The 288,358-nt window shown below is 32.1% G+C and overlaps 11 protein-coding genes, 2 long non-coding RNA genes and 1 pseudogene across 20 annotated transcripts in view; 7 read left to right on the top strand and 7 right to left on the bottom strand.

Annotated features, from left to right (window-relative positions):
• The window catches only part of LOC139510356 (protein FAM117B-like), a 20,608-nt gene extending 3,167 nt beyond the window's left edge, over nucleotides 1-17,441 (bottom strand). The window contains exons 1-8 of one of the 2 annotated variants that reach the window (XM_071296938.1): nucleotides 17,063-17,441; nucleotides 13,839-13,984; nucleotides 13,334-13,450; nucleotides 8,076-8,291; nucleotides 7,428-7,514; nucleotides 6,570-6,855; nucleotides 1,704-1,830; nucleotides 1-1,175 (exon numbers count right to left, since the gene is read on the bottom strand). The exon at nucleotides 1-1,175 is cut by the window's left edge and continues 3,167 nt beyond it. In XM_071296938.1, the coding sequence (XP_071153039.1) occupies nucleotides 995-1,175; nucleotides 1,704-1,830; nucleotides 6,570-6,855; nucleotides 7,428-7,514; nucleotides 8,076-8,291; nucleotides 13,334-13,450; nucleotides 13,839-13,984; nucleotides 17,063-17,267 (1,365 nt within the window). In that variant the 5' untranslated portion in view covers nucleotides 17,268-17,441 and the 3' untranslated portion in view covers nucleotides 1-994. The remainder of the gene's footprint in view (nucleotides 1,176-1,703; nucleotides 1,831-6,569; nucleotides 6,856-7,427; nucleotides 7,515-8,075; nucleotides 8,292-13,333; nucleotides 13,451-13,838; nucleotides 13,985-17,062) is intronic. The other variant, XM_071296939.1, reaches the window with a different exon arrangement.
• Nucleotides 17,442-29,738: 12,297 nt separating this feature from the next.
• LOC139510348 (uncharacterized) lies at nucleotides 29,739-56,905 on the top strand. The gene is made up of 6 exons (XM_071296904.1): nucleotides 29,739-30,214; nucleotides 36,429-36,537; nucleotides 37,702-37,827; nucleotides 49,313-49,453; nucleotides 53,564-55,253; nucleotides 56,655-56,905. Exons 1-5 carry the CDS (start codon nucleotides 29,813-29,815, stop codon nucleotides 54,346-54,348), a joined length of 1,563 nt encoding a protein of 520 aa, XP_071153005.1. The 5' UTR covers nucleotides 29,739-29,812; the 3' UTR covers nucleotides 54,349-55,253; nucleotides 56,655-56,905.
• Nucleotides 56,906-63,330: 6,425 nt separating this feature from the next.
• Nucleotides 63,331-80,084, bottom strand: LOC139510345 (uncharacterized). The gene is made up of 6 exons (XM_071296900.1): nucleotides 79,443-80,084; nucleotides 75,245-75,356; nucleotides 74,541-74,666; nucleotides 68,135-68,269; nucleotides 67,631-67,730; nucleotides 63,331-65,684 (listed from the first exon to the last, which is right to left on the bottom strand). Exons 1-6 carry the CDS (start codon nucleotides 79,989-79,991, stop codon nucleotides 64,727-64,729), a joined length of 1,980 nt encoding a protein of 659 aa, XP_071153001.1. The 5' UTR covers nucleotides 79,992-80,084; the 3' UTR covers nucleotides 63,331-64,726.
• A 6,867-nt stretch (nucleotides 80,085-86,951) lies between these two features.
• On the top strand, nucleotides 86,952-93,569 carry LOC139513212 (uncharacterized oxidoreductase YrbE-like). Of its 2 annotated transcripts, XM_071301502.1 has the most exons (7): nucleotides 86,952-87,362; nucleotides 88,183-88,265; nucleotides 88,749-88,857; nucleotides 90,306-90,436; nucleotides 91,271-91,494; nucleotides 92,209-92,374; nucleotides 93,314-93,569. In XM_071301502.1, the coding sequence occupies exons 1-7, from the start codon at nucleotides 87,112-87,114 to the stop codon at nucleotides 93,418-93,420; spliced, it is 1,071 nt and encodes a 356-aa protein (XP_071157603.1). In that variant the 5' UTR covers nucleotides 86,952-87,111; the 3' UTR covers nucleotides 93,421-93,569. The 2 variants fall into 2 exon arrangements, with proteins under 2 accessions (XP_071157603.1, XP_071157604.1); XM_071301503.1 differs by lacking the exon at nucleotides 92,209-92,374.
• A 6,442-nt stretch (nucleotides 93,570-100,011) lies between these two features.
• LOC139510340 (adenylate cyclase type 5-like) lies at nucleotides 100,012-144,355 on the bottom strand. Of its 3 annotated transcripts, none has more exons than XM_071296883.1 (21): nucleotides 144,100-144,298; nucleotides 135,853-135,969; nucleotides 125,976-126,829; nucleotides 124,314-124,463; nucleotides 120,350-120,471; nucleotides 118,432-118,671; nucleotides 115,721-115,879; nucleotides 115,413-115,560; nucleotides 114,870-114,985; nucleotides 113,955-114,111; nucleotides 113,060-113,157; nucleotides 111,790-111,874; nucleotides 110,827-110,943; nucleotides 109,696-109,854; nucleotides 109,009-109,184; nucleotides 107,945-108,086; nucleotides 107,369-107,488; nucleotides 106,844-106,990; nucleotides 106,325-106,526; nucleotides 105,200-105,324; nucleotides 100,012-104,508 (listed from the first exon to the last, which is right to left on the bottom strand). In XM_071296883.1, exons 3-21 carry the CDS (start codon nucleotides 126,825-126,827, stop codon nucleotides 104,368-104,370), a joined length of 3,456 nt encoding a protein of 1,151 aa, XP_071152984.1. In that variant the 5' UTR covers nucleotides 126,828-126,829; nucleotides 135,853-135,969; nucleotides 144,100-144,298; the 3' UTR covers nucleotides 100,012-104,367. The 3 variants fall into 3 exon arrangements, with proteins under 3 accessions (XP_071152984.1, XP_071152982.1, XP_071152983.1); XM_071296881.1 differs by having other exon boundaries at nucleotides 104,132-104,508; nucleotides 107,945-108,125; nucleotides 144,260-144,355; XM_071296882.1 differs by having other exon boundaries at nucleotides 104,132-104,508; nucleotides 107,945-108,125; nucleotides 144,100-144,239.
• Nucleotides 144,356-152,619: 8,264 nt separating this feature from the next.
• On the top strand, nucleotides 152,620-154,058 carry LOC139511053 (proteoglycan 4-like). Its single transcript, XM_071297624.1, has 2 exons — nucleotides 152,620-152,687; nucleotides 153,233-154,058. The coding sequence occupies exons 1-2, from the start codon at nucleotides 152,620-152,622 to the stop codon at nucleotides 154,056-154,058; spliced, it is 894 nt and encodes a 297-aa protein (XP_071153725.1).
• A 4,015-nt stretch (nucleotides 154,059-158,073) lies between these two features.
• On the top strand, nucleotides 158,074-159,947 carry LOC139510355 (uncharacterized). The gene is made up of 2 exons (XR_011661876.1): nucleotides 158,074-158,214; nucleotides 158,492-159,947. It is a non-coding gene; the product is annotated as an uncharacterized lncRNA (long non-coding RNA).
• A 1,396-nt stretch (nucleotides 159,948-161,343) lies between these two features.
• Nucleotides 161,344-179,671, bottom strand: LOC139510352 (SAP domain-containing ribonucleoprotein-like). Of its 2 annotated transcripts, none has more exons than XM_071296933.1 (11): nucleotides 179,551-179,671; nucleotides 174,551-174,650; nucleotides 174,076-174,107; nucleotides 171,681-171,790; nucleotides 171,139-171,208; nucleotides 169,765-169,835; nucleotides 169,197-169,257; nucleotides 168,535-168,600; nucleotides 168,175-168,246; nucleotides 166,386-166,466; nucleotides 161,344-161,580 (listed from the first exon to the last, which is right to left on the bottom strand). In XM_071296933.1, the coding sequence occupies exons 1-11, from the start codon at nucleotides 179,572-179,574 to the stop codon at nucleotides 161,539-161,541; spliced, it is 729 nt and encodes a 242-aa protein (XP_071153034.1). In that variant the 5' UTR covers nucleotides 179,575-179,671; the 3' UTR covers nucleotides 161,344-161,538. The 2 variants fall into 2 exon arrangements, with proteins under 2 accessions (XP_071153034.1, XP_071153036.1); XM_071296935.1 differs by lacking the exon at nucleotides 179,551-179,671 and adding an exon at nucleotides 174,965-174,987.
• A 187-nt stretch (nucleotides 179,672-179,858) lies between these two features.
• LOC139513211 (uncharacterized) lies at nucleotides 179,859-194,786 on the top strand. The gene is made up of 7 exons (XM_071301501.1): nucleotides 179,859-180,060; nucleotides 184,203-184,296; nucleotides 189,303-189,430; nucleotides 189,967-190,054; nucleotides 192,391-192,461; nucleotides 193,061-193,187; nucleotides 194,311-194,786. Exons 1-7 carry the CDS (start codon nucleotides 179,894-179,896, stop codon nucleotides 194,365-194,367), a joined length of 732 nt encoding a protein of 243 aa, XP_071157602.1. The 5' UTR covers nucleotides 179,859-179,893; the 3' UTR covers nucleotides 194,368-194,786.
• Nucleotides 194,787-196,332: 1,546 nt separating this feature from the next.
• Nucleotides 196,333-261,900, top strand: LOC139513209 (integrin alpha-8-like). 3 transcript variants are annotated; one of them, XM_071301499.1, is made up of 32 exons: nucleotides 196,516-196,863; nucleotides 208,520-208,641; nucleotides 210,888-210,994; nucleotides 217,062-217,182; nucleotides 223,570-223,649; nucleotides 227,745-227,806; nucleotides 229,333-229,381; nucleotides 229,990-230,076; nucleotides 230,924-230,968; nucleotides 231,567-231,610; nucleotides 231,968-232,021; nucleotides 239,835-239,887; nucleotides 241,025-241,124; nucleotides 241,776-241,887; nucleotides 242,217-242,314; nucleotides 242,794-242,881; nucleotides 243,431-243,476; nucleotides 244,000-244,110; nucleotides 244,750-244,957; nucleotides 245,359-245,526; nucleotides 246,817-246,884; nucleotides 247,927-248,071; nucleotides 248,337-248,429; nucleotides 249,256-249,335; nucleotides 250,115-250,204; nucleotides 251,612-251,711; nucleotides 252,341-252,505; nucleotides 254,414-254,497; nucleotides 255,455-255,568; nucleotides 256,093-256,206; nucleotides 256,802-256,927; nucleotides 257,994-261,900. In XM_071301499.1, exons 5-32 carry the CDS (start codon nucleotides 223,616-223,618, stop codon nucleotides 258,150-258,152), a joined length of 2,697 nt encoding a protein of 898 aa, XP_071157600.1. In that variant the 5' UTR covers nucleotides 196,516-196,863; nucleotides 208,520-208,641; nucleotides 210,888-210,994; nucleotides 217,062-217,182; nucleotides 223,570-223,615; the 3' UTR covers nucleotides 258,153-261,900. The 3 variants fall into 3 exon arrangements, with proteins under 3 accessions (XP_071157598.1, XP_071157597.1, XP_071157600.1); XM_071301497.1 differs by lacking the exon at nucleotides 227,745-227,806 and having other exon boundaries at nucleotides 196,333-196,863; XM_071301496.1 differs by lacking the exon at nucleotides 223,570-223,649 and having other exon boundaries at nucleotides 196,391-196,863.
• Nucleotides 200,799-204,293, top strand: LOC139510383 (uncharacterized). Its single transcript, XM_071296965.1, has 3 exons — nucleotides 200,799-201,775; nucleotides 202,418-202,687; nucleotides 203,373-204,293. The coding sequence occupies exons 1-3, from the start codon at nucleotides 201,254-201,256 to the stop codon at nucleotides 204,291-204,293; spliced, it is 1,713 nt and encodes a 570-aa protein (XP_071153066.1). The 5' UTR covers nucleotides 200,799-201,253.
• Nucleotides 204,705-206,924, bottom strand: LOC139513210 (ATP-dependent DNA helicase RecQ-like). The gene is made up of 2 exons (XM_071301500.1): nucleotides 206,320-206,924; nucleotides 204,705-205,796 (listed from the first exon to the last, which is right to left on the bottom strand). The coding sequence occupies exons 1-2, from the start codon at nucleotides 206,811-206,813 to the stop codon at nucleotides 204,731-204,733; spliced, it is 1,560 nt and encodes a 519-aa protein (XP_071157601.1). The 5' UTR covers nucleotides 206,814-206,924; the 3' UTR covers nucleotides 204,705-204,730.
• Nucleotides 261,901-266,148: 4,248 nt separating the features above from the next.
• LOC139513207 (arylsulfatase B-like) lies at nucleotides 266,149-283,437 on the bottom strand (annotated as a pseudogene).
• LOC139513208 (uncharacterized) lies at nucleotides 268,373-269,556 on the bottom strand. The gene is made up of 3 exons (XR_011662403.1): nucleotides 269,456-269,556; nucleotides 268,842-268,940; nucleotides 268,373-268,466 (listed from the first exon to the last, which is right to left on the bottom strand). It is a non-coding gene; the product is annotated as an uncharacterized lncRNA (long non-coding RNA).
• Nucleotides 283,438-288,358: the final 4,921 nt, after the last annotated feature.

The following is a 288,358-nucleotide window of genomic DNA, read 5'->3' as shown; positions in this document are numbered from 1 at the left end:
CTATTTTAAGCAAACAAAATTTCCAGCTTAATGAATTAAAGCATTATCCATTCAGAGATGTCAGCAATACAAATAGATTATGAGTTTCTAATGTAGAAAATACACTTATTCATAATAAAGAACTAATATTTCACATGTACATTTCTATTTGTTTTTTGACTAACAGCATAGATCAAACATATCACTAGTATAAAGAGATGTATATAAAATATTTAACATAAGTGGACGGTTACAACGAGACACATTTGACTGACCTATATAATAACTTGTATGTCAAAATATTAATGATTTACAGCCATGATTCATTACGTGTACACTAAAATGTTAAATAATAACAAATATTCACATTTTTATTCATATTTCAATTAAATTATTTGATGGCAAAAATCTATATATTCTTCAATAATATAAGGAAAAACATTTATTTTATTAAAGCAGATGTGTAAAAATATTATTGCAATAAATAATGTTTTATAAAGAAATAATGAAGCTTTCTTTACTACCGTGAAAATTCTAAAAATGATCTAGTGTAATTAAATAAATTATAATACAATTGAAACCTTCTATTTCTTTTAAACTTTTCTTTATTACTTACTAACAAAAACTAGTCCTTTTTACACATGTATATGTACTTAAAATAATTTCTTACAAGTGAACAAATGGAAAATTTATGATAAAAATGCAGTCAATTAGCACTATCTATGCTTCTATTTATAATTCTATTTCAAAGAAGAAAAAAGTTATAATAAACTCCATCTTTAGATTCTTATCAAAATACACCTGAGGTTTAACAAAAGCACTTGATGGAAAATTTGTCACATGTATTCAACTTAAATTCATAAGGAAGTTTTGAACAAAACAAATCCTCCTAATTGATTTTTTTTTTGGTGAAACAAAAATCACATTAATACAATTCCTACATATGATTTATAATAAATTCATTATTCTTTTAAAATGAAGAATTGAAAGTTGAAACAGGAATTGAGCACTGATTTCATTGGCTAACAGAGGTAGACGTCTGGGTACTCTGTGTTCCCTGAGATTTTATAGTAACTTCTGGTGTGTACATCTTGCGTAATGGACAAAATGCTGAATCAACACTTGGCTTTAAAATAAATTGTGATGGCTTGATTGGACAATACAACAATGGTTCTTTAATGGTCGGATGACTTTTCCTGAAAATAAATATGATAGTTTTGTATTAGCAGAAGATATATATACACTTAGAAGTTGTCAATACTTATGTTTTGGCATTGTACAGGGTCATGCTTTTCTCAGAGTGTATTAAGTCTAAACAATTTTTTCAGATGTGTACTAGTGGTCATTTAGTCTAATTTGCTGCAATTGTCTTTAAAATCGAGTACTCTTAGATCGCTTCTTGGTGTATTTTGTCTTCTGTGTTGATGCCAATCTTTTGAGTCTAGGACTTTCCAATTGATTTTCAGTTCGTTCTTTTGAACTTTGTAAAAAGGTTTCACACCCCAAGTCTACTGATTCTGACCGAAGGTCTTATATCTTACACTTAGAATTTTGCATTTTTGTGTAGACATGCTTCTTGTAAATGATTTTTTAACAAACAATACAATAAAATCCATTAAATTGATATCAAATCAACTTAAATGTAAAAAGTTGAAGACTATATATAGTTTTGCCAATTTTTTATAATATCTGAGAATAAAACACTGTAAATGCTTGGTACTCACGTATCTTCATCAATAACTTTGACCTTTTCACAGCCATCTGGTGGTTCTCTTACAAACAAGTAGGAATTATTTGGTCCTGGACTAGATATTTTCTTTTGTAAACTATCAGGAGATTCACATCCTTCCACTGAAGAAAGAATCATAGAAAACTGACAATCAAATGTGTTATATACAGATGATTGCTATCAAGCAGAAAATCAAAACATATATTCAGAGGATGCTGTATTACTAAACATACAACTATGTGAAAAAAATATAAATAATCAAGGTCTTATAAGACTCACATGATTAGTAAAATATTATTGAACAATATAATGGCAAGAGTTGCAACTTCTTCCTGAAAATGAGATATTACAATGCTAAGTCGAAGTTCAAATGCCACTAATAAATACTACTTCTTAATAAATATATAATATATAAATCATACACATTATAGATTTGGTAAAATTTCAGTTTCTGAAGTATTTTTGTTTTTACTTGCACTTTTCCTTCATGCAGTTTTTAAATGAATGTAAGCAAATGCAAATGGAAACCCAAAATAACAAGTTATCAACATGATATGGACTTGGAGTGATGCAGGGCCTTCCAAAGTAGCTGGCGGATTTCTTCTGTTTACGGTGGCTTCAAGTGCCAGCTACTTCACTGACTAAAATATAAATTCAAAAAGAAAAAAATATCTTTTTTCAAATGTTTACAGGCAGCCAAGAGACGTTTTGTTGCAAAGTTGCGGTCACGATAAACAAGGATGAAAAGTCAGTGTTTACCTTGGGCTAAATATGGTTCACATGAATTCTGGTCATTGATTGGTTGTCTATTTAAAGTCAGAATGCATCGTTTCTTTTCAAAGATAACAAAAGAGACGTTCCCGTGGTCATTGAACAATAACAATAGAGACCTTCTGATGGTTATTAACTCGTTGCTTTTTTTTTTCTTTTAGAATGTGAAGAAAATCAGACAGGATGACAATTTTATGTTATAGAATAATACCAGTCAAATAAAAGAAAGTGTAGATCGTGTTGTTCAGCATCTGGAAAACAGTATCTTTTGAAGTTCATTTTTCAAAGCCCACGTGGTGTTCAGAGAATCAAGGTCAACCAGATGCTCCGCAGGGCGTAGCTTTATACGACCGCAGAGGTTGAACCCTGAACGGTTGGGGCAAGTATGGACACAACATTCAAGCTGGATTCAGCTCTAAATTTGGATTGTGATTAAATAGTTGACACAGCATAGGTTTCTGACACAGAATGAATGTGTTCTAATGAACTTAAAATTTTTGTTTTCTCTTAGAGCAATTCACTATGCTGTTGAATATTAATCCTCTCAAAAAAATGTTTGAAGAAATTTTCTTTTTTATTTATGAAATTTCAAATGAGAAAAATTGAACCCAATTTTTTTAATCACATCCCCCTTTCCCTTATTCCAAAACTAATCTCAATTAAAATTTCTAATGGAGTTTGCAACAATAACTACTCATTTAAATACATCATAAAATATTAAGATGTAAAAAAACTGCTTGTTATCACTGAATGGTAAAGATTATTTTAATTTATCAGTTGGTAGTAAAAAGTGAATATACATTGTATATTGTATATAACAAAGATTTTTAAAGTTGATTCTGGACAAAGAAAGATAACTCCAATTAAAAAAAAATCTTGCTATTGCACAATATTTTGCAATTAGATATTTCTTGCTTACTATTCTGGACAAAGAAAGATAACTCTAATTTAAAAAAAAATTGCTATTTCACAATATTGTGCAATTAGATATTTCTTGCCATTGCGCAATACTGTACAATTGAAAAGACTTGCTATTGCACAATACTTAATATAATAATTTTAGATCCTGATTTGGACCAACTTGAAAACTGGGCCCATAATAAAAAATCTAAGTACATTTTTGGATTCAGCATATCAAAGAACCCCAAGATTTCAATTTTTGTTAAAATCAGACTAAGTTTAATTTTGGACCCTTTGGACTTAAGTGTAGACCAATTTGAAAACAGGACCAAAAATGAAGAATCTACATACACAGTTAGATTTGGTATATCAAAGAACCCCATTTATTCAATTTTTGATGAAATCAAACAAAGTTTAATTTTGGACCCCGATTTGGACCAACTTGAAACTTGGGCCAATAATCAAGAATCTAAGTACATTTTTAGATTCAGCATATCAAAGAACCTAACTGATTCATTTTTTGTCAAAATCAAACTAAGTTTAATTTTGGACCCTTTGGACCTTAATGTAGACCAATTTGAAAACGGGACCAAAAGTTAAGAATCTACATACACAGTCATAACAGTTAGATTCGGCATATCAAAGAACCCCAATTATTCAATTTTGATGAAATCAAACAAAGTTTAATTTTGGACCCTTTGGGCCCCTTATTCTGTTGGGACCAAAACTCCCAAAATCAATACCAACCTTCCTTTTATGGTCATAAACCTTGTGTTTAAATTTCATAGATTTCTATTTACTTATACTAACGTTATGGTGCGAAAACCAAGAAAAATGCTTATTTGGGTCCCTTTTTGGCCCCTAATTCCTAAACTGTTGGGACCTAAACTTCCAAAATCAATACCAACCTTCCTTTTGTAGTCATTTACATTGTGTTTAAATTTCATTGATTTCTATTTACTTAAACTAAAGTTATTGTGTGAAAACCAAGAAAATGCTTATTTGGGCCCTTTTTTGGCCCCTAATTCCTAAACTGTTGAAACCAAAACTCCCAAAATCAATCCCAACCGTTCTTTTGTGGTCATAAACCTTGTGTCAAAATTTCATAGATTTCTATTAACTTAAACTAAAGTTATAGTGCGAAAACCAAGAAAATGCTTATTTGGGCCCTTTTTGGCCCCTAATTCCTAAAATGTTGGGACCAAAACTCCCAAAATCAATACCAACCTTCCTTTTGTGGTCATAAACCTTGTGTTAAAATTTCATAGATTTCCATTCACTTTTACTAAAGTTAGAGTGCGAAAACTAAAAGTATTCGGACGACGACGACGACGACGACGACGCAGACGACGACGCCAACGTGATAGCAATATACGAAGAAAATTTTTTCAAATTTTGCGGTCGTATAAAAACGAAAGTAGAATATTGTCGACGACCACAAATAAATATCATTTTCAAATGATTTATGTATCCAACTTATTGAACAGTTTACAAAAAAAAGAGAAAATCAGAGGATATATCAATTTTCTGTCAATGCTTGAGAAATAATATTGTATGATTAAAATATGTGTGACAGTCTTTGGAGAAAAAAAGGGGGTCATTTGTTTACAAATGCACATAGTTATGCAAAATAAATCGAACAAGATTTCTAACAAATCGGATTATTCTATAAATAAAACTCCTTTAAAAGCAAATGAAGTTTAAGCATAAGGTAAAGAAAATAAAAAACAAACCATTACATTAAAAATAAAAAATAAATTCTAAATGAGATTTTTTTTTCTTTAATTTTATACATAAACAAGAGGCTGTCACAACAACAGCAAACCGGATTTATTAATATTTATTTGTGTCCTGGCAATATCACAAGAACCATTACTGATGAATGGTGAAAGTGAAAATCGTCAATATCAAATTTGACCTCCATTTTGTCATCAGTATCAACATCTTAAAATTTGAAAAGCTTAGATTGTATGGTTCATGAGTAAATGCAACAACGTGAATGGAAACGCCATTTCACAATCTTTCAAGAACCACAACTCCTGAATGGTAAAAGTCAAAATCATCATTATTGAACTTGACTTCTAATTTGCCATCAGTAACAACATATAAAAATTTCAAAAGCTTTGGTTGAATGGTTCATGAGAAAATGCACGGACACGACTGGAAACACCATTTTTCAATCTTTCAAGAACCATAACTCCTGAACGGTAAAAGTCAAAATCGTCATTATTGAACTTGACTTCTATTTTGTCATCAGTAACAACATATTAAAATTTGGGAAGCTTTGGTAAAACAGTTCATACGTAAATGCATGGACACGACTGGAAACACCATTTTTCAATCTTTCAAGAACCATAACTCCTGAACGGTTAAAGTCAAAATCGTCATTATTGAACTTGACATCCATTTTGTCATCAGTAACAACATATTAAAATTTGGGAAGCTTAGGTAGAACAGTTCATGCGTAAATGCACGGACACGACTGGAAACTCCATTTTTCAATCTTTCAAGAACCATAACTCCTGAACGGTAAAAGTCAAAATCGCCATTATTGAACTTGACCTCCATTTTGTCATCAGTAACAACATATTAAAATTTGAGAAGCTTAGGTAGAACAGTTCATGCGTAAATGCACGAAAACGACTGGAAACTCCATTTTTCAATCTTTCAAGAACCATAACTCCTGAACGGTAAAAGTCAAAATCGCCATTATTGAACTTGACCTTCATTTAGTTGTCAGTAACAACATATTAAAATTTTAAAAGCTTTGGTTGAACGGTTCATGAGTTAATGCACGGACAACATTTGATTGCCGCCCGCCCGCCCGACCGACCGCCCGCCGTACATCCCCAAATCAATAACCGACATTTTTGTCACAAAAATCCGGTTAAAAATGGTTATTTGAAAGATGAAATAAGGTGCCAGGAGATTGTGAGAATGCGTGATTTTGCACGATTTATGCCAGAGCTTCTAAGGGCCGCTCAACCTACTTAAGCACCAAGCTTGCAGCTTGGTGGGTGTCCAGCTTCACCGAACGCATGTTACAGCCACCTATTATTGTAATTTAGCCTACTACTTCAATTTCAAGGGAAAGACCTGGTGATGATGAAATCAACAATATCTTGCCTCTTTGGACAAGCAAGATAATATAATCAATTAATATATAAAAAAAACTTTATGCAATAATTACCCTTTTCCATTTCTCTTGGTGAATATTCACTGGATGGGCGTCTAGGTGAAGAATCACTAGATGGACGCCTTGGTGAAGATTCACTAGATGGACGGGATGAATCCATATGACCTGGAATTATTGGAATGGCCGGACTAACTGAATGAGATCTACTACCAGAACTGTTGTCGCTGAGATTTCCTGTGCCTGGTGTCTGGGTATCTATACTTCTGGTACTACTACCTCTGTTAACAAGTTCAGGACAGGGAGCTTTATGTCCATCAGGAATATCATATGCATACTGTGACTGTATAAATTACAAAAATAAATGTTTAATTGTACTTTCTTTGTCAATGTACAAAGTAAAATCTGCTGGCAGTATAAGTATTATGTGTTTAAGCATATTTGTCTTGAAAATTATCACTGTAACTTATTCAAAGATTTAAAAAGACAATCAACTTAAAATCTCAGATCAAAACAAATATATTCAAAAATCTTATGCAGAGTTAATTCTCAATGAAATACTTGAAATGACCTTAAGATAAAGGTATTTATAAATATGTGTACATGTGTACTTGTTCAAACATATATCTACACTTTCAACTAAAATTCAAGTAACATTCTTGCCAACAACAAATGAGTGTACATGATATGAAAATAATGTATGTGAGTAAAACATATGCATGTGAAAATCAAACAAACCTTCACCACATTTCTGCTAATGAATGAAATATTTGTGTTTACAGCTTTTAAAGGAGCATGAAATCAATGATGAAATGACTTGAGTAAGGAAATATTTGTAAAATCAATATTGTATCCTGCTGTAAACACAATAAGTGGATTGATGATGCAGATGATTCGTGATGATGATTTGCCTACCAGTATAGATATCAAATTCAATGTATCAGGGGAGCATACCCTGTCCAATTCTTCTTCTCTGCTGTGAAGTACTAGCTTCTCTATCTCCTGTAATATATAAAATAATGATTAAAATTACCCATGCTAATTCTTTTTTAATTTGCTTATTCATTTATTGCGAAGTCCATGTTTTGGTAAGAAAAATCCTCTATAATTCAGATCAAATGTGTAAGGAAAGTGCTTGAGGGTAATGAGTGCATACATTTGTTTAGTGGAAAGTTAAAATAAAACATTACATTGCATTAATCATTGGCAGCCAATTAAAGATACCTTGCTTTGTTCATAGTTGTAGTCGGTTCATAGAAATATTCATTGTTACCCTCCAACTTTAAATTACCAATCAATACACATCCAATAGATTAAGTGTAAAGTCGTCCTAAATAGTATAGGAAATATGACCTTGTGCACTGCCAAAACATAAGTATTGACAGGATGTAGAACACAGCATTTCAGAGTTTTGATTGCATGCATTATATGTTTGCCTCCTGTTGATGAATCTATGCCATGTTTACTTTAATTATATTCAGTACATGTAGTCAAGTGTAATGTTTTGTATGGCCTGATATCATAATCAATGAGGTATCTATCCAATGTTATGTCAAAACTCACTGTATTCAATCCTTCTACACTGTTACGTTGATATCTAGACAGATTACTAGACTTAGGAATGTGATTAGGAATGCCCTGTGGTTTAGATGCCCTCTGTAAGCCCTGCAAGGCTGCTGGAGCTGTTGATGATAATGCCTGATGATTTCCTGGGACTGGACTTTGTTTTCCATTCTGTCTACTTCCTTCTTTAGTCTTTTGTAACCTATGCTTAATATACTGTAAAGAAATCAGAATACATAAATGTAGACAATATTAATAGTATTATACATTTTTTTACAAACAAACAAAAAAATTTAAATCAGTTAGAAACTTCCTCTGATGTGATATTTTGGTTTCATATAATGAGTGAAAATTGGATATTGCTTGATATCAATTTGAGTTGACTAGAATTTTATAGAACATGTTTCATACTCTGAGTTGCAATCTTTATGGGTTTGAAGTAGAAGTAACACAAAATGTGACATAAGTAGTTGGAACAAATCGGCAAGGTTTAAATCAATATTGATAGATGTGGATATAACCTCCTTCAACCACAATATCGATCTATAATAACTAGTAAGAAAATCATGGAAGTCCATTTTCACTCCAAAGTGCATCACAGACAAGACAGGTAAAGATCTGGTTTATGGCTCAAAAGATATAAACCAATACTGAAATTTTCCCTAATTTCAAAATTTTGATTGAAGGGACATGACTTCTTTGAACATTTGTTTACATCCAGGCCAATAAATATGTTTGTTACCTCCCCCCCCCCCCCCCCCCCCAACAACAACAACAACAACAACAACAATTTGTTTTTATTCCTGAATAATTTTTTGGAAAAGGATTGATAACCTAAATTAAAGGGATAATTCACGATTTTTCTCTTTTCATCTTATCATGTTCATAATACCATAAAAAACATATTCACCAAGTTTTATTTTGATATGAAAAGTAATAAAGAAGAAAATTGGTAATTATTAATTTTATTTCTTCAAACTTCTGACTTATGTGATGTAGTTTAAGTCTTTTTGCATGCCGGGAGTGAAATTAATCTCATTTAAGTCTTGTTCGTTAACCATCTAATAACGCTATTAAAGCGCATCGACGACTTTTGGTGTAGCTATTAACAAACGAAAAATAAGTGATAGCCATGCAACTTTTAAAATTAGATTGTATGATTCATGTGTGTTTTTTTTTATACCAATTTTAGTAATTAAAGTAAATAATGGAACATTTTTATGATTTTTTTCTACAAATACTTTAAACAAACATATGAAACTGACATGATCGATAGTGTTTTAAAAGATACATGTTTGTATTCTGACCTTTTTGCTTCATTCCAGCAAACATTTTCACTTCCTTGGAAATAAAATGTGTATTGTTTTGTGACACTTAGTGAATGTTGAATGCGTAGTTAAACTCAAGGTAATTAAAAGATTAGCATTATGTAATTCTAATCTTTTGATCTTCATGCAGTGAAAGCTAGGTGCACAGGTTCATTATTTCAGGTGTGAACAACATTTCGTATGAATGATAAGCGGGAGTCAGTAATAGTTTTAGACACAGAAATGTAAGAAAAGGATTAAAATTAATTTACGGGAGTAATAAGGTCGCACAATAACTGGATAGCCGTTTTATATTTTTATTTTTTATATTTTGCATAAGCTCACTTTTAAATGAATTATGACTTCTGATTACTTTTGTAACGATAAAATACTGAATTATTTAAATTGAATAAATTTACAGATAAAAATAGCATTCTAAACACGAGTGTATGAACTGAAAATTGTACTATTTTAAATTAAAATCGGCAACCTTTAATATTTCAAACAGATCATTAACAATTGCAATTATATAATTTAGTCCATCCAAAGCGATCTTTATTTACCTATTTAGGAATTAATGTTCTCATCAAAATATTTTAAATCTCACAACGCATGAATACTTCAGCTATTTGAAAAAAAGATTCACAGGAAATTTAAGGATCTTCTTGGAATGGAATCGAAAAATTAGGAACAGATATTCTTTTCAAAACGAGTGTGAAAAACATCAACCATAATTTATTCATAATCGGGAATGTCCTTATTAAAATAGTCTTCGTCTCACAACGTATAATACAAAATAAAGCTATTCTACCAACGAAGTTTAAAAAAAAAAGACTGCGAATTTAATGTCATCTTTCCCTATTTTTGTATGTAATTATAAGTCTGTTTTAACTGACAAAAATACCCCTAAAGCGGACAAGCAGTTTATTCTTTACATTGCTGTCCTTGAATATCAAGAAAGAAACTAAATCCTAAACTTGATTTGAAACTTTGATCCTCAATAGTTTTCCTGGAAAATATTCACATCCCTTGGGGATTATTAGTGTACGTCCAGTTGCATATATATTACATGCATGTCGGAACAATTGTCGTGATAACAAATTTCTTCCTTTATTTGAGAACAATCTAATTGATATATATTTCTGTGATTTTACTATGTCCATAACTTCGATGAACCATAGCAAGTTATATATCGACCTGTATTTAAATCAAATTGGTTCTCTTCTTCTTCTTCTCCTTCTTTTGGTATACAATAGTTTATCGACATTCGATGATTACATACTGTTGCCATACGTGGATTAGTCTATGTACAAAACTTTTACCCCAATTTACACAAAATGTATGTTTCTTTCTTATGTTCAATGAATAAATGTATATATTTTAAATTGCGCTATAGTTCCATAACTTTCTACCCAGTCGTATAAACGAATCGTCGACAAGTGCGGACACTTTTTTAAATCAATATTTCTGGTATGTTCCAATCTGTCTTTCACTATTGACAACGAGTATATATTACATTTTCCCAAATTTACCCTTGGAAAAAATATGTAAATAGATTTTTATTTCAGCAAATCTTATTTTTTGGTATTTTTATAAATAATATTCTTTACACCAGAAATGTTGTTTATAAACAAGCGTATGAGTTTAGTAATGACAAGTAAGACAGAGATGTATATTATACAATATACACCTGATAGTTCAAAATGGAAAGTTATAAGTTATCGGCCGTGTACACTGATCAATACCTTCAGAAGTGAAACGATGCATGAACTTGCAAGCCCCGACAGGAAATAGCTTGAATACCTGAACGTGTCACCTCAGACCACTCACAATACCTTTAGGAGTAATACCTTTAGCCATGCTGGTGATCGGATGAGGGAAGATCACAATTTATTTGAATAAAGTTTATTAATAAATGCCTTAAGAATGAAGCCCCTGTATATCTCACTGAAAAGTTTAAAGAAATGTCAGAAATAAGCCTATATTGTTTGAGAAATGCCTCTTGCAAAAATTTACAAGTTCCAAAAGCCAAAACAGAGCTTTATAAGAAATCTTTTTTTATATTCAGGATCTATTTTATGGAATAACTTTTCAATATCCCTGAAAAAATCAACCTCAAGTACAAGCTCATTCAAAAAAGATTTAAAAAATTACTTGATGGAACATTAAAGTCATAAGAAACCTCAAATCAAAAAAAATAATTCATACGTTTTTTTATAACTCAATGGATAGTTTTCATTGTAAAACTTGTGTACATATACTTTTTTCTGAAGAAAATTCTTTAATTTATCATATTTAGAAGAAGTTTACTTTATTCTAATTGCTTCCTTCCAGCAATTCCTCCCGACATATTTTCCATATGCAAAGTGACCTCAGTGTGACCCATCTCGTAAAAATCCAGTGATCACAATACGCATGGATGTCCTTAAAATAAACTATTATCTGAATTTACATTTTAAACACGTGCTCAATTTCCATGCTTTTTTGTTGATTTTTTGTCAATTGTTAACAAACAGGTGACAATCGTTAAACTTCGGCTTCAAAACACGAACTTTAATTACCTGCCATATTTTCACAACAACACTGACCGATTGAAAAAAATATAACGATTATACGAAATTTACATGAAAAAAATGATAAATTCGTGCACAGAAGACTAAGTTTATGATGTTTGTATGCATTGGTTCAAGAATTGGAAGAACATTATTTTTCACAGGTCACTCTTTTCTTATGACTTTAAGAAGCTGTGTGTTTTTTATATGCATAATAATTTTCACACACTTACCCAAACTTATGATATTGTTGATGCCAATACTATACATGTCATATATGAATTTGTAACTTTTACCTGTTTTGAAAATTGTATATTTCATAACAATATTTTATTTCATTATTCATGTATGTGTGTCTGTTTGATATTTTGTAATTGTTTGTTATATTTCATTGTATTTCATGAGAGCCTCAGGGAAGATTAGCTTTACAGCTAACTGTGTAACCCTCTTTAAATAAAGAATTATTATTATAATTATTATTACTTTAAAGAATTATGAACAAATTAGATTTTCGAAAACAATTTTCACGGAACACTTATTTATGATTTGAACTTTGACTTTTTAACTAATTCCAATATTAACAGTTTAAAAATAACAGACCATGGTTATTTAAAAAATAAGAATATTTTCCGTATCAAGTTAGTTAGTCGGATAAAACAACTGTACGATTGACAAGATATCGACACGCAATTACAACTACATCGGTTACTGTAGTTTTGTTCCTTTGTGGTTTATAGACATATCGTTGTTATTAATCAGGACAGAAGACAAAATGGCTGAACGCAGAAAATTGATACTCTAAATTTAAAATCGATGGTGATCTCTTATCTAGCGGAATAAAACTTTAATATCTATGAATTTGAGCAATTTTATACAGATTGGACATGATATCAATTTTTGATTTTTTTGCGAATTTTCCCTTTAATACACTCAAACTGAGCACAAACAACTGATAATATAAGTGGCCTCAACTAGACAGGTCAAACTATCCATCTTGTCCATGTGAACATGCTATGAAATCCATTTGAAAAAAAAGACCTACCTGCCTGGTTTGTTTAAAAAGGGTAGACATTGAAGGGGAGGGGAAACAGATATTCTTTTAAATGGAAAATCGTATACTTATCTTAGGCATACAAATATAATATATGTGTTTCAGATAACAATTTTAACAAGTAAAAAAATAAAAAGTGGAAGGTTGGCAAATAGTCTTATTTTCAAAAAGGTTTTAATAACTGGTTTCAAAAGGGGAAACAAAGAGTTAAATAATGCTAGGTAAAAATGCTAAAAACAATATAGGCCAGGTGCACATGCTCAAATTAGGATATTTAAGGTTCTGAGAAATACAGGTATAGTTTTAGGCCCTACTGTGTTTCTTGTGAACATGTTCTAAAATATTTACATGGATATTTTTAGCATTGGCAACATGATCTCCTTGTCCAAACGATGCAGATCGTCCATGGCTTTTCTTTTTCTTCTTTGTTTTCTGTTGACTGTTTATTTCCCAATCGTCAGGTGTCTGTAAAAAACAATTATTATCTATCTTAATATTTATGTGTCTAATGTGACAGTGAACTAGTAATATTTGTAATAGTGATTTTGTCAAATCCCTGAAATTTCAAGTTTTTTAAACCAAATTAGGGATGTATAATAATTAATCAATTATGAAATCAGCAGTTTTTTAACCCCTAAATTAAAATTGCTAGTAAAAATGTGTCACAGTAATAGATTCAAAACTTCAAATTTTTGGCTATTTTGAAATGACATGAACAAACTTAATGATGACTTGCAATTGGCACATTATCAAAATCACCAAGAAACATCATCATTGATCATATATTATACAAAAGTAATATAACATCAACAACTTAACTGAACTATTATGACAGTATATTGTTTTTTAGTACCTGGGTAGTCTGATCCACCATAAAATGTGATAAAACTTCTGGAGTTGGCCATTTACCACTTAGATATGAATTGTAAATAGCTTCCAATGATCCTGCTCTTCTTAATGATGGGCTTCCATTACTTCTCACTGCACGGGGTTTCTCTACTACAATTATATGAATGTGGATAGAGTTTAAAATCACAATTAATACTTTGTACAAAATTGACTAATGACTTTGACCTTATTTTCATAAGTCAATGATAATTCATGGTCTTGTCAGTAAATGAGATACTTTAAGCAGTAGCTACAGGTAAACCTTATATTATTGATGAAATGATTGCAAGGTGTATCTATCAGTCATACAGGATTCATCTGACCTTGGCCTCATTTTCATGGATCATTTGATTTAGTTTTCTTATCATGTACATGAAGCAAGAAGGCAACTAAAGGTAAATTAGGTGAATGGAATTATTGTAAGATTATCAAGACTGTCTGGTAGGGGTCATTTGACTTTGGCCTTATTACTTTAAATTATTTAGGTATGATTAAAAAAAAAAAGAAGGCGAGACATTTCTGCTTGTTCACTCTTATGGTATATAACAATGGGAATTATTTTTTTCTAGTTTAAAAATAATACTAAATATGGAATGTCATAATGTGTCCATGCATATGGGACACAGATGATACCACAACTTGCATATACATTGTAACACTATAAAGGGACATAACTCAACTGTAAAAGTGACGCTACCCAAATATGTACTTCATCTGTGTTTCATGGTAATACATTTTAAGCATTGTGTACCATTTATATGTTTCATAACATTAAGTTGAGACAAACTTGATATGATGAAGACATAATCTTTCAATCAGTTTAATTGAGGTCTGGGGCTGGCATGTCAGTTAACTGCTAGTAGTCTGTTGTTATTTATGTATTATTGTCATTTTATTTATTTTCTTTTGTTAAATCTTTTGACATCGGACTCGGACTTCTCTTGAACTGAATTTTTATGGCGTATTGTTATGCGTTTACTTTTCTACATTGGCTAGAGGTATAGGGGGAGAGTTGAGATCTCATAAACATGTTTCACCCGGCCGCAATTTTGCGCCTGTCCAAAGTCAGGAGCCTTTGGCCTTTGTTAGTCTTGTATGATTTTTAACTTTAGTTTCTTGTGTATAAATCGGAGTTTAGTATGACGTCCATTATCACTGTACTAGTTGTATCGGATCAATAAACATTATAACTTTGATTGATAATTAATTTTGGATTGTATGGTGATTATTTTAATCTGATAATGTTTCCGATATTAGTATTGATTTTATGACGGATTTATCCTGAATTGTTGATGTGATAAAGTACAGTATACGTTAAAGAAGTGGTACTTCAAATTATGGAGGTATTATCATGAGTAGAAAAGTACTGTATACAGACTCGTTTCTTTCCCCTTTCTCGATTAACACTGAAATGGTTTTTGAACTTGTTGTTCATTCTTGAAAACCAACAAGTTAATAGCAAATGATTGCTTTGATATAGGCTGTCAATGCGTAAGTGACATGCACATTATTATTTAACAAATGTTTGAACTGCTTATTGTGTCTAATTAACAGTTATCAATCATATATCAAACTTGTGACTTGTGTGTTAGTTGAATATTGTCATATTGTGTATTTTTAGGTTGAAACATCATTAACCATAAAAAGTTACAGCCTTTGACAAATTATCTTCATACACTAGTATACATATTTTTTAGGGGCCAGCTTAAGGACACTTACGGGTGCGGGAATTCTCACTTCATTGAAGACCCATTGGTGGCCTTCGGCTGTTGTCTGCTCTATGGTCGGGTTGATGTCGCTTTGACACGTTCCCCATTTCCTTATTCAGTTTTATTTAAGTTAGAAAAACGAAAACTGTAAAAGTGACGCCACCAAAACTTGAAGTTGATCTGTGTTTTGTGGTAAAAAGCATTGTGTATAACTTTCATAACATTTCATTGAGGCAAACTTGAGAAAACAAAAACTTCTGCAATTTTTCTATTTGTTAAGGGAATAACTCTTGCACGGTAATGATGCCACAAAAATTCAAACATGTTTTGTAGTAAAATATGCGTTTGGTGAGTTAACAACGGTGAAAGGAAAGGAAAAACTTATTCAACACAAAAGAGAGCCAGTCATTCCAGTGTGGGGTGAAAGAGAATGGGAGCAATAATGATTTTTGGCACCTAGAGCCTCCCCTATATATTTTTGTAAATTTTTTAAATGAAATATTTTTTTGGTGTTTAAATGATTAGTTTAATAATTAATTTATTTAAGATTACCGTTTATTGTTATAAATTTATAAAGTAATTTGGTATTATTGTTATGTGTTGGTGTAAAGTAAAATACAAGCAGTTAGCTTGGTAGCAGTAAAACAATGAAAAGGGGAGGACTGTTATCGGGACTCCTGGATTGGGTGTGTTTAAGCTCAGGATTTCTGGATTGATCCTCTCGGGATCCGGGAATTCTTTTTTCCAATTTCAGGATGTCTCAATTTAATTTTTTTTTAATTTGGGACCATAGGATTTCATGTTTTTAAGCCCAGGATTTCAGGACCAGGACCTCTCCGACCCCTATCAATGAAGATTTATATTAAAAAATGGAAGATAAATCATTTCACAGCTTGTGACAAATTTGATAGCCATTTGCAGTCTTCTGTCTCTTTTACTGTCAACGTATAATTGTTCCGCCTCACATAAGTTCTACTAGAAACTTTATTATAAACAATGTCATCACGGACATGTCAATAATCATAATTCATTTATCCAATTTAAAATAATTCACTAAAGCAAATCTGTTTAAATCTTTAAAATGTCACTTTATTTCAAAACAACAAAAAAACTTTATTTTTTATTTTCATAGCAATCATTAACTGCTGCATGATTAAAACTTATTCAACACAAAACCTTTATAATTGGGTGGGAGCGCCTGGGGTGCAAATGTGAAGGGGGTGAATGAGAATGGGAGCGCATGGATTCCAATCCCCTCAACCCCCCCCCCCCCCCCCATTTTCCAAACTCAAAGGAATACCAAATGGTTATCCAATCTCTTACACTGGTAATTGAAATTGTTTGAACTATCTTTTTTTTTTTTAAAGAAGACCGGTATAATAAATTTTTAAATCTAAATAAAATAGTACAACTATTAATTTTGGCAAGGTGCCAGTTTTCAAGACGCTATAGAACCTTTGCCGGCTTACAATACCCTCACCTTTAAAACTAGGCGATATAGGCGACTTTCGTTCTGGTGAATTCCGATGACCAATTGCAATCGGTGTTGGCGAACAAACTGGACTTTTTCTTGTAGGACTGCCTTTCAACGAGAACGGCTTCACTGCTTTCATAGGTCTCATCATGGATGGCATCGCAGAGGGTGACAAATTTAGCCGTCCTCTCTGAGAACCTTGTGATGACATTTCTCAATGAAATTCACGCTCAAATATTCTCAAATAAATTGTCTTACAATAACTCAAAATGCACCTTTGCATTAATTGTCAAACAGTAGGAATTTTACATAATTTTACAAGCGTTCGGTTGTGTATTATCGGTGTCCTCAAGAATGTGTGTCGTATCTCACGTGACTTGCTATTAGACATTTCATTGGATAATTACACCTGAGTGGTCCTGTTAGAATACAATTTATTCATTAGTTCTTTGTATTTGAGAAAACTCTACTGTAGATTTTCATATCTCAGGACATTAAAAAGAAGAAAACATAAGCATTCGTTTTCTTAGCTGAAAAAACAATCTGATCACTGGACAAAGGAAATTTGTTTAGTTTACGGTTATCTACCCTTTCATGACAACCCTTTTAACAACCTATTGTAAACATCCGGTCCACGTGTTGTAATGTCAAAACAAAATTTTAACGGTTAGGGCCTTTCTCTTCTCAAGCTTTCTATACCAATCAACCCTCCCATATTTTTGTCCCATCGGATGTATACTATAATGTAGCCCATGACATCCTTGGGCAAAGGCGACAATTATACCAGAGACATAATATGTATTATATTTCTGATTATTCCAAATAGAATAGTCGAATCACACAGGCACTTCCCAGCTAACACATAATATTTTCATGATATTATTGACTGGTTATATATATGTTTTTCAAAAATATTTACCAAAAATATTTTAAAGACATTTTTTTTACATCAGAAATTATGTATTAATGATATTTTAACAATAATATTGCGTCCCAATGTTTGATTGCTAATATAAACACATTTTTTGTAAATATTTTTAAATTTTATTTCTTAATGAATAATAAATATTCTTTGCTGATGTTTTTAAAACGTTAAATAGACAGTTTTATAAATGAGAACAATTGTATGTCGAGGAGATATTTCTTTGCAATATTCAATCAATATCTGATGGACATTTTTATATAACATTTAATATATATATTTTTTAGATGTGTAAAAGAAATGTTTATAAAACATTTTTGATTTACATCTATGTAAAGCATAGGTTTGATGTATAATAAAATATCTTTTTGATGTAACATCAATATACTTTTCTTGTCCTAATCAAAAATATAAAAATGGTAATATCTAATGAATATTTCAATAACATCATAACAATATATTTTTTCGATTTTATTTAGAAAATATTAGTTAAAGACTGTTTCATAATAGTTTTAAGATAATATGTTTAATAGATATTTGTAAGATGTATGCTAGAAATGTTCTCCAAATGTTTGTCAGTGATATTTGAGTGAAGCACATGTTTGATATGTAAAAAGAAATATTTTATAAACATTTTTACATAATATTTTTAATTGATATTTGTAAGATGTACGACAAATGTTTTTCTTATGTTTGTTAGTGATATTTGTGTGAAGTCCATGATGTTTGATATGAAAAAGAAAATATTTTTTATATAATTTTTTAATCAGATTAACATGAATGTCTTCTCATTTTTGATAGAAAAGTCTTAACAATTCTAATCTAACTTAAATGAAAATTCAAATCAAGTCAAAAGAAAAATTATCTAGCGAATAACGATTGTGTTCTAAGAGCATTGAGGACCCAGTAAAAATCAAAATGATAAAGTCATACCAAATAGGACTACGATAATCTGTGCCTAGAACTAGAAAATTCTTTGTATTTTGCCTAATTCAAAGTTTTTTAAACAGTGTTTATAAAAAAAATATCATTGATATTTCATGCCAATAAAGAAATATAAGCCAACATTGTGCCAACAATATGCCAACGTATTAGGTACTTATCTCCCCCCTTTATACCACATACTTGAAAATTATATTATTCCAATGTTCTAAAAAAAAATGTGCTTTTCCTTCTCTTTATCTAACATTTTCAAATCTGTGTAGTCATTTAAATGTATTTACCTAAATGATTGAATAATTTTATGCACAAACAAAAAATATTCAAAACCAGCCCAAAACAACAAATACAATTTGAATATACTTTCATTTTTTTCATTTTCTTGTATATCAACACATCATTGACACAGTGAATTTTCATACTCTCCAATTGTTAGTTGTTAATCTACTGAATATAATTATTATATTATCAACCAGTAGAATTTATCTATTGACTTATAATCATTCAATTCAATGCCTCAACTTTTTATTAAAATGAGAATAAGGGTGACAGACTGTATATTTAAAAAAAAAACATTAGGTAGACATCAATAAAACATATCCTAGACATTAGAAGAATATTTTGTCCAGATGTTTGAAAGATGTTGGCTGGATATTTTCAATTGAAACTGAATATAAAATCAAGATATTTAAAAATAATGCTCTTTAAACATTCAAGCAAATATTTCCAGAAAATATGCTATTCACATGAGTATAGCCAGACATATCACGTCAAAAACATGTTTTTGAATGATATTTTGGTGATATTTTGCAATATATTTTTAAAATATCAATAAAATGTTTTTGTGCTACCTGATTGTGGACTTGTCTCAGAAAAAAAACCTATATACCTTAATAAATATAGCATATTTTTTTTCATTAAGGTATATAGGATTTTTTTTCTGAGGCAAGTGCCTGTGTAGAATAATCATTTATAAGATCAAACAATTTAAGAGCCCCGAGGGCATATATAGCATACGAACAATATCATTATAAACAATAGCATATGCAATGCATAGAATTGAAACATGTGAAATAAAAAAATCAAATAGAAAACATAAATCTACTGTTTATAAATTAAGATATTGGTGAAAATTAATATAGATATGGACCAATTCAAGTACATCTTCTAGGGTGCTCTGGACTTTAGTGTTTTGCACGAGGTGTTTTGGAATTTTAAGGTTGTTTAGGACTTCTCTAAACAATAAATACTAGCACATCATAGAAAAACGAGTGAGTTGAAACTGTTACTATAAATAATAATGCTTTGCACGAAGTTTCCTGTGGTATAAGTAAAAAATACCCATCTCTATTATTCATTATCTATTGCCAAGTTACATTGAGACTAATTGCCGAATGCAGTGTTGGTTAGGAACTTATTAAACTTGGCATGATAGCTATAATCCGGTTTTTTCTTTCACTATAAAATCTATAATTTTTGTTCCCTTGATGCTGGTTTTGTTTGTGCATCTATAAATGTACACTGTCTGCTGGAATAATTGTTAGATTATGAGTTGGTAGCAGTCTTATCTTTCCTACGGTTATCGTTTTCATACATTTCTTCAGAAAGTGCCTAAATTTCCCCTCGGTTTTTCGTTAAAAATTCTATATCATGGCATTTAACTTTCATACTTTTGAAACTACGATATTGGAGCTAGCCTATTACACCAATTGCAAGTACTTTTCTTTTTCTCTGTTTTAGTGTATCTTCGCGTTGATCTTTTACTACAAGGAATCCCATATTATCAAAAGTATAACCTAAGGCCCTCAGGTTGCATTCAATATAGCAAAGGTAGGATATGTCACCATCATTCGTTGCTGATATTGATTACATACAAGTTATTATTCCACACACACACGTATTCCACCAAACCAGTGGTCGGAAGTGCGAGTTAGAATACCTTCAAAATGCACTCAAGATGGGTTTTTTAAGAGTCTTCCAGTACATATGCTTGCACATGTAGTCATCATCTCAAAGAAAAATGGCAAAGTAAGAATATATGTGTGTAGATTTCGGAGGCCTAAATTTTCAGACCAGAAAAGACGCATACCCATTACCACGGATTTTAGAAGCGCTCGACGCATCAAATGACGCCAAATACTTCTGCAGTCTTGATTTAGCGCATGGTTTCTTATTGAAACAACACACATTACCCCCAATTCATAATCGACATTTATTTACATCAAACCCAACACGTTATTTCATTCTGTGAAACCTTATTTTTTTTATAATAATTGGGGGGGGGGGGGGGGAACGAAAATGTTAATTTAACCTCATTTCTGTTGGAGACGTGTGTACACAACTAAAACACATTAATATTAATAAGTCAGCAGGTTTAGATGGAATTGGTCCCAAGTGCAGTGATAATATCACCATCAATAACTTTTCTAATAAACAAAAAGAATATTACATCAAACTCTAAAAAAAAGAAACATGCTAATATGCTATACACAAAGGAGGACCAACAGATGGTCCCTCAAATTATCGTCCAATCTATATTTTAAAACCCTAGTTTAAAAATTTGAGAGACATGCATTAATTGGTTTTGGCTTTTAACTAGCTGTCAGTAACTGCGAGTACTCTCAAATCGTATTTTCTTGTTAATTCGACCTGTTGATACTGTTTATAATGCTTTTTTGTTATTTTTTATTTATATGGATCTTGTCTGTACACCAGCTTTGATTATTTGTAATATCTTCAATTTTTCACTTATTATTACAACATTTGTATAAACTTCAAGATTATAAAAAAACCGGTTTTTTCTAAAGTGAACATTGATTGGTTAAATATTTCTCAGTCATATCCTGTGTTTGAATTTGTTTGTTAGCTTTTTGGTCATGAATGTTTGTCTCTAATATTTAATTAACTGTGCATTTGTATTCAGATATCGCAGATCAAATTTATTCGTTCATTGTTTAATCATAGGTTTTTTGATTGAGTTAAGTCTGCCAATTGATATTTTATCGTATGTTTTCTTTGTTGTGATGTTATGCTATTGTTTCAGAAAAAGGGAGAAGGTTTGGATCCATTAAAACGTTTAATCCCGCTGCAAATGTTTGCACCTGTCCTAAGTCAGGAATCTGATGTACAGTAGTTGTCGTTTGTTTATGTAATATATACGTGTTTCTCGTTTCTCGTTTTGTTTATATAGATTAGACCGTTGGTTTTCCCGTTTGAATGGTTTTACACTAGTAATTTTGGGGCCCTTTATAGCTTGTTGTTCGGTGTGAGCCAAGGCTCCGTGTTGAAGGCCGTACTTTAACCTAGAATGGTTTACTTTTTAAATTGTTATTTGTATGGAGAGTTGTCTCATTGGCACTCACACCACATCTTCCTATATCTATGTTATATGAATTTTTGAATACTAATAAAAATTGTTACATATAGTTCAGTGTGGTTTCAGGCGAGTTCATCCATGTCAAACAGCGCTGGCTAAGCTAATTGATGAGTGGTTAAAATATTGAAATAGCGGAGAATTAGTTGGTACTGTGTTTTTGGATTTCAGAAAGGATTTTGACCTTATACACCATGCCATACTTTTATATTACAAAAAAGTTAAAATTGTGTCATATCGGAGAACTTATAATAAATCGAATATAATCATATTTGTCTTAAAGACAACAAGAAGTTCAATACGCAAACATTAAATTTGATAAAACGTTTGTAAAATATCGAGTGCCTTAAGGTTATATTTAGGTCCTCTGTTGTTTTTAATTTATTTGAATGGTTTACCACTTCATGTTCAACAATCCAACATGGATTTAATTCTGATTATACAACATTGCATTTGCATTATAAGAAAGAAGAAGATTTACGAAGGGTTAACAATGGCCCTAAATTTTCTATGTTTTTTTTAAATCGGGCCAAAAAAGTTACAAATTTCACATAGAAAAAATATTTGTGATAATACTTTTAAGACAAAAATATATTTTTCTGTCATTTTCCTTAACATTTTATGGAGCTATGACCGCTTACATAAACATTCTTTGTATTTTAAGGTAAATTTTTGTACTTTTTCTCTCCATAATTTCAATTGTTTTTGGCATACTTAACATTAGCCTCCATCAACGATCCAAACAATTTTTATATTGATGAATTATATTTCAAAATTGGAATCTTTTGGTTACAACACATTTAGGATCGATCGTAGAAGGCGGCCAAGTTGTTTCTAAAGCTTTTAGGTCTGGAAATCACAAAATCATCATATTTTGGCAAAATTTCCGAAACGGGCTTACTTATGGGGAATATTATGTACTTTTATGAAAAGAACTGATGTATTTAGCATAAGACATTTGAAATAGACCCTTTACGAACCAAATTTTGACCTTCTTGGTGTTTGATGATAAAGTTGACATTGGAGGCCATTTTTTGCCGTAAGTGAACCTTTGAACAAATAAACATCATATATTGCAAAATTATTCAAATGATATATACAATCTTTGTGTAACCAATGACAGTATGACAATTAATGCACACAACAACACCCAAAATATATGAAATTGTGTTCGAATAAAAAACATAACAATCAGAATTATGAATAACTGGCCATCAACGAAACTCCATTTCAAATTATTTGGAATTGTCATTGATGAAAATTTAAGCTGGGTAGATCATTTTGATCGTAATGTAAGATTATCTCATCTAAAATATCACCTTTGTATAAAGTTAAAGACTATTTCCCTATACACACAAAACAACTATTTTATAATGCAAATAGTCTACCATATATATAGACTATTGTAGTTCAGTTTGAGGAAATTTATTACAAAAAGATTCAGATACAATCATAAAACTTCAAAAAGAGTAGCAAGAATTATATTTGAATGTGATATTTTTGAACCATCTACTTACATGTTTTCTTCTTTAAAATAGCTATCTTTTACGTGACAGAATAAAATACCGACAATCAATTCTAATGTATAAAATTTTTAATGAACTAACACCTGGCCTTGAAGTCATAAAACTTTCGAGTCAGTTTTTTGTACTCATATTCGAAAATCAACCAATCAAAATGTTGGATTTCATGTTTCGAGCATAATTTTTGTGCACCGAGCAGTGATCAAAGTTTTATGACTTTAACCCCAGATTACTTAGAAATGCTAAATATTGTTATCCGGACAAACACTGTGTAATTTAAGCGTACAGTTGCAAATACAAGAAACATTAAGACACTAAAAATACAATGAGCAGATTTTGGGAAATTTAGAATAATACTCGACAATGATGGTATGTTGGTATTAGGGACAGACTTTTGCACTGTAAAGACCAACTGCGGACCAAGTCAGTGTTTTTTTCCATTAAGGTGCATAAGCGTGGTAAACATCATACATAAGAATGTGATGGTCCCCATTCCTAACTGACTTGGCAAAGTATTTCCCCGCAAAGCCAAACTACATGAATGACCATTTTTCTATATCCCATTCAGCCCTTGTGGTTCACATTCAGATTTGATCCGTTCCAAACTAACCCCAAAATAGCTGATTTTGTTTATTTCTGTCGTTTAGTTGCTGTCTTATTTACGTATATACCTTACCCACGACATCACTTTTATTCATAAAAGGCGAAGTTAGCTTTAATTTCATCGATATTTTAAAACATGAAATTTGGGATATAGCGTACACATATCACATGATCCTCTGCACTTAAACTTTTAATATCAAGAGCCACACACACAATGTTATATTTTCCAGATATTCCATAGTGTTTGTGCTATAAGCTGATTTTAATTTCATTTATCCTATATATGTTTTCACTTAATCGCTACCGCTGCTGAATGGAAGACTGCATTGTTACGGTTAACCCTCTTGATGCCAGATTTAAAAAAAAGTTGCTTAATTATACCCACATCATTTGAAATCTGCTCGAAAGTTGTCTCATTGGCAATCATATATTTGAGTATTTTTATACAAATTCCCCCCAAAAAAATCATAAATGACCATGGCATATAAGACTTTAATCCGTACCCAAGAATTACAAAAAAACAAAACTGTGATAACGTATTCAACAAATTATTTTAACGAAGTTAATCTGTTATAACAATTTTATATAATTTAAAACAAATTAAGGATGTTTTCCTGTCATGTGTGGGATTTTTTGTCAGGTTTTATCCATTTTGAATGCCTTAAAAAAATTTGCCCATGAAACCTCTTTTTTTATAAATCTTTTACATGTATAATTATAAGCCATTTGTGATTTCTTATAAAATCTTATTTATTTTTTAATAGTTTCTGAGAACTTTAACTGGGCAATGATAAAGCTATGAAAAGTCAAGAGAGAACATTTTCCCGCCAAAATTCAAATGGCTAATATCTCGAAAACAAGCACATTGACCCCTATATTTTTTTTGCTTTTTTGATTCCTCAATTAATCCCCTATCAATATATACTAGTTTTATGGAAAGTTATTTATTTTGAAACTGAGCAGCAAACATCCTTAAAAAACATTTTGATAACAAAATCAATTAGTAATTGCGAATTAGAAAAACCCGGAAAGAAGTTTTTTCAGTTGTAGTGTTGGGATATACAGAAAACGTTCCTCCTTTTCACAACAATAAATATAATTTCGTGTATGAAATCTCAAAAAAAAAAAAATTTACTCGCTACGCTCGTCAGAAATTATACAATTATGGATAATGAGACTCCTCTTTTATTGGACCCTCCATCGATTGTAATAGTATTAAACCTATATCGTAGTAGAATATATATTTTTGAGACTTCTTTCTCTGTTTTGATGTTACACTTTTAGTTCGGGTAAGGGTGAATGTTGGTAGCTATTAAAACGTTTAAACCCGCTTCATTTGTTTGCACAGGTCCTATAACATATGACTTCGCTTTCTTTTTCAATTTTTAACGTCTTTATACTGATATTTCATATTTTTTAATTGGGTGGCACATTGATGGGGGTATTGATTGTAAAAAAAAAACCCACATCATATGTTATTTAAAGGACTTCATCTCTCATAAGTCAGGAATCTGATGTACTGACAGTAGTTGTCGTTTGTTGATTATAAGTGTCTTGTTTCTCATTTTTTATATATATTTATAGACCTTTGATTTCTCGTTTGAATGGTGAATTTACGCAAATCAGTTTTGTGACCCTTTATCGCTTGCTGTTCGGTGTGAGCCACGAATCGTTTTGAAGACCGTACTTTGACCTATAATGCTTTATCTTTCAAATTGCGTCTTGGATATAGGAGGGGCTGGACACGGGGGTAAGTTTCTCCCTGCTCCCGCCACTCTTCTCCCTTCCCCCGCCCATATGATCCCTTCTCCCGCACTCATTCTCCCTTCTCCCTCCCTTTTCTCTCTCCCTTACCTTTTCCGACATACATTTCATTAAAATCCTTAAAACATTCAAATGATTTTTGGAATGAAATTAACAAACAAGACTAATAAAATTGTCCTTGAAACTTGGTTAACTTATTTTGGCGCACAACTTTCCCTATATGTTCCAAATGTAACCAGTTTTGGAATATTTTTGGACGGAACAGAAAATATTGTTCCGAAAGGTTGTAAAAAATAGATTGCAAATACTGTAATCGTATAAGCGTAGTTGACACAGGATAGCAACATCGGAATGAGGAAAAAGACCTGTCATTTTGGGATGCCAACACTGAATGCGCACCCGTTGGGTTGAAATAAAATTAGATCATTCAGACCCCGTTACATATTTTTTCTTTCAATTCCGTATTTCAAAATTTACAATCACACGACTCATTAAATAAAACCCAGTGGCCATCAATAAATGAATAATCGGAATTTTTATGAAGGTAAACCGAGAAAACCGCTCTGAACTCCAAAAAATAATTAATTAGATATCTTTGTTTGCCTATATATTTCTTCAAATGCAGAAACAAACTGAAAACACTTACATTTTAATATCATTTTGGTTCATGTTTATGTTGTCACCAAATGCTTTGTAAAATAGAACACAGACATAAACGCTTATTATATATTTAGGTCCCTCGACAAAATACCGCGAACATGTATATATACGGTTTTACCCGTGTCCATTTGGCCGCCCGTCTCTCACTTAATCTGTATATAGGATGTAGCTTAGGTTTTATACAACTTATTTGGAAGTGCTATATTTTTATGCCCCATTTATTATCATATGCCCCACTTATGGGTATTATGTTTTCTGGTATGTGCGTCCGTCTGTTCGTTCGTTTGTCCGTCCGTACGTCTGTTCGTCCCGCTTCAGGTTAAAGTTTTTGGTCGAGGTAGGTTAAAATGTTTGGTCAAGGTAGTTTTTGATTAAGTTGAAGTCCAATCAACTTATAACTTTGTACACATTTTCCTTATGATATGTTCTTTTTAATTTTAATGCCAAATTAGAGATTTTTCTCCATTTTCACGGTCTACTGAACATAGAAAATGATAGTGTGGATGGGGCATCCGTGTACTTAGGACACATTCTTGTTTTATGTCAACTTTAATGTAAATATATATTCCAAAAGTGCGCATATTCAGTCAAGACTTTTTTTAAATGACAGCTTGCTAAATTTGGTATTTTCCAAATATATAAAGGTACACAGAGCACATAGTCGGACTTCCTCCTTCTACAGTGTACAATTTCAAGGTTGAACTTTTATAATGCACCAAGTGTTTTACTTATATAGAGGATGCATGTATGTTCTCAGAATTTTTTTTATTGTGTCATTTTTCTCGAATGACAGAATGTTACTTACATTCAATACAGTTTGCAAGGATTGTCTGCAAATATGCATACTACCAAAACGTTTACATCATACAGAGAATATACTATATTAAACATGTATTAATTTATCTTTCACTTTTACAACCGACGGAATGTTTTTATTAGTAACCTGTTTTGATGGCTACATTAGAAATGTATCTTTTAGACACAACAATTCCAAATTGTATTGTATCGTCCTGAACATGCCTGAAATATTTGCCACCGGACATTTTGCAACCTCAAATCAGTCAATTCAAATTGTACTTGAAAATCACTGTTCACTCAAAAAAAAAATTGAAGCTGAATGTGCATCTTTTTAGTTGGAAATACAACTAAATCATCAGAATTAATAGGAAATGTACGAATCCAGACATGAAAACAAAATAAGAAACACCATTCAGATCCCGTTACATATTTTTCAATACCTCTCAGAAAAAAACATGTTACTCTTTATTAAGTAATGTCATCCTTTTACTGCCAAATTCTATGCATATCGGTCAACTTTGAAGCAATTTATCTATATAAAAAAACAAGGAGTGTGACATCACGTGTGACATGTGTCTCTATACAATAAAATCCTGGAAATTGTTAGTTTTTAGTCTTTCTCCATATATATATGAGATCGAACTGAATAAGTGACGAGGTTCGGAATATTTTTCGTTACTATGCCATTTGGGGGAATTTTCTAAGACTGTAATACAAGTGAGAGGTTTGGCTAGCCATAAAACCAGGTCTTATATCCACCATTTTCTACATAAGAAAATGCCTGTACCAATTCGGAATATAACAGCTAGTCGTTATCCATTTGTTTGATTTTGCAGTTAGATTTAGGACTTTCCGTTATCAGATTTCCTCGGAGTGTGGGTCTCATTGGGGTCTAAGCGTGACGCGGATTTGCCGATTTTTTGTAAGCGTGACACGTGAAAGTCAAATTATTGTGTCGGGAAAACGGGTAATGAGGTCTAGCGGGACCCGGGAAATGACAAAAAAAAATATAATTGCTTACGTACATAGTGTAAGCGGGATACGGGAATCGGACAAAACAGTAAGCGGGATCCGGGATCGAAACCCCCCAATGAGACCCCCTCGGAGTCGTTTTTTGTTTTCTTTGTCTACTTTTTATTAGTCCGAGATTACTCTGACGATTACTCTGACGTCCAACGGCTGTTTTGCCAGACAAGCTTGTGACGTCCAACGGCTGTTTTGCCAGACAAGCTTGTGACGTCCAACGGCTGTTTTGCCAGACAAGCTTGTCTGGCAAAACAGCCGTTGGACGTCAGAACAATTTCGGACTAACTTTTTATTAGCGCTTTATTTGGAATCTTTTGATTAACTCATTTATTAGTAGAAGATAATTGTTTTCCTGCTAAATTTTAATAATTTAATATATATATTTTTTTGTCTCCTTTTTATTCCCTTTCTCCTTTCTCCTGCCCCTTCTCTCCTTTCTCCCACCACTCTCTCCCTTGCTCCCAATACCCTGTCCAGGCCCTCATATAGAGAGGAGGGTGGTAAAAGGGGGGGGGGGGGTGCTTGCACGAAAAAAACGTGAAATAAGACATAATTTCACGTTGAACGTGAAATAATTTCTGTAATGAACGTTGCACGAAAAATAAATACTTTAATTTGAACCTTTTGTGACTGAGTCACTGCCTTCTTATATATATTAACTCTTTGTTTTACTTGATATTCCCGATTTAGTATACACATTTATGATATAATTGGTTTACGGCTTTTAAAAAAGTATGTCTTGAAGATCCCTGCCTAATGTTTGAATTTTATTTGAAAAATACCGAGCACGTAAAATAAGACTTTATTGAAAATCACGATGCACGTAAAATTAAATAAGCAGAACACGTTGAACGAGGCACCCGTCTTGCACGACTGAACGTCAAATAAAAAAGTAAAAACACGTTGAACGTGAAATAAAAAACGGCGATCACGTTGCACGAAAATAACCATTTACCACCCTCGGAGAGCTGTCTCATTGACACTCGATCTTGTTATATTTATTTATAATAAATACTCGCTATTTATAGAATCTTTGGAATTTATCAACTAAGAATAGCCTCGAAACCCATGTGTATATTTATAGTTTTAAACCAGTCATACATTTTACGTCATACATAATTTTATGAGTGAAAACAAAAGTCATCATCATGTCGGAAGATACCAAGAAAATATTACAGAAATTTTTTGTTACCCTTCGTAACAATGTAAATGCTACAGCAATTTATCGCGAGGTTTGGGGTCTCACACAATTTGACAGAGAGTCAATTATCGCACAAAAGACCAACACCGAAGCTGTTGATAAATTGGTGGATATCATTGGAAGCAGAAGCACTAGGAGTTTTGTCAGTTTTGTTGATGCGCTTAAGAAGCATGGTCATACTGAGATTGCCGACAAGATCTTATTGGAAGCGAAACAGAATTATCCACATATTCATCGTGCTCTCCACTCAGTTCTGGTATTGCCAACAGCGACAGTGCCACCTTCTAGTAATACGCAATGTAGCCAAACAAAGAAATGTGTAGAAAATCAAGCCTATAGCAATTCACAGGTCAGTAGCTTTCTTAAAATGTTAATAAGATTTGTTTGTTTCAGTCTGCAACAGACAAACAAATGTCTCCCTTCTTACAATTTGACTACCCTTCCAGAGCACCTGAAATTACCCCCATTTTTGTGGGGTTCGTGTTGCTGAGTTTTTATTTTTCTGTGTTTTGTTTTATGTATCTGCTGTTTGTTAGTTTTTTACCATGGTATTGCATGTCTGTTTGTATTCGACTTCTGAGTTTAAATGCTTCTTTGGTAGTATCTTTCGCCTCTCTTCAACATTTAGGAGCAATAATTTGCAGTAATGTTCAATTGAAATTGGTTTAGTCTTGTAAACATGACAAAGATGCATGCATAATCAATCAATTCAAAATTGATAGATGGTAAAAAAAATCGGTGGTATCCCATTAGTCCGACAACTATTATTCCGACAGCCCATTACTCCGACAGCCCACTATTCCGACAGCCCATTACTCCGACAACCCATTATTCCGACAACCCATTACTCCGACAGCCCATTATTCCGACAATGCATTTTTCTTATGAGTATGGGTAAATTTTCTCAAAAAAGACCAACTCCGTTCTCTATATTTGTGGTTGTCCGTTTTGATTCCAATTATTCTTTCCATGAGGGATATTCAAATGTCTCAGTATATTGGAGTTGAGATACACATGCTTATTGCAACTGCTCAGTCCTTACCCTCGTCCCTCTTTCGTTTTAATTACGTGTCTGGGTATTTTATTTGTCTTTATATTTCGTCGTTTGTGTGCCTACTGTCAGTCTGTGCTGTTCTAGTTCACTGTTTTTGTGTCTTGATCTACATTCTTTCACTAGATATTCGGTTTCCCCCTTTCACGTATCAGGGGAGTGAGGTTTCACCACTATTAACTACATAAATATTAATATATCGGAGTTGGATAACACTACCCACTCTCTTTGGTCGCAACACTTTCTATCACTTGTATCACTCATCTGAGGTTTTTTTTAAATTAATTTTGTCGCAAAAAAGGGACTGATGTAGCGTCAGTCAAAATGAGAAAAACAAAGAGACAAATACATACCCAGATCCTTAAAAATAAGATACATGACAAATAAGACGAAATATGGGCTCAGAAAAGATGAGCAATTCCAATTATGAATACGGTATCATGTTTCTCGCTGCATTGAAGATCTTTTGGTGACCTTCTGATGTTGTCTGTTCTCTGGTCGGGTTGTCTCTTTGACACATTCCCCATTTCCATTCTCACTTTTCATTATTACGAAAAACAAGTATGACGGACATGAACATTTCGGCAACTTCTATCTAAATATTCATAAGTAAAAGTGATATCGGGTCAGTGACTGAATATGACATGGAAATATACAGTCAACGCATTTTGACTGCTCAAATAGAACGAGTGCAGTATAAAAGCCAATAACAACTAGTGAGAAATCTAAGACATTATGTGACATTCTTGTCCTACTTGTGTCTTTGTCAAATTGTCTAATCAATGTGTGAGGGTTTTTTTTCTATTTTGTTTTGGCTCCGATTGTGACTGAGGCTTATGGTGCTATAACGATAATTATATCATATTAGTATTGTAAAGTCTTAATGTTGACCCAATCATTATACCGCCGCTTCGAAAAAGTGGGGGTATTATAGGATTAAACACATTTTTTCTAGAGGTTATTGATGTGTTTTACCTCTGTCTGTCCGTCCGTCCAACCGTCAATCCGTCAGTCAGTCAGTCCGTCAGTTCGTCCGTCCGTCCCAAGAATATTTTCGTTAAATCTATTTCATGAACTACATACATTACAAGGATTTCTGAAAGGTTTATTGAAGTCGGCTATATCGTGTGATGCGTTTTCAGATTCATTACTAAACAACGTTCTTTAATGAACACTTTTCACATGACAGCCAAGTTGAAAATTTTCGTCAAATTTTTCTCAGGAACTACAAGACAATGATCTCTGAAATTTGGTTTCAAGGTTTATATAAGTCAGCTATACTGTGTGATGTTCTTTCAGATTCACAACTCAACAACGAAATATTTGGGCGGGGGTATCATCAGTAGCTCGCACCATCACTGGTTGTTCTTGATTTATATGCTCTTTATAGATCCTTTAATTTGGAAAATGAAATATTCTTTTCTGTTCTATTATATGTACAGATTTCAAATTGGGTAAACAGAAAGTATTCGAACTACCATAGCCTTATGTTATATATACGGTTATTTCTTAAAATATGTTATTACATATCGAAACGTCATAATACAGACACACAATTTTTATTTTACCCTGATACCCTGATACTTGACTTGATAAGTGTCGGACTTATGGGTTGTCGGAGTATTGGGCTGTCGGAGCAATGGGTTGTCGGACTATTGGGTTGTCGGACTAATGGGTTGTCGGACCAATTGGCTGTCTGACCAATGGGCTGTCGGAATAATGGCGTGTAACAAAATATCAACCTAAAATCTGCATATGCCGCCTGGAATGCTTTGACGTGTCCAAGTTCTGATATAAGAATTAAGTATCCGGTAAGGGGAAACCCTTTGCCCCACCCTCACAAGTTTCACTGATTGTTACTTCTAAATGGTATATTATTTGGTCGGTAACTTTTTGTTTTAAAGGGTTCTTCTTAGTAACATTAGGGGCAACATCTTATAGGTTATATATTTCATACAAAACATGTCTAACATTTTCAATTCAGCCTTGGTAACTTTTTATCCTGTGCCTTTAGTTCTATAAACATGTTTAAACTATTTTTGAATTTCTTACAGCTTTGTTCGTACTTGCACGAATGTTTTCTCGGGTTTTTTTTATCGAGTGCCTTTAGTTCTATAAACATGTCTAACATTTTTCTTACAGCCTTGTTCGTACTTGCAAGAATGTTTTCTCGGTTTTTTTTTATCCTGTGTCTGTGTTTTCCGTAGTTTGCAAGGTAATCTGACATACGGAGTACTAATCTCAAGAGTTAAGAGTGCACGTTAAAAACAGTGTAACCTAGCTTATAGTTAAGCTTGTGTTAGTGATTTTTTGCCTATTATGTATAATTTCCCGTCAGTACACTGAAGACACATTCCATTTTATCTTTGAGTGTATATATCTGATGAAAGCAAATATTTTTTTTTTTTTTTTTATTTTAGTAATTATAACTTCAAACAGATAATTAAGAAAATTACATTTTTCCTGCATTTAAAATCAGAGACAATGTTATAACATGAACATTGATTCACTGTCTGCTTACTTGTTTACTTTGAAATTTTATATTAATCATGTTGACACCGATGAACTGTAAAGTGTAAATTTAAGCCTCGGTCACACCTTAACGTATAGCTCGAACGGATGTCTAGCGGATAACTTTTTTTTCAATCCGTTCATGTCCGTTAGACGTCCGTTCTTATCCGTTAGACGTCCGTTCGTATCCGTTAGACGTCCGTCCATATCCGTTGCATGTCCGTAAAGCGTACGTTTTATCTGTCGACGTCCGTTTTGTCCGGTGAAAGATTTTGAGCATGTTCAAAACTTTGAACGGACGTCCAACGGATGAAATGTCCGTGGAACGTCCGGTAGGCGTCCGTATTGTACGGTACTCGTCCGTTTCGTTTCCGTTTTGTATCCGTTACGTGTCCGTTATACATCCGTTGGAGGTCTGGCAGATAAATTCACCAACGGACTTCTAACGGACGTCTAACGGTTAAAACGGATGTTGAACGAATATGAAACGGACTTCTACCGGACGTATAACGGATAAAACGGATGATGAACGGATCTGAAACGGACAAATGCCAATAAAAAAATTCTCGTCAGAAATGCCAATTAGATTTTTTGATGTTCATGAATTCTTATTATTCATAATCGATTTTAATAGAGTAAGGGCACGTCTTCACAATCAAGCAGCTCTTATTCAGGCCAGAAACTGCCCTTTGACGACATTTTGAAGAACAAACCAAAACCAGTTACATAGAAACATTTTGAATATTTTTGCGATTTACATGTATTATAATTGTTGCCTTTAATTTTTCTGTATATCTTGTTCATCCGTTTTATCCGGTACGCTTCCGTTAGGTGTCCGTTTTATGCGGTACTCGTCCGTTGAATGTACGTTCGACATCCGTTCTGTCCGTTACGTTTCCGTTTCTCGTACGTTGTGTGTCCGTTATGCATTCGTTACGCGTACGTTTTATTCGTTCAGTACATCAACGGACTCCCAACGGATAACAATTTTGTCAACGGACAACTTTTATTTTCATCCGTTAGGCGTCCGTTCGTGCTATCCGGTAAGGTGTGACCGAGGCTTAAGGCAATGAAAATTTGATATTCAAAAATTTGATAAAACACGTTGAACATTTTGTTTTCATAGATATTTCCTGTGCCATGTGTAACAGACGTGAATCCCGAAAATGAGGATGGTTACCGACGTCCGTCGTCGTCGATTTACTTTCAAAAAATCTTCTGCCCTGACCAACATGGCCGACTTGGTTAAAAATAGAACATATGGGTAAAATACAAGTTGGTCTTTTATCTCGAAAACGTCTGTTGGGGACAACTATGTTGAAAACTTTATAAAGATCTTGAAAACGTGAAGTTGAAATAAGACCCAAGCTCAGAAAAAAAAAATCCCTTTTCAAATTATAATGTTATCAACCACGAAAAGGATATTTAATTGGTCGATACACTATTCTTGTTTGTTTTTTTTTACTTATAACGTCAGAACTTGACAGTGGAGAATTTTTTAAAGTCCATGTCCTAGCAATGTGAGTAGTATGAATTCAAGTACGCATGTACCTGGTTGTAATGACTTGTTGGGAAGCAGACTGATTTTTATACGATCGTAAATTTTTTTTTATAATGCTATCATGTTGTCGTCGACGCATTTATTTTCCGGACAATAACTTTAGTTTTAGTGAACGGATCTCTATAAATTTTTGCCAGAAGGTTCAATATCACTTGAAGGAAGGTTGAGATTGATTTTGGGAGTTAAATAAGCAATTTTCTTGGTTTTCGCACAATAACTTTAGTATAAGTAAATAGAAATCTTTGAAATTTAAACACAAGGTTTATACAATAGGAAGGTTGGGATTGTTTTTAGGAGTTTTGGTTCCAACAGTTTAGATATTAGGCGCCAAAAAGGGCCCAAATAAGCATTTTTCTTGGTTTTCGCACAATAACTTTAGTATAAGCAAATAGAAATCTATGACATTTAAGCACAAGGTGTTTGACCACATAAGGGATTGATTTTTTGAGTTTGGGTTCCAACAGTTTAGGAATTACGGGTCCACAAGGGTCCAAAATTAAACTATGTGTGATTTCATCAAAAATTGAATTATTAGGGTTCCTTGATATGCAGAATCTAACCGTGTATTTAGATTCTTAATTTTTTGTCCCGTTTTCAAATTGGTCTACATTAAGGTTCAATGGGTCCAAAATTAAACTTAGTTTGATTTTAACAAAAATTGAATGCTTGGGGTTCTTTGATATGCTGAATCTGAACATGTACTTAGATTTTTTATTATAGGCCCAGGTTTCAAGTTGGTCCAAATCGAGGTCCAAAATAAAAATTTGTTTGATTTCAATCAAAAGTGAATATATGGGGTTCTTTGATATGCTGAATCTAAACATATGTATTTAGATTTTTGATATTTGATATTTGGGCCCAGTTATCAAATTGGTCAGCATTGAGGTCTAAAGGGTTCAAAATTGAACTTAATTAGATTTCTTCATACATTCAATTCTTGGGGTTCTTTGATATGCTGAATCTAATCATGTATTGTGATTTTGGATATTGTACCATATAATAGGTATATGTCCAATTTAAACGTTTCCAACTTTAAGTTTTTATACCACATTCAGTCTGTTTCAGAAACCTATGTTGTGTCAACTATTAAATCACAATCCTAATTCAGAGCTGTATCAAGCTTGAATGTTGTGTCCAGACGTGTCCCAACTGTTCAGGGTTCGACCTCTGCGGTCGTATAAAGCTGCGCCCTCTGTTTTTTTTTTTTTTTAATATTTTCCATTAGTGAACTTTTATTGTATAGTTAATATTTTCTTTATCTGGTATTAGATTTTAATATAAAAAGAAACGCTGAATTCAATTTATCATAACAAATAATGTTTTACTTGATAAATGACCAATGTATAAGTCCACGGTAAGATAAAGTTGTATTTAAACCTGATGATACACTTTTTGTATATAACGAGAAATATTAACTGTATTTCATCTTTTAACTTTCAGACTACGCCAAATGTTAGGAACAATATACGACATGCACAACATGAGGACGCAGCCACCCAAGACACAGAAGATAGTGACTCTGAGAACGAATCTAGTATTTTTACACTTGGTACGATTATCTATCTAAGCAGTAGAATAAAAGTGACGAAAGTCCATTTGAAGTATAATCACATTAGAAAAGGAAATAAGTTTAGGCTCACATCCTGTATAAATAGCTTGCCATCCTGTATAAATAGCTTGGCAACCTTATTTGATGAGAAATCATCTTATTTCAATTCTCAATCAAAAACAAGGAAGTCATATTTATTTTAATAAGCAATTCACAACTTAATCAGTTTCCTACACACTACAATGTGAAGTATACACCTTTACTCATTGTAAACCGTTTTTATTTAGATGAGTAGTCCACAGGCTGATGAGGACTTTTTTTTACATGTATATGAAAGATAGGAGATGTCTGGTCCAGCAGGTTCTTACTGTCGAGAAAAGTAATAGATCGATGTACAACGAAGTAACAAAACTCAACGTGTACTAGTATCACATATATGAAAACGTGTTTGTCATATTCTGGTTTCAATTGGCTGAACGATTCTCAAAAAGACAAAAGATTCCCGTATTTCCATTGGGGAAAAACGAAGATTAGATTTAAAAAAAATGTTGATTTGCACAACATTTACAGCAATTGGATAAGTACCTAACATGGTTTCTATAGATTAGTGGCTAACCTTTGTTATTAGTCTCCGCCTCTTGGTTTCCAATTATTAATTAAAAAACAGCCTGTAGTAAGAAACTACACGAAGAACCCTCTATGATATTCAGTTTAAGCTGATGTGGCAGTTCTCAGTTAGAAGATGATATAAATATCTAGTAGGCTTTAATCTGAATTTATGCTAACATGATTGTAGTTTATCTACGAAGATCAATGAACTAAAGAGTTAATTGAATAAAGCCAACATTCCAAATAATATTTAAAATCCTTTTTTCTTCTTCTTTAAATTAAATCCTACCCATTGTTTTCAGTATAATTTGTGAAAACTCATTAGCTCTCATGGTTTCTGAATTATAAATCAAGGCATTTTTCTTTTCTTCTATTTTAAAAATAATTTGCTTATCTCATTCGGTTTACAGCGAATTCCAGCAAATTATGGGTTTCTTACATGTAAATGTAGATATAACAGCCATGCACCCTACTTCATCCACAATCGTTGTTAATAATCATAATGTATACAATGTGCGCTTGAGGCATATATAAAATCAGAATTTGAAATTACAGATACCAAATTGAGCCAGATACCGTATACATATGTTGAGCCATGGGAGGATGAATTACGTAAAAACAAACAGTGGAAAAAATTGGCCACGAAGATGAAGCTTAACTACGAGATTGTAAAAGATTTAGGTCAGTGAGCAGACAGACAGTATTAAGTTTAATGTCAAACTTTTAATGTCATACTGATATAATATAATATAATTTGTCTACATACCATTCATTTAAAGCTTTACGTAAGGTCAATATGGCAGTCAAAAATTTGGAAACTTGGACAGAAGCTTTTTATGATCTAAAGACAGAATCCATATTCAGCCAATTTATATTTTTCCTTCATTTTTCCGTATTTCATTGACGAATGGACATAGTGTTTTGCAGTTTTAACACGTTGAGCTTCAGTCTTGAGTTGAAATTTTAAAGACATCAACATCTTTGTCAAACCTTCATAGAATTTTAATAAACTTTTTATGAATAAAAGACCATGTCTGCAGCAAAAACAAATACTTTTTCGTTTTTCTTAATTTTCCCGATAAATGGACTTTTTTCGTCATTTCTCATGGAATTAAAATGGAATCTGGACAGAAGCTTCTACAATATCTAGCATCTTATTCGAAAAAAAAGTTTTGTTTCCGTCTTTAGGAGTTCGTATAATGGTATGATGTCGTCGTCGCGTCGTCCGAAGATGCATTTGGTTTGCGGACAACCACCTTAGGTTAAATGCATTGATCTTTATGAAATTTTACAAGAAGGTTCAGCATAAAAAAAGGCAGGCTGGGATTGAATTTTGGGGTTATGGTTTTCCAAACAGTTTAGGATATAGGGGCCAAAAAAAGCATTTTGTAGTTTCCGGACAATAACTTGTGTGTAAGTGTACATTGTATGTATATCTCTATAAACATTGTACCACAAAGTTAATTATTAACAAGAACTATCTTTAAAAAAGATATCCGACGTATTTAAATTTGAGTATATGTTTAAAACTATTATTTCGATACCCTTCAGAAGCACAAAGATACCATTTCGTACAACAAAGTTTACATTAAAAATTATATAATTGTCCCGAATAAACAGCTGTCACGGATGCAAAGAGCTATTGGAGAAACAATTATTTTAATAAAACAAGTATGGACACAGACGCAAATTGTCAGTGGGGTTAAAGGTCGTTACAAATGTATTGAAAGCTAGACTGGAAATGTGTATTAACAAATTGAGTTGATGTGTACATGTCTTCATTCAAATGCATTGACTGATAAAAAAAAGGGGGGGCTTCAACTTCCACCCCTCTCTGTGAATTAGTTGTTTGAGTGTTTGAATATGGAGTTTGTTAATAAATAGCTGCACTGTAAGCGCATGATATGTCTTGATTCCTTTTAAGCTTGCTTAAAGGTTGAACTATTTTGTTTTGTACAATTATTAGTCTATTTGTTTTCTCATTTCAGTTGTTTTATATTTGTCATTTTAAGGTCTTTTATAGCTGACTGTGCTGTATGAGCTTTTGTCATTGTTGAAGGCTATTTGGGGACCTGTAGTTGTTAATCTTGTTTTAAATTTTGGAATGTAGCTGAAGTCAACAGACATAGACAATTCACCCAAGTTTTATAAAATGATGTGGAAGTGTTTATGTGAATAATTGAGATGGGAAATGAGGATAGTGTCAAAGTGACAACAACCCAACCATAGAGTAGACAACAGCTGAAGGCCTCCAATGGGTTTTCAATGTAGCCAGAAACTCCTGCACTTAAAGGTGTCCAAAAACTATAAAATCCCTTCTTTTTTTTAGCATATATAAAAATTCATAACACAGAAATGTATAATCTGAAATTTATTACAATCAAAAGGGACCTTAGGTCAATGGTGTAAACAATTCACCAAAGTTTAATTAAAGGTGATGGATGCATTTTTGTGTTATTGTTCAAAATTGGAAAATTCTCTCTTTTTTAAGGATAAAATCTCTCTTCAATACATGATAATGAAAATTCTAAAATTTATAAAATCGATGTGGAGCTTATGTCAATAGATATAAACATTTCAACAAATTTTCTTGAAAGTAGGGGGAAGTGTTTTCTAGTTATTGTCTGAAGTGTGGATGATGGACTAATAGACAACAGTATACTATATTATGTTGTGTGTGAGACATTGGTATAATAAAATGGTTTCGAATGAATAATGATTAGAAACTGTTTAATGCAGTTATTGAGGGAACGACAGTGAAGAAATTCCTGAGATCAATGCGTTTTGAATCCTAAGAATTCAATTTTTGTTGAAATGAAACAAAGTTCAATTTTTGACCCTTTGGATCTTAATGTAAACCAATTTGAAAAAGGGACAATCCTGTGCAATTGAATATTTATTGCTATTGTGCAATACTGTGCAATTAAAAATTTCTTGCTATTGCACAATACTGTGCAATTGGAGATTTCTTGCTATTGTGCAATACTGTGCAATTGAAAATTTCTTGGTATTGAACAATACTGTGCAATTGAAGATTTCTTGCTATTGCAGAATACTGCGCAATTGAAAATTCTTGCTATTGCACAATACTCAGTTAGTATAATAATTTTTGACCCCGATTTGGACCAACATGAAAACTGGGCCCATAATCAAAAATCTAAGTACATGTTAAGACTCACCATATCAAAGAACCCCAAGAATTCAATTTTTATTAAAATCAAGCTTATTTTAATTTTGGACCCTTTGGACTTTAATGTAGACCAATTAGAAAACAGGACCTAAAATTAAGAATTTGGACATGGTTAGATTTGGCATATCAAAGAAGCACAATACCGTATTTCATTTTTTTGATGAAATCAAACAAAGTTTAATTTTGGCCCCTTATTCCTTGGGACCAAAATTAATCCAAACCTACCTTTTGTGGTCATAAACCTTTATAGATTTCAATTAACTTATACTAAAGTTATTGTTCAAAAACCAAGAAAAATGCTTATTTGGGGCCTGTTTTTTGGCCCCTAAATCCTACACTGTTGGAACTAAAATTACCAAAATCTATCCCAACCCTCCTTATGTGGCCATAGACCTTATGTTAAAATATCATAGATTTCTGTTAACCAACTTAAGTTATAGAGCAAAAACCAAGAACAATGCTAATTTGGCCCCTTATTCCTAAACTGTTGAGACCAAAATACCCCAAATCAATCCCACCCTTCCTTTCATGGTCATAAATCTTGTGTCTAAATTTCATATATTTCCATTTTACTTTTACTGAAGTTAGAGTGCGAAAACCGAATGTCTTTGGATGAAGACGATGATGCCAACGTGATACCAATGTACAACCAAAAAGTTTTCAATTTTTGCGGTTGTATAAAAATGATGTCAAATCAAATTTTTAATGGAGTTTGCAACAGTAATTATTCAACTACTCATTTTAATACATCATAAAGTATTAAAGTGTAAATGTCATACAGTCATGGTGATGATGCCTCCGCTAGCATATAACGTTATAAAGGTACATAAATCAAGAACTGTAAAAGTGAAGCTGCTAAAAATTGAACTTAAACCAAGTTTAGAGGTACTGGTAATAAGCATTTGTATACACATTTCACTAAATTTAGTTGAGACAAACTTGAGAAATTTTTCCATTTGTGAAAGGGGATAACCCTAGAATGATAATCAAAGTGCTTGTAATCACTGAATGGCTATTAAAGACTGCTTAAATTTATCAGTTGGTAGTAAAGTGAATTTTGCATTGTATATTGTATACATAGCATTATTTTAAGTCGATTCAACTACTTTTCTGGACAGAGACAGATAACTCCAATTTTCAAAGAAGATTTCATAAAGCAATGGTTTTAGGTAATATTAATTCAACAACCATTCTGGACAAAGAAAGATAACTCCAATTTATTGCCTTGAATCTACAAAAATGTTTGTTTTTTGCCCTCAATTCCTCGACTGTTTGCCCCATAACCCACAAAATAGACCCCAAACTTCAACTTATGGTATTAAATATTATGGTACAGTTTCAAAACAATTGAAATACTTATACACAACTTTTTGTACTGACACAAGATTAATGCTTGTTTTGGGCACCTTTGGAACCCTTATTCATAAACCTTAGGGACTATATATATATAACCGCCCCAAAACAATCCCAAGCTTCCTTTTATGATTATAAATATTATGTTATAATTTAATGGCTTCCTTTTTACTTATACTGAAGTTATTATCTGGAAACCATCCGTCTTGGGAAGACGACGACAGGATACCTACATGTATTTCAACTGCAAAAATTTCTGTGGTTGTATAAAAATTTCAAATATGTACAATGAAATATAGTTTCAAAATTGATAAGCCTAGATAGGCCTTATAATTTTTTCCCCACATAGTTGAAGGACCATTTACACTCAGGACTGAGTCATAAGTAGGCAGTAAAGTCTACAGATGTATTAAAACAACCTAGCATCATATTGCTAGTAGTGGGAGTAGCATTCTTGGGTAAATTTGTTCTTTTTTTATATAATATGTTTGGTTCAAATCAAAATAGAATGCTTTTATCTCCCTAATACTTACATTGTAAATAGAGGTGGTACTACTTTGACAAATCCTTGTACATGAGAGTCTTCTGTCAAATCTTTATTTCACAAAGAATGAATTGCATAACAATGAACTGAGCTCAAAGCAAAGTACTTTAATAATACACTTAGACAAAGAGCTAAATCCAGTGATATACTTTGTACTACTGGTCCTTCATTAACATCCATTGACCAAAACCACATCTCAACGACATTCCATACTACATGGTTGGATTTGGAAGTCCTGAAAAAGACATGATTTTTTTTAACATATTTTAAGTATATATATACACAGGTTAAAACTTTCTTGTTGTATAATCATTCCGTATCTAGCAACTATCAATTTGCTTAATGCACATATTGATATATGTTGAGTGTACCTCTGTTGGAAATAAGAACACACAAACCTCCACCTAGTTTTAGTCAATGGACAAAACATTCAAAACTATAAAATATTATAGATCTAAGACTTGTCAGTGTCTATTTACCATTGCCACTGAATCAGTGATATATGTATTGTACACATAATTATATACATGCAAGACTAAAATTATAAAGTACATACATGTTTGTATATAAGACTAAAACTGACATTCAGTCTTTACAACATCTTCATTCCCAAAGTCATTTTCAAATCTGACTTCATGGTAAAATAAGATTCCATATCTACAACCAATTAAAAGGAAAAATCCCTCTGATAGACTAGCATTTAAATCCGATTTCTAAAATGGAAGCTAGGTCACCTTGGAACTTAGAACTAAAAAAAATCAAACAATATATCTGATATATTTCAAATGCATGTACATGAAATAATATAAATCTCTAAAATTCACCATATTGTTCCCTTTTTCATCTTCTGTTAGATACTGTATATCCAGTGGCGGATCCAGAAATTTTTTTAAGTGGGGGCTGACTGACCTAAGAGGGGGCTCGCTCAAGTCATGATTCAGTGATTCCCTATATAAGCAACCAAATTTTGTCTCAAAAAGCAGGCCCCCCCCTAAATCTGCCTCTGATATCAACCTCTAGATGTCTTTCAATTACATTCAGTTTAGTGTGGGTTGATCTTTGATTGTTGTACATGTTACAACCAGATTCCCGGCAGGGGGCAACTTTGTAAGACCGCAGAGGTTCAAGCTTAGATTTTGAAATAAGGGGGAAAATGTAACCTTTTCAATTTATAAAACAGGTTCAACATCATTTCTGTACATATATAAACATATTCTAAATTGTGGACACACCTTCATTAAATATTCTACTTCAATTAGTGGAGGAGATCAAATTAAAAAGTTGCAATGGTTAAATACTCCAATCACAGTCTTTCCTGCTAAAATCTCAAGTGTAGAATGTGATAAACGGTTTTTGGGTCTATATATTGTCCTTGATATTGAGGTTATCTTGACACAGCAAAATATAAAGAAAATGTAAACTATGATCTGGAAATTGACTTCGTTTTCCCAAAATAAGCCCACTTAAACTGAACTTTAAATGCAAAAGACCTCTAAATGGCTAACAGATATTGCTATATAAAAGAATAGTCCATGATTATACATGTATAATGATATTAAAGAATTCATGAAATTTACACTGATTCTGTCAGTTGAATGGACTAGAATGAGATAAGTTATATACATGATAGACATAAAGGTTTTTTCCAACAGTTGTGGTGTAAATTAATTCAGTTGTATTTTATGGTTGATATATTTATGTATATACATGTATGTAAATCATTGGCTCTTCAACCAATGATATTTTACAATATCAATTATTTGTTTATTTTTCTAATGTTGGTATTTTTCAGCATACTAAAAATGTTTTAGCACAACACGAGCACAAGCTTTATAGGGTGTCCTCACACAGGGTTTCCGCTGGCCGTCGCCATTTTTCCCAATTTGCGAAAAAATAATACTTGTGGCGATGAAAATTCGTCATTTGCTTAAGAATTTGGCGAAAGAAATATATAGAAAGATTTATTTTCCTCCTTCTTGTTTATTTACTTTTTTCGAGTTTCTCAGACTTTAACTTATCAGACAATACTCGGAATTCACCTTGACCTCATTAAGATTTTGACAGAAAATCAATTATCAGCTGATTGCAATTTACAGCTATCGACAACAAAGGACTAATTAATAAAGGTGTTGATTGAATTGTTTGTCAAAATGATATGGTTGAATGACTTCCACTAAATGTCACATACAGGAGTTATTTACCACTTTTCGACTCATGTGTTTGAAGAACTCTTTTGACGTCTCCTCTCCATATAAAGATAGTTTAGAAAAGAAAGTTGTTGTTGTGACAATAAATGTTAAAGGGCAAGAAAAATCTCCGATTTAAAACTTGAATTATCCTTTGACTTTGATGTAAGTAATTGATCAGGGAGACTACTTTAAAGTCGTTTGAGTGACACACGTGTTTCAAACATAGTTTACCGTCTAAACTTTTTCATTTAAGATGGTCAAGAAAAGATGGTCAAGATGGTGGTTATGAAGAAGGGGGGGGGGGGGGGGGAATGCATTCTGGCATCACAATTTCAAATGACAGAGGATAACATATGATCTGTCCATATACATGTATGGGGGTATCTTATTGAAGTATTCTTGCCAAATGAAGATTAAACAGTAATTCTTAGACATGACAATAAAAGAGGGGGGATAGGACCTTTATCGGGACTCCGGGATCGGGTGTTTTTAAGCTCGGGATTATCCCCCCTCATAAAATGTACACTTTTTTCAAGACGATTAAAAAATCAGCTGAATTTGACAAATCACACTATTTGTTTTCCAAAAATAACTGTAATTGGATGGGGGTTCTGTGTATTCACATTATTTTAACAACTCTCCTTGGGCCGAGAAAAAAAATCTGTGTTTCAGGTAACCTGACCGACCCTGTTTTTTAGCCCCGACCCTAACTTTTTTATTGGATCTTTCAAAAAAAAAAAAACAATAATAATTATCAACCGACCCTGTTTTTGACACAGGCTTCTGATAAATGACATAATATTTTTTCTCTCTTGCTTCCTCTTGCATAGAAAGCCAGTAAAACATTTTATTAATGTCAAAAGGTATTCCAAATAGATTAAAATCCAAGAAATTTGCACAGCAGGTGCTTCAAAAACATTGCAAATGGCCCAAGACCACAATTAATGACCCCGCTTTTTGTTGTTCACGAATGTAGTTCCTTTTAATTAGAGTGTATTTATCCTTAATTTTTTTTCTTTCCCTTCCCCACTCATTTCTTAGATTTTATTGGGTGGAAATGAAAGATGAGAGGTAAAATAATTTTTTGGATGTTGTATTTAAACTCATTTTGATATGGAATGAGTGATTAGGCCAAGTGCAAAAAGGTCATATTTACAGTTTTCAGAACATCTCTTGACTTGTCCATAGGGGTATGGATGTATATTGGCTAAATTTGTAAAAGTGATTGCTTCAATCTTTCTGAATTTTGGATATATTTTTGGACTAGTGCTATACATAAGACACACAAAAAATTTGACAAAAGTGCATGGTGCAATTTTTTTAATGATACAAAATGTTCTAAAGAAATGATAGAGAAATTAATTGTGGTCTGTGGCCAAATGGCACACTTCCAGTTTTTGAAACTAATTATGGATCCGGACTTGGAAAAAACATGATAAATACTTAATAACTCAAATATGAAATTTTGAATCATCACCAAAAAGTATACAGATATTTAGATTAATGTAACTAAGAAGTGTTTAAAGTTTTAAGCCATAATCAAGAATTGTTTTTGAGATACGGTGTGACATGTGAAAAAAACACCCCCCTGTTTAAGTTACAATGTGCCGTAACTCAAAAAGTTTTAATCTTATTTTCACCAAAAAGTATACAGATCATGTGACCATCATAAGAAACAACTATATTAAGTTTCATGAAATTTGGATAAGTCGTTCTCAAGTTACGGTGCCACATGTTTACGCTGGACAGACAGACGGACACCTGACATTTGTATACCATAATAGGTCCCGTCTTTGACGGACGTATAAAAAGCAGTACTAAGCGTGCATGTTACGCTAGAAACATATTCAAAGAATACAGTTTTATAACTTCTTAATGTCATATCCAATATTTATCAAAACCTAAAGGGGAGTTACATGTATCTTACTTCCTATATTTTTTCGTGGATGTCAATACACCTAATCGCTATTTATTCCATACCGGATGAATTCTAAAATTACACAACTTTTTCATCCAGTTGAAGCTATCTGGGGGCCGTTGAAACAATTCACCATGCACAATACTTTTTAATGAGACCCGTTTTAACTTATTCAAAAAGTTATTGTAAATACTTAAAACAAAATAATTTTTTACTTCAATTTTCAATTTCGAAAAATAGTGGATTATTAACTATTAAAGTTTCTTGATGATCGCTTTCTAAAGTTTTTCCTCCCTCAGCTCTCTAGTAAAAAACCTTTATTTTCAGTCGCATGACCCAAACAGAAAGTTGTACATACAGTGTATTACTGTTTTTCCCAGATTGGACTAAATAGCGATAATTAAATAAAGTGTAATTTCCGGGATTGTTGAAAACTTGCATATTCATCACTATCTGATTTTGTGGTTTTAACAATCCAGACAGACAAATAGCAATAAGGTGTTTAGAAAAAGATGACCTAAAACCTCCTTCATATAAGACAAAAAAACATGGGAACTCATACTGAATGGTCAAATGTGTTCAATATGAAAATTTGGTAAAATCACAAATCAGCCGTTAATGTAAATGGACTATAAGTATGACTTTTGAGCAATTTAAAGGGAAATGACGGGGAAGGGGCAAATTAGCTTTCAAGGGGAGCAAATGCTGTTTAAATTGGTAAGCGGGTTTTAAATATAGAGGGAAAGTGGAGTCATCTTTTTAGACTTTAGTTACATGACATGTAAATATAACTTATGTAGACTTACCTTCTAATTCTATAGACTATTAAAAAAAAAACACACACACAACTCGGAACTATTTCTAATTCACTTGGACTACTGATATGCAAACCTAAAAACAAAAAGAAAAATATCATAAAATAGTGATTGAAAGATTCATAACACTTTAAAAGGATAATTCAGACACGTGTTACACGGGGAGCATGTTTGTTTACATATAATAATGTCACGTGATCGCGCACTGACCTCGCATGCTGCATCGCCCTTACAATTCACTAATACATGTACATAACCATTTTCATGCAAACATGCAACGTGAATGTGATTGGTTATCAAATAATACAAAAATAATGCATGAACCGTTGAAGAAGAAATTATTTCATCAAATAGAGTGGATTTTCACTTTCGACACGAATAGGTCGAGTTGACATTCCTGTCATCGGAGATAGTATTGAGATAAAAGGGATAAAACGGACCGTCAAAAAGGTCTAGAGAATCACATCAGTAGAACCTTAACATAAATAAGTAATACTTGCCAACATTTCTCTAATTGATAACCTATAGAACTGAAATTTCACAAAAATACCGGTAAATAATTTTGTTGTGATGCTGGTTAAATTGGCGCTAAATAAATATTCTTACTCCTATTGCTTCATGTAAAAAAAAATGTATAGAATTGAATTCGACTACAGTTCAGAATAAAAAATAGTGAATATGCAAAAGCCAGGTAATATGTTAATGATAAAGTGTGTATAAATTTTCGTAAACGAAGTTACCCGTATACTCCCCCAAGAATTACATTTGAGCGCAAAGTTCTGTAATTGTGTGATATGGTTTTCGGTTTATGTAACATAATTTAGACTGGGATCCTGGCTAATCTTGACCTTACGACGCGCAGCTAGATTGGGCCGGATCCCAGTCTAATGTAACATCGTAGAACTCAGGGTAACGGAATTTTTTGCGTTGCTATTAGATCATTGAGGCCATCTATTTTTATTGCGGGTTCCACATATTTAAATCGGAATTATAGAAAAAATGGAATGTTGTGAGCAGAATCAAAACAGAAATGATGAACACTGCAACATTTCCAGAAAAATATAAATAGGATGGAGGATCTGTGTATTCACATTATTTGTAAAACTCTCCTTATTCATGTGAAGCGTGTGCTTAACATCGAGGCTTATTATGCTAATCATTGACGCCACAGTACTTCAACCAATCAGACAATGTTTATTTGGGGCATTCGATCGATTTTAACTCAGATTTTGGAATATTTCAATCGAAATTATAGAAAAATGGAATGTTGCTGGTACATATAAAATAGAAAATGATGAATACTTTTAGCTAAAGATAATTTGGATGGGGGTTCTGTGTATTCACATTATTTGCACAACTCTCCTTACTGATGCCATATTTTGAAATTTCCGTGACCTAAATGGTTCGCGAAAATTAATATTTTTATATATAGTATAGTAAATATAAATCTTTGTAAGATCTAGTTCAAATATTTATAGTTTTTCACTTGCTTTCCATCACGATATAATTAACTAGACGTTTTTTCAAACACAACCAAATCACCCACCATGACAGCATTTTGTCCAATCACAGAAAGGATTTTCGAGCATGCGTATTCTGTTGCCATAGTTAAGCGTCCTTAAGTTCAAAGGGCACAAACCGAAACTATACCGACTACGTCGGAAAAAAGGGAAGGCTGGATTGAGTATGGGGGTAATCGCACCAACAATTGCAAGAATAAGGGACAAAAGGGAACCCAAAACAAGCATTTAACTAGTTTTTAGACAATAACGTGTGTCTTAGTGTATAGATCTCTCTAAAATTGTACTACAAGGTTCCAAATTACAATGCGATTTGAAATTGGTTACTTATTGTTGCTAAATATCTCACAGACACATAGAGAACGTGTCAATCATTTTAACTGTTTTATTTAGAAGGATACCATTTTGTTACTTGCCACTGCTAACCTATTTATGACATGTACTATATTAATCTGCTTATAAATTTAGAATACATGATTATGGTTATCTATAGTAACAAACAAAGATGAGAAGACAAATGTATACCAGAATACTTTTTAGTATGTACCAACATTTTGTAGGATACTAAATAAATTATAAATAAATTACCGTCAGTTTCGAGGTCTCCATCCAATATTGTATATTTATCAAATTACAGAGAAAGAGGAAGATCCAGTTGACAAATTTTTTGAGCGTCATTGTTCAAAGCTTACCATTAAAAGATTTTTAAACTACTTGACAAAGGCTAGCATGACCAGTGTTCTAGCTATGGTACGAAAGCATGTGGATGAAACTGAAGGTAGATATTTTATAATATTTTAAAACAGAATTACACTTTATTTTCCAAATTTTGAATGCTCAATTTACTGCTTATATGCAATACGAAATTTACACTTAAAAAATATCAACACCACCGGCGATAGTGGGAAAACACGTTTCGGCAATAAAAAAACGGACCGATGTATATTATACATATTCATGTTTTTTTTTTTAAATCTACTGTTTACAAAATTTTGAATAATTCGAAGTACTTAGGTTTTTCTAATCAAAGTGTAGATTTGTCACAAGTTTTTGGAACTTAATTGGAGGTCATCAACTTCATTTTTGATTAGACTTAATGCAACTGATTCTAGCGTCACTGGTGAGTCTTTTAATATGTAGTCGAAACGCAGGTCTGGCGTACATATTAGAAGCCTGGAATCTCTGATGATTTTTATACGACCGCAAAAATTGAAATTTTTTTGATTGTATATTGGTATCACGTTGGCGTCTTCGTCTGCGTCGTCGTCGTCGTCGTCGTCGTCCGAATACTTTTAGTTTTCGCACTCTTACTTTAGTAAAAGTGAATAGAAATCTATGAAATTTTTACACAAGGTTTATGACCACAAAAGGAAGGTTGGGATTGATTTTGGAAGTTTTGGTCCCAACAGTTTAGGAATTAGGGGCCAACAAGGGGCCCAAGTAAGCATTATTCTTGGTTTTTGCACCATAACTTTAGTATAAGGATATAGAAATCAATGAAATTTAAACACAAGGTTTATGACCACAAAAGGAAGGTTGGGATTGATTTTGGGAGTTGAGGTCTGAACAGTTTAGGAATTAGGGGCCAACAAGGGGCCCAAGTAAGCATTATTCTTGGTTTTTGCACCATAACTTTAGTATCAGTAAATAGAAATCTATGAAATTTAAATACAAGGTTTATGACCACTAAAGGAAGGTTGGGTTTTAATTTTGGGAGTTTTGGTCCCAACAGTTTAGGAATAAGGGGCCCAAAGGGTCCAAAATTGAACTTTGTTTGATTTCATCAAAAATTGAATAATTGGGGTTCTTTGATATGCCGAATCTAACTGTGTATGTAGATTCTTAATTTTTCTAACTGTGTATGTAGATTCTTAATTTTTGGTCCCGTTTTCAAATTGGTCTACATTAAGGTCCAAAGGGTCCAAAATTAAACTTAGTTTGATTTTAACAAAAATTGAAACCTTGGGGTTCTTTGTTATGCTGAATCTAAAAAAGTACTTAGATTTTTTATTATTGGCCCAGTTTTCAAGTTGGTCCAAATCGGGGTCCAAAATTAAACTTTGTTTGATTTCATCAAAAATTGAATAATTGGGGTTCTTTGATATGCCAAATCCAACTGTGTATGTAGATTCTTAATTTTTAGTCCCGTTTTCAAATTGGTCTACATTAAAGTCAAAAGGGTCCAAAATTAAACTAAAATTTGATTTTAACAAAAATTGAATTCTTGGGCTTTTTTTATATGCTGAATCTAAACATGTACTTAGATTTTTAACCGGATTTTTGTGACAAAAATGTCGGTTATTGATTTGGGGATGTACGGCGGGCGGGCGGGCGGGCGGGCGGGCGGGCGGGCGGGCGGGCGGCAATCAAATGTTGTCCGTGCATTAACCCATGAACCGTTCAACCAAAGCTTTTAAAATTTTAATATGTTGTTACTGACAACTAAATGAAGGTCAAGTTCAATAATTGCGATTTTGACTTTTACTGTTCAGGAGTTATGGTTCTTGAAAGATTGAAAAATGAAGTTTCCAGTCGTGTCCGTGCATTAACGCATGAACTGTTCTACCAAAGCTTCCCAAATTTTAATATGTTGTTACTGATGACAAAATGGAGGTCAATTATAATAATGACGATTTTTGACTTTTACCGTTCAGGAGTTATGGTTCTTGAAAGATTGAAAAATGGAGTTTCCAGTCGTGTCCGTGCATTTACACATGAACTGTTCTACCAAAGCTTCCCAAATTTTAATATGTTGTTACTGATGACAAAATAGAGGTCAAGTTCAATAAAGACGATTTTGACTTTTACCGTTCAGGAGTTATGGTTCTTGAAAGATTGAAAAATGGTGTTTCCAGTCGTGTCCGTGCATTTTCTCATGAACCATTCAACCAAAGCTTTTGAAATTTTTATATGTTGCTACTGATGGCAAAATAGAGGTCAAGTTCAATAATGACGATTTTGACTTTTACCGTTCAGGAGTTATGGTTCTTGAAAGATTGTAAAATGGCGTTTCCATTCACGTTGTTGCATTTACTCATGAACCATTCAATCTAAGCTTTTCAAATTTTAATATGTTGATACTGATGACAAAATGGAGGTCAAATTTGATATTGATGATTTTCAATTTCACCATTCATCAGTAATGGTTCTTGTGATATTGCCAGGACACAAATAAATATTAATAAATCCGGTTTGCTGTCGTTGTGACAGCCTCTTGTTGATTATGGTCCCAGTTTTCAAGTTGGTTCAAATCAGGATCCAAAATTATTATATTAAGTATTGTGCAATAGCAAGAAATTTTCAATTGCACAGTATTCAGCAATAGCAAGAAATCTTCAATTGCACAGTATTGTGCAATAGCAAGAAATTTTCAATTGCACAGTATTGAGCAATAGCAAGAAATCTTCAATTGCACAGTATTGTGCAATAGCAAATATTTTCAATTGCACAGTATTGCGCAATAGCAAGAAATATCTAAATTAGCAAGAAATTTTCAATTGGAGCTATCTTTCTTTGTCCAGAATAGTAGTTGAATCAACTTAAATCATTGTTTTATACAATATACAATGTATATTCACTTTTACTACCAACTGATAAATTAAAACAATCTTTACCATTCAGTGATAACAAGCCCCTTTTGTTACATTTTGATATTTTATGATGTATTTAAATGAGTAGTTATTGTTGCAAACTCCATTAGAAATTTGAATTGAGATCAGTTTTGGAATAAGGGAAATGTGAAAAAAAATGGGGGGGGGGGGGGGGGGGGGTAAATTTTTCTCATTTCAGATTTCATAAATAAAAAGAAAATTTCTTCAAACATTTTTTTGAGAGGATTAATATTCAACAGCATAGTAAATTCCTCAAAGGCAAAAAAAAATATTTTAAGTTCATTAGACCACATTCATTCTGTGTCCGAAACCTATGCTGTGTCAACTATTTAATCACAATCAAAATTTAGAGCTGAATCCAGCTTGAATGTTGTGTCCATACTTGCCCCAACCGTTCAGGGTTCAACCTCTGCGGTCGTATAAAGCTGCGCCCTGCGGAGCATCTGGTTTACAACTACTGAGCCGATCCCAAATTATGCCAGTGGACATTCCACCACCCCGGTAGTCAGCAAATTGATTTGACTTGAAATATCAATTGATATGATCATATTTCTATAAATTTACTGTTTATAAAATGTTGAATTATTCGCAACACAAGGATTTTCTACCTCAGGAATAGATTATTTTAGCTGTAATAAATTGGCTCAAGTTTTTGCAATATTTCGTTCGTAATGCTCGTCCCTATTTAGGGAAACATTTGGTTGATTATTTAGTTAATCGCTGAGGCATGACTTGAGCGGGACCCCTCTACGTCAGTCAGTGACACTTAGCCCGTTCATAAACAAAACAATTCTGGATCCGAAACTTATTCGAGCGTCACTGAAGAGACTGATGAAGACGAAACGTGCTCCTGGCGTACACAATTATAATTCTTCGATGACTTTTATTGTAAAGATATTTTCTGCGGGAAAGGTGGCCGTTAGCTTTACCTTGTCAATCTCTTGTACATGATTATAAGTAATTTTCATTTCTGATTTTATCTCAATGACAATGTAATTGAATATAAGAGTTTGATTCGATTGTCGCATCTATTCTGTTTTACATGGAGTATTTCCCGTTAACTTATAGCCCTTATTAAAATACTGTTTTCATTGTTTCAAAAATTAAATCATAAATCTGAGCTTTTGCTTCATTATAGAAAAAAGAAGTTATCCTATACCGAATAAAATAAGAGTATTGCACAGGTGATTGATTGGTTGAATGATTTATTAATGTGCATTTACGCACTGTTGAGATATTATAAAGCTTACTATAAATCATTTAACTAATTATTGTAGACAGTTCTGGCGTCCAGCAAACACCTTTGCAAGAAGAAGGAAATAACGCACCTGTTCCAGTAGAACTTTTTAACGACACGCATGGAACTGTACCACAGATGAACTGTCTAAATCAAGACGATAGTATAACAGACAACACGCAGATCCCATGTAATGACAACAAGCCTCCCAGCCCCCTTATTTCAAAGAAAACGAATATTGGAAGTGTGTCGAATAATGAATCATCTGTCAACATCGCAAAAGTTGAGACTTTGACGATTTATACAATACAAGGACATCAAAGTTCACTGTCAGATAAAGATGGATCTATGAAGCCTGCGGAGACCGAAAAGAACATAATGGTTGACGACGAAAAAGAAGATAATCGCCGGAAGACGAAACAACAATTTGGGAATGATTTTCCAGATACTGTTGTTCCTGGGAATATGCTGTCTATGGATCGAACTTCACCATTGCAAGAGTTAAACACCAAAGAAGACACCATCCTAGCAGAACCTGAGAATATAAAAGAAAAATATAATGATCAATGGTGTGAAAATTTGCTGGATGAAGGGAGAATGAATGAGACATCGGAAGATAATCTAAGTTCATCTATACCAACCAACTCAGTTGTTCAACAGTTATTGCATACACAACCTGAGAGTATTGGCGAAAAATCAAAGAAACATCCTGCCGAACAGGACTGCAATGAAATGCTGACGGATGCTGGCATTCCGAGAAGAAGTGAGAATACATGCAGAAATATACACGACTCTATACCAGACGCCGATAGTGTAGTGGAATAGAAAGAGGAATGTCGTTGTAATTTAACAACAGTCTACAAAACACAAAGAAAACTAAATCGACTGAGAATACAATTCGATCCCAAAAAAACGTGGTGTTCTCAGGTGCTTCGGAAGGGTAAGTAGATCCTGCTTCACAAGTGGCATGTTGGTTAAAAAAGCAAGATCACAAAAATACTGAACTCAGAGGAAATTTCTAAAAGGAAAGTCCATACTCAAATGGCAAATAATAGCTACCTTGTTGGCAGCTATCCTCTATCAATGAAATTATGATAGGAAATGCGAGATATGTATTATCCTATCAACTTGGTGATCTGTACTCCATAATCAGGCGCTATAGAAATATATTTCTATATCGAAATTAAAGTTTGCAATTCGAAAGCTGAAATCTCCTCTTTTGTCGTGATTTTTTCTTTTCAACTCATCCTCATTATCGATGTCTTGCCGTAAGTCAAATTATGAGGCAGACTAAACCCGGTATCTGTAATATCTTTTTTTTCAAATTAGATGCGATAGATGCGTTTTACCTTGAATTATTTATGTCATACAAACACCTTTATAGCGTGAAGCTACTGGATAACGCTAGCATCTTTTCGGTCATCATAAGAGCTCCTGTATGATGTCTGCCTCATATGAATAATAATAATAATAAATTCTTTATTTAAAGAGAAAAAAGGAACAAATCGACTAGAAGAGGAGCACAGTTGGTTCTCATGTGACATAAAACTTTTATTTCCAATGAAAATAGCTATACTACAGTGCATGGTTATTATTGAAAAAAACATTAACATTTTCTTGGCGATTAATCTCATCAATGCGAAGGCAATGAAATATTATTTTGATTTACTAGGATTTATGTTCTATTTATTTAATTCAAGCCATTTGTATATGACCAACATTGATTTTTAGTATTTTTAGCTCACCTGGCCTAAAAGGCCATGTGAGCTTTTCTCATCACTTGGCGTCCGTCGTCGTCGTCGTCGTCGTCGTCGTCGTCGTCGTCGTCGTTAACAATTTTTCAAACATCTTCTCCTCTGAAACTACTGAATGGATTTGAATGAAACTTAACATGATTGTTCCTTAGTATATCCTGCACAAAATGTGCGCTTCGATTTTTGATCCGTCAAAAAACATGGCCGCCGTTACTTAAAATAGAACATAGGGGTCAAATGCAGTTTTTGGCTTATATCTCAAAAACGAAAGCATTTAGAGCAAATCTGACATGGAGTAAAAATGTTCATTAGGTCAACATCTATCAGCCCTGAAATTTTCAGATGAATCAAACAAACCATTGTTGGGTTGCTGCCAGTTAATTGGTAATTTTAAGGAAATTTTGCAGTTTTTGGTCATTATCTTGAATATTATTATAGATAAAGATAAACTGTAAACAGCAAAAAAGATCAGCAAAGTAAGATCTACAAATAAGTTAATATGACCAAAATTGTCAATTGACGCCTTAAGGGGTTATTGTCCTTTAATGACAATTTTTCACAATTTGTTCATCATATTTGCTAACTTTAAAAAATCTTCTCTGAAACTACTGATTGGATTTGGTTAAAACTTAACATGGTTGTTCCTTAGATTATCCTGCACAAAGTGTGTGCTTTGATTTTTGATCCGTCAAAAAACATGGCCGCCGTTACTTAAAATAGAACATAGGGGTCAAATGCAGTTTTTGGCTTATATCTCAAAAACGAAAGCATTTAGAGCAAATCTGACATGGAGTAAAAATGTTCATTAGGTCAATATCTATCAGCCCTGAAATTTTCAGATGAATCAAACATCCAATTGTTGGGTTGCTGCCACTTAATTGGTAATTTTAAGGAAATTTTGCAGTTTTTGGTCATTATCTTGAATATTATTATAGATAAAGATAAACTGTAAACAGCAAATATGATCAGCAAAGTAAGATCTACAAATAAGTCAATTTGACCAAAATTGTCAATTGACCTCTTTAGGAGTTATTGCCCTTTAAAGACTTTTTTCAAAATTTGTTCATCATGTTGACTTACTTTAAAAAATCTTCTCTTATGAAACTGCTGTATCAATTTCAGCCAAACTTAGGCTAAATGAGTTTCAGAGTTTCAGAGTTTCAGAGTATCTAGTATAAATTTTTTATTTCATTTCCTTGTATGTCAAGAAACATAGCTCCTATGGCTAAAATAGAACATAGGAGAAAATGATTTTTTTTTGCTTTTGAAGAAAATAGGACGATTCAAAGAACATTTAAATAAATTGAAAAGCCAAAATAATCATTGATGAGAGATTAAACCAAAAAAATTCAGGTGAGCGATTCAGGCTCTTGAGAGCCTCTTGTTTTTATACTATGTGATTTCATCATTGTTATGTTCATGTTCATCGTATACTTTGTACTACTAAATAGTTTGACAAAATTTTGAATTCGATTGTCTGCGGAAGGAATATTACCATAGCTGTATTTTTTTGGTATTTATGACATCATGGCCATTTAACTTTGTACTTTATTAAAATGTTGGTTGTTGAAAAGTGGAAATCACCAATATATTATCTGAAATTAGACTTTATAAATCTTTTCACATGTTTTATTGGTTTTTTTTATGTTTCGGATATATTCTGTGCTTCATATTCATGAGTGTAGAATCAGACGGCCGGTAGATGTGCAAGATTAATAGCCATTTGAATACAGACTTTCTGGTGAAATATCAATCCACCAAATTCAACAAATAAAAAAATCGAACTTTTTGGTGATATTTTCTTCGGTGTAAAAGATCCGTTTACGAATCAGCCACTGCGGTTCTTCACAGAGTAAGATTTTTCATGTTCTAACGAATTAGGAACAGAGTTAACAAACATTATGATTAGTTATTTCCATAATATTGCTTTATCAAAAGATTGAATACATCGTCTCATTTAACAGAACTTTTTCTACAATAAAATTGGAATTGTAGATTCTAATTCTAAATCTTAATGACTCGAGTTATAAAACTGACAAGATTTTATGCCTATTATACACATGACAACTAAAACAAAATAACTCATATTATATATGTAGGAAATTTTACTGATGGTCAGGTCTGCATAATCACAAAACGATTTATGACTGCTTGTTTTACCATGTCCAGTTGACCATACAATGAAATTCATAGCCAGCCGTCTTATAAATATGAATTTTCCCTAATTTTCAAGTGAAGATGTCTAAGGAGGGTCTAGTGGTATAATACAGTGGAATAGAATGAACATATAGTTACAGATAAGCTAATTAGTTATCAAAGGTACCAGGATTATAATTTAGTACGCCAGGCGCGCGTTTCGTCTACATAAGACTCATCAGTGACGCTCATGTCAAAATATTTATAAAGCCAAACAAGTACAAAGTTGAAGAGCATTGAGGATCCAAAATTCCAAAAAGTTGTGCCAAATATGGCTAAGTTAATCTATGCCTGGGATAAGAAAATCCTTAGTTTTTTCGAAAAATTCAAAGTTTTGTAAACAGGAAATTTATAAAAATGACTACATTATTGATATTCATGTCAACACCGAAGTGTTGACTACTGGGCTGGTGATACCCTTGGGGACGAAACGTCCATCAGCAGTGGTATCGACCCAGTGGTGTAAATAGTTATCAAAGGTACCAGGATCATAATTTAGTACGCCAGACACGCCTTTCGTCTACATAAGACTCATCAGTGACGCTCATATCAAAATATTTATAAAACTGTATTGGTAAAATCATCTTTAGTTTAATCACGTCCGAATCCTCTGTCACACACTAAAAATTCACACTAAAAGACACTACGATTGGGCAGGGACTTAGTATAGAAAGTCCATGGATGGGGGTGTTTCAGAATGGAGTTAAGGGATGTTTTTTCAGTCCAGTGTTTCTGCTGTTCCGTTGATTTTCTCTTATAGTTGATGTTTTCCCCACTGTTTTGTTTTCGCTTTATCTATTTATGACCATTGAACAGCGGTATACTACTGTTGTCTTAATTTTCCAAAGGTTTATGAATATGTCAGTTCGCCTCAAAGATGACAGTCTGCTAAGTACCGAACGTGACCTATACCCGAATACGATTGTTATACCGAGTGTAAATTTGCATTCCTACAAATGTATATCACGTTTCGATGTATTTTGTACATGTTGTGTACAATAAGTAAGTTTGTACAAATTATAATATCTACAGAGTTTTTGTACAAATTATAAGTTTTTTGAGACATACCTTCTTACACCATTTGCTTCAGTTTTATCTTCTAAACTATAATACTATAATGTTTTAAATTTAAATTTATATACTTCAACTTAACATTTAATGCTATTCTCCTGGTCATTCAACTGGAAATCAGGATACCTAAATGGTTTATATTCAAATTTTATTTTTCTCCTGATACCATATGCATATCCTGAAAAAGTCTTTTTGTGGTCTCATAATGTTTTCTGTATCAATGCTCAGTATTAGATTGTATCATGTAGTTATGAAAATATGACAGAAATATGCAAAACAAAAGACTGTGCTTGAATCATCCATTTGTGTTCAGCAGTTGATAAACACTGATAACTTGTAAAAAATATCTGTACATATTATAATTTGTACAACATTACAACTTGTACACAACATACATACCACATTCATGCATTTATTTTTTGATCGTTTCTGTTATGGTTTCGGTTGAATAATATGTAATGACTTTTTTTTTGTAGTCCAAATAATTATAAAATTGCCTTTCAATATCATCATTGTCATATTCCCGAATATGACTGTTACACGAGTATGAATCTGCATTTCTATACGACGTGTTTCGGTGTTTTATACATCCAACATTAATGACATTAATGTATTTATTTTTCATATTTCTGTAATGGTTTTGGTGAGATAATCTGTTAAGTCCTATCGTTTGAATTCCAAATAATTATAAAATTGTCTTTCCATAACATCTTTGTCATGAAAATTATTTGGACGATTATTGTGAAATAATTGTACAATGCTCGAGATTGCATGTTAGTTTCGTAAGCGCGTCACTGTTTTTGACATCCTGTGGAGTTTGTCGTTGATTGACTATGTTTGTTTTTATTCTGTGGTTTGCATGTTGTGTTTCTGTCCCGTAGTATTGTCATAAAGCAGGAGGTTTAGCTAGCTATTAATCTATGTTCAACCCATCATTTTTTTTTAAAATGTCCTGTACCAAGTCAGGAATATGACAGTTGTTATCAAATAGTTAGTTTCTATGTATGTTGTCGTTTTGGTTTTTTTTGCACTTCAGTGTTCCAGTCATTCCTTTGTTTTCCTTTTATAGTTGGTGTGTTTTCCTCGGTTTTAGTTTGTAACACGGATTTGTTTTCTCTCAATCGATTTATGACTTATGAACACCGATATACTACTGTTGCCTTTATTAAGCCCTTCATGGTTTCTAAGCAGGATTCCATCATTTTCTATTCCCATCCAACGTTTTTTGATAGTAAAGAAGATTGTCTTCTACTATAATTAGTAAGAAAAAAGGGGGGTTTGACCGTGACAGGTTTTCGACTAATTCACAGGAAAACCAACAATTATGTTCAGAAAGTTGTTAATTCACTTAGATTTGGTTGAGAACTAACGGTTGCATGTACAAAGGTAATCTATATTACTGTTGTGCATCTTTATCAGATCCGTTGCAGATATAATTCAAGTATAACTACTTACTCTACAATAAGGAGGAACTTTGTAAACACTGGAATTTACTTTTGACTTTGTTATCACTGAATATTTCGATACTTTACATTCCTCTGCAAAATATATTCGGAATGGTAAAGAAATACAGAAAATAGATAATCTTTATGTCTCCATCAGACGAACATTCGAAGAAGGATATTAAAAACACTTATGAACCACATCAACAATCGCCATGCACTGAACATCAGGTTCCTGACTTTATAGAACAGGTGCAAAACAATAAAAAATATACAGCGGGTTTAAACGTTTTAGTAGGAACCAACGTTTATCCTTACCTAAAACAGTAGTGTAACATCAACATCACAACATGGAAAGACACACTATAAAATATCAATTGAAATGGCTCAACTCGATCAAAAGACATTAACACAAACAAGTGAACATACACTGCACGAATAAACTTGATTTATGACACAATGTAAATACCATACCAATAAAATAAGGGGCGATATGTGAAACGATATAAAAAAGACAACCATAACCTAGACAACATGCCACCCAATAAAATGATGTACACAGGTAAATGGAAATAATTTTGTTGTAAGGTATACAGTAATGGAATGCGAAAATATTTTTTATAAAATAAATAATTTTATTGTTCATTATACCCCCATTTACATTAGTAAAACAGACATTGTTACTGTGAATTCTTTTACATTGATATTTTTTATACGACCGCAAACAAATTTTTGGGATCGTATAATGGTATGATGTCGTTGCCGTGGTCGTCCGAAGACACATTTGGTGTCCGGACAATAACTTAATTTAAGTGAATGGATCTCTATGAAATTTAGTAAGAAGGTTCAATACCATAAAAGGAAGGGTTAATTTGGGATTGATTTTGGGGATGGTGGTCCCCACCGTTTTGGAATTAGGGGACCAAAAGGGTCCCAAAACAAGCATTTTTCTACTTTCAGTATATTAACTTGTGTATAAGTATTTCAATTGCTTTGAAATTGTACCACAATGTTTAATACCACAAGTAGAAGGTTTGGATTCATTTTTGGGGTTTATGGTGCCAACGGTTTAGATATTAAGTGCCAAAAAGGGACCAAAAACTAGCATTTTGTAGTTTCTGGACAATAACTTGTGTGTAAGTGTATGGATATCTTTTACATTGTACCACAAGACTCCATATCACAAAAGGAAGGCTGGAATTTAGTTTGGTGGTTAATTGCCCAATCGATGCGAGAATTGGGAGCAAAAAACAAGCATTTTTCTAGTTTCCAGGCAATAACTCCTGTTTAAGAATATGGATTTCTCTGAAATCGTACTACAAGGTTCCATACTACAAAGAAAAGGTGGGGTAATTGTTCCAAATGGGAGGGGTTCAACCAAAGATGAACTGGATCTTCCGTCACTGTACTGGATACCTAAACTACATAAGTGTCCTGACAAACAACGGTATACTGCTGGATCTTCCAAATGCTCCATGAAACTTCTTTCTAAATTATTAACATCTATTTTATCAGCAATCAAAGCCGGGCTTCAAAGTTATTGTGAAACTGCCTTTTCTAGAGGTGGCGTGAATCAGACGCCATCATACTAAAAAATTTCAAAGATCTTTTCTTTCATCTTGCAATAGTATTAAAACATTTGACTTTTCTACTTTTTACACAAGTATTCCCCATCCCAAACTAAAAGAAAGACGAATTGAAAGAGTTGGTATTGTTGTTTCATAAAAAAAGAATGGCAAACGTAGATACAAGTATCTTGTCTTAGGGAGTGATTAATACTACTTTGTAAAGAGTCACTCGGATTCAAACAAAAAAATCTCTGAAACTGACATTATCAAGATGCTTGATTTCTTGATTGAAAACATATTTGCTACGTTTGGAGGACGTGTTTTTCAACGGACCGTCGAAATTCCAATGGGAACCAATTGTGTCCCTCATCTTGTGCCCGACTGGTTTCTTTATCATAATGAGGCTAAATTCATACAGGAAATTCTTAGGAAGAAAGATAAGAAGTTAAAAATATCCTTTAACTTTACTTTACGCTATATAGATGATGTTCTCTCACTATATTATTCAAAATTTGGTGATTATGTTGAACAAATCTATCCCATAGAACTAGATATAAAGGATACTACAGATACAGTAAAGACTGCCTCAAATATTGACTTACATCTAGAAATTGACAATGAGGGTCGGTTCAAAACAAAACTTTACGACAAAAGAGATGATTTCTGCTTCCCAATTGTGAACTTTCAATGTCTATGTAGCAACATTCCAGCAGCGCCTGCATACGGAGCACATATTTCCCAATTGACAGATATTTCCGGGCTTGTATTTCCTTGATAGAGTGTTGCTGCTCACAAGTAAGCTATTAATCCAAGAGTTCCAAATAGTGAAGCGGAAATCATCCCTTCGTAAATTTAAACATAAGCAACACGACGGCTTCCACATGCTGAGCAGGGTTTGCTTACCCTTCCGGAGCACCTGAGATCACCCCCAGTTTATGGCGGAGTTCGTTTTGCTTAGTCTTTAGTTTTCTTTGTTGTGTCTTGTGTACTATTTTTGTCTGTCTCTTTCCTTTTTAGCCATGGCGTTGTCAGTGTGTTTTGATCTATGAGTTTGATTGTCACTTTTGGTATCTTTCGACACTCCTTTAGTTCTTTATATTCCAGTCATTTGATCTCTGATAGATCATTATCTCATTTGCAATCACTTAATTTTCATTAAATGTATTTACCTACCAACAGAAGGTACAAAAAGGAACTCTATATTAGAAAGGCAGATACTTAATAAGAAATTTGATATTGATCTAGTACCAAAAAGTGTACTTTTAGGATTTCATTTTATAAAACAATGGGGTTGGTAATCAATGCAGAAAGTTTGCTTTGTCAAAACAGGACATTGATCAACAATGAATGGGAAATAGTATCCCACTATATAGCATGCTCATATGATGCTTTTTCACATACTTTTAGAAAGCTCTGACTTGTAGCTTCTGAGGAATATACTACAAACATTTCATTCATGCCCATTATGTTAAAATACCATCAAGTATATGACTATAAGGAGGTTGATGAGCTATTGATCACATTGTAATGCAGGAAGCTCAGATTTGTGGTTCCTGAGAAAAGGTAACAAACACTTTATATGACAGACCAACACACAGATGGACAGAGGAAAAAGGTATAATAAGCAAACCAGTATAACAACTCTTTAGGGATTTGGTATAAGATAAATAAAACTATGAATATTTTTTTTTATATTTTGTTAATCTGTAAGCTTACAACTTTTTAACAAACAAAATGCATATGCATAGTATAAAGAAAACAAAACAAACATCTACATTTAAGACTTTTGTGATATCATTTATTCTGGTTCAAAAAGTACAATTTATAACACTTATAAATATCACAAAAGTTGAATACAACCATTTCACACTGAAAATAAAAATTGTTTATACATCAACATTAGTTCTACCGATATCACATATATTTATATCACATTTGAATACACCATTAAGAAAAACAGTAACTTCTAGTATATTTTCAATGTAATTTTGGATTTCCATAGAATATCAGAAAATTACAATTTTATTTAATTTTTACAATATTATTGTAGCAGTACAATGCATTTTTCCACAGGCCTTGAACTGATGAAATTCTGCATTTGCCATGATTAACTATAAGCTCCTTTTGATAAATAACTGTGTCACATCAATATAGTTATCACTCCTGCAGGCTAAGTTGAAATTATATGGGTTTGAATATTCAGTTTTGACTCTTTTAGTTTTTGTGTGCTTTACAATGTTTTATATATTTAGCTTCATTATTTTTATCCTTAAGCGTACTGGTTTATTGTAAAAATTTATTGTTTATATGACAACAATATCATGTGGTTTTTTTTTATCACAGGGTCTGTACAGCTGCTGGTGGACCTTAAAATCTGTCAGGGCAAAATCTGCCTTTTGCCAGTAATTTAGTAATGGTATAATTCAAATGATAAATTACATTTATAAACCATTTCATAAAATTCTAAAACACAGTGCAAAGCTGAGATTGTAACTCCATCAAACAAAGTTGAACTTGCAAATTTTTGCTATTCTCTTTATTTGATTTTCCTAGTTTTTGTATACTCGAACATTTTTTAAGTTTTAATCATAAAAAACGCTACATTAGATAACTCCTTGAAGTACTATTTGTTTATACAACTCCTGGTATATTATGCACTTTGACACTAAGTGTTTACGCTGAAAATAAATCCACAAATGTTCATTCAGTGCAACAACATTTGTAACTTTCATTTTGATTTACTGTCACATCACTTTATATTTCCTTTGGTGAGATAGTTTTTTTTAACAATTCTATGACCAGGAGGAATATAACAGCATAGAAAGTGTTTTTGTATTCATGTAGAAATTATAAATAATATTTTGAAATTTTAAAGCTTTAAAGGATTTATCTTAAGTTTGACAATTATTCAATAATTACCCAAATTTTTATTATCTATCTACCTCAACACCCATCTTAAGTACAACTCTATATAAAAATCAAGTTGAAAGTGATTCAAAGAAAATGCTGTTATACAAATCATTTACAATGCATATGAAGTAAAACTTCTTTAAGAGAAGATCTTGCAAAGTTATTTCATCACAGTACAACTTGGGTATAAGAAAGTACAAATTAATTCTTGTGTATTATATACACTCAATGTTTTCTACATGATTTTTACACAGAGTTGTATTTAACATTGGTGTTTTGTATCTGTTTGAATGGAATTCTGTAAGGTTGTTTCTGGTGAATCTGATACTTCACTAGTCTGAAGATTCCTGTCGTTTTCTAATCTTAGTTGTTGTTCAATATCTCTTTGTAATGCCCTATGGTCTTGATCAGCATTTTTCTCCACATTATCATTTGTACTAATACTGTCTACTGGATGTTGTATTCTGTATTGTCTATTATCAGATTCACTGATTTGTTGCACTAATCCCCTATTATTATCTGATGATCTTGTTTCTGGTATGCTATTCTGAATGTCTCTGAAACTGTCTAGATTGAGTGGGTTCTGAAAATCCTCACTCAATGCAGCACGTTCTTGCTCCAGATTTTTTCCATTGTTTCCTGTGGTAGTATTCTCAGGATTGGCCAATAACTGCTGTTCAGTGTTACAAGGTTCTAGGCGAGATATTCTGTGTTCTGTGTCATGTTCTGGTATAGAACTGTCTCCACCAGACGAGGGGGGAATGATGCCTGGTCTATGTAATGCTGCTATTGTATCATCAACTATGTTATTGTTTCCTGTACTCCCAGCAGACAGATTCAGATTTGGGGACTGCTGTGAATCTATGCCAGTCGGTGATGGATTATCTTCAGCAGAAACTTCTCTCTCAATATTTCTAATTTCATCATTTTCCTCAGTATTCTCCTCTAAATTACATGCTGGGTTTTCTTTATCATTATGTAAATGTATATGTACAGTTTTAACAGCATCAAATTTCATGTGAGTTGAACTGAGGTTGTTAATTAATGTTTTACTGGCTCCATCTGTTTTCCCAGGTAAACACTCTGTTGATAGGACTTCTTCATTGTCAGTATTGCTTTTAATTGAATCATCTGAAATATTCAGCTTTTTCATACTATTGTTCAGTGGAGCTTTGTTTTTCTCAAACGAATTATTGGTCTCTTTTTCTTTGTTTACTTCTCTAAAATGATACAATATTTGATATTTTATAAAAGTCCAATTGAAATACATGTATATAATATATACTCTAGCTTTATTATTATTTTCATTGATAGTTGGTAAAGGTGAACCACACATTTAAAAGTTTACATTTTCTTTAGGCTTGTATGCTGTTATCTAACAACAACAAAAGTATAGTGAACTTTATCTTGGACTGTGATCGTATCAGAAGAGAAATTATTTAACTATTTTACTTGAACTGTTGAATTTTCTAATAATTTAGACATTCGTCCAAAACTATGTGTTATCTATTTTTCAAAATTCTGAACTTTAATTTGTCAGTGCATCGTAAGCCTATCTGGCTGGCTGTAATGTAATATTGTATTGATATGTATCTATTGTATATATACAGGTTGCACTATAATAAATTATTCATTCATTCATTCATTCATTCATTCATGTAGACCAAACCAAACAAGAGGCTGTCACAACGACAGCAAACCGGATTTATTAATATTTATTTGTGTCCTGGCAATATCACAAGAACCATTACTGATGAATGGTGAAAGTGAAAATCGTCAATATCAAATTTGACCTCCATTTTGTCATCAGTATCAACATTTTAAAATTTGAAAAGCTTAGATTGAATGGTTCATGAGTAAATGCAACAACGTGAATGGAAACGCCATTTTACAATCTTTCAAGAACCATAATGCCTGAACGGTAAAAGTCAAAATCGTCATTATTGAACTTGACCTCTATTTTGTCATCAGTAACAACATATAAAAATTTCAAAAGCTTTGGTTGAATGGTTCATGAGAAAATGCACGGACACGACTGGAAACACCATTTTTCAATCTTTCAAGAACCATAACTCCTGAACGGTGAAAGTCAAAATCGTCATTATTTAACTTGACCTCTATTTTGTCATCAGTTACAACATATTAAAATTTGGGAAGCTTTGGTAGAACAGTTCATGCGTAAATGCACGGACACAACTGGAAACTCCATTTTTCAATCTTTCAAGAACCATAACTCCTGAACGGTAAAGGTCAAAATCGTCATTATTGAACTTTACCTCCATTTTGTCATCAGTAACAACATATTAAAATTTGGGAAGCTTTGGTAGAACAGTTCATGCGTAAATGCACGGACACGACTGAAAACTCCAGTTTTCAATCTTTCAAGAACCATAACTCCTGAACGGTAAAAGTCAAAATCGCCATTACTGAACTTGACCTTCATTTAGTTGTCAGTAACAACATATTAAAATTTTAAAAGCTTTGGCTGAACGGTTCATGAATTAATGCACGGACAACATTTGATTGCCGCCCTCCAGGCCGCGCGGCCGCCCAGCCGCCCGCCGTACATCCCCAAATCAATAACCGACATTTTTGTCACAAAAATTCGGTTAAAAATCAATTATCCACAGATATTACAACTTTTCCTCTATGCACTAAATAAGTTCATAAGAAAAAAATAATGTAGTAGATGCAAAGACAATATCTTAAATAACTTTTTTTTTGTAAATTTTCATTTTTTAGGATAAAGGTTATGTTTTATTTATTATCAGTTAATAGATGGAGTACCATTTGGAGTCAAACTTGCCTAAAATCAATTTTGAATTTCAGCCTAAAGGGTTTAGGAGGAGAACCTGACATAAATAAATAATTTAGTTTGCAGATAAATTATGACAACGTCCATGTCATACAAAAGCTAACCCTTAAAATCATTCAGGTGAAGAAAGAAAAAATAGGAGGCACAAATATATAACATTCAAGTAAGATTAAGTTAAAGCTTCACATAATTCTATCAAGTGGTTCAGTAGCAGTTCAAAATACACAAGTGGGAAAGAAAAACAAACTAACAATAAAACCAACAGACTGACAGACTTCTCATCAAGATATACTGCCTGTTGTTTTAATCAGAGGTAAAACATTTCTCTTTTCAATGAAAACATAACTATACCTGTTAACAGGATCCTGATCAGTAGAAGTTCTTCCATGAAGTCCAGTATCTGTTACTGCTGTAGTCTGGTTAGAACTTCCCTGTATAACTGTTGATGGAACTGCAATTATGATAAAATTTTCACTTAAAAAGCTGAGGGCTACAAATGTACATGTCAATTTTATGTCATATCAAGTGCACATTTGCATATAGGTAAACACACCTGTTTCTTATATTACTGCATTAAAACAGAACATACATGTAAAGCAAAATATATGTAAGACTGCCAAATAATATGACAGGTAATAATATACTCAATAAAATAAACACATAATTTTTTTTAACTGAAAAAGTGGAGCCTTTTTTTCAATGAAAAATTTTATTGAGAGAAAAGTGAATAAATACAGTTATGATGAAGAATATTTTTTTCAACATTTTTTTACGAAATGATGAATAAATGAAATGTAATCTGAATGAATAGTTGGCAGCTTACATTTGTATATAAACATTAACTTGCATTATTACCTAGGCTTTGTTTAACTACTTCATGGATAGATGGAAGATCAGCAACATCTAAAAATTGCATCAGCTGCTTCACAGTAACTGATTCTTTACTACATAGAATGTCTAAGATTTCTTCTCCTGGCTTTTCTTTACTCTCTGAAAATAAAATCAAAAACAAAATACAAATGTACTACTAGCTGTTTCATTTTACAACTATCATTCTACATCAAAATTAGCATATCCATCTAATTTTAGCAGGATGATAACCTATAGATGATCCTATTAATTTATTGAAGTAAATTGGAGGTAAAACTTTACCCATGTCAATGAAATATGAAATGTAGCTCACAATGACATACCTTTGCTTTGTTTATAAAAATTTACATTTTTCTATTCAAACAATTGGTAACAGAGAGATAAAAATCATTCCGAAGCACAAAAAGGGAGAAAACAAAACAACATTATGTAAATCCTTTGGCAAAACTAAGGCTAAGTGCACACAATCTTGAAATTGAAAGAGGTAGATACATGCAAGTTAACAGAGAAGAAAGGTTGTGCAGATTATGTCCTAATAAAAATATAGAAGACGAAAAACATTTTATCTTGCACTGCACAAAATATGAATCACAAAGAAATGTTCTTATATCAAAATTGTCCTATTTTAAAAATTATGACAAACAATCTAAAACTGAGGATGAATATATCAAACTATTACTTAATAACAAGTGTAGAAAAACACTTAGATTAATATCATCTTTTGTTAATCAATCATTTGAATTAAGGAAAAACTTCCTTATAAATGAGTAATATGAACAATTTGAAGCTATAACATACAATATACTTATGTCAGTAGTCTATTCTTACAAATTAACCTATATATATATTGATATTTATAACTGCACAATTCATTGTTCGAAATGTGCCCAATGATATGCTATGTAGTATTAATTGTTTAATTGCTGCATCATTACTTTTAGTATACTAGTTGTATGGGCCGTTGCCAATTATTGTAATTGAGTTTGTGCCAATAAAATATTTGTATTTGTATTTGTATTTGTAAATGTGTAAGTATAAAAATAATGTAAAAGTTGCAAGTTCTATGAAGAGGTTCAAAATTCATACAGGTTTGACGAAGTTAATTATGACTAAAAAACTTAAACCTAACACCACATTTTATGACAATTGTAGAAAAAATATATGTCCATTTATCAGTAAAATTCAGAACAAGAGGCTGTCACAACGACAGCAAACCGGATTTATTAATATTTATTTGTGTCCTGGCAATATCACAAGAACCATTACTGATGAATGGTGAAAGTGAAAATCGTCAATATCAAATTTGACCTCCATTTTGTCATCAGTATCAACATCTTAAAATTTGAAAAGCTTAGATTGAATGGTTCATGAGTAAATGCAACAACGTGAATGGAAACGCCATTTCACAATCTTTCAAGAACCATAACTCCTGAACGGTAAAAGTCAAAATCGTCATTATTGAACTTGACCTCTAATTTGCCATCAGTAACAACATATAAAAATTTCAAAAGCTTTGGTTGAATGGTTCATGAGAAAATGCACGGACACGACTGGAAACACCATTTTTCAATCTTTCAAGAACCATAACTCCTGAACGGTAAAAGTCAAAATCGTCATTATTGAACTTGACCTCTATTTTGTCATCAGTAACAACATATTAAAATATGGGAAGCTTTGGTAAAACAGTTCATGCGTAAATGCACGAACACGACTGGAAACACCATTTTTCAATCTTTCAAGAACCATAACTCCTGAACGGTAAAAGTCAAAATCGTCATTATTAAACTTGACCTCCATTTTGTCATCAGTAACAACATATTAAAATTTGGGAAGCTTAGGTAGAACAGTTCATGCGTAAATGCACGGACACGACTGGAAACTCCATTTTTCAATCTTTCAAGAACCATAAGGGAGCTACCATTTGATTTTTATGAGGGGGCTAGGATGAAATTTGAAAAAAATAGGCAGGACAGGAGTTTTGAGTAAAAAAAAAAGGCAGGATGAGACACTTGCAAAAAAAAAAAGTCAGGACGACAATTTAGGTAAAAAAAAAGTCAGGATAAACTAAAAAAAAAAAGGCAGGACGGAACAGAGTGAAAAATAAAAAGGCAGGACAGAGATTACAGCTAAAAAAAATGCAGGACAAAATTTTTCATCCTAGCCCCCCCATAAAAATCAAATGGTAGCTCCCTAACTCCTGAACGGTAAAAGTCAAAATCGCCATTATTGAACTTGACCTTCATTTAGTTGTCAGTAACAACATATTAAAATTTTAAAAGCTTTGGTTGAACGGTTCATGAGTTAATGCACGGACAACATTTGATTCCCGCCCGCCCGCCCGACCGCCTGCCCGACCGACCGCCCGCCCACCGTACATCCCCAAATCAATAACCGACATTTTTGTCACAAAAATCCGGTTAAAAATGAAAGTAATTATTTTCAAAATTTTGCTACGATTATTATCGTTTTGTCATAAAAAAGTTTGTCAAATAAAACTCCATTAAAGTTTGACAAATACATCAATGCCTAAAAAATCTTTAACCACAGGTTGAACCCAAATTTAGATGACAGACTCAGGCCCGTAGCCAGGAATTTCCAAGGAGGAGGGGGGGGAGTATTTGGACTCATGAACTCGACTTTAACACTCACAATTTGAACAGAACGATGACTTTAACAGTCACAATTTGGTTTCAAGGGGGGGGGGGCATCCGAAACCCCTGAACCCCCTGGACATTAGTGACACTTTGTTTCACTCTCATGAATGGGATCCAGTCAAAAGTTTTCATTATAATTATTTCAGACATTATTTTAGAGGTCAATATTACTTTTAGTCAATCAGATTTTCAATTTTAATCAGAGATGTTTTGGTTTTTCATCTTTCTTTAAATTCATATCATGATTCTTTGATAGTTCCGATTATCTTCTGAAATGTTGTTATATCTTATACCAAACATTGAATATTTTTATGTTTGATTTTTTTTTTAGAAGAGACCTCTTTTACTATATATTAAAATAAGCATATTTAAATTATGTCTACATGCCATTTATTTTAACATTAGGCATATGTCAAACTTTCACTAGTATCAGAAGTCCTAGTAATCATGGAAATGGACTACTCCTAGTACATGTAGTATCCAATCAACTATTCTCTGGCAAAGTGTTGCTTGAAACAATGTAATTTCTAAAATGACATTGTCATAGTTTTAGGACACTGTCATGACTGTTGTTATCTGTATCAACATCAAAGAGTATTGTTCTTCATTGTAGGAGTTGGAGTTGCAGATTACCTGATTTAAAATCATTTTGATTCCAAACCAGCTGAATGTAACTTCTGAGAAAAAGATGAGTGTATAACAAAACAAGGGTAAAATAAACTCAAACTGCTTGTCAAGTCTTTAATAGATTTTTCTGACATATGAAAATCACTACGCATTTACAAACATAATCTGCAAAATATCTGTAGCTTCTGGAAGAGATTCCTATTTAAATCCCATGCCTAAGCAATAAATTAGATCAAACTATGCTGCTGACTACAAATCAAAGCTTGTTGAAAATTAGAACAGTAAAATGTTGATGATGTGTATGCTTAACCAGGGGCGGATCCAGCCATTTTAAAAAGGGGGGGGTTCCTAACCCAGGACAAAGGGGGGGTTCCAATTACATGTCCCCATTCAAATGCATTGATCGTCCCAAAAAAGGGGGGGGGTTCCAACCCCTGGAACCCCCCCTCTTGATCCGCGCCTGTTAACAGTTTGAAACTTTTAAAGTAACAATGACCTCAAATAGGAAGACAAATATCATCAATATCTTCATCTTTTATGTTATTCAACGAAGCACTGTCATGAAATAGAATGAAATTCAAAACAGTGTGGCTGTGGCCATTGATTGACACATTAAATTCATCCATTGACTGGGACAATTTACGTGAACGTGTGTCTGTAAATACCACTGTTCACGACGTACCTACGATAGACATTTAAACTGTGGGGTCACCTAAGGTTTCTTAACGCCTTTAATTATAAAATAATTCGAAAAATTAATCAGGAATAACCTTTATGTTTTGATTTATACAATTGATATAAATCAAAACATCGTTTTATTCCTGATTAATTTTTCGAATTACTTTATTAAGGTGTTGAGGACCTTTGGTGACCCCATAGTTTAAGTGTCTTTAAAAAGTACATAGACGTTACGCACGGTAATGGGTTCGGATAAAAATTACGTTATTATATGATTTTAGAACAGCAACCATTTGCCTATCAAAAAATAAAATCACCAACATCCATATATCTACAGAAAGGCCCGGACATTTTTTTCTTATTTTAAGTTAATCCTTAAAATTTTTGCACCATACATTTATTTTATTGGACTCACAAATCTTACTTTTGCGTGAAAAATTGCATGTCCGGCGTAACATTTCAGATTATATTAAATGCATTTCTCTATGTTCCGTTGTAATTTTGCACATAAAATCTGCGAAATTTAGTATATCAGCTTCCAACTAGATTTATATTATAACATCATACCCGTTTTTTGGTATTGGCTGAACTTTGAACCAAGCCTTCAACAAAATATTCAGCAGAGGAACCTGTCTTAATGAGTTTTGAGGAAAATTTATCAAAATTTCAGTTTGATTATTATCCCTATAAAATAATCAAATCATATTTAAACTATACTCAATAGAAAGTTCAGAAAAAGATAAACATTTTCAAAGTTTCAAATGTAAAAAAAACCTTTTTCTTGAAGCAGATTTTTTAAAAATCGAATGTCTAGCCACTATGTCCAAACGTTATTTTTGTCCATTCCTTAGGTGAAACATGTTGTATAAATACTAAATGTCCATTTATAATACAAAACTAACATATTTATAAGATACAAACTATAAGTTCATACAAATGGTTAAATGAGTCGGGTGTTTTCATTAACATCATGACCCTAAATTTTTTATCGGAAAGTATTCCCGATGTCTAGCCATTATGTCCAAGGGTGTCATTTTGACGTTTCTGCACAGTGGCGTCTTTTATACAAATACACATTATTTACGAACTATTTAGGCAGTTAAAATAATGCCAGGAAATGTTCATTCCACTATGGTCTGCTGAATCAAAATAACACTCAGATTAGAAAAACATACACACATAAGGAATAAACCCCACAGAGGAAAAGGGGGAAGGGCCGAGGGATAATTTGTTGTGGACAAAAGTTTTCACGCAAATCTAAAACACCTTTATAGATTAGAAACCGATTATAATCCGAGTTACAAAGGTCATACAAATTTATCTATATAAATACGTATTTGTAAAATTAAACCATCAGTTCTAAAAAGATCTAGAAATAGTCAGAAAACTCGCACAGATATTGGACAAAATTGAATTCAATCTAAAAAAAATCATTTCAACTAAAATCATTATAAAAAGAAATATTGCTGAATTATTATATTACCGATTTTATAAAAAATTACCATAAATTTTTATGTTCAATTTGTCAAAAAAATGTTCAGGCTAAATTTATCTTTTCATGTGTCGAACCTCAGGAAGCAAGATCTTTTTTAAAAGGTTGCTATGTATTTTATCCAAAATAAAATTGGAAAAAATTTGCATTTGTTTTCATATAATCACAGATCAGAAAATAAAAACTATCCTTACGTAATTAATTGCCTTATACATGATAAATTTTGAAACATTTCTTCAGCTTATGGTATTTATTTGATAAAAGTCGATCGAGTAGGTACTCCGTTCTTGATAACAAAATTGTCCCAGTCAATGGATGAATTTAATGTGTCAATCAATGGCCACAGCCACACTGTTTTGAATTTCATTCTATAGTCAATCAAGAATAAAAATTCCAATGACAACTTGTCCCACTTGCACATTCACATTTCCATTTTTAGTTTACTTCGAAAGCTGAATCAGTACACCATAATTTGGTATATATTTTTTAATTTACACCACAAACAGCATATGCACTGAGTTTCAAGACAACAACTTTATTGCATTTTTATTGAGTTTTGAAGAATAGACAAAAATGAGAGATTAATGATTGCTTTTCAGGAAGATCTGCATAGAGATGTATGTATCAGATATTAGAATGCAAGTTTTTGTTATTGCAATATTCACCAAGTCCCGTTATTTGCATAAATAAAAACCTCACAATTATATCTGAATTTAAAATATGGTAAACATCAATGAACCAAAACTTTAACCAGATATGAGATTGGTGGACTTAAGAATACCGGTAAGTACTGGAAAAAAATATAACCCCTTTCTGTCATAGGTTGGTATAAAAATATTCTCATTTACAGAAATAGAGGAAGATATGGGTCACATATTATAATTGTTTCTATTATAGGGCTGTGATTAGTTTGAAGGTTCCAATATTGTTAGAGACTTACTAAGATCTTTCATTTGTTTTCTTGAAAGCTGCATAATATCTCCAAGTTTGTTCCAGTAGTCATTACTGTTCAACTCAGCAGCCCATTTCATAAAGACAATGTTAGGTACATCTTCCAACAAAGTTTCTGGAAAATTGAAGATTATATGAGTACAATCTTTTAACATGTATAAGATAAACAAATAACAAGAATGTGTCCCAAGAACATGGATGCCTCATCCACACTATCATTTTCTATGTTCAGTGGACTGTGAAAAAATGGGAAGAAATCTCTATTTTGGCATTAAAATTAGAAAGATCATATCACAAGGAACATGTTTACTAAGTTTCAAGTTGATTGGACTTCAGATTCATCAAAAACTTCCTTAACCAAAAACATTAACCTGAAGCAAGACAGACAAACGGACAGACGAACAAACAGACGGATGAAAGGAACACACAGTCCAGAAAACATAATGCCCATAAATGGGGCATAATAATCATTAGATGAATGGTTAATATCTGAATAATTATTTCAAATTTCACATTCATTATTTTGAATTATTCATAAATTGAAAATTGGCTTAGGTCAGTAGTTTCTATAGATACAACCTGCTTTAGAAAGTAGAGGATATACTAGAACAACATTATCATTTTCACATCAAATCTAAATCTTATACACGTTCAATCGTAGTTTTCCAAAAGTAAATAACAAACTGTTATTACCTTCAGTGAATTTCACCTGTCTGGTAACTTCTCTAGTTCTGTGAACAGACTGAACAGTAAAACCACCACTACTGTATGTATCTGTAGATTCTTGTTCTCTTGTAATGATGGCCTGCCAAAAATATGAAGTTGATAAATCAATAAACAAATAAGAACATCATTTTAATCAGTACTAAGAGTGTTTGTATATGAATTTACTCTTGTTAGTTTATAAGGGCTACACAATGTTTGTCAGCATCAGAATTTGACATTTTCATCTATTAATCAAGCACACTTAAAATACATGTAAGGCAAAACCAAAAAGTATGTGTGTTAACTGTACCCCTACCTACCCTAATTTATATCCCCTGTCCTGAAGTTTTGCTTGCCATTTTTGATTAAAGTTGAAGTCACAATGTTGCCCCCATAGACTCAATTGAAGAAAAAAAATCCCTACCTTCTTGCCCTTATTACTATATATTTACTATAAAATGACCACACAATCATTAACACCTGTATATAACCTTAGAATTACCACACTGACCAATCATTAACACCTGCATATTAACCTTAGAATTACAACACTGACCAATCATTAACACCTGTATATTAACCTTAGAATTACAGCACTGACCAATCATTAACAGCTGCATATTAACCTCTGAATTACAACACTGACCAATCATTAACACCTGCATATTTACCATAGTATTACAACACTGACCAATCATTGAAACCTGTATATTTACCTTAGAATTACAACTGACCAATAATTAACACCTGCATATTAACCTTAGAATTACTACACTGACCAATCATTAACACCTGCATATTAACCTTAGAATTACCACACTGACCAATCATTAACACCTGCATATCAACCTTAGAATTACAACTGACCAATAATTAACACCTGTATATATACCTTAGAATTACAACACTGACCAATCATTAACACCTGCACATTTACCTTAGAATTACCACACTGACCAATCATTAACAGCTGCATATTAACCTCAGAATTACGACACTGACCAATCATTAACACCTGCATATAAACCTTAGAATTACTACACTGACCAATCATTAACACCTGTATATTAACCTTAGAATTACCACACTGACCAACATTAACACCTGCATATTTACCTTAGTATAACAACACTGACCAATCATTAACAGCTGCATATTAACCTCAGAATTACGACACTGACCAATCATTAACACCTGCATATAAACCTTAGAATTACTACACTGACCAATCATTAACACCTGTATATTAACCTTAGAATTACCACACTGACCAATCATTAACACCTGCATATTTACCTTAGTATTACAACACTGACCAATCATTAACAGCTGCATATTAACCTCAGAATTACGACACTGACCAATCATTAACACCTGCATATTTACCTTAGTATTACAATACTGACCAACCACATATAACACCTGAATATTAAACTTAGAATTTCAACACTGACCAATCATTAACAGCTGCATATTAACCTCAGAATTACGACACTGACCAATCATAAACACCTGCATATTTACCTTAGTATTACAACACTGACCAATCATTAACACCTGTATATTTACCTTAGTATTACAACACTGACCAATCATTAACACCTGCATATCAACCTTAGAATTACAACTGACCAATAATTAACACCTGTATATATTTACCTTAGAATTACAACACTGACCAACCACATATAACACCTGAATATTAAACTTAGAATTTCAACACTGAGCAATCATTAACACTTGCATATCAACCTTAGAATTACAACACTGACCAATTATTAACAGCTGCATATTTACCTTAGTATTACAACACTGACCAACCACATGTAACACCTGAATATTAAACTTAGAATTTCAACACTGAGCAATCATTAACACTTGCATATCAACCTTAGAATTACAACTGACCAATAATTAACACCTGTATATATTTACCTTAGTATTACAACACTGACCAACCACATATAACACCTGAATATTAAACTTAGAATTTCAATACTGAGCAATCATTAACACCTGCATATTAACCTCAGAATTACGACACTGACCAATAATTAACACCTGCATATTTACCTTAGTATTACAACACTGACCAACCACATATAACACCTGAATATTAAACTTAGAATTTCAATACTGAGCAATCATTAACACTTGCATATCAACCTTAGAATTACGACACTGACCAATCATTAACACCTGCATATTTACCTTAGTATTACAACACTGACCAACCACATGTAACACCTGAATATTAAACTTAGAATTTCAACACTGAGCAATCATTAACACTTGCATATCAACCTTAGAATTATGACACTGACCAATCATTAACACCTGCATATTTACCTTAGTATTACAACACTGACCAACCACATGTAACACCTGAATATTAAACTTAGAATTTCAACACTGAGCAATCATTAACACTTGCATATCAACCTTAGAATTACGACACTGACCAATAATTAACACCTGTATATATTTACCTTAGTATAACAATACTGACCAACCACATATAACACCTGAATATTAAACTTAGAATTTCAACACTGAGCAATCATTAACACCTGCATATCAACCTTAGAATTACAACTGACCAATAATTAACACCTGTATATATTTACCTTAGTATTACAACACTGACCAACCACATATAACACCTGAATATTAAACTTAGAATTTCACCTGACCTGAATTTCAATACTGAGCAATCATTAACACTTGCATATCAACCTTAGAATTACGACACTGACCAATCATTAACACCTGCATATTTACCTTAGTATTACAACACTGACCAACCACATGTAACACCTGAATATTAAACTTAGAATTTCAACACTGAGCAATCATTAACACTTGCATATCAACCTTAGAATTACAACTGACCAATAATTAACACCTGTATATATTTACCTTAGTATTACAACACTGACCAACCACATATAACACTTGCATATTAACCTTAGAAATACAACACTGACCAATCATTATAACACCTGCATATTAACCTTAGAAATACAACACTGACCAATCATTATAACACCTGCATATGAACCTTAGAAATACAACACTGACCAATCCTTATAACACCTGCATATTTGTAAAGCAAGATATTGTCCTATGAAATATTGTACCACAAGACTATGTATCGTGAAATATTGTCCTCATCTATGGAAAAATGTCCAGAGAAGGACAAATTTTCATAGTGAAATTTTGTCTGTATATAGACAATATTTCACAGATCAATACTATGGAACTTTGTCTTGTTAAAGGGAGGTTATATTTTGTGTGAATTGAGACAATATTTCACAGATGAATTCTATCAAATTTTGTTCTGTTAAAGGGAGGTTGTATTTTGGTTATATTTTGTGAGTATTGAGACAATATTTCATAGACAGATTGTCATGGAATTTTGTCTCATGAAGTGGAGGTTATCAACATATATTCATGTTAGAGAAGGTATATAGGAATTTTTAAATATATTTACAAAATAAGTGATTGTCAGTACATTACTTATATTTGTACAGTCATGACAGTGTAATAATGTAAAATAATGAAACATACAATAGAGAGTTGTCTCATTGGCACTCATACCACATCTTCCTATATCTATTTGACAATTCTTTAATCTATAATTAACCATTTGTAAAGTATCTATGCAAATTTTAAACTCACTATTAGTAATAATATAAATTCCTTACTATAAAAAAAACTAAATATAAAAATGTGCATGAAACATGCTTGTGTGCTACTATTTCTAATAATGTAATAACTCGATTAAAAAAGATTTTCAAAGCCAGTATTGATCAGTATTTCATAGTGAAATATTGTCATGAACAGAATGTCATAGTGAAATATTGTCCAGAAGGAGATGACAAAATTTCATGGACAAGAACACTATTTCATAAAAAATATTGTCAATGACAATATTTCATTATGAAATTCTGTCAGTGGACAATATTTTATATGAAATTTTGTCCGACAGACAATACTTCATGGGGACAATATTTTATCAGTACAGTAACACCAGAATATTTACCTTATTTGGCCTGCATACATTATTTTTTTGAATCATAACATAAACAAAGTAACCCATTGAAGATTTTTAAGATAGGAAAGGAATACAAATTTGAAAATTATATAACATAAATGACACAATCCTAAAACAAAATATAACTACCTGTGACCCTGCATCAGGACGCTGGCTAAATGTTGTTCTTTGGTGAATACTATGGCTCTCACTAAGTGGATAATTCTGAGCATCTGAACCTGAAGCAACTGAAGGCTTAACAGTTGCTGATGGTATTTGATTATGATGTCGCTCAAAATTCCGAATGCTAGTGTGTATATTTGGGAAATGATCTTGTGCGTATTGCATCATATCATATGCTATTTCTTGATTATACTCTTTTAAAACTGTCACAAATGACAAAAATGTTCTTGTCGTGCGACGTCCAAGTGTGTCTAGCAGTTTGTCGTTCCCAAGCATAGCACCATCCATGTTAGTTGTTGCCTGTATTTGTTGCTTATCAAAAACTGTGAGGCCTTCAATTATTGGCGTGACTGCACGGGGATCAACATTCGTTCGTAATACAACGTAAAACTTTCTCAAAATCATTTTGATATCATCGGAACTCATTGTACTTCTCACACTATGTTTATTTATGGCAGGATAAAATCCTTTCTTTACTTTCACTTTCAACAGGAAAGACAGATCCGACTTATTCATCCAGTCTGGTACCCGAACGATATACTTTAAAAGCTGAATTTTATGCGAACCCAGTCAAACATACCACTAGATAGCAGTCATAATTTTATAATTAGAATGGTTCATCTGTTTACCAAAAGAGCATTTCAGACCGATAATAAACCGTAAAGGACATTTCGCAACCACTTTAAATATTCATATATTTGACTTTTATATCTGACTTTTATATATATTTTTTACCAGGCTGGTCAAAATGTAAGGGGTCAAGTTTTTTTTTCGTAAGAAAGGAAAAGGGGATTCAATAAAAAAAATATTATAAAATCAAAGTTGGGGGATCATTCAAAGTTTTTTTTAAGAAAGGATAATATATATAAGATATAACTTATCTCCTGAAGATTCAATTTTCTCACCTTCTATACCTTGCACTTCAAGAGCTTCACAAGTGTCTGGTTCTGCTTGATTTTGATTTTCATCAAACTTTTTTCAAGCCCGGCTCATTAGATTTTCGGCATGGAATACTTGAATTTATTATTGTAAACATTCTTCGTGATATCATTTGATTCCGTTTCGAACAAATCCGAAGCAGAGATTTTTTTATAGCTGCCAATACCTGTCTTGGTTGAATTGATTCAAGCCCTCTTGCATCTTGATTCTATATTTGGAATAGTAAGGAAAATCTGAGGGCAGCATTCGTTAAAGGTTTTCAGTAACGATAATCTTAACAATTTCTCTCAAGCTGTAAAAAGCCTTTTCCCATTCTGTTTCTTAACCTTTGGGTTTCGCTTGAATTCCCTGTTTATTATGCCAATTTGAACAGTTCTCTTCCGTCTGATTGTTCGGCTAATATATATCAGTTCTAATATTTAGTAAGCTTTCTTCAAGTATGATGAAGTCAAAGTTTTGGCTACTCATTAATTATTCTGTCTAATGTCCTAGTGTACTATTCATTTTGATTTTCATTGCCTTTTTTAATAGAAAGGGGATCACATTTTTTTTTAATATTCTTAATTAACTTTTCCTCTTTACTCCTGGCATATAAGGCTGAAATGTTTTTAAAGGGGGAGGGGGTAGGGAAATATTATTGGGGTCAATAAAATTTTGACCCCCTTTCCCAGTTACTGACAAGATTTAAGTAATTTAAAGTCTGATGAAACAGGAAATTGACTGCAAACAATCAGATATACTATGCTTAAAATTGTCCTGTGTCTGTCGTTGATGGAAAATGTTCGTTGTTGTTATTCGGTTGCATATTGTGTCGACTATTCTATTATTTGTTTGTGCGTTTCCCTGTGATGAGTATTCTTGCGTGTGTTCGGCTGTATTTCTGTATTGCAGTGTTGTCATTTTAGCGATATGTTTTTCAACATCGTTAAATAAGCGGGAGGGTTGGATAGCCTTCAAAAAGGTTCAACCCATCATTTTTCTTAAACTGTCCTGTACCAAGTCAGGAAAATGACAGTTGTTATCAAAGAGTTCGTTTCTATGTATGTTGGCGTTTGATTTTGTTGCACTTCAGTGTTCCTGTTGTTCCTTTGTTTTATTATGGACAAATGAATACTTTTATGGGTTTTTCCATATTTTCCCACGTCCTACCGCTTTATGCAGTCTCGTCAATAGTCTCGTCAATGTTTATAGGGTATACTATGGTCGAGATTCAGAAATACAGTGTCTGCAGACGGCAATAATTCAATCTGGCTGTTTGACATACCAGGTTACCCAAATCCAGTGCAGCCAGATTCCCCAAGGTCTAAGGAATTTGTGGTCCGTTGTATAGTAGAGAAAATGTCTTCTTCTAGTCTACCAGAAGTACTATGGCTCAGGTTGATAATATATTCAAACACACATACAGCAACAACCAGTACATAAGTTGGACTGTGAAATACCTGGTACATTCCAATTCTGACCTTTCCATAGAGATTATAAAGGTCTTGAGATTGTTTATGTCAGTTGGATTAATTTGTGCTTCGTACTAATTTATTGGATTAAGCCATTTGAACTTGTTTTTTTACAGTTTGTTCTTTAGTTCTTTAAAAATTATAGTGACACAACACTGTCACAGGTTTGAAGAGGTTTGAGCGTTCACAAAATGTGGTAACCGCCACATTATTATTAGCCTGTACAAAGTCAGGCGCCTGTAATTAAGTCACTGTGGTTGTAGCTGGTTGATATCTGTCATATTTGTTTTTCGTAAAATGTTTTGTTAGAAATAAGGCTATTATACGTCTTGTTTTAAATTTTTCATGTTGGACATTTTAAAGCTGGCTATACGATACGGGATTTTCTTATTATTGAAGGTGACCAATAATTGCTTATATTTACGACATTTGAATTCTAGTGGATAGTTGTCTCATTGGCAAGCATGCCAACTTTTCTATTTTTATGCTGGTACAGCACCAAACTACACTATTTATTCAGACTTCTGTAATTCCGGAGTATCTTTGGTATGGTGCTTAGTAATGCATTCCTCTACATCTAATAGTCTGGCCTATGTGGGGAATTCCTTGTATAGCAATATTGAGTTGTACTATGTGACAAAACGGATAACTACGGAAGCCGTAAGGGGACACACACAAAATTAGAAAATATTTTTTTTAATTCGAGATCACGATAAAACATAATCGTTTTACCGAGATCTCGATAAAAAAAATATTTCGTATCTCGATAAAACGAAATTGTTATATCGAGATCTCGAATTATTATATCGTTATCCCGATTTATTATATCGTTATCTCGATAAAACGAAACTGTTATATCGAGATCGCGGATTATTATATCGTTAACTCATTCATTTATTTAGTTTCGGAGAATAAACTAGTGGATTTCCTTAACTTATTTTAACAGAAATTCCTTGGTTCAATGTATGGACGACCTGAATACCAAAACATATATATAAATACTAAAATACTCAACGTTATTATTTTTTTTCACGTTACTTTTGCTGTTCTTCATCCCATATTTATAGATATAACATTTCCATTGTGCCGCAATAACGGAATGGACTGCTGCTACCCTTCAGCCCCTAATTACAGGTATACATTATACCTCATTCGAAAGCCTATTAATAGAGGAACAAAAGGTATACAGTCAATATGTTCCACAACGCATATTAGAGGAGTAACAAAGGACCTAAAAACAGAAATACGGGTGAACATTCTTTGTTAATCCTCTAATAGGCGGTGCAGAACATATTAACTATATTTTTTTTTGTTCTATATAAATAAGCTTCCGAATGAGGTATAAGGTATGTATGAAATAAGGGACTAAAGGGTGGTCGCAGCAATCCATTCCATTATTTAAAATGGGCTATATCTAAATTTTCACGCGTATTTTGGCATTTACGGCCTCCATAACCCCTCTTATGGTTATTGCGGCAAAATGGACAAAAGAGTGCTTGCATGGTATATTTAACCGAGATAACAATTTAATAAACCGAGATCTCGGTGTAAATAGTGAGAGGACATCAACTATATGGCGGAACGCGATGTTAAAGAATAATGCTTGATTCTATTTATTCTTCGCAAGAAACTGTTGTTGTATGATACCGTATAGCGGGTTATCTTGTCGGACTCTTTAATTCCAATTAAATATTTTAGAGGATATATTTAATTCTCATATGAATGCTGATTGTTTGTTGAAGACATGACCAGCAGGCGTAATAGCTATGTCACGAACTCAAGCATTTTGATAATGTCAGTTTCAGAGCATTTTGGTTGGAGTTAATTTATTTAAAAATGATAGGTCTCTCCCTTAAACAATATAGATCTATTTGTATCTACTTTGGTCATTCCATTTCATTTATAACAAATTCTTACAATTTTTCTACGAGCTTGAATAGGGATCACTTGTATTACGAGTAGAAACCCAAATGTTTAAATATCTTGAGGAAACGATGATAGTCCATCGGAAGGGGCGATACATGGCTGACCCGTGTTAAGAGAAAGTCATATCTCTTGCACGTAAAAGGCACCCTTACATAGAATCGAAAAAGAATGTGCTAATACCGCTACAAGGCAGCACTCGCACCCGCAAAGTGGAAAGGGATTAATATAAGTTGCAATAACTTGTTTCCCAATTCACTATAAATAAATATGTTTAAGCTAAATGTTTCAATACTAATGCAAGAGACTAGATTGTATGTACTCTACCATATATTTGATTTTTAAGTATCTGTGACAGTGGAAAAAGCAGCTTCGTTTATTATTTTGGACTTTAATATAAAATTCTCAATTTTGATATTTCAGACTTTAATTCTCTTTGTTTTATAATTCATTTTATTTTATAATTTCGTTTCTATTTACATTTCGTATCCAGGACTTAAAATCAACATGCTTTTTAATTCTTAGTTTGGACATTGAGTGACATGTTTCAATCTGTTACCTAATTAGTGACATTTTACCTTATTCATAATGTATGTTCTTAATTGTCATAATCAGATTATCATTTAATATCTATTCTTCAAGTTCTAAAAATAGTTTAATCTTTGTCAGTGAACAATATCACTCAAATTAACTGTTATTTGTTATGTCTATTCTTGTCATTTCAATTGTGTATAAATACTTGCTTATAATTTCAATAAGCAAGATTTGGACTCAGGACTTTACACTGAACACAGTCCATCTGTAATAAAAGTATTAGTATTCCATGCTGAATTATTGGTTTATGCATCGCTAGTTCCAGAGTCTCAGTAGTTAGTTTTCACCAGAGTTTCAGTTCCAGAGTTCTCATTGCTATTCACAGCAATCGTTCGTTGTGTGATCAGGTGCATCACACAGTTTCAGTAACAAGAGGCCATTCAGTCAGGCTCTTGTTGCACGACCCCACAAGTCACCCAGTTTCCCCGGTGACAGATTGGTGGACGACGACGGCGTGCTGACTTCTATGCTCAACACACGATCCAGAGACCTCAAGCAGCCAAGCGAGTTCCCAGACAAGTAGCGTAGACAATATTCAACGATGGAGTACAGCTTCCGACCACAATGGAGACCATGGAACATCCAGTCAGGTTATAGTCCAGCATGTGGGAGGTGTGGCAAATTTCACAAACATTATATTTGTAACTCTTTCAATCAGAGATGTTATTCGTGCGGAAAATTCGGACATTATTCTAGTAAGTGTTTTTCTAAAGTTACAAAGGACAGCAAAAGTAAATCAGTTAGTGTGAAATCTAAAAAGCAAAAAGAGCGCGATACAGCTAGAATACACAGCTATATTCAGTGTAAAAATATTATCCGTGCTTTACCATTCTCTGGTATGCGGAATTCACCTTTCATTCAATATTTGGATATTTCAAATGTGCTCAAGACAGAATTAAAAAGTGTGAAGCAGAAAATTGCAAAGGAAAAGAATACAAATCTAGAACAGCAAAAGTGTATCGAGGCACTCAAAATTCAATTAAAGAATCAGCAAATCATCGAATCAGAAAGAGACCAGTTCAAGCAAGAACTTGAAAACCTGCGTCAACAGAAAGAAGAAAGTGCTTCGCGCATAAACGTACAGGAATATGTGGATCAAATTCAAGAATTAAAGGACCAAGTAATCGAAAAAAACGGGACTGTTAAAATGGTGCAAGATCTTTACTATATGCGTTCTACCGAATTTACGGATGAAATCCAATCATTGAAAAATGAAAAACAAGCATTAGAAAAAGAAAAAGCAGACCTATGTTCAAAGGTAAATTTTCAAGCGGACTCGATTTCTCAATTGACTTTTCAACTTCAGGACCTTAACCACGAACTCCATCTTGTATCCCGTCAAAACCAACAGCGTCCCAATAACAACAACAGACACTATTACAACCGCAGAGGAGGCCGATTCAGATAGTGCTAAGTCCGAGGACGGACTTAATTGGGAGGAGAGGCATATGTGACAGTGGAAAAAGCAGCTTCGTTTATTATTTTGGACTTTAATATAAAATTCTCAATTTTGATATTTCAGACTTTAATTCTCTTTGTTTTATAATTCATTTTATTTTATAATTTCGTTTCTATTTACATTTCGTATCCAGGACTTAAAATCAACATGCTTTTTAATTCTTAGTTTGGACATTGAGTGACATGTTTCAATCTGTTACCTAATTAGTGACATTTTACCTTATTCATAATGTATGTTCTTAATTGTCATAATCAGATTATCATTTAATATCTATTCTTCAAGTTCTAAAAATAGTTTAATCTTTGTCAGTGAACAATATCACTCAAATTAACTGTTATTTGTTATGTCTATTCTTGTCATTTCAATTGTGTATAAATACTTGCTTATAATTTCAATAAGCAAGATTTGGACTCAGGACTTTACACTGAACACAGTCCATCTGTAATAAAAGTATTAGTATTCCATGCTGAATTATTGGTTTATGCATCGCTAGTTCCAGAGTCTCAGTAGTTAGTTTTCACCAGAGTTTCAGTTCCAGAGTTCTCATTGCTATTCACAGCAATCGTTCGTTGTGTGATCAGGTGCATCACACAGTTTCAGTAACAAGAGGCCATTCAGTCAGGCTCTTGTTACACAACCTCACAAGTCACCCAGTTTCCCCGGTGACATATCTACGTCTGATTATCATCGCCCATAATGTAGATATTTTCCCAAAGTCTGAAGACTGGTTTTGATTGCTGATAATATTGGTGTTAATAGCTTAGAAAGATGTTTCGTGTAGCACTTGGAAAACCAAGCTATATGACATTATTTGTAGAGATTCCTATGTAGTTAAGGTATCCAATAAAATAAAGAAAGATCCACTTCTTCATCTTTGATTGAAATTCAAAGGAGCATATAGAAAAGACCTATGATTATTTCAGATTTCCTTTCTAGTAATATTCGTGAAGGTATATGTTGAATTTTCAAGTGAACTATTGTATTGATTTGTCATTCTTTTGATTTTGATCATATATGATGCTGTCTTTAAAAGACTTTAGATTTCACTTGCACCTTGTTAACTAATTTTTGACTTGTCGACCAAGACGACACACTGTCAGTGTGCAATGTGTATGAGTATAAGCCATGTGATTATCTTATCTACCTTCATAGGACACACATAACAAAAAGATCACCTAACTTGGACACACTTTGTTATGTACTAATACAAGTTTTAATAAGTTTAGAAAAAAGTTCAAATATTTAAATGGCTATTCATTAATTGATATTTATGGTGATCTGGTCACATTTGTCGTGTAATCTGAAAGCAATGGAACGCAAAAATATAGGAATAATCGGCATTGGTCGTATTGGAGAGGTACATCTATGTCACCTTGTCCAGAGTGCACAAGTAAATGTGACGTATTTGGTGGATATTGAACCGGTGCATGGCAAAATCAGAAATTTGGTGAAGCAGTATGGTTTGCAAAATGTAAAAGTGATCAACACGGAAGAAGTCACTCACATGCTTAGCGATAAATTGTAAGTTGGATTTATTATTTTAATGTCATTATTATATTGATACGATACAATAAAGTTAGGTTGTGTCAGCAGATGTGAGCAACAACGAGTTCCAAAAGAAAATGGAATGGTGGACCCTTTTTTTCTTATGGCATTTGAAATTCGAAAATGGAAAAGAATTTTAACGATTAGAATAAAAGTAAAATCACAAAAATACTGAACTCCGAGGAATATTCAAAACGGAAAGTCCCTAATCAAATGGCAAACTCAAAAGCTCAAACACACCAAACGATTGGATAACACCTGTCACTTTCCTGACTTGGTACAGGCATTTTCTTATGTAGAAAAGGGTGGCTTAAACCTGATTTTTAAGCGCTAAATCTCTCCCTTGTATGACAGTCGTATCAAATTCCATTATTTTGACAACTATGTGTGAACAAAACAAACAGACACAATAGGTAAAAATGTCACAAATAGGGGCACAACAGCAGCACGAACAAAACACAAATGAGTCTATCATGCAGATATCGATATTTCTTTTGAGAGTTTTGCATTATACATATTTGTATTAAGGCTCCAAATGTCTAACAAGAGAGTAAATAGTAAATGCTGAAAGGTAACAATAAGGATTGTTATTTTCATCATAGCTTTTTTGCAGTTTATTCTCAACACATTTATTGCGTGTGTATTTAACAATACCATTAAGAATTTACACGAACTATATAAAACGTCAAACTGGTTTCAAACGTTTAAATAGTCAAACAGCCCGTTTAGCGACATATTTTTGAATAGTTTATAGATATGTAATGTGTATTTTAACTTTTTATTTTACCTTTTCTAGATTAGATGCTGTTTTAATCTGCTCTCCTGTGTTCGGAAAACCACACAAGAAAAGCGAATTAGTAAAATTTGCTTTACAGGCAGGTTTGTAAACTTTAAGACATGTATATCTAAAATTTTCAAAACCTGCTTGCAAGTCATGATAACAATTAAACAATCATTGTTAAAACACTATATCAAGCAAACTATTATTTTAACAAATAATGATTTTAGACATATAGATATCTATACGACTAGAAAGTTAAATAACAACAATACCGAACTCCGAGGAAAATTCAATACTGAGAGTCCTTAAACAAATGCATAATGAAAAGCTCAAACTCATCAAACGAATAGATTACATATTCCTTACATGGTGCATGCATTTACTGATTTAGAAATGGTTGATTATACATAGTTTTATAGCTAGCTAAACCTCTCACAGCAATTCTAAAGTTCAAGTATCTGCTTAGAAATCATTGTTCTTGATATTAGTACTAAATTTTGTTATAATGAAAGTAAAAAGGCCATATTCAAATATTTAATAAATGTTTCCTATCATGGTTTGATATTATTGAAAATTAACAGGAAAACATGTATTCTGTGAGAAACCAGTTGACCTTGATCCAAGCGTGGTAGAAGAATGTTACAAGTTGGCAGAAGATCATAGAAAAACACTTCAATGTGGATTTGATAAGTTATTAAATTACAAACTGTCATGATCTGTTTCACTGAACTGGTTTGTCACCAGCCCAGTAGTCAGCACTTCTGTCTTGACTTGAGTTATCGTTGATATGTTCAAACATGTTGTTTTCAATTTTTTACATCATTGGGTCGATACCTCTGCTGTTGGACTATCAGTCCCCGAGGGTATCATCAGCTCAGTAGTCAGTACTATTGACATGATTAAACAAACTTTACTAAAACTGTCCGTTTATAAATTTTGAAATTATTAAGAAACTAAGGTTTCAACTCACTCAGACAACGTTGGCTTTAGATGATTTTGGCTATTTATTTTAGGTATTTTTGACATATAGCTCTTCAACTGTTTTGGTACTTATACATCTTGGAATTTCAATTGTTTGGCTTTGAGCGTTCCTGATGAAGGAAAACCCAAAAAAGCGCTTCGGACGCAAGAAATTATCAAACGTGTTGTTTTCAATTTTTTTCATAATTATAAATTAACTGTTAACAAAACTTTGATTTTTTGAAAAACAAAGGCTTTTCTACCTCAGGAATAGATTACATTAGCTGTATTTGGTAAAACTTTTAGGATTTTTTGGTCCTCAATGCTCTTCCACTTTGTACTCTATTTGGCATCTAAACATTTTTTTAATTAACACTGACGAGCCTTTTTTTAGACGAAACGCGCGTCTGGTGTAAGTATAACATTTTGATCCTGGTATCTATGATGAGTGTATTCTGTAAAGTATTGAAAATTGATTACTGTTCTAATTTCGCTATAATACGGGTAATTTAATACTGATCATCGAATAACAGCGACGTTTTGTCACGATAAAATAATGGTCAAACAAATAGTGTCCCACAATAAAAAAAAATGTCGGGTGAAGAAATCTTGACAATAATTTTATCTTGAGAAACGTTTCTTACATTCACAAGTTAAATCTTGTTCTTCGATGTCAAGTATTGTCTTACCAGATTAATAGCTGTATCTTTTGTACATTTTATTGGAGGCTGCATTTGCTTATATAATAATTGCTAGCACAGTCATTTCTATAAAATGATTCAACTAATCTCTATTCCTATCAAATAGTTTACCAGAGAACATGCATGTTTTTGGGGAATGTAGTGAAGCTGACTCTACTAACTGAAATAGCATTGCCCTTCACTGACTGCTGATTTTATGAAATACCTAAATTTTTATCATTTGCAGATAAAAAGAAATGCATGAAAGTTCGTCAGGGGATACAGAAGGGGGAGTTCAAATTAATCTGGTTTTTTTTATCACGTTATATTCAACGAATTTTGGTATGAAACCCTTTTTTGTCAAGACAGATAATTTCAAAACCCTCCCTTTTGAAATATTGCATAGTTTTACCGTGAACCTTATAACATACATGTGCATATCGTATCGATAAAAGCTGAATTGAATAAGAATACTATTCTAATCATTTTTTTGTACAGGCGTTTCGATATCAGCATACGTAAAATGTATGACAAGATTAAAGCAGGGGATTTGGGCGAACTTCGCATGATAAAACTAGTTGCACGTGAGCTTCCAGCATGGATTAATGCAGATTATTTAAAGTCGAGCGGTAAGTTCTGTATTAACAGTACTAAGTGAATGTGTGTGCACGGTTCACTGTATAACACAAAATTTCCTCTTTACCTTTTATGACTATAATTGAAGTGAGCGTCATCTTTATCGGTTATGGAACTCAACATTCATACGTGTCTATTTAACATGCCTTTTTTATGAGAAATATTGCCTTACTGCAGATGTTGAATAAAAGAAACTTAAATAGTTTTAAATTAAGACAAAACTCCGAATTAACTGTATACCATTTATCCAAGTAACAGTTAGGCGTAGTTCTCGGTTCTGTCACTGGGATACCATGTTATGATACATACAATCTGTTAACATGCTAAATTAAAGTTTCATGAGTTATGTTAAACACAGGGACTCGGTTAGCAGATTTAAATTTTGTTAATCAATGTTTTTAATTTTATTTAGTATTTCCTGTCTATTTGTATTACATTATCCACGTATTTGACGTTAATAACATTATTTCTTTGTTTTCCAGCAATGTGTAGTTTACTATCCATATCCGTATACTGAAAAAACGAAATACTAAAAAAAAATAAAAAAACATTGATTACTATAGTAACAAAATTTAAATCTGCTAACCCTGTGATGTTAAACTGCGTTGCAATAGTAAACAGTATTGTTAGAAGTAATATTATGCCAGAAATGTCATTGTCTATTTCTACGTAATTTCCGTCTTAGTCAGATACAGTGTAAGTTTAAGAAAATAGACATAAAAACAACCGAGAAAGATGCATGCCAAAGGTTAAAGTTTGATGTATTTAAAAGTTCTGTTACCAGACTGTGACTATTTTATTAATTACTAAGTTTCTGACTATTATAGGAGGTATAGTTGTAGACAGCGCTATACACGAACTTGATTTGATATGCTGGTTGTCTGGAGAAAGACCAGAAAGTGCAGTATGCTTTGGACATGCCAAAAATCCGATGTTTAAAGAATGTAACGATGTCGAGTGTGCCATGATTATGCTTAAATTTCCTAGCGGACTTGTTGGATATATTGAAAATGTACGAGGGGTTCCTTATGGCTACGATCAGAGATTTGAAGTAAGAACGTTGAGATAGCAAAAGCTTGCTTAGGCAATTATATTTTATAAATTAGCAAATTTTACAACACATTAATATCTGTAAACAATACTAGATCATTATAGAAATGGATTCTGTTGCATAAGACGTGGAATACATTTAGTTATAATTTGTCTAATTAGGAAATGTCATATGATTACAACTGAAACACCTTTCGACAATTGGTTTTCCAGTGGGAATAGTATAACACTAGTCATTTTAGGGACCTTTATAGCTTGCTGTTCGGTGTGAGCAAAGACTCCATGTTGAAGGCCGTACTTTGATCTATAATTGTTTACTTTTTGTACATTTTGATATGATTGGAAAGTTGTCTCATTGGCACTCATACCACATCTTCTTACTTATAATGGCTGCAAATTCCTTAATTTAAGTTGACCATATAGTGTTTTGGTTGCTCTGTTTGTGCCTAGTATTTAATGTTTATGCTCTAGTTTTAATTATTCGCTTTCCAAACTTTTGTTTTCTAACATAGCGAATGCAGGTTATTCGAGAAACGAATTCAGCGCACACGGAAATCGATATATGTGTATGTGATCAGATCGGTGCTGCAACTACAGACCTTGTAGTATCATTCTGATATTTAAAAAAAAAATTTTGGCTGATTTTTTTACAGTAAAAATACTGGAATACTAAGAAAACTTTAATTTCAAGATTCAAGATGTAAAATGTTTTCAGGTACTAGGAGAAAAGGGGATGCTTTGTATAGAGAATCCATCTACCACACATCTTCAGTTGTGGAATGAAGATGGACGTCTATTGGATACGATAGAACAAAATGGTTTACCTCGATTTTATGAGGCTTACAGAATGGAAAAACAACATTTCATAGATGTTATTAATGGTAAAACGCAATTAAATATCGATATGTTGTACTATCCGACCTTACTTTACTAAGGTGTTTGCTTCACAAATGAAATTAAAGAAATTATATACTAACTCAAGATTATAATTTTGCGTTTTCTATATAAAATGTATTGTTATACTGCATATTAATGAAATGGCAACCAAAGTCTCCATCCAGGCAACTAGGAAGTGGTAAATGTAAGGAAATATATGAACGATTGTTTAACCAATTGATTAGAATTTCTCGCTTTCTGCGTATAAGACCGATAAGTATGCATACTTCAATTAGTTGTAATAAGAATGGCCCAATAAGAATAGTATACTTTTTGCATAAAAAGGCGACATGATTACTCATTTCAACATGATGTGATAAAAATAATAAATAAACTATAAAAAGCAGTCGAAAAGGGCTTTACCCATCATATAGATACAAAGCAACAACAAAAAACAACTTCCGAAAACATATCAAATATAACATACTGACCACGGGAACATAACAGATATGCTCAAAATTCATATATAGGAACATACAGGGTATTTATTCATTGGTGGTTATAATATATATATTAGTCGACCGCAGCACTGTTTGAACAAAGGTTTTCACCAATCAAACGATCGGTTTCAGCACTGACATGATCACCGCTTGTTAGGACACATGGTTTATGCAAAACTAACTCATTTCTTCTTCTAGTGTTTTGAAAAATTAGCCGAAATGCAATGCGGATATTTGATGAATGGTAATTTTGAAAAGATGATTCTTCAATCATATATTGACACGATTATGATGTTTTAACTTACTGTTGGAAATCATGTTAAGTTCGACGATACAAATACAAATTTTGCCTCAGATGTTTATTAAATCCAACAATCATTGAAAACGAAAATAATCATTATATACTTTAGAAGTAACAGTAAAATGGTGTTTTGTACATTTCAGGTCAAGCATCATGTGAAGTTTTACCTGATGAAGTCATTTTCAACTCTAAGCTTACTCAATACTGCACCAAATCACTGAGGACAGGAACCATCGTGAACATTCCTTAAATAATTAAAAATACTAATTGTTTTTCTTTATGAGAATATAAAACTGGGAAAATCTGTACTTTCTTCTGTCTTCTCCAAGGGTAACGATCCTTTTACCGTAAGAATCAACCAGTCATGTAAATTTTTCTCATTAAAAATATATTAAAATTCGAATTAGTTGAGTTTTGCATTCTGTAGAGTAATTATTATGTTCTGTTGATACCTTAGTCTTTTAATTGTATATGCGTGTAGTTTTGTATAAAGTTTGAGTGTTCTGTAGTGTTCATTGAAAAAAAGACGCTCAACAGTTCGCATAAGGAAATAATGAAATGTTGGTCAATACTTTCCATACTTAATGTAATGCAGTGAGGGGGGGGGGGGGGGGGGGGGGGCACTTTCATGTCTATTTGTATTGTTGTTTTCACTACCACTTCCGAAATAATATCTTATTTTGCTCCCCGAAAAATTTGCAGGAGCATATATAGCCATCACATTGTCCGTCCGTCTTTCCGTCCGTATGTCCTTTTTTCCGTCCGTCCCTTCTTCTGTGTGTCCGAAACTAACTGATTGGTTAAGATGCGCAATTCATTTCAGGTAGGCCGTAATAGATTCCTTTGCCCATATCGTAAAAATGGATATGAATGATGGCTAATTTCAAAACTGAGACATTTTTACAGATGTGGTTTTATTTTCGAGGTTCGAAGTACTATAAAAACAATTAAAATGTCAATTGTTCTTGAACAATTGAGAGGTCTTTCCTTTTCGAAATGTAAAGTACATGTTGCAATAGGCGTAGAATGCATTGAAAAGCTCTCAAACACACATAAAACCGCTAAAAAATGACAAAAACAATAAATTCGATAATTTGGACATGACCTTGACTTTTGACCTTGTGACCTTTGTGAAGGTCATTGGTCCACAATGTCATTGTAAAAGACCCCATGGGTCTAGGACTTTTCGTTCAAGAGTTAAAGCTAATTTTACCTTTTCAGAAACCGTTAACGGCGGTTATGCCCCTTAAGAATATGTCAAATCCTTTCGGTCAAAATGTAAAAAAGTTGTGCCTCAGTCACCTTAACATTTTTCACTGTTTACTATTTCTGTAAGATTAACCGTTTTTGAGATATCGACTAAAAAGTTGAAAGGTCAAAGGTCAAGGTCAACCTTAAAAACACTTAAAACACACTCAAAATGCTTAAAATAAGGTCAAAAACACATAATTCGCTATCTGGGACATGACCTTGACCTTTGACCTTGTGACCTTTGTCAAGGTCATTAGTCCGCAATGTCATTGGTGAAGACCCCACGGGTCTAGGACCTTTGGTTATATAGTAAAAGCTGATTTTGTCTTTTCAGAAACCTAAATCAGGGGTTATGCCCCTTACAGAAAGGTCAAATCTCTTCGGTCAAAATGTAACAAAGTTGCGCCATAATGACCCAAACATTTTCCATTATTTAAAACTTCTGTAAGTATAATGGTTTCTGAGATTATCCCATAACAAGGTGTTAGGTCAAAGGTCAAGGTCAACATACAAATTTGACCTTGAGGTATTTTTCAAAGATACATGAATTGATGATGAATGGTGAAGATCCTAGGTGTCTACGACTTACGGTTTCTGAGTTTTGGTGGCCAACCGACACCGGTTAATTTTCATAGGGGCATAACCCTACCAATGAGTCGTTGAATCTTTTCGATCCAAATGTAACGAAGAACCAGGGTCTGGTCCTGAACAAATTTCACCCTTTGTTTTTTTTCTACCTATTACGGTTACGGTGTTGGAACGATAACAAGGTTTTTGGGTTTCGGAGGGATAACTCCGAACCGACAAAATATTTCGACTAACAGGGTGAGTTCCAGATAGGTATTCATGACACCGATACAAAGTGTGAACATGAAAGCGACACGTCTTACGGTTAACGCGGCTAAATTTGTCAAAGTTTGGCGGAAAAAGAATAATAATAATAATTAAACTGTCAATTGTTCTTGAACAATTGAGAGGTCTTTCCTTTTGTAATGTAAAATACATGTTCAAATAGACGTAGAATGTATTGAAAAGCTTTAAAACACACTGAAAAACCTTTAAATAAGGTTAAAAACACCAAATTGGCTATATGGGACATGACCTTGACCTTTGACCTTTTGACCTTTGTCAAGGTCATTAGTCCCCAATGTCATTGCCGAAGACCCCATGGGTCTAGGACCTTTGGTTATATAGTAAAAGATGATTTTGTCTTTCCAGAAACCTAAAACAGGTGTTATGCCCCTTAAAAAAAGGTCAAATCTCTTCGGTCAAAATGTAACAAAGTTGTGCCGTAATGACCCAAACATTTTCCACTATTTAAAACTTCTGTAAGTATAATGGTTTCTGAGATTATCCCATAACAAGGTGTTAGGTCAAAGGTCAAGGTCAACATACAAATTTGACCTTGAGGTATTTTTCAAAGATACATGAATTGATGATGAATGGTGAAGATCCTAGGTGTCTACGACTTACGGTTTCTGAGTTTTGGTGGCCAACCGACACCGGTTAATTTTCATAGGGGCATAACCCTACCAATGAGTCGTTGAATCTTTTCGATCCAAATGTAACGAAGAACCGAGGTCTGGTCCTGAACAAATTTCACCCTTTGTTTTTTTTCTACCTATTACGGTTATGGTGTTGGAACGATAACAAGGTTTTTGGGTTTCGGAGGGATTACTCCGAACCGACAAAATATTTCGACTCACAGGGTGAGTTCCAGATAGGTATTCATGACACCTATACAAAGTGTGAATATGAAAGCGACACGTCTTACGGTTAACGCGGCTAAATTTGTCAAAGTTTAACGGAAGAATAATAATAATAAACAAAAGAAATACAGTAAGGTCTTTCCCTTTAGTAAAAGGAAAGACCTTAATAATAATAATAATAATTAAAATGTCAATTGTTCTTGAACAATTGAGAGGTCTTTCCTTTTGTAATGTAAAATACATGTTCCAATAGACGTAGAATGTATTGAAAAGCTTTAAAACACACTGAATATCTTTTAAATAAGGTAAAAAAAACATAATTTGCTATATGGGACATGACCTTGACCTTTGACCTTTTGACCTTTGTCAAGGTCATTAGTCCCCAATGTCATTGCTGAAGACCCCATGGGTCTAGGACCTTTGGTTATACAGTAAAAGCTGATTTTGCCTTTTCAGAAATCTAAAACAAGGGTTATGCCCCTTATAGAAAGGTCAAATCTCTTCGGTCAAATGTCAAAAAGTTGCGCCTCATCCACCTCAACGCGTTTTTCACTATTTACTATTTCTGTAAGTACAATCGTTTTTGAGATATCGACTTAAAAGTTTTAAGGTCAAAGGTCAAGGTCAACCTTAAACAGCTTTAAAACACACTGAAAATCTTTAAAACACATTGAAAATCCCTTAAATAAGGTTAAAATCACTAAATTCGCTATCTGGTACATGACCTTGACCTTTGACCTTTTGACCTTTGTCAAGGTCATTGGTCCCCAATGTCATTGCTGAAGACCCCATGGGTCTAGGACCTTTGGTTATATAGTAAATGCTGATTTTGTCTTTTCAGAAACCTAAAACAGGGGTTATGCCCCTTACAAAAAGGTCAAATCTCTTCGGTCAAAATGTAACAAAGTTGCCCCGTAATGACCCAAACATTTTCCACTATTTAAAACTTCTGTAAGTATAATGGTTTCTGAGTTGTTCTGATAACAAGGTGTTAGGTCAAAGGTCAAGGTCAACATACACATTTGACCTTGAGGTATTTTTCAAAGTCACATGAATTGATGATGAATGGTGAAGATCCTAGGTCTCTACGACTTACGGTTTTTGAGTTTTGGTTGTCCACCGACACCGGTTAATTTTCATAGGGGCATAACCCTACCAATGAGTCGTTGAATCTTTTCGATCCAAATGTAACGAAGAACCGGGGTCTGGTCCTGAACAAATTTCACCCTTCGTTTATTTTCTACCTATTACGGTTACGGTGTTGGAACGATAACAAGGTTTTTTGGTTTCGGAGGAATTACTCCGAACCGACAAAATATTTCGACTAACAGGGTGAGTTCTAGATAGGTATATATGACACCGATACAAAGTGTGAACATGAAAGCGACACGTCTTACGGTTAAGGCTGCTAACTTCGTCAAAGTTTGGCGGAAAAAGAATAATAATAAACAGAAGAAATACAGTAAGGTCTTTCCCTTTTGTAAAAGGAAAGACCTTAATAATAATAAACAGAAGAAATACAGTAAGGTCTTTCCCTTTTGTAAAAGGAAAGACCTTAATTATCAAAATGGTCAACTCCGAAAGACCTCACAAAATGCCACTTCAGTTAGTATGAATCTCTATTTTCGCACAATTTAATTTCCTTGAAATTCAACTCTTTGCAACATTTGAAACTTCAAAGTTTTTACATCTTAATTGTACAGTCTTCTACTCTTCAAAAAAGAACGAATGTTTAAGATCGGTCAATATCTAAATAAAAAAAGCATCATGTCTAATAATATTGCATATCAGACTCAGACAGTTTTTTTGTATTTCCATTTAAAGTTGAGTATCCCACTCTCATGCGCAAATGTAAATAAACCGTCGTGGATCGCAAATAACCTCTTCTTTCGGTCTTTCTTGTACACTGAAATTTTACAAATTCGTCTTCATGTCTTAAAAAATAAAAATAACGAGCTTTTCCTTACACTGTTTATATATCATATATATACGGTAATGGGTATAAGTTTTGGTTGGTTATTTGGTTTAACTTTCTGGAGTCAACATAAAATATTTAGGAACCATCTATTTTAATCATCGATTACCACTGAAAATCCAAAGGTGAAAGTGATGATTGAATGTTGTTTGCTTTTTTAAATATTTCTCTTCAACGCATTGGTGTCATATAAGGGGTTGTATGATGATGATCCCCAGTATAAATTCTTATTTTAAATTTATCCGTATGGGATAATTTAGTATCTCTAGAAGCAAATTCATATAATTTATGTTTAATTAAGTACGTAATATTATAATTGACACATTGGAAAGATTTAAACGCGCCAAAACCTCATTTTCATATTAATTTGCAGTTGTTTTGGTTATCAAGTTAACCGAAGTTGTTTTCCTACAAAACTTTTTTTCAAAGAAATTACCCTAGCTGAATTATTGATAATATAGATTGACTGGTATGATTGCCAATGAGACAACTCTTCATCAGAGATCAATACGACATAGACGTTAACAACTATGGCTCACTGTGCGGTCTTTAACAATGAGCATTGCCCACACCGCATAGTGAACTAAATATTGATTGAAATGAAAAATGTAGAACAATTCAATAGATCCAATAAACGGCCTTATTTATGTACAAAACAAAAAACGAAAAAAATATGATATACAGCAACAAATAACAAACAATAATCATCAGAAATCATCGAACTAAGTTAGGTGAAATTTTTGCTTTTAGCTCAAACAATTTTGACTGGAAATTGAAGGGTTCTCACTGTTTGTTATCCAATACGCTATATAAGTGTTATTGGCTTGTTTGTACTTGATTCTGTAGTAAATCGTATCTTTATTTAAGATCCAAATAAAGTTTTTGAACTTGCTATTAATTACTTTGAGCATTCTTTAATACGGTATATTAGTATTTGTTTTTGTGCTTGCTTTTGTTATTCATAATACCCACAATATAATTTTATTAGAGTAAAGAGGTTATTTTCCTGTCCAATTTTTCATTGTTTTCTCTTTCATCTACATTTATTTTGTCCACATGTTGGCATTGAAAGGTAGGATATTGAGATATCAAATAAACTAGTTAACTACGCCATGTATTCCAGTGCATGTCCCCAGTCAGGCACCTTGTCAGCAGTTCTTTCTTGTCCTATCTTATTCAAATTCAAAGAGGGTTTCTGCTTACAAAGAAGCTAGTGAAACAAAAAGTTCCAAGTATGAAGTTGAAATCATACTTTCAAATGTTTTACGGACACAATTATGCACAAGTTGGTTGACCGTTATGCCAAATATCTTTTTCCCAGATGATGACAGATATGTTCCAAATGTTGAGACCACATCCTAATTTCCTCAAATGTGTACATGCATGTCAGAGCAACACAAAGGGTGACAAATGGTAGCAGGATTTTGTTATCCTTCCGGAACATCTAAGACCACCGAAAGTTTTTGCCCAGTCTAGTTAGCTATGTTGTCTTTTGGTTACTGTTGTTTGTCTTTCATCTTTTTTTCTTTTTTGCCATGGCATTGTTTGTTTTCTACTTATGGGTTTCAATATCCCTTTTGGTATATATTGCCTGTTTTATTCATATCTTTAGTCGACTAGGGACATTTTAGAGCTTGGCATATTAACTTAACAACTTTCTATTTTTAGAGACAGTATTTTGACTTCTAAAAACCTTTTGGCAATTTATGTTGATGCTTATTTCTGCATATTCCACATCTCCTTGAAACCCAGTACTCCATTCTTTGCTCTTCTTTTGGTTGCTACTTATACTTCTCTCTTGTTATTCATTTTACTGTGAATGAGTATGTACCTCTAACACAAACTATGAAACTGAAGATGGTGGAATTGAGGTCTTCAGAAAAGGTTGTAAATGATAACACAATAATGTATTATAAGAAATATAACATTTATTCAGATAACAATGAAATATCAACATCAATAAAAAATAAAAGGGTTCATTCACTGATTAAAACATTCACTATCTTTTAACCCAACTTGAAATGTTTTTAAACGTTTTTATTCCCACTTAAAATATAAATATTTTATTAGTTTAAAACACCATGTACTTCACCACTTCAAATGGAATGTTTGATTTACATTTTGTTATTACACTAACATTAAAGCAAGATGATAAATCTTAAGTATTAAAGCAAGATGATAAATCTTAAGTATTAAAGCAAGAAGTTAAAGTTTAAATACATGTATTCTTTTCAAACCATTTTCATTCTACAAAACAAATATCCTATTTCCTTAAAGCTTTCTACCTAGTCAAATAAATGCACGTCAATGAAAGCAAAGTCAGTAAAAATTAAATATTACAGTAGAACATTACAAATCAATAAATAGTTTGTATAATTGACTAGATTTTGTTATAAACCTTAAATAATAATATCATAAATGATTGTAATTGTCTTATGTCATGATTTAGTAAAAAATAAAAAATATCTTCAGGCATAAAACACTTGACTAGAATTAGTATGAGACTTGGTCTATGACTGTATAACATATTGGAATTATAATGGAGTTCCTTCTTTATGATTTTATGATTTATGCCATTGATTCATTGAGCTTTTAATTTCATTGAGCTATAGAGGTTATGTGGATGATGATTAATTACTTAAGCCTAAATAAAAAATGTAAAGACATTAAAAAAAATATATTATTGTTTTACTTTGGAAATCACAAGCAAGAAAACAGACCTATCTTTAATTTCCAAAAGTAATAATAAACAGTCATTGTCTACTGACAAAGATTAAATTAAAGAAAATAGGGCGATTCTAATTTTCTGCAGTAATCATTATTCCATTTGATTTATAATTTATTCAGTCTGCAATTTCAGAGAAAGGTATTGCTGATTATATACAATAAAATACCTAACAGCCTATAAAAGATAAGAACAGCTCAAAATTACCATACCACTAGGACCCATGTAGGAGAGCTGATTTCAAATTGGTTACATTTCAAATTTATGTAAATGTCAAAGGAAAAATATTTAACATCATAAATGTAATTTTCTTGAAATTGTGGGGCAGAGAAGAGGACTCTTGTATAAATTGTGTGATTTCTGATTTAACTATGTAAATGGATTTCATATCAGTGCATTTTAATGTTTTCAAAATGGTGAAGTCTGAAAAAATTGATAATATTCAAACTTTTAAAAAACATCAGGTCAAAATGAGGCTATTAACTATGATTTTACCTGGATATTGTTCATTGCCATCAGCAAGAACCCTTGCAGTAAATAGGATTATGTAGGTGACAAGTTGCAATGCAAACTTTCAAAACCTTTCCATCATGTCATCAATTTCTAGTTGTCAAAACTAATGTCTTTCTCCTATTACAGCCACTTGTTTGGGAAGCAGTCCTTTTGCGCCAATTACTGTTTTTCAGGGGTATCATTTGCGCCAAATATATTTTTCCAAATGTATCAATTGCACCAATTTTCGGAACTCATTAGCGCCAATTTACCTGTACACATATCTATCTATTTATTCTCATTTTTGCTTAAAAAGTATCATATGTTCAGAGATATTGCACCATGAAGATGAGCATCTGGAGAGAAATGACTTGAAATGCACTAGACAGTCCATATACATAGAGAGAAGAAAACTTATTGCTCTGCTTAATATTTAATTCAAGTTATGCAAAAGAGAAGAAAATAAAACCTTTTGCTGATTATGTTTAACCACATATGTTGATAACACAGTGATTTGTTTCCACCATCCATATGGACTGAAACTCTATCGACCGCAAGACGTACCAGTAATGGAGCTGAAGCATTCCCCAGTAATTATTATGAACGGTTTTATGCATTTAATTCTTCAATATTTGTCTTTTTGGACAATAAAGGGAAGTCACAAGCTACTACATACATTGTACCCATGGAGCAGCAGTAAGAAGAAAGTATGTTTCAGAAAAGGAAACATTTGCCATGTATAAACTGCCGGTTCAAAGTCCTAATAAAGGAGGAGGGAAGTCATTTTTTTTCAAATTGGCGCAATCGTATGTTTTATTTTTGGCGCAAATGATACCATGTAATTTTAAAACAGGTGGCACAAACGGAGCATTGAAGAAAAAAGTTGTGGCGCAAAAGGACGTATTTTTGGCGCAAACGGATCTCTCCCCTTGTTTGCATCTGCCTTACTGATTTAATGCATCTTAAGTTCTAGTCCTGAATATTGACAAAATAGTTGCCACATTGTTGGACATTAAGGAATAATCTAGCAATCTATTTATAAACAAGATTTACAACTTCATTCTACTGTAAGACTGTCAATCTTGTTCTTAACCGATTCACAATAGTTATTATGAAATATTTTTACTGAATTTCAAATTATTTAAACACAAAAATGTGTCCAACAAAAATCTTGTCATAAATTAAACAATTAATAAATTATCTGAGCAATCACATTTATAACAAGGATTTCATGTTATTGATAATGACACTGATACAATACAAAACACAACCATGACATTCATCAAGAATAATGTGATAGTGTATATTAAAATGTATCTTACATTTACATGATTTATGAAACAAAACAATATTATATTGTAGTGTGTATAACATATATTGATAAAAATTAAATGAGATCACAACAGAAAGGGAATGATATCAATTCATTGTTGTTATAATTGATACTGATAAAATATTTCACTGACTTATGAATAGAACTGAAATGAGAACAATCCCAACCAAAGTTTCATACTGCACTAATTTATAATACAAAACAAAAATGAATATTGACCAAATAGGTTATCAAAATTACCTTCATCAGGAATGCTCAATAGCAAATAAAAAACATTTTTACATTTTTGTCTTGAAATGGGCATAGCTAGTTTTATTTTTAATTGTCCTCTACTATTATAAATGAAAGATTACTACCCATAACATATATATGTATAAGTAATATCACAAAAGTTTTGCAGTTATATTAGAGGAAATACCATAATAACAAATTATCTTAATAGTATACTAAACTTATAACAATAACATGACAAAACTGACTAGATCTTTAACATAAATTAGCAAATATGATGAGCCAAAATAGAAATTTGACATGAAAATAAAATATAAACATTTTGGCAGGAAAATAAATTATATAATTGCACTTACATAATACTTAAATAGAACCATACATAATATCAAAGGACTAAAAAATATGATATGTATTACTAAACATATTAAGTTATAGCTAGGACCAATGTATAAATGTATTTGTGCCAAATTACAGCTATTCCTAGCAAGCCATAGCCACTGTTGTTGGTTACTTATGTTATATAGTTTTTATGCAGTCACTTCAGATTATTGATTTTCATGCTCATTTATTCTGCTGCTGATTTACCTTCATGTTTTATGAAATAAATAATGGACTTTGTTAGACATTACAAATAATTCATTTTACTCTGGAATTACAATTTGCAGTATCCCTTAAATTACCGATGAAAAATGTATTTTTAAAGATGTGCTTTTTTGTAAATTTAAAAAATAAATAAAAAACCTTGTTATTTATCATAAGACATGCTTTTTCTTTATCAAATTACCTTTAATTTAGGTCCCATAACTATGAAATGACAAATCTGAAAATTTCAAAATCAAATGATAGCTGGTCTCCATAGAAATGAACATTGTGCATAACTATGCATAAAAAAAGGCCCTTTAGATTAACCTGGCATATCACCAGTCATTGAAGATTTGACACAAGACGTTACCACTGATGGTCTGTGTCCTATTTCGTCGTGACAGGTTAAAATAAGGCACAGAAACAACTGTGTTGTCCCTGACCTGGTTAAAATTTGTTTTGGTAAAAAATTAACATCAATAAAATCAATTATGCTTCACAAAAAATCAATTTACTTTTATAATTTTCTTCCGATAAAAAAACCCAGTTTTATTAAAAACATTTAAAAGGGTGTTTTAGTAGTTGTCTTGAATATTGTTTGTAATTCTTTTTTTAATTCTTATATAAAACAAAATTTGAAGATCACAATTCCTTATAGATTAATTTTTCAAAACCGGCTGTACAATTAGTGGCAGTATAGTACATTATGGGCAGTATAGTACAATTAGTAGCAATATAGTACAATTAGTGGTAGTATAGAGCCAAGGTCTACCATTCACAAGTTTTCTCTCCAAACTTGAATATAGAAGATTATGCAATCATACAAAGAAACTGTTTCCATGACAACATATATCTTCATACTGTTTTGCACATCACTGATTGTAATTATGTGGAATGTTTCAAGCTTTACTGTAAGCTACTGGTGGCCTGTCTGTAAGAAAATAGGTTGTCATGTCACCCTTTCCTTTGACTCTAACAATTCCTCGGCACTCAAGAACATACCCTTTCTTATGTAAAATATTGTGTATTTCCTGGGTGACCTATTTCAAAAGAAAAATGAACTTTCTATAAATAAATGCAAGTAAAAGTTATTAATAATAATCCTACAACAAATGTAGGCTTGAGGGCACTTACAATTAAATATTTCTAATATATCATATTTCCAATGGTCATAACTCTTAAATATTTGGCACTGATTTTCAAACTTTTCTAAGGCATTGCTGAAATGACTCTTTGGTATAAATTTCATAAAATTCTAGTAAGTTTGCTACATCCAGTATTTCCAAGTTCCCTGCACCACATTGCCACATAGGATAATAAAGAAGTTCTAAAAAGTTTCATGAATTATCAAATGATTATGCACTTACAGGTCACATTGGTTTCTATTTTAAAAATTGATATTGATTGTAAGATATGAAATTAATTACAAATATATAGTGTGTTATCAAAAACCTACTTTGCACTCATCCTCCACCTAGAAGAGATTATACAAATATGATCTATAATTCAGAAGTAAGCATTGTTGCTGTGTTACATATTTGTTTTTCACTCATTTTTTGTACATTAATTAGGCTGTAAGTTTTCTTGTTTGAATGCTTGATCATTGTTGAAGGTCATAATCATGGAGAGTTTTTTTTTGGTAAACCAGTGCTGTTTGGTTGACAACTAATTGGTTTAACTCAATTCATCCTTTTCTAAACTTTTATTCATAATTGATTTCAGATTGCTTACCTGTATACGATCCTGAACACCAGTACTATCCATGCGACTTGCCACATTTACACTGTTTCCCCAGATATCATAGTGAGGTTTCCTAGCACCAATTACACCTGCCACTATAGGTCCAATATTCATACCTACACAAAGAAGTCATATTGAAGATATTTTCTACTACTAGTTTTAAAAATTAAAGTTTTATGTACATTTACTGTATATTTTATGTAAACAAAAAACATAATATTTCCCCAAAAAGTATAGTTAAATTACTTCCTCGGAGAGATTTTCATGGAATTTTCACTTTAACAAACAGTAGAAATATTCAGTGTTTCTGAAAATAATTTTGTGGGATTACTGTTTTCAAGAATGAATCATGTTAACATAAACACATGTGGAGCAGGATCTGCTTCCCCTTCCGGAGCAGCTGAGATCACCCCCAGTTTTTGGTGGGGTTCGTGTTGCTTGGTCTTTAATTTTAATATGTTGTGTTTTGTGTACTATTATATGTGTTTGTCTTTTTCTTTGTTAGCCATGGCATTGTGAGTTTATTTTTAATTTATGAGTTTGACTGTCCCTCTGGTATCTTTCACCCCTCTTTCCTAACATCATTTCTTTAAATTATATATAGGATGAACCCATAATGCTAGAAATGCATTAACTTTGTGTGTTTAAACATAGCAATTAATGAAAAGAATACAAAATTAAGTGCAAATTACCATTTTTACTTTTAACTTTTATAACATATAACTGTCCTTTATGTAGTCTAAATTATAACATTTCTTCACTTTATAAGCTAAGGTTTTTAAGGTGGTACCAAACACTTTAACTAAAATTAATTTGGCTCGTTTAATTTTCTTTAAATTTTGACAAAGTATTTACTTTAACCCTTTTACAAAAATATAAAAATTTCAAAAAATTTGAACCAACCGTTTTATCAGAAAAATTATACTGGTTATGTAGCAGTTTGACAAACACTTATTTTGATCATTGAGAAGCTTGATATTCCCTTAACAACAAAACGTAATCAAAACGTTAAGCTGATTTTACAGAGTTATCTCCCTGTAGTGTTAGGTACCACCTTAATGAATCTTTTTAGCTAATTCAACACTATCTGTCTTAAAAACCTGATTTCAGACTTACCTATCCTTAACTTGAAGTTATTGAATGAATGTTCATTGACATACTGGAGTTGTTCTCTGAGTGAGAAAGCAAACTCTGCCAGGGCTACAATATGCCTCATGTCAGCATAGTTTGTTTCCTTAGTTAAACCTGAGGCTGTCATATAACTCGATCCTATTGTTTTGATTTTTTCTAAACATTTAAATCTCTCCTCACTGATGATCTAAAAATATAAACAATAACTGATTAAATATACTCCATATAAAAATCTTATATTTAAACTTCAGTTCTGAATCAAAGTGACAAAATTTTGTTGTGAAAATCAGTGTTATAGAAACAAATTTTGAGAATGATTCTAAACCAGTTATGTATAGAAATTCGAAACAATGAGTAAAATATTAAACCCTAAAGCAATATGACTGAAGAGCTAAATTAAAGACATGTTTTGCACACTTACTCAAGAGCATATTCGGGAAAGTTTAGATGATCTTATGGAACCTGGTATATAAACTAAGGTGTTATCTAAGGTATAACTCCTACCTCATCAAAATCAGCTATTATTTCATTCAACAGCCTCAGGCATTCCACTCCTTCATTGTTGCCCTCTAACTCAATGTAGAAATCATTAAAGTTGGCAATAGATGCAAACATAATACCTGTGTTGTCTATATCTAAATGGTACAGATCCTGTAAGATAATAAAATCATTGTTATATCCCATCTACAACGATTAGAACGCCTTTTGTTAAATTTACTTAATCTATTGAACGGTGTCAAACACAAGAAACTACTGAGAAGTAAAACCATGATATTACAATAACATCTCAAAATTTCATTTCTTTTAAAATATAAATAATATTTGGTTACTTCATATAAAAATTATTTGTGTTTCTGATATCAACATGTCTTTTTTTTATAACCTTGGATCTTAGGATGCTCTTATTGACATTAAGTATAATAAATATGTTTCAGAAACTCTCCAGATAAAGAATGGAAAAAAGCTAGATTTTTCAAAAACATTTATGACATTTATACAAACATAATACAGCCACAATGGAATATTTACCTCATCTTTCTTGTGTTGATTTTTGAGGAAATTCTCAGCCACATGTAGAGGTAATATATTTGCTATCAGTTTGAGATTGTATGCTCGTAAACTTTCCATCTGTTCTTTCTCTTCTGTAGCCTATAATATAAAACAATGATTAATTGGAGAGAGACCGGTTTTAAAGTGTTCTGTTCCATATTATTAAAATTTGGCAATGTTTAGTGAACAATGTTCAGAAAGGGTCAGTTTTGCAAGTCAGGACCTAAACTTAAAGCTATTTGTTCTGAACGGCAGATTGGGATCTAGGACAATTTTTTTTATTTTACAGAATTATTTTATTGAGATCAGAGTTTTTTTTTCACATTTTGCACATGTTTTGTTTTGTAAACCCTTTCCTGGAAAAAAATAACCACTCCGATATAGTATGATAATCCTGAGGACCCTTATAACCATATTAATGCCTCCTGTAAATTTTGGCCAATGATCGCTTATCCTTTAAAAAAAATGTATGTTAGTGTAGCTTTTGAAACAGGCAGAGAAGGTACTACAGCAAAAACAATATATATCATATAGTCATACATTACTTATAAATACCTGAATTTTCCATAAGAAATCCAATCTTGCAGTTGCTTCAACCTGTTGACTGTGTACAAATAGCAAAACCACAAAGAAAATCAAAAACAAAATTATCTCCCATTTCAGAGGTATCACCGTCAAGGTATCCCACGTGTTTATACTAGAAATAGACAACATACACGTATCACAGCTAATAATTCTACAAATGAAAAAAAAATTATAGCTACTAATTAAGTCAATTTAGTGTCTATACTGGAGAACTTGTAGCCAAGTTAAATGTAAAACAAATAGATAGTCCAAATTCTACCACAATTTACCAGTGATTACCTTTTCTATCACAATTTCCGTGTGAATACCCATTCTATAATATCCCAGTGACTACCTTGTTTACCACTATACCCAAGTGATTACCCATTCTACAACAATATCCCAGTGATAACCTATTCTTCTAGTACTAAAATACATAACCTATTGATTACTTATTCTTCTACAAAATCCTAGTGATTACCTATTTTATCATACTGCACCTTTGCTTTATGTATTTTCTGTCTGGAAAATAGATAGCAAAAGTAGTTAAACCATTGAGTCAATACCACTGCTGGTGGACTACTAATCCCTGAGTCAAACCACTGCTGGTGGACTACTTATCCCCAAGGGTATTATCAAAGCAATTTTCACTCACAGATTTATAACATTCTTTGTTGGTATTAGACATTATTAAAATATTCCAAGTCCCTAAGGTGAAGTTGACATAAGGTACATTTTTTCGCCTATTCTTATTAGGTCGTTTTTGGTCACATGGCACCACAAGTATTTATACATCACTGGCTTTCAACTTTCTTGGATTTGACAGTTCCTGGTGTAGGTATATCCAGAAATGTGCTTTGGGTGAATCAAATTTATAGAAGTATTTTCACTTTAGTCACCAATATCAGAGATATACAATAGTCACGACCATGAGATAGATTTATTTCTTTTGGATTTATGAATAATTGAATCTACTATGACTATAATGCTTTGTGTTTTATCATCTGTTTCTATTAAGTTTGCATTTTGAACATCGCAATTATTTATTAACTTACCCTCTGTTAGCACTAATAAGAAAATCTCTGTTGTTAAGGAGATCAACAAAGAATACTTCCACCAATAACAAGTGGAAGAATGCCATCACAGTCCATACCAATAATTTCAGGACACTGCTGGCTTGTATGAACACTCCTAATGCTATCATAACCAACAACATACAAAATGATAGATACTGAAAAATAAAATAGAGTTTATAGTATTCTGTTTTGGAAATGTAATAAACAATTTGAGGTCACAATACAATCTGAATAAAATACTGATCATGTGTCCATGCCTGTTGCTAACTGTACATGGATCAGAAAACGTTTTGTTTTACTTTCTGGGTTTTTTAATATGACATCAGCCAATGCAGTCTTCTGCCTAGTTTTTAAAGGTGTTTATCATTATAACAAAACCAGAGGATCCCAAAAGTCTACAGGAAGGGTGACTAGATCCTTGTAAGCAAAGTGTGTACTCCCGATCAACATTTCAATCAAAGGGTCACAAATTACTCACAATACTTAGCAAGTTAGCATTGCTATAGAAAATGTCAAATAATTCTGTGTATCATGCCAATACAGTAATTCATAGATATCAGTTTAAATATGTTCTCAAGTCACAGATAATCTATGATAACAGATGAAAAGCAATATATCACATGATCCTTTGAGCATAATAAACTATAATAAATATATGATATTTACCTCTGGAAAATGTGACGTTTTATGTAGAGGATTACATATTGAATACTCGATACCAAGACTGATATTGGCCTGGTCCAGATGTGTTAGGTTGACTGATGATACAGGAATACCAAAATGTGTGGAAAGACATTCTTTTAAATCATACTGATAAACAGACACCTGAAATTACAATAAAACTTACAATAAATATATGGGAAGCATTTAGTAATAAAAAAAAATCAAATATAACTTTTGGAACACTCTTGTTACTGATCAATAACAAAACATTTCTGAAAATATGTTCCCTTAATAAACTGAAGGTAATACTGTATATTCAGAAATTAATACAAGGTTTGTACATGTATTATTGTGAAAAATGCGACAGAGTTGTAGAGGCAATAATTAAACTTGCATTTTGAAATATTTTATATGAATTAAACAGGATTTTTCTCAAAATCATAAAAATTAAATCACATTTAAGTCTAAAATGACAAAATTGCAATAATAAATGCATGCAATAATTTCTGAATTTACAGTATTTGAGAAGTAATAAATGTATAATTAAATGTGATATTAACATTACAGTATCCAACCTAATCATATGATCACTTAATAAAATTATATAATTACGTCATTCATCTATTCTTTGGAAAGACCTATTGCGTTTGTTATGATTATTTTTTTCTTCTTCCGCCAAATTTGTTACGTGCCCTGTTTTGTGATTACGCAAGATGTCGCTTAGATTTTTAGTGTATGATATCAAACAGTTATTGCGTTTTTGAGACTGACCCTGTTTAGTCGAAGACTTTTTATTGTAAGAGTTATCTCTCAGAACACTGTTTTCTTTGTGGTGAAATCTCCTCAGTAACCGTAAAAGAATTTATTTTACCAAATCTTGCTATCCCTCAGGATTTTTTGTCCAATTTTGACAGAAGCAAAACGAACTCCATTTGAGAGTTATTTCCCTTAATGCATTTGAAATAAGTGATACACATTTGTAACTGGTAAACCATAAGTGATAGTGACCTAGAGTCTGTTGATTTGAGGTCCTTGGTCTAAAGAATAGAAAACTAGGTCAAGGTTAACTTACCACAGGAAATAAAGCACTAGAATACAGAAATATAATGACTATCACAGCTATGGTTTACTTACCATAGGAAATAAGGCACTAGCATACAGAAGTATAATGACTATCACAGCTACAATTTGATTATACCAATGATTCACAGCTATTGTTCTGGCTATAGCCTTGATTCTCCTTGGTGTCCACTGAAAATAATAAGATGGCAGCAATACAGTCTTCAGGCATGTAAATTGTTCAAGATAAATCTGGGCTATTAGTTGTACACCTTGATCATACATTTCATATTCACCTTTTTGTGTGAGATTTCAGGCCTTTAAGGTGGTACCTAACACTACAGGGAGATAACTCTGTAAAAATCAGCTAAACGTTTTATTCACATTCAATTGTTAAGGAAATATTAATTTTCTCAATGATCAAAATTAGTGTTTGAAAAACTGCTATATAACCAATGAAATTTTTCTGATAAAGTGGCTGGTTCAAATTTTATGAAATTTTTACAATTTGTTAAAGGGTCAAAGTAAACATTTTGTCCAAACTTTATAAAAATTAAACAAGCCAAATTCATATAAGTCAAGGTGTTGGTTACTTTAAAATAAGTTTTCATCCATTTCATATCAATAGAAATTGCAATAACTCTTGATGCTTTTAATCTTAGATATGAAAATATGAAGGTTCTTGAATTTGTGGATTTTAGTTTTATGAAGAAAAAAAAATTGAGTGCGTAATTTGAAGACATCTGAAACGAAGAATCATATGTTGTTATATAATTAATGGACATTGTAAAATAAAGTTGTTATTCAACTCGTGACTGAACAAAATTGATAATTGGCGCATTTGTGAATTAATGCGTTGTGCATTCACTCATTGAATATTTTTCTCTATTTGAATACTTTGATTGGTTATTCTATAATTCAGGTGACAGACAAATGGCTCAGAATCTTTAAATTTTCTACATGTTTGTTCTGCAGAGTATATATTTTATTTGTTAACAATAATAGTACTCAAAAATATAATGTATTGTACTAACTTACCAAAAATGGTTCTGATAACATAAGAAAAAATAAACCAAGTATGGCTATACAGGAGATCGGAAATATTACAAACATTACAACTGACCTGAAAATAGAGTAAAAGTTTTTGGTCAAACAATACAAACATTACAAAAGACCTGCAAATAGATTTACAGCATTTGGTCAAACATCGTACATTAAGCAATATGAATTTTTATAGAACTTTATAAAAAAAAAACCTGTTTAACCAGTAAAAAATTCTTTTCATAAGATATGCTGTATCCATTATGTAAATTAAGGAAAACGCTGATGATTCGACTTATCTATATCAAAAAGTTATCCTCATTATCAAAATTCAAACTCCATTAACTAAATCACTATCTAATGACTAAAAATGATGGAGAAATATTGTATTTTGTGTCTTCTAGATATATCCAAACACTAATCTACATTATATGCTTGCCATAGTTTCCTTCTATGTTATATGAGAAAGGTCTTTTTTGCAATTATTTATAAAAAGCCTTATCTCATTTCAATTGATCTTTGCAAACTGAAATGAAAACTGTAAGACACATACTTGTAGATCTAAAATTGTTGGGCTTAATTTGAGACCAAGTATTTGATGTTTACTGTATCAGCTCTATGTAGCGATTGGTTATCCAATGAAGATTGACAATAAAGAAACCTAAGACTTATCACTCAGAGAGGTGTCACATAATTAGACATAAAAAAATCACAAGCTGAAATGTCTACGGTATATAAAATTAAGAAGCAGTTGTAGACTGCCAATGCATCAACTATCCAGCAGAGTTCAAATGATATGGATATATGCACCTTAAGGTCACAATTCAGCTTCATTAATGAGCAAAACCCATACAGTATAGTCAGCTATAAAAGATTTATAACAAGATAGCTAAAGAAAAAAATAAGACAGACATGAACCAATGACAACCACTGAATAATATGCTTCTGACTTGGGGCAAACACATAAAGAATGTGACAGGGTTAAACATATTGGTGAGTGCTCAACCTTCCCCTGTTTGCAATGAGTATTTTCTCAGCTTTAATACATAGGGAGGAGATCTTGTTATTTTGGAAAACTTGAAAATAATATACAAAAATTTCAAAATTTGGACACAATTTATAACCTGAATACAGATGAAATATCATATTTACAACTTAAATGGTCACTATATTCAGTAGAAATAAATTGAATAACATAAAAAAGTATAAAAAATAACTATAAACATCTGTGACAATCTGATAAACATACTAGAGTGATGTTACTTACTGTGGTAAAATAACTAAATGTATGGTGCAAACAAATAGTAAAGTGATCAGTGTGGAACCAATATGTGATGTAAACATTGTGTCTCGAACTTTACAATACTGAAAAGACAAATAAAATATTAATATATTGGCTAATATCATTGGTTATTCTTGCTTTATTAACAAAGATAATTCAAAATTCTGAACAACATTCAACAATACTACTGTATTTGATTCCTATATAATTGCTATTCCAATATGATATATGCCATTGCAGCTTTAGACAAAAAGTAGATACTAGAGAGACCAACCAGTATGGTAAAAATGGGGTACATCAATACATGATCTTCCAATTGGTGCTAACACCAGTAAAAAGTTGACTTCACAAAACAAACATTTTTATGTCACAATGTCAAATGATGTGTTTTCACCAAAATGACCCCAGGTCAATCAGGGCAGTTCATTCTTAAAATCAATTTCAGAATCTTAAGTATTATAATTAACATTACTGTAAAAATAAAAGACATCTTTAGGTTAACTATAACTTCTATGATTAAGAAGTATTTTAAATACAATGTGATAAACTCTTTTAAATCTTCATTTGCCTAGGCAAGATATGAATTAATTCAACTGAGACTAATAAAGATCTGCTTAATCAACAACTTAGTCCTAAAAGGTTATACACTCTATAACAGCTTCATCTCTGTGATGCATACATTTCTTCATACAAAGGGGACTTTAAACTATTCACCTGTTTTGACTACTTTTGAGTAAAATGACCTGCCTACTTCAGATCTATCATCTATTGTGATATGTACTAAATAGCATTAGTACTTTTAACATACAACTTACTTATAAATGTGATGTAATTTGTAAAATAGTGCAAATGTGTTTATCATATATATTAGCTTATGTACCTTTTCCTCTAAATCAGTCTTTAGGAATGTAAGAAAGAAGAATTTCACATGATCTGAGCGGAGTTTATCTATACTCCTGGCATCTATAGCTCGACGGAGATAGTCGTTTACTTCATCGTTAGGGTCTTTAGTATTCTGGTCATCACCAATACCAAGTCTAAGCAAAATAAAAGTTACATTTCAAAATATTGAAAGGTTTGTATTATAATTGGTATTTAACTCTACGTATTGGTTACAAAGTGTTGAACTTTATGTGTTAAATGATCAAAATAAAAAATGAGTAATAACAAAAGTTTTCACTACTCTCCTGTTACCCTTTCCCCCCCCCCCCCCCCCCCCCCCCCCCTGATTTCCAGTTTATGACATAGTAATTGCCCTTGACTCCAGGTTCCAATATTTAATTTCCTATTCCCATTCATTTACTGATCACTCAATTTTCATCATTTAGCTCTGTGTTCCAGGCCTTCAATCCACTTTCTTTACATAAATGAAAAACAAGGATTTTGTATTATTTTCAAAATTCAAAAGTTCATAGAGCATGTACTTAAAATTTTTCATAAATATCTATGCAGAAGAAAAGGAAACCTGATATGCCTATAACAAATTTGAACAGCTTTGTAAAATAACTTTGAATCTTAAACACTGAATGTGGATAAGATTCTGAAACTTGTACTTCAAATTACTGTTGTGTATAATAGTACCTTTTGTAAACTACTATTATACTGTAAATTTGGAAATTATTGCATGCATTTTTTATTGCGATTTTTAGACTAAAATGAGATTCTAATTTTTGTGATATTCAGAAAAATCCTGTTCATATAAAAAATTTCAAAACACAAGTTTTAATCATTGCGATTATAACCCTGTCGCATTTTTCACAATAATTTCTGAATTTACAGTAGTAGATCCACTTACTTCTGATGAATAGCTGCATTGGGATCACTGTGAAACTTTTTGTCTTTAGCACTACCATTAAACATGCCAATGGAATGTTTCTTACGAAAAGCTGACTTTGGTGAAGGTGGTCTTTCCTTATGAAATATAAAACAGATAAGATTTTACGACAGTGTAAAAAACAAAAACTACTAATCACAAACAAATCAATGTGTGTAAACACTGTGTGAATCTTTTCCAACTGACAATAATGCAATGTTATCAAGATGAAAAATCTTTCAAAGGTGAAAATTTTCAACACTATTGACAATCTCATCCTAGCAGTCAAAAAATGTATAAAGTTATATTTCAGTCATGATGGTATTCTGTTGTTATACGCCAACAGTCCAAATATCATAAATACATATTTCACATATTCAATCAAAATAATATATCTAATAAGAATAAAACTAAAATCAAATTTTTATCAGGTTACAAACGTTTCCTATACTTCGCAGTGAGCTACATCCTATCAATACTTTTATTTTGGAATTGCACAAGTTTTTGCCTTGTAAGTTCTCTCACCTTACTGGTACGATTTTCCTCCTGTACAATAAGATAAGTAGATATATTATGTTCTTTAAGATATGGATGTCTATCAGCACCATTACCTTCCTCAACTTCATAGTCATTTTTCAGAAGTTTCATTGTCTCCTCAGTGATATGGACACGCCTATAAATAAAGTAACTCTATATAATTTAATGCTTTTAAAAAGTATTGACAAAGAAATGATATTTGAAACAACTATTATTCTGTAAAAATTATTACAATGCTGTAACAATGCCATTATTTATTCCCTAATAGTGCAAACTGCAAAGACCTGCATACTAACCCTGGGAGTCCACCTGCTTCCATTATATTAGCTAATGTCACATCATTGGACCACACATCAAACTGCCATTTCCTTAGCCCCAAAACTCCACAATGGACTCTTCCAGAATGGATTCCAACTCTCATATTAACATCTGCTCCTGTTACATTTCTCACAAGTCTGAAATAACAATTTTGAAAATTGATCATTTAAACTTAATTTTTTCCAGTAGACCTTATTGATTTTCTGATGAACCCTCTGAAAATAGTACAAGTCTATTGGACGTTTATAGGTGTTGTAAGATATTCCAAAATGTTCTTCATAATTTTTATGAGTGACATAAGATACATTGCATTCAAAGGTTTAACATCTTTTATTATGCTCCGTTTGATTCAAATATACTAAAAACATTTCACTACTGTTTGATTCCAATATACTAAAAACATTTCACTACCTATTGACTAAACTTTTTCATCGGTTGAACAGTTTGAAAAGTCATGAATTCAACCAGCAACTTGAAATTAGAATTATGTCTGATTGTAATTGTGAATTGACATAGACATTAAAATAAGTACAGTAAAATATATAAAAAAAAACTTTATTTATGACCTCATAAGGTCAATGACTCAAAGAATATCATTTCCTCATTACAAATTCTGATCTGCAAATGAGACACTTTTTCTGTTGAAGTCTCTTTCATGTATTCAAAAATAAACTATTTAATGGGACTCATTGTTCAGTAAACCCATTAAAATAAGGGAGGTAAAAAATGGCATGTATAATATTACAATTCTTATCAATGCTAATTTCATCATAGTCAATAGCTTGCATAATTTTTGAAATTTTAAACCTCTTTTGTAAAAGTTATTGTAAAATATTCAGTTAACTGTCTACCACCATAAAGCAAACAATTGTAATTAAGGGGGCTCGCGGGTCTAAATCATTTTTTTTATTTAATATAGGATTTCGCTATATTTTTCTATAAATGAACTTTATCTTATATAATATAGAAAAATGAAATAAAAAAATGGGGTCACCGTTCATTTACGCTCACAATCTGCTTTCGAAAGAAGTATACATTTTTGACAATGTCCTTTTTTTCTGTTGAACTAATAAGAGAAAAAGTGGTAATATCGAAATAAAAAAAGAACTAAATTACAGAAAACACTTAAATTTTACAATTGTTTAGTTTATGTACTGTTTATTCGAAAACAACAATAAAAAATATAGGTCACCGATGAGTTAAAAAAGATATTTCAATTTTCAGGCCAAAAAATAGCATTTTTGCACCAAAGGGAGATAATTTGGAGCTTTTTCAATGATATCTACATTTTAAAAGTCCCTTGGGGCCAACACGAATTGTTTTATTGGGATGATTTTTGTACCATATGATAAAGTATCAACTACTTAAGGTAATAAATAAAATTTGTAGTGAAAAATAAATGTTTAATTTTTTTCTGAAAATCTTATACCCGCAAGCCTCCTTAATGACAGAAAAATTGAAATGACGAATTATGCAATAACTTTAACAATATCTTCTCAATTTAATCCAGATATGCTATTCCTATTGCATGTCTAGTGAACATAGTCATACCAAATCAGTACATGTACAAGTTATGGTTTTATTTCTATACATTTGTAGCTTTATTGTGTCTCTTGAACTGAATAACAAGTTTCTATTTCATTTTTACAAAGTCACAATAAATTTTAGTACCACAAATGATATGAGTCACATTCTAGATTACAGAATAAATATTCTGAGATTACCAACAAGAAGTGAATTACAGCAATAAATGTCAATTATAGTGCTGTTTCTTAAATTTGCTATAGGTTAAGTTTTGTGCATGTAGGATTTTATTACATGGATTACTTCACAATATCTCTTATTTTCCATTAGATTTAAGTTTTTTAAACAAAACCTTTGAATTTTCAGTGATTTTGTTTTTTATGTTAGCGCAAATAGCTACAAATATTTCCATCAGTGAAAAGACTGCAATATAAAATTTCAAAAGATTTGTAACAACATTCATCACACCTCAACTGGCTGAGAAATACAACTAACAAAACCTTTCTGATGAAAAAGCTTCCATTAAAATGTCACATCCATTTACTGTAAGAAGAAAACTGCAAATCACACTCCAGTATAACTATAGCAAACACTTAGTTTACATTTCAACTAAAATTGAGAAAAGAAATGGGGAATGTGTCTAAGCGACAACAACCGGACCATAGAGCAGACAACAACCGAAGGCCACCAATGGGTCTTTAATGTAGCGAGAATTCCCGCACCCATAGGTGTCCTTCAGCTGGCCCCTAAAAATATGTATACTAGTACAGTGATAATGGACATCATAGCCCACATCATATTTAGCCATGTTTAACAAAGTAAGCTTCAAAGAGTAAATACACATATAATTAACATTATTCAGTTTGACTACAAACATACCATTGAGTAGATGATTTGCAAATTTTCAGAAATAGAAACATGAATATCCCATCTCTAACATTCATTACATCAAGTTCAAACTTCTTACATATTGACATACCAAATAACCATCATAAAAAAAAAATTATAACCCAATACAACACTGACCTACCTAAAAACTTTCATCAAATAACATCCTAACTTCAGATAAAGCTAATCTTCTATTCAATAAACCATTGATACAAGTATCTGCATAAAGAGTCTGTTTTATTATATTAAGCATCATCTCCACAAAAATATTACTTACGAAATAGCTTCTATCATATCGAGACCCATCTCTACACAACACTGAGCATGATCTGCTCTGATGTCTGGAAGTCCACTCACACAATAATAACAGTCTCCTAAAATCTTGATTCTAAGGCAATGGTTGTCTGCAGCAAGTCGGTCAAAACGAGCAAATAATTCATTGAGTAGCTGTACAAGTTCCTGAGCAGTGCATTGGGAGGATAAAGCTGTGAAGCCACAAATATCAGCAAACACAATACTGTAACATACAAATTTTAGCCATTAAAAAAGATGTCTAAACAATTTATACAGACTTGGTTTCAGTGATAATGTAAAGGTCTTTCTTAGTTGTAAACATATATACAGAAAATTTTTCAATGTATTAAGGAGGCTCGAGGGTATAACAATTTCAGAAAAAAATCAAACATTTGTTTTTCATTACAAATTTTATTTATTTCCTTTTGTAGTTGTTACTTTATCATATGGTACAAAAATCATTCAAAACAATCAATTCGTGTTGGCCCCAGATGACTTTCAAAATGTATACATCATTAAAAAAGTTCCAAATTATCTCCCTTTGGTGGAAAAATGCCATTTTTTGGCTCTAAAATTGAAATATCTTTTTCAACTCATTGGTGACCTATCTTTTTTAATATAATTTCCATATAAGCTGTACTTAACTATAAGATAAAGTTCATTTATAGAAAAATATAGAGAAATCCTATATAAATGATTTAGACCCGCGAACCCCCTTAAGTATTCCCTATTTGTACGTAGATACTTGTTTGTTGGTGTTTAATTATACTCTTGGCTCGGATACCTTGGACAGTTTTTACTGGTGGGGGAAGCCACAGTACCTTCAGAGAACCACCATTTGTAGATAAACAAGTATAAAGTTAAAATGTATGTCATGCTTGGATAACTGACCAAATATTTTACCTCATGAAAAATAAATCTTATCAAAAACATTTCACACTGTCGCTAGATTATCAAGCCTAGGTATATCAGTCTGAAACATTCATTGCAAGAAAGACATGTGTTTTTGTAAGTGCATTGGAAACATAAACAATCTATGATTCCTTCGATCACTGACAGTACTTTTGTGTGGACAAACAAAGGAAATGTACTCCTGCTACTGAATACAATGTCTATAATCATTTGTTAGGGTTCATTAGTACAGAAACACCTACAATAAATCATTAACCTTAGGGAACATATAGTTCATATACTTAATTTCAATCTCAGCTATTATTTCATATATATAAATATATGATTAACACCTTATAACAAGCTTCATCATGTGTGGTATAACAAAAGCTTCCTTGTATAACATATGTAACGTCAATTCTCTGTCTTATTGTGAACAGGTAACACGAGATAGATTCCAATCAATCACTGGATAAAGGTAGTGTAAAGACAGAATTGTTGTTTTCAACAAACTACCAACATTTCATATGTACAATGTTATGTCATGTTGAATAAAAGTTATGGTACTTAAAGGTGTACTGTTCAAAACATTATGGTCTTGATAAATACAGTTTGTACTTTGGATTGATTCTAATTTGTTGATGCAAAAACAAGGACAAGGTTAAACATGTTTTGTGCTATATAAACCCTCCCTTATACCTCTAGCCAATTCAGAATAAATAAACATACAGGCATATGCACAGTAAAATGATCTTTTACTGAAAACTGAAAGAATATATCTTCATCATATGAAAATAACCCATAATCCCTCCCTTTTGGGGTTTCTTATCATATCATTGTAAAATATACAAGAATAACATAATCCACTTGAAACTTGTAAATAATCCTAAGTCAACTATACTATTCATAAAACTAAGGTTTATCCAGTTTCTCTTTTTTCAGCAGACCTAAGCTTTACTTAATATTGTCAGTTCATGAGATCCTTCATGTAAGTTTTAAACATTACTGACCTGACTTTGTCATGTCTCTGAATATAGATTTTATGGAACATTGTATCCTTTGGTGCACCAGCAATGTCTGCTTTCATCTCCATGGCAACATGTCGTGGCAATACAGAAAGTAGCAATCTTTCCTAAAATACAATAATAGTTTTGTTATCATCTTCATGAACCAAGAGAGGTTTATAGAAATAGCCATTTTAACCAGGTGCTCCACAGGGCGCAGCTTTATACGACCGCAGAAGTTGAACCCTGAACAGTTGGGGCAAGTATGGACACAACATTCAAACTTGATACAGCTCTGAGTTCGGATTGCGATAAAAATTTTGACGTAATATGAGTTTCTGACACAAAACAAATGTCAAGATCTTACAAATCTATTGCGCAATATTGTGCATTTAAAGATTTTTTCTTTTAACTTTTCAAAAATTTGGAATTTGAGAAATTTGAAGAAAAAAAAATTGAAAACAACTACCACCCCCTTTTTTTTTGCAATTAGTCCAAATCCTGACATTTCTTTATGCATCATATACAAGTAGTGTAAGGGAGGTCAATCAGAACATACCCAACATTGTATGTTAAATGTTTTAGAATAACCTCCCTTTCACTTTTAAATTGTCTAAATTGTCCATTGACCAGAAATACTTAGTTTTCCCCCTTTTTTGCCCCTTATTCTAAAACATTTTGAGCCATAACCCTCCCAAAGTCAATACTAACCGTCCCTTCATGGTATGGAAACTTAATTTCAGAGACATTCATACACTTAAACATATGTTTAACATTGTTTTAAAACTACAAAAATTATTATTTTGGGCCCCCTTTTTGGCCTCTAATTCCTAAACTATTCATACCATAACCCCCCAAATCAATCCCAACCTTCCTTTAGTGGTATTGAACCTTCTTGTAAAAAGTTATAGAGATCCATACACTTAAACACAAGTTATTGTCTGTAAACTAGAGAAATGCTTCTTTTTGGCCCTTTTTTGGCCCCTTATTCCTACATATTCTGGAAAATTAACCCCAAACTGAATCCCAGCCTTTCCTGTGTTATATGGAAACTTGTGGTACAATGTCAGATAAATCCATACAGTTTCACACAAGTTATTGTCTTAAATCTAGAAAAATGCTAGTTTTTGGCCCCTTTTTGGCCCTTAACTGCTAGACTGTTTGTCCAATAACCCCTTAAAATGAATCCCAACCTTATACTTATGGTATTAAACATTGTGGTACAATTTCAGAACAATTGAAATACTAATACACACCTATTTGTCCTGAAACTAGATAAATGCTGTTTTTGGTCCCTTTGGGCCCCTAATTTCTAAACCTTTGGTACCATTACCCTTAAAATCAATCTCAAGCTTCCTTTTGTGGTTATAAACATTGTGTCAAAAATTTTATTGAATTCTTTTTACTTATTCAAAAGTTATTATCCGGAAACAGTTCTTCATCGGATGACGACGACGACGACTTGATACCAATATACGACGAAATTTTTTTTAATTTTTGAAGTCGTATAAAAAGGACCCTTTATTATAAATTCTTAAAAAAGGGGCCGGGTTCTAAAGGGAATATGTTGCCAATTCATCAAAGAAAATTTAACCATATTTCCCCTGTCATATTGAAATTTAAAATAGAATGTTTAAATTGTAAACAGCGTCATAGTATCTATATGAATGAAAACCTCAATTGACTCCTTATAGGAGTTATTGCCCTACAGTCATTTTTTTTTCAAGCCAGCGTTTCAGACTTTTTAAGATTTACAATAAGACTTAAATCATCATTATTCCTCTTATAGAAGTAATTGCTGTTGTCTATTGTTGTTAGAAGAACCAGTGAAATAGGCGAGTTTTTCAATCCCTAAATCTATAACTTTTACCAACAATCAGTCTAACATGTACATGATGTAATAATTCTAAACCACAAAAACTTCCAGAAAAACAAATGGAAGAACACATTATTGTTCAAAGCATGGAAGTATTATATTAAATAATACTTCCATGTTCAAGGTGATTGCTTTAATCACAAGAAAGTTTTAATAATTAAGAATGTAATCAGGGCAGAGGACATACCTTAGATTAGTACTGTAAATATAAAATAAAGATATGTGGTATAATTGACAATTACATAAATATCCACAAAGATCAAAGAACAAGGTTGTGAACAATTACAAATAACATATTATGGTCTTCAACAATGAGCAGAACCTGTACCATATAGTATGTAACCTATAACCTGTTATAGAGTTTCTGGTATCACAAAATGTGAAACAATTCAGAAGAGAAAATCATTATTTCAGTGATTTCTCTAAAATTCTGTTATTTCTTCATCAGTCACTGAACAAATTAACTTGTACATCTTTATTCTTACTTAAAGGATGGATAATCACAAATTCTGAGTCAAAGCATATAATTTGAACTTTAGATACTTTTCTTCCATCTCTCTTGTGAGTAACAGAAATATATTAATCTTTTTTGATTAACACATTTCTGTGAGAATAGGGATATAAATCAATAACTACAAGATTACTTCTAAAATAAAACATTTCTGCCATATAAAGGTTCATTAGCAGACTACTGTATTAACAGTCATTAGAGACAGTTGGCATGGTTACAACAGAACAGGTAGGTAATCTTGAGATATTAAAACCAAGGCTTACATTGGATGGACTACTGTTTATCATGTAAGGTACTGACCGTGCGAGGGCTTTATAGCCAGTCAAGGTCATTGTAAAACCCCAAAAATAAGTCATGTAAGGTATCATGACCCCATTGATGAAAGATAACTTTATGAATAACAAATGTATCTATTACCTCTATCCACACAATAATATGTATTGTCTAACATAGAAAAATCACCAATTTAGTACTAATGACTATAGAAACAGATCTAAAAAAATTGAGAATGGAAATGGGGAATATTTCAAAGAGACAACAACCTGACCAAAGAGCAGATAACAGCCAAAGGCCAACAATGGGTCTACAATACAATCTTAACTTGACATTTTGGTAATATTTCAGAATCTATAATAAAGAGTTCCATTTCTTTGGTTTAATTTAATCTGCCGATATCCACCTATCAAAGGATTGAAATATCTTTTGTAGCTCGTTTGTTATTTTGACAGAACACAAGACATTGTAAGCAATCAGCATTAATTTGCTAAGATGTCTTTTCCATCAATGACAAATGTAATTTGTCTTATCCTTCACTTCAATTCCTCAGTGTCCTTAGCACAATAGTTCTAATCAGTATCCCATGAAATTCACTTTAACTTCTCCAAATCAAATTAAATATACCAATACCCTGAACAAAAGTAGAGATATTGGAAATTTTCGCCTTTAGTATTCAATTGCTTGCAGTTATACAATGATTTAGACATAAAGGCTCTAGGCTTTTTGAGACATAACATTTTATACAGTGAGATTTTCTTTGAGAATTTCATTAGTAGATTCTTTTACATGAAATCTGGACGAGAAATTAAATCACATTTCAAATGTCACTGAGTAACCTGGGTCATAACAAAAAGATTATCTATACCACAAGTTTTAGAATTCATTATAACCTAAATAAATCTGCTGTACAACAAACAATTTCCACTTAAAAACAATTAACTTGATCACACAAGTTTGATAGAGAAACATGCAAACATACAATGAAAGATTCAATTAATAAAGAGGATGAGGCTGATAACAAATACAGAATGATCACGGAAACAGTCAGCAAGGCTTAGGGGGATTAAAAATTTGCAGGAAGCTGAGATGAAATAATGTAATTTTCAATGCAATATAAATAAATTGATATATTAAGTGGGCAAAATTGCTCTTGGTCACCCCATCACTCTCCTCCTCTATCATAAATAAATGACTGGTTTCAACCAATGAAAATAGACATTACACTGAAAACCACAATAAATAAAATTGCTGCGCTTGATAAAATATTTTAGTGCAAAAGGGAAACCAAACAAAAAAAAGTGTATTACTTGTTCTTGATTTTCTCTCTGTGTTGTCAGACGAGCCTCTATACATCGCCTTGTTTCCAGGAAAGCTTGTCTCTGATTGTACTCTGTTGGCCAATGTGTAAATATCCCTACCAAATTTGTAGCTGTAAATATCAATGCATTTGCAATCCCCTGCAACAGAAAATGTTTGCATCAAGTAACAAAATAACAACATCCTTTGCAATTAGAAACATAGTGCTCATTACATGTTATGAAACGGTTTACTATCATTTTTTAATCTCAACAGAAAATTTCTGACATCTCATCAAATGCAATGTTTATTTTCTCTCCATCAAATCAATTCTGTCATGCAGAACAATTAAAGTAAAATTGGCAATAAAAAAGAAAAAAATAAACTGGACAAAACACTTGGTCCACTTGTATTTTCTTTCCCTTTTTTTTTTATATTTTAGTCAGAATGTTCTCTTTGAATGAAACAGAAAAAACTATGTCACTATCATGCTGAACTCTTAAAAAAAAGCTATGAAGTTATAATTCTATCTGGTCTCATTTTCTAGGAAATGTTTTTTTTAAATTATTTTTTTAACTACAAAATTTTTATCCAAGAAGGCAACACGAAAATATTCACACTTCGCTGGAATTTGCCAACTTTAAAGCCATTTGTATCATAATTTTGATGAACATACCATTTTGAAACATAAAACTCCAATTTACAGTCTTTAAGCTTTGTGAAGGATGAAATTTAATGAAATATGGAAAAAAAAAACTTAAACAATTTAAGTTAGACATATTATCCGTATTTGTTATAAAAACATAGTTACAAAATCTTTTTTGTCAATGTATATGTTATCTGTTTCTGGTCCTAAAAACCAAAGGAAATTGGCTCTTTTTCATTGAATTTAGTGGAAAACGGAAGTTGATGCTAATTGTGTAGTCAGTGACAGAGCCACAAATTTCTATCTGGTCATTGCTTTGACTCTACATGTACTGTAAATTCAGAAATTATTGCGTGCATTTATTATTGCGATTTTGTCATTTTAGACTGAAATGCGATTTTAGTTTTTGCGATATTCAGAAAAATCCTGTTTGATTCATATTAAAAATTTCAATATGCGAGTTTTAATAAATGCGATTATAACCCTGACACATTTATCGCAATAATAAAAACATCGCAATAATTTCTGAATTTACAGTAATCAATGTGATAATATGAAAACACATCTAAACAGAAATGTCTTAGCAGTATAAATATATCATAACGAATTATGTATTCCTTTCAACAAAGTGAAAAAAATCTAAATAATTTATACATTTTCTTGAATGACATATGCAAGAAGTGGAATGTGTCTCTTTTTAACAAGAAATTTTCCGTCGGAAGTGTAATGTATAAAATTTTAATAGATGTTTGCTTTTAAATAAAGGTTATTGCCCAACAGATAAGTCTACGTACTTCAATTGCCCTGGCTACAAATGCAGAAATACCAGATCATTCTTTAAAAAAGGCACATGAAGAATATAATTAATATGTCATTTTCTTAGATGCATTAGTGCTGCACCCCCTTTAATTAAAGAGGTCAAACAGACAAGTTTACATAACCAGTTTACCTAAAGGCCTTCTTTCTAGTTGAAACTTCAAAAAAGACGAAATTGTATAACTAAATTCAAAAAGTTTATACTATATACCTGTTTTACTCTGTATCCTTTGTCTGCTGTAAAACTGACAGTACACGATACACTAATAATGGACAGTGTGATTCCAGTCAGGCATGCAAATCTCATTCTAATAGGTAGCAGTGTGTAGATCATGTATATAAATATAACATTCATCCAAACTCCATCAGACCCTGATTTGGGTGAGTTGTCCAGAGAAACAAGAACACATGATGCACAAAAAAACAAAATAATGATGAACAAGGTTATCAACATTTGCTGTTGGTCAAAAGATGATCGATTACATAAAAATTCTAAAAATATACACAAAAAAAACAAAATGCCAAAATTGATGGCTCTTGCCGGCATAATAGCTCCATAAATATAGTAAGTCACTAGCAGTATTATACTAATAACACAAATGAATCCCAAAGAAATACACAGGTTCAACTGATTAAGTTTGAAGAAATACCGCTGGTATAATCGTTCAAGATCCTTATTTTGGAAATGACTTGATGAAAATACTTCTTTAACACCACTTAAGTTTAGAAATTTCTTCTGTTCTACTTTCTCATCAGGATCAACAAAAGGTTTTACTTTTGTTTTCTTTTTGCTGCATTCTAATTCTTGAGCTTTATATTTGTCTCTTGCTCTTTCCCATGCTGATTTCCTTGTAGCCGATGTGGGTGTGTCTGGACGAAGACTGTTTGGTGACACAGTACCTTCCAAGTTAACAATATGAGAATTATTGTCATTTCCATTCCTGTCAGTATTTCCATTTAGTAGTCTAGATCTTGATTCCAACTTCTGTATTATATGACCATTCTGTTGAACTTGTCCTGTGTCTAGAACAAGATGTGGATGAGGAACCTTTTCAGACTCCATATCTATAAAATAAAAGTAAATAGATAAATTTTAACAATGTGATAATTATATGATAAGGAATAGACAATGGAAACAGGGAAGACAACTATTCAAACAAAGGTTAGAGGTTCCAGACAGAGGGACAGGCACTAAAGTGTGGCAGTGTTAAATATTGTTTTGTGAGATCTCAAGCCTCCTCCTATACCTCTAGTCAATGTGGAATAAACAAACACACCGCAAAACTCACAGTAAAACTCAAATAAGTCTGATTCTAATGTTAGAATAGGACTACTAGAAGAGTCTGAGACTAAGCAAAATGAAAAAGATTAACAAAAATGAAACAAAAGACTACACAGTTACTAACATGCCAGCTCCATACTTAAATTAATCTGATTGAAAGATTATGTCATCATCATATGAAAATCATCCACAATCCCTTCTGTTTGGGGTTTCGTATCATGTAGTCATAAATTATACAAAATGTTCATAACTTGTTCAAGCTATAAGCATATGATATGTCCATACCTACCGGTAGTTCATACTATAAGCAGATGATATGTTCATATCTAGGTCACACTACAAGCTTAAATTATGTGTCAATAACAAAGCTCACAACATAAGCATAGGACATGTACATACCTAGTTCATAACATATAAGCATATGATTTGTCCATACCAAGTTCACACTATAAGCATATTACATGTCCATACCTAGTTCACAACATAAGCATATGATTTATCCATAACTAGTTCACACTATAAGCATATTATATGTCCATACCTATATCACACTATAAGTATATTGCATGTCCATACCTAGTTCAAACTTTAACCATATGATATATCCATACCTAGTTCACACTATAAGCATATGATATGTCCATACCTAGTTCACACTATAAGCTTATTTTGTGTCAATACGAAGTTCACAACATAAGCACAGGACATGTCCATACCAAGTTCACACTATAAGCACATGGAATGAACCTAATTAGTTCACTCTAAAAGCATATGATATGTCCATACCTAGTTCACACTATAAGCTTATTATGTGTCAATACGAAGTTCACAACATAAGCATAGGACATGTTCATACCTAGTTCACAACATAAGCAAATGATTTGTCCATACCTAGTTCATACTATAAGCATAATTATATGTCCATACCTAGTTCACACTATATGTATATGGCATGTCCATACCTAGTTCAAACTTTAACCATATGATATATACATACCTAGTTCACACTATAAACACATGATATGCCCTTAATTAGTTCACTCTATAAGCATATGATATGTCCCTACCTAGTTCACACTATAAGCTTATTATGTGTCAATACGAAATTCACAACATAAGCCTAGGACATGTCCATACCTAGTTCACAACATAAGCATATGATTTGTCCATACCTAGTTCACACTTTAAGCATATGATATGTCCATAACTAGTTCACACTATAAGCTTATTATGTGTCAATCAAAGTTCACAACATAAGCATAGGACATGTCCGTACCTAGTTCACACTATAAGAATATTGCATGTCCATACCTATTTCAAACTTTAACCATATGGTATATTGATACTTAGTTCACACTATAAGCACATGATATGTCCTTAATTAGTTCACACTATAAGCATCTGATATGTCTATACCTAGTTCACACTATAAGTATATGGCATGTCCATACCTAGTTCAAACTTTAACCATATGATATATCCATACTTAATTCACACTATTAGCATATGATATGTCCTTAATTAGTTCATACTATAAGCATATGATTTGTCCATACCTTGTTCACACTTAAAGCATATAATTAATTCTTACCTAGTTCACACTACAAGCTTATCATGGGTCAAAACCAAGTTCACACAATAAGCGTAGGACATATCCATGCCTTGTACACTTTTAGCATAGGACATGTCCATACATGTGTCTAGTTCACACTATCAGCATAGGATATGTCCATACCTAGTTAACATTCAGCCTATAATAAATCCATGCCTTAGTCCTTGTTCACACTTCAATTTTATTATGTGTCAATATACAAAGTTCACACTTTAAGCATACAACATATCCATGTCTAGTTCACACTTTAGGCATGAGACATGTCTATGTATTTCACACTATTAGCATATTTAATATTCATACCTAGTTCACATAGTGAGGATATGATATCCACATACCAAGTTCATACTATAACAGGGATAAGTCCATGTCTAGTTCACTCTTAAACCTTGGTATTTTATAAATTTGTATCAATATAAAATAGAAACATAGATCTCTGCACGGCCATCCAATCATATTTCCCCGGGCCAATCCCCTTGAGAAAATTATTTTTTATAGGGTAGACAAATATTCAGGTCTCTGAATAAACAGTGTATCACTGAACCTGGAAATGAAGTAAATCAATGCTGATAGTTTTACCACATTTTAGTTCCTTTTTTCCTTTAGAGCAATTCATTTAATAACTAGAACTGTATGAACCATTTATACAATTACTGTTATATTGCATTTATTTAATGCCAAATATCTTACATTTCAGTTAGTTTAGGAAATGAAAAATTGTTGAGTCCATTTACATTAAATAATGTAGTTTAGGATTTTTGTTCAATTGAATAAACTTTTTCCAGTACTATTGAAACACAAACTAGAGGCTCTAAAGAGCCTGTGTCGCTCACCTTGGTCTATGTGAATATTAAACAAAGGAAGCAGATGGATTCATGTGTTTGTACATCTTACTTTACTGAACATTCTTGCTGCTTACAATTATCTCTATCTATAATGAACTTGGCCCAGTAGTTTCAGTGGCTAATGTTAGTAAAAATTTATAAATTTTTTGAAAATTGTTAAAAATTGACTATAAAGGACAATAACTCCTTAGAGGGTCAATTGACCATTTCAGTCATGTTGACTTATTTGTAAATTTTACTTTGCTGAACATTATTGCTGTTTACACTTTATCACTATCTATAATAATATTCAAGATTAAAATTTCCTTTAAATTACCAATTTAGGGGCAGCAACCCAACAACGGGTTGTTCGAATCATCTGAAAATTTCAGGGCAGATAGATCTTGACCTGATAAACAATTTTACCCTGTCAGATTTGCTCTAAATGCTTTGGTTTTTGAGTTATAAGCCAAAAACTGCATTTTACCCCTATGTTCTATTTTTAGAAATGGCAGCTATCTTGGTTTGTTGGCCAGGTCACCGGACACATTTTTTAAACTAGATACCCCAATGATGATTGTGACCATGTTTGGTTTAATTTGGCCCAGTAGTTTCAGAGGAGAAGATTTTTGTAAAAGTTAACGCAGGACGCACGGACGACGCTGGACGCCGGACGCAAAATGATGGGAAAAGCTCAAAAAAGATAAACTTTGACTATCTTGAAACAGCCAAAGAATGCATTTAGCAATAAACAAAAATTTTGCTAACTCAGGTTAACAATTACGGGTATATAGGATTTCCAGAATCTGAAAATAAAATTGATTATTTTACATCTTTGATCATGATCAAAGCGTACTAACTGCATGAAAAAATCATTTAAAAACAAGTTCTTGATTTATCTAACTACATGAACTAGAAAACATATATCAGTTTATTTTGCATTGCAGAAAATTATCTAGTTTGACCAGTTTGGCATGGCAACCTCTTATCCTGAGTCTGCAACATACATAATGTCACAGTAACACCATAAAAGGCAGAAACTGTTTCGTTCAGAATAAGATCAAAATGGGAAAATAACAATGTGGTTTGTTTTCTTTTGCAATTTTTCTTCTCTACTTGGTAGTAACACAACAGTAAAATATGAAGAAAAGAATGACTTGGTTCAGGTGTTGGTAAGATTAAGTCTTTTAGATAACAATATTTCTTATGTGTTTTTCAAAGCTTCAAACGTTTTTCTTCTAATGCAAACCAGCAATAACTGTCAAAATAGATCAAGGTTTGTCCACAAAAAGACAATTTGCTACAAGGTATCTCTTATGAATATGTTTAAATATATTAATAGAATAGGACATGTCTCTTGTTTATTTTTGTCATTAACAACATGTCAATGTTCAAAATGTTTATCACAGTGACATCAAAACAGACCTGTCCAGATAATAATATCCCATTCATTTATTGATAAATGTATTATAATTAAATGAGGGAAAGCAATTACACAATTAATATACTGTAAACAAATCATTTTCCTGGGCGATTATTTTTTGCATTTTTTGCAAATAAAAAGATAAAACAAACATAAATCTTTGCAAATGTATTAATGTTCTATCTTCTTTAAAACTAGATAGTCAAAGTGCTTGTAAGCACAGAAGGGTAAAGATTGCAATAATTTATCAGTGAGAAGTATATTAAATATTGCATTGTCGATAAAGCATTGGCTGTAGTTGATTCAACTAGAGTACTGGACAATGGGAGATAGCTCCAATTTTTTTTAAATATAACTTAATTAACAATGACATCATTTATATTTTCAAAACAGATATTAGATTCCTGCACCTTGCGAAAGTTATATAATTTTCTTGACAGTTGTAACATTGTTTTGTGACTTGAATATCTGAGCATATATTACATTGATAAACTTCTTTAAATGTTCATGGATAGGTTGTATAGAATGTTATAATCAATGCACTATATTTTGTGTATCAAATAGGAAGTGATCAGCCTTGGAAGATTTAGATATCAAGTCAGTAACATAGGGTTTTGATTGCATTTTATGCAATCTTTACCCCAAAAAATTAAGAATTTAAGAGATTGCGTGAAAAAAAATGATGTAAATTAAGTTGGCTAAAAGTTTGGTTAAAAATGAAATAAAGTACATGTTTCATAAAAAAATAATTGGTTTGCATTAATAAATAGGCCATTTTACATTTCAACAAATGATAATAAACTTCAATGATCCTTTCTGGTGAAAACATCAAATGATTATAGTAAAACAACATAAAAAAGTAAACTATGGGCAAACCTACACCACTACCGTAAATTAAATTATTGCAATATTATAATATAGGGTTATTGCATGAATATTGGGGAATATTGTCCCGAGTAGAATGTTATATTGCACGAGCTTGTGAGTGCAATATATGTTCTACGATCTTCTATAGGATGTGTCAATGAATTTTGAAGATTCATTGCACTAGTGCAATATTGGAATTTATTGCACGCTCACTTTTGGTTACTTTCTGTGGGAAACATTATATTGCTATGCAATAACATGATATGTCTCATATATATATTAAGTCAATATACATATTATCCTAATAGTGTTTGTCTTTAATGATTTATATTTTGTCAAAGTACAGCTGTTTAACAAAATGTAAGCTACAGGTAGTCAACAATAAAACTAATTCAACACTAACTTTTTGGGAAACCAGGTGCTCAACAGGGCGCATCTTTATACGACCGCACAGGTCGAACCCTGAACAGTTGGGGCAAGTATGGACACAACATTAAAGCTTGATACAGCTCTGAATTAGGATTGTAATCAAATTTTTGACATATTTCTTACACAAAACAAATGTCAAGATCTTACAAATCTATTGCACAATATTGTGCAATTAAAAAGTTCTTCTTCAACCTTTTCAAAAATTTTAAATTTAAGAAATTTGGAGAAAAAAAATTGAAAACTACTACCACCTCCCTTTTTTTTGCAATTAGTCCAAAACCTGACATTCCTTTATATATAAATTACAAGTAGTGTAAAGGCTGTAAATCCTAACATACCCAACATTGCATGTTAAATATTTTTAAATTACCGGGGTACCTCCTTTACACTGCTTTTAAATTGTCTTAATTGTCCATTGACCAAAAAAAACTAGTTTTTCTCCTTTTTTTGCCCCTAATTCCAAAACATATTAAGCCATGACCCCCCAAAGTCAATACTAACTATCCCTTCATGGTATGGAAACTTGTGGTATAATTTCAGAAAGATTCATACACTTAAACACAAGTTATTGTTTGAAAACTACACAAATGCTTGTTTTGGACCCCCTTTTTAGCCCCATTACTCCTAAACTATTGGGACCATAACTCCCAAAAATGATACTAACTATCCCTTCATGGTATGGAAACTTGTGGAATAATTTCAATGAGAATCATACATTTAAACACGAGTTATTGTTTGAAAACTACAAAAATGCTTATTTTGGGCCCCCTTTTTGGCCCCTAATTCCAAAACTATTGGAACCATAACCCCAAAATCAATCCCAACCTTCCTTTAGAGGTATTGAACCTTCTGGTAAAAAGTTATAAAGATCCATGCACAAAAACTAAAGTTATTGTCCGGAAACTAAATGCGTCTTCGGATGACAACGACGCAGACGAGCACCACATGATAGCATTATACAACGCAAAAATTTTTTGCGGTTGTATAAAAAATAAATTGGTAACCAAAAGAAGTCAAAATTTGACACAGTAAAATTTAACCACAAATTTTTCGTCAAAGCTTCACAAATATCTTGATTTTATAAAAATACTGATTTTATAAACTAAATACAATAACCTCTTACAATGTTTGTTATAAGCTACTTTTATTTAATACTTATTATAATAATTGATCATCATATGTTATAATTAAGCCAAAGTCTCTTTACAACATCTTTCAGTTATTTTAATAAAGTTTCATTTTCAAACTTCTATGTTATGTTATAATTATAGATTATCATTGATCATCTCAACCAGATTGATTTTCTCGCTTGAGCCGGGACGGCGAAAGCGAGAAAAGCGATCGAGTTGAGATGACCAATGATAATCTATTTATCGCTATTTTACCTATGACGACGATGTCAATTTCATGTCAATTTCGTTAGCAACGCCACGTGCCTTCTTAGTTTCTAGCGATAATTTTCCATCTCAAGCAAGTAGCATGATATGAAAAATTATCACAAAAAAAGATCAAGGAAAAATTCACAAAATCGCAATAATGTAAATTATAAGAAAAATTTGTAAGTGTTAAGCAAAAACAAGTGTCTCACCTACTTTTGCTGTTAATTGCAGGCTCAACAAAAATGAAGAAAAAATTTATAAAAATATTCCTCTCGATACTATCTTTTGATTGGAAGAAGCTTCTTTTCAAGTTTGGTAAAATCCAAGATATTTTATGAATCTAATAAATGTTTTAAAAACTTGAACAGCAGACTGTATGTAAAGTTAACTGGAAGAAAAACTAAGTCCATTTATACATGTTATAAGTTAAATACTGATAAACAGATAAAAAAAATTAACAAAATTTCCTTCTAGATACTAGCTTTTGATCATAAACAAGCTTCTGTCGAAGTTTGCTAGAAATACAGGATAATTTAAGAAAGTTATTTAAATTTTAAAAATTTTAATCACAGAGTGATTGTTATATTTCCTGGCAGAAAAACTAAGTACATTTATAAGTAAAATACGGAAAAAATGGATTTTTTTATTTTAAAAATTTACCTCTGGACACTATCTTATGATCATAAACAAGCATCTGTCCAAGTTTGGTAGAAATCCAGGATCACTATGTCTCGCTTTTTCGACCGAAATCAAAGGCTGAACAAAAACCACTTATCAAAATTAATTGCAATTTTTCATTTTTTTTACTTGATGTCTTTTGGCAACTGACCCTTTAGAGGAAAATATATGAACCTTTATTGATGCTTTTTTATTTGCTGTTAATAATGGTTTGAAGACCAAATGAAAATCGATGGAAAAGATTATGAACTTTTATAGATTATGGTTAGATTGGAGGGTCATAAAGGGGGGAAATGGTATGGGGGAGGGATGGGGTTGTGGGGGTTACGAGCACAGACAAATATGAAACAATATAGTCATTTCACTAGGGTTAAAAAAACAAAAACAATATCTCTGTAACCAATTTGGACAAAAACAGTGAATACTAATCTTCATGCACTTAAACAAACATGTAAACAAGCTGCACAAAATAAGCCCTTACCATTAAGTTTTAAGAATAACACTTTATTCATTTTATATAAAAATCTCAGTTTAAATATAAGTGGCATTTGGTGGAATTAAACAAATATATCATGCTTACAAGGAGTATTTGCCAAAAATATGTGTTGAAAGGTAAAATAAATCCCTTGTTTAGCAGATCTGGAAATTTGTTTACCTCTGAACCAGTATGTTTGGAAAATACCACTTGTAAGCATGATATATTTGTATAAAATTTCATCATTATGCTATGGATCCTCATTTGATCATAAATAGTTTCTGTTAAATTTCCGTAAAATTTCTTGAAAACTTACTCACAAACTGAACTAAATATTGATGCCGACGACAAAATTTAGGATGGCTTTGTCCCAGGCTTGACAAAAATGCAAACCACATATCGAAATCTCAGCAGATAATAAATTGCTTTAAACAAAACGAAAGAGATTAGAATTCACAGTAGATTAGACTTTCACCAAACAAATATATAATGTGATACCATTTGGTTGAAAAGTAAATTTTGTCTCTTTTATTCGCAATGTTAAGCCATTGAAGAAAGAATTACAAGGCCAATGTACTTTTAATCATTCTTATTAATTTTATTTAGATTAAAATATTTTTTTATCAAGATTCAAGTGTATGCCCGGGGGTTTTGACGTAAACGTAGCTACGTGCCTGACAGTTTGGTTGTCATCATACATGATTCTTAAAGGAAACCTATATTTATCTATAAAATTGAGAATGGAAATGGGGAATGTGCCAAAGAGACAACAACCTGACCATAGAAAAAAACAACAGCAGAAGGTCACCAACAGTATAAACAAGTTTGGCTAGTAGTTTGCTCTTCATAGGATTTCTATTTTTTTTTTTATTAAATCTTTGGTCAAAATTACAATTTATCATTGACAACCACACTGGATGAAGGCTAGGGTCATCAAAACTAAAAGAATTAAATCAAACAAAATAACTTATCAGTAGATGAGTAAAATTCTCTTTTCTTCAAAACTCCTTTGTTTCCTGTAGGAAATCAATGACAAATATGAAATATTTCAAAATCAAAACAAATAGTTTATTAGAAAAAAGGTTTAGTGATGCGTGGGTATTAATAGTTATGACTTACCTTTAAAAAGTTAACTTCACATTTTACAGATAATCCACCAATACTGAATTCTAACTCTTTGTCATCAAATCTATATCATAATCTGTTCTATCGATCATCATTTGGTCTTCACACCTACTGCAAATAAACAATAAATCTTCAATAATCTTAAGTTTCAAATTCATTTTTAAATTGGAAAGTAAAAAAGATGTTGATGAAAAAACAAAATTCAAAGACAATAAAACAAAAATACTATAGAGTTTCTCTAATTCATCAGTCTTTTTGTGACGAAAAAAGAACTTTTATAACAAGATTTACAATTTTGCCATATATTTATAAGTTTTTTTACCATACATAACAGCAGGTTTTTTTAATGATAAGTTTTAATACTAATTAGAGATCTGGGTAAAGAAATTTCTCATTACTTATTTATTGTAACAACTCACTTATTTCTAATCCATAAATCGACATGCTCAAACTGTTACATTGCTTAAAATTATAATAATGAAGCCATTAATGAAGTCGTTACTTAAAATCAGTTCTTATAATTTAGAAAATATCGACAACATGTGTATTAGCACGTGAAAATACATCATACATGATACTAATACTAAGTATGTCATAAAATAGAAGTTCTTTTATAAAAAAATATCCACTTTAACAAATATTACAGTACTGACAGTAAGGTATTTGTTCCTTACAAATAAAGGGTATAGAATGTTTGTTCCAACAGGAACACATTATATGGCATTATTTTCAACAAAAGTTTTCAGGGGAACTATATACTATTAGGAGAAACAAATACATGTTGAAAAGTATTCTATATACCACTGCCCATATATATTTTGACTACTGCCAGATAGCAATGAAGACTAACAACATTTATAGTACCAACTTTACCACACCTGATTTCACAATTTCACATTTTAACAAATGAATATATCTTCATTGTGTGGTTGACAGTTGTTATTGGTGGAAAAAGCCAGAGTGCCCTGAGAAACCACTGACCCTTGGTAGTTAAAACTGACAATAATAGTTATTTAAGATCAAAGTCAAGCTCACCTGCCATGTGAGGGATTTGAACTGACAACCTCAGTGTTGACAGGCTAGTGATACAGAAGTTCCACCTTCAGCCAATGAAGCCCCCCTCAGTGTTGACAGGCTAGTGATACAGAAGTTCCACCTTCAGCCAATGAAGCCCCCCTCAGTGTTGACAGGCTAGTGATACAGAAGTTCCACCTTCAGCCAATGAAGCCCCCCTCAGTGTTGACAGGCTAGTGATACAGAAGTTCCACCTTCAGCCAATGAAGCCCCCCTCAGTGTTGACAGGCTAGTGATACAGAAGTTCCACCTTCAGCCAATGAAGCCCCCCTCAGTGTTGACAGGCTAGTGATACAGAAGTTCCACCTTCAGCCAATGAAGCCCCCCTCAGTGTTGACAGGCTAGTGATACAGAAGTTCCACCTTCAGCCAATGGAGCCCCCCTCAGTGTTGACAGGCTAGTGATACAGAAGTTCCACCTTCAGCCAATGAAGCCCCTTTACAAGTGTTGTGAAGTTCATACAACTAAATGGAACCAAAGAGATAACAACATGTTGACTGACCATACTGTATGGGTTTTCTCATTGTTGAAGGTCATATGGTTGACTATAATTGCTTACATCGAATTCATTTGAACTTTGGTGGATAGTTGTCTCAATGGCAATCATACCACATCTCCTTATTTTAATATAGGGAGATGTGATATGATTGCCATTGAGACAACTATCCACCAAAGTTCAAATGAAATGAAATGGACACATCTCCTTATTTTAATATATATCGCCACGATATAGCCTTGTTGTGCTAAGGCGACGTAAAGCAACCAACAATCAATCAATCAATATTTTAATATACATGTATCCACTAGATACAAAATTATATGGATAATATAATTTTCCCATGAGCAGAAACTAAATGCTCGATCCAGGTATAAAGGTGAACTAAAGAATGAACAAGATTCAATTACAAACCAATGTTCAAGGCTTCAGCAAAATAAAGTTGGTATGAAAATACTGATAAAACAGACATATAAAGTTTTGTCAAACATAATTTAAGACCTAAATGAGCAAACAAAACCTTTTAAACTCTATTAAGAAAAAGTTGTCAAAGGCTCACTGTTCCAAGTTTTAGACTTGTAAACTACTTATACTGTAAACAAGGTACATTTTTGTATTATTAAAAAAATAAAGAATAATTTCAATACTAGAATAAAAATGAAAAATAATATATGATGAAAACTAAACAAATTCAGGGGGTTAGCCAAGTATTTATGGGACAATCTGAAATATCAGTGAAAATAAAATTATCTTTACCCGTAGTTTGGTTAATTTTCATCATACATTTCTTTATATCAATTTTCAAGATTTCAAAATTATTCCAGATTCAAATAATACCTTGTTTGTATATAATTTGATCTGTAACTTTGAACTTGTGACTCACAAAAAAATATCTATTCAATAGATATAGAAAGATGTAGTGTGAGTGCCAATGAGACAACTCTCCATCAAAATAACAATTTATAAAAGTCATAGGTGGATCCAGGGGGGGGGGGGTGCCTGGGGGGCCAGGGCCCCCCTTTTGTTCCAAAAATTTGGTTGATTATATAGGGAATCACTGAAGCATGATTGGAGTGGGTCCCCCCCTTTAGGTCAGTCAGCAGGCCCCCCCCCCCCCCCCCCCTTATGAAAAGTTCTGGATCCGCCACTGAAAGTAAACCATTATAGGTCAATGTACGGCCTTCAACACGGATCTTTGGCTCACACCGAACAACAAGCTATAAAGGGCCCCAAAATTACTAGTGTAAAACCATTCAAATGGGAAAACCAACGGTCTAATCTGTATAAAAAACAAGAAATGTATATAGGAGGGATGAACAGAGCAGAAAACTATCCTATACAAGAAGGTCTACTGGAAAAACTTATAAGCCTTGGTCATCACTTACTACATACTGAAATGCATGAAAACATTTACAAGCAGCCGATTTTTACTATTTTACCTGTTATGTTGTTATTTGTATCTATAGTAATGTTGTTATTTGTATCTATAGTAACAGTGGCCATGTTAGTTGGTTTGGTTTAAAGTTAACCCCCTATAGACAATGTAGAAAAGCCTAAAAATATTTTATTTTCTTTGAAAAAGTAATTGATTATTTTGAAAGTTGTTGAGATTTCTAAAAACAAAATACAGTCATAAACTAAATCATTTTGTTAACTGCAGAATCATTATAAAAGGATACAATTTGAAACTAAATCATTTTGTTAACTGCAGAATCATTATAAAAGGATACAATTTGAAATTTTAGTTTGACATCTTTTTTTCTGGAAAGAGCCTTCAGTGAAATATTATAAAATCAACAAACATAAAAATTCATAAGATGAGTTTATATACATCCTATTATATACCTATACTTGAAGAAAAATATAATACACCATAGAAAAGCAACTTCTTGAATATCAGGGGTGGATCCAGACATTTTTAAAGGAGGGGTTCCGAACCCAGGATAAAAGGGGGGGGTCCAACATTCACATTCAAATGCCTTGATCGCCCCCCAAAAAGGGGTGTTCCAACCCCTGGAACCCTACCCCTGGACCCTCCACTGAATATGATTATCACATTCAATCTAACTAAAGCTCTTTCAGAAAAACCATCAATAGCAAATTTAACTGTACCAACTACACATTTCAACAAAAATTTTAAAAAAAATCAACATTTGAAATTCTGAAACCTAATACTGATAAAACCATACAGAAACAAAAGTAATTTTCTTTGTAAATGCAAACAATTGCAGTTTGATAATACAATATTTTTCATCTGATATTTACATTGATAATGATAATTTTAGAAATTTCCAGTTGAAGATGATCTATTCTGTTATCATATAGAGATTTAATACTTTTGGTCAGGAGTGCAAAGATCTAACGTAACGGTACCCAAATTGCACCTATTTAGAAAAAATAGCAGCGGAAATCTTACAAGATTTCCTAGAGACTAAACAATTTGTATTTTTATGATTTGATACTATGCACATCTTTCAACATAGGTAAAACTATTTAGATATGCACAAAACGTTCATAGTATTTATCAACAGATGAAGTGTTTACTGAAAAAGAAAGCAAAATGTACTGAAACGTCACCATGCGACGTCATCAAAACGTCATCTTTTTAAAAATGGTCAAATACAATATGTTACAAGCATCTATTTCTTAAAAAATGAAGAGTAAGCATGGACTAATCCAATTGTTCAAAATATTTGAAATAATTAAACAAAAGCTCTGTTATTAGACTTTTGACGATGGGAATTTAAGCACGGATGCAATTTGGGTACTCCTCATTTAAGAATCATTGATGGTTTGGAGGTCAGTGGTCAGTTTAGACCAATTTTTCTATGATTCCATATGGATTCAAAATGTAATTGGTGAAACAATATAATAAATAATGATACATCTACAAAATAAACATTTAATGAAAACTTTTGTTTGAAGTATAAATAAACGTAGGTTAAAAAACTGTCAAAATAGGTGCAATTTGGGTACTCTGACGTTATATACTGTATGATCAGGAAAAAAAACATCATTTTGGAAGTTCACATGACTTTTCTTTAAGAGCACATAAATTTTTGATTTTAATCTATCACTTGATTGTATGTAAAAATAATATAATTCTACTTTTTAGAAATCAGTGTTCATGAAAGCAACCTAGCTTGTGCTTTCTGAGCATGGTATCTCATTTTGAGCAGATTTTTCAACTTTCATTCGATCTAGTTCTGATATAGGCAATAAGATATTGTTTTTGTCTTTACAAAAGGAATAAATTTCATTTAGCATTCAGTACAAACATCACTGTCATAGCATAATTTGTCCTTACCTTATAAACATGAATTCCCTATAATGCGCTTACCGTAGTTACCAAAATAACTCCCAATATCAATGGCTTTTATTATTTGTCTTCACATCAAATATAGATGATTTAATAAATCAACAGATATGTACCATAAATAATAATAATATCACAAATCCAATATGTAAAATAGATATTTTGGAAACAATTCACTCAAAACATCAAATGTACATTAACGAACGTTCAACATTTACACACAATTTTAATTATCCAATTTTCAATTTATCTGCTTTTATAAAGTTAATCAATTGAACAAACTGAGAACTGCAATAAATACCTAATTAAATGAACATCAAGTAATCCTATGCATACACCTCTGTTAGACAGGTAAAAAAAACACCTGTCTTGTCAAATTGATATAAATATTTCTAAAATCAATTTCTATCCAAATTAAAAGGTCAATTGGTCAATTTGTAAATATGATGAATACAGGTAATATTTTACCTGCACACCTGCTCTATTGCTGTCTGTTATAATCAATATCTATAACCACAAATGATCACACAATATAATTACAACACAACATTTCTTGTCAAAGTCTCCAAGGGAATATGATGAACAAAGACCAAACTTGTCAAATCAAACACAGTTGCTTATTCATTTTTTTTTGTGGAATATGTTTATGATTGTAGATACTAAATTTCAGAGATCTGATACAATCTAGTTTGTTGCATAAAATATGAACAAATATAGTCTTTTTTTAATAATTCTGAAGGTAGAAATACTAGGGAAAACTAGATATTGAGCAATTGAAATTTAGAATTGCTTTGCCAGTCATGCAAGAATGTTTTTTTCTTTTTTTTACAAATTATTCTACATACATGTCTTGTCTACTATTCCAGGCAAGGTTAATTTAGATTATTCCAGCACAGGAATGACTTCAAAATTAACCTTTTATGTATTATCCAGCCAAATAAAGTTCAGGAGAAGCTTTCACAAAAAAAAAATGAGTAAGATTGATTGTCATGAACTATTCAGTTTATATTTAAGATAAATCCTAGCCATAATTATAAGTATTTTTGCAAAATTGACTCAAGATTTATAGTACAGTCATTTTTTTCCTGGTCATGCTTTTTGCACTTACTTTATTGAGTGTTGCATAACATGATGAATTTTCTTTACTAGAGCGTAAAATCGACAAATACCTTAGATTTATATTTAAAACTGAACCAAAGTCAATGAAGTGTGAAATGTAGGTCACATGTGTGAAATTAACAATATTTTTTAGCAGCTTGTGACAATGCTAAACATAGGTGTCGTGCATTTGCAGTCATTCAAAATTATATGTATAAACAGATTTTCAGAAAGTTTATTGGCATACATGTATCATCTGAACCGTAGAAGTGCCTGCAGCACTGATGGTACATTTAAGTTGCTTACTTAATTTTATATTTTACTTTCAATAAAGTTTACATATTTAACATGGGTTTCAACTTAGCAAAAAAAAAGTTCAAGTCTGATCTGATCTCCCACTTTAGAAAACAATGATATACCATAAAACTTTTCTTTTATGTCACAGAGAAAGTGTTAGATATTTATCAAGGACGTCCAAGGTTAGAAGCTTGACTTCATTGTCTGGAGACTACCTTTAAACATAAGAGTTCTAAATATTCTAAACAAAAATATTTGTAGGCTCAAAATAATATCTGGAGAGTTTCAATTCATGTGTGAAAACATCTGCATACATTGAAGAATCTACATATCAAATTGTCAGTGACTTTGTCATTCACATCAAACAATCAATGTAATTAACAAGAAGACTTTGTAAAGATTATCTCCCCATAATGTTTTGAATTAACATGCATATCTGACAGAAATTATGCTAACAACTTCCTGGTATGAATTGCTTATCAGATTAACTTAATCTGTTGTAAATAGACTAAATTCTGAACATGATTGTTTGCTGTACAGAATATCAATACACATTACAACCATTGCGATATTTCACCTCTTGTTACTTTGATTTTAAATCACAAATCTTAGTAAAAGTGGACATGCAGCAATGTCTACCAACATGATTGATTAATAAACAACAAAATTAAGAATATATGCATGGGATTTTCTCGCTGTATTGAAGACCCATTCCTGGTCTTGAACTGATTTTTTAAAAGGAGAAGTTACACTAGGGTAAATTTATTGCAAAAGGTTACTTTTTCAATGTTTAGTGTAACTAATGCTTTGATTAGTTGTGTTACTATAAGAATCTTTTCAGTAAATTCATTAAGACAAATAGGTCACAACTATATATCCCCATTCAAATGCATTGATAGTCCAAAAAATGGAGGGGGCCTAAAACGGTAGTATCTCTCATCTGACATCAAGCAATTTTACTGAGGCTAGATTTTCTCCCAGATTAAAAAAAAAAAGGTGAAACGAAGGGCACTTGAAGAATGCAAAGTTTCACAATAAAGATCATTTTTATTGCCTTTTTCAATTTGATGAGCTTCAAATGTATCAGGCTAACAAAACTTGTTCAGGGAAAGAGGTTAATAAATGCTTTTACACAAGTAACAGTAAATTATTGATATGATATTCTGTTTAATTTGAAAAAAAGGTTTTTCAGAGCATATTTTTTTGTTGCTTAAATGGTCTCCCATTACATCAGGACATATTAAATTAACAGTTTTATGTTTGGTTTACAGGAGTCTGAATAAAAGGAGATGTTGATAAGTCAAACATACAGCAACCCATCTACCCTAATAAACAAAAGACAATTTATCAGGATATAATCAACAACCTTATATATTTCATCTAAATTTTTCGCCCTCATACTATCAAGCTTTAGGTAGCTACCTATTCAAGTCACTCATCCTTGTCACTCATTACATGATCCCATCGTGCTTCTGTGATTCCCTATATGATCAACCAAATTTTCTCTACCAAAGGGGGGCAGGCCCCAGGCCCCTCCCTGGATCCACCTATGTTTTGTCAGAGACATATAATGTATTAATATATATGTCTCTGGTTTTGTATAGTATTTACAAGGATTTGTATAGTACAAATCCTTGGTATTTACTAGAAATCCTTAGTTAAATTTTGTACACAGAAATATTCAGTTCTTGTAAAGTATATTATTACAAGCAGAAGTATCAAAGGGAGATAATTTTTTAAAATATATATATCAAACTGGGGATTTACAGAACTCTTAAATTCATGTTCAGCTTGAATAATTTAATTCATTTCCATGTGTTTATTTAAATGTATAATGTAACATTTTATGGTATGCAAAATTTAAAAAAAGTTAGGTACATTGTAAAAATAAACTAGTACTTCGACTTTTACCATGTTTACCATGCATTTGCGTTGAAAGTAATGTTGACCAATTCTTTACCTCCCCCTTTTTTTCGTCCATGAATTAGGCTACAAGTGTCAAAGAGTGAAGCTGTAGTGTTACATTTAAATATTTCCTTGTCAATATACGTTAGATATAAACTACGGTGTAAAATTTCTGTAAGGCATGGTCTGTCAAATCTCCTTTGTTGATAATTTACCTTGGCACTTCCTGCAAAACTTCACGTCTACAGATATATGTAATCTTGACTCCAATTGGACGGAGTTGTTTTATTCAACAGGTGCGTGGTGCTGATATATTATTTATTGATTTGTTGTCATGACAACCCTTTTATTGTGTCAACTTAAGACAACATTCTATGATATTTTATTCTTGATATTAAAATTTGATGTGATTGCACGCATTTAAAACGTGTACTTTTTTCAATTGCTGATAAACCAGTTTACAAAAAAATACCTACAAATATTCTTTAAATTTATCTCCAAACGATATAGGAGAGACCAGAGACACAAAGACATCTAGCAATAGCATTCCAATGGAATTTTATAGTAAAATTATTGTTGTATCACAACTTGATTTAACAGAGACGTATAATACAAATTATATGTTATATGTGATTGTCTCTGAAGTTTAAGCACAGGCACTTGCGGAATTGTTTTCCCTACCAGAACCATTATTAAGATCTATTAAGGGTACTCAGAAAAATATTCTAATACAACTGCCTGTGATTTAAAGTCTTACAGCAAGGATTTGTATAGTGAAATACTTTAAAGACGGCGTGCACAAAGCTGAGTCCACAAACGTAACGTCTTCAAATTACTTGAACAATTTCTTTAGATTGTAACATAACTTATAGTAGCTGGACATTTTAAAAAAATCGGGTGTTCAGTCTGTATACTATCGAATCATTCATATTTTAAAGATTATTTTAAACTTCTGGTTATCCACATTTGGAATACCAAGTTATTTTGAAAATAAAAAGATTGCAATTCAGTCATTTCAAAATAAAGTACAAATTCGGAATCTGAACTTTTTGAAAAAAAAAGTTAAAATAAATGCAAATTAACTTAAAAAACCAATAGCATATTGATTTGTTAATATTTTTTCAAAATATGCAATCTTACCAACACCTGAGAAAATTTTATTTTAAAATTGTGTGCTAGCTTGTGTCAGATTTTGTCCATCCTGTTACTTTTTTTAACTGATAGCAAAAGTGATAATAGAAAAGAAAATATCCAATGAAAAGTGTGGCTCACATTTGCATCTAGAAGTGTTCATTTGAAATCACATTTACATTTATCATTTATGTAGATTACCAAAAAAAAATCTGCAGATAGTCGGTACGTTCAGGAAAATCGTCACATTTCTTATTTTTCAAACACTCTTAAAAAAATATTGTGGAGACAGTGGCATTGAAAATTTACTATTATGTCCCTTTTTAATGATACTGACTGGAAACTTAGTCAATAGATCATTTATGTTGATTGTAAAAATTATTTTACACATTTTTTGGGGTAACAGGAACGAACAAAGGCGGTAACAGGGAGGACAAAGTGGTAACAGTAGAGACAAAACATAATTTGGGTCACGAAAATCAATAACAAAAAACTGGATTTTGATTTTCATAGGGATACGAACGGGTGATATAAGTATCTAAACATCATACACGAACCATTTATACGTATATCAACCCTGTCCGGGTCAAACAAACAAAACAAAACAAAAACAAATAAAAAAATTGATATTGAAATTGAAATATGAAGTAAGATTTGATTGCCGCAAGTCGTAAAAATCAGTACACAAGATGACATGCCTTTCTGTGATCTACCGCTTTTAAGACCAAGTTCAGCATGTTGGTTCTTATTCATTTATCATATTCTCTTCCTGAATATGCCTTTAAGTGTCCACTGGAGGCTAACCAATCACAAGAACAACTACCCATCGTACCGTCTTAGAGAAGGTTTAAGATGTAGACGTAAAAAGCAGAACTAATTTCATATGTTATAAACAGGAGGACATGTTAAAGAACACAACAATACAACTGAACGGAAATTAAAAATATTTTTTTCTTATTGTCAAGGATTCTGATACTAGTATACATGTATCTAGTGTCTGACACATTTTAACACTGAATGAAGGCTTGTCATTCTTGGATTTTTGGATCATCTCCATAAGTTCACGAAGAGGTTCTGATTTTATTTTGAATCGGAATGATAGCCAATACTTTTGAAGTTGTAGCAGCGTCTTTCAATTATTTTGGCAAAGAAAAGCACGGAGGCGTAAAAAAAAGGGGGGGGGGGCGTATGTCATTATAAAAATGATAAAAATGAATAATACACACAGATTTGCCGCTGATGTGCGTATTTATATTTGGAATGGCAAATATATCAATGACCTGCAACTTTAAGAAGACAATAAATCAATGGGTAGAAATTCTTATATCAATTAATGGGTCGACCCATACGTACATAATATGCACCTACTGTAGACTTAAATTGGTGTTTTAATATTTGTATCTCCTAATATCATCTCATTTAAGTATGAAAGTGGTAGCTGTGAAATATATATGTGACGGAGAAGGGATTTTCACATTGTTATTTTATGAATAGGGCAGGGGAGTTCAAACCACAACCGGAGGTATTATATACCCACATTTATATGTTGTGCAACCCCCCTTTTTTGGAATAAAAAAACATTCTTTTGTTTGTAATAAGTGTTGCTGTCGTCTCGCAGGGTCTGTATCTCTATTTGCCTGTAATGAGAAAGTATCATGTCTCTAAGAAACCAGTACAAATGTTGGCAAAATATGATAATAGTTTTACAACCCAAGCAGAACAAAATAACACATCAAGGAACAAAATGAACCAAATTAGGTTCAGGTACTAAAGAAAACATTTAAGTACAAATCGCAAGGGTAAAGCAGTCAAAGAGTATTGAAAAGAAACAATGCGTATTCTATATGACACGCTTGAATTATAGCTGTACAGTAATATCGGCAACTGAATTTTAAATAAAAGTTGCACAATTAATAATTTTGTCCATCCTGTTACCAGTCAAGGTAGCACTTGACTTGTTCTAGAAATACCTCAATACAAATGTACATTTTATGAATTAATATACCGTACGGTCATAAATGTGTATAACAATTTATTTGCGATAATGTAAGAGGCATTTTGAGTTATCTTACAAAGTATGTCTATCCTGTTACCATTTTTGTCCCTCCTGTTACCACTGTATTTGTAACAGGAAGGACAGTAACAGGATGGAAAAATTAGTACATAACTTAAATTGATTTTAAAATAGTTGCTCCCTAATAATTGATGTAGTGTTTTTATACTTCCGGCCCATGCCTAAGTTACGGTAACAAGTGTTTTATTAGTCTTATGCAATAAAAAATTATATATCAACTGGTAACATTAAAGACATTACAAAAAGGTACGCATACATCAATACCTACCGATCTTTTGATTCTGATCACCAAAATCTTTCCACATAAAAAATTTCACCATGTCGTTACGTCCTGTATCCATGCCTACGACGTCACCATAAAAAACCGCCGTTATTTTAGGGAGAAACTAGTTTTATTCCGTAAACAAATAAATAGTAACAGGAAGGACAAATATTGATGAACAGACATTCCAGTAACTGTGGAATAAAAGTTGTCATGATTTGAAACATGGAAAGTTATTTATTTTCAATTATGATGTTACTATATGAAGAAAAATCATTCTGTTTACCTTTAACTGCAGTTTTATGTACAGATAATTTGAATGCAAAGGTTATTTATCAAAAATGAACGCATGGAAATTGGCGAATTTTCATACTTCAACGAAAATAAAAAAAATATGAAACTTTTTGCACACTAATATTTGCATGTACTATCTTGCACAATATGTAAACTCTTATGTTAAATTAAAAAAATATGTCAAACTTACAAATAAAACAGACAATAGACAATAACCGGAAAATGTACATTTTTTTGAAATGACTGAATTACGTATTTTTTCTTGCCGATTCTTCCATTTCGATTATTAGTCCTTCCAAATTACTACTTCTTACACATAACAAAGGTCATTCCAAACTTATCTACCGTGATCGATTTTGATTTTTTTTTGCTATGGAATTCGTGTGATGTCCGAGTCCGAATCCAAACAATTCTATTATACGAAAATGCAGGAAAATATGTTAAATTTGTATAAGTTTTAGGTCAAAAATTATAATTTATGCAAGTTACACCGTATTTTTGCCGTTTTCTGTATGTCCGTTTCATGCTTACATGTATATATCGAGGATCTTCGCAATCTTCTCAAGAATTTGTATGGTAAGTCTAAGTATACAATTCCTTGATATTCTTGATATTTACAGTGATCAGAAGGGTACGTAGAATAAAAAAAAGGAAAAAGTTGAGAATTAAGATCATATATATCAGTTTAACCTTATATTCTACATTAATAACTTCTGATCTTCTTTGACCCACAATTTGAATATTTTTAAATCCCATACTACCAGAAGAAGAACAAGAAAAAGCAGAAAGACCCTGTCATCACCAGAAGCTTTATATATACATTTACAAAGTTTATAAAAAAAGAAAATCAAATTATATCGAAAACATTAAATCAAATTAATGGTCTTACCCTGGAATATATATAATATTCAAAACACAGAAGTTTTGTGCAGGAAACACACCTTTTCTCTTCCTTTTTTTCTTCTTCTTTATTTGATGTTAAAAAAATAAAAGTTGATGTCATGATAATACCATTGATATGATAATTTATTTTCACTTATTAAATGTGTTTTGCTTTTATCTTTAATAGCAACTACAATAACCGTTGCTTGTATATTCTGCCCCTCTATACATATTTTCATGTGGAATGATATTTCAATAAAATGTTTTTAAAAGTTTTTATGGTTTTGGTAATATTTCATTTGGTAAAATATATGTACTAAAATGCAGTAAATTTGTGAATGAAAATGATGATTTATAAATTTGGTTCCGTTTGTAAGCACTTTTCTGTATTTACCTTTATGGGGACGCATTAACTCTACAAATATACCGATACTTGAAGATGCGACACATTGACGTATACGAGATGTTGTTGTTCACTCTTAATCCAAACAAAATTATAATGTCACCAACCTCGAACACGATTAAGATATATGTAATACTGCTACTCCGTATGACCGAATAGTGTCAGGTTTTTTTCTTCTCTTTTTCACACCTTCACGACATGACATTATTTTAATACATTTTCCATTTATATACAGTTAATTACCATACTTATAGTATTGGTTGACCAAACTGTTAAAGAAACAATAAACATGAATTTATTAAAAGAATTGACCAAAATTAATTAGTGACGGACAAAGCTTACAACACGTCAAGCAAACTAGATTTTGGAGACGACTAAAGGCTTGACACCTGTCTGTTGTTGGAGACCATATTTTGAACCCTAGATGCATGAATTTTGTGTCGCTGGTTTGCTGTCCTTTATGCGCACATTTCATTTCCTCTTTTCATTATTTACGACTAAGAAACTTAAAACACACATAACTAGAAAACAGAGTAAAGTACAGAAAACATTCCACTTTTTTCCTACAACTTGACTGTCATTAAAGTGAGAGGTTTAGCGCTATAAAACCAGGTTTAATCCACCATTTTCTACATTTGAAAATGCCTGTACCAAGTCAGGAATATAACAGTTATTGTCTATTCGTTTTTATGTGTTTTGTTATTTGATTTTGCCATGTGATTATGGACGTTCCGAATTGATTTTCCTCTAGTTTCAGTATTTTTGTGATTTTACTTTTTGATATACCAGAGACAAATAACAACTGGAGGCGGACTTAGAAGGATCACGGCCAGGCGCCCCTACCCCCATTTTGCTTAGAAATCATGGATCCGCACCTGACCATTATATAATTTCATATAATATATGATATGTGATATATTACCACTAGGATATACGATCTTTATTTAACATTTCAGTTATCGTCCTCATCTCTATTTCTATTGTTTTTAACAATTTAGGCACAGCTCAGTGAAATTATACAAAACAATCAAATATAATAATAAGATGTGGTACGATTGTTCAAGATACAATTCTCCACTAGATAAAAAATTACATAGAAGCTGGCACTATTATACTATAAAGTATAATAGTCCCAGATAGAAAGTAACATCTAAAAGCCAACGTTCTACATTCAACAATCAGCAAAACATATATTATATTATTTGAATGGGGAATACTTGTGAAAAGGGTTGTATTATCAGAAGCAACAGCTGCATTTTGCAGTACGTCATCCAAGAATTTCAAGCCAAAGTGATTTGAATTGTGTGAACATTTTTGGTTGCATTCAGTTAGCGTAAAAATCAAAGGTGTTGTCAATAGGCTTTGAGCTTGACGTCAGACATGAACTAGTTCTGTTCTGCGACTATAAATACATCCCAGTTCTGTTCAATGATGACTGGATCATCATAATGGGCCAGCCAATACGTCAATCGGTTCTTCTGTGACCACTGTACGTCAATCGGTTCTTTCGTGACCACTGTACGTCAATCGGTTCGTCTGTGACCTCACGAAAAGATGCCGACAGTGAATCCTGCCAATTCAATGTAACAGTTGCACATTCGACTAGACTGCAGCTTCATATAGCAGAACGCAAAGTTGTACAATTTAATGCGACTGTCATAAGTTGGAGGTTTAGCTAGCTATGAAACCAGGTTTAGTCCCAATTTTCTTCACTATAAAATGCCTGTAGCAAGTCAGGGATATGACTGACAGTTGTTATTCGTTCGATTGATGTGTTTTAGCTTTTGATTTTTCTATTTAATTAGGGACATTCAGTTTTTAGTTTTCCTCGGAGTTAAGTATTTTTATGATTTTACTTTTTGCAGCATAATTCTGCTGACATTTGTTTCCACAAGCACGTGTCTTTTAAAAATAAATACGTATATGTCTTTACATTTGAAGTTAAGAAGCTAATAACTGTTATGTGATTGAGTTAGTAATATTGTATAATCTTTACTCAAATTTATGATGCAATGATATTTTCAACTTTTATTTTTTTTTTAAACCATACAGTTAACAAATATATTATTTTATTCTTATGCACACATATAGCATTAGACAGTGTCTTATTTTAGAAATAATTGCAACTACGTGTTTGATATGATTTCAATCTAATTAAAACATGGAACTTAGATTTCGTTATATTACATACGTGTGTAATATAACGAAATCCGAGTTCAATATTTTTATAAGATTGGATATGATTTCATTACTACAAGTAGATGCGCATTATTGTTAGTTCACCTTTCCAAAGGAAATGTGAGCTTTTGAAATCACTTGGCGTCCGTCGTCGTCGGGGTCCGCCGTCCAGTGTAAAATATTTCAAACATATTCTCCTCTAAAACCACTAAACAAGTTCCAATCAAACTTAAGCTGAATGGTCCGTAGGGTATCTAGAATAAAGTTTGTGTTTTATTTTCTGTTTCGTCAAAAACATGGCCGTCATGGATTAAAATAGAACATAGGGGTAAAATACAGTTTTTGGCTTACATCTCAAAAACAAAAACATTTATATCAAACTAACATGCGGTATAAGTGTTCATTAGGCCAAGTTTTATCAGCACTGAAATTTTCAGATGAATCTAACAACCCATTGTTGGGTTGCTGCCACTGAATTGGTAATTTAATGAAATTTTGCAGTTTTCAGTTTGATCGTGAATATTATTATATAGATGCAGATAAACTGTAAACAGTAAAAATGTTCAGCAAAGTAAGATCTACAAATAAGTTTTTATGACAAAAATTGTCAATTTACCCCTTTATGAGTTATTGCCCTTTAAAGACAATTTATTACAATTTGTTCATTTACATTTGTAGTTTGCTTACTTTAAAAAATCGTCTCTTTTTAAAACTGCGGAATCAATTTCAGCCAAACTTCATGGGCTGTATGAGTTTCAGAGTATCTAGTATAATTCTTTTAGTTTATTTCCTTGTACGTCAAGAAAAACAGCCTCTATGGCTAAAATGGAACTGAGGAATAATAATGCAGTTTTCTGCTTTTGCAGAAAATATGACAAATACAAAGAGCGCTTAAATGGCATGTTTAATTTTTAAAAGTCAATCATCAATATATATCGAAAAGAAAGAAATAATCATTGATGAAAGATTTAAGCCAAAAAATTACAGGTGATCGATTCTGGCTCTTGGGAGCCTCTTATTTTTTTTTAATTTCTTGTAATAAATTCTTATTTACACTTTGACAAAGGATTTGTATATATAGTAAGACCTTCTTACTATACAATCCTTGTTGGAATTCAGAATTATAATCAGAGCCGGTAAAATAGCCATTGTAAATTTTTACGTACAATTCACTTCTAACATATCATCAGGTCTGTTCCGAGACAAATGTTTGAAACCATATAAAAAGTGACAAGAGGTACAAACCCTAATTCCCACCGCAAGATCTTCATGAGAAGTCAAGGTCGTTTAAAACCATCCTGATTACCAATCCTAACTGGGTCGTATAGCTACTCAAAGCTAACTAACAATCATGCGTTCAAGGGAAAAGCGTAAACACGGCCAAGAAAAGAATGAGGTTGATGACCCAATCGAACGAAAGTATGATCTGTGATTTCACTATACTTATAACTGATAATTAAGTAAGTCAAGATACTAGTAATGACCTTGTTAAATGCCGCACTTGACTGCTTTACATTTATTGTTGAAACCATTGTCTTAATATCTTTATTCTTTACTTTAGTGCCAATAACACGCAACAACCATTAGTCAGATGGATATTTTGTTAGTAAGCTGACGGAGTTACTAGACATTTCTCAATAATATTTCAATAAGACAAATATGAAAGAACATAAAGGCAATGAACAAGTTGACATTGGATATTGATTTCTAACAAGTTTTATATTCTTTCTTTATCCCCTGCTGAAATCATGAGGAATTAGCTTGACAGTAGTATGAACCCATGAGTACAATTTGAGAAAATGCTGAGATAAGTTCGTTTTTGAATTATATGATGTTAAAAGATGTTTTAAAAATGTACGAATATGTGAAGAATACTAATATTTTATTATAAAGATAAGAAGATTTGAATACAAATTTGTGATCTGATTTATGACACAACAATAATTGAAAAACTAATATGACAGACAACAACCAACAACAACATCTGAACTACCAGCTCATGAATTGGGACAAAGACAACCAACAACAACATCTGAACTACCAGTTCCTGAATTGGGACAAAGACAACCAATAACAACATCTGAACTACCAGCTCATGAATTGGGACAAAGACAACCAACAACAACATCTGAACTACCAGTTCCTGAATTGGGACAAAGACAACCAATAACAACATCTGAACTACCAGCTCCTGACTTGGGACAAAGACAACCAACAACAACATTTGAACTACCAGCTCCTGACTTGGGACAAAGACAACCAACAACAACCTCTGAACTACCAGCTCCTGACTTGGGACAAAGACAACCAACAACAACATCTGAACTACCAGCTCCTGACTTGGGACAAAGACAACTAACAACAACATCTGAACTACCAGCTCCTGACTTGGGACAAAGACAACCAACAACAACATCTGAACTACCAGCTCCTGACTTGGGACAAAGACAACCAACAACAACATCTGAACTACCAGCTCCTGACTTGGGACAAAGACAACCAACAACAACATCTGAACTACCAGCTCCTGACTTGGGACAAAGACAACCAACAACAACATCTGAACTACCAGCTCCTGACTTGGGACAAAGACAACCAACAACAACATCTGAACTACCAGCTCCTGACTTGGGACAAAGACAACCAACAACAACATCTAAACTACCAGCTCCTGACTTGGGACAAAGAAATACAGTGACTGGGTTAAACATGATTGTAAGAGCTCACCCAATACCTTGTATGAAGTGGTATAAAAGAACACAATATAAGAATAAGTTGAAAATAGATTAGCTCATCAGATAAGCACGAGACACAAACACTCTGACATAAAGGCAAAGTACATCAAATACTGTCTCATTTGTATGAAGTGCTATAAAAGAACACAATATAAAAATAAGTTGAAAATAGATTAGCTCATCAGATAAGCACGAAGTACAAACAAACTAACATAAAGGCAAAATACATCAAGTACTAATCTAAGAATACTTTCAATCAATGACAGCTAGTTTAAATCCAATTACAACTAATGAACAGAAATTATGTCATACCAAAACTATACAAGTGAAAATGGTGAAGAAAAACTGTTGAGTATATAAAAACGGGGGGAAAGAACCAAGTATCATAATATAAGTAATAGCCATAACGGCATCAGAGGATTGTTGATGAGGATCGTCAGGATTGTTGATGAGGATTGTTAGGGTTGTTGATGAGGATCGTTAGGGTTGTTGATGAGGATCGTTAGGGTTGTTGATGAGGATCGTCAGGGTTGTTGATGAGGATCGTTAGGGTTGTTGATGAGGATTGTGAGGGTTGTTGACGAAGATTGTGAGGATTGTGAGGATTGTGAGGATTGTTGATGAGGATCGTAAGGGTTGTTGACGAAGATTGTGAGGGTCGTTGATGAAGATTATGAGGGTTGTTGACGAAGATTGTGAGGGTCGTTGATGAAGATTGTGAGGGTTGTTGACGAAGATTGTGAGGATTGTTGATGAGGATCATGAGGGTTGTTGATGAGGATCGTCAGGGTTGTTGATGAGGATTGTTAGGGTTGTTGATGAGGATTGTTAGGGTTGTTAATGAGGATTGTTAGGGTTGTTGATGAGGATTGTTAGGGTTGTTGGTGAGGATCGTTAGGGTTGTTGATGAGGATCGTTAGGGTTGTTGATGAGGATCGTTAGGGTTGTTGATGAGGATCGTCAGGGTTGTTGATGAGGATCGTTAGGGTTGTTGATGAGGATCCTTAGGGTTGTTGATGAGGATCGTCAGGGTTGTTGATTAGGATTATTAGGTTTGTTGATGAGGATCGTTAGGGTTGTTGATGAGGATCATCAGGGTTGTTGATGAGGATCGTCAGGGTTGTTGATGAGGATTGTTAGGGTTGTTGATACGGATCGTGAGGGTTATTTATGAGGATCGCGAGGGTCGTTGATGGGGATCGCGAGGTTCGTTGATGAGGATCATCAGGATTGTTGATGAGGAGCGTCAGGGTTGTTGATAAGGATCATGAGGGTTCTTGATAAGGATTGTGAGTGTCGCTGATAAGGATCATGAGGATAATGAGGGTTGTTGATAAGGATCGTGAGGGTTGTTTATGAGGATCGTTGATGAGGATCGGGAGGGTCGTTGATGGGGATTGCGAGGGTCGTTGATGAGGATCGTGAGGGTTGTTGATGAGGATCGTCAGGGATGTTGATAAGGATCATTAGGGTTGTTGATAATGATTGTGAGTATCGTTGATTATGATCGTGAGGGTTAATGGTGAGGATCGTCAGGGTTGTTGATGAGGATTGTGAGGGTTGTTGAAGATTGTGAGGGTCGTTGTTGAGGATTGTGAGGGTTGTTGACGAATATTGTGAGGGTCGTTGATGAGGATTGTGAGGGTTGTTGACGAAGATTGTGAGGATTGTTGATTAGGATCGTGAGGATTGTTGATGAGGATCGTGAGGGTTGTTGACGAAGGTTATGAGGGTCGTTGACGAAGATTGCGAGGGTTGTTGACGAAAATTGTGAGGGTCGTTGATAATGATCGTGAGGGTTGTTGATGAGGATCGTCAGGGTTGTTGATGAGGATTGTGAGGGTTGTTGACGAAGATTGTGAGGGTCGTTGATAAGGATTGTGAGAGTTGTTGACGAAGATTGTTGATGAGGATTGTGGGGATTGTTGATGAGGATCGTGAGGGTTGTTGACGAAGATTGTGAGGGTTGTTGATGAAGATTATGAGGGTTGTTGACGAAGATTGTGAGGGTCGTTGATGAGGATTTTGAGGGTTGTTGACGAAGATTGTGAGGATTGTTGATGAGGATCATGAGGGTTGTTGATGAGGATCGTGAGGGTCGTTGAAGAAGGTTGTGAGGGTCGTTGATGAGGATTGTGAGGGTTGTTGACGAAGATTGTGTGAATTGTTGATGAGGATCGTGAGAGTTGTTGATAAGGTTCGTGAGGGTTGTTGATAAGGATTGTGAGGGTTGTTGATGAGGATCGTTCTCTGTCATACAAATGATGATGGCTTCTGTAAAACTTTCGTAAAGATGACTCGAAATTTACCACCCAGAAGGAGTCTTTTCAAATGCTTCCTTATAAGCAAATATCCTCTAATCAAAAAATTTAATAGGAAAGACAAATCCTGCAATAATGTATCAATTGGAAAAAACAAACTTCATATTGTCTGAATTTTGGTGCTTAAACATTTTAATAGTATACTATAAAAACATTAACATCATCTCTTTTGTTGTTTATTAAGTAGCTCCCAATCTATCTTTAATCTAAATTCCAGAAGGATGCCAGAAGCAACATTGCTTGTATACATGCAGTATTCAAATTTAATCAGCTAAAATGGGGTCAATGAAGTCACCAAAATTTTCACTGTTCAGCAGGAGGACATCATATACCAAGTGGAACTTGAATTTAAAGGATAATGCTAGCTTCGTTTCATTCTTCTCGAGAATGTTGTTTTTGGGCATTTTGTAAGTTGAAACAGAGGTTATATGACATTGAAGATTAAAAGTTGTAGTGTGCCTTTTGATAAATTTTTAAAGTATTTATCAACACAGGGCATTGAAAATGTTCTTTTACAACGTAAACAAATTAAAAGACTTATTTTATTGAAATGTGGATTCTTTCTTGATTGCAAAAATATATACTTTTCACTTCTAATAAAAATTCAATTGACTAAAATAGACATAATGATTGATAAACTAATAAACAATGGTTTGTTATAATTAAAAGTTTTAAAGTTTTAAAACTATTTCAAACCAATTCCTGATAAAAAAAATAGGGAACTAATCTAAATCGTTGATTAAATACAGATGATTATTGCAAATTTATCAAGTAAATCATAGGCCTTACTTACTTGAATACTTTTTATACATTCATATTTATATTTATATTCATATTTTTTTTATTTTTTTTTAAAGATCTTGTTAATCCATCAATCATTTATCTTTCAGATATAATTTACAGAATCACTTTATGCACTTTAGGAGGTGGGGCATTGTAATTAATGGTCTACTTAGTCTCTGATTGTTTAGTGATAATGACAGTTGTCAATCCTACTAGAATTGTATCAATACCCAATTACCTAATCAAAATGTTTTTAAAAAAAAAGCCTGCACATCAACACACCTTAATGACATTCTATTCTTTATTTACTTTAAACAATACAGTTTATCAGAATAATATGCATAAATATACATGCATTCTTAAATGAACTGCTCAAATAATATACCCATTTTTTCAATTTATATGTGTATTATGTGCACATACATAAGAACCATAGGGAACTATATTTCAGTGTGAATACATTTAGTAACAGTAGCAAACCTGCCGTGTTGTTAGGGAGGCTGGTGCCTTAGTTAAGATTTAGAACAAGTTCTAATCTTTCCAAAAATAGCAATAGTCTATTAAATGTACTTTTATTAAAAAACTTGAAATCAAAACATATCTGAGACTTAAAATTTTTTCGTGTTGCAGCTGTTACAAAAGGATGCATGTAGAATGTATTAAACTTGATTACAAACATGTTAATAAGAATAATTAACATTGTGCCATACCATAGTCAATGAAGTTTGACTAAAGGTGGTCCGTCTAATATTCTCCTCAAAACTGAAATGCAGGGATGTCAATCACAGGCACTTGAAAATAAGTGTCAAGTATCTAGTATAAATTAAATCTTCACAAATCAAATACACTTGATCAGACAATGCACTTTAAATAAAGTAAATATTCTGAAACCAATGAAGCATGGTGACTAAGGGAATCTCCAAGAAACCCATGTACATAAATTGTCATTTCTAAACAACACAGTTGTCTGTAGTACAATTAATTTTATTCATAATAGACTCAAATTGTAAAAATGAAATATAAGTGTACAGTTTTCCCTTTGAAGTACTTTACTACAAAATCATTACTAAAATATCATAAAAATACAATACATATAATAGTGTTAAGGTGGTACCTAACACTACAGGGAGATAACTCTGTAAAGTCAGCTAAACGTTTTAATTACGTTGTGTTGTAAAAGGAATATTAAGCTTCTCAATGATCAAAATTGGTGTTTGTCAAATTGCTATATAACCAGTGTAATTTTTCTGACAAAACGGTTGGTTCAAAATTTTTTAAATTTTTATATTTTTGTCAAAGGGTCAAAGTAAATACTTTGTCAAAATTTGATGCAAATTAAACGAGCCAAATTAATTTTAGTAAAAGTGTTAGGTACCACCTTAAGCATCAATCTGGAAATTATTTTCTAGAATAATATGACTAATCAATCATGAAGACACATCATTTCAATGAAAACAATTGCATTAAAACTTCTTGAAATCAATCCCATTACAGAGTTGACATGGCTAATTGTATAGAGGAATTTTACAATGGAGATATAATAAATCAATGATGCAGAAATCCTTGTGCTGAAGTCTGATAAAAAGGATTTTCTTCAAAAGGGCAATTTATTTTGCAATTTATTTAGGATTTGTTTGCTTGATTTTTCTAATGAATTTTCTGTTCATTTTGTTTTAATGAGAAAGCAATGACTTTTATGTCAAATTTATTCCTAATGTTTTTAAATGACTTCTTTCTTGATATAAAAAAAAAAAGTTAAGAGCTATTATCTGGCCTCTAAAATAGCAACAATTCGAAAATTCTTCAAGGTCTTTTAAAATGTATTTCTATTAATAGGATGATATACAGAATCTGCAAACTTAATAAGTACATGAATGTCACTTAATAAAATAAAGTGAAAATTCTACTAAACGTTTCGGGGAAACTAAGATATGGTCAAAGGCCTTACCTAAACATATATTGTACCAACATTTGTATCTTTGAATAAGACATCTTGTAGCCAAACAGATTTTTGACTAACTTATATCTAAATATTAATGACGAGGTTTAAAAATAGGCTATTTTGCACAGGCATTTGTCTCTAATTTTGTTTTACCTTTATATTTTAATATGTTATATTATAGTATATATAGGTTAACATTTATTGCAGAGACAAGTGTCTGTGCTAGTTATGGCAAATTTTGTATTTTTGAATTCAATACAAGATATTTGAAGCCACAAATAAAATCTGTAAAACAAAATTCAGAATGACTGATACTTACTTACAATGAACAGACAAGTGACTTATGAAAATGTAATATGCATATTACTGTGATCTGATTATGAACACAAAAATTCTGATAATATTTTATTTCACCTTGAGGATGAAATTTGTTCACATACTTAATCATCTACATGTATATGCATCACCTACCATATCATGTAGGAAATGTTTAAAATGTAATAAATATGTAATATGAAGGTGCAAATTTGTGAATTTGTTATTATAGTTGCCTCTAACATAGCTAAAATAATACAAGTGAACAAAAAACCTTTAGTTAGATTATATCAACTTTCCCTAGTACTGTCTCAAAAACAGAACACGGTTGAGTTTATGAAGTATTAATCTTACCATAGGGATCCTTAACATTTAATTTAAAAGTCACTGGGCTTGAAAGTTACTGGATCAAGGCTATAACCTCTCCACTTACTACTGCACTAATCAGAAAGCATCCCCTCGACATTTTAATTCTCTTTACCTTTAAAGGTTTATTGTGTATTTTTAATTAGTTTTCTTTGGTTGCTTACTGAATCATAAGACATAAATATAATGGAATTAATTTTCTGGTTCCACATTGAATGTATACTTTAACAAGAATGTGTCCTAAGTACACGGATGCCCCACTCGCACTATCATTTTCTATGTTCAGTGGACCATGAAATTAGGGTCAAAACTTTAATTTGGAATTAAAATTAGAAAGATCATATCATAGGGAACATGTGTACTAAGTTTCAAGTTGATTAGACTTCAACCTATTCAAAAACTACCTTGACCAAAAACTTTAACCTGAAGCGGACGGACGAACGGAGGCACAGACCAGAAAACATAATGCCCCTCTACTATCGTAGGTGGGGCATAAAAATTCTGGCAAAGTTCATGTTTAAGAAGTTTTTCAAGGTCAAGGCAATATCTTTGTCAAAAGTCAGCCAAGGACACCACAACAATAATTTGTTCTGGAGTCATTATACACTTATCTACCAAAGATAAGCTCTATAATTGCAGGAAAGTCCTAAAAAAAGTATTCAAATTTGTGTAATTTCAGACGAACAGAATTATGGAAGGCTGGACACTGGTAATATACTTCATCTGGCCTCTTAGTTGTGGGCCATAACAAGATAAATCAAGCCTTTTATAATCTTCATTTCAGAAAGGCACAAAGTCTGCTTCAGATATTTTAGCCCACTATCAATGTAGTGAATGTACATGAAGAAAGAAGAGAAACTAAATGAGATAGTGACCCAAAGTTCTTGCTTTAATACTATGACAAATTAAAACAATTAATGAGTCCTTAATGCAGACACAAATATGTACATCATTGATTATGATGATGATGGATGGCTGCTTAACGTCCAGCGGCAAATTAATATGCACATTCAGGACAAAAACATGTTAATGTAATATGAATATTAACCCTGCTTTGTACTAGGCCAACACTACATTGAATACAAGTGATAGAAGTTTGGCTGATATACTTTCAATCCAAGCAATTGCAAACTTCTTCAAATCCAGAAAGAGAAATTCAATCATAACCTACATTTTATGTGAATGTGAATTTCAACTTCAAGGTTATAAATACTAAATGAGTATCAGTACAATACAAATGCCCTCACTTTTAAAAATAAGATATGAACAGATACCATTTTTTCGTCAATAAAACAAATTCCTATCTTGTTTTCTTACTTAAATTAAACATTGGTAAACTTCTCATAAGAACAATTAGTTTAATATCTGGAGACACATATAAAAAAGTAGTAGAAAAACATGTTTACCATTGTACTTTCCAACAGCTTTTCTGAATAGATTGGTTGTAATATCTGTCGTATCATGTAAACCAACAGGAAATGAATATTCAGTCAAACCGATCATAATCAAAACAAATTACTATGTAATCATTTTTAGCAGCCAGTAGAAAATAAATTAAACATCTGTTATATTTCAAAGAGACAGAACAGACAGTTGGTAAAACTATTTAAAAAAAATAGAAGGTGCAATAAAATAATGCTATTAGTTAAGCAATATACCCAGATTGTGTGAAAATTACTCTGAAGAACAGATGAACAATGTTTCAATTCATGACTAATCTATGTACAAATATGACATATTTTGTAAGGGATGTTTGTATTATGAAATGATATAAATGGCAGTGTCAATGTTGTAATGTTTCTTGGCCTCTATGTTAGTCCAAATCGTTCTGCTCTTTTCGATTTCTTTGCCTGAAAAATACAAGAAATATATACTGCTAAGTTCTTTACAAAAACTTGTAACAAAAAAATGTCATTTTCACAATATTGTCTGACAATGGTATCAAGAACTTATTCTTTCATGAGCACTTTGACAATGGGAATAATTTTGAAATCAGTTAATCAACTTTTTAAAGTAACAGTCACATAAAAAAAATTAAAACAAATAAATGGGGAATGTGTCCATGGGACACAGATGATGCCCCCACTTGAATACAACATAATCAAGAACTGTAAAAGTGACGTTACCCAAATTTGTGTTTAATGGTAATAATTATTGTGTATAAGTTTCATAACATTTGGTTGAGGCAAACTAAAGATAGAGAACTTAAACAAAAAAATTCAGCAATATTTCCATTTGTAAAGGGACATAACTCTAAAACGGTAAAAATGAATCCACAAAAATCATACTTGATCTGTGTTTTGTAATACATGTAATATGAATTATGTATAAGTTTAATAACAATGGTTGAGGCAAACTTGAATTAGAGAACAGAAGCTAATTTTGGGTTGTTCTTATGTACAGGCGGACAAGGATTGGGGGGTGGGGGGATAAAAACAACATTGGTTCTGCAGCAAACCTATCTTAAATCTAGACATGGCAGTGACCAATTAGGATTCAAAATTTGAATTATTATCAATTTATTTTGAGAACAAAAATATCAAGACACAATACATGCAAGTTTAATTATTGCAAGAAAAACTGCATACAAATAAGGCTATCAATATCTAAATGAAACTTTTTATCTTTGAAACACTTATCTTGTTGCAATTTATGCAATAATAAAAACACTTGGAAAATTTCAGAATTTACATAGTATGATGTTTACACTTACAAATATTATATTATTACATTATATAATATGACATTCTGTTTTCACTCTGTGGAATATGTCATTTTAAAATGCACAATAAAGCATGACAGATATAAAAGGATGACATCAAAGTACACTTTATGTGCACAAATAATGCGTTAACAACAGCATCTAATGCAACATAAATTATAGTACCTTTTTTTTTGGCAAATTTTGTTACCAGAACAAAAATAATTAATGGCATCTAATAGTTTATATGGATTTTACCATGAAACATATTTTATTATCCAAAATATTACCTCATGGTTAAATCTCTAATATACCATGTGCTGACATATAAGTGATTCCCTAATTAAACCATATGAAATGAATTTATGCAGTAAATTGATTCTTTAAAGGGAAACTTCGCAAAAAAATCAAAAATTGATATTATGTCCATTCTGTATAAAAATTCTCAAATTTATAGATATTAAAATTTTATTCCGCTAGATAAGAGATCACCATCGATTTTAAATTTTGAGTATCAATTCTCTGCGTTCCGCCATTTTGTCATCTTCTACGATTAAAATCACGATATGTCTATAAACCACAAAGGATCAAAATTACAGTAACCGATGTAGTCGTAATTGCGTGTCGATATCTTGTCAATCGTACGTTTTTTTTTTATCTAACTAGCTAACTTGATACGGAAAATGTTCTTATTTTTTTTAAATAACCATAGTCTGTTATTTTTAAACTGTTAACATTGGAATTAGTTAAAAAGTCAAAGTTCAAATCTTAAATAAGTGTTCCATGAAAATTGTTTTCGAAAATCTAATTCGTTCATAAATCTTTAAAATAATAAACTTTATTCAAATAAATTCGGATCTTCCCTCATCTGATCACCAGCATGGCTAAAGGTATTACTCCCAAAGGTATTGTGAGGGGTGTGAGGTGACACGTCCAGGTATTCAAGCGATTTCCTGTCGGGCTTGCAAGTTCATGCATCGTTTTTCACTTCTGTAGGTATTGATCAGTGTACATGGCCGATAACGTATAACTCTCCATTTTGAACTATCAGGTGTATAATATACATCTCTGTCTTGCGTGTCCAAAAGTGATATAATATACTAATCATTACTTAACTCATACGCTTGTTTATAAATAACATTTCTGGTGTAAAGAATATTATTTATAAAAATATAAATAATACCAAAAAAAAGATCTGAAGAAATAAAAATCAATTTACATATTTTTTCCAAGGGTTAATTTGGGAAAATGTATATACTCGTTGTCAATAGTAAAGGACAGATTGGAACATACCAGAAATATTGATTTTAAAAATGTACGCACTTGTCGACGATTCGTTTATACGCCTGGATAGAAAGTTACGGAACTATAGCGCAATTTAAAATATATACATGTATACATTGAACATAAGAAAGAAACATGCATTTTGTGTAAATTGGGGTAAAAGTTTTGTAAATAGACTAGTCCACGTATACCAACAGTATGTAATCAACGAATTCGATAGACTATTGTATACCAAAAGAAGAAGAAGAAGAGAACCAATTTGATTTAAATACAGGTCGATATATAACTTGCTTTGGTTCATCGAAGTTATGAACATAGTTAAATCACAGATTTATATATCAATTAGATTGTTCTCCAATAAAGGAAGAAATTCGTCATCATCACAATTGTTCCGACATTCATGTAATATATATGCAACTGCATGGAGGTACACTAATAATCCCCAAGGGATGTGAATATTTTCTAGGAAAACTATCGAGTATTAAAGTTTCAAATCAATGTCGGGATTTATTTTCTTTCTTGATATTCAATGACAGCAATTTAAAGAATAAACTGCTTGTCCGCTTTAGGGATATTCTTGCAAGTTGAACAGACTTATCATTACATTCAAAAATAGGGAAAGATGACATTACATTCGTTGTCTTTTGTTTTTAAACATCGTTGGTCAAATAGCTAAAGTATTATACGTTGTGAGACGAAGACTATATTTAATAAGGACGTTCCCGATAATGAATAAATTTGGTTGACGTTTTTCACATTTGAAAAGAATATCAATTCGTAATTTTTCGATTCCATTCCAAGAAGATCCTTAAATTTCCTGTCAATTTTTAAAAAATCTTTTTTTTTCAAATAGCTGAAGTATTCATGCATTGTGAGATTTAAAATATTTTGATGAGAACATTAATTCCAAAATAGTTAAATAAAGATCGCTTTGGATGGACTAAATTATATAATTGCACCGTATGACCATCCAATACAAGCAAAGCCCCTACCGCTAAGTCAGCTAATTGATAATGTAAAACAATTCAAACGAAAAAATAAAAAAAAACAGCCTAATTTATTTAAGAGAAAATGAACGAAAAACAAATAGGTAACAAATCATAAGAGAAAAATATGTGAGTAAAAGTTAATTGAATTATCAAAGTTAATATCCTTTGGTCTCGAATGTATGTTAACTAATTAATGTGTTTTTATAGGCTAGCTCAAATCCTCATCCAAATAATATAATCTATATGTAATAATCGTTTCCTACCACACAGAGATTTAATGCCAAGCGGTAGAAATATTTTAGTACTAATTAAGTAATTAAATGAAGAATAGATAACAATAATAAATCATAAATGTGCAAAGATTTAAAAACAAAAGTATTTGTTCTTTATTCGTACATATTATATTCCGCTTCGGTAGTTTCAGATATATTAATTAATACATGGGTTTCAAAAGTCTAAATGTAAGTGTTCTCGTACATTTTTTTGCCTAATAAAGACAATCAAAATGCTTTGGTAAAGCTAGTTTTCTAATTTCTAAGTTCCCCTTTTTTATGAGACATAAATCAAGGACAAGAGGTGTATATCATTTCATTCTGACACATGAATTAAGTTTCCCGTCTTTAACCGAAAATTGTTTATTTCTTAGTAAATTAATTTATTTGAATTCAAATAAATAATAGCACCAAATATAATTAAATAATTCCACGGCGATCTATTTTCATTTGTCACCAACTTGAATATGTATTTTAAGTGTGTGTATTAAATGCTCCCTTGTTTTATAATCCACTGATCCGAATAGACAGTCACACCTGGCAAGGTGTGCCCTAGAGGCGTGGTTAAATACCGTGCAAATAGCAATTTACCTTTCAACAAGCCATCTACGAGTATTGCCACAGAACCGTGAATTATCGTATAAACCTAGTCATAGCAGAGACAGTAAAAGGTCAAAAGTACACCAACATATTGTCTTAACAGATTATTGTACTTTAATTTGTTCACCTTATCAGTCCGAAAATGCATTAATTAAAAATAAATTTATAACTTTTTGTGTTGTCTAAAAAAATAATTCGAATATATATATGTTTAACATAGAAATTTTATCTCATGAATGTGTACAATTGCACGTCTGTGCGTTTTATCTTCTTATTATCGGCTGGTTATTAGATAAATCATAAGTCATCGGCGCGCTTACGATTACGTTAAAATATGATTAAAAACCAAGACTTTTAATGATTGTATTTTAAATACCGGCATGCAAAAACCAGGAGAAAACGTCACGACCTACAGGAAGTTGTTAATATTTTTTCATTAATTATTGAATTTCTCCTTTATTACTGCACATATAGCGACAAAACTTTGTGAATATATATATTATGTCATAATGAACATATTTAAACCATAAGTAAAAAATCGCGAATTTTCCCTTTAATACATGTCTAAATTCATAAAACTATAAACTGGGTCAATATTCCTATAAATGGACATCAAAGTAAGGAACACAATTATATTTCTAAACTAAAAATACTTAGCCTTGATTTACGACATAATGCTATTGATATATTGATTAGAATTGATAATAAGTATTGTTTAAAAGGAAGAGAGAATTTGAAAAAAAGGTGAGTTTTATGTCCCAACAGTTAAAACAACAGGTAACCACAATGTTTTTCATTAGATTTAATACCTCAACTTCAGAACTGACAGCTGCAGTACTTATAGCACCAAATCTTTCTTTTCTTTTTAAAATCTTCTCTTGATCTTCACTCTGGATAAAAAAATTCTATAGCTATTAAAAAACTTATAAACAACATTTCTAACATGTTTTTTTCTGTATTTATTACTGGTCTGGTTGTCTCCCTTGTGATGTAAAACATGCTATCTTTTAAGGACAATTTCTAATTGCTTTTATTAAACATGTTTTTTTAACCCTTTAAAAGGCAATATTTTCTAAAACTTACAAATCTTCATAGTCATACTATTGTAAATTCAGAAATTATTTCTTGCATTTATTATTGCGATTTTGTAATTTTAGACTTAAATGCGATTTTAATTTTTATGATTTTGAGAAAAATCCTGTTTAATTCATATAAAATATTTTAGAATGTGAGTTTTAATTATTGCTCTTACAACTCTGTCACATTTATTGCACTAATAAAAACCTCACAATAATTTCTAAATTTACAGTACTTTAGAGCAATCCCACTAAATCTTGTTTTCAAATTTTCCCTTTTATTTTTTTAACATGAGCATGGGGTTTCTTATCAAATCTTTTTAAGTCTTCGATTTATGTGTGTAATTCACCAGTAAAGTTTAATATATCTGAGATTTTAAGTTAAGATCAACACATATTTGACAGACTTTATCATTAATATTGGTAACAGTTTCAACAAATTTCTTATTTGCTTTACTTCATAAAAATGATCATTTCACTATGCATAAGAGAGTAATGTACAATTGTAATGTGGATTAATTAGTCTTGATGAACCAATTAATAAGGATATCCATATGGATGAAGCACAAATCTTAAAGCTCAAATAAAAACGATCCTCATACAGAATTTATGGAAACCACAAAGTCAAATTTTCATGAAATATTATAGGATTAAACACATGTTTTCTAGAGGTTATTGATATGTAAACCGGGGCGATTAACTCACAAACTGAATAAAAGTCCGAAGGACTTTTATGTTTAGTTTGTGAGTAAGAGCCCCGGTTTACACATCAATAACCTCTAGAAAAAATGTGTTTAATCCTTATAATTCTTCAGCCAAACATTTTTTTGTTGATGGCCAATATATATATTTACCATCAAAAGCACAATGGCAAGTCGTAACTAAGGAGTACGCTGCCATCTTGACTTTCTAAAAACCATAAATGTCCGATAAATACAACGGAATCTTAAATGAAATAGCACCTACCTCAAAAACTTCATTTCAATTAAATTTTATCCGAATTTGAAGCTTACACGTAACGAAATAATCTTTCCCTTGAAAATTTCCATTCGTATGACGTCATCTTTTACCATGACGTAAATTCGCCAAATCCTTCATGAAATTTCGCGGAATTTTATTAAATTTAATTTTTGTACATTTTCGAAGCTTTAGTGAAATAAATTTATTTCTTTTTTTTGTTATATATGCACTAGAATAGTCACAACTGTTATGCAATTCTTTTTTAATCTCAATTTGCTGAAAATCCTGGGATCACTGCAAGCTTGTGTATCGCGCATGAATAGATTACAAAAGTAGTTTCGGAAACATGGTTTATCGAAGTGTAAACTTAGAGAAAAATTCTAATTGACCAATCCAATTCAAGTATTTATAGATATGCAAATCATATAAGAATTATTTAAACTTAAATCCAAGAGAATGAAAACCCAATAAATTAAATGATTCTACAGTAATATATCACATGAAAGCAACTTTCAACAAATGCATAAAAACAAATTGTCAAAAACAATTGTTAGTTATTTACTTTACTTAAGGCTGGTGCTACAGATCCACCAAATCGTTCAGCTCTCTGTTTTAATTTCTCTACATCAGCTACCTGCAAATAAGATATCAACTATTAACAAAGCCCTTTTAGTTTAAAATTTTAAATTGAGGCCAGCTACTGAATGTAATTCACCATTATATCAATAATCACTAAACATGAAAATATCAATTAATGCTATAGTGACACAAGTCATGTGATTTTAAAAGTGACACTTTTTTTTCAAATCCTGTATGAAAAAATAATATAACTAGGCCTTTTACAATTTTACAAGTAGGCATGCATTGTGTAATATAAATCAGTGTGAACATATCATAAATTATAGATCTTAATCTACTTTACCTTTGATAAAACAGGAGAAACTACGCCAAATCTTTCAGCTCTTTGTTTTAATTTATCTGAATCCACCTGGAAAGTAAAACATAATAGAAATTTATTCTTTTCTTTCCTAATTTCTGTATAAAGATATCTCAAATTGGAAATGAATTTAAATGATAAAAAAACTTTTATTTCATAAAATATTCTTTTCATTTTTGGTTAAATTAAATAAGTTGAATAGACTACCCTTTCCTGAAGCAATTTTAATATTTTTTGTCAATAATTATTAATATTTATGCAAATAATTTTTATCAGAATAATGTACTGTGAATATAAGGTGTGTTTTTAGGTTGACCAAAACTCAAAACTTATTGTTTTTCAACTTTAATAAAGCTTTTAATTAAGACACTCAGTTTAAAGTAACATATGACAAAGAAAGTGATTCCGTGATTGCTGGAAATGTCTAAACTTGGGACACATTGCTACAATAGGGAACAAGACTACCATTTTTAATCTTACCAAAGAGAACATGAAAAATTAAGATAAGCACTAATGATATTTTCAGCTGAAAATTTAGAAGCCTGGGCTACTGGGCTCTGCTAATCTTTTCCCTCCCCTGTTTTAAGATAATGTCAACCAATGTAACACATTTCTTCCAGGTTATATTCCTTAAACAATATACTTACTGAAACATCTCCAGTGATTTTCGCTGATGATATGTTTGAAGTTTTTTCTGACAACCCAAATCTATAAAAATAATTAAAAACATTATATGAAAATTTGTCCATCCACTAAGAAGTAAATAAGTATACTTTAAATATAAAATGGTATTATTGCCAATTAGACAACTCTCTCCCAGAAACATAATACATTTTTTTTTTGTAACTTGGAAGCTAGCAACTACAGAACATGGAACGGCCTTCAACATGCAAAACTCAAACTTCATAGCAAGCTATTCAAATCCCTCAAATGAACAATTAAACTTATGCCTAATATATATGTACAAAACAATAAACTAGAAAAAATATGATAAAGAGCAACATAATAAGGATAAAATACAGGCTCCTGTCTTGGGACAAGAACATTCAGAATGTGACTGAATAAAACATGTAATGCATGGGAAAGTTTGCATGTGTGCAAGGAAATATAACTTATGAAAAATATTTGAAACACATGCTATTAGACATAGAAGTCTGAAAAAAACCTTTTAATCAATTATTTACCCTTTGAAAGAAGCCTACAAGAAAACATTACCTTTCTGCTCTAAGTTGTTTCTTTGCTTCAGCACTTACAGCACCAAATTTTTCTGCTCTGCTTTTTAACCTCTAAAAGATAAAATATTTGTATGAGTACCAGTCACCTTAAATGGATGAAAGTGTTACATTGTACTTTTAAAGAAGTTATTCCCTTATCTTAGGAATAGTATCAATTATTTTCAAATAAGCTAAAATGTACATATTTTTTCATGAACATTGTTTTTTTCATATACTTTTTCTGATTTTTTTTATTGAATACCCTTCCCTTTAGGTAATTTGTTTGTTGTTGTTAAACTCTGGATTCACAACAGATATAGAATTACACCAATACATGTTTTGATGATTTTGTAATAACATTTCCAAGTTGACCTGTCTGGCTAATCAACAATATTCATTATCAAATACTGATGTCTTCCCTATCAAATGATGTCTTCCCTATCAAATACTGATGTCTTCCCTATCAAATGATGTCTTCCCTATCAAATGATGTCTTAAATTCCTCACTTAAGTTTTTTATTCATATAGTGAACATAAGTTCTCTAAAAAAAAACTAAAGTCCATGATTTGCTAAGGACAACATAAACCCTAACAATTATTATACCAATAAATGAAAACAAGTAGTTGCACAATGTCATCCCATTAAAAAGATTCTGAGAAAGTTTAATTGAAGCATGATCAGGGGTTAAGAAGGAGCAGCAGAACAAATGTGTGCCATAGTGAGCAGTTATAGCTAAGTCCATGTCTATGTCATGCCAATTAAAACCCTAAAATCATTCAGATGAAGACATGAAATATGAGGTGTAAAAGTTTGACATATATGTAAGGTTCTGTGAAAGGTTCACAAGTTTTCAAGCAGTTTAGGCAAAGTTAAGTAGCCTAAAATTATAAAGTAACTATTGGACAGGTTCCCCGTCAATATATATACACTGCCTGCTTATCAAAAAAATGTTTTACATGGAGATTCTGATGAGACTGATAAAGGATAATAGAAGAATGATTACATACTTAACTGTTACTTCTCTATGTTTGCATGATAGGAATTATTTTTATCATATAAATTTTACCAATTATGAAAAGTTCACTATATCATTAAGTTATATTTTATTAGGTCTTTTTGTATGGTTTTCAATCACTACTGTTTTTGTTCTAAAATAGCCAGATCATAATAACTAATAGTCACTAGCATACATATAAACATAATTTCTTCATAATATTGGATTTTTTTTTCTAAATTCTTATTACTCCTCAATCATGTATTTACATATATTTGTTTTCACCAAACAATTTACATAAAAATTGTCATTTTCAATTACATGACCAATAAAATTAACTTTCATACTTTAGTTCTATATATATATATAATAATAATCACCTCTGCATCTGAAAATCCTGATAAAGATATCTTCTTTGGTTTACCATTTTCTATGGATTCTTTACTTGAGCTATGAATTATAAAGCATAAATATTTCATTGACAAATAAAGAACAACAATGTAACACTACAATACAATTTAAAAAAAAAAAATCCAAGGGGCATTACTCTTTTTTAGGTTGGCACTATTTTTTAAAATATCAGCGACATTACTGATATAAACCTATAATATAAATTTCATAAAATTGGATATATTGTAGTGTGTTGTTGTTTTGATCTATTAAGCATAAATAAATGGTAGTTTAACTAAGCTTCACAAGCTGGTGTATATTCATATCCACATAAAAAGATGCAGTATGATTACCAATGAGACTCTCCACCAGAGACTGTAGTGTATAGCCTTCAGCAATGAGAAAAACAAATGCACTAGAGAAAACTATAAAAGGCCAAAAAAAGATGCATTTTTACACATTAAAAAAATGTCTTTCCATCAACTGAAAGCAACATCATGTGTTAAAAGATGTCAGGGACCATGAAACTTACCTCTCTGGAACTGTTTTAGATTCAGTTATCTCTAATTTGTCCTCTGTCAAGGTCATATCATCATCTACCTCCTCTTCTTCCTCTTCTTCTTGGAGAACTACCTGTTCTACCTGAAATTAAATATCATTAATGCAAAAAGTTTAATTGATTTTCTAGGTAAACAGTAATGTAGAGAAATCGTTATTTCATTAGTATTTTTGTTAATGATTGATACAAGAAGCTTAGGCTCTTTAGATTTAGAAAAGGACTTTGGTGCTTTGACCTACAAGTCATCAAAGTCTATCCTTGTTATTACACAGATCAAACAAATTCAAAGGTCACCAGAGTACTAGTATATGTATGACCATTATTCCTACATATTAATGTACCTTGACCTATAATGGTTTACTTTTATAAATTGTTATTTGGATGGAGAGTTGTCTCATTGGCACTCATACCACATATTTATATTAATGAAAAGTAACAACAAAACAAGGTAATCACACTCATGATCTGATCAAATGTTCTAAAATGGTCAAATAAATGTACATGTGTTATGTTGTAGCCTTGATTCTATCCTATACATATATATTATATTGTAGCCTTGATTTTATCAGAAAGGTGTGTTTTATTGTAAGCCTTAATTCTATCCTATACATATATTATATTTTAGTCTTAATTCTATCCCCAACATGTGTTATAATGTAGCCTTAATTCTATCCTATATATGACTTATATTGCAGCCTTGATTCTATCCTATACATGTATTATATTGTAAGCCTTAATTCTATCCTTAACATGTATCATATCAGTGCTCTAGCTAGAAATCAAAAGGGGCAGGGTGCCAGTGGAGGGCAGGGCACTTTTTATGATAAGAAAAGGCACTGCTCATTTTTTTGTCTACGTTTCTGTGTGTATCACGAGTTAACAAATCTCTTTTTTTTTTTTACTGCATATGGTTTTTTGTTAAAATAAAGATGCTTTTCAACTATAGTCTTTATTTTATTGTTTGTGTAGTTATGAATGATATAGTACATCTTCATCAACATATTATGTTTTTACAGTTTAACTTCACTCTACCCATTATCAAAGAATATGTGAGTTTTTTTGTTTTTTTTTATCTATATAGGAATTGTAGCTTTTAATACATCATATGAACTGAAATTGACAGCATTACTAATTTAATAATAAATGTTTAGAACATGGATTGCTAAAAGTATAATTATGAGGCCCCTCATGGGGGGGTCCCAGTAATCACATAATCACCATTTTTTTGCCAATATAATCACATAATCATTAAATATTTGCTTATCTTTAGTAATCAAATAATCATAAACTAAAAATACAGTCCTAGGTAATCAAATAATCATGAAATATTTGGCTTAATAATCAAATAATCATTAAAAAAACGGCCAAGTAATCACATAATCAAAAACCCCATGAGGGCCCTCAATTATCAAGTAGAAATTGCAATATATATTTTTTAATATGTTCAAAGACAGTTAATATCTTTAAGGTAACATTTTTATGTTATTATATATTCAATTGGTAATTTATTCCTTTTTTTGATACTAGATAATATTTTTAGAGCACAAATTTGTAATAAGCTAAAACAGGGGAAGTAACTCCAAAATCAATTTCCACCACGTTTGGGTTAATTAAAAACTGTGCTTGTCGCTAACAAGTTGAGATAGAAGGCATTTTAGTAAAGGCATAGTTCTATTTTGATGACTTAAATTCAATTCTTAAGTCATGAAAGTCTTCATTTATATACGCTCTTCCATTGTGACTTGGAGATCGAAAATGCGACCCAAGCTAAACACACTCGCTGACACATTCATCAAAAGTATGACAAAAAGATACATTGTCCTAATTAAATTACCTAGTTATTAACACCTTTGAAGTCTTTATCATTGTAATTGATTGTAATGACATGATTAACCTGGGGGCAATCACACAGGTGTCATATATGTAATTAACTTGGAGATCAGAAATCGATGATTTTTTTTTTATACCAAAACGGCACAAGATAATTTGGGAAAAAGACGTCAGGGCAGAAGGGCGCGGATGAAGGCACCCAGGGCGCGGCTGAGGGCACCCAGGGCGTGGCGCCCTTCTATTTTGGGCAAGCGAGACCACTGCATATTGTAAGCCTTAATTCTATCCTATACATGTACAAAATGTATAATGTTGCAGCCTTAATTCTATCCTATACATGTATTATGTTGCAGCCTTAATTTTATCCTATACATGTATTATATTGCAGCCTTAATTCTATCCTATACATGTATTATGTTGCAGCCTTAATTCTATCCTATACATGTATTATGTTGCAGCCTTAATTCTATCCTATACATGTATTATGTTGCAGCCTTAATTCTATCCTATACATGTATTATGTAGTCTTAATTCTTACCACTTCTTCAGTTTCTTCTAGCTCTTCTGTTTCTGTAAAACATATCAAAACAATTTCTAATTAAATTATTAAAGAACTGAAAATTAAACAGCTCAATTCATATAATATCTATATACTAGCTAGTAAAACAACTGTTTAAGTTATTGTATAAAATTCACAAACTCATTGTTTAAAGGGAGACTAGCTACAAGAACTATAAACAAATTAAAATATGTTTTTTCTTGCTAAAACGGCAATAAAATTGAAATGTCAAATGACAATTTTTAGCAGCCAGTATGGAAAAAATTGTCAAAATAAGGTAGTGCCCTTGAACAGGAAGATAACATGCTTGATATTCTTTTTTTTTTTTAATGTAAGTTGTTTGGTAAGAGTTGCTTTACTTATATTGAGATATACCAAAAAACTGTGTGTCAAAATGCAGTTTTTATCATTTTACCTGAAAATGTTCAATGTTCTTCATCTCTCATACACATACCTTCTAATTCCATGGCATCTTTTAATCTCTTCAATAACTCTGGTTTAGTCCCAGATACAGTCAAACCTTTCTCCTTTAATTTTTCTTTCAAATCAGCTACCTGTAACAGAAAAATAGTTATCAAATAACTATAAAGACACACTAATGTATAAGAGAAATGCATCCTATTTTAATGCAATGTACAAATTAAAAAGGTTGGGTCAAGTAAGCAATAATTTTTTACCAATCAGTCTCAAAGAGAGACATAATCCCTTACATCTAACTAATAAAACTCATTTAAGTGAATTTTAAGTCTTGCAAAAAAATAATGCTTTAATTAATAGCTTTTTACAGAATTCACCATCTTTCACAGGTGCTGCTTTAAATTAGGTGGACTGGCCTAGTAAAAACATTTACATTTTCAACAATTGTTACCTGCATATTTTTTTCAGTCATAGACTCTGCCTATGGTCTTAATGAGGGTACTTTCATGACAAATAAAGGTAAAAATTCTTGCCAAATGATGTTAAAGGTAATTTTCCGTGCATGATGATGATGAAATGTATACATGTACTTTCTTTAAGACCTGTGACTTATTTTATGATACAGCTTTTCATTAAGAACCGATTGTCGATTGAAATGGTCGTTTGTAACCAAATCCCCATCCGTTGTTTTTCTGATGTCAAAAAAATATAAATGGAACTTTTAGTTTTAGATCGTCAATCACTATCTAGACAATCTAGAGATATATATTACGGCATTTCTGATTGGTTAATAAAATTGAATTTCCGTCAAAATAGATGCTGGTTGTTGAGTTCGCTGCAAAGTACTATAAGATTTTGTACTGAAACCAGGATAAGTATGCATTTATAGTAATAACGAGATTTTGTAACCAGTCAATAAAGAAAAAGTGAAGCAGAGTCAGAGAAATGAAAAGAATTTCAGATTTTTTTCAATCAACAACAAAGCGAGAAAAAAAATTTGTTCTATGACATTTGCATTCAAATAATTGAGACACCCGCCTTGGTAATGTTCATAAAGTGCATGATCGTCGTCCTACAATGAAATGAAAAAATGAGAGCAATGTCTTGTCTAGTACAAGCAGACAACACATTATTTTCATTAAGTGATTTTCATTTTCTTGTTTTCAAGTGATAGAGCAACTAATTAAAAGCAGACTCTTCATTTTTACCATAAATCATATGTATACCTGTCCCATGGCCCTTCTTTTGAAATAAAAGAAAAAATTGTAGCCTATATGCATGTTTGTATAAATGGTCCTGATATGGACAGTCTCAAAAAATCCAATGTTATACAGTGAAACCTGGTAAAACCGAACCCTGATAAAACCGAATTTCATATCAAACCGAACAATTTCTAAAGTCCCGTAACATTTCTCTATTAATTACCGTTAATTTAACCTGATAAAACCGAATCCTGCTAACACCGAATTCCGAACGACATTTAAAGCCCCGTTAGTCAATGTGTATAAAAAATTTACCTGTCAAAATCGATCGATAGCAATCAAAACAATGTAAGTATTTACAACAATATGCATGCGTGATTTAACAATCATAGGCTAGCAGAGGATCCCTTGAGGGTATTTAAATTTTAATTTAATGGTGAGTTGTTTTTATAAACTAATTAGCTTGTACATGTTCACGAATGCAGTGTTAAAATGGAAACTCCTAAGAAGAAACGTAAATTCGACCAAAATGATAAACCTTCTCCATCGCCTAAAAGGGCAAGAAAGGAACTTTCTATTGAAAACAAAATGGATTTAATTAAAGATTCGGAGGCAGTTCCAAAAATTTCACAAAAGGATCTAAGTTTAAAGTATGGGATCGGGAAAGCTACTGTTTGTGACATTCTTAAACGTAAAGATACATATCGTACTCAATACGAAGAAAACATAGGAAGTAAGAGGAAACGTCATGCCAGTTCAAGTAAATTTTTCGATTTGAATGAACTTCTATTTCGTTGGTTTAAAGGTGCTCGTGAAAAGAACATTCCTTTGAGTGGACCTATCTTACAGGAAAAAGCTTTGGAGTTCGCAAAGGAGCTAAATTTGCCTGAGTTTAAAGCCTCAAATGGATGGCTAGAAAGCTGGCGTTTAAGATACGGTATTGGATTTTTCAAAGTTTGCGGGGAAAGTGCTGATGTGAATCTAAACGTTGTTGCAGAATTTAAAAGTAAATTACCCGAAATTGTTAAAGATTATGACCCAAGGGATACGTTCAATGCTGATGAAACAGGCCTTTTCTTTCGTGCCCTTCCTGACAAGACATTAGCGGAGCGTGGGAAAGAATGTAAAGGGGGTAAAATGTCAAAACAAAGGCTTACTGTTATGCTGTGTTGTAGTGTCAGAGGCGAGAAACTAAAACCTTTAGTCATTGGTAACGCTAATAAACCTAGATGTTTTCGCAATTTGGATGTTAAATCGCTTCCTGTGACTTGGAAGGCTAACAAAAAGTCCTGGATGAATAGCACATTTTTCACTGAATGGGTAAAGGACATTAATCGGGACATGCGGAAAAAATCTAGGAAAATCGTAATTTTCCTTGACAATGCAACTTCTCACTCGCACAATCTAAAGCTTAGTAATGTTGAATTGAAGTTTTTCCCAGCAAATACGACTTCTAAACTACAGCCACTTGATTTGGGTATTATTCGTGCCTTTAAAGCGAGATATAGAAAGCACATGATCAAACATTTACTGCCACAAATTGACAACTGCAATACAGTTACTGAACTTTGCAAAGAAATAAACGTTTTAAAAGCCATTCACTGGATTAAGAAGTCGTGGAACGAAACTAAATCCACAACAATTGAATCATGTTTTCGTGATGCGGGATTCCCCTTAGAGGCCCCAACAATTGTAGATGAGCCTGAAGACCCGGATGACGACATACCGTTAGCCGATTTAGTGGAACAATTAAGGTCAAGGGATCCGAGTGTACAAATTACAGAAGCTGACGATGTTGATGACAATTTGGCCACCGAATCAGCATTTGATAGTGAGTGGGAAACGGACTTAATCAGGGAATTTACTGGAGATACTTTAATCGAATCCGACGAAGATATTGACACAGACATTCCAACAGAGGTTCAACCCGGTTCCGATATGAACCATACTGACATTTTGGATTTATTGACAAAGTTGCGCAATTTTTCTATTTCTAAGGATAGCCGTTACCTAGATCAAACGGAACAAATGATTTCAATGACCGAGGACTTGATTGTAAAAAGCAAACTAGCTACACGTCAGACAACATTGGATAATTATTTCTCTGTACAATGAGATCGATTAACAGTTTGAACTTGCACTTTATTGTTCATTAAAAATTGTAATTGTTTTTTCTGCATCTATAAAATAACTTTTTGATATATTTTATTTTATTTTATATTGAAACCAACACGACAATACTTGTCATCTGTTGTATTACTTGGTGTCCGTCGTCTGGTGTATTATTTGGTGTCCGTCGTCAGTGTCTAAATCATTTTGCTGTCCACTTCCGTTTACCTCCACAATCCGAACACCTGTGAAAACCGAACAAAACACAAAGTCCCATGGGTGTTCGGTTTGGACAGGTTTCACTGTACCAAAAGCAGTGGAAACATGGATAGGAACTTAAAACAGGAGGAAACTTGCAGTAAAACAAAATTGTAGAATGAAAAACGAACAAAATCCTATTCCAAATATTACTGAAGTACAAGACATGTCAGTACAGACAGAGCCTGTTTCTCTTACAAGTTTAAGTGACAGAGAGGAGGTAAGGCTTGAAGTGCAGGCTGCAATCAAAAAAATGTATATAGATGATGATGATAATGAGGATGATGATGATGAACAAAATGAAAATAACAACATGTTTTAATAGAATCAAATAAATCAGATTGATATAATAATATTTGTATTTAAGTACTCAATTACAGGGTCCAATGAGAAAAATTAGTGGCTTATTTCTCTTACCAAGTAACTTAAACTACGGTACATAGAACTTTACTTATCAAAAATACCAAAGTGTTACTGTTAAGCATGATAACTTTCGTCCCTCAAAATACAAGGGTAAATGTTTTATTGTCAGTGGAGATAAGCCATGAATGTTTTTCATTGATTGTCATAAAAAATATAATTAGAATGTAAATATTTATACTGTTACACATAAAAACATCTTAGTCAAAATGCAAATATGGTATGATGTATGGGTGCAGCCTATGATAAATTATAATATTTATTCATGAAATATAATAATATGTTTCTTGTACATGTGACAGTCACAGTCGGTGTCTTGCAGGAAAAGACACTGAACCAAGAGGATTGAAATTTATGCTTGTACATCACATTTTCAAAACTATTTTTTTTAGGCTTTCTGGTAACACATCAAAGCTACACCATTGAAAAAAAAATGCCAAAATTACAAGTTATTTTTTATTAATTTGACCATAGTATCTCCTTTTCCTTAAACCCAGGAGCTTACAGGGGGCAAAGCCCCCCCTGGACCCTCCACAGGGCTTCACCCTCGATAAAAAAATATGAGACCTCTGACGAATCACAATAAGGTTATTTGACGAATCACAATAAGGTTATTTTGATGAATCACGATAAAATGTCAACCAATTTGACGCTAACGTAAACGATAACCGAAAATGGCCGTTTGACACCTGGCAGTACAGGGCACCTACTCTCATACACCTTATCGCTATTTGTCCGCCATTGCTGGAAATCACACAGGTTCCCCTAAAATTTTGACGTCATAAAACAAAATATCTGACGCCACAATGGAAAAGTGATTGTTGTTGACGTCAAAAGTTCAAGCGGCCGGGTCAGCCGGGATTAGCGATAAGGTGTATTGTCATACAAATTCATTTTTGCCATTCCATGAACATTCAACCATGCTCCCAAAATGACAAATTGACCCCCGATTCTCGCCATATGAGAATAGTTTTTATCATGATTACTTTTGACATTATTTTTTTTAACGCATTATGTTTATGATTGTGGAGAAACTTATTTTAAAAACCTTCAAAGTGCTCAAGTCTTCCATCGTGTTTTTCTTTTTATTTAACCGGAAATCACAATTTTAAACTTCCGCCCATTACCGAGAAAAACCAGAAAAAGATCCGGACTTGCTTACTATGTATACAAATAAAAATAGTAACAAAATAACGAATTTTTCTATTGATATAGACCCAAGTCAACGAAACGTGTCGAGTAATTGATTAGTCCAACGTCCTATGCTCTCATTTCAGATCTTTATCTACATTAAAGTGTTATCACGTAACAAAGCCCTATGAAACTCAGTTCTCGTATCTATTATCAATATAATCACATGACGATTTAGGTGTAAGTTGACTTAATTCAAAATGTTACAATTTACCTTTGGATGTTCATGTGTTTGTATCATTTTGATTCTATGTAGTTCGAACGTTCTAGCAAAGAGTTGCACTAAAAAATCAGCATGTTCTTGTCTAACAGATTCTGGACATTTAATTGATTTAACTCCATTGGCGAAAAAGGATGGAACCCCTGCGTAAGTTTGTTCTTTTTATTTATAGCAACATGGTTCAGAGTCTAACAATTATTTTGCTGACTCAATAAGATTTGATTTCATGTCAGGAAAGGAACCGTCACTGTTTGCGAAAAAAAAGTGAAATCACATAAATACTGAACTCTGAGGAAAATTCTAAACGGAAAGTCCCTAATCAAATCAAAAGACACAAATCCTTTCATCTACATGGCTCATTCAGTCATGTCTTCTTTTTCTCCAATCAATCCGTGACTGCATTCTTACACACACGACTCAGGTTATCTTCATCAATCAAGTCACAGTTTAATTCTGTTGACTTTTCACTTTTATCAGTTAGCTTCCGATTTTCTCATATCTTACTTTTAACTACCCTCTTCTCCTGAATGTAAGGTAGGGTTCTATTATTTTTTTCGACAATTAACACGAGAAAAGCCCGAAATGTTTTGCAAGTTCGGGGTTTTTTTTTTGTTAAACTTTTGTGTAATGAATTTTTAGTTATCTGTTCAAAAATGCACTGTGTTTTATTCTTATAGATTCTGGAATTTAGTGATTGATTTAAACCATGACAAACTTTATAGAAAATAGCAAACGAAGTTCACTTCTCACACATTTGGTGTCCGTCATCCCATACACAAGAATGAAGGACATTTAAATTTTTAAATTAATCAGTACACGTGCTATGTCTTAGATAAATCTTATAAATTTTATAGTTATCATTGATGTAAACGGAAAACACTTATACCCTGTTATGATTTTTAAAATATCTTTTTTTTACAAAAAACGTGATAAAAAATGTCCATAGCAAGTGAACTTTAAGAAGGATTTCCAAATATGATACTTAAAAAAAAAAAAAAAAAAATAAAGTCAGCGTTTACTGTTGTCAATGGACATTTGAAAATAGCCTTCATACTTTTTTTCTTTTTTCCCTATGTTACTATTGTGGTTATTGTACCTTTGACTTAAAAAAATTCTTAAAAATTCCGATATTCGTCGCAGTTAATTTTTCCATAGCAGATAAGATTGAAAAATGATGAAACAATCTAATTATCAAGATTTTTTTTTAACTCAATGTTTTCTGTTGTCAACTGCATTTTGAAATGCAATCAAAATGACAGTTTATGAATTTGATATACTGTGACCATGATATATTTCGGGGGGAAAATGAACAATTGAATAACACAGATACATTCAAAACCGAGGTTATGTCAATTTACCAAAATTATAAAGACTTAATTTTAATACACATACGAGATATCATTTGTCATAATAAATTATATATCTCGGTGAGCAATTTAAAACTATCAGAGTTTTTATTAAAAAAAAATGTAGGGTTATCTCGCTTGGAAATGTCCAATATTCTTGAACATGGTTAGTTTAAACATATTTATTTATAGTGGATTGTGAAATAAGTTTTGCAACTTATGTTAATCCCTTTCCACTTTGCAGGTGCGAGTTTACAATGCTGATCTACCTAATGTCTATAGATTTTGCCCTTTTAAAAGCGAAGAATTTTATCATTTATTTTCTCCATTTTTGCCTATTATGATCTTTTATCTTGAAATTATAATAGATATAGAGAAACGGTAAGAAGCACAAATGATCAGCAAGATAAGATCTACAAAAAATGTCAAAATCGTCAGACGACTCCTGATTGGAGTAATAGCCCTTTAATGACGATTTAAAAAAAAATTGTCTAATGTCAGAAAAATTAAAATAGGTAGATTGAAACATAAATCAGAAAACTGAAAACTATCAGCAACACAAGATCCATAAGTTTAGTAGTTGAAATCGTCCGATGATACAAGTTTTTATTAAATCAGGAAAATCAATACAAGTATAATTAAAAACCAATTGTTCAGAGAACAATTGAAAGTCTTTCCAAACTAAAGTAATTTGGATAAGAAGGTAGTTTCTTTATACTGATGCGATAAATGATGGTTTAATTATCTTTTTGAGTGATATAAGGGAGATAATATGCTACTACCGGTGAAATTAATGTCACATCCGGTCTCATATGATAGCTTCTTTCACACTGATTCCAAAAATATATAGTTTCTATATACTTTTGTATGTAGAATGGGAGATAATTGGCCACTTCCGGTTTGTTGGAAGTCATTTTTAGTCTTCAGTAATCTGTTCATGTATCTATATGACAAAATATATGGATTCTGGGTACTTTTAGGTGAAAGAAATTGCAAAAATAGCTACTTCCGGTTTTCTAAAGGTCACTTCCGGTAGCCATTTTTCAAGGTCATTAGTCACTTAACCTTTTGTATGAGGTCAAATGTCTTTATAATGAACTTAATTGAAGTTATAATCAAATAACTTCATATCAAGACATTTCAGGGGCACCAACTCCTATAAGATGCCATTTAATTGTATAAGACTAAATGTAACATATCTTCATTACAATAAAGCTGACATTTGCACTTGTTCTTTTATGTGTATCTCTCAAAGTGTCGGAGAAAATGCAAAAACAAGCAAAAGTCACAATTTAGAACTTGACCTTGACCTTTGACCTTGACCTCATTTTCTAAGTTGGGACCCATTGGACTCAAATAAAAACATTCCAGGGTTATACAGTTAACGGTTTATGAGTTAAATAAACATACCGACAAATTTATTTTGTAAAGGTAGATAACTCCTATAAAATTTCATCGAATCGCTTCGCTCCAAATGCGCCAAAAATTACTGAGGATGTAACGAACAATTTGTAAAAAGAATTTTGTCGCTATCTTTTTTTGTTACGAAGGAGATGCACACAGATGATAAACAGTGAATAGGGAGATAACTCTTACAAAGAAAATGGTTCGGCTTAGCAGGGTAAAATTTAAAAGCGCGTAAACTATACGATACCATATGAGAAATATCTAAGCGACATATTGCGAAACAAACATTTATCGCAAGAACAAAATTTGGCGGAAAAAAAAAATAATAATCAGAAGAAAAACAATAAGTCTTTCCACAGAAAAGTGGAAAGACTTAATGATGTCTTCCCCCACATTAACATGATATTACATCACATAAATACATATATATCATGTTTGACAAAATATCAAATCAAGGTTAAATGAATAAAATTACAAAGATTCAAAGCATAATTAATTTTATGTAATGGCATATATTTTTTGTATCATCAATATTTTGTGGGTTAATTAAACTAATAATGGTTTTCATAACTTTTTCAGGGCGCAGATCTTGATTAAATAGTTGTTTTCTATAATTTTAAATTTTTTTGCAATAAATAAGGTTATGTTTTTCATCCTCTATTTGATTACAGTTCAAGCATATTCTGTTTTCTCTCTTAAATTTTGGTCTGAAATATCTGCCCTTTTCAATCAAAAAAGGGTGGGAACTAATTCTTAATTTTGTAAGATTTCTTGTTAAGATACCTTATTAGAGTTACTGACCTTTAGTGGCAATTGTTACCACTTTTTCCCCCATTTTCGTCATATATCTTATAAGTTACAATAGATAGATAGAAGCTTGAAATAGCAAAAATGATCAGTCAGATAAGATCTACAAAAAAGTCTAATGGCCGAATTCTTTAGTAGACTCCTGATTTCATTTACTGCCTTTTAGTGACAATTTATTACCCATTTCTAGTGTTTTGCCCCTTATCTTGAAAACTATTACAGATAGATAGCCATTTCAAATACCAAATTGATCTGGATGAAATTTTCTTTGACTCCTTGCTGAAAGAGGTCTTGTTCATTAATGACTATATTTACCGACTTTTTGTGTTTTTGATGTTTATCTTTCAAACTATGAAAGATAGATAGATACTTTTAATAGCAAAAATGATCAACAAGATCAGATCGACAAATGAGTCAAATTTTGCTGAAATCTTTATTAGACTCTTGATAGGAGTGACTGCCCTAAAAAGACAACTTTTCTTTTTTTCTGCGTAATTGTGACGAAAACTAAAGATGAACAGAAATTATGATCAGAAAAAAAAATCAGCAATACAAGATCACTAAAACATATTTTTGTCACGAATTCATGAATTCCATCCTAGTCCACACAGTTGAAGAGTATTCATTGTTGAAGTTGCACATGCACCTATAGATGAGTTACACATGCTCTTTAGAGCCTCATGTCTTATAACACAGAATTAAACAGAATTTTTGCGCATTCTTTTACAGATATGCAGATATAATTGACCCTAATGGACAAGCAGATGCTTATGCTTGGAATCCATGTAATGCTTTTACTCTCAACGACTGTAATAATGTGGCAGTGAGTATCCTACATCATATTTCTTTAAAAGAACAAAAATCAATACACATTGTTTTTTTCTTTCATATACATGGTTATTGAATGGTGTTGAATATTTCAAGTGACATGGCTGTGGCGATTACCAGAGGCAATTTGTTTCAGTTCTCGACCATGTCCTACAGTTGTTTGTAGCTGGTCAGGGGCGGATCCAGCCATTTTAAAAGGGGGGGGGGGGGGTCCTAACCCAGGACAAAAAGGGGGGTTCCAACTACATGTCCCCATTCAAATGCATTGATCGTCCAAAAAAAAACCCGGACCCCCCCCCCCCCCCCCCCCCTGGATCCGCGCCTGCTGGTTGTAATAGGTTTGAAAGATTGGTTGTACGACTACAGTTTTTCGCTGTTTTTTTGTAAGTATTTTTTGTTTGCCTATGGCAGAGACATATAATACAATTGTAATATATGTCTCTTCCTATGGCTACACGGTCACTTGCAATTTTGATAGGCGAGTCTTGATTCTTTGAGCCTCGTTTTTAGGCTTTTCAGTGCTAGTTCATATTTCATGTTGCAGACACTGGATTTATTTTTTATGTCAGCTGATTACAAATATAAGCATGCTCTTGGATGAATTTGTAGATGATTTGGAGGTTTAAGTATTTGAGTGTGGCGATAATACAAGCGGATTCCAGTTTAGGGAAGACCGTGGTATATTTTGTCAAACATTTGAATATATAGTCTAGTAGATATCTTTAGTTCAGTTTTCATAATTTTTTGTTATATCGCATTCAAAGAGCTGTTTTTCTCATGATCTTTTACTCGTGAAGCCGTGTTGGCGAGGGTTAAGTATGTTATTCCCCTCTACTAGTCGGTTCAAAACTTTAGACGAATTTTTGTATATGTTATACATCAATATATCTTGGTATTTTGCTATTTTGATAGGTAACAGATATATAGATGACCTTATATTTAATATTCATATCAAATATATTTAAAAATATTTCTTTATTGTTTAGCTAGCGCAAAAACATATGTCATGTGTACTGGTTTACGCATGGCTGCATAACTTCCAGTGACAAATAATGAATGAAAAAATAGTGTCATATCATTCACAGAAAGAAACGAATATGCTAAAAAAAAAGAGAGGGTTTCTTATCGTCGAGTTGCAAGTTGCGAGTTAAGAAAGTCGAGTTGCGAGTTAAGCAAGTCGAGTTTCGAGTTACAAAAGTCGAGTTGCGAGTTACGAAAGTCGAGTTGCGAGTTACGAAAGTCGAGTTGCGAGTTACGGAAGTCGAGTTGCGAGTTACGAAAGTCGAGTTGCGAGTTACGAAAGTCGAGTTGCGAGTTACGGAAATCTAGTTGCGAGTTACGAAAGTCGAGTTGCGAGTTACAAAAGTCGAGTTGCGAGTTACAAAAGTCGAGTTGCGAGTTACGAAAGTCGAGTTGCGAGTTACGAAGTCGAGTTGCGAGTTACGAAGTCGAGTTGCGAGTTAGGAAAGTCGAGTAAGTCGAGTTGCGAGTTACGAAAGTCGAGTTGCGAGTTAGGAAAGTCGAGTAAGTCGAGTTGCGAGTTACGAAAGTCGAGTTGCGAGTTACAAAAGTCGAGTTGCGAGTTTCAAAAGTCGAGTTGCGAGTTACAAAAGTCGAGATGCGAGTTACAAAAGTCGAGTTGCGAGTTAAGAAAGTCGAGTTGCGAGTTAAAAAAATATTGTTTACACCGAATTTTCAGGTTTGATTCACATTTGATAAACAAATCATGCATGCACCTGAACTTAGTTATTCCCGTTATTGTGGGATTTGAAACAGTTTATGTGATACTTATTTATTAGAGTCTAATATAAGTTAAGTTCTGGAAGCATTTAAAAAAAATAATGTATCCTTAATGGACGAGATCGATCTTATTTAATTCAATGCGTTTACACTACAACAAAAAAAGAACCGATCTGACCATAAATTACCTTTCGTAAACAAATAATCCTAAAAATAGAATAGTAAAGGAAATTCTGCATCTCACGCAAACTATAACACATTGCAAAATCATTGAGAAAATAGTTTGCTCATTGGAATTTCGTATGGACTTATTAATCATTATTTTGGATCGTACATCACAAGTCATTAAACAAAGATATGTGTGTAAACTATATATCTATCGCTAAATAACGAACGGCCAATGCGTTTGAAGATGAGGATTTGCAGCAAACAAATAGAACTTATTGATTTAGAAGATAATAAAAAAATAGCCGAATCTATGTTTACTTTTCGTATTCCATCCATCATTTTTAAACACGCCGAACATGCGCAGATTTATTTTCATATCTGAATATATATTAACATTCACCTGACAAAAGCGATCGATCTAAACATTTAAACCTTGAAAAAAGATCGATTCAAATAAGATTAATCTTTTTAAAACTACATCGATATATATATATAGACTTTTTAAATCCGATTGAAGATCGATATTTTCCGTTTTCATTATTACATCCATCGTTTTGAAAAACGTGTGTTTTTGCCGCCAAACATAGGTAGTAATTTCCATGCAATCGTGACAGATATGTATAATAAAAGTGAATTATGTGCGAAAATAGATAATGTGCTTACTTCTAATTTGTATTCCCAAATTGAAGTAAACGAAGGGGATATTTTGAATCCCAACCTTTTTAAGATTTTTATAAAAGAATTTAACCGGATGCATTAAATGAAACCCTAGATGCTGTTGATATAAATGACCGCAAAATTGAGTGCCTCATGTATGCAGAGGATCTTGTTATTTTTTGTCTAGTTCCAAGGCAAGTCTTTCAAACACGAGTGTTTAGAGGTCACACTATCTAAACCCAAAGTTAATATGTTTAACAAACCTGGAAAAATTTTAAAAGAATATTTGTATTGCGAAAAAGATATAATAGAATGAGTTTACAATTATAAGAATCTAGGTTTAAAATGTATATTGACTTTTTAAGAATGGAAAGGGAGAGCTATACAAAAAATCACTATAAGCAATATTCAAATTGCGAACTTCATCATCTTACAATCCAAGTAATTTTACTCTATAACATATATATATATATATAGTGCAGGCGATTTGGTGTCACGATATCACAGTAGCATGGGTTCGAATCCTGGCGAGGGAAGAACCAAAAATTTGCGAAAGCAAATTTACAGATCTAACATTGTTGGGTTGATGTTTAATTTAATTAAGTTTAAAATAACTTATAATTGACAATATCAAACATGTGAACACTTCTATATAACTCAAGTTTAAACCTAAGTGACTCAGTTTAATAAGTTACCCAATAATTTCAGAGGCGGATTTAGGAGGGGGCGGGGCCAGGGGCCCCCTTTTTGGGAAAAAAAAGTGTTTGCTTATATAGGGAATCACTGAAGCGTGACTGGAGCGGGCCCCCTCTTAGGTCAGTCAGTGGGCCCCCACTTATGAAAATTTCTGGATCTGCCACTGACTTTAAAAAAATACGTATGAAATCACGATGTAGCAATAATCATTTTATACTTTCCAATTAAATCTTACCTGTAAATGGCGCAAATATAGTTTTTACAATAGTATCTTTGACAGCTACATTTATAAAATAAAGAATAAAAATGGGGAATGAGTCAAAAAGACAGCAACCAAATCAAAATATACAATTCAACCAAAGGTCATTAGGTCTACAAATTAACACAGCGAAAAATCACACACCTAGAGGAAGCCCTGAGCAGGCCCGAAACACAATATAGATAGATAAAGAATGTAGACGCCATTCTATGCTGCTAAATATAAAGATGAACCAAAATTAAAATGTATACAAGAGCAACAAAGGCTAAAGGTTCCTGAAATTGGTCAGACACAAAAAAGCGGCGTGTTTAAACTGGTTTTATTCACGCCCATCATATCCCCTTCATTTCTAGCCAATGCATAAGACATATATAATTTTAACATCCTCAATTTTTAGTGTCACTGACAAACAATAAATTTTGCGGTCACTAACGAATATTGCCCGGCTCCGCAGCTGCCCCAAAAAGCCCACTTTAAACGAAATCTGCAGAAGGGGTGTTTTACATATATGAAATATAGTTTAGTTGCTATGTCCCTTTACGTTTAATACGACGGTGCTATGTATGAAATTTTAAAATAATTAAAATGCAAGCCATCTGCTGTATTTCAAAAGGCTATCTGCTTCTTCAGAAAATACTAAACGTAGTGATTATCTAGTCCATTTTATTTTTACAAGAGACTCAAATAGAGTCCAAACCACAAAAATAATCAACAACACTATATACAATTCTATAAGAAATCATCATTCAGAAATGTTATCAGTTACACCAAAAAATTGAAATATTTTAGTTTCCACATTTTTACGCAATTCGACTTTTGTAACTCGCAACTCGACTTTCTTAACTCGCAACTCGATTTTCTTTACTCGCAACTCAACTTTTGTAACTCGCAACTCGACGTTCGTAACTCGCAACTCGACTTTTGTAACTCGCAACTCGACTTTTGTAACTCGCAACTCGAATTTTGTAACTCGCAACTCGACTTTCGTAACTCGCAACTCGACTTTCTCAACTCGCAACTCAACTTTTGTAACTCGCAACTCGACTTTCGTAACTCGCAACTCGACTTTCGTAACTCGCAACTCGACTTTCGTAACTCGCAGCTCGACTTTCGTAACTCGCAACTCGACTTTCGTAACTCGCAACTCGACTTTCGTAACTCGCAACTCGACTTTTGTAACTCGAAACTCGACTTTCGTAACTCGCAACTCGACTTTTGTAACTCGCAACTCGACTTTTGTAACTCGCAACTCGACTTTTGTAACTCGCAACTCGACTTTCGTAACTCGCAACTCGACTTTCTTAACTTGCAACTCGATTTTCTTAACTCGCAACTCGATACTCGACAACAAGTGAATCTCAAAAAAAGAATTGACAAAACAGAACATGTTAAAGCTTGCATGAACAGTCGTCAATTAAACCCCTTGACCTACAGTACACTGGTTATCCCCTAACATGCTGTATATTATATGTACTTTTCAGGTATGTCACGAAATAATATCTGGGCCAATATTCCAATACGTACCTATAGGCACACAGGACAGCGCAGAATTCTCATACGACGGAGATCAACTACAAATAGCTTACAGTGATACGCAAAACGCCGAACAGTAAGTTCCCTAAATAAATAAATGAAGTTCACATATTGCGGTTTTTATTCAACGCAATCCTTCGTGTACTATAGAGATGGTCGGATGACCGAGTTCCAGAGAGCACCCCAAAAGATATGCCATTAAAAGAATCGTGCCCTTAAGAAGCTTAGTCATATTAGAGTTCTTATCATAGACCAAAGTTAAAAATATTCAATGGATCACTGTTGTGGAAACACTGTCCATTTTATTTTTCTACGATATTTTAGTGCAGCACATTTTTGGTTGAATCAAGCGTGTTCATGTAACGGTGCATTTAATCAAATAAACGATCGTTAACCTGATTTTAACAAACTCTTGATAAACAATCAACTCCTTTTCGTTCCTTTTTCATACAGCCTTTGAAACAATCTTAAAGTATGCCCGGAACATATGAATAAAAGGAAGGTGTGGATTATACGTCAGTGATCGCGAGAGAAACCCAACGAAATTAACCAAAAGATAACAGAATGAGAAGTTTTACACATGTATCAATTTGTGGGTATTATTTATTTCAGAAAGGCTGTAATCAATTTGGTATGTGACAAATCAGTACACGGAGACTTGACTTCCCTTGGACAGGACATTCCTCCAACAGGAACTTTTGTAAGTATATTTATCTTTCCACATTGATTTATTTAAAACAAGATATGCCAACCAGAGAATTTTGTTTGTATATCACGGTGCCCTCAATTTCACACGACAACATATTTGCGGTTGTAAACCACCCGAGGTTACATTTTCTAATTTATCAACCGACCGACTAGTTAGATTTAACTGCGCAACGTGAAAGGGCTTCTTATAGTAACCACTTGTATGGACTTGTATGTCGCAACTTGACACAAGGGGTCGTGCGGCTTACTTGTATACAGTCAAGTCTAGTTGTTTCGATCATTGCAGCACTCCGTTGACATACTATAGTGGGTCAACAGGTTTTACTGTTTTACTGTTTTGCTGTTTATGGGACAAATTTAATTCGAAGATATATTTGCTGTACTGTTAATGGTTACTAAGTATTAAGTGTCTTATAAATAAAAAAAGTTTACGAAACCTTAGGTGACTTACAATTTATGAGTGCCTTGCAGTTTATAAGACCTTTAGTGTCTGACAGTTTGTGAGGCATTTTGTGTCTTACAGTTTATGGAGCCCTATTGTCTTATAGTTTATGGGGCCTCAAGTGTCTTACAGTTTATGAAGCCTTTAGTGTCTTTCGGGTGATGAGCATTGATGTGCTTTACAAATAACGTGACCTTGAGTGCCTTACAGTTCAGAATGCCTGGTATTCCTTACAGTTCGTAAGGCAAGTGACATGCTTAAAGTCTCACAGATTACCTTAGCCGTATTTGGCACAACTTTTTGGAATTTTAGGTCCTCAATGATCTTCAACTTTTTTTAAAATTGTTTGGCTTTATAACTATTTTGATCTGAGCGTCACTGGTGAGTCTTATGTAGACGAAACGCGCGTCTGGCGTATCAAATTATAATTCTGGTACCTTTGCTAACTATTTACAGTTTATGAGGCTTGGTGTGTGTAACAGTTAATATATCTTTTAAGTTATGATGTGCGCCTGTCTTATAGTGTTTAAGCCCTTATGTACCTTTCAGTTTACGATGCCTCCGTGGCTTTAGTGTATGAGGCTTGGTGTGCCTTACAGTGTATGAGGCTTGGTGTGCCTCACAGTGTATGAGGCGTGGTGTACCTTACAGTGAATGAGGCTTGGTGTGCCTTACAGTTTATGAGGCTTGGTATGCCTTACAGTTAATGAGCTAGGCGTGCTTAATCTGGTGTTCCTTACAGTATGTGAGGCTTGGTGTGCCTTACAGTTTATCAGATTTGTTATGCCTTACAGTTAATGAGCTTGGCGTCCTTAAAGGGGGTGTGCCTTACATTTTGTGAAGGCTTAATCTGGTGTTCCTTACAGTATGTAGCTTGGAGTGCCTTACGATGAGGTTATGAGGCTTTAGATGGTGTTCCATACAATTTTTGATGCTTGGTGTGCCTTACAGTTTATGAGGTTTTGGTGTGCTGGAAGATACCAATGGGGTCAATAAAAACTCAGAAGTCATAAGAAACTAACAACGCCTTCGAAAAAAACGAAAGACGACGCAATATAAGCAAGTTCATAAAACACTGCATGAAAAACTGATGCCACTTACCCCTTAAAAATTACATCCGAGTTATCTGAGGTACCCCGAAAGGGTTAGCAGATCCTGATCTTTAAGTGGCAATCGTTGTGTTACTTGTTGTAAGTACAAATGGTAAGTACACATTCGCCGAAGATTCTCATTCGGTGATAGTACTAGTAAATCGAACGGCATTGTTGTTTTGACATTTGGAAGTTGGAACATATCTGTAGTAATCTGTAGACACAGATATTCCATAACGGTGACGTCTAACAATTCGTAATGGCGTCCATAACACTTTCGAACTGGTAATTTTACTTCTCAGAACCCTTGGTTTAATAGTTTCATTGTAAGCAACAACCCTCTGTTATGGAAATCATGATTTGAAACGCTCTGGAATTCGTTTCAACTCGGAAAATATGCTAGTATACTCCATATGAACGCGCTGCTTAATTGTTGCTACATATAAATGGAAAATTTACAATTGTAAAGATAAAATCCCCAATTTAGTCGTACAGTTTTGTTCTCTACCGACCCTAGTTGTTAATTTCCAAATGTAAGTCAAGTTATGAGGCATACTAAACTGTATCTTGTACCCTTTAATTCAAGTTCAATGGGTTTAAAGCATTATAAGCTTCACTATATATTATATTTACACTTATTTTCTGTTAGTGTTAGTATAAAGTTTGTCAGTGGAGGCTTAATATTTCTTTAGTATTGTATTTTCAGATGTTTTCGACAACCTCTGTAATTCTACAACCCTTACGGGACCATGATATAGAGTCTCTGGCAGAATAATGCAAACTTTCCCTTTTCAGTTGTTCCAGTTGAAGTCCAAATACGTCTGTGATTCATCTGGATTATCTGTAGGCTCTATACTATGTATAGGGTAAGTTATTAATAATTCTTCATTTCGGGGTACGGATAGATAACATGTGTTTTAGAATATATATATGTATACACTTCTACATTATTGTCAGGTTCAGAGGGTATTAATAAATGTTTTGAAACGCACCTTTTTATTGTGAATTTATCAAAGTCGTCTTCGGCCCAATGACTGGGATAATTGGAGGAAAAAAACGAATGTCTAGTTCTTATATTATGATACTTTGATGGTTGAGAGATGTTAAATCAAGTTAAGGCACGATTATATAAATTCTGATTTTGAAATGTCGTGTCACTTTACCCTCTGGTATCTTTCGCCCCTCTTTTACGGACATGCATGTCCAAAGTATAAATAGCACGAGAAAAGACATACCTGTATATTTATACTGAGTAACATAAAAAGTTATATTTGTTAAGTGCTGCATAAATACAGTACTGCTTATGTGCAATTTTCAAAACGTTAACGCTGTAAAACTCGTGTGCTCTATTTTTCAATCTAATTAAAATATAGATCTCCCAATATATAGTATAACGCGAGCAGCTATCTATATTTGAATTAGATTGATCTATTTTGTCCTATTTTTATGTGGTTTTTTTTTGTAGGTTTGTATCTTTATTGTTTCTGTACATACTTATCGGAATACTCGTTCAAATATTTATACGTAAAGAATCTGGTAAACGAGTTATACCAAATCATGACTTTTGGGTTGCTGTACCAGTATATATAAAGGTAAAAATAATATGTTGTGTATATTTTTGTGACTTTGTCAACATTGGATATTTTAATCATTCGAAAGAGCATTTTTGAGGGTTTTTTTTCAAATTAAAGCTACTAGTATAAGATAAGATAAGATAAGATAAGATAAGATAAGATAAGATAAGATAAGATAAGATAAGATAAGAATTTTATTAATCTAATCAAGAACCCATAAAGGGCATCATTTTACAACAATATTATGACAATATGATTGAAAAAAGCAAAACAGAAAACTAATGCCATACCATATTGGTGAAAATAACGTATGGGAATTATTTCATGTACGCCTAAATGACGGTTATTAACCAATTTAACTGTGTTTTGCAATTATCTTTGGAACTATTATTTTGAAAGAGAAAAGTAAAGTTCATTTGAAAGATAACTTGAGTATCTACAAGTTATGAAAGTAGTCAATATACTTTCCGTTGGATGTGCTGTCCTAAAAAGAGTTGACCATACAAAATAAAATCTTATTGATCTGGATCAAACTGGTTGCAATCCAATGTGGTATATGACATCGCCATTGCCCCTATACTACTGTTGCTATAAAAATTGATGTTATATAGGTACCCTTCTATGTGAAATTTCCAGGCTCATTGGGGCCCGTTATTGTTTTACGGAAATTAGGCTTCGAGACGGTTTACTTGCTGAATATATACAAAGCTTCTGTATATAAAAAAAGTCAATTCAAACTGTTTCGCTTTTTTAAACTTGACACACTCAGGGCAAAGTTTAAATATTTTCACTGTATGTTGGTAAGAGGGTCATTTTGACCAATAAAGAAATTCATACCAGTAAGAGTTCTGGTCACTTGATAACTCTTCATTTTGAGTTGTATATCCTGTATAACTCATTGATTGAAAACCTTGCGTAGGCTTAGACAATCGTTTTACTCCTGTCACTTACATACGACAGACATAATGTAGTAGCTAATTGCTTCAAACATGTAAGTAATTAAAAAGGTATGATAGGGAATATTTGACCTTATACAAAAGTATTGACCTTATACAAAAGTATAAGTATTTCATATATATAAAAATGTACACCCTATTGTAATTATAGTTCATGAATTTACTGAATTTATACTTTTTTGTAGGATGGTACTCGTTTTGTTATTGGGAGAGGAAAAGTACGAACATACGATGCAATTTAATTTTATCTCGCAGTTTAAATCTATACAGTCATTATAGAATACTCATTTTTATTTTTGTATAACAGTTGTTTGTTCGTATGATAATAATATACATTTGTGTAATTGGTGAAGATGTTCTGCTTTATTCGGAGTTGTCCTTCGTTGATCGAAAAAAAATTCAATGCATATATAAGAGCCACACATGGATAGTTTTATGTCCTCTTATAGTACGTTTGTATTATAGTTATTTGTTTATGGAGATAACTTTTAGGCGTTGTGGAAATAAAGGCGATATTTCTATTATGCATGTTATTTCCGTTATGACTAAAATGGAGAAAAGAAAGTAGACAAAAAGATGAATTTATGGAGAAATGATTCATGTTAAATGTACACCCGTATGGAATCATCAATTAAATGAATGTATACTTGTTGGTTTTAAAGACTTTGTGTTTAACTGAATTTATTCATTTTATTCACGGTAGATTAAGTTTGAGTATATACAATTGATAGAAAAATGAGCAACATGGGTCAATTAAAAAACATGTATCGCATTCAAACGAATGAAATAATATTAAGCTCATGTAATACTACCATGATCCTACCCAGTCTATAAATTAGTGTCGTTTCTAGATTAAAAGTAAATATGGTCAATCAGAACAGTACAAACTAATAACAAGCAGGCATCGAAATTGAAACTAGCTTGTATGTTTCACTGACTACTTTCTTTAAAGACGACTGTAAAAAGATTCTATAGGGGTGCTAAGTCTCTCATCAGTTTGTTCATTTCTGTTGTATAATCATAAAAACAAGGAGATGAGGGTGGGATTGCAAATGAGCCAACTATCAAAATTAATAGCGAACAAAGGACAAGCATGTAAATAATTATGGGTCGACCAACATACGAGCTTCAACAATGAGCAAAAACAAATGCTGTAAACTATGTTATAAATGTCCCCGACATGACAATATCGTGAAAAAAAACAACCAAAAGGCGAAAACCAACTGTCTGATCTTTGGTAACTGCAGCGCTATTTTAGTATAAAATATTTTTTTGAAGCCATCAAATTACATATTACATCAAACTTGACTGATTTAATTCCAGTTTACAAATTTCAAAACTCCGTAGATGGTAGAATTCCACAATTCACTATTCACTCATGATTATTTTTGCAATAACTTACGTAATATAATGTTCAAACTTCAATAATACATAAAATTTTGTTTTTTAATCCTCCGTGTTAAAAAAAAACCCAATAAAAATCTTATATATATAGATATTTATCTAGCTGACACTTGTTTATATTAATGTAAAGGTATTTGGTGTTCACATTTTTTTCAATCGACTGCATCTCCAAAGTGATTGATATTAGCAGATCTGTCAAAATAAAAATAGTTAATTGTTATAAAAATACGTAATCATCTTACGAAGTTTTCAACAATCCTTTAATATCTTCCCGACGGCGTTAAATTTACACGAATTACTATTTTACAAACTTCCTTTTAACTACATAAAACACTCTTTCTGTTTTAATCTCTGTTCAGTGTACTTTAAAGGAGAATCAAATAAAACATACAAATTTCAAAAGTATGTTTTTTTTTTTATTTTACACTGAGTTTAATATTGTTTAAGTAAATGTTTAAGAATCGTAATATAAATACTTTTCTTTGTCAAACAGTGACAAAAGAAAAATGATAGCTCTGTAAATTTGACCAGAGAAAAACAAAAGTGAACAAAAAAACATTAAATCAATCAGTTAAATGTGTTGTGTCAATCCTTGTTGTGCCTTTCCAAAATGTCCATAATATATGTCTTATGTCTGTTATTAGGTTGGGTAACATTCAATTAATTATATTGGTCAACCATCTTCATAAATCTTTTTAAATCTAGGTCAAACGTGCAATTTACTGCTGGTCATTTACAAGGAGACGGAATCTCACATCAAATATAAAACTTCCTCTCACAAACTAATTCAAACAACAGCGGGAGCTTTTTTTTTTAATGATTTTATGAATGAGTCAGGCCAATTTCTATATTAGGATCTTTACACACACGGGGCAATAAACTCGTCCGACGTGCATCACTTTAACCTGATCACCCCCTGAAGGCAGTAATGGATCACTCTTACAAATGCCAATATCTTACATACACATACGATACCGTAGGAAGTTGTTGTTTAGTGTGTAGAAAACGATGAAATTATTATATGTGTGAAATTAAATACTTCTTCTTACAAAACAACTTTGGATAAAGTGATCACTTGGTTTTATAAATATGAGATTAACTAGTTATTTATTTCGTTTTAAAATGGATAAGGTATTTTTCTCAAAGTGTAGTTGCGGAAAAAATAGTTTTTTCGATGTTTCTGTGATAGTTTTGTTTGTGTGTATTTTTGGATATGCAATTCCTATAACTAGTGCCTTTAATTTGGATATAAAGAACGCTATAATTCAAAGAGGTGAAACTGGGAGTATGTTCGGATTCTCAGTAGCTCAACATCTCGACCAAAACACAGGATGGTAAGTTTTCACAAATTCTTTAAAGTTCACAAAGAAAAGTGTTGCCACAGTTACGAGAATAATCAATTACTAACTGAAGAGATGATATTTGTAGATGGTATTTCTAATGAAATATACATTGAAAATATTGTAATTACAAATAAAACTTGCAAGGTAAACTAATATGGATCGTAAGAGGTTGCTGCAATCATGTTCTTATCTAGTTTTATGTACTATACATGTAGTATGAACATTTTTGTTCAATCAGTACATAACTATAATCTGACGGGAAGACGAGGTTAAACGCTACACATGTTTTGTGTTTATTATTTTACAATTATCTTTTATCTCATCAAACATGTGTTATCTATGTGATGTAAACTTGGCTTAAAAAATCCTATGGTGAATCCCTAAGCGATCAGCAGGTGATCGGATTAATAGATCATTAATTGACTCTGGATAATATATATTCACGGATGACATCTACATGCTTTTGGTGTACTTAGGACCCCATTCTTCAATTTCTTTCAACCATTTACTTAATTGAAAAATTCAACTTCAAATGACACAGCATCTCTATTCACTTCGTTGTCATGTATCGTCTAATCTTGTTTTATAAATCTTACATATACAAACAAATGTACACGATTTTATATCAATGAAAAATAATCGTCAAAAACGTGTTAGCTAGATATTTACATTAATTTAGCCACGCTTATTTAAACAAAATAAACATCAAACTCTTTATAAAGGTCGATATATGTCTGTTTTGATTTTGTTATGTTTAACAGTTTCTTTTCTACGACGTGATACACGATAGCCTCCAGATATTGTCCATGCATAGATAAGTAATGATTGTAACCTATCAGTTATTGATGGATGAATAATTAAAGTAATGCTTCAATCTAAACTTTTAACCGAATGACCGTCTGGATACATTTTTTGTACATACATCAACATGATGTAAAATATGGATCATAGGCTTTTGCATTCCCCAAAATACTCTTTATTGCGGTGATGTAGTTGAAAAATAAGATCAGTTGAGTTCTACACTACCATCGTTGACCATAAGGCATAAATGTCAGTGTTGTTATTTTATGACTCTCTTAAAAGAACACTTTTAGGTTAAAAATTAGTGTATTTTTTCTTTTTTTGCATGGTAGTGTGGTGGCTATGATTTTGCATTATAATTGTTTAAAACTATTAAGTAAAGTTGATCACGTTTGTGAAATGAACTTGACAGGCTCGAGGAAGTTAAGTGATTATGTGATCCCTCCCATGATTATTTATTATCTAATCCAAACTAATTTATGACGACGTTGACTGCAGGCGCTCGACAGGACATTTTGACCTCCATGGGATAATTTGTCCGGAAACAGAACTATATTAGTAAACGCCCAAGCGTTATCTTGGGGATTTGACAGTCACCTAGGGAATAAACATGCACTAAAATTATCATATTTTAAAAATTTCTTCCATTCTGACATCGCTTCAGATACACATTTACGCATAATCTTACACATGGTTACCACATTTAAAATGAAGTCAACATCAGAACGAAACTAAAAAAATCCTTTGAACCATTATTTCAAAAAAAGATCTGACAATTTTTTTCATATACATATATGTCGTGTTTAAAGTACACAAGGTTTAACACTCAAGTGCATTAAAGATGTTTCACATGGCTTGTACCGTCAGAAAGCAGGTAATTTGAAATGAGTTAAGATCTTTTCCTGGAAAAAGTTGAAATTTTAAATAAAGTTCAGTCTGAGAACACAGTAATAAGATAAACATTACGTGTATTGATGAACTGGTAAACGCAATTACGTCAAATTTGATGGATGGATCTCCGGGTCGTGTTTACATGTCATACTAGAATATGGTGGATGCCAATCTTAATTACCAGATATAATTCGATAATATAAGTAACCACAGTACAATACTTTAACAATCCTTGTTGTATGGTTGTGTGGTTTATGGTCACCAAAAGATGATATATGGTCAATAAGTAAGTTACCAATGATCAGGTCTCTGATGTTTTTGTATCTTGCCTAGACTTGCTACATGTCCCTTCCTAATTATTATTATTTTTTCAATTTTGCCCCTTTAATAATTTTACTGCTATAACTAGGAGATTACAATTATACTGACATCTGCAGGAGGAAGGGACTTGTAAAGTTTGTCTGAGGCTTGACCAAACTGTTAATCTTAGAGTAATTAAGATTGACATTTATTGATAAGAATTTCAGATAACAGTTGGGAAGTGAAACTTGATATTCCAGTGTTGTGCAAATACTGTTTATTTATTTTCATTTTATAACTTACTAGAAAGATAAGGTCACTGAACTTATACATATGATCAAACATCACATCATTGTCAGAGTTTCTGTTGTGTCTAATGGCCGAAAGTTCTACTCCAAAAAAGTTTTTTAGATTTATAAAATTTACTCCAACAACTAAAAAAACTCTTTGTGTAATTTGTGGAAACAGAATTGAAAAATGTGATTACAGGAGAAAATTATTTCATGGCAGCATCAAATCTGAATACTGTATTCTTATTGAAAAATATCTGGAAATAAATATTACAGAAGAGACACATGCAGATACTGCATGTAGAAAATGTGTTAGAGAATTGCAAAAAATTGACAGTCTTTTCACAACATTTAAATCGTCATATCAGAATACTTTGGCAAAACTACGTGAAACACATGGACATAACTCGGTTTCATTCAAAAGACAATTTTCCGAGGATGGTAGTGCAACTGTTAATAGTAGGAAATCGTTGTTTCCTAGAGATGAGGAAAAAGAAGAAGACTCTGAATTCAATATTGACACTGAAACTGATTCAGAACTGAAGGTATGTTTGTAAAGTACATTATTGTAAAAACAGAGAAAATAAGAAAGGAATTTTCTTTCATAGGAAACATGTATCATCATCCTATAACCAACAGAAACGAGCAAAGAAAGTGTACAATCCCCTTTTGATTTATTGATTTTTTTATATTTTTTTTCCTCCAGTGGCAAATATTTCATGTGTTTCTAGATTCGAATTATGATTCAAGCATAGTTAATTTCAGTTTTGAATACAAAATTTTTAAAGAGCATATTTCTTGAATAGCATATTTATAAAAACTGTTAATTATATCTTTATGTATATGTTTAATTTACTTTTTTATACACTTATTCATACATAAAATAATGAAATTAAACATGAAACAGTAACTAATAAAAAACATTAGTTTAATAAGGAAACAATCATTTTTAGAGAAGGGAAATAGTGAGTATGGTTATTTTTTGAAGAACAAGTAATTTATTTTTGAAAAACTTTTGGGAACAATTATTTAATTTTAGCATACAGTAACAATATTTTTTTTTTGGAAAACAAAGTGTCAAATTTGTGTTTGTCCCAATTCTTAGTGGAAACAAACTGGTTTTATTTTACGACCCCTATCGATTAAAGATGATTTTCTCTCCGGAAAACTAGAATCTGGCAAATTTTAACCCCCCCTCCCCAGAAAAAAAAGAAACACACACACAAAAAGAACAGTTGATGCCAAAAGTGTTAACTAAGTCAATGGAAAGCTATCTTTGTGTGAAATACCAATATTAATGTTAAATTAAATAAAACATTAGATTTATTTTCAAAATGTGAAAATTATATTACTTGTATTTTAAATTTTTAGACATGATAATCTTTACTTATTGTTGAAGGCAGTATGGTAACCTGAAGTTGTTAATTTCTGTGTCATTTTGGTCTCTTGTGGAAAGTTGTCTCATCTGCAATCCTAACACATCTTCTTTTTTTGTTTTTAATAAAGACCTTCTTTCTTTTTTTAGGTTATAATATGCCGTGGATTAAAAAATGAAATACGGTGCATGCCTGCGAAGCACTTTCCAATTCTTGATGCCTTAACCTCTGGTGATATGCCTACAGTTGGTTCGTTAATTTCAAATTCTAGATTTACAAGATGTTTTCCAAGAAACAGTGTTTGATACCATCAAAGGAGAAATTAAGACTTTGGCACTAAGAGAGAATAACTCAATTTTACGTAACCATGACAAGATAAAGTCTCTTACATTTGCCAGAGTTATAGATGAATGGAGACAGAAGGCTCCTACGTTTTTAAAATCACTTGAGGCAGCGGTAGCAAACCCAGCACATCAGTTTAATAAGTATAAAAAGGGTGAAGCTTTAATACCAGGCATAGTGACTGCTGGCTGTAAACTTTTGACCCTTTACAGCAAAGATTTAAATGCTTTTCAACATTTTAATAGCTATATTTTGTGGAAAGGTGGTTGCAAAAAGTCTGCATTTTCTCGACTGAATGCCACATACGACTGCTTAAGCTACCAATCAACGCTAAGTTTGGCAGACAAGTTAGGGAATGACTGGGACAAGGATCTTGTTGCCATGCAAAAACTAGTAACAACTGAAACGTCACATGAATTAGTGTTACTTCAGAACATACAGATGATCAAAGAGTCCATTGATTTGGTGAATGGAGATGCTGATACAATGGTACAACGAATTCTTGAACTTTCTAATGCAGAAAATGATTTGCATCAGTACAGAGATTTAATGCACCCTGGCTTTTACTTTGTAGGAGATAATGTAGATATGCGTACAAAAGTCAGGAATATGACCATCTATAACCAACACAAAGACCATCATATGTACCAAATATGTGCCTATGAAAACAGGATTTCAGGGAACCACCTAGACAACACTGTTGCCAAAGGAGATGCAAATACAGTGCCCTTCACTACTTTCATACCGAGTCAGTTAGAATTGGACAGTATAGCTAGTGACTTCACTTTCCTAGTAGCAAAAATATGGAGTCAGCATATTCCACATTTCAAGATATTTGCACCAGTCCTTCCCGATAATATTGAGCATCAGTACATGAAAGAAATGAAACAAAAAACAGCAAGAGTAAGTTTATATTGTATGTGTTATTATTAACAAATTAATGAAAATTTTAAAATTGGTCAGTGGCAAATATTACATGCATATTGCAAACAAGGACAAGGATGTAACATAAACATTTATATAAACTTGACAAATCTTTGACTTTGGTTCACAAAGGGAAAAGGCTACCCTACATGTATGTGTTTAAAAATGGTTACTTTCAAATCCTGCATCTTAATTAAGTCTTCGAAAATTACTGTTTGTTATGGTGTCCTTCATTTTATCTCTTGATATTTAGCAAAAAACCTATTTATACAACATATTTCAATAAACCCACTATAAGTTTAAGTTGTGTTGATATATGTTAAGAATCAAGCAATAGCATATATATATAAATTAGTCGAAAAGATTATAACCCTAAAAAGTAATAATATGCTTAACTGGGGTCGTACAGTAGTAACATAGAGTTGTTAATTTCAAAGTCATTTGGTCTCTTGTGGAGTGTTGTCTCATAGGCAATCATAACCACTTCTTTTTTATATATATATATATTAAAAAGTATTAATACTTAAGTACAAAACATATAATTAATTTTTTACTATACATGCATATAAGAATTATATTTGATTGTGTTTAACTTCATGTACCTCATTTTGCTTTTAATAGATAAATATGGGAGTTTTGATGAAAAGTGAGCAATACAACGAAGATATGACAGACATTTGTGAATTTATGCACAAGTATGTACCTGGACACAATGAAACAGATGACTGGACAAAACAGCCACAAAAAGTCTTGAGTGGAGGAGACTATTTAACTTTTGAGAGACACAAACAGGCACAGTCATCCAAACGAAATGGTCGAACTCCAACAAAAAGATTAGAGGGACTGGTACCTAAAATGGAAGAATTTCACAACCAGGGAGAGTTGCTAAAGGTAATGTCTACAATACTCTAAGATGCATGATTTTTTATTAGTTGTTAGTGGCTTTGAACTAGCTGAGGGATAACTGAGAGTACTCTCAGAAATGTTCCTAGTGTCTTTTTGTTGTCGGGATGTACAAGTACCTGGCCACGTCCAATTGTATTTTTGTCCATCTGATGAGTTAAGCCTTTTTCAACTGATTTTTATAGTTCGTTCTTATATTGTACTGTTAAACCACTGTCCCACGTTAGGGGGAGGGTTGGGATCCCGCTTACATGTTTAACCCCACCACATTGTTTATGTACATGTGTGTGCCTGTCCCAAGTCAGGAGCCTGTAATTTAGTGGTTAACGTTTGTTTATGTGTTACATATGTGTTTTGTTTTACATTGTCATTACGGGGCCTTTTATAGCTGACAATGCGGTATGTACTTTGCCCATTGTTGAAGGCTGTACAGTGACCTATATATAGTTGTTAATGTCTGTGTCATTTTGGTCTCTTGTTGACAGTTGTCTCATTGGTAATCATACCACATCTTCTTTTTTATATCTACATAAGAAAGATAATTTGAAATAGATTATGTCGTATGTTGATATTTATTTTGAATATATTTTTTCAGAAAAACACTTTTATTTTTTGAGAAATGCATATTTTTTCATTGTTAAACCCGTAATCTGTCTGATTGTTTCAATTTCAGGTCATTTGGAAGTTGCTCTACTCAACCTCGTCAGCTAGAGACCAGGGAACTCTGTATGCAGCACGCAACACCATAAATGCAAGAAATGTTACCCAAGATCCGGCTGATGATTTTTATGCAGCTTCTGATCTTGTTGAGAAAGTTACCACAGCATATATTATAACAGGTGGTCTTACTCATTTTGGAATGGAAAGTATAGACTCTTTACCCTGTAAAAATGTGTATGAGGGTGCAGTTGGGAATACAAATGAAATGAAAGAATATATTTTTGACCAGGCACGCTCGTTTGTTAAGACATTCACATTGCCAGAAATACCTAAACTTCCAGAATATGGGCCAAATTGCAATACGTATAATTGTAGATACTGTGGAAAAAAGTACAAACAACCACATTCCCTCAGAAAACACGAATCCTCCATTCATGGTCATTATGACCCTCTTTTTGCTAAGGAAAAAGTTTCAAGTGGCAAGGATAACAACAATGAATCTGATGGAGTGAGTGCATATACAAAGTTGGTTTTAACATTGGGTTTATTACGAATGGATCACAACGATGCAATTCATATGGGTGATGGATCAAGGATGTTGAGAATTGACCAGTTCCTTGTTTTGTATTATAAATATTGTCATTGTACAAAATACGCCTTTGGTACATTGGAAACTATAGCCCAAACTGAAGTTCTGTTAACAGAACGCCAGGCACACAGACTGATATGGAACAGAACTGTAAACCATAAGGGGGACGCAAACACAAATCATCCTAATGATTTAGACGTAGAACATTGTAATAAGGTGTTTAAAGATTCTGCCCATAGTTACAGAGGTGTTTTTACTGAGAAAGTGGTGTCGAGAGTCAGTAAGAGTGCTATGAAAGTCCACGAAATTATCAAACAGTTTGACAAAATGTGTAACGTGATATAGGAAGATGTGGTGTGAGTGCCAATGAGACAACTCTCCATACAAATAACAATTTAAAAAGTAAACCATTATAGGTTAAAGTACGGCCTTCAACACGGAGCCTTAGCTCACACCGAACAACAAGCTATAAAGGGCCCCAAAATTACTAGTGTAAAACCATTCAAACGGGAAAACCAACGGTCTAATCTATATAAAGCGTGCATGTTCCATCAGGACGACATAAAACATGTGACAAGGAAATAGACATTATAACTTTGGTCAGACAATTCCAGGCATGTAATTTATTCGATTTCATTCCTGGCCGATCACATTATGCCTATCCAAACATGAAGGAAAATCCCCTTACAGAGCTAGACATGGAGTTTGTTAGAGACTGGATTGGTGCTAGTTTAAAAAAGTTTCAAAATAAACATTTCTATTAGCAGAACAATTTTATTGTTTCAAAACATTTCATCATCTGAACTGTAAATGACTTGTGGTTTTCTTGTTGACGATTCTAAAACATCACTGCCACTATCACTTGAAAACATATCATCCAGTTCTGTAATGTCATTGTCATCGTTATCATCACTATCATCATTGTCCTCATTTGACATAATAGCTGTGTTTATTTTAGGGAGAACTTGATTGCAAGTGTTTGTACATACACATTCATCTTCACAACTGCATGCCCATTTGCACGAGAGACGACAAATATCACAACAAAAGTGAGGTATATGTGCATGTTCAACAATTGTTTTAAATATATTTAGAATAAACGCCCGTCTACAGGTTTGAGATTTAACATATTCTTTCATAGATGGGAATATATTTTGACTTCCTAAACACCTTTTGTAAGTTAGTAGAATAGCATTGCATTGTTGTGAAGGTTCCCTACCAGCACGACCAGATTCTTGTACATAGTCATCAACATCATTAGCTGGACCATAATGTATAACTGTATCCACACCTTTTACATCTAGACCCATGCTAAAGGATGTTGAACATAGAACAACTCTAATATTACCATTTGGATTCATGTAGGATGTACAAATAAAATCTTTTACGTCGTCATCGGTTTTCATGTGGAACATGTCAAAAAGGCGATTTCTGTTATCATTTGGTCCTCCCTCTTTGAAGTCTATGTAAGCATCATGCTTAAGGGATGTTTCAAGATATTCATATACGTCTGCCATGTGTTTGATTTGCCTAAAGAATATAATCATCCTTGAAGTGGCCTGCTTATAACCTCTTAATAACTTTACTAACCATCTAAAATTGGTGCAAATATCATCTGAAGGTAAATTATGTACCCAGTATGTTACATTCTTTTTGTCGGGATTTACCATAATCTCAGAGCAGTTATCCATACAAAGTTGCTTTTTAATGACAGCTTTGGTTTCCTCTGTAGCTGTTGCTGTTAGAGCCACTACTGGTACATGACCCCCAACAAGTGAACGAATTTCGTCAAGTCGGCCATAACATGGTCTATATGCCAATTTCTTCTTCTTTTTATCTGGAAGCCCACTGAAAAAAATGAAATTAATTAATCATATTGCAATATAAATCTGCATAGGTCTCATAAAAATGCTTAAGCATTACAACGAAGTATTTCATAAGAAAAATTATGTAAGTACCATAGAAAACATATTTATAAAATCTTAATTAATGTAGATATCCAACAGTCCAGTAGCAAATATTTCATACATCTTTCAAAACATCACAATATGAATTGAAAGTTTTTAATTTTGATACCATTGGCAGAATAATCTTTCATAATAATAACAGAAATATTCAAATAAAAGGGTGATTAATTATTAAAAGTAAAATTAAATGAGAATGTTTTGAATAAATAAACATTAAATAGTTATTGCATGTACAGATATATATACATTTATAAATATATGATGTTCTTTTGTATGCATGTACTATTTTAAAGATATACATATTTCTTCTTATGTATGTTATAGCTTATGTTAGAGCGATTCAGATGATTTGTTTTTCTACTTTAGTATTATACATTATTATATGTACAAAAATAAATACTTACAACTTTTTTATGCAGTGAGCTTCGTCTACAAATACTGTCTTGATAAAATTTTTCTTTGCCAAATCCAATAGTAATTTTCTTTCATGTCCAATAAGTGACTCTGGACTGGAGAAAATAATGTCAATTTTGCCATCCTTTACATCTACTAAGGAAAGATTTGTTAGGCTGTCTTCAAAATTAGATGGTGAGGTAATGTCCTTCAAATATACTGCTTTAATTCCTTTTCTATTCAATGCTTGAGTCTGTGTACGCATTAAAGATGTTAGAGGCGAAATAACAAGTACAATACACATATCATTCTTCTGTAAATATTTAAATACAAAAGGTGCTATTTCAAAAGTTAGTGATTTGCCACTTCCAGTTGGAGAACAGAAAAATACATCTTTGCCTGCCAAAAAGCTTTCTACAACTTTTCTCTGGTTAATTTTGATTTCAGTAAATGACAACTTTTGTAATCCAAAATCTATTGCAGCAGATATGACATCTGTATCCATTTTGATGTAAGAATCATAAGAAAAGTGAAATTGTAATCTACTTGAGATAAAATATGGGAGAACAGCATGGGATATATACACATGACAGCCTAATTATCTACTATCAGCAGATGTGAAATAATAACCTCTTACCGACCAGTATCTGGTCGGTATAAAATGTTATTATACAAGTCCCTTTCTCCAAGGGCAATCAGTAGGCTGGCACTTATCAGTAAACATATAAATTAGTAAGAGAGAAATATTAGAAAGGGAATTGTAGCAAGTCTATATCTTGCCCGACAAGGGCCCATGATTGGTTTAATAAAAAAAATAATATCTAATGTCTATACACAGTGTGCGCCGATAGAAATAAGAAGTGATATTATGGGTACCATCTTCGCTAACCAACATGACCAAGGACAGGGACTGCCAAGTATTACGATCCACTCCCCTCCTCTCAACAATGAGACAACTCTCCATCCAAACCACAATACACTATAATGTATAGTCTTGGTTCAAACGCAAATAAACTGAAAGTACATTGGTCTCACATTGTATCATGTATAGTGTACCGTGAGTCACCAAAGTTGACAAATTTAAAGTTTTATTGAAAAATTCATTAGAAGCCTCCATCCATGAAATGTTACTTCAAATATTGTGTTAGGCTTTTGCAACATCTTGGATTAAGTTTTCTTGACCATTAATCAAAGTCGAAAAGGAAGTGGTATCATTACATAATTCTACTTCTTTATTAATTATAGTTATAACCGAGATTATGTTTTGTTTGATAAGTGACCCTTGTAATTATGTGACATTTATAGATGTGGAACACCTGGGCAAATGTTACCTACATACATATCAAAGTGAAAATATGATCTACATGTATGACCTTAGGTGACTTCTATAATGTAGCTACTGTTATAATACAGGGTTACATTTATCGGCATGTTATTGAAATATTTTAATTATGTTACATTTTTTTGTAACTAGAAAAATCCTGATGAACATAATGTGTCGATTTGCAACACAAACAGTGGCAAAATAAAAGTGTGTAGTAAGGATAACAGAAACCGTAAACCTTCTGTAACAGCAAACATCTAGAATTTACCACTTGTAACTATACACAAGCATGCTGTATGACATTGACCAGGACAGAAGGGATCACATCAGTAAATAATACAACACGAAGTTCAAGATACCACTACAACCATTGACGAGATTGTACAGTGTCAGTTTGGAATGACTATACAGGAGCACGGAGAGAGGGGATTATTCTAATATTATTTTTCCCCCAGATTTCTTGGCGACCTTTTACAAGAACAAGAACATATTTTATTACACATAATGGGTCCACAAGGGCCTATATAGCATGTATGCTTCTCATGTGTAAATTATGATTTTTAATGAACAAAAACTACATTTTACCCTGCTGAAATATCGAAGTTCTGTACAATGACTCAGCTTTACTGGCACCCATTTGTTGGAGTCCGGTGCTATTTTTCTGCCCGAAAATGTCCCCTGTTTAAAAAGATAAAATTTGAACTAGAATAAAACTCTTGATCAAATTACAACTTACTTTAGGTTCAGTACAATTTGCAAGGGCAGTCAGAAACCCCCACAGAAAACACAACTAGTCAAGTGCATGCTGATTAGTCTTAGCTGAACCAGAGGCTGAACGGGCACCTGTGCAGTCAAACTTTTTATTTACATGACATTTATTGTTACAGGATGTTAGTCGGAGCTCCAGAGGCTCAAACAAATCTTCAACCTGGAATTATAAGAGGAGGAGCTGTATATAGATGTAGCGTAGACACTCAATCATGTCGAGTCATTCCATTTGATAGGCAAGGTAAGCTTTGTCGCATCCCAACCGTAACCGTATGCGGTTTTGACTTACTATAGAGACTTCCTGTAATGCAAACTGCCTTGAAAAGTCTACAGGTATTAAATCAGCGAAATCATGATAAAAGCGCATCAAAATGATGGAAAAAAACCCCAAACCAAGCTGGCATACCGTCGAAGAAAAAAAACATTTAAAAAAAAGGTGAAAAGAGGTTGGGGATTATGACGATTATCTCCATTGACTCTAAGCTCCCAAATCAATTATATATGTCTCTGATTATATCCAGTTTGGGATAAACCCAAAATTGGATACATTAGGGGATGACCATTTGATATTCTGAGGGGGGGGGGGGGGGGGGGGGGCAGGAGGATTCGTTTTTGATCGGTTATCTATTTTCGTAAACAAAGAGGACAGATTATTCATTTTCTGCACTATTGAAGCAAGATTTTTCATTTTCATTAAAGCAAGGGACTGATTATTCATTTTCACAACTATATTTATGATATTCGAAAACATACAATTTTAAAATGATTTGTTTATTATAAATTATACATGTATAGTCAAGTCATTAAGTACCATTTAATCAGAATTAATCATCATCCTCTGCAGAAATTAATCTTTTATATTTTCAACTGCATATATGACATATATATGTATTGCATACATACATATTATTAAAGTTTGGTAGTAACTAGCCTTTTTTAAAAGTATTGGCAAACATATGTTGCCGAGGGGAGCGAGGCAAATTTTTTTTGAAGGGTTTTGGAGCCACTGAAGGCCCAAGAAGCTATAGAACAAATGATGCAAAATCATGCTTTCTGGGTGTTCCGAAAAACCCTTTTATAATCTGAAAATGCAAGTTTTGTTTTAATAATTTTTTGACAATATTTTTTTCTCAAAGCAAAATGTATAAATTCAGTGTTAAGTTCCTAGCAGCATCAAAAGACCAATGTGCATGATAAAGCAAAAATGGAATTCATATAGTTAAGTTTGTGGCTGCTGTTTTTTTTAAACTCTTGATCAAGTTCATAACAAAATTACTAGATTACAAAAGGAATGCAACACTAACCGAATACAGAAGGACAATCAATGAACAAAAGACAAATAAATAAGAAACATTGATCCCGAAAAATCAGGGCTACGTCTGAGGGAAAACAGAACTTGCTTCTTGCAAGGCACTCGCTGTGAACACAATTTGATATGGAGACAAGCGTTTTGTTTTGAAATTTCCTTCATGAGGCATTTGCCTCAATGTAGTTACGGCCCTGTTAAAATAAAAGTGAGGTAAGGTTTCCTGAGACAATATACATGTACCTGAAGTTAAATGAAACCATTTTTTTTTTAGACATTTCAAGTATATTCAAATGATATTTATACTTTTATTATTAAAAAAATTAGGAAGAGTTTCCCGATTTTTTTGGGGAAAAAAGATGAATTTATGAAGAATCTGGTGCCATCTCATACTTTCGATTAGACCTGCTGAGTTATTTATTTTCAATACATTGCAAGTCAGATAATTTATTTTCAAACTACCACAGAACAAACCATTTATTTTTGTGATTATCATGGCCAAGTTATTTTTCAAAATCCTACCTTGTTGGTATAAATAAGTTCGATCAATGCAGCAGCTTATTCATTTTCTGGAAACGTAACTTTCCAAAAGTTGCTACGGTTGACCAGGGACTTTCTATACTAACGTTAGTATAGAAAGTCCCTGGGTTGACCTTTATAAACAAATGCACCTTAGAATATTTTTGCTATTAAAATTCAAAATTTAAAATTTCTTGAATTAAATAAAGAAGTTTTATATTCTGAACCCATTTTGGAGATTAATCCCCAACCTGGAAAAGCCAAACAACAGTCCACAAAACGTGTAAAACACTACACAAAAATCTCAAAAAATGAGAAACTCAAATCTAACCTGGATTAAGTATTGAACTAAGTTGCTGCTGAAGGATAAGAGTTTCTCATTGTACTAGGAGTGAGTAACTGTCTTGTTGCTTACATTTTCCATGCCATGTAAACAGATTAAGTCACATTATATATCTTACTGATGAGGAGTGAACACAATTAAATATTGTCCCCCATGAAATTATGTCCACTAGACACTTTCACAGTAAATTGTGTCCATGGACATAATGTTATTATGAAATATTTTTGTGTTGAGACAGTTTTATGCATTAATTTAAGATACCAGGTCAGATCTACAAGACTTTTTAGCATGCGATTGTTGAATATCTCTCTTTTACTAGGAAATGATCAACAGTATAATGGAACAACTTATTTAGACAAAGAAGACAAATCATACCAATGGTTTGGTGCAACAGTAGTTAGTTCTGGTGTAAATGGTCTTGCGTTGGTGAGTATTTTATAAACTGATAGTTTAGTGTGATTTTAAAGTAGTGAGTTCTGGTGTGAATGGTCTGACATTGATGAGAATAGTTTTGGTGTCAATGGTCTGATGATTATCAATATACCATGAGGAAAATTTGTCAAGTTTTCATATAACCTAGTGAAATTTCTTCAAGGTTAAGGATCAAGGATGAGCAATTTCTTATTGTTTCTCAAGATTTCAGCAATGAAATAATATATTTAAATGTGGGAAACATGGGATCTACTGATTTGATATCTACCACCCTACACTTAATGTATATAACTGGCTGTACTTCATGGGAGATTTCCTACAGCTTTGTCATAAACAGTACAGGAAGACCAATCTTTAGCAATATCTATACAGAAGTTTAAAGTTAATAAATAAAATGTATTAATATTGCTTTGATAGTTTGCTAAATTAAAGCTTGAAGCAGATCTAAAACGTTTCTTTTATTCTTTCTGCACTGAAATTTTGATAAAATCTTGACATATTTTGTAAGATCAAGATTTATTGCGCTGTTCATGATCGTTCATGATGTTGCTGTATGATACATATTCTCGGACAAGTACATATACACATACCAATATCAGAGTAAAACTTTTTTTACATTGTTTTATTAGTTTATGTTTTAAATAAATGTCATGAATAAGTATATAATTTGAGAGATCATCTGTCATACATAAGTATAGTAAAATCAGATGTCAAATGACAATGATTTAAAAATTAGCTGATCAAGGTTGAAAAACTTGCTATACACATTCTTGCTATGTGATCTAATTTAAAAACTAAATATTTATATTTCTGCAGGTGTTTGATAAAGGTACATGTATACTTATGAACATTGTTTCTTCTGAATGAATCATTTCCTTGTGTTTATAAATAACTCAATATTACATAAATCAGGTATTTTATGGCAGCTTCAATTACAGATTAATTGCCAAATTTCTCTCCACATAAATGACATTGGTGAATGTGTAGTTATAGTATTTATAAATAAGAGGGGTCTTTGTCTTTGTTGTTGTGTACAGGTTCTCTGTTAGTAAAAGTTTCAAGTTGATTTAGAACTAGAATTTGGCCAGCAGACATGTTCCATATCTGTAAGTCATGTAATGAGTGCATGCAATTCTTTTATTTTAAAAGTTCACACACATAACCGAAGGTACTGACTTAGAAATGTATCATTCACCATGTTTACTAGCTTATGTCTTGGTATAACAGGGTTGGCTTCAGCCATTTTCAAAAGGAGGGGATTCAATTTATATGTCCCCATTCAAATGCATTGATTGTCCCATAAAAAGAGGGTGGGGTTCCAACCACGGAATCCTCACTCCTGGATCTGCCACTGTTTAAACCTTTGGTATTTCAACAACAAAAAATCCTTGGTTTAGACACGGAAATGAGCTTTAGTATGGTAGTACTTGTTTGCTTTGAACTATAGCTTTCATTAGCTGAAATAAAAGAAATAGTGTGCATTCATTATTATTCATGGGATACCAATTTGATATTGTTGGTATAGATATTGGTCACCATGAATTTAAAGTTCAGCTAAGTTTACATTTTCTATAGGGCTATGTACAAATTTTGGCAAAACCATCAAATCAAATATCTAATAAACTACAACTTTTCCTCAATCCATGAAAATTGCTGCCAACCAAAAATAAAGGAATACACTGTAACAATCAAAATTTCCCCTTCATTTTTGATGATCTAATGCCCACATCATATATACAAGTAGAGTCACAAGTGTCCTCTACATGGAATTATTTGAAGACATGCATGTACATTGAGACAGTAAATCATTACTTATATAATTGGTCGTAAAAGTAGATGAGGAAGTGTTTAATTGAGACTTACCACTTTATCCAAAGTACTTTGTACAAAAAGTATTTCTCTTTTTTTTCTAATTTAATGAAAGAATTTGAGGAAGGAAAGCAAATAGTACTGTATTTCTTTGTGTGTCATATAATTCAATAATAAAGAAGGTGGCTATTGATAAAGTGGATATATCTAAAATGGGGCTTCTGATCCAAAAACTGCGCAAAAATTATCATACAATAGAAAGATTGTAACCACACAAATATTTGTTAAGAGGACATTTCCCATATAAATAACCCTGGTCATTCATTGAACAAAATACCAAATAACTAGAAAAATAATCATTATTACTCACTCGGTCAAAAACACCTACTGAAAACTCCATAAAACTCTTTATTTTTTAGGAAAATATCTGGACATATCACAAACATTAAAATTCCCCTTTTCAAAACTTTGCTAAGTATACTCTATACAGGTCTGACAGGTGAAGAAACCAATATAAAAGTACACTAGTGACTGCTAGTTGATGAGTTGGTTGAAATATACCGTATAGACCAATACTAATTTTCATTACTGAATGAATAGATACATTGCAGATAAATGCATTGATGAGACCTGCATGATTGTGTACTCTGGTGGCACCATTAATTGATGTGGGATGTTAAGTACAATGACCTGAACGAGTACCTGTTGTTTATCTGATTATTACTCATTATCTTACTAATCTCAGGTCTGTTGTCCTCCACAACATGTTTTTTGAAGGTGAATAATTCTGGGATTGGAGAGTAAATGAGACATTTTCATATTCTCTTTGTTCATACTTCATGGTTTTCAGTTTTATTTACTGGTGAAATGAGCTAATTCAGAAATATTGTTTTTGTTATAATAGGGTAGTGAAGACCTGGAGTTTGACCATCAATCCCTAATGTACCCATCACCCATGGCAATCTTTTAAAAGTTATAAAACCAAAAAACAAGTTTATAAAACCAACTATAAGTTGCTTATTTTCTTAACTGAACATCAAAACTAATTTTTATGATTACAACTAATGCTGCAGTGAAATACATGTACAAAATAGAAAATGAGAATAATGTAACAGTGTCAGCCAGGTTATAACTTGACTAACTGTGATTAGGAGAAATGCATTCAGAAAAAATAAACGCTGAAGTTTCAATTGTTATCTTCTATTCTACTTTTCTTATTCTTCTATTCTGAGGATGTGTAACCAGTCAATTTAGTGGGAAGATGTGAATTTAAATATAATTTAACGCTGTTTCTAAGCAATAATACTACTGTCTGGCTTTGTGATTCTTTTTATTCCAGGTGAATGTACCCATGGTATTACTCCATCTGTGGTATTTGGTTTATCTCATTTTGCTACATTTATTTTATATACAAGAATGTAAAGGAAAATGAGATGACCCTCAAATTAATACCTTTTATATTGTCAGTTGATGTTATGTGGTGTATTGAGGATTTCCTTTCATTGACCTTCAGGTCAAGGTATTTGTACCAAGTTGTTAACTTGTAATAATAGGAGGTTGAAATGGGGCATGTTAAATGATCTAGTGGGCATCAATGTTAAAGAATTAAAATAATACTTTGTCAAGTAGTACCATATGGGTTGTCATATTGAAGCCGAGTGGAGTATGTTTTATGGTGTTGATACAGTTTCAATCATTTAACTTTTTGTCACAACTTTTTTAATCCTTATTTATTTTTATACGACCGCAAAAATTGAATATTTTATTGGTGACATTGGCGTCGTCCTCTTTGTCATCTGAAGACATTTGGTTTTCACAGTATAACTTTAGTATAAGTAAATAGAAATCTCTACAAGGTTTATAACCATAAAAGAAAGTGTGGGATTGATTTTGGGAGTTTTGGACCCAACAGTTTAGGAATTAGGGGCCAAAAAGGGCCCAAATAAGCATATTTCTTGGTTTTCTCTCAATAACTTTAGTATAAGTAAACAGAAATCTATGAAATTTTAACACAAGGTTTATGACCACAAGAGGAAGGATGGGATTGATTTTGGGAGTTTTGGTCCCAACAGTTTAGGAATTAAGGGCCAAATAAGCATTTTTCTTGTTTTTTTTGCACAATAACTTTAGTATAAGTAAATAGAAATCTATGAAATTTTAATACAAGGTTTATGACCACAAGAGGAAGGTTGGAATTGATTTTGGGAGTTTTGGTCCCAATAGTTTAGGAATTAGGGGCAAAAAGGGTCCAAAATAAAACTTTCTTTGATTTCATCAAAAAACGAATTATTGTGGTTCTTTGATATGCCGAATCTAACCATGCATTTAGTTTCTTAATTTTTGGTCCTGTTTTCAAATTGGTCTTCATTAAGGTCCAAAGGGTCCAGAATATATGGGGTTCTTCAATATGCTGAATCTAACCGTGTATTTAGATTTTTAATATTTGGGCCCGGTTATCAAATTGGTCCAAATTGAGGTCTAAAGGGTCTAAAATTGAACATTATTTGATTTCATCAAAAATTTAATTCTTGGTGTTCTATGATATGCTAAATCTAACCATGTATTTAGATTTTGGAATGGACCATAATAGGTAAATGTCCAATTTAAAATTTTTAAGTCTATTTTAAGTTTAAGTTCTTAGACCACATTCATTTTGTGTCAGAAACCTATGTTGTGTCAACTATTTAATCACAATCCAAATTCAGAGCTGTATCAAGCTTAAATGTTGTGTCCATACTTGCCCCAACTGTTCAGGGTTCGACCTCTGCAGTCGTATAAAGTTGCGTCCTGTGGAGCATCTGGTTTAATCCTGAGTATCCATTTCAATATCTTAAACCAAGAACTTGTACTTGCTTTAGAAAAGTAGAAAAGAGTTTTAAGTTCAATTTTCATAAAATTGAGAAGCACAGTAAATGGGGAATGTGTCAAAGAGACAACAACTGGACCACATAAATGTGCCTGTCTTCACAAACTAATAAGTGGTAGCACATAATATCTGGATGACAATAATCCTAAACAATGACCTTTGAGGTTGCAATACTGGACCACAACCTTATGTCTTTAATTGATTTGTGTTTTCTATAGGTTTTAGGCTATTAAGAATTTGATGGATTTGGACAGTTCTTTGTGAAAACTATAAACAAATGGTTTAAATATATTTTACACAACAAATGATACTGTTCCATTTAGACAGATACACAACAGTGATATGATTGGAAAGGGGATTTTTGTGATAATTTAGATCTTCTTAACAGATGTTTACAAAGATAGTTATCTATTTACATAAGAGTTCCTGGATATTTATAGCACAGGCTAATTATCTTCTGCTGTGCAGGAAGTCCATTAAAATAAGCATCTGTTTTACTTTACTGGTCTACTATAGGATGTCTGATAACCAGATTAGTTGCTGGAAACAACTTATATTCTTTTGCCATCTTATTTTAATCAAATGGCCCATTTTTTCTCCAATCTTGCTAAATAAATGTAATAAATGTAAATGAAATGAAAGTATGGTTAATTAATTGTTTAAAAAAAATTACCGCTGATGAAGCCTTGTAAAGTATGTCTACATTGAAGGAAGTTGTACAAATAGTTAAGCTTTTCTATTGATAATGATGGGTAAAGTGTTGCAATCTTCAACATATAGGGTTAGGTTAACTTACATAAGTGGTAATTAAGTCTCTTTATGTTTTAATCATGGGATTATTCAGAACTTTTAAAAGTTCATTAACTTAGTTTTTAGGAGCAAAGTTTGATGTGTAGTACTGTATCACTGTATATTGTAAACACTTTGTTTAAATAATTTAAGTAATGGCTAGTTTCTGACTACCACATCTTCTTATTTTTCTGTTGGTCAGGCACATGGGAAATAATGCATACTCATAGGCAGATCCAGGAGGGGCCCTCTTTTGTGGAAACAAATTAGTTGAGTATATATAGGGAATCACTAAAGTTATTTGGGATCCAAACACTCTTCCTGTTTTTTCTCAATTAGTGAAATTCTGAAGGGCACATAAAAGAAATGAAAAGAAATATCCGTGCTAGTTATGGTGGCTTTTATGGATAATGAGTTGTTCATTTTGTATGTAGGTCTTTTGAGAAGAGTTGGTAGTAAATGATAAATTCTTACCCACTTGCAATTTGTTTCATCAAAAGCAGTTGGTTAAAATTTCTACCACTCTGAATTTTTTTTGCAATAAAAGTTGTAGAATTTTGCTAGTTACTTATAAATTATGATTGTTTTATTTTCCAGGCCTGTGCACCCAGATATAAATATCATTCAACAGCATTAGACAAAGTAGAACCAGTAGGAACATGTTACTTAGGTCGACCAGGGTCAACATCATTTACAGAATATGCACCCTGTAGAAACTGTAAGTACACCCATCTGTCAAATAGTCTGAGAATAACCATATTACATAAGATATACAATTTGACAGACATATCTCTGTGTTAGGGATACACTGATCATGTTGGTTTCAGTATGGTATTAAAAATGTTCTACTGTGCATCATTAGAAAAATAATTTCTCACACAGATTGGAGACTTACTCCTCTTCTATGTGAAATCTACAATGTTATATGCTTGACATCTAATTCATAGTTGTAAATGGACTTTTAAGCTGCTCCTCTAAAATATGTACAAGAAGTCTGCTGAAGAGGAAAAGTTCTTGAATCTTATAAAATAAATAAATGTTCTTTTATATGCAATTGTCCCTAAGTGGTCATGGCATATAGTACAACCAGTATCCATTATTTGGTTCCTTAAGATTTTATTTCCAGAATGCCTGTCTATTTTAATTTGGTTCATTAGTCACATGTTCAAGCTTACTACTTTCTCAAGAATTCATTTGTAAATGTCAGTTAAATTTGTGCTGTTCTGAGTTATCTAGTTATAGGTTGCAATTTGTAAATACAGCTGTTTCTCAAAACATGCCTCTTTTGGGGAGAAATTGAATATTCATAGAAAATTAATTTTGTTTACATACTGGTTCCCAGTTATGCTCTCTGTGTTCCATATCGCAGAGACAGAACTTGGGAATGTTACCAGTAAATAAACACGTGCATATTGTTTACATTGAAATCTGTGGTATCCTTTCATTCGAGGTAGGGGTAGTTAAGAAATTTAGTGGAAGTTTAAACTCTGAGAAGTTCAGGGCATATAAATGTTGAAAATATGCCGCACAGCCCTATATTTTGACCTTTGAAAAAAATTGTGTGCATATGAACTATCAATACAGTTTTAGCTGTAAAAGGAGTTCCTATGGGAAATTGCATTGTCAATTCAATATTTGAATGTTTTAGATAGACTTTGCATATATTTGAAATGTCAATCTGGAGAAATTTTCCAGCATTGTCAAATGTATTACTTAGAGAGAAAAACTACAGAATTGATTCCTATGAATGGACAAATATGTTTTTTTCTTGCAATGACTATATTTTAATATGAATTTCAACTTACATATACCTACAAAGACATTGTGCTGATGTTGTTCAGGTGAAAACAGATTCATTTTGGTTAAAAACAGAATTTCATGAACTCTTAAATAAGTAAGATGAGGCTTGATAGAAGTCATGTGGTCAGTCCAAAGTCTAACTCAATAGCAAGTGTTCTTTAATAGTTATCCCACAAGGACGCAGTGTGTCAGTGTAAGATCACCCCGATGGCCGGAGGCCAGAGGGTGATCTAACCCTGACACACCAAGTCCGACTGGGATAACTATTTTACTTCCCAGCTGTTTTAGAGTAGACGAAAAAACATTTACAATTCATAAAATATAGTTTAGGACGCCACACAACCATAACAATATAATATATATATTACTATATGATGTATACCCTCTTTGACCCCCAAACACGATGAGTAGATATCAAACAGGGTAAACTCGCCCCACTTGCCAATCGCCCCACACTATATCGCCACTTTATAAGAATATCGTCCCACTCTTGTTTACCGACTTGCCCCACTTTGAAAAAGTGTAAAATCAAATTGAACAATCAGTCTGAAAACTCACTAATTAACGGAAAAGGTTAAAACCCCACTGAATAAAGGTCTGACAACTCGCCCCACTTATAAAAATATCTTGCTTCCTTTAAGTATGTCAAATTACAATTATTTCGTATCCAGTCGTCCTGGTGTAGTGGTAGTGTCGTGGCTTGATATGCTAAAGGTCTTTATAAGTTCGAATCCCAGCATATTCACTGGATTTTTTCTTTGTGAATTTTGATAGATAGTATTTTCCGTATAATTAATTATAAGTTTTATTGTGGATTTGACATTCCCTCCAAAATGTTACAGAACAAAGGAAAGCATGCATAACAAAGAAACTCAAACTGGGGTGATCTGGTAGGGGTGATCCGGCTCAGATCACCTCTGTTAGAACAAAGGAGCTGGGAAGTAAAGCTAGTAATTATAATTCGTAGACAAAACCTGTTATAATTTCTAATGGACAATGGTGGACAATTTGAATATATTAAGTTAATTTATTATTATTCAACACACTGGATATTTTCCAAACTAGCAACAATTTCCAAATAGCTGTCTTGTGTATTACTTTTGTCTCAACTTGACCAGTTGAAATAAGTATTATGTTTCTGGTGGTAGCAACGTTAGCATGTATAAGTTTCTGGTTAGGTTAGTTAATTGGGAACCACTTGTGGTAGGTCAATGACATTTGGTATGCAGTTGTTTTAGCATTTCCATCCAGATAATATGGCCAGTCTCCTCATTATGGTACATTGAATTTGAATGTTTAACATAGTATTACTGTTTTTGTTCTTATCATTCTAGGGTTTCAAATATTCAGTTTTGAGCATCCCTCAGTTGAATACTTATAAAGAAAATCCCTGTAAATATATAAAATTTATAAAGCATTGTTTTTTTCTTCAACAATTAGTCAACATTTGCATTATACATGTACTGTCAGAATTACAAAAAGGCAAGTCTTATCTGTTCTAAACATTTTATGAACTAGGAATAGCTTATTTGTAAAGGATTGGTGTGTTGAAAATAATATCAGGTAGGCCATAGAGGATTGTTCCTGCTATTTTTAGGATAGTTATTTACAACAGATTCACCTGTCATGTAGAAATTAGGATTACAAGAAAAATTAGGGAGGTTGGTTAAACATTTATAATTATGCTTACCATTCATATTATGTGCAGCTCTTTCAACAAATGATAAGAACATAAAAATAAATAAATTGTAAAAATACAAGTATTTAAAAGTTCTTATAATATACTTTTTGTGTAGCTTACAAGTTTAACAAATATATTTGAATTGCATTTTAGTGTGGCTTGAGCTGATTTTAGTTTGATTAGTATGACTGAGTAATTAACACTAGGATTTTCTGACAGTCTCTATAAAGCTAGGGTAATGATTAACTCTGTAATCAGTACACCTATGTGTGTATCTGTTTCACTGTTTAACTTATATGAATGGTGCACAGTGCCCTCTAAGTCTGATGTTCAAGATATTTTGAAAAACAACTTCAAGTCACATGCTCAGAGTTAAGATTTTGTTGGCTTGATCTTTAGAAGACTTTACCTGCAGGAAAGCTTTGTTTTGTCATTTACCAAATAAAAAAAAGAAAATTGTAACACTGGCTATATCATTGCTGAGAGAAACAAACAAAACACTGATTTAATATTGTGAATAGCTGTGTCTTAACTTTGGACTGAAGTGCAGAGTAATGCAAAAGACGCAATTAGATAAATGGTAATATGAAAAAGAAAAAAAAGCGTTAGTATTTCATTATGTAAGATTTTTGAAGCTGTAATCATGTGCTTCAAGCAGAAGTAATCAAGTACCTGTGTTATGATTTATATATTTAGCATATGATGTAAAGTACTTATAATATTATGTAATTATGATTTCAATCCAAATTATCCATACATGTTCAGATGTACTTATGGTAACTACAAGTACAAATGTAAGAAGATTAGAATTGCATTCATTGTAATCTTTCTCGATCTATATAATTTTTGTAAAATGTTTTATCCTGTTGAAAGAACCAGGAAGTAAAATTAGAAGGAGAGAGTCAGATAGACATAAATTACACATACAGGGCTTGGGCCTTTTCAATAACATCAAATTTGCTGTCAATTGTCTAATCTAAAACAATAATTGAGATTCAACAAAATTTCAGTAGGTCCAAAGAAAATGTATTCAAGGAATCGTTTTTCTTGATATGGACTTCGTAAAAAAGAACAATCACAAAAGTCGATCAAAACATGGGCCTCAATTATTTTTTGGGTATAAAATGAAGTGAACTCTGTTAATCTTTCTTCTGAATGTTTTATTCTTCTAAATAATGTGAACTAAAACTGGTTTAACTACTTGAATTTATTTCCCACAAATATGCATTTGAATTCATCTGTGTTGCAATTATACAATCTGTCTTTGTAAAAAAATTAAAAGTAATTCTTACTGGACATAAGCTGACATGAATAAGACTTGTCTCACTTGAATATGTTTTGGTTCTTTACAGCAAGAAAATATATATATCTTAGAATTATGAAACTTGTCAGAAGTGTTGTGTTTGATTTTTTGTTTTCAACCTGCAGCTGTGGCTAACTTATAGTTATTAGGTGAAGCTTCCTGCAGTAACAGCACATTTTGATCCTAGATTCTAAATGTGTCATCTTCTACGTTCCTGTTGAAGTTAGAAGTCATCCAGCTGGTAGCTAGACTGTGCAGGTTTTTTTTATTGTGTTTAAAACAAATGGTCTTGATTGGCAAAAGGGTATTCTGAAGTTAATCGCCCTGATATGTTCAGCTGATTTGATAAGTGTTTTCCTGTTTTGGTATTCTTCTTATCAAGTAAATCAGTAAAAGAATTAAAAAAAGCATTAAAAAAGTAATCAAGTAAAATTCAAAATCTAACTGATTTCTGTTTAAGAATATTCTTGATCCTTCTAGTAATCTAGTACAATCCAGAATCCTTCTAGTACATATGTACAAATACGGACATTCCAATTTCTACTGGTAGATGTTAATATCCTAATTTGAAATGTAACATAGATTTATGGTTTCACCAATATTAGTTCATGCACAAAGACTGCATTCACATAGAATAACAAGCCATATTTTGTAAAATTGACAACTACTAAATAATATGGAGCGAAAAATTCTATAGCAGCTAAAAAACTAGTTGTATAGTTCTGAAAGATGTTACATTGTGCCATATGATACAAAATGTACAGCCTTTACTTACAGTATTGCGCTAGGTCTGGAACACACATGATAGAGAAAAATGTAAAAATAGCACTTTGTAAAAGTTAATTATTTGCATTTCTCACAGTGACCTGCAAATAATTATAGTGTGAACTAGGAAAGTAGAATTCTTAGTATGTTGATTGTGTGATGCTGTTTATCCTGCTTGTGATTTTAGCTTTGCTGTTTCAGTTGTTTTGCTTATAGCTAGGATTGCACATTTTTGTGATGCAATGACTTAGTTTTTGACAAATGCAGGTCAGAAAAGTTGAATATGAAACCTTTATAATTTGCCTTTGATTTAAGATTGTTCAGTATCTTACATTTACAAGGACAATTTAGGGGATGAGAAATTATAACGTCTCAGAAGTCTCAGAAAGCAAATAAAGAGAATATGAACATGTATTGGTATAGCAATTATATATTTTCCCTTTATATTAATAATACAGATATAGTGAGTAGCCACCAATATGTTTAACTGAACCACATAAAGCTAGGTATTATTTTAGAGAGCATATATTGTTGTGGATCATTTGTAGAACTTTTATTATTTTGTTTATACAAGAGAAAATTTCATGAAAATCAAGTAAGTTTGATAATTATGCAAAGAGATATATAGACAATGCTCAAATGGTTTAGTAAACATTTGAAGTGGCTTCTCACTACCTGCTAATGATTGGTTATAGGGTCCAGGATATAGTATTATTACACAGCTTTATATAATTGCTTAAAATTTATGGTGAAGGAAGTTATATTGATGAGTACATGAGACCTTGAAATGAATGTTAATGACATACATAATATTACTGACATTAAAAATGTTTATTTTATTAATTTATTTCAATAGTCATATTTTATGTGTGTGCAATAAGAATATTGATGATTGTTTTATTTGCAAATCATCTTTGCTTTTAAAGGAGGACAAACTTTAAAACCAACAGCTGAGCAAATTCTGATCTATAAAAGATAATTAGAATGTTAATTTTTTTAATTTTGTTTGTGAGATGCATTTTACTAACTTTGTTACAAACTTTATTAAATGACAAAGCACTTTTTTGCACATTAACAAAGAAACATTAACTGAATTTGAAATGTTCTCATATGAATCTTTAGCCAAAAAGCACTGAACTATGCCTACTGTAACAGGTATCTGTTGATCTAAGTGGCATTGCAAACCTCTGAAATTAAAGCAGAATCTCATAACTGTAGTAATGGCCTGGTTATATCTTTGTGCTGATTTTGAAATTTAATGGATTATATATCTTTATCTTCTTCTAATTTTGTAGACTATTTTCTATGTTTTTTTTTAATTAATTATCACAACTTTGCATCACAGGAAAAACTTCCATTAATAATTTAACATAACCTCTGTTACTTAAACACAGAATATTTAACAAGAATTAACTGAAATCTTGGACTTACATAAAATGCTTACACCCTTGGCAGTTACATTGCTTACCAAAAAACACCTTGTGAGATTAGTGCCTGTTGGAATGCTCTTTGTTAAACAGGGAACCAGCGTTGTACATGCTTTATTTTGTTTGTAGCTGTGGATACTCGAAATGATATTGACCAACATCATAAACATGGTAAATGTACAGCGGGTTTCTCTGCTTCCATTACGTCAGTAAGTTTATTGTTGTTATAATGCCCAGTATTCATACAAACATTATTTAGTACGGTGTTCTTTGAATAATTATAATTTGAATTCAAGCATAAACTTGAATCGTCATGCACAGAGACATTTGAGGAAAGGAAAGATTTTAATTCTTACAGAAATTCAGTTTTTTTTGTCCAGATACATATTTATATTTCATAATATTTTCTCAAATACTTTAACATGAAACTTTTTGATGTTGGCCTTCAAGGTGTCCATAAAAAAACAACACATCAAGCATTCTTTGATATTCAGGTGTATCCATATTCTGCAGAAATTTTTGAAACATTGATGAAAATTATCTTAAACTGATATACATGATATATGATCTGTTTATCACATATTTAATATGTCTTTTTAAAAACTGCCCCCATTAATATCACACATTTATAACTAACTACTTTAACACAAAATAAAATGAGTAATAAATAAAAGTCATAACAAATAACTATATATTATCAAGAAGTATATTATTAAAATATCCAAGTCTAATGAAAACTCCATTTAGTGCATGTGCATGTTGCTTGATTGTGCATCTTGATTGTGCATCTTGAGTTTGATCATAACATTCAGCATGATATCTTTGATTTGTTGAGTTGACAGGAAAAGCACTTGCTTAAAAATACTGAGTATAAAGAAAAAACATTAATATTGATTCAATCATTAAGGATATCTGTTGCTTTTTTAAGCTTGTATTGTTGAAGGGATTAATACACACAGTCTGTGGGATTTGTTAGCATTCTTTGGTTAGTGTATGTTAAACATTCACTTTTTGTTATAGTTAATACGAATATTCATTAAAATTGTCTTGGACTATGACATTGTATCTTGCTTTTAATGTTTAACTGAAGGATGCAATTTTGTTAATATCTACAATTATAAATGATATCAGATATTTACAAACACCACAGTTCTTCTAAATAGTGTGTTTAAAAGTTATATTCGATTACAATTACCAGAAAAAACATAAAGTTATCCTAAATGTGATGGTGGGTGATTTCGCAAGGATTGATTCATCCATCTTGATACATTGGTTTATCTTTAATCAAGTTATCATTAAAAAATGATGATCAAAACCTAGGAAAGGAGAATAATTTTACATATCTATACCATAGAAAATATATTTATGATCAGGTTTGATGAAAAATGAGTCAGATTTCTGCACATCAACTAAACATGTAGGCCTACAGTTCTTGGGTTACTTCAATCTGAAATCTACTCTCATAAAATGCAAGTATGATAAACTCATTGAGTTAAAGGATAATTAATTAAGTCCACCTGTTGTTTGAGGTAGAGGCTGTTTGTCTTGCCCAATTATCTCATTACTGAAGGCGATAATGATCATATGACTGAAAGGATATGTGTTTATATATATCAAAGACACAACATTGCAACAATGAAATACATGTAGTTCTTCAGTGATAAAATGGCCATGCAATTTGAAACAAAAAGCATTTTCCATAAAATAAGTGTTCCTCCTTTCATGTTATAAGTTTATGGTGTAAAGAATCATAAACCAAATATATGTATGGATTTGTCAGTTAATCAGTAACCTTATCTATCAAGCTGTCATAGTTCTCTATGCTTCAGTGATTGGTATTTAGCAGTTTGCATGTTATATGAAGTTAAGGTCATAACTCATTTACCAAAGTTTACAGATTACTTTATAGAGATTTTTATTGGATTAAGTTACAAGATTGATTAGCCAGCTTTCTATGGTATAGATTTATTTTCTTCCAAACATTGATCTTTTCCGTTGCTGGACATAAAACATGTTGGGAAAATGATTCTTTAAAGTAATTGGCTCCTTTATTTATCTTTTTATGTCCCATTTAATATTAATTATCTGTTATTTTATTGAAAATTTACAATACATTCTCAATATGGTCAAGGCAGTTAGGTATAAAGATACAAGAGATGATATGTTTTCGTAAAATGTTTCTTCTGATGGACCTCACTGAACCATATTGTAATGTGAAAATAAAAATTACATATTTTGTAATTATATTTAAACCACTGCTCCATAGGAGGGTTTATACTGGTTTACATCTCTCCCTCCATTAGCCTATGGAAGGAACATTAGAATTGTACCTGTACTTGCATTGACTTTAGTTGTTGGTTTCAACATGTGTCTGTTTTTTTCCAATTGTGTTTTGTGACTGAATTTGATATAATTTCAACAAGTGTCTGAAAGAAATTAGCAAATTATTTTTGATTCAATTATGCATAGATAATAGTATTGCATATATCAGATATTTATGAATAGAAACAAATATATTTGGGTATAAACAGCCAGATTCATAATTTTGAGGAGACTTATTTTATCATCACAAAGAAGTGAGTAATTTTAGAAAATAATTTATATTAGAATTGACATTTATAGATGATGAATGTCATATTTATGAACTTTGATATTGCTGTGCTGAATGACAATAGTTTTTATAAGAATAATTATAAATTAATCAAATTTTAGATTTGTTGTCTGTGTATTGTTTATATGTTGTGTCCTTTGTATATATCCGTATCTTCTTGTCTTATAAAAATGATATATATATATATATATAATAGTTGTGTTATGTTGTTTTTGTACCAGTGTTTTGGACATGTTTTTTTTTTTAAAGTGTTAACATATTGGAAGTTTGTTTTTTTAAAGTGTTAACATATTGGAAAAGTGAGTAACCTCCTTTTACATAGTTTTAGGAAAGGGAAATAATTGTGACAAAGGTAATATTTTATTTGAATGACTTTATTGTCTCCCTTTGGCACATCAATTTTTCTTCTTCTTCAGCTTTGTAAAGGGAGGTAACTCAAATATATTTCCACATACAAATAATGATAATAATAGATCAGTGACATATAGCATGAATATAGTTGACGAATAGTTATGATATAATGATGAGTCAATTTGATATCGTGCATGGCACTGAAAGTAGATTCAGAACCTATCAAATGAACAGCTACATGCAGCTACAGATTAAGTTTATTGCATATATAGGCAAATTATATTTAGTGTCAAAAATTTGAAAGTATAAAGGACTAAGATTAGAAGCTTTTATCAGTATATAATCAGGCTCTCTGATTGCTACAGGCTGCCATTCTATGCACTTTATACAGAGCTCTAAGAGAGGCACATTTTGTCTATTTCACAACTGGTCATTAAGGGGCTGTTTAGATGTGATTTTCAATTCTAAAGCAGTTTTGTTTTTCTATATAATTTTCAGCCATTTAAATTCATCACAAAGCTAAATGTTCCTGCCATAAGTAACTTATCTTGGTTTTTTCCCCTCAATTATGAGAAACATTTTGAATTATATGGACATCGTTGTGATGTTGGTTTACCAAAAACAAATTTTGAAATTAAATGACAAAATGTGCTTAATTTCTTTTACAGTGACTTTACATTCGATCAACTTTGATATCTTATGGCAGTATATATATATTCTTTCTAAGTTTTCTTACAAATTTTTCTGTATTTATTTATTCTATACTTGTAAAGTCACTGACCAGTAATACTTGTGTTGTTCATGTGTAAACCAGAAAGTACATTAGGTACATAACAAAATAGAATAGTCTGAAGTGAAGGTACAATCTTAATCTTGAAAAAAGGAAAAAGTCGGAGATAATGTATGGCCACTTATAATAAAACAATAAAGATACATCCTTCCCCCTTTCTGTCAACATGACAGTCATGTGGCACATAAACGTCTATTTTACTGTATTTTTCAGCTAGGATAATAAAGCCCTTACTTTGTGTTGATTGCCATATTTCTTGTTTCTAAGAAAATCTTTTCAACCTTCTGTCTTATTGAATAATTTATTTTTTATCCTAAAAGTATTAATGTTTTCCTTATCATTCTTGAACATATTTGTCCTTCACAATTTTCCTAAATTTTCACCAAAAAATATCACACCTTTTATATGAGTTTTTACACATCCCAAGATATTTTCCATATATTTTTGAGTTTAACCTTATGACCTGAGAATGCACTTTCTGGTTTGTGTTGTCTATACATTATATCCATAGATAGAACGTTAGTATAGACAGAATGCTCCTTCTTGTTTCAGCTAATTGGGGTTTTCATAGACAAGGATTTTGTCAAGCAGGATTCAGTGCTACCTTAGCAAATGTGAGTTAAAGACTTTCACCAATATATGTTTTATGTGGTAAAGGGTTAATCTTCGGAAAATATGGTAGAGTATTCTTGTTCATACCTCTGATGAGGCATTTATTGAATTCATTCATCAAATGGTTTTACTTCATAATGAAAATAATTGAAATTACAGAAAAATGAAGACATGTCCTACAGTTTTAAGATATGACAGAAAGGAGAAATTTCAATAAGAGCCATATGTGGCCCGATTATTAAGTTCAATGCTTCAAGATAAAAACTCTCTATGTTTCCAGTCCTTAAAAATCAAAGAAATTTAACATTTTTCATTGAATTTTCATTGAAAATCAAAATAAGTGTCGTCATGTATAAAATGCTAGTATGTGTATTTTAACAAAAAGACATATTTCCTTTCTATTCATTGTTTGGCTTTATTACTATTTTGATCTGAGCGTAACTGATGAGTCTTGTGTAGACGAAACGCGCGTCTGGCGTATAAAATTATAATCCAGGTACCTTTGATAACTACATACTCCTTTGTATTAAGTTTTGAGATCTAGCTGCAAAAGTAATTTACTTATATTGTTTGGTGAGATGTTTAGATTCTATGTACGTATATGATAGAGCTAATAAAAAGTAAAGAATACAGACCATTTTCTGTTTCAATTATGTGACTGAACTGTATATGGTTCATCTAAATCACAATATGCAAAAATAAAAAAAGAAAACATAAGTGTACTTGAATTTTGTAAACTGATTCCTTCATGAATTGCACATGTACACATTAGACAAAAAAAATTTCACCATGTTATCTAAAACAGAAGTAAATATTTTGACTTGCTTTTAGTTCAATGAAAGAAAATTAGGCAAATAACTTGTTTTTTGTAAGATCTTAGATAGTGAAGTTCAAAAGTTATCCTTATCTACTCACGACTTACATTTGAACAGAAAACACATGATATAAACGCCTAGTACTTTAAGGACATGAAAACTGAATTCAAATTTCTGTCATATCTTAAAATTGAAAAAAGTGATGTTTTGAACACTTTCCTTTTTCATTGTATTGAATAAATTAAAAGTTGATTAATAAAAATTAACTCCCCTTTCTTTATGTGGATAATAATTATATTTAGTTGCTGAAAGATTTGTTTTTTTCTCATGATTTTTGGTTTGAGATAAACATATTCAGAACTAATACTGTAATAATGTAAACCAACTAATATTCGCAACTTTCGGGAATAAGAAAATAAGTTGGTGCAAGGATCTTGGATTTTATTTAACTACATCAAGCTAATTTGAAAATGGTCAAATTAAATCTCTGGGAAATGGGCTTGTTAGGACTAAACATGAAATAAAATATTAGCGAAAACAAGTTTACATTAGATATTATTATATTTTATTACTTTTTGATCATTATATTTTGTGTATAATGTGCTATTTTTATGACTTAATGAAGATATTTTTACAGACTTGCAATATACATAATATTTCCTATTTTCTTCATTATATTACTTGAATAATGAAATGTGATTGGCTACTTGTAGAATGGCAACAGGTTGTTGATTGGTGCTCCAGGGGCCTTTTACTGGCAAGGTCAGTATAGATCACAGTGATATTGTTGGCTTTTTTCAAAACTACCTCTACCCTTTTTTATTGGGAAAATATGCATCATTTTTATCAAATTTGGAAATTTATAATAAACCATGAATTTGACTGGAACTTCAATTTGCAGACCCCCTTTTAAGAGGTAAACCTTCATTTGAAACAAGACCTCTTATTATCAGTGATGATAAATAAATAGACCCTCATAAATCTAAACATATATAGCCCTTTTATGCATGAAAAATGTTTCAATGAGTCTTTTTCAGTTCGATTCATGCACAATTACTACTGAGACTGCACTGTTTGGGAAAAAAGTTGTCTATTTGGGAATAATTTTCAGCCATTTTTTTTTCAAATTGGGATTCTTCTCCAGGGGAAAAACCTTTATTCTCCAGTAATTTAAGGCAAACAATATCACTGGATAATCATCCTAATTTATTAAAAAAAAAAAAAAATCCAGACCTTTTTTCAACCACATTAATATGTGTAAACAAAATTATACAGAAATTGGAAATTTCCTTTGTAGAAAATCAATCTTAATTTTAAATCTTTCATTATAGTTATAGTGCTTGTATAACAATATTTGGTGTGTATTACAGGGCAAGTGTATAATGTGTACTTAGATAAAGGAAACCAAGCTGTATCTACCAAAGAAGGTGGAATGTTATATGATGATTCCTATAGGGGTAAGGATAATAATGAACCTACACAAGGGAGATAACTTAGCTTTATGCAATATTTGATGCAGATCATAAGATGTCAACATCAATTACTTTTCGGAGTCAGAATTGTCTTTGTTCAGGCAGTGACAAGAGGAATAAGCTTGTTATAAAAAATACAGCAACTCTTTTCTCAAAAAAACTTACAAATAAAACTACTTGTTAGTCATTTACATTTCATTATATCTTACGATCAATTGTCATGGTTAGATTTTTTTGTGAAAAGAGACGTTGATATGTTACAATATGTGAGGGAAGCTGCAGAATAATGTTTATGAAATTAAAAAAAAAACACCTTCACATGAAGGTGTTATTACCTGATAGAAATTTATTCTGATTAACATTTATGATGTGTCACTGTTGCTGTACATGCATGACATGATGGAGGGTTTACACAGTGTAGAGAAATTTATATTACACATAAGTCTAGTGGGATGATCTCAATAGCTTTCAAACTGTTTATTTTAAATGATTGATATCTTTTCTTAAATAATGACTAGCATTTTATTGAAATTATGTGATATAATGACTGATATCTTCACTTCTATTACTACTGATATGACTTTAAATTCAATTAAGCCCAAATAAGTTTGATGTTTAACAGTACATGTATCTGTATTCTTTAGCTTTGTCCAAATATTTTTCAAATTATGTAAGATGTAATGGTAAATGTATTATTTTAAGTTTGATGTATTGCCTTGAACATGCATGAAATATTTGCCACTAGACATTAAGCAACCAGCAATCAATAATTTAGATGTAAACCTAGAAATTTGATTAATAAAACAGCTAATCATTTTTTGTATACTTTTAGGATATTCTTCTGCTGTGGGGAATTTTAATGAAGATGCTGACCAGGGTAAGTCAATCGAATTAACCTTTACTTTTCAATAACAATAACAATATACTTTATTTGGAAACACTCATACACATAATTACATGTGCAACATAATTTTAATTGGTTTCAGCAATCTTGGAAAAAACCTGAAAAAAAAAATTAAAAATAGATAACTGGAATTTCTCAAATTCAAGACTATAAGTGGCTTTTCTTGAAATTCAGATCATTTAGCATTATATGTAAAAAAAATAATAAGATGTTTAATTGCCAATGAGACAACGCTCTACAAGAGACCAAATGGACACGATAATTAACAACTATAGGTCATGGTACAGCCTTCTGATTTAGGGATAGGCACATACAGAATGTAGCAGGGTTATACTAATTTGAAGGCACCAACCCCCTCTTACCAGGAACAGTTTTGTAACAGTACAACATAAGAACAAACTATAAATAAAACAGTTGAAAAAGGTTTATCTCATCAGATAGAAACAAAATAGAATAAATCTGACAAAAAAAACCAGGATGGACTTGGACAGGTACATAACAACACTAAGAACAGGTCTGAGAGTATAATATAACTGTTGAAGTATCAACAACAATTTGCTTTTTGTTTCAGAATATATTGTTGGAGTGCCTAGAGCAGAACTTCTACGAGGACAGGTAATTATGTAATGAATGTCATCTTCAGCTTTATTTTAGTTCATGGACCACAATCACAAAATGTTTTGATTATTAAAATTTTGTGAAAACTGATATAAGTATGTATTATCAGAAGATTGCAGGGAATGGCATAACATTACATATTAGATTAATGACTAAATGTGCAAAAAATGCTTTGTAAGGGTCGGTTAAGAACTAACAAATATCATATTTTAATTTTGTAAATTAAGTAATTTATGTATTTACTTAAGCTTTATTGAGCTTCTTTAAAGTAAATAAAACCACAGATTTTCCTCATCAAAAGACAGTAATTGTGTTGAATATCTTACACAGAGCATCTATGTTAATGTTTTTCAGATAACAATCTACAGACAAGATCTAGGTATCATTAGAAATATAACAGGAGAACAGGTGAGTAACCAGTGGCATGATGTAAAAGTCTCTGACTGCTAACTTGAAGGTCAGTTACACAGCTAATAAAAAGGGTGTTTGGATATATCTTTTCATATCAGTAACTAGTTTGGATCAAGTGAGGTAGTTCCTGGATGATTTTTTTCATCAGTTTGCCTGAATCTCAGTGAAACTTCCCAAATCATTGCCAATGACATTCATCAAAAGTCATAATGAAGGTCAAGGTTACATGGGTAGTAGATCAAGGGTCCGGAAACGGTCATATTTGCCAGTCATGTCCTAAACTGAAACTATAATGTCCTAAACTTTTAATTGGGATTTAGGTCAAATTTTATTTTTCTACATTAATAATTTCGGTCATTTCGTTGAGATCGACTTTCAAAATCGCCATTTTGAACATATTTTTGTTTAGTTATAGACTTCCTGTAATTAAACTGCCACTACAATAAAGTGTTATAATCCTGAGGGCCCTCCTAATAACTATATTTATGCCTTGGGGAGCTATTGGCTAATGATTGCTAATCTCTTTACCTGTGTTTTTAATTCAAATTCACACCTGGCAATTAATCACAAGCTCCAAACTATTATTATAAAGAAATAAAAATTCCATACCAACTGGCTTCAATATTTAATTACTCAACAAGTCAGACAATTGGCAATTATGATTTAAAATCAAATAAAAACTTGGTTTAATTTTGTAGAATTTTTTTTTTTTTTACTTCTAACACACGTGCTTTGTTTACTATGTAATACGCATGCTTGAAATTCTCTTCCACAGATTTAGACAATTAATCGTAAATTTTAAATAATTTAATCCTAAATAAAGCCAGTGCAACTACTTTAATTAATATTCTTACACTATTAAAGATAAAATATTAAAAAAAGCCGATGATTTCCTGTGATTTGGATAAACAAAACTAATCCCGGAAATGAGTCCGGAATTGTTCGTTTTAGTATTGTCGCAGTACATCCGGTTTGAATTTTGACTTCAGAATCGAAAGAAACGTAAGCGATTACTGAGAATATTATCGTTTTGAGTCATTAAAATCATTTTATTTTTAAACTGCTGCCTTCCCTTAATTGCCCTTGATCGATTTTTGGAAAATGGTAGGACAAATCATGAAGTAAATGCGATGCAACTGTGAAACAAGTTTGTTGATGCTACGAACATGACGATCGAGTATGAGCATACTCATAATGAGTCTCATGCAGTAATGTGATTTTGGCAATCATCTTTTGAAAAGGGGTATCAACTTTTAAGTTGTATGAAAATGACCGAAATTAGGTGAAAAAATTTCCGGATCCTTGTAGTAGATATAATAATTATTACCCATGACCTTGAATTTAATTGATGTCAGATTGATAGAGGTCATTTTTTGTCGAGCCTGCAACTTTTGTTGCAGAAAGCTCGACATAGGGATAGTGATCCGGCGGCGGCTACGGCGGCGGCGTTAGCTCACTTCTTAAAAGCTTTATATTTTAGAAGGTGGAAGACCTGGATGCTTCATACTTTGTATATAGATGCTTCATGTTACGAAGTTTCCGTCAGTCACATGTCCAATGTCCTTGACCTCATTTTCATGGTTCAGTGACCACTTGAAAAAAAAGTTCAAATTTTTTGTAATGTTGAATTCTCTCTTATTTTAAGTAATAGGATAACTATATTTGATATGTGCGTACCTTGCAAGGTCCTCGTGTCTCATTTCATGGATCAGTGAACAAGGTTAAGTTTTGGTGGTCAAGTCCATATCTCAGATACTATAAGCAATAGGGCTAGTATATTCGGTGTATGGAAGGACTGTAAGGTGTACATGTCCAACTGGCAGGTGTCATCTAACCTTGACCTCATTTTCATGGTTCAGTGGTTATAGTTAAATTTTTGTGTTTTGGTCTGTTTTTCTCATACCATATGCAATAGGTCTACTATATTTGTTGTATGGAATGATTGTTAAGTGTACATGTCTAGCGGGCAGATATCATGTGACCTTGACCTAATTTTCATGGTTCAGTGGTCAAAGTTAAGTTTTTGAGTTTTGGTCTTTTTATCTAATGCTATATGCCATAGGTCAACGATATTTGGTGTATAGAAATATTTTATGATCTTTATGTCAGTCGAGCAGGTTTTATTTAACCGTGACCTCATTTTCACGGTTCATTGCACAGTGTTAAGTTTTTGTGTTTTGGTCTATTTTTCTTAAACTATAAGTAATGTGTCAACTATATATGTTGTATAGAAGCATTGTTAGCTGTACCTGTCTGCCTGGCATGGTTCATCTGACCTGGACCTCTTTTTCAAGGTTCATTGGTCTTTGTTTAGTTATCTTGGTTAATGTTAAGTTTATGTGACAGTTGTAATAAAGCTTAGCTTTATACTTAGGACTATCAACATAATATCAATGATTAGTATAGAAGGCGAGACATTTCAGCGTGTGCACTCTTGTTTAAACAATTGAATAATTTCAGAGCAACAACATCTTGGGGTATTCAATAAATTAGAAAAGGTTGATGGAGTATTTATTAATTTAGTTCCACTAGTTTAAGGTCTGCTACAATAAATCGTTTAACAAGTTCATCTGAATAGAAAAAGTAAAGCTAGTGTATTTTGATTGTAATATCAGTATTCCATCAATCATAATATATAATTTGAAAATCACAAGGATAGACAAAGAATAATTGTCTTACTCTCCTAGAATTGATCCTTAAATTGGATTTTTTTCTTGGCAAGTTTGATTGTGGTTACAAGTTATGGTGTAGATGAACCTTTAGTGAATTGATGATTTTTCATTTGGTGTTTTTGTATAAAACCAATTAATTCAGTAATGGAGTTTGCTGTTACTTTAAATAATAAGAGATATATAACATTCATATTTCTAAAGGAAGCACTTAGCTTGCCTTTTTAACAGTGTTGAATTGATCTCTATGAGCTGTGGCCTTGTCATCTTAAAACTGGATAAAGTTGAAGTTCAACTATATCCTCTTTTATGTTAGGAGTGTACTCATTAGAAAATTAATGTAATTTAATACTAGTTTTGAATTTAAATAAGATTAATTACATGTAGTAAGACAGATATACATATTCAGAATGTAAGTTTGGAAATTGTCCAGAACTTGTTACTTAATTTTCTGTTTATGATAGACTTGTGTTAGGTAATCAGTTACAGGCTGATGATGCAAAATAATCAAACAAAGTCACTGGATTTCTGGAAGAAAGGAATCTGTGTTTCATTATACAGCCAATTTTATGAGGAAGAAGTTTTCTATAGGAATTTTAATAGCCCTCTTCTAATACAAAGAAATTATCAGCTAGATTCTTTACCTAGATTTATTTAATGGGTATTTTCTTTGGAAATATTAAGAAAATGTTTTGATTAATCGTTGTATAATGGTGCCTAAAATAAGTTCTCTAAATTAAACTTGAGAAATTAAGAGAATATAAGTTGTTGAAAGATTAAAGTAACACTTAAACCAATTTGATTAAGTACATGTTTTCAATATATTCACAATGGGAACTACCTTTTTTTTCTCTTCATTTTTGCAAAGAAAATTATGTTGATTAATTATCATTAAATGTTTAGTAGACAATTTTGACCCATCTCCTCATTCACCTCCTTGTCTCCAGTCAAATTTCTGAACCACCTTACTACAGTCACTTCTAATAAGGAATGCTTAGCGAAGTGGAGTCATTGGAGATAAGATTGTTGTGTCAAAGACTTTGAAAGGTGTGTGGCATCAGTAATTTGTGGTAGAAATCCCAGATATTTGGTTGAGAACTTTTCTAATTTATTTTCTATTGTGTACTGCTTGAGTTCATTATCAGATTTTCCTTATTTTTGGTAGTGTTATGTTTAATAGTATAATGGAAAGTTGATAGTAAGATTATAGATAGATGCTGTAGGAGAAAGGGTAACCACCTCACACAAAAAACTATATAGTATATCTGCATTAGTGATATTTTTATTGTTATTTATTTGGATACCTGTTTACTGAACAAGACATATCTACTGACAGACATCTTTAACGACTTGGCACCAAGAATCTTTATTTATGGATCATTGTAGATTCTTAGGTTATTTATAGAATAAGTCTGTCATTCTTCTTGATGTAATACTACAACTATCTATTGTACTATTATATTTTGTTCATATTGGAGAAATGTATGTGAAACAACAATCTTCTCAGAAACAAGCAACTATCATTGAAATGGCTGTTAATCATCTCGGTATCAAAGTTGTCTCATTGGCAATCATACATTAGTACCACATCTTATGATTACAATTGGTCCGAGACCACCATTGTCGTCCCTTGATTTTCGTTGTTCACAAATATAGTCCCTAGTGTTGACAGTGGGTTACTTGCCATTAATTTTTATACCCCTTCCAAATTTATTTCTCCATGTTCACTGCCTCAAATTGCAAGAAGGGGGTTGAAATTACACTGTAAAAAAATTTGGGTCCAGAATTTTAAAGGAAAGTAGTGATTTGGTCCAGCTGAAAAAGGTTGAAAATGAGCACTTCGGAAGCTGTCAAAAGATTTCAAGACGCCCTAAACATAAAATTGGCCATATTTTGAGTTAGAGGCGATGAAGTTTTCTATAAATTTGATATAATTTGTCCCAAAAGTAGTACAACACACTGTAAAAGTTTCTTTGAGAAAGCGCAGGTGGGATTTTTTTTATTTTCATTTATGTTCTAAAAGAAATGCACTACGAATTAATTGTGTTCTCGGACCTAAGAGGTGAAATCTGTAAATATAGAATTTGTACTCTGGCAACTTCCCTAAATGATTTGATGGTGTCAACTTGTCAAATAGCATGAAACTAAAGGATTTAAACTTTTATTTTATAGAATTTCTGCCAAAACGACCAATTTTGTCATTTTATGGTCAAAATAGGCATTTTATAACTTTTTCAATATTGATGCATAAATGGCATCCTGACTTTCTATCTGACAGGTTTTTATGTGTCAATATTTGTGTTTCTATGCCTTTACCTGCTTCTTTTACTTATTTATGAACTCTGAATCTACAGAAAAGAAGTTTATCTCAGATAAAATGTGCAAAATGTGTTGTATGAATGACCCTTGTCTAACGCCTTGTTTGGATGAAGGCAATAGTGGGGAGCTTGGTATATAAAATTTGATGTCCATATTAGAGACTTCACTAAATTTGTATCAAATGCACTTTACAATGTCTATTGTACCTGTTCCATTTCACATACTATATTTCTTTTCTTCTGTAGGATAGCAAGTGGTTTAAATATAAGCCTGTTGAGAATAAATTGCATGAAAGTTTTTCCCTAAAAAGGCAAAAATCTTTGTTTCAGCCCATACTGCTTGTAAGAAAAGTTATTTGCAAGAGTCTTTTTGTGCTCAGATTTGTTGTATCATGTCACATGAGTATAGAAATGATAAAAAAGACACACACTTTTATTTTTTATAGCCTCAATATGCATTTTTAAATGTAAATATGTGGCACGGCCTTAATTGACCCTAAATTTTTTCCAGTCTTACTTGGCCTAAGACCCTTTTAAACTAATATGATATGTTATTTGTAACTTTTCTTTCCATTTAAAGTACTTTAAATACATATGTAAGGATTATTTATAACCAAAAAGCTTCACAAATTTAAAATTGCTGGAAAATATTACATCTTCATGTAAGGCTCCACTTCATTGAAAAACCTGAATTTTTAGGCGCAGGCTCATATAAATTTGACTTATGAATAATTATGCCAAGTCTGATAAATCAAATGAGTACTCTATTGCTTTTAGTACATGATAAGTTATATATTAAGGCATTTAACAAGTATTTTTTTGCAATATTTAAATTTTTAAAGCCCCAAATGTTGATAGTTGAAATTTTTCAATTTTAACGTCAAAATTTTACACGCAAAGATGAGTATAGAACTAAACTTAATGTCTATAATATACATCCTATTGTCATGAAACTTTGTAAGTAGTGTTATAATACATTAAGCTTTGTTCATACCAAGTTTTTTTAAGATTTGTCTACTCTTTCTACCCTATTAGGTCCGAGACCACCATTGTCGTCCCTTGATTTTCGTTGTTCACAAATATAGTCCCTAGTGTTGACAGTGGGTTACTTGCCATTAATTTTTATACCCCTTCCAAATTTATTTCTCCATGTTCACTGCCTCAAATTGCAAGAAGGGGGTTGAAATTACACTGTAAAAAAATTTGGGTCCAGAATTTTAAAGGAAAGTAGTGATTTGGTCCAGCTGAAAAAGGTTGAAAATGAGCACTTCGGAAGCTGTCAAAAGATTTCAAGACGCCCTAAACATAAAATTGGCCATATTTTGAGTTAGAGGCGATGAAGTTTTCTATAAATTTGATATAATTTGTCCCAAAAGTAGTACAACACACTGTAAAAGTTTCTTTGAGAAAGCGCAGGTGGGATTTTTTTTATTTTCATTTATGTTCTAAAAGAAATGCACTACGAATTAATTGTGTTCTCGGACCAATTACTATTGTTTTGTAATGATTTGAAGTTTGTCTGTATATAAGATACTTTATTTTCCAAATTGTAGATATATATATCTAAAAAAATTCTAATTACATAAACTTAAATAAAGCTCTACCTTAGAAATGTTGTTAGGCGCCACTATTCACAAATACAGGTTGAAATTGACCAACTTCATTTAGTCTTTCTACCTAACATGATGATATATATATGGTATCTGTGTTACATGGACACATTCTGTTTGTATTTGCATAAATATTAAGGCTCTGCTACAACAGAATATTTTGGTTTTATAAAGCCTACTATACTTTCATCAATAATGAAATGTGCAGAATTCATAATTTTCTGTATAAAAGATACCGGTAAGTAAATATCAGTATCTTTGTAGGTCAACTTAAAATAGCAGATTATTAAGTCAGAATCAGGAATTCAGCATTGAAATTAATCTATATAACAGCTTTCTGTAATAAATACTTATCTTAAGTGATGCAATTTAGCTGAATAGCAGTTTTTCTCAATACAAAAATTAAGTGCTTTTAACATCAATCTTTCACTATTTAATGTGTATTCAGTGTTTTTCAAAGAGAATGAGATGATTTTTGGAGAGGACCGTACACCTTCAAATTTTTTATTTCTCAAAAATGTGTTGAACACAGATGATTATGGTCCTCAGTTACTGAAAAGTCTTGAATCTAGTCTGCCATCTGTTTGTTATCTTTTATAATAAATATGTTTCCTTCATATTCATTGAATTGATTGCCACATTTGAAATAAAATTGAAAAATAACATCAAAGCTCTTTGTTATCAGCTGCAAAATTTGTCCTAAATACTTGAGTTCCCTCAGTGGCAAATCAAGAAATTTCCTATAGAGGGACCTACTGACTGCTCTAAGATAGGACCCGCTCCAGTCATGCTTCCGTGATTCCATATAAAATCAACCAATTTTTTCCTACCTATGTCCCTTGTTAAAATGAATGCTTGAATTGATATGCAGAACGTTTCATCAAAACCCCAGTCACCACCCAATACAGATGATTAATTAAATTTTTAAATGTATCAACTGGACTAAGTCAAGAATACTAAACCTCATACTGCATAGCAAGCTATAAAAGGCCCAGACATGACAAACATAAAACAATTTAAATGAAAAAACTAACTACCTGATTTATATACAAAGTTATGAACTAAAAGTATAAATGATATATACACCAACATGTTTATTAAACATTAAAACAGGCTGTAACTCACAGAAACCAGTTGTAAATTGATATACATTGAATTATAATAACTACATGTATTATTGTTTATATATGCTTAATGTTTTTGTCTTGTTTAGGTTGGAGCCTACTTTGGTTATGCCTTAGCTGTACAGGACTTGGATGGTAACAAGTAAGTATGAATTTTACAACAGACTGAACTTGAAGAGGCTTGAAAGTTAAAGCTTGGGTTGCAGACACATTTGTCTATAAACACACAAGCACCAGTTTCACACAGAGCAACCAATTGAAGTCTTGCCCATGAATGTAACAGAGCTCAACATGTTTGTAATCATTCAAATCTCCTCTCTTCCGGCACAGTGTTGTAACAGAAAAACATAAGAACAAACTTTAAAAAATAGGATTGGCTTGACTAACTTAATTGGCAAGAAGCTCAAACAAATAACTAACATATAGACAAAATACACAAATTTCTGATCTAAGAGTACACATAGTTACTGAGAGCCAATTACATGTAGTAGACTAAAGACTTTTGAAAATGTTATAGCAGTTTAAGAAGAATTAGTTGGAAGCATAGTTTATTAAATGTTAAATGATTGAGTAGTCACAAGTTGGTATATAATCTCATAACAACAATGTATACAGAAATGAGATGTTCAAAGACTTATGGTTCCATTAAAATGTTGGTCTTTGTTTTGTTAATGCATTGCCTATGACATTCTTATTATGTTATTCTACTAATACATTTAAGTTAATGTTTTATCAAAGCAGAAATAAATGTTATAAAGCAATAAATTGCCTGGAATTTTGATGTTCCTGCCAGATTGTGTAAGATGTGGGAATCTTACTGATATTATATAATATACATAAACATATGGCGTAATCAGCTGATGTGTACTACAAAATATTTCTGGGAGATATTTGATCTTAGTTTAAATATTTTTTGTGAGAAATTGTTTATATTAATGGTATTACTTAGATTCGTTTGATGATGAATTAACAAATTAAGCATATTAACTATTCAACCTGTTAAGATTACAAACAATTTTCAGGTAAGAGGAACAAATTTTGGCCAAGTCCTTGAAACTTGTTGTAAAATTGAATTGTATGTTAAATCTTTGTGGCATACAGGTAATCGACACAGGTAGGGTGGCTTACTATGAAATGATTGCCGGTAGTAGGGATGAGCCACTGTAGTAGGTAGATATTAGATAGCTTTAAATATAATTTAACCTATTTCACAGTCAATACATGATTTAAGTATATTTTAACAATGTGCACACTCTAATCTTTCCCATTTTTTTTGCAGCCTTGATGATATTATTGTTGGAGCACCACTGTATTCAAATTACACCTCTGTACATAGCTATGATACTGGGAGAGTCTATGTGTACTACCAAAATAGACAGGTTAGTGTATTTCCTGATATATGTGTTGCCATGGTACCCTGCACATTTCACTAGGAATAGGCTTTGTAAGGCAAATACATAAATGCCATATATTTCTTTGTTATTATTGGACCTGAGGTAAATACTGTATGGTTATACAGTGAAACCTGTCTAAACTAAACCTCTTCAGGACTTTAGATTTTGTTTCTGATTTGACAGATGTTGGTTCAATCAGGTTCACATTTGGTATGACTAGAATTAGGAACATGTTTGGTTACGAGAGATTTCAGTTTATGCAAGATTGGTTTAGACAGGTTTCACTGGACAAGTATATCATATAGTTTTTAATAAAGATTTCTAAAGCAAATTACTGTAGAAAGTTTCATACAGGTATATTTTTGCATTATTCACAATCACTTGAAATGTGCAAAACATTTGCCACACAAACAATTTGTAGAATGCATAATTTTTCTACAGTTATAGTGTGGGTGGCATATTTATTGTTCAATAACTGCGGAGAAAGTTTAAGCATCAACTGGGGAAAATAAGAACCTGTGAAAATTATTTACATTTACATTGCAATCTGTATTTATGTTTTAGTATGTTTTTCATATGAAATCTTGGCCTGGCTTTATGTGTATAAATGATGATAAGAAAGTGTATTATTTTCAGAGAGAGTTTAATCCAAAGAAACGATATGATATATTAGAAGGACAAGATGCTAAATCCCGTTTTGGAGCTGCTTTGACAGGACTTGGTGATATAAATTATGATGGTTATAAAGGTTAGATATTAGATTTAAAGAGAAAAACATACATAAAAACATTATCTTTGAAAAGAATACTTAACTTTAGTTTAGATCTTAAACTTTTCTGTTTACATTCATATTTGATCAGGATTTTTTTTTAAGAGTAATTTTCTTTTTGGCACAATTGTATGCAATTATATTTAAATTTCCATCTAGAAGTATACAACTTCTGAGATTCATTTTGCTTAACATAATAATACATTATGAATGATTTTTTTAAAATTAAATAAAGTTTTACAAAATAGAAAACATACACAAAAGACATATAAATGGCTTCATTTATTTAAAGGCAATAACTATTTCAGATTTAGCCGTAGGAGCACCATACGGGGGCAAAGAAGGGAAAGGAGCAATATACATATACCATGGTTCTATGAAAGGAATTTTAACACAAGTTTCACAAGTATGTTTATTTCCAGATTGTTAATGGTTAAAGAGAAACCTACAGATGTGTTAACTTATATTGATTTCATTTGGTCCAAAAAGCAAAATATCAGCAATTGCCATCATCTCTGAACGGTTTCTAAACTCTTCTCTTCAATTTCAACCAAACTTAAATGATCCTTAAGATGTGTGGTATTGAGTTTGAAATTTTATTGGGATGTTAAAGAGTGGTATGAAGTGCCTGGAAGTGCTTCATTATGTGCAATTTTTTGTGGAAGAATGTGTTATTATGAATGTTGCATTTCATTTTGATATGAAGGCTATTTTTCGAATGACACACAATTTTTGTTAGCAAATCAAAATAACTGATTTTGGTGAAACATACATGTAATGTAATTATTTGGACTTTGTGGTGTATGCAGTATTCCAAAATTATTTCAACTCTTACCTCTATACAGTATTTCCCAATTGATTGATGCATATTTTTTATCATTGAAGGTCATACATGGAGCTGATTTTCCATCTGTTAAAAGTTTTGGATTTTCATTGTCTGGAGGACTTGACTTAGACAAAAACCAGTATCCAGGTAGTTTGAATTTATTATTTAATAAATTGTTATTCAGAAAAAACTTAACACATATACACCACTGGTATATTAAAAGGGCAACAATGTTGACAACTTAACAGCATGTTCACTACAGGCTTGTTAAAACGATATCAACTTAAACAACTTTTAAAAACTCATGTATTACAGGTATATTAAAAAGACATCAACTTAGACAACTTAAACACTTGTACACTGCAGGTATACTAAAATGACATCAACTTAGACAACTTAAACACATGTACACTACAGATATATTTAAAAGGCTCAACTTAGAAAACTTAAACACATACATTTCAGGTTTTTAAAAAGATATCAACTTAGATAACTTAAACACATACACTTCAGGTTTTTAAAAACACTTAGACATTTGAAGTAATTTTGTGCAAAACATTATTGTCACAAATCTGCTGGTTTTAAAATGAAAAAATATTCCTATGAGTAAGGGTAAAGATAGAATAATTGAATTCATGTATGTAGAAATTGATAATAAGTTGAGTCATTGTAACTGTAAATGTGATTTACTTTCAGATTTATTAGTCGGGGCATATGAGTCACAGGCAGCACTCCAATTGTGGTGAGTTTAGAGTGATTTAGTATATTAATAGGGGTATGTTTTATGGAAAGAAAAAGAATCTTTCAGTAATCAAATAACCAATCATCTTTATCAGATAGAACAGTGTAATAATTCTAATGTATGATCAAGAAATTAATTTTGATTTTAAAGTTAGTTAGGAAAAGTGAAAATAACTTTTATGTCAGTAAGAGAAATCATTTTAAATTTTTTTAAATTATTTCACCAATCTCCGTGAAAGGGAAAAATTATACAACTTTTTTTACCCTTTCAGAAACATTTAGCTTGAAAGAAAATAGTTAAAATAGCTTCAAGATGTTGGTTGAATTGATTTGGATGTTTACAAACTAAGAAAAGTAAATACATTATCAGAGCTTATCAGAGACAATGTTAAAAATGACTAGTACAAGTGAAAGTTGCACCCTAGCTAGTTAGTCAATTATTTCCCATGCTGTCATTTTAAAAACATGTAAGAAAAAACATCAGTATCATAATTTGATATATAATCTGAATATGAATTTTGAAGGGCAAGACCCATAGTAAGAGTTGCTGCCAGTGTACAACTACAACCCCAAACAATTGATTTGGAACAACAAAAGACTTGCCCAGTTACATGGAGTCAGGCGAAAGTTCTGTGGTAAGTCATACCATTCCTTTATTAATAACTAGGGAGTTTTTTTACAAACCCAAGGGTGTTAACACTTACTGGGAAAGACTGTGTCTGTAAAATAGATGTGTTTACAGTTTTGTTACATATAGAGTTGTTGGTAGTAAATTGTTAAAAATATTTGTCATAATAAACCATGTTAAAAGTATCGCAGTGGAAGATAGATACAACTTGTGATTCTGTGAAAAGCTTTATCTCAACAATATATATCTTAAATATGTGTACAAGCAATTAACCTGCAGGAATAGAACAATCTTAAGAGTAGGTTATATGCTCAATTTTTAATGCACAAAAAGCAATGAATTTCAAAAAGTATTATTTAATTCGAAAAAATTAAAGTTGATAAGATATAAACACAAATACATGTATTCTGAAAAACTCAAAGTTTCCATCTTGAAAACATTAATAGAAGTTAGTGGGCAAACCATGTACACTTCAATAAAGGAAACGAATGGAAAGATACATGCAGGAAATAAACAATACCCCCCCCCCCCTTTTTCTTAGCAGGGGGTGCGGAAATAAAAACAATAAAACATGTCTTATATTTATGAATTCACTTTGTATAGTGTTAAACCACTGTAATTGGTTTTAATTGTATTTTTATCTTAGCTTCAATGTTGGAACATGTGTGAAGTATAATGGCCTTGGTGTTTCTGAACGACTTATGTTTGACCTTTCGTGGGAGTTTGATTCTCTGAAGAAAACCAACAAAAGAGTTTTTCTCTTAGCCTCCCAGTTGTCAGAGGAAATGCTTTTGGATAAAGAATTAGAAAGAAATAAAACATTTTGTTACAATTCTTTTGTCTATATAAAAAATGTAAGTAGCTGTTTTGTCTTGTAATTGGTAAAGGGCATGCATCTAGGGGAATTGAATTACAAAATGTTTCATTGGTTAATTGAATTTTGTTTTGTTTTTACATATTTGAATGTTTAACCTCTGCATAACTTGCACTTATGCTATTTGCAACTGAATTTTAATCTGTTAATTTTTTAAACAGAGGGAAAAAGGGATTATGCAAGTACTTTATGCATGCAGTTTTGCTGGATTTTATATTGTTTGAAAAAACAAGCTAAATAAATTAAATAAATGACAATTTTTTTTTCTCACATAAATGACAATCTTTACAAACCAAACCCTTCATCACCTGTAAAGAAGCATGCTTCCCGTTACCCACATTTAAACATAGGAAGATATTAAACAACCATATTATATTTTAGGCGAACTCAATCAGAGACAAGCTGACACCAATCCAAGTGAATTTTAATTTTAAGTTAGCCAAAGATGATATAAATGATGTTTTAGGTGGAAGGAAAAAGAGGCAAGCTTTAGATTTCAATCTAGAACCTGTATTAGACCAGTACACTCCTACCCTAGTTAAAGCTGAGGTATTTATAACTATATTAACTCCTAGTCTAGAGAATGCTGAGGTATTTTAGATAAAGGTTTTATTCCTACTCAAGACTGAAGGCTGAGTAATTTTATAATATTAGCTATGTTGCAATTAGAATTTTTTGGTGGAAACCTCACTTAAAGGTCAACTCTCTTGAGAAGTTGCCTTTGATACTTCCCAAGAATGACTCCTTAATCATGTTAATACAGGTTTGACAATATAAATCGGGTTATAGTTTTGAATATTGGCTTATATATTATGACTAAAACTGACCATAGTCAATTCATGAGGGAATAGTGATTAGGTATGAAGGATGAACTCGTTTATGACTATTTTTGACTCAATTCATAATTTCGACAGCCCTTCCTTTTTTTACCCATACTGCCCTTTATAGTTTTTCAAAACTGCCCTAGCTGAAAGGTTGACAGCAGGAAGTTCAATGTTACAATTCTTGGTCCTTATATTTTTCTACCAGTGATAGAAGTATTCACTTCTATATAAGTATTCAAAAGTAAACTTTGACAAATGTACTGCTCTTTGGAACAGCCTCAAGAGGTAAAAACTGAGAAAAAAAAAACTTGGAGAAATAGGCAAATTTAGGTGGGATGGAAGTACTGGCTTGCTAGTTCATTAAAAGTGTATATCATAGATATTAACATTGATCCTAAATGCATCCATATTAAAATCAGAAGCACAAGGAGGTTAAATTGCCAGATTAGTGTAGGTTGGTAACAACCAGTAAAATTGCCAGATTAGTGTAGGTTGATATCAACCAGTAAAATTGCCAGATTAGTGTAGGTTGGTAACAACCAGTAAAATTGCCAGATTAGTGTAGGTTGGTAACAACCAGTAAGGGTGTGTTTGGATATACACCTGAGGCGGCCTATGGTTACCCATAGGTACCTATGGTTTGATATTTTGTGTATAAAATATCAAACTAAAGGTACTTATTGGTAACCATAGGCCGCCTCAGGTGTATATCCAAACACACCCTAAAATTGCCAGATTAGTGTAGGTTGGTAACAACCAGTAAAATTGCCAGATTAGTGTAGGTTGGTATCAACCAGTAAAATTGCCAGATTAGTGTAGGTTGGTAACAATCAGAAATCTTGGCAATTTATGCTTTGACTGATAAGATGATGTAAAAGTGTTATTTTTTAAGCAGAAACATGTTATTTTCTAACTATTTTTCTAACTGAAGTAAGACTTTTATTTGATTACAGGTTATATATAAAGTGCTGTATTTTGAAAATGAATTAATATTTGTATCTTTAATATATTTCAGGCCAATATTTTGAAAAATTGTGGTCCAGATGAAGTGTGTATTCCTGATCTCTCAGTATTACCATACTCGTAAGTCTTTGTGATTGTTATACAATATCTCATATATTGGTGGAAAAAGTTAGAGGGATAATGATCCATGATTGTACACTGTAGGCTAACTGTAGTCATTAGTACATGTATCTCTGTTTCCAAGGCTGCCAATACTGACCTGACACTTATATTTGGTTATAGTCCATGTACCGTCAGGAATAACAGAAAATTAACATATTGTGCATTATGCATGTTTCAAGAACTACCTTCAACACATGTCATATGGTCAAGACCAACAGTTTGCAATGCTAAAATTTATATAACATTTGGCAACCCAATAAATTGAAAGTTAAAAAACAGAAAAACCATACCAATTAAGGTCAACCTGCTTATAGTAGTTGCTACCTTAGCATAAAGTGCAATTTCACCGACGAAACATACATTTCTTTTTTAAACACTGTGGATTCATCTATTTTCAAGGGTACCAATTTTCATGGATTCAGGAAAACGTGCATGTTCGTGGGTATTTTGTTTTGTGGTTTTGTGGAAACCTGCACACATGGCTATCGAAAATTTGTCATTCTTTGAAAATTTAATTATCGTTGTTTACGTGTACCCACGAAATCCATGAAAATTGGTATCTTACGAAAAATTAGGATACCACAGTAATTCTAATATCTCTTTGAATTGGTTGACATAGTTAAGACAAAGTTTGAAAATATTTTATATTATGCAAAAGTGCATATCAAATTTTGTTCTGTTCCTTATTTGTTATACCATTATAGTTCTTGGGCTGAGGAGATTTTTTGAAAACTAGTTGTCTACATCAGTATATATCTATTTATATGCAAATGCATGTTTCTCCTTTTTTCATTTTTTATATAGATTAGACCATTGTTTTTTCTGTTGTATGATTTTTCACTAGTCATTTTGGGATCCTTTATAGCTAGCTGTTCAGTGTGAGCCAGGTCTTCATGTTGAAGGCCTTACTTTGACCTATAATTATTTACTTTATATACATTATTGCTTGGATGGAGAGTGGTCTCATTTGCACTCATACTAATTTATTTAATTGTTTTAGATTAACAAACCGTGTAATAATGGGCAATGCAAACAGCATAGATATCATTGTTAACATTGCCAATAGAGGAGAGGATGCGTACGAGACTTACCTTTATATAGATCTACCTAAAGGTGTAGAGTATGGCGGAATAAGGAACCAGGAGGTAAGTAGATTTTAAGGTTATCATAAAAGTCTTGGTCCAACCTGACATTTAAATATAGATTCTACCACTGCATTGAGTATGATACGATATTTATCCAATGGAGACAGTTAAAATTTCAAATTTAAATTTTGAGGCGCACTGAGTTGTTAGAATTGTCTGAGGCAATGTATTTTGTTCTATTTCATAACTCATCACTCTTTAAACAAATAAATTTTGTGACATAAATCCACCTTGTACATAAATAGTTGAATGTATTTTATTTCAGAATGCTCCAATCTGTGAATGGTTGGGAAGAAATAATGCATCATATAATTTGGTCAACTGTTCTATTGGTAATCCATTCCAAGCAAATAGAAAGGTAGTTATCCTAAGAAATTACTAGAAGTTTTGCATTTATACTTACATTACATCACTAGAATTCTTTAGTTTGATTGGCAGACAACAATTACACATCATTCAAAAAATTAATCATATCAAAATGAAATGTTACATTTGTAATGACATGTGCTTCCACAAAAAAAGAAGATGCACAGGTAAATAAAAGAAAAACACAATAAAACTTTTTTATTGTCTCAGCATAAAAATGAAATTTTTAAAAATTAATATTTCACTCTTTCAGCAGTTTGATAGGGTTTTAAAAGTATTGATGCACACATTTTTAGAATGAAGTGCTTCTGCTAGTCATACAAAATGTGTTTCGGTCAACACTTGTACACCCCAATGAAATTACAAAAAGAAGCATTTATTTCATTTAAGTGATGGATCTCTTTAAGTTAGTTGTAAATCTATCAACATTTTTATGTCCCACCTACGATAGTAGAGGGGCATTATGTTTTCTGGTCTGTGCGTCTGTTCGTCAGTGCGTCCGTTTGTCCGTCCGTTCGTCCGTCCGTCTGTCTGTCCCGCTCCAGGTTAAAGTTTTTGGTCAAGGTAGTTTTTGATGAAGTTGAAGTCCATTCGACTTCAAACTTTGTACACATGTTCCTTATGATATGATCTTTCTAATTTTAATGCCAAATTAGAGTTTTTACCCCAATTTCACGGTCCACTGAACCTGAAAAATGATAGTGCGAGTGGGGCATTCGTGTACTGAGGACACATTCTTGTTTTATATGACATATAGACAAATGATAGATAATTGGTTATGTTTATTTAGACTCTGATAAATATTTTCTATGTTTCAGACTAATTTTACAATGAGGGTTTACCCAACCAAAGTAGATGGTTTATCTAAAGACTTAGTGTTTTCGTTCAGAATAAACAGGTAACTTTATATTTTATAACTATTTAGTTGTAAGGAATTATCACAATATGGTCATTAAATAAAGTGCAATGTGTCACATGTGTTTAGTAGGAAGAAAAAAAAGTTGCTATTTAGTATACTGTATTGAAAGCAATATCCATATCATGAAAAGACATAGATCTGAATACTGGTAATTTGTATCCTAATACCTAGCAGACAATTTGTTTAGTTTATTTATTATATAGGTTTTATTATAATACCCCCTGCTCACTAAAGTGGGCTGTATATAGTGATCTAGGAGTCTGTCTATTCTTTTGTCTGGCCATTTGTTGGTTCTCATGTCCAACTTCTCCTGACCACTTAACAGAATTTTGTAAAACATTCACATAACCTTGCTCAAATGTTGTACTTATGCCCTTCCTTTTCTTTTCTGCATCTTAATGAACTATTAAACAATAAATGCACCAGAAAACCTGTGATGATTAACAAGTACAGAGTGTGTAACTTGTGATGATTAACAAGTACAGAGTGTGTAACTTGTGATGATTAACAAGTACAGAGTGTGTAACTTGTAGAAAAAATATATATAATCTGGCATTAACATTTGTATTTTGAAAATTTGATCTGTGAGAGTAATGTATGTTTAGATTTAAATGCACTCTATAGAAATATAAGTTTGTAGAATATATTTTGTTTGTGTGTTGTATTTACTTAAGTTCAATTATTAGATTAAAATCATTTTTTTTCCATGTGACTTCATTGAAGATTTAGCCTTCAGAAATATACATCTTTTTTTGTAGTACTAATCCAGAGAATAAATTGAACCTGACAGACAATCAATATGACATTAATATACTGCTACAACAGTCTTCTAACCTAACTATGATTGGGTAAGTCAAACTTCTACAATAGAGAACTAAGTTGTGTATAGTATTTTCTATCAACATTTGAATATATAGAATAGCTAATCCAATAACTCAAATGTAAAAACATATTCAATGAGTGACTGAACAACACATAAATTCATGAATCAGTCTGATACATTTTGTAAAAAACTTATTGATGAAATTTCTTTCTTGACATTTTCTGTCATATTCATTCATTGTATGGCTCTCACCATTTTACATTAAAATATTAGAGAAACAGATATTACCCTGGTGACTACAATATAATTTTTCAATTTTTTTTAAAACAAGTATAGTAAATAAATATCAATACCAGCATTTTTCAAAGGTAGAATATATATGAGCTAAATTTTGAAATTGTTATTGAGAGTAATTTACAACGGTAGCACAATACAAAGATTTTATACCTCCAATTCTCCACTTTTAAAATGCTGTAACTTTCTTTATAATGCTTAAACACTTATAAAAGTGGTATTTATGGATAGCTAACAAATTACTCTTTTAAATTAATGCAATGCTAGTATCATACAACAATTATGTAATCAATTATAATGTTACAAAATTTTACAAGAAATTTCCATTTTTGATTGAAATTAGTTTCTTTATGGATATCCCGAGAGGGTTGATTTTATTATATGTTGTTCCCAGAGCCATTATCTATAAAAGCGTGTCTCAGATTTTTGATAGAATGTATAGATCAAATTTTACACCTAATCAAATATTATTTTCTTTTATGTGGTAAGGATGTTTACACTAATTAGAGATTTATGAGAGAATGGAATACATAGAGATAATTTGAGACACCCTTTTGTAGCTCCTGCTGTGTTGAGCAAGATTTCATTGAAATTTCCTGTATCGTTATAGAGATGAAAGAGCGGAATTTGTTCAAGTGAACTGACCAAGATTTGGCCAATAATTGAATAATAATTGATTACATAATGATTGTATAACAAAAATATTGCATTCATGTAAAAGATTAATCTTTTATCTATCTACATATACCTCTTTTATTAATTTATATGTAGTCTTAAGAAAGTAACAGCATTTTAAAGGTTGGAGATTGGAAGTAAAAAAATCTTTGTATTTTTTTTTACCTTAATATAGAAAAACTCCAAAGTGACAGAACCAACAAGTCAGTTTAAATAGCACAAAAATTAAGCATAATTTTGAAAATAGTTAGAAGTAATCAACAAGTAGCTATCGATGCAGTACATTCTTCCCTTCCTTTTTATATGCTTTTGATATTTACATTTCTGTACACAGTTTACAACAAAACTATTTTAACCTGAATATGCTGGCTCTTCTCAGTTTGTAATATGAATGTTGTGCCTCTAGATATTTCACATACATATAGAATTAGTTTTATAAAGAACTCTTTACTTGTTAATTTAGAGAGACAGCTGGAAATAAAGAACAAGTGGTCTACAGTGATGATAGCGTGGAGAAGTTTAAAGACACTGGGTTTGGTCCTACTGTGGTCCATGAATATAAAGTAAGTCATATGCTGTACATTAATCTTTCTATTTAGTAAGGCTTAATATTTAGGATATCTTATGATGCATGGTATATTTTTCAGTAAGAATTATGTAAATGCCTTATTATAATCTTGAGATCAACTTGTGATCAACCCTCAGAAGACTGTTTTTAATGCCAAAAGGACAAAATATGAACAACTACATACCGGTATGTCAATGGCCTCCAACAAATAGCCAAACCCTATAATATGGATAAAGTAATCTATAATATGCCTCAGTATGGCAAAATGAGAAAAAATTCAAAAGAGAAATGAACCAGAAAACTAATACAGCAACCAACAACAACCACTGGATTACAATATCAGAGCTTGGGATAGGCATATACAGAATGTGGTGTGGTTTAACATATGTGTAAGTGCTCAAACCACCCTTTTACCTAGTAACAACACAACAGGAGAAAGAACTTAAAATCAGGCTTGAATTACCTAATCATTATTAAGAACAAAAACAGATATTCTCATAACTTAAAAAACAAGTACGGATTTTGGAGTACTCATCTGTACTGAAAGCTTGTGCAAAGACTTATTACAGCTTATGCCATGAATACTTTATACTTTTTATTAATGTTTTTTTATTCCATTTTTAGTTAACAAATTTAGGTTACAGTGACATAAAGGCATCCTTGGTACATATTTACTGGCCTAGTTTTGATGATTTAGGAAATAATCTTCTGTATCTTACCACTGTTCCAACAGTCAGTGGAACAGAGGGAGTATGTACCGAAGAAATTTATACACCTGCCAACAGTACAGTAAGTATAACTCTATACTGTCAGATTAGAATATAAATCCTAAGTTAAATGATCTTAAAAAGCTACAATCTACTTTTTGTCGAGCCTTCAACTTTTGTTGCAGAAAGCTCGACAAAGGGATAGTGATCCGGCAGCGGCTACGGTGGCGGCGTTAGCTCACTTCTTAAAAGCTTTATATTTTAGAAGGTGGAAGACCTGGATGCTTCATACTTTGTATTTAGATGCTTCATGTTACAAAGTGTCTGTCAGTCACATGTCTTATGTCCTTGACCTCATTTTCATGATTCAGTGACCACTTGAAAAAAAAGTTCAAATTTTTTGTAATGTTGAATTCTCTCTTATTATAAGTAATAGGATAACTATATTTGATATGTGCGTACCACACAAGGTCCTCATGTCTGTCGGACAGTTTTCACTTGACCTCGACCTCATTTCATGGATCAGTAAACAAGGTTAAGTTTTGGTGGTCAAGTCCATATCTCAGATACTATAAGCAATAGGGCTAGTATATTCAGTGTATGGAAGGACTGTAAGGTGTACATGTCCAACTGGCAGGTGTCATCTGACCTTGACCTCATTTTCATGGTTCAGTGGTTATAGTTAAATTTTTGTGTTTTGGTCTGTTTTTCTCATACTATATGCAATAGGTCTATTTTATTTGTTGTATGGAATGATTTTAAGGTGTACATGTCTAGCGGGCAGATGTCATGTGACCTTGACCTCATTTTCATGGTTCAGTGGTCAAAGTTAAGTTTTTGAGTTTTGGTATTTTATCTAATACTATATGCCGTAGGTCAACTATATTTGGTGTATGGAAATATTTTATGATCTTTATGTCAGTCGCGCAGGTTTTATTTGACCTTGACCTCATTTTCACCGTTCATTGCTCAGTGTTAAGTTTTTGTGTTTTGGTCTATTTTTCTTAAACTATAAGTAATGGGTCAACTATATATGTTGTATAGAAGCATTGTAAGCTGTACATGTCTGCCTGGTATGGTTCATCTGACCTTGACCTCATTTTCAAGGTTCATTGGTCTTTGTTTAGTTATCTTGGTTAATGTTAAGTTTATGTGACAGTTGTAATAAAGCTTAGCTTTATAATTGGGACTATCAACATAATATGAATGATTAGTATAGAAGGCGAGACATTTCAGCGTGTGCTCTCTTGTTATTCAAAAGACCTTTCAGGAGACTTTGGTTTTGTCAGATTAATTCACACCTTCAAAAATTTTGAAGGCTGAAATTTCATTTGCTTGTGTAATTATTAACAGAACAGAAATTAAAAGAAAGTGCTGTCATATCCTTGTAAGCAAAGATTGAACACAGGATTTGTGTTTTAATCTGATTGAACTCAATAGTATGTATTCAGAATGTATAGTCCTGTTTACAAGAGCAACACTTCAATAAAAACTAAAAACAAACAAATACCCTAAAGGAATATTATCGTATGTGAAGAACTACAAAACCAACATTGAAAAACCTTTATTGATATTCTTTTGTTATATTGTAAATACAGACTTTTGAAATATTTAATCAAAACCTTATTGAACAATTATGACATCATGCCCAGGCATCATGTCAAATTTATTTTATTAATGAATGTTATATTATCTTTGGCTGAATAATACTGCATTACACATACTCATTTAAAAATAAATGTGAATCTTTTGATAGATATAAGAAGATGTGGTATGCATGCCAATGAGACAACTCTCCAACCAATCATTATTTAGATGCAACAGTCATTTTTATAGTGTGCACTATCGTTTTTCGTATGGTTTTACAATGTTGTTGACATCTCACTTATTATTCTAGAAAATAAAAACATAAGCAAATATTTTTGAAAAGGAAAGATAACTGACATGCACTGTACAATATGATACACAAATGTTATTGATTATATTTCAGCTTTTAATAAAGGGCAGAGAGGATGAAAACTCTGGAGCTTATAGGACAAAAAGAGCAACAAGGAGTGATAACACAAGAAGAATTGTAAGGACTTTAGTATCAAAGAACTCATATGCTCACATGTTGTGTTATTTGATATGTGATAACAGCTTATATTACTAGTATATAAATATTACAGTTAACTTAGTAAGAAAAATACTTTTATGCCCCACCTATGGGCATTATGTTTTTTGGTCTGTTCCTCCGTCTGTCCTGCTTCAGCTTTAAGTTTTTGGTGAAATTAAAATCCAATTTTCAAGGTCCGCTGAACTTAACAAATGATAGTGCAAGTGGGGCATCCTTGTACAATGGAAACCTTCTTGTTTATCACTACCAGTATTTTCTAAAGTTTTCCTTTATTTTTTTTTGACAATTTTTGATATCGCACCGTTTGACTGAGAATGAGTGAACAATATGATGTCATAAGCTTACGTCATTGATGTTGTCTAGGAAAACAAAGATTAACAGATTATCAATGAACTTTCAAACTCAAACCTCAACAACAACTCATCTCAGGGCTGGGGTCATACAATTTTAAGTATTATTATCGTATCCAGACACAGAATTCAACCAATCAGAATAATGGATTTGGTGTTTCAAGCACAATTTTGTACTCCAAGTACATAAGTTTTATGACTTTGAGTGCTGATCTGAATTATAATTTATTTTCACTATAGCTACCAATACTGGTAAGGCATACATGCCAGCCATGGTGACTCTAGGTAATTGATTTTTGCAAAAAAGAGAACTTCTTTTGGACAAAATTTGTATTTTCTAGCTGGATAGTTCGTGGACATTTACAATCTAAAAGAATACAAAAAATATATACATCACTAAAATATTGTGGTATATTTGTTCTTGCTTTCTCTCTTTCTGAATTGGAATACAGGTCCAGTGAGAGTCAAGAATTGGCAAATTCAATGTACACATACATATATATCAGTGATAATAACTAAAAATGACAAAATATTTGCAATATTAAATGATAAAAAAATGTTGTAGACCTGTACAAGACAGTGGTGTACAAGAATTGTTTGTAACCTGAGGTACATGGAAGATACACAGACTGCACTCATTAAAGTTACAGCTAGAATATGGACAGATACACTAGTAAAGGTACATAGCTCATACAAATTATGTTCATTTGACGAAAGAAAAAAATATGGTCATCCTAAACTGCTGTTTAAGATTTATTTTTTCAAAGCTTTCTTGAATAAAACCTTTTCAGAGGAATATTCGATCTAAATTCTATCAATTATTAAAAAAAAAAAATCAGGAGTTTAAACCAAACTTGCCACAGGCATACTTTTGTCTTATAGTAAAGACTTCTTGAACTGACTCCTTCATTCAAACAATTTTTACCGCTGAAGATAAAATTCAAATTGAACTGACCAGTGGGTAAAAATGTAATCACCTTTGACTGTAAATGCTAGAAATGTGTGTTTTATGTTTACAATGCACTCTGCTACAACCAAACCAAGAGTTATTTGATAATATGAGCATACAGGTATAAGGTTATATGATAAATTAGTACTGTACCATCTCCCATTGTCATGATGGCAAGCTTGAAATTTTTTTAATGCCATTTAAATTCACCTTTTTGATTATCTATTGGCCACTTATCTCTATTCATGTTACAGAGGGGACTGAGCAAAGAACCATTTCACTTAGTGTCACAAGCAGTAGCCCAGGTGAAAGAGATGCCATACGATTTACCTACTACATCAGAAACATTTAGAGTTGTAAAACAAGAGGTGAGTTAAAGAATAGAAATGTTAACTTGTATCAAAGCATGGAGTGAAGCAGGATAATAAGACAGCAGCCTAACAACAATCAAAAATAACTTTCTAAAGTATAATGATCAGAGTTGAGTAGGCACTCATATTTTATAGAAAGCTCCGAACATCTCAAGACATGGCAAGTTATGAATGAATTCAACAATCGTAACTAGACATCAGAAAAAAGTAAAATCACAAAAATACTGAACTCGGAGAAAAATTCAAATGGAAAGTCCCTAATCAAATGGCAAAATCAAAAGCTCAAACACATCAAATAAAAGGACAACAACAGTCATATTCCTGACTTGGTACAGGCATTTTCTTATGTAGAATATGGTGGATTAAACCTGGTTTTAAAGTTATCTGAACCTCTCACTTGCAATACAGTTGCAATACAGAAAACAAGCATATAGAGAACCAAAGAATAAAGGTTGTTGACCTACAAATGTACAGAAATGTTGGGGTTGAATTTAGTTTTGTTTAAAATCAACCACCTTGAGAGTTGTGGGTTTAATAGTCTTAAACAGAAAGCATATTATAATGACAAACATCGTTTTATTTTCTATTAAAGGTTGTGACATATGTAAATGCAGGTAGATTAGCTCCGCCTCCTAAGAGTGTAGAACCCTGGATTATAGGAGTTGCCATAGCTGGGGGTTTACTGTTATTATTGCTTTTAATACTGCTTCTGTGGTGGGTAAGTAGCAGACACAATTTTATTATTTTCTTTCATATTGTATCAAGTTTTAGTTCTGAATATGCATGACATATTTGCCAACAACAACCAATCATTATTCAATATTGGATAATTTCATTTACGGTAGATAGGAATTCAATGACATTAGGATTTAATAGTATTGATTCTGATATGGTTATAGTTTTCACTTTCTAACTAAAATGCTCATTAAACTTTAACTTGCAGATGCTTATTATCAATTTCAAATAGTAACTCCACCATATAGTATTGCCCTTAAACAAATTTATCTGACAGTCATTAGAATTTTGTGTGGGCAAATTGCAATGAAATGTAGGGTTTATTTAGTTTAAAGTAATTGACACTAGAGTTTAATACATATTATGTACTGCTTTGATAACAAACTTGTCTGTTTTTCTCTAAGCAAAGTAATGCCTTTTATTAGTTATGTATATCTTTTCTAAAAGTGGGGGCTATATTGTATTCACCTCATCCATCTGTGTCCAATTATCAGTCTGTCCATTAGGCCAATTATTATTTACATCACACTTGTCTCCTATATTACTGAATAGAATAATTTTATTTTGGTCAGCAGCTTGACAATAATTGGTTATAATGTGTGAGCACTTTTCAGATCTACCAAACAGCCACTTCCTGTGTGCTGATACTTTGATATTTTTTTCAATATGTTAAATAATCTTGAAATTTTTCATCACACCTTTCTCTAGTACTGCTGAGCAGAATGACTTCATATTTAGTGATAATCTTATCAATGATAAGTGGTAAAGTATGAGCATTTTCAAGATCAGCCATACACCTTTTTGTTGTTGTCTGATACTTTGATTAACCAGTGGGATATGTTAAGCATGTCATACTTTTAACAAGTATTTTCAGTTACATTGTTATTTTGCCTAATGTAGGAAGATATTCAGTTAATGTAGGAAGATATTCAGTTGAATAAATGAGATGTGTAGTAAACATCAATGAGATAGTAACAAAATTACAAAAAACCCCAAAACAGACAACATTATGTCAGAAATTAGATCAAGAATATCTTCTTTATTTTCAGTGTGGATTTTTTCGAAGAAAGAGACCAGAAGATGCAATATCAGCTTCTCAAAAACCTTTGGTATATAAAAATGGAAGTCAGGCAAATTATGGTAATCAACAAATGTATGGAAATCCTTCAGGATATGGCAATGACCTTATGTCACGACCCTATGAATAACCATGTCAAGGTCATCATACTTCCATTGTGCCATTCCTCAACATTATCAAGAAATAATTCATGATTGTAGAATTTATTTGTTTATTTTAGTATTTTAACAAGAACAAGCTTTTATTGAGCTCATTAATTAGAGTATTCTACTTTTGTATTAAGAATGAAATTTATAGTTTAAATAATACAGATTAATGATTAGTACATGTTTAAAACCAAACTCTGAACAGAAGATGATTTATGCAAGTGGTAATGATCATAACTACTGTAAAATTATTGATGTCCAGAAACCTTTTTTTTATTTTGAATAACAGTTTTATAAATTTTGTATCAAGATATATTTTCATCTGTTAAGAAAGGTGTAATGCCCTCTGTTGAGATTTAAAGTTATACAATCGATTATGGAAGTATTTAGCAATATATTTGTTACACAGTCTATGCATTATACCCAGTTTATTTAAAATAAGATTACATTGGTTCATCATCTCAATAGTCTTTCACATAAGATGTTGTACACTTTGATCATTATGTATTTTATCAGAAAAAATCTTATTAGATTATTTTAAAAAGACCATAAATCTTTGTTTTATTTCTTGTAATGCAAATATTTATGTGTTTTACTGTTTATTACATAAAAAAATATTATGATAGTTAACAACATTTTTTGTAATTTCTTATCAACAATGTTTTTATATAGATATATGCATTATAGATAATCAAGTCTTTTTTGTAGATTAATGGGAATTTAACTGGTACATAAAAGTGTCATGATTGTTGTATTCTTTCCTCAGCAATTTTTTATGCAACTAATCTGTTTTTGTAAAAAATGATTTTATTTTCCCAAAAATTATTATTTTGGTATGCAGTACATGAATGATGAGTAATGCAAACATATGCGTCACATTTTGAATTTTCCTCTTATCAAAATATTTTAGGGTAATTGAAATTCACATTGAATTTTTACACTTGGTATTTCATGAAAACAAGAAAATGTCCATTGAATATGGAACTTAACTGAACAGAAACGGTTTAACAAACAAATGCTTTTTAAGGATGGAATTGATAAGGGTCATTCATGCAAAGAACCAAAAAATTAATATGAGTTCTATGTGATTTTACATGTCAAGGGAAAATTCAGATTTGATTTTTGTTGGGATTCTTAATTATTGACCTTTGAAGGTGTTAAATTACAGGATGTTTCCGATAAGTTTTAGTCCCTTATCTACTTAAGATGCAGAATACACTTTAACCACTGTTGTTATTTCCCCTCTCTGAATGGTTGATGTTGTTGATGTCCATCTGTCAGTGACTGTTTTTCTGTCTGTCCGTCCATCCCCAAAAGCTCTAGGAAACTGCAAATAAGATTTTTTTTATATCAAGCTACTTGTGATCCTGATTTACTGTGGTATGCATTTTTAAGATGAATCACTCATCAACTTCTTCTTACTGAATAATTATCGTTATACATAATGTTCATGTACATTGAAATTACAGTCACATTTTTCAAAGCAGCTTCCTGATTTTTTACATCAAACTCCTTTGAGCATGATTTACTTTGTGATGCATTTAAAGATTCAACGCTCATCAGATTCCTGTTTACTTAAATACCTAGATAATCTGTAACATAATGGCTATGTAGGAAATCTTTGTTACATTTTTCAGGAATTGCAAACCAAAGCTTCTTGAAACTTGATATCAAGCTTCGTGTAAGCAGGCTTGACTGTGTAATACCCTTTCACATTCATCACTGATCAACCTCCTCTTTACCGAATACTTATAGTGAGGTAATGTTGGTGAGCAATGGCTCACTGATCTACATGTTGATATTAGAAGAAATATTTAGGGGAAATAGAAGAAACTGTAATGTAATTACAAGTTATATTTGATAGTGCCTATTTGTGATATATTATTGTGTGTACATGTTGTTTAAGTTTATTTGTGATATTTAATAAGGTTGACATTATTGTTGTGTATTCATTTGTTTTAATTGTATTAAATAGCTTTTTGACAGCTGTTAACTTTATTGTATGTTATATTACACAAAGTCTATACATCAATTAAAGAAAATTTTCAGGATTGAGCTAGACATTGAAAATTTTTATGGTATGTCTTCTTAGATTGAATACTTAGTTTTGCTGAATTATGAGAATAAAACTTTTCTGTTATTACAGAGAAAGAATTTTATCTTTGTGCCATTTTTTAAGTATTATATTGCATTGTATTTTTTTCATTATTCATTTATCCGTTATCGTATATTTCCTTGGAAAAATGTAGACATGAACATTCATCTTACACTGATAGCTTAGTGAGAGTTATTTCTTTTTTTCCTTTTTCTAAATCTTATATGAATTGATTATATACAGATAATTGACAACCTGATTATTCTGTTTTACACTGAACCTAGAACACTTCCTGTTTTCTTTATCTGCCAAATATAGTAATAAATTGATATGTCGTGTAATGTTGATTTCATGTGGCATCACTTTTTTAACAATTTTGGGTTGGGTTCATTAAGAAAGAAAAAAAATGGTATAACATTTTTTAAACTATATTTAACGCTATTTTTAACTGCAGTATTAAAATATTATAATATTAGGTCAATGTTTATCTCATTTAATGTATGAAAAGGCAGTACAATTTTAATGACGTTCAAGAGTGAATGACAAACTGGACACTTTACTGGTCAATTTTTACTTTTTCACTATTTAAGTGTCTATAGAATTCATTGATCCTTGACTTAAGACTGTGGAATACAGAAAAAATCTCATTATTTCTCAAACTTATCAATTGTGATTTTTATATGTCTTCAAAGGTAAATCATGAATTTGAAACTGTAAACAAAGCATCAGTCCAGATACATATGATGTGTGGTTGTGTACAACCTGTGATGTATATATTATATTTATATGACAACGATGTTCATTGGTAAATATGGATATTTTGTGAAAGTGCAGTAAACCAAAGTGAAAATAAATCTACATATGATGCATGTCAATAGCAGATGTATTTTTTCTATGGAGGATATGACGTAGTACTTTTAATCTAGCATTTCAACATTTTGAGCTTGTTGCAGTATGAAGACTGCTGTAAAATATTTGACAAATGTTTAGAAACTATAATTTAAGTGAATTGGAATGATGTATGAAAAAAATACATATAATGCATTTCAATAGCAGATGTATTTTTTTCTATGGAGGATATGATTGAGTACTCTTAATTTAGCATTTCAACATTTTGAGCTTGTTGTAGTATTAAGACTGCTGTAAAATATTTCACAAGTGTTATAATAAAGCGTATTTAAGTGAATTGGAATGATGTATGAAAAAAAAAGTTATGATCATATTTTCTTTTTAATTCTTTCAAGTGTATTATGTTTAATATCAATCATTTATTTCATACAAATAACTACACTTCAGGTCAAAATCGTACAAAAACATTGCTTAAAATGACTAAGACATTTTTATAGGTCATGTAAAATAATAGGTACCAGTCTGCAGACACAATAATAATAGCTCCTGCTTTTAAAAAGGCAAAATGTATTGGTATTAGTGTACATATATGTAAAATATTATATTTATTTTTAATGTACTTTTGCACTTTTTTGTATTACTGTTTACTTGTAGAAAGTCTGAATATGAAAGTGTTATAATATGTATATATGTGCAGTATGTGAAGAAAAGTGTGTATGTATCAACAGTACATTCTATGCAGTAAAATTATGCAATATTGTGTCTGTGAAATAAAAGTCATTTGTCTATTCAGAATTAATTAATGCCAACGTTTTCTGGGCTCCCTAACTGGCTTTATAGCTATCTAAACCTCTCACTTGTATTACAGTTGCATTAGATTCCATTATATTAACAACAATGTATGATCAAAACAAACAGACATGATAGGTAAACCTGTCAAAAATTTGGGTACATCAGTCAACATTTTGTTATCAACTTAATCACAAACTAATATGTAACAAAGAAGTACAAACAAGCATATCGATAAAGCACATCTGCAAAAATGAAAGACAAGAATACAAAAATTATAGAACAATAAAACAATGACTGGATGTATTAGTACATAGCCACATTACATGTATCAAAGAATTACAAAAAGGCTTATAGACAAATCCCACTAGCAAAAATGAAAGACAATCATACCAAACTTGTCAAAGATCAATAACACAAAAAAGGGACGAAAGATACCAGAGGGATAGTCAAACTCATAAATCGAAAAAATAAACTTACAAGACCATGGCTAAAAATGAAAAAAAGACAAACAGACAAACAATAGTACACATGACACAACATATAAAACTTGAGAATAAGCAACACGAACCCCACCAAAAACTAGAGGTGATATCAGGTGCTTCGGAAGGGTAATCAGATCCTGCTCCACATGTGGCACCCGTCGTGTTCCTCATGTTATAACAAATACGGTAAATAGTGTAATTCTGTAGGTCACATTCATGAAAGGGAAGGGAATTGTAGTTAAGAAGTAATGAACATATCAGATATCATCTGTAAAACGGTTATTCCATAACGGTCAACCAACTCGTGATGGCGTCCGTAAAATTTACTAAGGGATGATTTCAACTTCACCATTTGGAACTCTTAGTTCCTTGTGGGCAGCAACCCTCTATCAAGAAAATCATGATAGGGAATATTGTATCAATTTGGAGATATATACCCCGTATGTAGGTGCTGTTTGAATTTTGCTACTTAGAAATGGAAAGCTAAAATCATCTCTTTTGTCGTAAAGTTTTGTTTTTAACCGACCCTCATTGTCAATTTCTAGATGTAAGTCGAGATATGAGACTGACTTAACTGTATCTGTTGTATCCTTTATCTCTAGTTCGATTGGATAGATGCGTTCAACATAGTCACCAAATTTTGAATTATTTAGTGACAGAACATCATCTATATAGCGGAAAGTAAAGTTAAAGGATATTGCCAACTTCTTATCTTTCTTCCTAAGAAGTTCCTGTATGAAGTCAGCCTAAAAAAAAATAAAGAAACAAGTCGGCAAGAAGAGGGGCACAATTGGTTCCCATTGAAATGTCGTCAGTCTGTCGGAAAAAGAGGGACGAAAGATACCAAAGGGACAGTCAAACTCATAAATCGATAATAAACTGACAACGCCATGGCTAAAAATGAAAAAGACAAACAGACAAACAATAGTACACATGACACAAAATAGAACGTCCTCCGAACGTAGCACATATGTTGCCATTCAAGAAATCAAGCATCTTGATAATGTCAGATTCAGAGAATTTTTTGTTTAAATAAGAATGATCCTTTACAAAGTAGGATACATCCCTTCTAAGACAAGATATGTGTATCTACGTTGGCCTTTCCTTTTTATGGAACAAAGAAATACCAACTCTTTTAATTTGTCTTTGGAATGTGGGATACTTGTGTAAAGTGTATAAAGTCAAATGTTTTAATACTATTGCAAGATGAAAGAGAGTTAAATTGTATGTACTCAAAAAGATCTTAGGATTTTTTAGTATCCACATCTGATTCACGCCACCTCCAGAATAGGCAGTTTGACAATAACTTTGCAGCCCGGCATTGATTGCTGATAAACTAGATGTTAATAATTTAGAAAGAGGTTTTGTGGAGCACTTGGAAGACCCAGCAATATACCATTGTTTGTAAGGACACTTATGTAGTCTAGGTATCCAATACAGTGATGGAAGATCCAGTTCTTCATTTTTGGTTGAAATTCCAAAGGAACATAGAGCAGACTTATGATTATCCAGGATTTCCTCTTTGGTAAGTGTCGTGAGTTTTACACCCAACAACGATGTTGTTTTATCTTCCTTCTCGCGCCTAGCCTATTGCCTGGCATAATCCTTGACTGAATCCATCAAAATTGTAAAGTTGTATTTCCAATTGATAGATTTAGGCTCACGATATATCGGACCTTTTGATAACAGATTTCGCAGGGAAGTGTTATTGACAATGTTGAGGTCACCGGTAGTAACGTGGACAGCCGAGTTATATGCGAATTGGAAACTAGCACAAGTGCAATCAGGAGGTTTAGACTTGAAGTTGTCAATATTCAAATCCTGCAAAACGTGTTTGTAATTAAAATTTTTAGTTGCAATAGGTTTGGTATAGGTATAAGAAATGCTGGGATAATTTAGTCACATCTAATGGATATCACCAAAAGTAGACTTGATTGTAAAAGTAATATTCATAAAGACAAATAAAAGAATAATATAACATGCTTAAGACGACAAACAACGTCAGTACCCAGAATCTATACTTCAAGACCATCGTGTATTTTTTGTGCAGTTGATTAGGAATATTTAATACCAAATGAATACCAAATAAGTTGGGAAATGTATATCCCATATGCCGATGAAGTTGGTATATGTATTATGTATGTTACTAAGGTTGGTGGATTGATAATTTCAAAATTGAAATCGCCTCGTTTGTCAAAGATTCTATTACTGATATGACTTTTTTTTATGTTAAATTCAAATCGATTTCAGACACTTTTTTTAAAATCTATTATTCCCACTAGGCAAACGAAAGTATTTATACAATACTAGTATGATGGACAGTAGTCATGATTTTCATACAGTTACACTCAAAGGTGTAAGTATTGATTGGATTAAACTCCACTCAAATGCAGTGTGATCCTAATTGGCTTGAGGCGGAAGATGGTTGAGTTATCATAAAAAGGGTTTCACACCGCCGCATTTTCATAATTCAAAGAAAAAATTAGGCGAAAGACAACCATTTTTTTTATTTGATCAGTTGGTAGATTAAAACTGACACTTTCAGAAAAAGTGTCACTCAAAGTATTAAAATTCTAGTTCGAACCAAATTTTAGGGGAATATGTGACTTTTTCATGCATTTTCTTGTAAATATATAATGTAGAATGTGTTGCCATGGATACACAAACAAGGAAATGTATTTCTTCATTTTAACAGTTGACAATTCAATCCATGGAAGATACTGATTACAAACATATGCACATGTATGACACAAAGTTTGCTTAATGTATTAGAAAGACCGAATTAGAAGATGATTAACCATTCTGAGACTCGTTTTTAATGTTATTTTTTAACTGGAGTGCTCTCTAAGGTGTCAACTGATGCCTACCTACAGGTGCGTGTTTTTCATACTACATTGAAGACCTTTTAGTCGTTTTTAGCTGTTATCCGCTCTTTGTTGGGTACTTGTCTCTTTGGCACATTTTAGTTTCCCTTCTGTTTTCTTCAATGTACTAAAACCTTCCCCCAGGAAATACTTTTTAGAAAGTTTTCCTTCATTGTACACTGATCAAGAATTTGAAATCCTTGCACAAATGTTAATGTTAGTCCTCTTTTTCACGAACCAAGAAATAGTGTACAGATACTAGTAGTGGAAGAGTGTTGCCTTCAAATTATACGGGTAACACTACATAAAAGGAAAGAAATATGACTTTTTCAGTAGTTTATGATCAAATTTTATGACCATGACTATACTTCTCTTTTCATTGACATTACTTGATAAAGAATTTACAAAGCCTTTAAAACCATATTTTCCCTCTGTTTCAATAGTAATTATAATAACAAACTAAGCCTGATATCTATGATGAATTTATCTAATATGCTATGTACGTCATGATTCAAGTATCCAAGGAATTGCATATTCCTTCAAATATAATCTGTCACTTATTATTTGGTGCTGATTAGTTATTTATCAATAAACTTCTCTGAAACTGCTTGGCAGACACTTTTGAACTTACACTGAAGTTAATCTAGTGAACCTCTAGACAATTACGAACCCCTCCATATTCAGTGTTTGCATGTGAAAAGGTTTTTTGTTCAATTTTATCTTACGCTGTATTGGGGATGTCTAACATTAATTGTCCTATATTTGAAATCAGGTTATATATCCTTATATGGATTGCACATCTGAAAGTTTCTCTTACTAAAAACGTTAGTACCTCTTTGACATTGAAAAAAGACAGAATAAACGATATAAAGATAATAAATCAAGAGACCAACAAACATATTGCATAATCTAATATGTAGATCTTTTTAATAATTTCTTTTATCTAAGAGTTTTTATCAATAAACACTAACACCAGCCAGGCGTCCAGTAACCATTATAATTATTTTGGTTAGATGCAGGATCTTGTTTCATTGATACTGGTGGCACTATATATTTCTTGTATTCTTCAAGCCTTTCTTTCATCTTTTTCAACATACTGCGCTCCTTGGTGTACAAATTATTATGTTCAGTAGGATCATCTACAAAATTTTATATATAAAAAAATTGTTATTGTTTGACTGACTCTCTGAAAACTAAATTCTGTAAATGATTGAATATACATGTATATCATATAATAAAAATTAAAATGCCACGACAATAATTAAAGATGTGACTAAAGATAACAAAATAGAAAATAACGAACTAGTAATACGAGGTCTACTTAGAGACTTTTTAAAACTTTACTAACAAGCAACTGCTTACTCAGAGACGGATTGAGGTCGGTAATCACTTATGTGGCAGTATTATGGTAAATGCATAGACTTTTTTCCACTCTTAACGATGCTTTGTTGTTGTTGACGTTTGGAGTCAGTTTGTTTTTTACTCCCTTAATAATAAAATTGAGAATGGAAATGGGGAATGTGTCAAAGAGACAACAACCCGACCACAGAACAAACAACAACAGAAGGTAACCAACAGGTCTTCACTTCAATGCAGCGAGAAATTCCCACACCCAGAGGCGTCCATCAGCTGACCCCTAAACAAATAAATATACTAGTTCAGTGATAATGAACGCCATACTACACTCCAAATTGTACACAAGAAACTAAAATTAAAAATAATACAAGACTAACAAAGGCCAGAAGCTCCTGACTTGGGACAGTCGCAAAAATGCAGCGAGGTTAAACATGTTTATGAGATCTCAACCCTACCCCTATACCTCTACCCAATACAGAAAAGTAAACGCATAACAATACGCACATTAAGATTCAGTTCAAGAGAAGTCCGAGTCTGATGTCAGAAGATGTAATCAAAGAAAATAAACAAAAATGACAATAATACATAAATAACAACAGACTACTAGCAGTTAACTGACATGCCAGCTCAAGACTTCAATTAAACTAATTGAAAGATTATGTCTTCATCATATGAATATCAGGCACAATCCTTCCAGTTAGGGGTTAAGTATCATAACATATAGGAAAAGAACATAACCCGTGTCATGCCAACAACTGTTTTTTTCATAGATGTGTTTAGTTCCGATACAAAGATCCTATAAGTGAATCAATATTAACGCCAAAATATGTAATTTGCTTTTTTTGAACTGGCTTTTAAGTTCGGTATTTTGTAATAAATTTTTATCAACGCATTTAATTCCATAATAGCGAATTCTGCCTATTTACTCGAAGACGAACTTCAGGTTACTGATCGATGCCGATGATAATTATGCTATAAAATGGTAAAGCGAGAGTTATATTTAAACAAAACGGTAAACTTTATCTGATTGGATCAGACCATTATAGTCTTGCATTCAGAACCTCAATTAAAATATATGATGTACAATGAGAACATGGATTTCTAATTAGTTATCAACGGTACCAGGATTATAATTTGATACTCTAGACGCGTTTCGTCTACATAAGTCTCATCAGTGACGCTCAGATCAAAATAGTTCAAAACCCAAAACAAGTACAAGTTGAAGAGTATTGAGGAAAAAAAATTCAAACAAGTTGTGCCAATTGCGGCTAAGGTAATTTATGCTTGGGATAAAAAAAAATCCTTAATATTTTGAATAATTCATACTTTTGCATACACAGTAAATTTATAAAAATGACCATATACTTGGTATTCATGTCAATACCAAAGTGATGACCACGGAGGCTAGTAATACCCTCGGAGACGAAACGTCAACCAGCAGTGGCATCGACACAGTGTTAAAAATAGTTTTAAACGGTACCAGGCTTACAATTTGATACGCCAGACGCGCGTTTCGTCTTCATAAGACTCATCAGTGACGCTGAGATCAAAATAATTCAAAAGCTAAACAAGTACAAAGTTGAAGAGCATGTGCATGGTTGTTGATGATTAATCCTCTCTTTACGACAAATATATGTTGTTATTCAAGACACAACTGGGAATCTAACATACACCCAATCCCTAGACCATCCACGAAAATAAGATTTTAGAAACTCTGTTCTTCTCTCTGTTGTATTGAACATAAATAACGAAGATAAAAAGCTTCCGTCTTTATGTAATAGCTGACTTTTAGGCCTCAAGGAAAACTAAAGTCGCTTTGCTAGGGTTCAGGATATTTATTAATCAGTAACGTAAAACACCCTGTAATAACAATGATAAAGTTATACTAATTTTACAGATCAAATAATAAATTAGTAATACACGTAATAAGTATAATATTCTTTCATTACATATAATGGTATTATACAAAATATTACACTTTAAAAATACATTTAAGTTATGAACATAATGAGATCAAATATTATGTTTAATCATCAAATCATAGTATTAATGTCTTTACATATAATATTCAGTTGTTCAGATTAACAACATTGATAAATTAAACAAATATTAAAAGCATCTAAACTCAAGGGAAATAACTCTTTATCAAAACTATGTGCTTAACATACTCCATAGTTAATTCAACCTTTTAAACGAAATACATTATAATTCTAGTAACATATTACTAATCCTTACCAACTTGTGGAGCAAGGTAGTTACTGTCGTGGCACAAACCAATTCAAACGTACATACTGGTATATCACACAGTGATATTTATATAACAGCTTACAAATTCTGTAAACCAAAATCACAATGTTAAATAACGGATTTAAAGAAACCTTATTTAAACATAGACCTTATTATAAAACATACAATATAAATATTGTCCTTGTGTATAAAATAAAACATAACTCGGACAATACTTTAAATATGTGCGGAAACGTAGTTCGCTATCTAATACAACGTTGTTTATGTTTTCTATTTATAATCAATCAACAATGTTATTGTGTACGGACTAATTCACACAAATAATACACGGTGGTATTTAAAATCTACTCATAACAAAGTCTTATCGAATACACCTCAAAGTATCGATCGGAATGTGTGTACTTTCTAAAGTGATTTACATATAGCTCTAACGAATGACTACCAGTACTTTATATAACAAAATAAGTGTATAATATATGCATTTTATGTAGCGATAATACTTTTCGGGATCATAAAGAAAAATAACCATTCATACCAAAAATCATTCAATCTATGAAAATATATTAGAAATATTAATAAAGAAGAATATAAAGAAAACTCACGTCAAAATGTCAAGTCTGTCAATACAACACAATGCTAACTATTCAGTATACTTTCAAACTATTTCAATGGCTACTGAACACAAACGTCTGTCCATTTTGACTCCATTAGTCCTTCTAACTCAAAACAAAGAAACTAAGAACTGAGCGGTAAATTTTAAACTAACCAATCAAATCCAAGTAATCATGAATAATGTATGGAAATATTTCAGTGTAATAAAAGTTTATATGAGACAATATGTTATGAAGTTTTATTTAATATTAACATAATTATACATCTTTATTTTACAATTAAAATATAAACAAAATAAAGAGGCTACCACATTTATACTTAATAGTTATTCTTCACAAAACAAATTCCTCATTTAGAACGTTATAAGTCCAGGTCGTAAAGAAGTTTTACTAACATCTTGTTACGTTCTTCCTCCCATACTTTTGAAAGTAAAACATGGACTTCAGGTGTGAAAATGCGATTTTAACCAACGGTGTTATTCAGAAGAGGTTTCTTGAAAATTCTAATATCTTTTACAAAGCCTTCGATCATTTTTAATTGCAAGATAAAATATTAATATCCTCTCATAGGTTTTCCTGCAAAAATGAGAATCGTATATGCAAATATCTTGTTTAAGGACATAACAAATCTTATTTTCAGAAGAACCGTACTGATTCCAAAATGAAAAGACAACAAAGACACGAAACTATTCTCCTAATTGTGTATTGTTACCTTAGACTGAGTCTTGGTTCGCATGACGGTTGGTGCATACAAAGTAGGAGACCCATAACCTATCAGCACTTCATTTCTTGATCATTTTTGTGTTCATAAATGTCTCTCAGTTATTGTCTATTATTTTGATTGTTTATTATTCGACTTAACATCGATAAATGTTAGTTATGTTTCATATATTTATGTAACAAACAATGGAATATACATTTCTCATGAAAAAGATAACTTGACATTTGTAACGATCTTGATTCCACTAACCTATGCAAACCTGAAGTGAAGTGCTGATTGATTATATATATATGACAAGGAGACTTGAACATCGGCAAACAACTAGAGCCTAAATTTACCTCTCAAGTTATACAACTGATAGTAGTCTTCTTTTGGGTCATCTTTTTCTGTTACTGTTTCGTTCTCAGGAACTGGGTACCATCCATTATATACACCAGCAAATCCTTCTATCAACTTGTAATTACCCATTCTATAGTAAAAAGTAGAATTGTTATATGTAGTATAACGATAGTAACCAGAAAGCAACCCTTTGCAACATATAACGTTATATATATTGACTATTTAGAGTATATTAATAATGTAAACTTGAATCCAAAATAACATAAACAGAAAATGAATTAGTGTCAGTTTTTTACATTATTTTCCAGTGTTTTTTTTTTTAAATCATTCATGAAATTATAAGACTTAACATGTCTAACGTATTTGCTTTACGCTTACCTAATAGCAGCATGCCCCATAATAGGTACTAAAGAATCGTCGAGGTTATAGATGAACTCTGACCTCAAGGAGGATGGAACTCCTTTACTTATGCTTGGCCACATATTCAAACCATCAATTCCTCTTACTTTAAAAAATATAAATGCAAAGATTGAAACGTTACATGAACATTCCAATTGCAATAATTCAACAAAATATCATCAATTAAAATTGAGGAAGACGTGAGTATATGCAGATAGTGGGTTCATATAAATATCTGCAAAAGTGTCTCAAATATTCATTATTGCTGATTTAATCATTAATTGAATATCAAATTTCCTGACAAATGTAACGTTTCAAACCAATTAAACGTCTAGAATGTCAAAAATAATGATAATATAATAATAATGTTGAATGCACTGGGACCGTACAAAAGTTAATATAAAAAGGAGTATCAACATTTGTGTTTCAACTGTTTGAACTTGTCATCATTTTTAGGGTTGACAAATTTGAAAAAAAGAATATATACATTTGTAATTCCATTTAAGAAAATACAAACAAACATTTGAAACTTGTCTTTAATACATAGATATAAGAAGATGTGGTAAGGGTGTCAATGATACAACTCTCCATCTAAGTAACAATTTATAAGAGTAAACCATTACAGGTCAAGGTACGGTCTTCAACACGAAGCCTTGACTCGCACCGAACAGCAAGCTATAAAGGGCCCCAAATATTACTAGTGTAAAACCATTCAAACGGGAAAACCAACGGTCTAATCTATATAAAAACGAGAAGCGAGAAACACGTGTGGACTACATAAACAGACGACAACTACTGTACATCAGATTCCTAACTTAGGACAGGTTCGAACATTCAATTAGTCTATTACATTACTTATTTGCTTGTAAAGACAATATTCAATCAGGATGTAAGCTAGATCTGTATTGAAGAGTCAATTTTCTTAAGAATCAGACAAGAACGTATACATGACGAACAAAAATCCGCTCAACATAACATTAATATAAACTCATCATAGGTACCAGGACTAAATTTTGTAAATACACCAGACGCGCGTTTCGTCCACAAAAGACTCACCAATGACGCTCGAATCCAAAAAAGTTTAAAATAGCCAAATAAAGTACGAAGTTAAAGAGCATTGAGGACCAAAATTCCTAAAAGTTTTGCCAAATACAGCTAAGATAATCTATGCCTGAAGTAGTATAGCCTTAGAATTTCAAAAAAAATAAGTTCAGAACGTATAATTGTTCACGAATGTAATCTTAGTTTCCTTTCCTTGTCCTGGTATTTTAAGATATAATTTGATTGAATTACACCAGAAATTAACAATGAAAAAGAGCTTACTAAATAATTTGTTACCACTATAACCAAAGCTTATCTATATATTTTTCCTGAGTAACCAGACAAGCAGTAACGCATTATCTAATTCAGGAGGCAAGTACCTTCAAAATAGGATGGTGTTTTGAAATTATTCTAAATGGCCTGATTTTTGCAAGGGGTGACACTTAATCTTCTTGTGTACCTTACAGACAAAGTCAAATTAAACTCTTTAGTATTTTATTGTTTAACGAATACAGATTTTAGATATGTATAGTTGTTCAATGTGTATGCAGCAAGCACACACACATACACACACAGACAATTTCTTTAAATACTTCACTACTTTTTCAGATTGTCATAAGGCACTTCCCGTTTTGTGTTTTCCTTGTAGTATATTTTTGTCATCTTACTTTTTACAAGTAATGCCCGAGAGCCAGTTGTCATTAATTATATATGTTTCATTGCTTAAGTGTTAAGTCACATATTTGTCAATCAGAAAATGTCAGCTATGTGTTTCGGACTTTGATCTTTCATAGAAAATGGTCAACTATTATTTAATTCATACATAGAAACCAGTTTAACCCGCCACATTATGTATGTATTGCCTGTCCCAAGTCAGGAGCTGTAATTCAGTGGTTGTCTTTTGTTTATGTGTTACATATTTGTTTTTCGTTCATTTTTTAAATAAATAAGTCCGTTAGTTTCTCGTTTGAATTGTTTTACATTGTTATTTCGGGGCCTTGTATAGCTAACTATGTGGTACGGGCTTTGCTTATTGTTGAAAGCCGTACGGTGACCTATAGTTGTTAATTTCTGTGCCATTTGGGTCTCTTGTGGAGAGTTGTCTCACTGGCAATCATATCACATCTTATTTTTTTATAGTACTTCATATACTGACTGAAATATATATATACCTTGACCTCCTCCTCCTCCAGCAGCAGAGATAATTGTTGGCATCCAGTCCACAGCATGAATCATTCTTAAAACAATAACAAACAATCGACTGATTAATAGAGATTAACAATTCTTTTCAAAAGAATATAATGTTTATTTCGAAGAAAAAATATAATATTTTTTTTTTATTCGAGCGTCACTGATGAGTCTTTTGTAGACGAAACGTGCGTCTGGTGTAAATATGAAATTTTAATCCTTGCATCTATCTATGATGAGTTTATTTGTAGTTTATTCAATGCATGACTTGTTTTTCCAAAAAAATTAGGTACTTTTTTTTTATTGTTAAAAAAACAACTACACCACGGATATAACTACAATCAATACTGGAATTATGTTTCTTATAATAATGGAAATAAATTATCAATACAACAATTAAAACAAAAAAGTTACTGCTACTGTCTAATATATAATTACCCGTCAAAAACAGTATTCGGTTTCTGAAGTCCCGAACCGTAAACGAAAGATGTAGCTCGAGTTCCTCCTTCATATACTGTTGTCTTACCCCCTCTCAGTGGGTAATTATTCCCAAAATAAGTTGGCGAACCTCCATTCTAAAAAGATAGTTCATTTCTTCTTTGAAAAATAACTTAATACTAATATAAGATTAATTAATAAATGTTATCGTTATATCATTCCACCCTGTTTTTAACTATTTTTCACTAGAGAATATTGGATGGGAATAATGTGAGAGCGTTGATCATGATATTGTTGTTTTGTTCATATTAGACCGGATTATTGTTTACGGTTAAAATCATAATAGTTTTCAAGGAACCAGTTTTATTATTTGACATTGACACCGAAGATATGTTTTTAAATCGAAGTCTACCAAACCGCAAATGTACAGAAAAACTTCGGCACTTCAGAATATATGAATATTACAATTAGTGTCAAAAGCATATGATTTGATGGATTTTATTAAAAAAATATCAAAATTTAGTTCGTAAATAAAGCATTATATTGTGTAATCATGTGTTCAAAGTGAGTACTAAAACACTCCATCGATATATAAATATTGAATACTAATGAAATAAATCCCGGTTCGAAGCAACTAGTGCAATCATTTCATGTACAAAATCAATTATCACTAATAATTCCTGGTTCAAAATCATTAGTATACTCATTCCTGGTTCAAAACATTTGTGTGAACATTCCATGGATGAAAAACACTAGTTAACTTTGTCCACGTTTTACATAAATCAGTTATGCAAGTTAAACTTAATTCAAATACCCCCTAAAAATACCAAGCCTCATTTGTTATAATTACCCCTTCAAAAAAAAAAACGTGTAAAATCTTACCAAGAGTGGTGGATATTTTACACTGGACTCGGATTATAGACCCTAGTGAATTTTTGTTGGTGAATAATAAACACTAGGGATTTTCATCCATCGGATAAAGTACACTGACGGAATCAAACCACTGTTACATACAGCAAAGGTACCATCTTCCTGGGGGTAAAACATCCTTAGCATTAAAAACCTCAAAATTTTGTAAAAAAACCAATCATTATTATTACCACATAAGTGATAATTCATGTTAAGTATTGACTACTGGGCTGGTGATACAATTGGGAGGGAAACCTCAACCAGCAGTGGCATCGACCAATTCGTTATCAATAAACCTTATTAACATTAGGTCAAATATAAATAATTAATATTTACAAATTAAATGACAGAGGAGCAACTTAACCAAAGTTTATTCAATTGATATTGCTTACAGTGTGATGAGTAAGGAGAATAGTTACATACCAATCATATATAAATCAATACAAATCAAAGGAACTCACTACATTTTCTGATGAACTAGGATAACATTATTTAAATTTCAGTATAACAAATAAACAGAAACCTTTCAAACTTGATTATGCTCGGATGGTTTCTGTATTACCCTAATATGTATTAATCACTATGAAACAATGTTTTTATCCTAATTTACAGAGTATGGACTTTATTTGCAATATAAAAGGAGATATTAAATGATTGTCAATTAGATGACTATCGACCAAAATTACTTGGATTAGTGCATCTATAGGTAACCTTCAACAGTGATCATCGTAAAATGCCCCCAAATCAATTGATGACAACAATCAAAGTCCTAAATGACTTTGTATTGTTCTTTTTTGCATATGAATAAACATGTATATTTTTCTTCAATAGAAAAAAAAGATATGCCAATATAGTCCTGAAATACTACTATAATCTTACATCTGTAGTAAATATGATTAGGGTATCTTTTAACATTCCGTTACGTTTCAGTGAATCTGTTACGTTTCCAATGGCATCATCTAATGCTGTTACCATTCCTGTAAAATCAAAACATCACCAATTCAGTTAATCTTCACTGGCCATGAGATAAGTAACTCATGTCTAGGGAAAGTTTCCATATAAAATCTATTAAGTACATAAGACGTATATTCCACTTTAGCATCTATGCAATAGAAGAAGTGTTGTGTTAATCTGTACAGCAGAAAAATTAATACAAACAACCATTAGAGGTCAAGAAACAATAATCATTGATGGTCAAACTTTCATCTAGATCTAAATTGTCTATCCAATAAATTCAATTGGGTTGTCTAAAACGAATTGAACAAAACCGAACATCAATGGTGGTTGCCATTTGTTGGCCTTCGACCGTTGTTTCCTTTATGGTCGAGTTGTTGTCTCAATTACACATTCCCAATTTCATTTTCTATGTTATGCCTTTATATTGCATATTTTCCCTTGAATTCACTAAGAACTTTTGAATGCTGTCACTGATTCACAAACTGAAAAAAACTGGACTAACTGATTGCCACAACTATTGTGGTGGTTATTGTACTGTTTTAATAATGAATAAAACAATCAATTCTAAAGAACAATGGATACAAGGATACTGACTTAAATAATTGCAATGATGCGTTAGAAAGACAAGTCATTCATCAACATTTTAGCATTTAGTCCTGTATTCTCTTTCTCCAGAAAGATTCCAGTAATGAGTATCAACACTCCCATTGGTTAGTTCATAGTAATATGTTTCATTTTAGAAATTATAGTAAATATTTCAATGAGCTGACTATTAGTAAACACATATATAAATTGATCGAGTTAAATCATTTAATCAATATTTAGTAGTGTTGTAATTATACGATAATGTCTCAGGTTAGGGTAAAGTTAGGATGATCATTTAAGCATTTAGTCCTGTATTTTATTTCACAAGAAAGTGTATATTTGTAAGTTTTAAATATGAAGGTCAACACTCTCAATGGCTAATTCTTAATAATATGTATCAGTTTAGATATTATAAACAAAGCCATGAGCTGATTATCTGGAATATTTATGTAAACCAAGTCTTTTTGATCGATTGATATTCTTAGTGTATTATATTGTGTTTTAATGTAAGCTTCTCTCTTAGGTTAGGATTAAGGTTACCCCTGTTAAAACGTTTCAATCCGCTGCATTTTAGTATAAATTGTCACTTGGAGGGAGAGTTGTGTCATTGGCACTCATACCATATCTTTTTATTTATATTTATGAGTATAGAGAATATTACCAGAAAATTTTCGTCTTCCTTCATTCTTTAAGTTTTTGTACATATTTTCGTAAATTTCAGGAACCTATAATATAAATATCATTTACTGTAGATTTTTGTGGATATGTGAAGACTTGTTTGTTCGTGGATATGTGAAGAACTGTATGTTCGTGGATATTTTATTCTGTGGTTTTGTCGTAGTCTGCATACAACCCTTTGGCAATTTTGTCAGACGCTGAACATCTGATACCCACCAAATCAATGAAAATTGGTATCCAAAAAATGACAATGAACCCACAGCAAAATAGCCCTTAGATGTGAAACATTATTTTTCTTCTCATATATTTAACAATATGCTTTATCTATGACATAATTTTGTGGTTCATTTTAGAGATGTTCACTGTTCCAAATTGTTTTTAAACTATTTACTTTAAGTAGTTTGCATTTGCTGATAAAATTGAAGAAAATAAATTATAAATCCGGTGCACCCGAAATTACCCCTAGTTTTGGAGGGGGCCGTGTTGTTTTTGTTTCACTATTTGTGACATTTTGTTCACGCGTCATTGCCAATTACAAAAAGAGGATTTTGTCATTATTATTAGTTGCTCCAATTATTGTAAGTGACATGTGACCACATATTGTTAACTATTCAAAAACACTTAGGGTTACAAGTAGAGCAAGCTAAATGTCACTTTCCTTGCAGTATCAATGGCATTGGTAATGGTTTGTGCTTTTGCAATGTTCTTGGTGATTTTTGTTCAGCACAAACTTTCTTTTTAATATCGGTAAACCTGTTAAACAGTGATACCACAATAATATCAGTGACGTCTTACCTCTATCGGTTCATGAACTTACTGGAAGGGAAGGTACAAGAACATAGGTTGACTTTTGTTGTGTTGGGTGATGACTTTGTCCGCTCGTCGGGCATAGGCATACTGTAAAATGAAGGAAAAAAATACACACAAAGTAAACAGTTTTCTTTATAAATAAAAAAATATATTGACTTGATTTTGATGGACATACAGAGACAAACACAATTTATAACTTTCTATTTACTTTGTTGGCCACCTACAAAATGAAGTACATGACATTTTTTTCTGCGTCTGTCTGTCTGTTAGTATCGTAGCAGATGTAAGTTTTGTTTCAAGTAGTTTCATGTTTGCAATAAAGTAATTCATGTTCACATCAATACGAAACTGAATCCTAATGTTCATCTTAAAATATAAATAAAAGCAACAGTAGTGTACTGGTGTTCAAAAGTGATAAATCGATTGAGAAAACACAAAACAAAAATTGTGGGTTAAACATGTTTTATTGCTAGTCAAATCCCCGCTTTAAATGACAATGCTAAAGAATATAGCTAAAATGACTTAACTACGTACCAGAAATACAGCACACACACACACATTGAAAGCATATGCAAAATAAGGGTTTTAAAACAAACTGACTCTATTCAAGTGAGTCTTGTGTGGACAAAATGCACTTCTGGCGTATTAAATTTAAAACCTGTTGCCTTTTGTTAGCTATTATTCGTGTGTTTCTTTGTCAATTGTGTTCTACTATTTATTTGTATTGTAGACCTGTAATGTTGTGTTGTCATTTTAATGTTATATTTCCCATGGCCATAAAAGAGGGAGGTTTGGCATGCCACAAAAACAGGTTCAACCCACCAATTTTTTCTTTTAAAAAAAAGTCCTGTACCAAGTGATGAATATGGTCATTATCTGGTCGACTATATTATAGTTTGTTTCTGTGTGTGTTACATTTTAACTTTCTGTTTCTTTTATGTCGTTTGTTTCCTCTTATATTTGAGTGTGAATTCACATTATTATAAGACGTGTCGCGGTACTTTTCTATCCCAAATTCATGTATTTAGTTTTGATGTTATATTTGTTATTCGCATCGGATTTTGTCTAATGCGTAGTTCGTTTCTGTGTGTGTTACATTTTAATGTTGTGTCGTCATTTTCTTGCAATTAATGCGTTTCCCTCGATTTTGGTTTATGACCCGGATTTATTTTTACTAACGATTTATGAGTTTTGAACGTCGTTATACTACTGTTGCCTTTCTTTATCTATTCACTTGAACTGGTAAATGTGGTGGTGCTTTTTGTTTAGTCTAAGAACAATTTTCCTAGACAAAATATATCGTGGTTTTGCGCGTTAATATACCATTGTTTAACCAATATACCAGAGCATTACACCCTCAAACATATATACACAAGTCCACGCACACACCTCATTATCTAATAAACCTGGCAATCTTACCGTAGAGTATTCGTATGGTCGTGTAGGTTCTTTATTATCACGGAAATCTGTATGATTAACTGGAATAAGGAGGAATGAAATTTTAAATATCAATTACATGAGTCTTTGTTTACTCATTGGTTTTGATTTGTATTGTCTTACACATGTAGCAGTATTAATCTGATATATAATGTATATTTCTTTATATACATAGATATCAGAAGATGTGGTATGAATACCAATGAGACTACTCTCCATCCAAGTTACAATTTGTAAAAGTTGTTGTTTATTTTTAAATATGAAAATTGTTAATCATTTGCATTAGACAAAAATAGATCAATCTCCTGCTAAAAAAAGTGCACTTGTATCATTTAATTTTATTTTTGTAGATTTGACCTATACATGTAGTGAAACGACAGAAAATACTATTAAATACATGATGCTTTTCATATCTTATGTCTTAGGCTTACAAATGGTATAGTTAAAGTAATCTTCTTTTCCGTTATAATATCCATAAAATGTATCGAACCCACGGTATGTCGGAGTACATTCCCATTTGCACATTCCCAAATGCCACCTGAAACAAATATACTAAACTATAATCCTAGTACCTTTGATAACTATATACATGATATATCCGAGGTTTCTGATTTTCATTTTTTAGGAACCATAGCTTATAAACAAATTGTTTAATACTTGTTAACTTTATGTAAATACTGATTTTTATCCAACAGTTCTGAAATATTTCAGAATTATATTAGTAAACATTTTTAAAAAGCTGCGAAATCAAAACTCAAAAGAACAATATGTGATATGATAGAAATGACAAATCAGGAAAGTGTGCATAATACAAAAGATGTATGCTTGCGTTAGGAAGTAAGTCGGAGACTTTTAATTATTGACTTCTTGAAAAAAAAATATACTAATTTCAGTAAAAACGAAATTGTATACTTTCCAATCATATGCGTTGCATATCCAAGTTCTTTCAATGTCTGTGGCAAAAATGTCCGATTAAGGGGTGCACATGATGGTGCCCATGGTACAATGACAAAGTTCTGAAAGAAACAATAAAATCAATGGTTACATTTGTCAAAAATAATGTCTAATTGTTTGGATATAATATATAACGTCTCGCGATTTCCCGCAGTAATTTGAAGGAAGTTGACGAATAATGCTTATCGATCGTCTCGTATTGTGTTTTCGACCGTCTTACGTTTTCGATCTAATTCTACTTTCACTTCCCGTATTCTGTGCATGCCCACGTGACGTCATATTCGGCTCATATACTTAGTAACAATAGCAAATAATACCACTTGTGGTGAAGATTTTCCAAATAAAGTAATTATAGTTAAGTATTTACGATTGTTTATTCGATATCACAGTTTTTGGACCTTTTCACTAATACTAGTTTTCCCTTACAAAAGAAACTATCAAAAATAAACAAATTTTCAAAAAAAAAATGGCAAAAGTCGTTTTGCATGGGAAGATTACATCAAGGTCATTAAGTCACATGACTGTCATGTGGTTAGTTGTAATACTTAAAGTTATTTTCAACACGGAAATTTGCATGATCCGTACAGCTTTTTACTGAAAAAATGAAATATCAATTAATTTTATTAACAGAAAAAACAGTCTGTCAGTGGAAATTGCAGACAATACTCACCCATCTCGCTTCACAATTCCTTAACTAAAATATTGATCAAAGTCATGTGGGGACCCACTGACTGCCTAAGAGGGGGCCCGCTTCAGTCACGCTTCAGTGATTCCCTTTATAAGCAACCAAATTTTTTCCCAAAAAGGGGGGACCGGGCCCCCTGCCCCCTGAATCCGCCTCTGCATGAAGTATACAAGATCCTAGACAAGATCATACACGGATTCCAAATAACATCAAGTAAGATATATTTAAATAATCAAAAATAGTTACCAAAGGTACCAGGATTATAAGATATCAAAATAATATTTTATGTCTTATAGTTGTATATGTAACCACTTAATTCATTATGTCATAAGTTTAATCGCCTCTAACATTTTGATATGAACCTTGGCATCAAATTATTACCTATTCCGGATTTGTACGACATGTCATTTCCGACTTTGGACCCGTTTCTTAAATAGGTCGAAAACACAAGACGCTTTTTTTTCTCAAAAAAGATGCCATTGATCTAATGAACTCAAATATAAAAAAAAAATAAAGATATGCACAATTATACTAGTGATTCTTAAAAAAGAAACCATTTCTATGTTCAAACATATAAAAGAGTAATTCGGAAATAGGTCGAAAATACAATACACGAGGATAAACGATGTATAAAAAATGAATGCAATATATTCAAACGTACATCTGGCGGTGAATGTATTGGGAACTGTTTGATACCTTGAGACCAATTATGTGTCTGTACTGCTTATTTCTATTTCTAAATTTGAAATAATAAAGGAATAAGAGTCAACACCATCGTCACGTCAACTGTTTTCTTCGCCTATTTTATCGCAGATTCCAATAATATTTGCATTTGCGCACATCATGGTTCATTGATGTTTTAAACGTTTTGTTGCTAATAGTTTTTGTATAGGAACACCGGTTTAATTGCACATTAGCCAACATATTGTTGTTACTTTCCAATTCATTTCTTAAAATTACAAATCTTAGAAAACATGGGAAAAGGATTTTAAATAACATTTTCGACCAGAACATTATATAGACACAAGTCTCATTCACTTAAACCGTGTTGTAGTTTCTGGATTTGTGGTTCGAAAATACTCTACTCTGTATAAAGTAGTATATATTTTGTCTTACCTGCAATCCTGATTTGAATGGATAAAATCCTGATAAAAAAGCGTTTCTTGACCTAAAAGAAGAAAGTATCATTCGCTCACAAATTTGCATGCACGAAGTTGTAAACATAAAATGCATACACATAAACTATAATACTAACCTATTCATATTCGATCTGATCTCAAAAAGAAAAAAATATATCATAAACATGTAAGCAACAAGCATTTTGTTAATTTAGACATATTGTTAAACGACGGCAAACTTTGGGCATTTTGTAAAAAATTTTTTAGGTTTTTTAGGCATTTTATATATTGACTGATTTAATAAAAAAAAAAGACGGATAAACATTTCAAGTACCTGAAATTATATTAAGAAATGAATTCAAATCCTGCACAGGGAAGGTGCACTCGACTCAAATTTTAATGGACTAGGATTATCAGTTTTCCGACTGAAGGTCGGTGGTTATCTCTTGGGAACTACATCTTCCTCAACAACAAAAAAACTGACCACCATAACACGAAATTACACAATGGTGTTGAAAGTTAAACACCAATCAATCCACCAATCAATCGTATTGATCTAATTTAACATTATGAAACTTATGTTTATAGCTCAGACTCAAGCCTGAAACAATGTCTTTATGTATTAATTGTAGTTATGAATACATACGGAGTACAGACTGGTTGAACATAAGAATTGTTCAATATCATCCCATTCTTTGCTAGATAGTCTATGTTAGGAGAAATAATATCCGGATTACGGAATCCGACATCGTTCCATCCTAAAAAAAACATTAAAAACGTAATATTGACTGATCTTCAATATAATTATAAACATTATAAACAAGTGACAAAAGTACATAAAAACCATTCATTTATTGAATCACTTTGAATAAAACCTATACTAAAATAACATGTTTGAGTAAACCATAAGTGACTTCGTGTCAATTATTTAGAAAATTGATGTGGAAATAATTATCAAAGGTACCAGGATTATAATTTAATACGACAGACGCGGGTTTCATCTACATAAGACTCATCAGAGACGCTCAGATCAAAATAGTTATAAGGCCAAACAAGTACAAAGTTGAAGAGCATTGATGACCCAAAATTCCTAAAAGTTGTGCCAAATGCGGCTAAGGTTATCTATTCCTGGGATAAGAAAATCCTTAGTTCTTCGAAAAATTCATAGTTTTTTAACAGGAAATTTATAAAACTGACCATACAATTGATATTCATGTCAACACCGAAGTGCTGACTACTTGGCTGGTGATACCCTTGGCGACCAAACGTCCACCAGCAAACCCAGTGATGTTAATAGTTATCAAAGGTACCAGGATTATATTTTAATATTCATATCATCAACACCGAAGTGCTGACTACTGGGAAGAGTTTCAATTGTTCTTTGAACATTTGGTTGGTTTTTAATTTACCTATTTTTAGCTCGTTTTGAAGACTTCATACACTATACACTCTAATTTGATCATGTTATGAGGCACTTTTAAAAGTATCAGAGAACTAAAGAAAAAGTTTAATCTTTTTCTCTTTCAAGAAATAACTTACTGTTTTGTTTTGTCGTTCTTTCCTCTTGTTGAAAATCATTTAAAAAATAGACTTACCCAAATCATCAGCCACAATAAACACAATATGTGGTGTTTTTGATACCACGCATTTAGACAGTGTTAAAAGAAGCAATCCATACATAAACACATCCATCCTCAGTCTAATGGGTAATATCTATCAAGTAATATAGTTAATATCAGTTTTACAAATATTCAGTTTTATCAGTGTTTTTTTTTTCTTTACATGTGGTAAAAGAAGATTTGTTGCAGTATTTGTTTGCTAAAAAAGGATGAAACTGTTTCGAAATAAACAAGTGACAAGTATAAATAATAAAAGAATAGCTTATTATTGGATCTGTGCAATTGTAGGGCTGATGAATTTGTTGTTAATGTGCACTCGATTTTGATATGCATGAACATTTGCCAACGGACGTCAACCAATAGGTTTACAGTAGTGAATAACACAAAAAAGAAAAGAAAACGTAAGACGGATATTGCAGCTAAAAAAACAAAGTAAAAGATGAATAGTAAGCAAATGACAAAAATCCTTATAAAAGAATTAATGTGGGAGCAAATTTATTCCTTTACTAAAACAATATTCTCTTATATGATATAAGCATGTGTGTCGAGTTATTCCTATTTTACTGCTTTAGAAGTGTGTCGTCCTATAAGGCCTAAATACTACATAACACCTATTCAAAGCTAATAATTCCAATATAATCTTCTATTTATTTAAATACACCTTGTATCATATAACTTTCAAAAGTGAATTTCGTGTCTTCATTTACATAACGAATGTATAAAAATCTGCCTTATGTGGGTTGTTAGAAACACGACACACTTATGTGTGTCAGCACCGTGTCGCAGTGTTGTACCGAATCAGTATAATTCGCTTAATGCAAATTAAGGACAGTTATTGACAATGATAAATCGTAAATAATATCCCGAAATATTTTTTTAACCCTTTTTAATATTTCTATAATCCTAAATGCTAACCTTAAGACGAGAATATGTGAGCAGCTTTAGTTATTTGAAAGTCGTAGGAATGGCGCCCAGACGAAACAAGACTGAACCCGAGTGCTTGGGTGTCGCAAATTTATATACAAAGACGACACACTAAGACACATCGTAACACAGATTTTGTATAAGAATAGAGAAGAATTGACGTTCACTTGTGTGACGTCATGCCACCTGCACTTTCCCAAGGTTCAATTTGTGACGTAATTTGTCAACAATAATGGCGACGACAATATCTGATACCAGAGCGTCGTACATGAAAATCAATGTACATAAAAATAACGGGACTTCAAATCATAGACATGAGTACTTTTAGATGCTACCACGGAATGCAAACAATAAATCGTAAAGGTAAGAATTCTTTATACATTACACATAAAATAAACGTTCAGTTGGAGTAATGAAATGAACCTGACATTCCCGAAACAGTTAATAATAACGATGTAATTTCACGAATATAAGTCCAGTAAATGCTTGAAACTTGTTTAGCCCTCCCAACGTTCATAACAGAACCGTGATGGTTGTAAATCAAATAACGAGACCGTTACAATACCCCCCTACCAAATGTAGTTTGTCCCCAAACTGAACGCATTTAACAATAATAGTCAATAAGTGAGCACAAAAAAAAAAAAAACAATAGTTAAATGAACACATTATTTGTATAATACTGAATTTGATGCACACATTGTTCGGCTGTAATGTCTTTTAACACAATTAGAAAAATCTACATGCAATAATGTCACAACTGCTTTCTTTATCCTCGTGCGTTTCTTTGGAATTTCCGACATCTTTTCTGTTTGGGTTCCTGAAATAGTGGTTAGTGGAGTAACTTGTACATTTTCATCACGAGTTTCGAGTGTAGTAGAAGCCTGAACTCCAGTGGCCCTGTATCTAAGGACTGGGATTTCTGGTACACAGTGGCTGGTAAGTGAATAGATCGTTCCATCCGGGAGCTCACATCTCTCAGTTTTGATTAGACCAGAATAACCATCTGTCAAAATGGTAGTAGTGATGTTGTTTCTTCTAGCCTGTTCACTGAGTCTCTTCAACAGTACAGCCTCATTAGAAGAGTGATAAGATGAAGGTGGACAAAGAAGCCCCTGTCTAGGATCCTCTGTGTCCTTCTCCTCAGGCAGTCCAAAGTGTCTGTAGTCATATATTTTTAAATTTTAAATGAGTAGGAGTAATTCTGGATGGGAGGTAGTTTGGCGTGGACGTCATCCCATCTATCTCGACAACCCTTATGTCTTCCTGAATGACATCAATTCCGTCCTCTGTAACCTCTACCAATTGCTCAATCACCTCTGTGACTGTGCCCTCTTCTGGTCATTCACTAATTACATTTTAATCTGGCTCTTGGATGTCCTCACTGACCGGAACTGATTGGTCATCCATGACTACTGTTTCTTTCTTAATTTCAAGACCATCTGGCTCTTGAACGTTATTAGTTGTTATCTTGGCTTGTTCTTGATCCTGCATTACTGATTTATCAAGCTCCTGAATACTCATAAGGGGAGTGTTATCTATCGAATTCTTATCTCTGCTACTGCAATAAATGGTAACGAAAACAGTAGGTCTTCTGTAGGGTTGGTATGTTTAGTGGCCATGAGTTCCTCGAATTCCACTCACATGGGTGAATGTTTCCTCAGTGGTGGGCATTCTGCTGAGGGCAATTTTGTAGACTCAGAGTTAGTGGAACTCTGCGTCTTCTTTTTTTTCTACTTTCCTTACCTCTGATGGTATTTTCTTTGTGGGTGTCTTTTGGTTTTCTTTACTTTCATCCTTGAACTTGTACCAGTGTTTGGTTTTCTCATGTTTTCTCATCCTGTAGGTGGCATTGGTTGAAACGTCGTAGGGACACCATCTACATGTCACTCTATTCTCAGTGTGCGTATAGCGAATGTGCCTCTTTAGACTCTCCAAAGTGGGATAATTCCTCATACACTCATTACAGGTGAACATCTGGGAAAATAAAATTGAACCATGAGTCCGAGAAAACACAAACAGGAGATACTAGAGCCACAGATTTGATTTTCCTTAACAGCTTTATATGTTTAGTCCTACCCCCCACCCTGTTCAACCATTTGATAATCCTTAACCATAAATTTTGACTATAAAACCCTGATTTAATTTCGAACCCTTTTTACTAAAATTATACAAAATCGTTTAGGTATATCGGCTTCTTTCTTAGTCTCGAAGGACGCGACGAAACGAGATCCGGTTCTTCAATATCTATTACATCAGACGATGATTCCAGAACTGTATCGGGAGAACCGAAATAGGGTTTCAACCTGTCATGGTGGATGACTATTTCTTTCGATCCGTTTTGCCGGGCTATTTTATAAAGTAAGTCTGTATAAACTTCTCTAATGATGTAAGGTCCTATCCAGTGTGGTTGCAGTTTTGGACTTAACCCTTTTCTTCGCAATGGGTTGAATATCCAGACAGCATCACCGACACGGTATTGTCGCGAATGTACCCTAGTGTCGTACTGACGTTTTTGTCTATCACTTACGTGTTTCATTTTCACTCTTGCGACATCGTGTATGTCCCAAAGTCCCTTTCGTAAATCTTTAAGATAATCACTCTCGGATTTCTCCTCTGTCTCTATACTATCTGGGTAAGATCAATAAATCAGGTCAACGGGAAGTTCAATTTCCCTTCCGAACATCAACATGAAGGGCGAAAACCCTGTACTCTCATGGTCGGATGACCTGTAAGCCATGAGAGCTAACTGTAGATGTTTATCCCAGTCTTTTTGATGTTTAGTTATGTATTTACTCAAAATATCTTCCTGTTTAGCCGCTCTACCATTCCATCACTTTGTGGATGCATTGCTGTGGTTCTTGTCTTGTCTATATTCAATCTGAAACATAGATCCTGAAACAGTTTGGACTCAAACTGAGTTCCTCTATCTGTGTGCAACTGTTTTTGAACTCCAAAACGTGTCACAAAAGAGGGAAGAAAGATACCAAAGGGACAGTCAAACTCATAAATCTAAAACAAACTGACAACGCCATGGCTAAAAATGAAAAGTATTGATTGACAAAAATTTCAGCGACTTCTTCGGCGGTCAGACCAATCATAGGGTAGGCTTCGGCCCATCGACTGAAATAGTCCGTGAGAACGAAGGTGTATCGGTAACCTGAATGAGGTTTGGGCAAAGGGTCAAGAATGTCAATAGCCACCTGTTCTTAAGGTGCCCTCACCAGATACTGCTTCATAAGTCCTCGATAATGTTTCTGGGGTTTCTTACGAGCTTCGCACGTTTTACATTGTCGACACCATTGTATCACGTTATCCTTGTAACCTGCCCAGTAAAATCTTCTCGAAGCTCTGGCTAAGGTGCGATGTTGGCCAAAATGTCCAGCGAGTGGATCGTCATGCAGCATTTTCATGACTTCCTCATGCCAACAGTCAGGTAAGATTAACTGAGTTATTTCACCCTTGTCTTTGGATTGCCAACACCTATATAGGACACCATTTTCCAACTTTATCTTGTTCCATTGGGCCCAATAAACTTTCAAAGTTATGCTTTGGAAAGAAATCTCTTCCCAATTGGGCCTTTCCGTACCTTTCAATTTCATCTCCCATAATTGCTTCAAACTGTGTCGTTTTGTTGAGCAATTGCGATTTCCTCGAGACTTCTACTTTGTACTCATTCAAAGCTGTGCGTGTTATCTTCTATGTCGACTTCTTCGGTATCGAATATTTCAGGTTCCTTTGTGGTTCCTTCCGCGACTCTGACATGTTCAATGTCATCCTTCTCGGTATTTTATCTGTTCTTACTTTCTTGACGGGTGCAGTATGTACACGGAGAACATGGACGTCGCGAGAGTTCATCTGCATTATTGTGTTGCCTGCCAGGTCTGTGTTGAATGGTGAAATTATAGGAGGCAAGGATCTCTAACCATCACGCGGTTTGACCTTATATGTTTTTGATTCATTATCTAATTGAGTGCGCCGTGATCTGTCCTAACCAGGAACGGGACTCCATACAAATAGTGATGAAAATGTTTGATGGACATAACTACTGCTAGCAACTCCCGTCGAGTGACACAGTAGTTCCGTTCGGGTTTA

Source organism: Mytilus edulis, chromosome 2 (assembly GCF_963676685.1).
Source record: "Mytilus edulis chromosome 2, xbMytEdul2.2, whole genome shotgun sequence".
Lineage (NCBI taxonomy): Eukaryota > Metazoa > Mollusca > Bivalvia > Mytilida > Mytilidae > Mytilus > Mytilus edulis.
Note: the sequence above shows the minus strand (reverse complement) of the source record. Positions and strands in the feature narration are given on the sequence as shown.

Excerpts from the sequence above, each read along its gene's own strand:
- LOC139510383 (XM_071296965.1), top strand. The coding sequence starts at position 201,254 with ATGCAAAAACTAGTAACAACTGAAACGTCACATGAATTAGTGTTACTT. Across the intron at positions 201,776-202,417 it reads TGAAACAAAAAACAGCAAGA|ATAAATATGGGAGTTTTGAT; the intron begins GTAAGTTTATAT and ends TGCTTTTAATAG. Across the intron at positions 202,688-203,372 it reads ACCAGGGAGAGTTGCTAAAG|GTCATTTGGAAGTTGCTCTA; the intron begins GTAATGTCTACA and ends TTTCAATTTCAG.
- LOC139510340 (XM_071296881.1), bottom strand. The coding sequence starts at position 126,827 with ATGGAGTCTGAAAAGGTTCCTCATCCACATCTTGTTCTAGACACAGGA. Across the intron at positions 115,880-118,431 it reads GATATGATAGAAGCTATTTC|ACTTGTGAGAAATGTAACAG; the intron begins GTAAGTAATATT and ends TTGTTATTTCAG. Across the intron at positions 114,986-115,412 it reads AGGAAAATCGTACCAGTAAG|GAAAGACCACCTTCACCAAA; the intron begins GTGAGAGAACTT and ends ATATTTCATAAG.
- LOC139510348 (XM_071296904.1), top strand. The coding sequence starts at position 29,813 with ATGTCGGAAGATACCAAGAAAATATTACAGAAATTTTTTGTTACCCTT. Across the intron at positions 36,538-37,701 it reads ATCTAGTATTTTTACACTTG|ATACCAAATTGAGCCAGATA; the intron begins GTACGATTATCT and ends TTGAAATTACAG. Across the intron at positions 37,828-49,312 it reads CGAGATTGTAAAAGATTTAG|AGAAAGAGGAAGATCCAGTT; the intron begins GTCAGTGAGCAG and ends ATCAAATTACAG.
- LOC139513211 (XM_071301501.1), top strand. The coding sequence starts at position 179,894 with ATGTTACAATTTACCTTTGGATGTTCATGTGTTTGTATCATTTTGATT. Across the intron at positions 189,431-189,966 it reads GATACGCAAAACGCCGAACA|AAAGGCTGTAATCAATTTGG; the intron begins GTAAGTTCCCTA and ends TATTTATTTCAG. Across the intron at positions 190,055-192,390 it reads TTCCTCCAACAGGAACTTTT|TTGTTCCAGTTGAAGTCCAA; the intron begins GTAAGTATATTT and ends TTCCCTTTTCAG.
- LOC139510345 (XM_071296900.1), bottom strand. The coding sequence starts at position 79,991 with ATGAATAAGTCGGATCTGTCTTTCCTGTTGAAAGTGAAAGTAAAGAAA. Across the intron at positions 68,270-74,540 it reads AAAACAAATGAAAGATCTTA|AGAGTAAAGAAAAGCCAGGA; the intron begins GTAAGTCTCTAA and ends TTTTATTTTCAG. Across the intron at positions 67,731-68,134 it reads AGTAGTTAAACAAAGCCTAG|TTCCATCAACAGTTATACAG; the intron begins GTAATAATGCAA and ends TCATAATTGCAG.
- LOC139513210 (XM_071301500.1), bottom strand. The coding sequence starts at position 206,813 with ATGGATACAGATGTCATATCTGCTGCAATAGATTTTGGATTACAAAAG. Across the intron at positions 205,797-206,319 it reads GCTCACTGCATAAAAAAGTT|TGGGCTTCCAGATAAAAAGA; the intron begins GTAAGTATTTAT and ends CATTTTTTTCAG.
- LOC139511053 (XM_071297624.1), top strand. The coding sequence starts at position 152,620 with ATGCGTTCAAGGGAAAAGCGTAAACACGGCCAAGAAAAGAATGAGGTT. Across the intron at positions 152,688-153,232 it reads GATGACCCAATCGAACGAAA|ACAACAACCAACAACAACAT; the intron begins GTATGATCTGTG and ends CTAATATGACAG.
- LOC139510352 (XM_071296933.1), bottom strand. The coding sequence starts at position 179,574 with ATGGAAGACTTGAGCACTTTGAAG. Across the intron at positions 171,209-171,680 it reads TCTAAAACAGTTCCAGAGAG|CTCAAGTAAAGAATCCATAG; the intron begins GTAAGTTTCATG and ends TATAATTCATAG. Across the intron at positions 168,601-169,196 it reads AAATCACTGGAGATGTTTCA|GTGGATTCAGATAAATTAAA; the intron begins GTAAGTATATTG and ends TTTACTTTCCAG.
- LOC139513209 (XM_071301497.1), top strand. The coding sequence starts at position 196,619 with ATGAGATTAACTAGTTATTTATTTCGTTTTAAAATGGATAAGGTATTT. Across the intron at positions 231,611-231,967 it reads CAGAACTTCTACGAGGACAG|ATAACAATCTACAGACAAGA; the intron begins GTAATTATGTAA and ends AATGTTTTTCAG. Across the intron at positions 255,569-256,092 it reads GGACAGATACACTAGTAAAG|AGGGGACTGAGCAAAGAACC; the intron begins GTACATAGCTCA and ends TTCATGTTACAG.
- LOC139513212 (XM_071301502.1), top strand. The coding sequence starts at position 87,112 with ATGGTGATCTGGTCACATTTGTCGTGTAATCTGAAAGCAATGGAACGC. Across the intron at positions 88,266-88,748 it reads AAAATTTGCTTTACAGGCAG|GAAAACATGTATTCTGTGAG; the intron begins GTTTGTAAACTT and ends GAAAATTAACAG. Across the intron at positions 88,858-90,305 it reads CTTCAATGTGGATTTGATAA|GCGTTTCGATATCAGCATAC; the intron begins GTTATTAAATTA and ends TTTTTTGTACAG.